This window comes from Cricetulus griseus, chromosome 3 (assembly GCF_003668045.3).
Source record: "Cricetulus griseus strain 17A/GY chromosome 3, alternate assembly CriGri-PICRH-1.0, whole genome shotgun sequence".
Lineage (NCBI taxonomy): Eukaryota > Metazoa > Chordata > Mammalia > Rodentia > Cricetidae > Cricetulus > Cricetulus griseus.
The window spans coordinates 37,053,572-37,270,394 of record NC_048596.1 but is presented as its reverse complement, the minus strand read 5'-3'; the positions used below and the strand labels follow the sequence as shown (position 1 = coordinate 37,270,394).

Here is a 216,823-nt window from a genome sequence, read left to right as displayed (position 1 = left end):
AACATAAATAATTAAAACTGAAATTTTGAAAAATTAAGAAAAAAAATTAAAAAGAAAGAATTGAAGAGGCCCTAGTTTATACTGGGCCATTTGATTATTTCATATTCAAGAAAAGAAAGAGCAGCCGGGTGGTGGTTGTGCATCACTTTTAATCTCAGAACTTGAGAGGCAGAGGCAGGCGGATTTCTGATTTTGAGGCCAGAGTGAGTTCCAAGACAGCCAAAGCTATACAGAGAAACCCTACCTTGAAAAACAAACAAAAGGGAAAAAAAGGAAAGAAGGAAAATATATTGAGCAGAGAAGGAAATAATCATGAAAATAGTGAAAAAAATCAGTCCTTAAAAAAAGATACATCTTCAAATTAAAAGTTCACTGCCACTCTGGTTTCTCTTCAGGTCACATGATTCTTAGTTTTTACTAAAAGAGATCAATGACTACTATTCTAAGGGTTGAAGGAGAGATCACACTCACCAGGGCATACCTTTGCAACCTCACAGGTTTGTCAGACACTTCAAATCCAGAGGGAAAAAAAAAGCTGTTAAGTAGTATCCATGCTCACTCAATTGCCTACTTTAGGCCTCTGAGAGAAGTTTACATTTTAGGTTTCATTTCAGTAGAAACAAAAACAACTTCTGTCCTGTGCATCAGAAAATCTCAAAGGTAATAAATAGTTCTATTCATTAACCAATTGTCTGCTTACCCCACCACCTTCCCTTAAGGTTGATGTGAACACTTACTTTCTCAGAGGATCTTTGAACACTAGGGTTTCCTCACTAATAATTCCTGCTCATTTTATTTTCTTAGAAGTCATGATTTTTATCTTTCTGAAAATTAAATACTGATATCAAGATAGAGAAAGGCTCTAAGAACTTCTTTTGAGGGACTGACAGACTAACTGACTACTGAGGATTAAGAAGTAGCTTAACACCAAGTTTAAAAAACCTAAGAGTGAGGGGGATCAGCAATGACTCCAAAGTTTGGGTCAGAGGTTATTTTGAATGCAAGGTTCTATAGCCACCCAAACATCACTCAAGTAGAAGGGATAAGCAAAGATACCAAATACTCACGCCCTGAGTGGATTCTCTTCCCATCACTACTTTCTAAACATTATTATTTGAGGATGTTCTCTGGCAAAATGAAAAGGGAATTCAGAAAACAAGTAATAATACCTAATAACTGAGAAACAATGCCTGCCACTTAAGAACATAAAGAAAAGACATACATGCCATCTACACGGTTGCCTGGAAAACAGCTAAGTTCAAACTAGAACAAAAAGTTGATGTTCTCAGGAAGAAACATATATGGGAAAAGTAACTTAGAAGAAAAGTGTGATCAAGAAACTAGCTACATAAACCTCACACTTAGAGTGTCTAGACAGAGAGTCGTGGTCTCCTATAACCCATGCTCGCCTAAACTCACTATGTATCCTCCTCGAACTTCTGATCCTCCTGCCTCCACCTGTCTAATGCTGGAATCACAGGCATGCACCACCATGCCCAGGTTATGATGATGCTGGAAATCAAACCCAGGGCCTAGTGCATGCTAGGAAGTCACTTACCCATGGAGATACATCTCTAGTCCAGAGCTGAGAGATCCGAACAAATGCTCAAGGATAATTCAATAGATGTAATGGCTAAATCTTTACTGTCAAATAGACTGGGGTGAGGATAACCTAGAAGACACATCTCTAGGTGTGTTGGTTGGAGCACTTCCAAAAGGATTACCTGAGGAGAAGGAGGATCATCCCCAAAGTAGACATCTCCAACCCAATGGCTGGGTTCGCATTCCAGATTAAAGGGGGGGGGGTGGAGTCAGTGACTGAGAACAAACACTCATCTCACATAAAGCTCTAATTTTAAAAACACAGAAGGGGATTGGGAGATAGATGGCTCAGAGATGAAGAGTGCTTACTGCTCTTACAGAGGTCCTGGGTTTGGTTTCCAGAACCTACATTTGGCAGCTCACAGCCAACTGTAACTCCAGCTCCAGGAGATCCAACTCTCTGACCTACACAGCACTCACATGGCACACATGAACTCATGAAGGCATACACACAAAAGTAAAAATGTTTTCAACAGAAGTAAGCCTTCATGACTTCGGCCAACAGAAGAACTTCTTAGGACTGCCAATACAGGGAACAAAATTAAAAATGGATAAACTAAGCTTCATTACAATTAAGAAACCTTCTGTTCTTAGAACGTCATCACCACGAAAATTAAATGACAACCTGTAGATGCAGAAAAATTGTTTGTAAACCTGATGATGTCACAAAAAGGGAAAATAATCCAGTTTTTAAGTAAGGAATGTGAACAAGTATTTCCCCCCAAAACATACGAGTGGCAAATGAAATGTTGCTTAAAAATGAAATGTCGGGGCTGGAGAGATGGCTCAGAGGTTAAGAGCACTGGCTGCTCTTCCAGAGGTCATGAGTTCAATTCCCAGCAACATGGTGGCTCACAACCATCTGTAATGAGATCTGGTGCCCTCTTCCCTCTTCTAACAAGCAGGCAAATGTGTAAGCAGAACATTGTATACATAATAAATAAATAAATAAAATCTTTAAAAAATGAAATATCAGCTCACACTGTAAAGGAAAGATGTCTAGGATCAAAAAGACAGACAGACAGTGAAGGATATGCTGATATAAAAGGGACCCATGTTAGCAGATTCTCCAAAAATTAGCATGGAGTTGCCACACAACACAGAAGTTCACTCTATGCCCCGTGGTTCAGAGGACTGAAAACATGCTTTTAAAAAAAAATGGTCAAGGTTGCCTTGCCTTCAGCTACACACAGAGTTTGAGCCAGCCTTAGCTGCATGAGGATCTGTCAACAAAGAAAATAAAAACAGCATACACTACTGATCACAGTGGGGTTGTGTTGCTTTTACATTGCTATGCCAAAATGCCTGGCACAAAGGTGGTGGAGGTCATAAGGCTGAGTTTCAGAGATGCTGGTCTACACTCCAAGGCTCGGCTGATTCTGAGTCAACAGTGAGAAAGAACAGTATGGCTGCAGACGCATGTGACAGAGGCTGCTCCTATCACAGCAGACAAGAGCCAGGAGAGAAGGGATGGCACAAGATGCATCCTCTAAAGACACACACCGCGTGACTCACTTCTCCTAAAGTTTCCAGAACCTCTCCCTGCTGAGAAGCCAAACCCCCAGGCACAAGCCATTTTAAGAAGTGCCTCATATCCAAACCATTTTACCCACAAGAGCCCAAAGTAGAAATGCATATTCATCAACCAGTGATGAAATGAACAAAATACATTATAACCATACAATGGAATATTCATCGGTAGTAAAAAGGAAAAAATACTAACGCATGTTAGAACAGATACACCTTCAAAGTGTCATGCTAAAAAGTTGCCAAATGAAAGCCGACAGTCAAAAACAATCTTTCATGATGTGATTATTTTTACTTGAAATATCCATAGTAAGCAAATCTAGAGACAGAAAGAGAATTAGTGGTTTCATAGGACTGAGGTATGACAGGAAAATGGGAAGAGACACAGGGTTCCTTTACGGAGGTGACAGCAAACTGATGACAGTGACATGTGTGTATGCCTGCACAGACCACTTGTGTTCTTTAGACAAGTAAAATTTACATATGTCAATTATAACATAGTGAATCCACACGTAGTAGGACCATAATATCTGAGGTGAGGCATTTGTTTTTGTTCACACAAGAAAGCAAAGGGTAATTAGAAACATCAAGGGAACAGAAAGGTAGGCATCAAAACTGTGGTTCTTTGAATGAGAAATGCACCCCCACGGGTTCAGGTACTTCAGCTCCTGTTTGGCGGTATCATTTGCAGAGACTGTAGAGTCTTCAGGAAGTGCAGCCTTGCTGGAGAAAGTGCATCACTTGGGATGGCCTTTGAGAGTTTATAGGCTGACCACACTTCCAGCTCAGCTACTTGTTCCTGTGGCCATGCTGGCTGCTTGCGGCCATTGTACTCTGCTATGAATGGACTCTTATCTCTCAGGAACCATAAGCTGAAACAAACTCTTTTCCTTTAGTTGCCTTTGGTCATGGTGTTTTTAACAGAGCAAACAGAAAAGTCGTGGCCCAAGACAGAAGACAGAAGCCAATGAAAATACGACATCTACTGAGTAAAGAATAGACAAAATATATGTTTTGGCTTGGCTGCTGAAAACACTGCTCGCCTGAGTGACATGGGTTTGCATCTCCTGCCCTCTGCCTGTCATGCTCCTGGTCACAGGAAACAATGTGTACAAGTGGGACTTGAGAGAAATAGGTCACCTGTTCTTTTCCAGTGTTGGTGGTGGCGGTTCTGTGGGCTTTACCACTCCTCACTCACTTTTTAGATGGAATCCAAGGCTAGGCCCTTGACCTCTCTTCCAGTATAAGATGAAAAATGTGCTCTGATCTCTTCAAGCCATAATTGAAATTCAGTCCTTAACATGCCCATGTTTGTGTCCTAGTGAAAGCTGGGAATTTCATTTGAATTTTGGCTTTTCTCCCCAGCACTAGGCTCATTACTGTGGGAAATAAGCATGGCTGAATGGGAAAGGCAAGGGGCAACTACAATGTCCTACTTTCTATGTTTTGTGTCTACTTCCCAGCCTGCTGTGACTGATAATGCCTAGTTATTAATCATCTAATGATCATCATACATTTAGCATGTCTGAAGATCTCCACCAACAAAGCCTCCACTGGCTCCTCTGGGACCCCTACTGCAGAGCCACAGTTCCTGTCTCTGCAATGCAAGCCCCACTGCTCCTGTGATCTCTCCACTCCTCCAGGGCCCTCACTCCAGGCCAGCACTCTCCTACAGTCCAGCCAGCCAGCTAAAAGCATTTTGTTAGAGCCTGGGCTGTGAATACATAGCTGTTTCCCAACTAAGACCACAGGGCATTCCAACCAGCCTTTTTAGGCACAATTCTGGCACAGTCGAACACCAAGGAACCCATATCAGGTCTCCAAGTGCTTATCTCTAAGTACCCCCTGGGGGGATGGGGAGCTCATAATGCCACCAAAATCCAGTAACTTTCTCAGAAACATTTGCCTCTTTAAGTCCCCAGTCTCATCCCCAGCTCTGTAGCAGACCACCTGCTGCAGCCCCCTCTTCTCTGACCTCATTCCCAGGGGAATAAGCAGATCCTGGTAGAATATCTTGCCTTCCTCCCACCTGTGGACCCACTCAGGCCCCTCCTTCCTAGCCCATTCCCATTCCTAAGTGTCAGCTCCCAATACATAGAAACACATTTTACCTGGAACCCTGAGTGGCCACACCTACCAGGATCCCAAAAGAATTTCCTACCAGTTACCACACAACCAACAGTCTTCTAAGAACCAGAGAAGACAACACAAACCAAGGAATCAAACATCCACCCAACAAAGACAAGACCAGATATCAGCACCTAGAATTACGATTTTCCCAGGCACAAATGCCTAAACGTCAGTGTAAAAACACAATCAATAACAGCCAGGACAATATGACTCCAGGAGAGCCCAGCAATCTTTACCTCAGCAGACCCTGAGTATTGCAACATAGCTAAATCACAAAAAAATAAAATAAAATGGTCTTTATGAATATGATACAGTTCCTTAAAGAGGAAATAATCCCTTAAAGAAGCCTGTGAAAATATAAACAAACAATGAAAGAAAATTAATAAGACAGTTCAAGACCAAAAAGTAGAAATAGAATCAATAAAGAAAACTCAAGCTGAGTGGAATCTGGAAATGAAAACTTTAGGAACTCGAACAAGAACCTCAGAGGCAAATCTCACCAACAGAATATGAGAGATGAAAGAAATAATTGAAGACAAGATAGAAGAAATGAATACCTCAGTCAAGGAAAAATCTTAAAAAAAAATCCAGGCACAAAATATGTATGAAATCCAGGACACAATGAACGACCAAATATAAGAATAAGAATAACAGGAATAGAGGAGAGAGAAGAAAGATTTTTTTTAAGCCATAAATACACACTGGGGGGAAAAGCATCTTTAACAAATGGTGCTGGTTAAACTAGACAGCTGCATGTAGAAGAATCCAAATAGATCCATTTTACCAACCTATACAAAACTCAACTCCAAATGGATCAAAGGCCTCAATATAAAGACCAAATATGCTGAATCTGATAGAAAGGAAAGTAAGCAATAGCCTTAAACTGATTTACACAGGAAAAGATTTTCTGAACAGAACAACATTGGCACAGTCACTAAGATCAACAATTCATAACTGGGACCTCATAAAACTGAAAGCAAGTGGGATGGCGGTGATGCATGCCTTTAATCCCAGCATTCAGGATCCAGGGGCAGGTGGATTCTATGAGTTCAAAACCAGCTTGGTCTACGAAGCAAGTACCAGGAAGAAGATGAAAAAGGAGGAGGAAGAGAAGAAGGAAGAGGAGGAGGAGAAGGAGGAGAAGGAGGAGAAGGAGAATGAGAAGGAGAACGAGAATGAGCACGAGAAGAAGAAGAAGAAGAAGAAGAAGAAGAAGAAGAAGAAGAAGAAGAAGAAGAAGAAGAAGAAGAAGAAGAAGAAGAAGAAGAAATAGATACCATCATTTGGACAAAGTGGTAGACTACAGAATGGGAAAATATTTTTACCAGATACATATCCAATAGAGGGCTAAGATCCAAAATACATAAAGAACTCAAAAAACTAACTACCAAGAAAATAAACAACACAATTTAAAAATGGGGTAAAATCAGGGATGCTGATACCTCTGGAAGTCCTTTTATTGTACAGATTATATGGGATTGTTTTAGCTGTCCTGGGTTTTTTTGTTTTTCCATATGAAGGTGAGCATGGTTCTTTTAGGTCTGTAAAAAATTGTTGGGATTTTGATGAGATTGCATTGAATCTGTAGATTGCTTTTGGTAAGATTGCCATTTTTACTATGTTAATCCTACCAATTCAAGAGCATGGAAGATCTTTCCATCTTCTCATATCTTCTCCAATTTCTTTCTTCAAAGACTTGAAGCTCTTGTCATACAGGTTGTTTACTTGCTTGGTTAGAGTTACCCCCAAGATAGTTTATATTATCTGTGGGTATTGTTGAAGGGTGTTGCTTCCCTGATTTCTTTCTTGGCTTGTTTATCAATTGTATATAAGAAGGCTACTGTTTTGGGGAGCTTCTTTGTTGGTAGTGGTGGGTTTTTGTTGTTGTTGTTGTTAATCTTGTATCCAGCCACCTCAATGAAAGTGTTTAACAGGTGTAGGAATTCCTTGGTAGAATTGTGGGATCTCTTGTGTATACTATCATGTCATCTAAAAACAGTGATACTTTGACTTTTTCCTTCCCAATTTGTATCCCCTTGATCTCCTTTTGTTGTCTTATTGCTCTAGCTAGAACTTCTGGTACTATGTTAAGTAGATATGGAGAGACTGGACAGCCTTGTCTTGTTCCTGACTTTAGTAGAATTGCTTTGAGTTTCTGTCCATTTAATTTGATATTTGCTGCTGGCTTGCTGTATATTGCTTTTATTATGTGTAAGTATATTCTTTGTATCCCTGATATTACCAAGACTTTTAACATGAAGGGGTGCTGGATTTTGTCAAAGGCTTTTTCAGCATCTAATGAGATGATCATGTGGGTTTTTTTCCCTTTCAGTTTGCTTATATGATGGATTACATTGACAGATTTTCATAAGATGAACTATCTCTGCATCTCTGGAATGAAGCCTACTTGATTGTGGTGGATGAACTTTTTGATGTGATCTTAGATTCCTTGAATTCAGTTTTTAAATATTTTATTGAGTATTTTTGCATAAATGTTCATGAGAGAAAATGGTCTGCAATTCTCTTTGTTGAGTGTTTGTGTGGTTTGAGTATCAGGATGACTGTGGCCTCATAAAAAGAATTTTGGCAACATTTCTTCTGTTTCTATTTTGTGGAACAACTAGAGGAATATTGGTATTAGTTCCTTTTTGAAGGTCTGGTAGAATTCTTCGCTAAAACAATCTGGTCCTGGACTTTCTTTTTTTTTGGGGGGGGGGGTTAGGAGACTTTCAATAACTTTTTCTATTTCCTTAGAGGTTATAGGTCTATTTAAATTGCCTATTTGGTCTTGATTTAATTTTGGTATCTGGTATTCATTAAAAAATGTTGTTAATTACTTTTAGATTTTCCAATTTGTGGAGTACGGGTTTTTTAAGTATAACCTAATGATTCTCTAGATTTCCTCAGTGTGTGTTTCTATGGCCACTTTTCATTTCTGGATTTGTTAATTTGGATAGGCTTTCTCTGCCTTTAGTTAGTTTAGATAAAGGTTTGTGTATATTGTTGATTTTCTCAAAGAACCAACTCTTTGTTTCATTGATTCTTTGTATTGTTCTCAAAGACCTTGATGTAAATCCATAAACCTATGGACACTTGCTTTTTGACAAATAAGTCAAAATTATGCAATGAAAAAAAGAAAGCATCTTCAACAAATGGTGCTGGCATAACTGGATGTTGACATATAGATGAATGCAAATAGATCCATATCTATCACCCTGCATAAAACTCAAGTCCAAGTGGATCAAAAACCTCAACATAACCCAGTTACACTGAATCTGATAGAAGAAAAATGAGAAATAGCCTTGAACACATTGGCACAGGAGACCACTTTCTAAATATAATATCAGTAGCACAGACACTGAGATCAACAATTAATAAGTGGGACCTTATGAAACTAAAAAGCTTCTATAAGGCAAAGGACATTGTCAGTAGGACAAAATGGCAGCCTATAGAATGGAAAAAGATCTTCACCAACCCCACATCCAACAGAGAGCTAATCTCCAAAATATACAAAGAACTCCAGAAACTAGATAACAAAAAGCCAAATAATCCAATTTTAAAATGGGGTACAAATCTAAACAGAAAATTCTCAACAGAAGAATTGTAAATGATCAAGATACACACAAAGATATGTTCAACGTCCTTAGCCATCAGGAAATGCTAATCAAAACAATTCTGACATTACATCTTACACCTGTCAGAATGACTAAAATCAAAAACATAAATGATTACTTATGCTGGAGAGGATGTGGAGCAAAGATAACACTCCTCCACTGCTGGTAGGAGTGCAAAATTGTACAGCCATTTTAGAAATCAATATGGCAGTTTCTCAGAAAACTGGGAATTGTTCTACCTCAAGACCCAGCTATACCACTTTGGGGCATATACCCAAAGGATTTCAATCATACCACAAGGACACTGGCTCAACTATGTTCATAGCAGCTTTATTTGTAATAACCATAACCTGGAAATAACCTAGCTGTCTCTCAACTGAAGACTGGATAAAGAAACTTAGTAAATTTATTTAATGGAGTATTACTCAGCTATTAAGAACAATGACATTAGGAAATTTGAAGGTAAATGTATGAAAATAGAAAACAATCATCCTGAGTGAGGCAACCCAGATCCAGAAAGACAAAATGAAATGTACTCACTTATAAGTGGATATCAGCTATACAGTAAATGATAACCATGCTACAATCCAAGGACCCAGAGAGGTTAGGTAACAAGGAGAACCCAAGAAGGGACAAACAGATCTCCTGGGGATGAGAAAACAGAAGAGATCTCATGGGTGGACTTGGGGTGGGTGGAGATGGGACCATGAGGGATCTGCTCTGGGGGTGGGTGGAAGGGGGAAGTACTTAAAGAGATAAACGGAAGCTGGGTTGGGGAAGGCATTTTGGGATCAGGTAGAAACCTGGTGCTAGGGAAACTCCCAGGAATCCACAAAAATGACCCCAGCTAAGACTCCTAGCAATGGTGGATACATAGCCTGAACTTGCCATCTCCTATGACCAGGACAGATTTCCAGTAGAGGAATTGGGCCTAGCCACACAAGGTGGGAGGGTAGGTAATGGGGACACAGAGATTGTGAGACTAGGCAACCAATAACTGGTCCAGCAACAAACGCATACACAAGAATAAGCCCACCCCCTGTTACTGCCTGGAGTGCTTATCCAAGAAACCTAGGATAGAACCAAACATGACTGAGAAAAAAAAGTCAGTGTAATAATGCCTACCAAAATTCTACTATCACAACTGTCATCAGAGAGGTTTTCTCCAGCAACTGATAGAAAAAGATGCAGACCAATAGCCAAGCATTGGGCCAAACTCAGGGAGTCCTGCTAAAAAGAGGGAGGAAGAAGCCAGGGGAGTCAAAGACATCACAAGAGAACCCACAGAAACAACTAACCTGGGCACATAGGAGCTCACAGAGTCTTGTCTGACATCTAGGGAGCCTGTATGGGACCAGTCTAGGCCCTTTACATATGAGGAACAGTTGTGTAGCTTGGTCTACTTGTGGGACTCCTAGTGGTGGGAGCAGGTCCTGTCTCTAATGATTTGGCTGGCTTCCAGGAACCTATTCCTCATACTGGGTTGCCTTGCCTGGCCTTAAAACAGGGGGAAGGGCTTAGTCATACCTTAACTTGATATGCCATGCTTTGTTGACACCCACAGGAAGCCTGTCCCCTTTCTGAACAGAAACAGAGGAGGAATGGGTTGGGGGAAGGGAATGAGAGGAGAGGAAAGAGGGGAAACTGAGGTTGGCATATAAAAGACATGAATAAATTTAAGTTATAAAAAATGGGGTAAAGATCTACACAGAATTCTCTAAAGAGGAAACTCTAATGGCTGAGAAACATGTAAGGAAATGCTCAACATCCTCACCCATCTCAGAAATGGAAATCAAAACTACTTTGAAATTTTGTCCTTCACCTGTCAGAATCAATTTTAAAAAGTGACAGCTCATGCTGGCAAGGATGTGGAGTAAGGGGAACACTCATCCTTTGCTGGTGGGAGTGCAAACTTGTACAGCCACTACGGAAATCAATATGGCAGTTCCTCATAAAGATAGGAATCAATCTACCTTGGGCATGTATCTGAATGTTACTTCATCCTACCACACAGACACTTTCTCAACCATGTTCATTGCTGCTCTATTCATAAAAGCCAGAAATTGGAAACAACTTAGATGGCCCTCAGCAGAAGAATGGACAAAGGAAATGTGGTACATTTACACAATGAAGCATTTATTACTCAGCCATTAAAAAAAATAAAATCATGAAATTTGCAGGTAAATGGATGGAACTAAGGAAAAAAATCATCCTGAGTGTCTGAGACCCAGAAAGACAAATATGATATGTGTTCACATATATGTAGATAGTAGTTTTTAAGTCAATGATAGCAAAGCTACAATCTATATAACCACATAGGTTAGGTATAAAGTAAGGGACTAGTGGGGATGGAGAGATCTTGTTAGGAAGAACGAGTGGGGTGGCTGGAATGGGAGCATCAAGTGAGGAAGAGTAGAGGAAAGGGGGTGGGGAGGGAATACAGGGAGAGACAACTAAAAATTAAGAGACATTTGGGGTATAGTATGAAAACATCATGTAGTATAATCAAAATATATATAATTATAAAGGTGATCTAACTGAAATAGCCAGGTAATGAGGGAGACAGACCCCCAAATGGCCATCTCTTGTCACCAAATGAAGCTTTCAGTACCAGAATTGCATCTAATTGAGTTGTTGGCCAAAGGGGTCCCATGAGGATCTCCAAACAACCCAGACTGTTGCCAGGACTATAGGTTGTTCCCCACACACTGACAGCAAGGTCCCAATGCTAAAGACAACACCTACACCTACACAGCTTACGTTGGGAAAGTAGAGCTGGTGACTATATAGACTCTTCACCCATGTTCTCGTGTTTTCTGTACAACAAAGTACTCTGCACAGCACCAAAAGAAAAATGAAAACACCAAACCAGCCACAAACATTTTGATCTAAAATGACGTTCCCATCTCCAAGATACACTAGTGCAATGGTGGCCAAAGTTTGTATAAGAAACCAATTATCAAATTTGACTTAGGGTTCCACAAAATGGAATCCATACCCCACACAGCTTGTGCAACCAACAACCTAAGACTAGATATCCCAGGGATGTAGGGTAAAATCAAATACTACTGTTCTAAAAAATAGGGAAATAAATAGCAATAAAATGACTCCTGGTGACATTCTTCTATCCTAATAGCCTTGTTCAGCCATCGTTAAAGAAGCTTCCTCCTATAATTGATGGGGAAAAATAGAGACCCACAGCCAGACATTATGCAGAGAGTGAGAGACCTGGGAGCACTCAGTCCTAAAAGGGATGTTACCATCAAATCCTCTCAGGGCTCGGGAAACCCCACAGAAGTGGAGGCAGGAAGAATGTAAGAGCCAGAGGTGATGGTGGACACCAACCAAACAAGGCCTGCTAAACCAACATGATCCAAGCTCATAGGAACTCACAGAGACTGGGGTAGTGTGCACAGGTCTGCCCCAGGTCCTCTGTGTATATATTATGACTTCCAGTTTAGTGTTTTTATGGGACTTCTGAGTATGTGAATGAGTGGGTCTCTGATTCTTGTGCCTTCTCTTGGGCTCTTTTCCTTATGTTTGTTTTGTCCAATTTTGATGTGTTAGCTTTTGTTTTATTTTATTATTATACCTCATAAGAAGTCTGTTTGCCGGGCATTGGTGGTGCATGCCTTTCGTCCCAGCACTCGGGAGGCAGAGGCAGGTGGATCTCTGTGAGTTCGAGACCAGCCTGGTCTATAAGAGCTAGTTCCAGGATGGCCTGCAAAGCCACAGAGAAACCCTGTCTTGGAAAACCAAAAAAAGAAAAGAAAAGAAGCCTGTTTGTTTCCCACTGAGAAACAGAAAGGGAGTGGATCTGGATGGGGAAAGAGGTAGGGAAGAAGAGGCAGGAGGAGTAGAAACAGGGGAAACCATAATCAGGCTATATTATGTAAGAAAAATCTATCTTCAATAAAAGGAAGGAAAAAAAAGAATCAAAGAGGGACCTAGAGGCAGGAACTAAAACAGAGACTATGAGGAACATTGCTCACTGGTGCTCTCTGGCTCACTTTCAGTTATCTTTCTTACACCATCCAGGAACAACTGCCCAGAGGTATCAGTGCCCATGGTTGCCTGGACCCTCTTACATCAATAATTAATTAAGAAAATACCTCCCCCCCCCCGACCTGCCTACAGGCCAATTTGAGGCATTTTCTCAGTTGAGATTCCCTCTGCCCAGATGACTCTAGCTTGTATCAGGTTGGTGCCACCCACATTTAGGTTTAATTAAGGTTTCCCCCTTCATTAGTCCTCTGGAAATACTCTCATAGACATCCAAAAGTGTACCTTAGTCTTCTGTGTGATTCTAAGCCCAGTTAAGTTGACAGTGAAGATTAAGCATTGCATCCTCTGTTTAACAGGCATTTTGTAAATTATACAACTGTCACATGGGTGTGTTTGAAATACAGACAGATAAAATATTTATAGACAGAAATAGAAGGCAAGTATATGCGACTTAGTCTCAAAGAGGTAGTCTATGATGCCCAGAATTTCACAACTAATTAGGGGACACAGTACAGATCTGGATCCTCCAATAGCATGAGGAATACCGACTAATACACACAACCCTTTCTCATCACTAAAGGGGTCTAACAGGCCTTCTGGGGCATTCTCATGGTACAAACTCTTGCCACGACCACCTGAGCACTTACACTGCTTATCCAGCCTATCCTACCTAAGCCAGGCACCCACATGATACGACCAAGATCAGCACCCCTGCACCTCCTGATACTCAGAATTACCATGAATGCCTTGTACTTTAAAACGGATTTGCATTTGAACCTTACAATGTATAATAAAGTTAACATTAAACTCAGGAGGAGAGAAAAATCACTGCCATATACAGCCAGAGTTCTTAATTATGTTCCTAACAAGAGAAGCTAATTCAGCTTCTTAATGAGAGAAGGCATTTCTTGTAAGACTATCAGGTAGCTCACAAAATCCACAGGAACCTGAGACGGAGCCAAGGATACTGAACGCTGGGACCTCTATCAAGGTCATGCAGGAAAACCAGGCCCTTTGGCACCAGCCTTGGCACTCCTGCAGCCCTCCCCTCATGGATTCTAAAGTGCTCTTGATACTACTCGTGGACACCCCAACATGCATTCCAACAGACAGACAGCAGGGATGCAGCCTCACCCACAGATGCCGATGCTCAGAAGGGAAAGCGTGTGGCCTTGGAGCCTCCACTGCTGGAGGAGATGGTTCTGCTTCTCACGGGACTCACTAACGTGGAGACACCAAGTCTAGGATGCTGAAGACACTGAGCAGCCAAGGACTAAACAAAGTATAATTCTGTATAGCAGCCTTCTCTCACACTGTCTCCAACATAACTCAGAAAGTAAGTCCTCCTCATTCCGTCCCAACCAGTTTCCTGAAAATCTTTCCAGAAAATGTCAGTGAAAATGCAAGCATTCAACCCGATTCCCCAAGTGGTTAACACTATCAACTCGATAAGACCTAGAATCCCCAAGGAGGCGGCTTCTAGGCATTCCTGTGAGGCATCCTCTAGACTAAGTGTATTGAGATAGGAAGACCTCATCTAAATGCAAGGGGCCTTCCCTATGGCTGCTTCCTGACAGCAGACAAAAGGGAACCAGCTGCCTCACTCAAGCTCCTGCAGCCATCATGTCCTCAACGAAATAAACTGTACCCTGGAAATGTGAACCAAAATAAGCCCCTCCCTCCTTATGCTGCATTTGTCAGAGCAACACAGTGGGGTGGGTCACTTGTTTTAGAAGGAGAAAGCCTACACAATGGCGCTCTCCCTGTTATGTATCACTCCTCACAGACCCATGACCTATGTTAAGATATCCTCCAACCCAGGTTTCTCTTCTTGCCCCAAGTCACTCAGAAGCTGCAGTTTCCTCAAAGTCATTTCAGGAGTAATGACAGTCCACGAGACCCTACAAAGCCAGGACATTCGACTGGGAAAGAGGCCTTCCTTTGGCACTGCCCAGCACTAGACTGACTGTCATGCTCCAACACTGGCCGTATGGTTTTATGTATATACTGGCAGGTCCAGATGCACCTAAGGACAGTCAGGAACTCACATTCCAGGACCATCAGTCAGCACTTACCAGAAAAGCCAAACTCTAGAAGCCTACCTATATGTTACCTTCCAACAACATTAGGTATCTTGGCTAAAAGAGAGCAGCAAATGTGAAAAATGAGGTGGCTAGTCAAATCACCAGCTTATTTAACATAAAAGAAGTCCCAACTTGTTCTCAGTGAAGCCTGTATAGAGAACTAAAGCCACATAAGTTCCTGTCCCCGAGTCAGCCAACTCTGACTTCAGACATTCCACCATTGAGCTACATCTCAATTCCAGCCCCTAAACTGATCAGTTCTGGGTCAGGCTATCCATTTCTGACAATATTTCAAACATTACTAAAAACAACAAAAATAATTTAGCTGCTCTCCCTGGGTAATACTCCTTCCTCACAAGCAAGACTATACACCAATTATCCATGTATGCACCATGACTTAGAGATGACATGCCAAGCTCTACATCTGGACCCTTCTCAGTCTGAGCAGCCCACAGCTCTTCTGACACATCCAGATTCGGAACAATCCCAAACCTTGTCTTGTAAACTTCATCTTCAAATTGCCCAGCCAGAGCCCTAGCTAGAACCCTAAAGATAGCCCCCTGTTCCCTTGTCCTTTCTGACATCTGCTGGCAAGGAAGCATTTCTTCTTCTGAAGTGGAATGAAGAGACAAAGCTTAATGCGTTTGATCAATGGGCTCTCAGAGAACCAACTGTGGTGTCCAAGACAAGTGACAAGTGGCTGCAGCAAGGCTTCTTGTGCTCCCCGTTCCACGAGGCTGGCATCAAATCTTAGCTCTATGTGTCTACGGGTGTGTGATTAATTTTTGGTCTGCTAGCTAATGCACACTGGTATTTATAGTAGAATTTGATGGAAGACTTCCTTTCATTGGCTTAGCAGAGAGGTCACCTCTAAGCTCCAGTAATGACCTGGTGATATCAGACCCTCCATAAGCATTAGAATACAGCCACACAGGCTTAGGTCACTTTGCAAAGCAGGGCACTGCCTGGATCTAGATTCCACCCAGAGAGTGACTGCAGGGATCTTTCTTTCTGAGAACCTAGGATCTTCCCCAGGCACAGTTCCCAGGGGTGATCAGAGAAGAAAATCAAAGCTCTGCTGCCAATGTGCCTGAACCCTGGTGCCTCGACCAGGCCTAAGAGTGTCTGTAGTAACACAGCAAAGCAAGAGGCCAGATTCTCTTGGAGGCGTCCTCAGTGATGATTTTTTTTTAATACATAATATGCTTGACCTGCACTCATTTGTCATTTCAGTTTCAATGTGCATTTAGACCTTTTCTTCCTGAGGGGCAGTTATAGTCCCATTGTACAAATGAGGGGGCTGAGTCCACCATTTCCTGGGCCACTAACTCATTGAAAATAACAGGTTTGAGATGCAAAAGTGAACCTTGTGCTGTCTTTGTTATTGTTATCTGGCTCTTTAAGGTGAAGGATAAAATCCCCAAAGTTTCTGTCAGTCCCACACTTAAAAGGAATTGTATAGGCAAGGGTAAGAAAACAACTTATTTAATTTAGATTTCGTGCCCCAAATAAGCCACTGTCAGCCCCGGGGAGGTGTCCACCATTTTTCTAACCAAGGAGACTGTGAAACGGGACAATGGGAAGAACATCAAAGTAGGACCAGAACATGGAGGTTCTTTCTGATAATGTGTCATGTGACTGGGAACATCTAACTGGGAAGTGGACAAGCCAGTCAGTCCCTGAGCCACTGCTTCCTTTTCTACAAACCAGAGCGACATATCATGAGCCTCTGTATCCCAGAGAACCTGGTAAATTCTTATTTTACTATTATTATTATTCTCTCATATAGTACATCCTCACCTCAGTTTCCCTTCCCTTCTCTTCTCCCAGACCCTCCCCCACCACACCCCTGTCCCCCAGATCCACTCACCCTTGGTTTCCCCTCAGAAAAGAGCAGGCCTTCCAGGGATATCAATCAAACATGGCACAACAAGTTACAATAAGACTAGGTACACACCCTCATATCAAGGCTGGACTAGGCAACCCAACGGGTCCCAAGAATAGGCAAAAGAATGAGAGACATTCCCACTTACTTGGTAAATTCTTAAGCATTATAGACAAACAAGAATATACTATGAATAATTCTGAAGAGTAAGCACATCCGTGTGTGTGTGTGTGTGTGTGTGTGTGTGTGTGTGGGTGTGGGTGTGGGTGTGGGTGTGGGTGTGGGTGTGGGTGTGTGTGTTACAGGGTACTGGACCAAGAACCTAGAGCCTAGCAGGCAAACACACTACTGCAAGTTACCCGGGTATGCCTCAAATTTGTGACCCTCCTGCATCAGTCTCCCAAGGACCTGAGATTACAACTGAGCAGCGCCATACCCAGCTATCCAGACACCTTTATGCCTTAAAAAACAGAGTGAGGTGTTACCAATGCAGCTTACTTGGTAGAACACTTCCCTAGTATGCATGAAACCCAGGATTCAATGTCCAGCACCAAATCAAACTATGCATGGGGATAGTCCCAGTGTGGTGATATATTGTTTATAATCTAATAAAGCCACTGAGGATCAAAATGCAAAACTAGCCACAGCCATAGAGCCAGGCAATTGTGGTACACACCTTTAATCCCAGGACTCTGGAGACAGAGGCAGACCATGGATCTCTGTTAGTTCAAAGCCACTTGAAACAGCTCACACAAAGGTGACCTCACACACTTGGAATCACACACCTTTAATCCCAGCACTAGGCAGGTGGAGACAGGAGTGATCTGGCTGGGTGGAAAGAGGAGTATAAGGTGGAAGGAGACAGGAGCTCAGAGGATTGAAGTCTGAGGTTTGGTGGAGAGGTGCACACTCTGAGGATTCGTGGAGACAGAACCAACCCATTTCAGTCTGAGGTAGAGGTTAAGAGCTAGTGGGGCCTGCCTGCTTTGCTTCTCTGGTCTTTGGGCTTAAACTCCAATATCTGTCATTGGGTTTATATTATTTATGTTACATCACAGTACCTAGAAAGTGAAGGCAGGAAGATGAGAAGTTTAAAGTCCTCAAGTCATCTCCTGATACATGATGCTCTTTCTCAAGACTGGGGGCTCAGGGTATAGTATGATCACTGAATAACAACTAATACAAAGAGAGCTTAAGAAATGTCCATCTGAAATTAAAATATCATCAAAATAACTAGGGAGAGTTCTGGAAATCTCTAATAATACAGTATGAAGGACTCAAAACATTGTTCTGAATTAAAGTACCTATTTCACCGACATAAATTAAGAGATTCCACTGGTACCTAATAATTAGTGGTAATGTGTCAGCACTAAATCCAGGTTTCACGCACTGTGAAATAAAAAGGGCTCATTCCAAATTACGGACAGCCACAGGACATATTTGAATGAAGCAGCATACATCAGGGCCTCAGAGCATCAACACTCATCTCCCTCACTTGCATGTGATGGCTCGAACTATAATTCTTCACGGCATCAGGAAAGATGGCACAACTCTTTCTAGCTAATAAGTCTTGGAGGTCAGTCATCAACCACTCTGAACAAGTATGCAAGCCTCCCATGATTCTCACAACAGATAAAAGGCCCCTGGATCTCAAATGGCTTTGTGGAGCCCTCTCCCCAGCCTAACTTATTGAGTAAATGAGGGAGGAATGTATGCTTTAAGCCATTCTGTTCTAACCACTATAATAATGAAGTTAGGGTGTTTTTAAACAGCCACTGTCATTACCATCTCTTATCGTTGGTGTGAGGTATAATCTAGGGGACCTACAAGTGAAAATCAACTACATGGAACCTGCTAGGCATGGTGGCATACATCTTTAATCCCAACACTCAGGAGGTGGAAGCAGGCAGATTTCTGTGAGTTCAAGGCAAATTAGACTACTTGGTGAGTTCCAGGCCACATAATGAGGACTTTTCAAATACAATAAAATAACCATATGGAACCCAAGACATGCATTTATTTGTCTGCACGTTTGTTGTTGTTAATGGGGGCCATGCCGTAGCATGCATGTGGAGGTCAGAGGACAACTTGTAAGTCTACGCTTTCTCTTTCTACCATGTGAATCTTGGGGATCTAACTCGGGTTGTCAGGCTTGAAGCCAAGAGCCTTCATTTGTAATGTTAAAGACCATCTTACATCAGTTTGAAGGTCAGATGTATCCCATCTATTCCAAACCAACAAGAAAGTAGCAACAGTTCCAATTACTACTTCATACGCAACCAAAACTATAGCAGTCAGCTGGACTTCCATAGTGCTGGTTCTTCCTAATGCACCACCAAAGAAAACATGGAATTAAGATAATTCCATTTACTAACCGAGGTACCTGCACAGGACAATTTTGGAGGCCACTTCTAGAACAGAGTCTGATTCTTAAACAATTACAAAACATTTTTGGCAAAATCAGAAAGGAAGAAACAGCACAAAAATAATATATTTTAGACATGGAAAATGGTAATCTTTTGTGAAAAATATTCAGCCTAGACTACCACACAAAGGCACATGCTTGGCCCTAGTAACAAGAGTATTTAAAACCTATTTTCCAGTGTGATTACTGTACAGAACACATGAGCACTGTTCCAATATAAGAAGAGGATTTGATGAATGAAGTTCTGGCTTTTCATGAAGACCTGAGTTTGAAGGAACTGGGGCAAACCGACCCTCCTTTGTTCAAGCTGATAAGCAACCTGAAGTCATCACAAAGACCATCACAGGGGAGGGTACACAAAAGAACTGCTTCTTACAAAGGAACACTCACGTGTTCCAGGCTAGTGTGGACACAACTGAAAACTAGGACAGCTGGCCTCACAAGAGGCTGGACATGGTCCAACCTTGCCCAACCTCCACATAGCCACAAAAACATATGATCGAACTGGAACTGACCCTAGAGGTGGAGGGGGCACTGGAAAGGCACCTGTCTTCACCTAACCCTCTCTTGGAGAGACAAATGAGAAACACTAAGCAGCCAGTCTACAGGCTAAACAGACTGCCTCCAATGGTCTAGGGCTAAGTCACTACACTCAGTTCTGGAGAGCAGGAACCAGTCACTGAGGTAGCCAGTCCTTCTGTGAGGTGTGAATGATGAGTGGAAAGCCAAAGGAGAAGGTGGCAGCCAAGCACTAGGCTGGGGAAGAAAGACCCAAGGCAGACAGTGCCCAAGATGTGTAGGAGAGCTAAAGCCAGGAGGTGACAAACCTGGGCAGCTGAGCCCAGATCTGCAAAACGCTGCCCTAGCACGTGCACTGGAATATTCTTAAAATCCCAGCACTGAAGCTCAGAGGCAGGGGTATGCAGAGAGTAAGGCCAGCCTCAGTTACATATGAAGCTCAAGGCTAGCCTAGGCTATATGAGACCCTGTCTGGAAAAATCAACAACAAAAGGCACTGCTGACTTCTCTAATGGAACAAGACCTCGTCTCAACATTAGCCCTTGGCACATTCCAGCACTCAGGAAGCAAGGGAGGAGGCTAGGCAACAAAGAAAGGGAGGAAAAAAAGAGGGGAGGGTTGGAATATACACCAAGGGAGGGGGTGGTAAAGCCACTCCTAATATCCCAAATTATCCCCCTAAGTACAGAAGAAATTATGCTCCACAAAGGCCAAGAGCTGCATGGCTCGGAAGAGGATGGCACTTCCAGTTTCTCTGCACACATTTTTATTTCTTAACATAATGTATTTAATGCAGGTTATTATAGTAGGGGTGTGTGTGTGTGTGTGTGTGTGTGTGTGTGTGTGTGTGTGTGTGTGTCCCATTGCTTGTTTGATAGAGGTTTGGTTAAGGCTTTATTTTTTTTAATCATATATGTGTGTGCATCTCCATAGGTGGGTACATGCATGTGTATGATACGTGTGTGGCAGGAGGGGTTACCTGCAGAGGCCAGAAAAAGAGATTAGATTCCATAAAGCTGTATTCCAGGCAGCTGTGAGCCACCTGAGTACTGGGAACTGAAGTTGAGTGCTTGGTAAGAAACATTAAGTCATCTCTTAGCCACTGGTTACCTATGTGAGAGAAGGCCTTGCTTTGCAGTGTAGATAGGCCTTTACACTCTGCACAGTTCTGCCTAGGCATCCTAAGTGCTGGCACTACAAGCATGCATCACCACACCTGTATATAGTGTTACATTAGTAAGATTCATGTAAACCCCAGGTTTTTCATGCAGCATGGTGACTGAGACTTACTGTATCAGCTGACAGACTGAATCTTGCCTAGTCCTAAAAGGGTCATTTATTAGAAGTTAATATTGATTAACATTTTACATCTGGCCTAGTTTGCTTGTTTCTGTGACAAAATGCTGACCAAAAACAACTTGGGAGAGGAGGATTTATTTCAGCTTACACCTCTCAGGTCACACCCCATCACCAAGAGAAGTCAGGACAGGAACTTGGGAGACAGGAATTGGAGTAGAGACCATGACAGGACACTGCTTACTGGTTTGCTCCTCATGTCTAGCTCAGCCTGCTTTCTATAGCACGCAAGACCACCTGCCCTAGGGGGAGCACCACCCACAGTGAGCTCCCTCACCAATCATCAATCAAGAAAATGCCCCACACACACACACACACACACACACACACACGCCCACAAGACAATCTGATGGGGACATTTTGTCAATTAAAGTTCCCTCTTTCCAGATGCCACTTGCTTGCATCAAGTTGACAAAAACTAACTGACCCAGTGACAATATAGAAGTCCAAATGCCCAACTATATGATAAAAAATTAATGATGCAATAGAAATACAATAGATGGCTGTTTGGCAATAATGGTGGTACCTGAAGAAACAATATCACTAATACTACTTCATAGTAAACTGAAAAGGCAGGACATAAGACAATACATACACACTGGTTACAACCATTTTGGGTGTTATACATGTTGTATGTTCTCTGTGTGGTGTGTGTGTGGTACATATATGTGAATGTCAGCGCATGTGCTCATGTATATGCACATGGAAGCCAGAGAAGGACAGTAGAATCTTCCTCTATTACTCTCTGCTATAATGCCTTTACTGGGGACTCTCACTTAACAGGAAAATCATCATTTTGGCATGGTTGCCTGGCCAATGAGTTCATAGGATCTGCCTACATCTGTCCTCAATGTTGAATTACAGGCATGCACAGCCAGGCCCAGCTTTTGTATGTGTGTACTAGATATTCATGTCATCTCCCAGATCCCTAAATTGGGTACAACTTTACAACAAACTATAGCATTTTTTTGAACAATGATGAAAAATAGAGAGTAAAAAGAAGTTAAGGAAAATTATTTTTATTAAGGCCATTTTTACCTATACTTGTTAATGCTCAATAACGAATATAAAAGCCACCTTTCCACATGATAGCAATTCAAGAATAAATGCCTTCAAGTGTGGGCTTTCTTGAACTCTATTTAAGATGCATGCTCATATTCTTTTCATCATTTGGGATTTTTAGAATACAAATTATCAGGGAAGTTTTTTTTTTATCTTCATTCACTTGAAAGACTTGAGTATTTTAACATTGACCAAACAGCAAGCGATACCGCAAAGGTCACTCCTCTACCCAAATACAAACACAGAGCACCACCCATCCAAAATTTTCCTGCACAGACTAATCCCAAACAGCTGCAGCAAAACATACTTCAGCTTATGAGCCATGGGCTCATCCAACACCTCCTTCCCTTCTGTCCTACTTTCCAACATATTAGATGCTCCCCTGACAAGTTATTCCTCCCAATATTTTAAAGGTGTTTCACTCAAGGCAATAAATAATGGGGTTACGAAATGTTGCCTGTGCTACTTGAGGAGCTGAAAGCATGTTAGAGTTCCAGATTCTCAAAGCAGTGTGGGGACCCATCTATTCTGCACCACGCTGTTTTACCAAGTAGTGAATGTGTAAGTGGCTTCCCATAACCTACCCTATATGACTGTGGGGTTTGGAAAGATAGTGAGGATAATGCTTGATATATAAGCATGAGGACCTGTGTTTGGTCACTAGAACCCAAGTAAAAATGCTGACACAATGGTAGGTGCTGAAGAAGCAAGACAGGAGGGTCCTGGCTCCCACTGAACAGCCACTCTAGCCTAATTGGGTAGTTCCAGGTTCAGTGAGAGACAGTCTCAAGAGAGACAAGAGTTCTTGAAGACACCACCAAGGTGTCCACACACACACACATAAAACTAACCAATTTTTTAAAAATGGCTTCTGGAAATAATTAAACCTTATATCAAGAGATATGAAAGAAAAGTAAGAAGAAAAGCTACCATGTGTAATATGTTTTTTAAATACTCTTCAATGCAAGTCAGATTTCCTAAACTCTATTTTGGACTTGGCAGTTACATAGACTCTATTGCTATTTATCTGCTTATTACCATTACCTCTTAATCAAACTCCCACAACAGGTAAAAACAAAGGACAAAGATTCAGATCATTTGCATTGTCATTGGACACTGGAGAATGGTTCATTTTGGAACATTAATTACAGCTCTACAACAGCAAAAGAAGGATAAAGTCATCAGTTAATGTCTGCATTATTAAGAAAATTAGTATTTGTGGGCTAAAGAGACAATGTAGCAAATCTCAGGAACAAAATTACAAAGATGTTCAACCAAACTATTCAAACAATGAAAAGTGAAACGTTATATATTTGTTGTTAATATGTGTGGTTTGCTTGGGACAAAGAAGAACAAAGAATTGGAGAGGGTGAGAACTGGGCAATAGGTACAGTGAATTCATTATATCATTCCCTCCACTTTTGTATCCATAGTGAACAGACATGGGGAAGGGGTTCGTTGGGGGACAGGGGTGCATACCTGTGCACATGCATGTGGAAACCAGAGGAGGATGTCAGGTGTCCTCTTCCATCATTCTCCACCTTATATTTTGAACTGAACCTGATGCTCACCATTCTAATCAATCCAACCAACCATCTAGTGCCCAGGATCCACCTATCTCCACCCGTCAATGATGGAGTTATAGGTATGCATGGCCATGACCAGCTCCTATGTGAGTGTTGAGGATTTGAACTCAGGTCTTCTTGCTTGTACAAGGATGGCTTTCCCACTAAGCCATCTCCTTAGCCCTAAACAGATTTTTTCAATAATATCTTCAAAATGAATTTAATGTTGGAACAAGAAACATATGTATAACTCTAGATGAATTCAGAACTTAAAAGCAAACCATAAACCATCAAGATTATCATCGTTCATCATCATTATTATTGGAACATTTACTTCTAACGTATCTACTGTCAACTTATTTTTTAATGAACAAGGACATTTACGATCTCAACAGTTTACTTCATGGGCTTTATGTTTTATGAAGAGTAATGGCATATGATGTGTACATACCAGGAGTATCATAGGCCTTTTCCAAGTTGTCAATCCAATGATCCCAGAGAGTATCACCTGTGAAGATAAATACATCATCAGCCCAGAAAATTCAAGTTAAACATTTCCCATTCTTGCTGAGTATAAACCATGGCAAACCCCTCTGGACTGTCTTACAGACCTACAAAATATGTTTACTGGCTGTGGTGGTTTGAAAAAATAGTCCCCAAAAGTGAATGTTACTATTAGGAGGTATGGCTTTGTTGGAATAGGGATGGCCTTATTGGAGGAAGTAACACTGTGAAAGTGGGCTTCGAGATCTTATATGCTCAAGCCATGCCCATTGTCTCAGACTACTTCCTGTTGTCTGTAAGTCAAGATGTAAGAACTCTCACCTCCTTCTCTAGCACCATGTCTGCCTGCATGGTGCCTTGCTTCCTGCCATGATGAGAATGGACTAAACCTCTGAGCTGGAACCCAGTCACCACAATGAAATGTTTTCCTTTATAAGAGTTGCTGGGGCCTCCTAGCTGCCTGGGTACTCCCATCCATCCGACAAGCCCGTACTTGTCACCTCCTCTGAGAAGCCTTCAGTAATCTCATCACCCCACATCTGCCTTGTACATACCAAGTTCTTTTTTCCCTTAGAAAAAAATCCTGATTATGACAATTAAGAGCACTTGTTGCTCTTGCAGAGGACTGGTGTTCAGTTCCCTGCGCCCATGTCAGGCAATGTGGCTCCCACATGCACATATACAAACAGACTGACAGACAGACAGACAAGCCTGGTCATCATTTGAGAGGTAGGTCTCTGCTCCTATCCTGTCTTTGACTCTCTGGCTCCTAGGGTAGTGCTTGTCACATGACGATCAACAATTGACTGTCCCTGAGCATTGACTCCACAAAGAGGAACTACGGAGAGAAAGCTCTTGTATTGCATAACAATGCATCAATTAAAAAAAAAAATAGCCACACTCAAATTCTTGGAAAAGAAGAACGAACCAGAGTGTTGCCAAAACACAGACTGAAAACCACCACAGCCTTTTGGATGGCATAGTTCACTAAAGCGCTGCCAAGAATCAAAGTAATCCTTCACTCGGGACACCCTGAGGCCTCTTGAGTACACTTCCCCTGTATAACAGGGTGTGTCTACCAAGTGCAGCTAAGAGCGGTTTCCTTCATGAAGCATCTCCCTTGACCCAATCCCTCCCATGCACACATCCACAATTGCTGTTTGCTAACTACACACCAGGCAAGGGTGTTCAGATCAAGCACACAGGTTCACCTGCAATACCCCATCTCAAGACTGAAGCAGCCCATTACACTCAGGATGCTGAGTCAGGAGGATCACAAATTCGAAGTCAGTCTGTTCTCAAACAACCGAGAGAGAGAGACAGAGAGACAGAGAGACAGAGAGAGACAGAGACAGAGACAGACAGACAGAGAGAGAGAGAGAGAGAGAGAGAGAGAGAGCCATAAGACTGATCCCACCAAATGACAGATTCCCTAGAAAACCTGATATCCACTGAGTATATGAACATACGCGGTGTGCCTATGACATGTGTTGTGTGTGCATATGCATGTGTCTTCTGCATGGGCACACTTGTTCATGCATGTACACATACAAACATCTGCATGTATGTCCTTGTATGTGTGTCTCTGCCTCCTTGTCCTGCTGGGACTGGACTTTGCTGAGGAAATGCAAACTGGTTTTGTGTGAAAACATGACTGAAGACTTCCCTGCCCTTGAGAAAAATCACAAACTGCCCACTACAGTAAAAAAAAAAAAAAAATGACTATGATTTGAATTATTCATTGATGTTTGTTATTTGTGCCACCGTCTCATAATACCCTGTGGTGCAGCTTTCGGGAACATTCTCTTTTTTTTTTTTTTTCATTAAAACAGTATTACTAAGATGAAGTGTCCAGCTCAGGACATAAAAGCCTATAAAACAATGATGTGTCTGAGCTACACTTTCCATTTCTGTAACAGCCTCAGCATCATGCTTCCTCCATGCTCACAAGTTAGTACATTAAATGTATTTTATATAGATACACATCTCTCTCTAAATTCTTATTGCCAATGGCATGTGTGTGTGTATACACATATGCCCAAGGGTGTGATTTCCACAAGATCATCATGAAAGATTTGCTTTGTTTGTTTGTTTGCTTTTCAAGACAGGGTTTCTCTGTATAGTTCTGACTGTCCTGGAACTCACTCTGTAGACCAGGTTAGCCTCGAACTCACATAGATCCATGTGCCTTTGCCTCCTAAATGTTGGGATTAAAGGTGTACACCACCATCACCTGGCTTAGATTTACTTCATTGGAATCTTGTCAAGTCCACTGTAATAGCTGCAATTCATTTCGGACTAATGGTTGTAGAGTCTTCCATTGTGTGTCTAATGTATTCAATTGCTTCCATATTTGTGGGCAGTCACTCTAGTCTCAGATTTTTATTCTTGTAAACAATACAGCCATAAACATTCATATGTTTTATGAGTATATCTCTAAAGACATGTGCTTTTATTCCTGTTGGACAAAGTCTCAAGAAAGGGATGGCTAAGTAGAACATTATTTATATATTTTAATTCTAATAGGGCTTCATAGATAGATGTCTTTTCCAATGAATGTCTTCTGAGACAAAAAGAACCATGCTGCAGTAGAAACTGCAGAAAATTTAATTGGAAAATATGAATAAAACACATGATCTGTAAGAAATATCAATAACCTCACAATATATTTGGCAAAGATATTAAGACTTGTTGGAGAGAAAAAGAAAGCTTATATGGCAGTATTGAATATAGATCCAAATAAATCAAGACATACCAAGGTCACAGGTTAGAAGGCATTGTTGCCACTTGAATTCTGAAATAAATCCAGAACACAGCCAGCAAGCTTGTGTGAACCACATTCCTTACCAGGTGCTGGAAAGTAAGTTCAGTCAGGCCTGGCAGAGGTGATTTACATCTCCAGTACTTCAGAAGGTTGGGGCCAGTGTATCACAAGTTCAAGGCCCATCTGGGCTACAGAGTAGCTTTATGGCTAGCTGGGCAAGGCAGTGAAGTTCTATTTCAAAATAAATAGGAAAAAGGAAGGCTGGGGATACACTGAGTGGCTCAATCCCCAGTTCTAAGCAACGGAAATAAAACTGCACCCTAGTTCAGGTGGTAGTTGCATCTAGCCCCAGTCCTGAACCCATAACAAACCATGCCCTATTGACCTTCACTCAGTAGCCCTGTTCTTTTAAACCCTGGGTGAATCCCAAGGCATTTGGGGAACACCATGAGTGGGGAGGGAGGAAGGAGGAACAGAGGAAGCCTTCTGAAATGTGGAGGGAACTAAGGCTCTGCCCTGGGGCTGAATCCTTTAAGACCCAAGGAACAGATACTTGAACCTCCTGGCATCCAAGCATGGAAGGCAAGAATAGGTTCCGCCTCCCTCTGTGGCAGCGGTAGCTGGGCTCTGTCAGGAGGGAGTCCAGGAAGTCCCTTAGGAATGACCTTTGATGGCTTTTACTATACCACAATGCTACTACTGCCTGATGGCCTGTGCCTGGGAAACCTCACTCAAATGCCATGAGCAGCCTCTAGAAAGCACCTGGTTACCGCAAGAGTCAATGAATGAATAAGTGAACGAGTGAACAAACGAAAGGAGACAAGAAACAGGAGATGAGCGTGCTAAAGGGTGACTACGTAAGCCTGAGCACATATGCACCCCCGTGCTTCCTGAAAGGACAACGCCATCAACATTCTTCCACCCAGCACAAGATACAACATGCCCTGAATGCGCAGGTAAGAACCTACTGTTAATGCCAAACCATCTCCAGGTAATTGTAATCAGAGCCATACCATTTCTGTTTCCCTCCTTGTGGCTCATGGAAACAAAACATCTTTCCTCTTCCTGATAATGCAAAGGAAGCATCTGAGGTGCAACAGCTCCGAGTCAGTAAGACCCACCATGTGCAGCTAATGCCTTTAATTTTCCAGCTTAAAAACCAATCTTTAAAATCAAAGGCTTATACTTCTACTGCCCTATTTTCCTGGCCTAATCCACAAACATGCCTTAGGGCAAAAATGTTCTGGCTCATTTGTCAAAACCTGCTGGATCCAAACACAGATGTTTGAAAGCCGTGTTGCAAATGCCCTGTGTTTATCTTCTAAATAGACAGAAACTAATTTATCTAACTTCTCAACAACCTATTTTTCCCTATAACTGCAAAGGTGTGTGGCAGGGGTGGGGGTGGGGTTCTTCCCTTTTTATAGCACTTGAAAAATCTGAGTGACTGAGCAGTGAGCAGAACTCCCACAGTAGGTACTATAGACAGCCTAGGCACTTCACGTTGGTTATACACTTTTTTGTCTTGGTGTTTGAAAAGTATGCACACTACCTAGTATGTGCCAGGCCCAGGAGCCAAGCCTTTTCCCACAGTGCTCTTCTATGCAAAATCAGTCCTAAGACAAGAGTATCCCACCCATTTTACATATGAGTAATTTACTCAAGGCAAAAAACCTATAAGTGAGATTCTGTTGTCCTGTAAAACAAAGAACTAAAGAAAGTCAATAAATTTCACTCAAAATACTACCTTCAAATGCTCCTTAAATGTTTGATTTATGATAGGAAATATATATATGTGTGTGTGCATATATATATATATAATGGAACCAGTAGAAACTAATGAACATGACAGAAAATGCATATTTACTACTGTTTAACTGGTAATAACTTCAGGGCTTTTATGTCAGTTTTTTCCCTAGCCATTTTTTTTTTTGGCTTAGTCATAATGATGTTTTAAATAGGTTCTCCTCGATGATTCTTTATATGAAACTGGAATCTTGCCATGGCATCATAGATTCAATAGAGGGATGAGGAAAGTTCAAGTTACTGACTTGGAGCAGAGGGAAACGAATGATGTTTCATGGCCTCTGGAGAGAGCTGCACAAGGCCAGCTCTGTGCCTCTCATCTGAAATTGCTCCCAGGGATCACAGGTGGCATTCAAGCTGGGGGTTTTGTTTTTCAAAAATCAGATGGGCAAACCAGTGCCACTCTCTCTACTCTTTAATTAAACGTATCTCAGTGTGGTGGGTGCCATCTCCCACAATCCCAATGGAATCAAAATAAGATTAACTAAACACATGCCTAAACTGAGAGCCAGGACAACACAACCTGAACACAGACATCAAGATCCTCCTTCAGCCACTCACCAACAATATGGCTATGTTTCTAGAAGGCCGGCTAATCCCTTGGTTCTACAAGTTTGGGCATAATAGTCATTAACCAAGGTTGGCAAGGGGGAAATGATACAGAATGTTCAAATAAAAAGATCTGAATGCATTTTTTTTTTCTGACACACGGCCCAGTGTAGCACAGGTGAACCTCGAGCTGCCTGAGCCAAGGATGAACTGGAAGTACCAATCTGGCAGCTCCCTCCTCACCAGTGACTTGAACTACATGACAGACCCTTGTGTCTCCACTACTCCTGCTTAGGCAGTGCTGGGGATTGAACCCAGGGTCTCTGGTGTGCTAGGCTGGTGTTCTACCCACTGAGCCACATGTATAGCAGTCAAATACAAAAGATTACATTAGGGGCCACTGAGATGGCTCAGAAGGTAAAGGCACTTGCCACTAAGTCTTACAAACTAAGTTCGATTCCCGGGACCCACAGAGTGGAGGTTGTTCTTTGCCATATATATATACTCTCTCTCCCTCTCCCCCTCCCTACCTCCTCTCTAAATAAAGAATGTAATTTAAAAAGTAAAGATTATATTAAAATAGTCCCTTCACGCTGCTGAAATATTAATTCAAGATTGTGGGGAAGGTGGCTTACAGGACTTAATTAGTAAATGTATTTTCAAACAGCTCCTCAGGGTTCACACAAGTGGGGAAAGCCTCAGTTCTGAGGGACACCCCTCCCAGAGACAAACATGGAGGAACATCCTCGAAATGGGATGTGTTTCAAGTGAATGTGTTTGAACCACTGTTGCATCAAACACAAAACAAATATTTTTACAAAAACCAAACTAAGATTTGCCAGTTTCAGGGATGAGGCAAACTGTAAGGTGCTCGTGGTCATTCAGTTTGAGGAGATTTCACTCCAGTGCTCAAACCACACGTGGATTTCAAGAAGCATTAGACTTGTTGGTCATTCCTCTTAAGACCAGGTCATATACGGCTGAGTGGGCCAGGGATGTAGCTCAGGGGTAGAGCTCTTGCCTCTGACCCTGAGTTCAATCCCCAGATCTGAAAGAAAAAAAAGGAAGGGAGGAGAGGGAAGGCAGCAGGGAGGGAGCAAGGGAGAGAAACTGAGTGAACATAATCACAGTATGTCTGCACAATGTTCTATCACATCACAGTTAATAGGAACGAGTTGTTGCTAAACTGGATGAGCCTTAAAAAATACCCTAATTAGAAGTTATTTATCCTTAAAAGAACATACATTATATATTCATGAGTATATATGAATATATATATATATATATATATATATATATATTGTGTGTGTGTGTGTGTGTATGTGTGTGTGTGTGTGTAAAGATAGACAGACAGACAGACAGACAGACAGACAGACGTGAAATATCCAGGATAGTAGTAGTCTACAGGGCCAGAAAATAGGAAAATGGGTGGCACCCGGACAGAAAGATGTAGAGAAGAAAGACTATCAGGGGATTTTGAGAACTTCCTAAACTCATTTTGGTGAATGGCTATGCAACAATGAGCTCACTGGAAACTACCAGAAGGCTCTCTTTACATTTGGACTACAGCTCAGTAGTTTTTTGTTTTGTTTTGTTTTCATTTTTCCAGTCCTCAAGTCACAGTTTTTCATCATTTGCCATTAAAAAAAAAAAAAAAAACCTCCATTCGGCCATCTGAGTTCATGGTAGAGTGTCAGAGAATATACACTGGAGTATTTAATGGTTGAAGTTACATATCCATAATTTGCCTAAGAATAACACATTGTGTTAAGAGGAGGCAGTGTCAGATATTCGGATATTGCAAGCGCCTGTGACTGGTGATGGGTCACCCCACATGGCCATTCCATTCCTCTTTCCACATTCATTAAAACTTTAATTTTTTCCATAATGAAATGTTAAAACTGGAAAGGAGGCCTTAGGACTTCCTAGTCACTTCTATGAACTCTCTCCTGTGTGTGTGTGTGTGTGTGTGTGTGTGTGTGTGTGTGTGTGTGTGAGCTCTGTCTAAAAATACACACATTGAAACATTTACACATGAAATTACAATGATGTAATACTGAGATTTTCAAATAAAATTTTAATCTGCTAAATGGACTAAGAGTAAAGGGGCCCTAATTCCTTGCTCTGGCATCTTTCAGGACACACAGGACCAGTGGCAAAGCCTAGGAGTGGGGACAGATAAGACCATTGTTCTAGTGGTTGGAGAGTAGGTGTGGTCTTGTTATACAGTGTCTTCTTAAGCCTAAATGTTCTCCTAATACAGGATTTAAAAAAAAAAAAAAAAAAAGCTCTCTTACCTATGTGAGTTTAAAACATGATACAGGGTGGTATTTTTCTTCCTAAAACACTAAGAGATTCATGGAGTCCAATGACATCTGCTTAACCCCTATTCACTTGTTCTGAAAATATAGTTATTATTCATTGGTTCTGTTGCTACTTTGCAAATTCCGAAGTCTACCTTAGGAACAGGTCACACCCACACAAAGAAAGAATAAGTGACAGTTACAGATCTGCATACTGGCCCAAGGGCACATGGTAGACTAAGACATACAAAAAGAACCTCTCAGGTTCAAGTCACTGATTGTTTCTTGGGTCTGATTTGCTTGTGCCGAGGACAAGCCTGGCCAGTGAACCCACAGCACCACCCTGCAAATTCTGTTTTGTGAGCTTTGTTTTCCATTTCCTCAAATCCCATTGTGGCTCCATTGACATCTAAGGGCATCTCCTTACCTCTGAAGTAACTCGAAATTGCAAAATGATTTCAGATTTTAATTTTAGAAAAGAAAAAAAAAGCCATGGTGTGTGTGTGTGTGTGTGTGTGTGTGTGTGTGTGTGTGTGTGTGTAGGTTATGTGTGTGGTGTATGTACTTGTTACTATCCCTGCATGTGTGTGGTGGCAGAGAATGACACTAGGTACACTTTCTACCATATTTCATTTGTTGAGACTGGGTGTCTCATCAGTTTGACTAGGCTGACTGACCAATGACCTTCAGGAATCCACTTGTGCTCACCTTCTCCCAAGCCCACCCCAGGCACTGGGGTTACAGACTCCCCTCTGCCCACACCCAGCTTTTAGGTGGGTTCTAGGGATCCAGACTCAGGTCCCCATGCTTTACTGACTGAACTGTCTCCCTAGTGCCCCCCACAAATCTTTTCAATAAACTATCTTGAGAGAATGCTGAATTATGATTTTACAAAGAATAAATCCATAAAATACATACAAGATTCTGGTCCAGGGTACTTATCGGAAAGAAATGCAGTCACCATTTGGATGCGTAGCCTGGGGGGGGGGGTATTATTCTCATTCCTATTCTATTTAGAGTACCCATATTTCAAGGTTTTCCAGAACACTCACAAGACAGTAGCAGAGTCCAGGGACAGGACTACAGGGTGGGATTCTGTCAATCTAATACATAAGTTGTGAACTTCATTCACTATAGCACAAAAAGACTGGGGTCCCAACCATTTAGCAAAGGTGTTTAAAAGAGAGATGTCTCAGAGGTTAACAGCACTGGCTGCTCTTCCAGAGGACCAGGGTTCAATTCCCAGCACCCATGTGGCAGCTCACAACAGTCTCTAACTCCAGTTCCAGGAGATATGACACCTTCATGTCAATGCACATAAAAATAAAGTTAAATAAATTATTTTAAAAATAGAAGGTTTCATATATACAGATATATGAAAGAAAAAAGATGAGTAGATTGCCAGGCAGTGCTGGCATGCATCTTTAATCCCAGTGCTTCAGAGGCAGAAGAAGGCAGATCTCTGTGAATTCAAGGCCAGCCTGGTCTACAGAGCGAGTTCCAGGACAACCAGCCAGGATACACAGAGAAACCCTGTCTTGAAAAACAAAAAACAAAGCTGGGCATTGGTGGCCCATGCCTTTAATCCCAGCACTTGGGAGGCAGAGGCAGGTGGATCTCTGTGAGTTCGAGGCCAACCTGGTCTCCAGAGCGAGTGCCAGGATAGGCTCTAAAGCTACACAGAGAAACCCTGTCTCAGGAAGAGAGAGAGAGAGAGAGAGAGAGAGAGAGAGAGAGAGAGAGAGAGAGAAACAAAAAGCAAACAAACAAAAATAAAAGAGTAGATTGACATTGGGTGATACAAAATTCTGAGTTAGGCCAGAGAAAGCTTATGCTCTTCATGTTCTTATTCAAACCATTACTCTAGGTTCAATAAGTTCTCCCACATTTTTGAAATTTACATTTGGTCTTGACTCTGGATATGCTTTGACCAGTAGAGCACAAAATGTAGAGCAGATGGTAGAAAAAGCTATAGACATTACCAGGCTCTCAGAGTGCATTAGTTCATAGAGAGGTCATTTGCTTTACTCATCTTCCACAAGCATTGCACAAAGACCTGTTTCCAAGGCTCTTGGCCCCTGGCAAACCTCAAGGGGTTGGATGCCCTGAAAGTTGTGACACAGTTAAGAGGCAGGAATGAGTACCCATCTGGTCTACAGACGCTTGCTCACTGGCAGCCACTGTTCTCAGAGGCAGGCTTCCCTAACCCATTGGTCAAGGTGCCAGGGCAGGGCAGATATCCCCAGCTAGCTGCCCCACACTTCTGGAATTCTATTGAGTGCATCCATAATGACAGGTTCTGTTTCTTGAGCACCCACTTCTGCAGGGCAACCTTAGTGGCTCCAAGAACCCACCCAGGGTTTGAACCCTCCTCTAATGACCAGGTACAAGCCACCAGTCACACACAACCTCTTATTACCTCTGAGCTCCTCAGGGTGCAGTCACCCAACACCAGATACACTCTCATTTATCCGTGTTTAAATGAAGAATAAAAACAAATCAATCTCCTCCTCCCCCCTCTTCTATCTGTCACTTTGTCCATTCCAAAAGTACCCCACCCTGCACGGGTATTGTTGGTGTATCGGTGAGGAAAACACATCAAAATCCCTGCCCTGCAGGAATTTACTTCGCCAGTGTAGTACAGTGGCCAACAAAGTTTGAAATCATTTTTCTCCCATCCTCATGCCACTCTCTCAAAGAACTTAATATTGTGCTTAATGTTAACTTGACTGGAAACAAAATCCTTAACGTGTAAGAACAGACGCTGCCCGGGTGCAATCCAATTCTCCCTTGAACTTGACTACCTCCCAACACTTTTCCCCCACTCAATGTGGCCAAACACTTTAGGTGGCTTGAGGGTCTGAGCTCCCCAACTGAGGCAAAATTAAAACACAGGAGGGACCCTCCACAACCCACTGCCCAGAAGGCGGACCCCCACAGAGAGGCACCCAGTACTCACCGAGGAACCTGCCCAGAAGGGGCACGAGTTCTTCACCTGAGGCGAACTGCTCAACGACAGCGCCCCGAAGCTGAGCGCCACCATGCAGCAGCCCAGGATCAGCTGCAACAGCCCGAGCGACAGCAGTGGGCGCGCGGGCAGCAGCGCGGAGCCAGGCGCTGCGGGGCGGCGGGACGCGAGCGCGGGTGGCGGGGCCAGCACAGCGGCGGGGGCGCAGCGGGGCCGAGCTGGAGGCTGCAGAGCGCCCCGGGGCCAGCGCGGCCGCAGCGGGGGCAGTGGCGGCTCCTGGGCGGCGGTGGTCGCGACTCCAGGACCCCCGGCCTGAGGTCCGCCCGACAGCCCGGCCACCGGGCAGCAGGAACCCGGGAGCACCACGGGCAGAGACATGGGCGCGCAGCGGGCGGGTGGCTCAGCGGAGCGGAGGGTGCGGCGCACCGGGCACCCGCGCCGGCGCCGAGCAGGACGGACTGCGCACGGCCCAACCACTTGCTGCCGCGGCCCGCGCCGGCCGCGCCCACCTGCCCCGCGGGGCCCGCCCCCCGCCGATCCCTCTCGGTCACCCACAGTGACAAGTGCACCGCCGCTTCAGGGTCACACGGGAAAGGCGTCAGGAAACGGCCCACCGTTCATAGTCTGTCCCCAACAGTGGCGCCAAGGGAAGCGTTGTAGACCCGGGTACCTCGGAGGACCGTCCTGAAAGTGGGAGACCCTGACGACCTTTAAATGGGAAGGAAGTCCCGAGTGATTCTCCCCCTCCCCCTGCTAGGAGGAGGGGCTGCTGGCAACCCCGACGGGAAAAGGTCCAAGCCCGGGAAGATGATGCTTCCCTGGACGTTACTGCCTGGGAGTGCGACCTGTATCTATGACCTCCGCGGGAGGATTCCCGGCGCTGACGCTGCAGCCCTGCGGGGAGAGGACGAGGTGCTTTCCCAGCACCAGAGTGGGAACAAGAGTAGTAAGACAAAAGTTACCTTGGGAGTTACTACCCAGCATTCACAATGGAAGAGGCCAGGGCGACCCTGTGCAGTTGGCACAGGCTCCATCCTTCTAGCTTTGACCCGGAGCTAATTGGCATCACCTGATAGAACACAGAATCCCAAACTTCCCAGGAAATAGTCTAATGAAATCGTAATCTACTTTAGTAATTTGTGATGCATCTATTGAACTTTAAAGAAAAAGCAATTATTCGTCTTTGCACAATGGTTTCCCCTAATAGAATGTCTAGACGTCTAATGTATCATAGGTGAGCTGCTGATAATGGGCTTCTTTTCCAGGTACGAGCCAGAGCAGTGTCAGTTTGCAGCCAGTTCTAGTATTTGAAAGCTTGTCTTATTGGAAAGGTGAGGGAATTTAATTCCCTCCTGTTCACTAGAACAAGAGAAATGCAGGTTTCTCTGAGTGCTCTGATTGTAAAGGCTGTATTTATGTTGTCATTGCTTCATATCGTGTAATGTATTACCAGTGTTCATATGTTTACATACAATCTTTAAATCATTAAACCACCTGTGCCTGGGATTAATAGTGCCTGGAATTTCCTTTCAGACTGCTCCCAGGAATAAACTTCAGGGTTTGGAGGGGAAAGTATATGTTTTTGTAAATAAATGCTGGAAGTCTGATGTCTTGTGTACAAAAAAAAAAAAAAAAAAACCTACAATAGATGCTCTCAAATTGCAGGTAAAGATGAATTAAGTTTCTTCAGTGCTGTGGTTATAACTTTTATTTTAAACACAAGCTTAAAAGTATTTAATTGTTAAGGCTGGATGACACCTTGCAATATAGTATGTCTGCTGAGTGTTCAAACATTCCACTAAACAAATCTATTCCATTGGCCAGCACCTGACACCTGAACCACACTATTAAAAATGCATCCTTGTGTCTAAGAATGTTGGTGGTAGAAGTCACAGTACCCTCCTTTCCTTGGGAATACTTTGACTAGGACAGGATTGGAGGAGGTGCTGGTGGCAATCCATTTCTTAGTGCCAGAGTAATTACACAGCAAGGGTCATTGTGAAAATCCATACCATTACACTTAGGGACTATCTGCTTCTGCATGTTTTATTAAGATCTACGTAAGGACTTCAAATGCCCCAAGTTTCTAGGTATCTTCTCTATGTAGAAACACACAGTAGCAGAGATAAGTGAAACTCATAGATTTTTTTTTACCTACCAGCTCTACTCCTTAGATGGTCACAGGGCCTTCCTCAAGCTCCTACCTAAGGGAGCTCTGTTATTCTGTTTCTCTCCCCGACCCACTCCTCTGTTTTTGTCAACATTTGTGGCTGTGAGTTTCTTTTTCTTGTTTCCATAAACACAAATCTAGACAGAATTGTCCCAACCTTTAAAGTGGCACCAATTAAGGTCCTCCAGTATTTGTGCTTGAGATTCCTGTAACCAGAGCCTGATACACCCCACTTCACACAAACACCTGCTTCCGGTGAGTGTTCAAGTCATACTTGACTGAGCTGTATGAAACAGATCTCTTACAACAATGACTCGAAGCCACTGAGTCCAGCTTGGTGTACAAGATAATAGTAAAATAGGTAGGGAATGGAACTTGAGTGACAGGTGGGGGTAGGGATGGATGGTGGTAACTGAACCCCCTCACAGGGTAGGGAGCTCCTCAAAAAGTGACACAAAGAGTTAGCATGAATCTACATTAAATGCATACAAAAATCATTTCATAATTCTCCATAGTCAGAAGACAGAAACAACCCAAAAGTAAGTCAACTGGATGAACATAAAATTAAAATGTGGGGTGCCCACCCAGTGTAATGAAGGATTCATAGAAGCTACAATATGGACAGACCCTGGAAACATGCTAAGTGAAAGGCCAGTCACAAAAGACACACACTATACAGTTCCATTTCGATAAAATGTCTACAGCAAACAAGTTCAGAGAGATAGTAGGTCACTTTGTGGTTGTTGAGTGTTGAAGAAACGGAGATATTGTGGGGGCAGGTAATAGCTAATGAATATGGGGGTTGGTGTTTGTGTTTTTCCCCCCAGGATGATAAAAGTATTCTACAATTGACTGTGGTGACTACTGCACAAATTTCTGAATATATGAAAAACTCTGAATTATATCCTTAATTTAACTGGATGAATTGTACACATGAGTGAATTAAATCTCAATAGAGTTGTTACAAAAATAACAACATTAGGAAGAAGCTGTGGAAAACTTGATCCAGATGCCTTGTTAATATAGGTAAAAGTTCAAGTTGGCAACAGTTGCACTGTATTGTTTCATGGAATCCAGAGTCAATTGTTCTCGAGATCAAAGTCATTTACAAGAAGGGTCAGTTAATTCCCACCCACTTTCCCCCTGCCCATCACTCAAGTTCTACCCCAAGTCTTAAAGCCTTCTCAACTGAGGAACTCTGCTCTCTGGACACTGTTCAGCTCACTCTGGTTCCTTCCACACTCGTAGCAGACCCACCCAGCAAAGCTAATTAAAGGACATTATTCCTGTCACAGTGGGAGCTGCTGAAGAAACTCTCCTCAAAGCATGTTCCCTGGCAGCCTGCCTCCACCTGTTACAGTTCACAAAAAGACAAGACCTTCTCTGAGTTAAGAGAACTGTGTGGCTCTGGAGCAACTTCTCAAAGTATGTTCTACAGATTCCTAAACCATGATAAGGTGTGGTGTGCTGAAATGAGGGGATCACAACATTCCTCAGCCCAATGGATCCCCAGTCTACTGGACGGCTTAGGTCCCGTATATGAAACTGAAAGAACTATCCGAAAGTATTCAAACTTCAGGGTTTTCACATGTGTATTATCATATAGGAGAGGTCTAGGAACAGCCATTTTGTTTGAAGGCAAAAGTAGAGCATTTGGTTTAAAAGCAAGCTTACATGTACATGTGTTGCATTGGGGCTATTTTGGTTTCCAGCCAAATGCTCTTGCTACACAGGTGACTGTTAGGCACACAGGTGGAAATGGCGCCTGCCGCCACTCAGTGCTCTCACATCAGTCTAGGTTTTCTCTGGTCTTAGTTACTGAGACAACACAATCACTTGGATGTTCTTAAGCCTGCAATTCAGACATTTACCACCACTGTTTCTTGGACTGCCAGTAAGGGCTAAGAAAGGCAAGCACACTGAGCTATATGGATCCAAAATATCCAGGACAAAACCTCAAACTCCCCCTCCTAAACTCTGAGTCCTTGAGCCTCATGGCTGCAGTTTCTCTAGAGGACACCAATGTATGAGAGGGTGTAGGGAAATGGATGAGTGTAGAGAGTTCCAGGGACCATTTCACAACACAAAGGGCTGTGTAGGTCTTGTTGTTAAAAGAATAAATGTGGATTAATCAATGAATGAAACTCAGCATGGCTAGGCAAATTAGACCAAATTAATGATAGAAAGTGGTCGTGAAGAACGTTTAATACTTTGGTTCCAACACGGATTCATATGTTAACCAAGCAAGTTTCAGCCATTTTCTCATTGTTGAAATTAAATTCTTCTGGCATTGACTTAAGCCAACTGTCTTAAAAGTTGTGCTTCACAAGTTTCTAGGGTAAATAAGCTAGTGTGTTTGTGTGTGTGTGTGTGTGTGTGTGTGTGTGTGTGTGTGTGTGTGTGTGTGTGTGACTTATGGTATCAGAGTTTCCTGTAGTTTCAAGTTTCTGTAGAAGTCAAAGCTGTAAATCACTTTTGTCTAAGGTGGCTGATTGAGTTTACCAGGGAAACTGAAAACGTCATTCATTTTCTAAGGCCACACACCCTCAGAGGTGTTGATGTAGGAGGTCTGTGATGGAGTAAGGAGTGTTTAATGCAGGTGTGTTTAGCAGAAACGTCCTTGAAGATCTAGGTGTTGATCTATCAAGAACACCTTGAAGACCAAGATATCATTCCAGGAAAGAGTTTAGAGTAGTGTGTGTGTGTGTGTGTGTGTGTGTGTGTGTGTGTGTGTGTGTTAAATGAAGCTTAAAGAGAACCCAGAGCCCAAGGCCCTGGTGTCAGGCTACCTGAGGCTGGAATATCTGGTGTCCCACTCACTGAGGCGTGATCTGCCAGGCTCATGGTTTAGGACAGGAGCTATGTCCCCTCCTCCATGGAGAGGCTTTGCAGACTGAGATGAACCTGATTGTGCCAGGCCTCTAACAACACAGATGGAACTGCAGCCACACCATCCTGGCTGGGTTTGGGTGGTGAGAGAAGGTCTAAACAGAGACCGTGGTGTGAGCTTTCAGTGTTCGGGGAAAAGGCAGGTGGGTACAGTCTTGGCAAAACTACCAAAGTGCCTTGAGTTTGGAATTTAAAAGATAAAGCCACTAATATTAGACTTTGTGAGCACCGACCTTAACGACTGTACAAAACAGAAAGGTGAGAATGCTCTCAGGTGAGAAACCTGAGAGCAAATTCTGAAACCATTCCAGAAAGCAGGGGCTTATGCAGCAACTATGTAGGGAATGGAGACCAGAAAACCGCCACTGGATGCTTAGAGCTTCTTAGGTTTGCAGGAGAACTAAGGCATATTTTTAAAAGACGTGTTTATTTTTATTTTATGGGTATGGTTGTTCTGTTTACATGTATGTCTGTACACCTTGTGTAGTAGCTGCAGAGGTCAGAAGAGAATGTCCAATCCGTCTGGAATTGGAAATACCACTGTTAACTTCCTTGGGGGTGCTGAGAACTGAACCTGGGTCCTCTGCAAGAAGAGTAAATGCTCTTAACCACTGAGCCATCTATCTTCCAGCTACAACATCAGGCATATTACCTCATTTAAAATCACCAGCAGCCACACCCAACAGTTAATTTTTAGCCATCTATTAATTAAGAACTCTAGCAATAAGGAGAATAAGGCCCAAGGATCATAAGTCTGAGACTCCGCTGGCCATACAGTCAGACTCTGTCAAGAGAACAGGAAAAAGAGGGTAAGGAGGAAAGGAGGGAGGATTGAACTTGAGGTTCAAAGGTAACTAAGTGTGGCAATGTTCTTGTCCCAGCTACTCAGGAAGCTGAGACAGGAGGACTGTTTGAGCATAGGAGTTCAAGATTATCCTGAAAACAGTAAGACCCCATTCCTAAGAACAAACAAATTTTTAAAAAATCGGAGATTTAGAAATTTTTTCTTTAATTCAAACTATAAAGACACAGAAAAAAAAAACCTAAACCTCCTGATTTCTAGTTCAGTTTCCCAGTGCAGCACAGAGATATTTTGTGTTGAGCATCATCCATAATTAAAGAACTCACCGGAGGTTGGTGCTGAACTCCTTTAAATCCCAGCACTCTAGAGGCAGAGGCAAGTGGATCTCTGTGAGTTCAAGGCCAGCCTGGTCTACAGAGAGAGTTCCAGGACAACCTCCAAAGCAATACAGAGAAACCCTGTCTTGAAAAACCAAAAAAAAAAAAAAAAAAAAAAAAAAAAAAAAAAAGAATTCATAGGCTGGGAATAAAGGATTTCTAATACCTTAGTCAAGGAAGGAAGACATTTAATTGTGTCTGTCCAATTTTCAGTGACTGTTTTGCTATGCCCAGGATAAGTCATCTTCACTGTCAATGTGACTGAATTTCAAGTCCCCTAGGAGGCACACCTCTGGGCATGTCTCAGGGTAGTTCTACTGGAAGATTAAGTGAGGAGGACAACTCACTCTGAATGAGGGCAACACCATCCTAGGGTTTAGGGTCCTGTGTTACAATAAATCTTTCCGACAAAAGCTGCCCGAGCCCTACTGCCATGTGGGTGGTCTCCACCAGCTGCCTGAGTTCTGCCCGCCAAGTTAGGGCCCAAATTAATGCACAGAGACTTGTATTAGGTACAAATGCTGCTTGGCCAATGACTAGGATTTCTCATCTGTTAGCTCAGTCTTAATTATCACAAATCTATATATTTTATAAGATTTATCTTATCAGACACCTTCCATTGGCATCCTCCCTTGCCGGTGGATCACATTGTGCTGCTAGAGGAAGAGCAAAGGGGAAAAGGGAACACTTCCTGCTTGTCCTTCCTTAAATATGAGTCTCCCTGCCATGTCACTTCCTGCCTGGATCACCATTTCTTTACTACATTTCCCAGAATCCTCTTTGACTCCTAGTCCCATCTAACTTGCTGCCTCATTGGCCAAACAGTACTTTATTCAATAATCAATAAGATGAACATACATAGAAGCACATTCCCCATCAGTCCTGGACTGAGTAAATCTGAGAAAATAGTTGATCAATAGTACTCCTCTCTCTCTGTTTCCTGACTGCATATGCAGTGTAACCAGCTGCCTCACACTCATGCCACCAACCATTCCCTCCATGATGGATTACACCCTCAAACTGTGAGCCAAACTGAGCCCCTCATTACATTATTTCTATTGGTCATTTAGTCACAGTCACAAGGAAAATAACTACTAACTACTCAAGCATATTCAGCCAGGGCTGCCATAGTTTTGAATGACCCACCTTCCTGCCTAGAGATGAAGCCTAGGGAAGCCACCTGTCCTGCAGACCACAGTTGGCTGGTTCATGTTAATTGGAGGGATTTCCACAATTTGACAAGTCTGAAGATTCCATGTGAGATGTTCAAATAAAAGAATAAAAAAGCAAGAATATCCCTCTTAATGTTTCCTGAAAATGTTTTCATCAAATTCAATGTCCAGTCTTCTAGATGAAACTAGATATAAATTAGTCAATTACAAAAAGTAAGTTAGCCAATTGCAAAAACCCCACATACTATAGTAAACTAGTGATTGCTCAAGGCTGGGTGTGGCACTAAAGATATGGAGGGTGAGGAGTAACAAAAACTATGATAATGATTGCACATACATGTGACTGCACTAAAGACCATAGAATTGTAGGGTCCTTTTTGTTTTTTGTTTGTTTTGGTTTGTTTTGGTTTGGTTTTGGTTTTTCGAGACAGGGTTTCTCTGTGTAGCTTTGGAGCCTATCCTAGCACTCAATCTGGAGACCAGGCTAGCCTCGAACTCACAGAGATCCACCTGCCTCTGCCTCTCGAGTGCTGGGATTAAAGGCGTGCGCCACCAATGCCCAGCTGGAATTGTAGGTTTTAAGTGGGTTGATTGGTAACAAGTGAATCCTTTTTCTATAAACCTGTTCAAAATGTTCCTTATGTCTTAAGTCACATGATTTCCTTTTTCCTTTTATTTTTCTTTGATACAGTGTAGATGGACATTTCTGTCTCACCTGGTCCCTCAGCCCTATAGTCTCAAATAAATACATAGAGGCTTATATTAATTATAAACTGTTTGGCCAATGGCTCGGCTTCTTACTGGCTAGCCCTTTCTTAATTACTAACACATAACTATTAATCTATATATTTCTACATGGCCTTATCTCACTGGAGAATGCTTGTTGTCCTAACTTCCCAGTAGCTACATAGTGTCTCTCCAGAGACTCACTCACTCCTTCTTTCCAGCATATCCTAGTCTGGTAGCCCCACCTATACTTCCTTCCTGGCTAGTGGCCAATCAGCATTTTATTAAACCAATAATAGAAACATACATTCAAAGCATACAGAAGGACATTCCCCCATCATCTCCTCTTTTTTGTCTAAATTAAAAGAAAGGTTTTAATTTTAACATAGTAAAATTGTATGTAACAAAATAGTCATCAAGTAAGAACTATAGTTAAAATATTTAATCCATTAACATTTGGCAAAATTTAAAGAACACATTTTATCATCTATCCTATCTTTGTGAGTTTAAAGTCTTATATGTAACTTACCTTTTATCATAACCAAGGAAAACCATAACCATAACTATCTGTCTTCAACTCCAACAAAGACCTCAGCAGGATAATATATAAACTCCAGAATTGACAGAGACATTTTACTTTCTGGACAATCACCGAAAGTTCTTCTGCAATGTTGGGGCATCCATCTTTAGCCCATAGACCATAGTGTCTGGCAGACTTTTTAGTGAAGCAGGAAACTTGAAGGATCATCCTGTCCCTTTGGCAAGTTCAGCAGTCACTTTTCTTTGTAACCTGCTTGTCCAGTTTGGACAGCATGCTGTCAAGCAGTCCAGGCAAGAGCAGTTTCTTGTCTAAATGGGTATTCCTACCATATTGAAGGCAAATTCCATAATGAGTTTGTTCGATGCCTATCTTCCTCTTTGACATAATTGGTGTTGCCAGGAGCAGTTGTGTCTCATTGTCATGAAAAACCCTAATAAACCACTTCAAGTGACATATTCTGTAGGTCTTTGAAAGGTCTTAAAGAATGTCTATCCATTTGAAATGTATCTCTGTATATCTAGAAAACCTAACTAACCTAACAATAAGTTTTGACTATTATAGGTTACTATCTATAATCTATATTTTACTATACATTACATTTTTTAAAGAGCTGTATAAATACAATACCTAAACAATGGTAGAAATATAACAAAATTGATCTTAAATTTGTATCAATAAACCAAAATCCATACAAATGAAAAAGTATTCATTTCTATATCATATTCCCTTTTTTCCTTTAGAAAGAGATTGGCTGTGATCATTAAACATTTATAAGCAACCCCATTTAAATGAAAACCAAGCAGTTATAAACAATTTGGGAATTTGGGTGCAGTTCTCTCTAAACTGCTTCCTGCTATTTGGGGATGCTATCAATCCCATGGGTATCCCGAACAAACCCAGAAACATGGCCAAATCTTGGCTGTAGTAGTATGAGGCTGCATCCTCTCAGCTGTTTTAGATGTTGGATCATCTGGGCCACTGCTTCAGGGGGGTCTTGCTTGATCAAAACATGTTAGTCTAGAAGGAATCCATAGATTTTCATCTGTGAAAACAAAAACAGAACCACCTTTCCAAAGTAGCATGTCCTTAGACTTAAATTTTGAAGTCAAGGCATTTTCAAAATATATGTTGGTTTAATCCAACAGCATTTATAATCAAATGTCTTTTAGCTCCTTCCTCAGCAGACAATTCAAAGACAACATAACAACATAGTGTCCAGACTCTCTGTGTATTTTCCATCTTTACATGGCTTTTCTTATTATTCCAGGGTTTTTTCTTTATTTTTAATTTTTGGTTTTTTTGAAACAGGGTTTCTCTGTGTAACTTTGGCTACCCTTGAACACACTCTGGAACCAGACTGGCCTTGAAATCACAGAGATCTACTTGCCTCTGCCTCCCAAGTTCTGGGATTAAAGACATGTGCCACCCATGATACCCAGCTACTCTATTTCTTTTTAAAGACTTTCTCTGTTCTTTTTCTTTTCTCTCCCAAGCCTATGCATATTTTTTAACACATCGTAAACCGTTTAGTGGTTTTTCTTCATCTGAATAAGTCTTTACTGTATATCTCTATCTTTTTCTGACCACGAGTCTTATCTGCTAAACAGCATGGCTAAGATTAAAGCATCAGCTGGTCCTGCCCTATGCCTTGGCTTCATTTTGGAGGTACTGGTGAGAGCCATGCTTATTGTCACAACTCTGCAGAGTTTCTAGGTCCATATCACCATCAAGAAGCATGCCATTGGCTACTCGTAAAACCATTTAATTGTTTGGTAGCAGGGCCTCTTTAAAAAAGCCTTGCTGTTTTTGCCACTAATGCTGAGTCAGGAAGCCTCTCTTAAAGGAGCCCACCCGAGAAAATGCTGCTACTAAGAAGCTGTGCTTGCTTCTGTTCTTTTGTGTTCAGAATCCTTTTTAAGCTTTTGTCAGATTTTATGTGGAAATTCTTGCCCCACATTGGGGGTGCCATTTGTAGGTGGAGTTCCTTTCCCACCTTGTCCCACAGCTGTTTAGTTCCAAATAAACACACAGAGGCTTATATTAATTATAAACTGTTTGGCCAATGGCTCAGGCTTCTTACTTGCTAGCTCTCTCTTAATTATTAACCCATAATTATTAATCTTTGTATTTCTACATGGCCTTATCTTACTGGAGAATGTCTGGTGTCCTATCTTCCCAGTAGCTACATGGTGTCTCTCAGGAGAGTCACTCACTCCTTCTTCCCAGTATTCTCCTAGTCTGGTAGGCCTGCCTATACTTCCTTCCTGCCTACTGGCCAATTAGTATTTTATTAAACCAATAAGGGAAACATACATTCAAAGCATACAGAAGGACACTCCCCCATCAATACAGTATCTTGCTATGTAGCCCAGGTTGGCCTTGAACATACTATTCTCTTGCCTCCACTAGCTGAGTACTGGGATCATAATTTCTCAATTATAGTGACCTCAAATTGTCAAGAAAATTCAAGATAATAGTTATTAAATTTAGAACAAGTTCAGTATGTCATATACTTCACTTTTGGTTCTGTCCTGGGTGCTTCATCAAAGTAATAAGAAATATTTAGGAAAATAATTATCATAATTTAAATATATAACTTATAAACTGGACAAAAAATAGGATAATACCAACAAGAGCATGGAAAGCACAGAGGGCTCCATCAAATGTGAACATCTTTACAGTTAAAAATAGATTTAAATTTCATAGATTCATATCAGTTTATAAGTAGCAACAAAAAAAAAAGTTTGTACACTGAAAAATCACACAAGCGAAAATCCTATCAAGTGAGCCAGTGATGGAGGGCTGGTAGCTTCCATGGGCTGGCAAAGGCTCCAAATTGATGCCATGTCATGGAAACAAACAACAACAACAAAAACATCATCAGGGCAGTGATGAGGAAATGTCCAATGTCTACAGTCCTAGGTTTACACTTAGCCTGAACTTGGGGTGGTAAGACAAGTGTGTGTGTGTGTGTGTGTGTGTGTGTGTGTGTGTGTGTGTGTGTCAGAGAGAGAGAGAGAGAGAGAGAGAAAGAGAGAGAGAGAGAGAGACCCAGCTAACTTAGGTGGTACCACACCTCAGCTAAGTTAAAGCATCATTACTTTTGCCTCACTAAGAAAGGATAACTACTGTCAATCAACTGTCAGTTATCAGTGAGCAAGGCAAGACACATCCCTCTTACAGATATGTCATGGTGTTGAGGAAAAGCACAGCTTAGAACAGGTCACATTTCACTAGTGAATGAACATCCTGAAAAATCTCAAAATAACCCAGCTGATTTCTCTGGGATTCTTAGTGAATACAAGCTTTACAATGGAGAAGATTTAAGTAACTACAAACAAGTTAGAGGCATCAAAAGCATGCTATTGATATCATGGTGTTCTGAAGAGCTGGACTGTCTTTGTTTGGTGTTTTCTGCACTTACAGGATGAAAGAAACTTTAACCTTGAGAGTGACACTGGCTTTAAGACAGGCAACTGAATAGCCAAGTTAGATAAACAATACCCTGTTGGAAGCCTGCCAAACTCATACATGTATCAGACCGCCTACAAGAATGCAGGGTTCTCCTTGTGAGATTAATTTACTGCATTCCTGGGCATTATTTACAAGCCCGGGAGACTGACTAGTCAAACAATTAAAATATTCAAGAAGAAAACCAAACATATTAAAACGATTATGCTTGAAATGCTGAAATAGTTTAATTGGCTGAGTTTTTAAGCAGACCAAACAGTTAAAGGTTCGTTAAAAAGTGATTCACAGTTGCTAGGTTTATAAATAAGAGTTCTGCAATGACTACAGCAATTGTAAACTGAAAACAAAATGCTTGACCCAAAAGGAGGTTTCTGAAGAGGCTTTTATGCAAATAAAACCCTTCCTCAAAGTACTCAGCAGGCTCTTATTAGCAGTCCTGCGTATCACATGATCAAAACCATCCAATCAGGGTATTTGCCTGGCCTTTTTCAAATAGCCTCTAAGGGGGAAAGCGGGCTTTTCTATGGAGGGGAGGGCTTGGAGTCAAAGGTTTTGTGATCTACCTCTGGCCTTGTCTTGGAAGGCTACAGCTTACATGGAGAGCTAACCTGATGGGTAAAACTCAGGACACAGGTAAAACTCGGGACATGGGGAAGAGACTATGGGGCCTTCAGTCCTGGTCCAGCTAGCTACCCTGGTGTTAGGCTATACTCACCCTCGGACAAAAATTCTACTTCTAAGGAAAATGGAAACATTTTTTTTCAGGCAAGAATGGCAAATCTAATAAACTCTATTCAAGATCTAGAAAGATCTATTTGGAAACAGAAAGCGGTAAAAGAGACAATGCATTTAAAGCCGAAGAAACCTCACCTTCGTCTGTGAATTCCATTCATGTCGGCCTGGTGAGAAAGACAAAATGGAAATCTGGAAAGTTAAAATCATGTGAGCCCCTCAATCCCTTCTCATTTAAACTGGAATCCCTGTCCCATCACGATGTAAGAAGTAATCGATGGACAGGACACTTCACCACTACCAAGCACTGCTAAAGCAAGGGCATCAATTCCATATGGCCAAGGAACTTGTGACCCAAAACTTTGCACAGAACTATAGTAGTCTGCCCAAGATAACACTTGCCTACAGACAGATATCTAGATGTATGGGACAGAATTGGGAGACCAGAAATGAACACATTTAAAGTCAATTATATTTCAACAACAATGCCAGATGGGGAATGCCTGCTTCAACACACAGCACAGTGACATGCGTGCACACCGAGTGCAAAGGAAGGACTGCAGCTGTCCTCCGTTGTGCACTGAAATTCACTCGGGGAATAAAGTCACTTTGTAAAATGTTGGTGGTGGCACACACCTGTGATCTCAGCACTCAAGAGACTCTGAGACAATGAGAGTTCCTCACCTGGGCTACATGGTAAGATTTGTTTCAGAATACTAATTCATAAACCCAAATGGAGTGCTGGAGAGATAGCTCAATGATTAAGAGTGCTTGCTGGCTTGGCAGTGGATCAGAATTCAGTTCCCAGCACCCATAGCAGGTGGCTTACAACCTGTAACTCCAGTTACAGGGGATTAGATGCTCTCTTTTGCCCTCCATGGCACCAGGCACACGTGTACCACACACACCAGTACACATATAAGCATGTAGGCACCAACACACACATAAAATGTAAATTAAATACATCTTTAAAACAAATGTAATAGCTACATTATTACAATCCCTACAAAAAAAGTATAGAAGTAATCTTCAAAATCTTTAGCTGGGCAACAATTTCTTAGCTATGACATCAAAGTATAAGATGAGAACACCAACAAAAAAAAAGAGATCAATGGAGGTCATGAAAATCACCCCTACATGCTGGTGTCTTTGGTACAGAAAGGGATTCTACATGCTACCAAAGGAGAAACGTAAACACCAACCCGGCCACAAAGTCTTTGATCTAAAATGGTGCCCTGCCTACAAGCAATGCTAGTGCAATGGTGGCATAAATCTTGTGGGAATAACCAACCAATATCTCTTTTGACTTAAGGCCCACGCCACAAGATAGAAACCATACCCGATACTGCTTGGGTGACCAAGAACCTGAGACTAGACAGCCCAGGGACCTAGGGTATAACCAAATGCTACCGTTCTTTAAAAAATAAAATAAAATGTAGCCATAAAATGACTCCTAATGACATTCTGCTATACCCATAGATCAGTGCCTTGCTCAGCCATCATCAGAAATGTTTCCTCCTGTAGCAGATGGGAATAAATACGGAGACCCACAGCAGGACATTCTACAGAGAGTGAGAGACCTTGGAACATTCAGCCCAAAAAGGAATGTCTCTATCAAATTTTTCTCCTCAGGGTTCAAGTAACTCTGCAGAAGAGGAGGCAGGAAGAGTCTGAGGGAGTCTGAGGAGATGGAGGACACCGAGCAAACAGGTTCTCTAAATCAACAGGACTGACACACTCATGAACTCACAAAGATGGAGGCCTGCACAGGTCTGCACCAGATGGGGTCCTAGAGCTGAAAGGAGAAGTGGAAGCTGTCTCCAATTGGTAACCACCACGTGCAAATGAAAATTTAGTCTCCTCCAAGGGAGTCTCACTGGGAAACAAACTACTCCTAAGGGTGGGCTGCATGCCCAGCAGTAGATGGGCAACAGAAAAATGACTCAATGGCATCTTTGAAAGTTTCTTCTTTTATGTTGTGTCAGGGATTTTTCTCTTTTTTTCAAATTTTTTCTTTGTTTATTTATTTTATTTATACCTTTTCTCTCTTTTTACACTTACAGGTCCTTTGTGTATGTGTTATGGCTTTTGGTTTAGTGTCTTTATAGACCTCTTTAATGTGCAAACAAGTGGATCTGTGTTTCTTGGGCCTTTTCTTGGGCTCTTTTCATTCTGTTTGTTTGTTTTGTCCTATTCCAGTGTGTTAGTTTTTGTTTATTATTTTATTATTATCCCTTAGAAATGTGTTTGTTTTCTGAGAGACTGAGACAGAAACGGGGAAGCATCCAAATGGGAGGGGAGTGGGGAGGACCTGGGAGGAGTAGAGGGAGGGAAACTGTCATCAGGAGGTGAGTTTGTGAGAGACAAAAATCTATTTTCAATGAAAGGGGGGAAAAGAGAATGCTACCAAGATTGTGAAAAGATGATCCTCAAAATGGGAGGGATTTTCATAAACCATGTATATGATAAGAGGCTTTATTCTAATTAATTCTAATTAAAAGGCAAGTAACCCAATTTAAAAATGGGCAAACAACCTAAATAGTTCTCAAAGTAGATTACAAGGGCAACAAGCACATGAAAAGATAATGTCATTAACCATTAGGAGAAAAACATGTTATCATTTCACATTCAACTGGATGATGAAACAAATATGGTAGAAATAACAAGTGTTAGACAGGATGAGACAAAGTTGAAACTCTGATGTGTTGTGGGGGGTGGGATAGAAAGTGGAGTGGCCATTTTAGAAAATAGTTTGGCAGTTACTTAATAAGTTTAACATTTGACCCAGGGTTACTATACAACCCAGAAATCCCACAGCTAGTTCTATCTATACCCAATATAAATGAAAATTTTGTCTACACGGAAGCTTATGTGCAAATACTCATAGCAGCACTATTTATAATAGCCAACAAGTAAAAACCACCCAGATGTTGTCCTCCCATCCACAGACGAAAGGGTAAACTCCAATGGATGTATCCATATAATGGGGTATTACTCAAGCATAAACATAATGAGGCATTGGTACAGGTTTCTACACGGATGCAGCTCCACAAAGAATACATACCATATTTCTCTATTAGATAAAATTTCCAGAATAGGCAAATCTATAGAAGCAAAAAGATAGATGACTGGTTGAGACTAGAGAGGTAGGAATGGAGTGAGGGGTGGGTATGGGGTATTGCTACAAATGTGTATTGTGTTTCTTTGTGAGGATGGGGGAATGATGTCCTGAAACTATACTATTGTAATAGTTCCCCAACCCTGTGAATACACAGCAAACTACCGAATGTAAGTGTGTAAATTACATGATTTGGGCATTATATTCCAGTAAGCTGTTCTAAAATACAGAGAGTCATGTTTCCCCTTGAATTTTATATTCCACACTCAGGAACACCACAGATCCCAGAGTAAGCCCTCTCCAGCCAGGCTTTGGGATATGAGGGAGACAAATGTCACTCTTCTTCCTTAAATACTGCAAAGGCTTAGAAGGAGGATATGACTGAGAAAAAGCTGACAGGATCACCAAGCAAGACAATGACCCAAATATTATTTCAGAGTATCAACTAACAAACAGCCTGCCTTCTTCACAACCAAACTAGTGCTTGCAACTGAATTCATTTCTCCCTGACAGCCCGAAGCCTGACAGCTTGGAGTGTGCATGCAAACTGGAGCTGTTGACAGAAGCCTAAAAAGCCACCTAGGAAAACCTCCAGTCTTCTGATGGCCAGAGGTCAGCCTCCATGTCTTCACTCAACTGAGGAGACATAGCTATGGGGCCCAGACATTGGCAAGGTGGGGAGTGGGTCAGCAAGGTCAATATGGCAGGAAGGGAGACTGACGAAACTGTCAGTCATGGCCCAGCTTGCCAGAAAAAGCTTCCCCAGGCCTGCAGTTCTTTGGACAGTATCGCCTGCTAACACACCATTTCATCTGGTCATTAACATTCTTCTGGTGTTTATTTCGGACAGATAACATCCTCTCAGTGGAAAGCTCCAAAGTCACAGTCCCTCAGAGATTAAAAATAGACTTACTGTGAGGCTGCGAAATCCCACTGGATGTGTATCCCAAGGAACTGGAAGCACAGGTCTCCAATGGGTTCTCTCCCACCATGTTGACAGAAGCCGTTCACAGTAGCCCAGAGGTGGAAGCCACCTGGGGACTGTGAGTGGACAGAAACCAGGAAACAAGTGAAGTATCTTAAAACCAAAGATCAGAAATCCAAAACTTTCCAAAATCCAAACACTGAGTGGCTGACATGCTACAGAGAAATATTTCTGTACAGTGAATGTTCATTTCATCCACAAAATTATTTAAAGTGTTATGTAAGAGTTACCATTAGGCTGTATGGAGTATACACAAACCATGGGTTTCTATTTAGACTTGGGTCCCAGCCACAGGATTTCTCACCATAAATATGCAGATGTTCCAAAATTCACACACACACACACACACACACACACACAAGATCTGGAAAACCTCTGATTCTAAGCATTTGGGATAAGGATGGCACAACCTGCGTCTATCCACAATGAAGTATTACTTATCTCTGAAAACCGAGAACATTCTTTTATCTGTGCATATTATATGAATGTGTGGAAACTCATTGAACCATGTTAGTTCTTACAGTTAATACAATGTTTAAAAATTAAAAGGAGGGACTGGAGAGACATGCTACACTATGGTCTTAAAAGCCATATGTTAAGTGAGATAAGCCAGCCACAGAGAGGTAAATTCTGTGTGATTCCACGTACACCAGGTGCCTTAAGAAGCCCAGTTCACACACACAAAGTGATTACTGAAGCTCAAAATAGGCAAATGGGAAGTCGGTAACGAATGAGATTGGACTTTTGAGTTTTTCAAGGTGAGACTTCTAAAGATGAGGTACACAATCATAAATGCTTCATTAATTGCTCAGCTGCACACACGAAATGGTTAAGATGGTAACTTTCATGTTATATTTTCCTACAATAAATCTTTATTTACTTATTTAGAGACAAAGTCCCACTGTGTAGCCCTGGTTGTCCTGGAACTCACTATGTAGACCAGGCTGACCTAGAACTCACAGAAATCTACCTGCCTCTCCAGAGTTTGGATTAAAGGTGTGTGCCCTCAGGCCAAGATAATGAAATACTTTTAAGTGTAATTTCAGAGGTTAAAAAAAAAGAGAGAAGGAAAACATAGGCCTTCTTACTTCTTCCCCTTTCTCTCAGTTCTCCCAGCTAAGGCAAGCCATAGTTGGTCTTTTCTAAAATCTTCTCATAACTATAGGTTATAACTATTCCATGCAGACACCGTGGGCCTGCCCAGCTACCTTCTGCAGATGGGAATCACTATGGGTTGTGAGCTGAACAATACAACATCTCTTTGCAGCTGATGCTATAAAACCCAGTGAATTAATCCCCTTCCCTTCATTCCGCCTGGCAGTTATGAGTCCTGATACTGGGATATTTGTTTGGGTTTCTGCACTCTTCTAGGTGCTCACCAGACATCCCACAATTAACGGACAACACTAGTGATAGACCTTTGCTATTGACACTAAGCATGTGGCCGTTATGACTGCAGTTTATCCATACCTGCCTGGTGTATCTTGAAGCCCAGATACTTTGGCTCCTGCCTTCTTCTGGCAACATATCACATGTGTTAATGTAGGCTATCTGTGGAAGCATACCCCACACAACTCACACAAACTTAATAGAGGTTCATCTCTTGTTTCACACAACAGCCAGTAGCTGGGCTTCATCTATGCAGCCATTCATGTGGTAGATGCCAATGGTCTCTCTTTGAGACAACTACAGAGAAAAGGGGCCCAGAAAGGCAGGTAAGGGAGGCGTTGATGGCCCAAACTTGAAGCGAAGCACATCTGTACATGTAATTTTCTGTCCTGCCAACTCCCAAATAACCACACAGAGACTTATTAATTACAGCTTCTCGACCAATGCCTTGGGCTTGTTACTAACTAGTGCTTACAATTTAAATTAGCCCCTTTTTCTTATCTACACCCCACCACATGGCTTGGTACCTTTTTCCAATCCAGCATGTTCATCTTGCTTCTCCCTGCATCCCTGGCGACTCCGCCCTTCCTCATCTCAGAGAGCTCTCTCCCCGTCCACAGGTCCTACCTAACCTCCTCCCTGACTAGCTATTGGCCATTTATCTCTTTGTTAAACCAATGAGAGCAACAGATCCTCACAGTGTACAAAAAGATTGTTCCACAACACATATCCATGGCTTTCAGCCATTGGCTAGGGTGCTGTCACCTGACCATGCATCTCTGTGAGGGAGACTAGAGAGGTGCTCTCTCCACCTGAGTGCCTGGGAAGAGGAGAAGCAAAAGGCAGCCTCTACAACCTACCCTTTGGCACTTCAGGTCCCAAGTTGGACACTTGACTTATACTAAGCCAATCAGAGTGCTTCCTTGAATCTTGTCTCTGTGAATCAGACAGGAATTTTATTTCTTGGCTTTGAAGTCAGGACTGGTCATCAGCCTTCATCCTTGAAACCTGATAAAAATTTCCACTTCCACTGTCCTGGTAATAGGGTGTACATATAGAATCTTTCCTGGGGCCTCACTCTATTTGAGTGTGGAGTGTCTACCAAAGGGCAGCAGTCAAGTGCCTATTGTCTGAAAACAGATTGGAGAGCAACCGCCTTGTCTTTTCAAGGAGCCATTCTGTGTTTGTTTTTTCCATTCCAATAATACCACAGTAGTTTTGGGAGACAGTCATATGGCAAGGAACCAGGAGGTGGAATGCAAAGCCCTTGTGTTTCTTGTGGAAGGCTCTTGAGCACTTAAGTAGTTACATTCCAGTGCCAGGGGCAGCTGAAGAGGTACAAGCCAGCTGAGGGATGAGTTACAGGCCACCTAAAAGGGTTAGACCCTGGAAAGTCAGTGTGCCCTGCAAGAGGAATGGCCACCTCTGATGTCTAGGGGAAATCTGAGCCTACTCCAAGTTCTAATTGTCAGCTAAGTACAACCCTCTAAACAATTTTGCTTCTTGCCCTCCATGGCCGGTAGGATGAAGTGTAACCAAACATTGCTACTTCACCCAGAGGACAGTATATGGACATTTATCTTCCATTCTCTTTCCCACTATAGGCTTTCTCCCTGCTGAGAATGGATAATGCATGAATCATGTCTGTCTCTGACTCTTAACCTTGAGTGGTGCCAGGCTCAAGAAGTGGTGGGGAGCCATTCATAGCACTCAAGGGGCAAAGATAGGCAGCTCTATATGTGTCTGAAACCAGCTTGATCTACATCCAGCCAGAACGTCACAATAAGATCCTGTCTTTAAAAGAAAGAGAGGTGGAGAGGGGAGGGAGTGCAGCAAAAAGATCATAGGAAAATAACCACAATATGAATCACAAAATAGACACCCCCAAGGGGGAGAGGGGTATTGTAGCTGTAGAGTATTAATTGGACAGCAAATACCAAAATACCTTTAGAAACTGAAGTCAGATAACAAAAGGTATTTTTTTTTTATTTTTGAGACAGTATCACTAAGCAGCCTTGGCTAGCCTGAACTCACTGTGCAGACCAGGGAAAACTTAAATTCACAGAGATCTGCCTGCCTCTGCCTCTTGAGCAATGAGATGAAAGGCGAGTACCACCATACCTGGCAAAAGTCAATTTTTAGTCAAGCAAGTTGGTCAGCTTTGTAAAAATTTAAATACTTTGAAGGTTATGACTATGAATAGATTTTTTTTTCTTTTTGATATAGGGTTTCTCTATGTAGCCTTAGCTGTTCTGGAACTTGCTCTGTAGACCAGACTGGAATTGAACTCATAGAGAACCATCTGCCCCTTCCTCCTGAGTGCTGCAATTAAAGGTATGCACCACCACCACCCGGCTAGATGTTTTTTTAATACCCTAAACTTTTCATTTGCGTAAGCAAATGTTTGTTTTTAAATCAGTGATTTGTGGGAAAGGTCACTACAATAAAATGCCTATATGATGAGTCCATGAATAGAGTTAGATAAAAAAAAAAAAAAAAGTCGCCTTAGAATCATTTGCACAAAGCTCTCCGGACTGGCCAGCCAAAGGACCCAGGGTGGATTCCCACATGCAAGTCCAGCCAGACACAGCAGGAGAAGACAAACAGTTTGGTTGCCACTGGCCTGGGAGGGACTGGCCAGCGTCTACTGCAGGAGAGCCAAAACTATGTCTCATAGCTGTAAACCCATCTGTCCCGGTTCCTGATTGGAATGTTTTCCTTTACCATTTTCACTGCAGAGAAGAAAAGGGAATTTGGAGCCTAGCAGAGGAAGCAGATCTGGGCCTGGCACGAATCTTTTTGCCAAGAGCTACAGAGGTGGAGTGTTCTCTGGGTCCTGCCTTTGGATATCTCATCTACAGGATGCCGGCAGCTCTGCAGGAACACCCAGCTCTAGGATAATGATGGATGCAAGAACAGAAAGATTCAGGGAACTCGTCCTTAAGGGTGCAGGAAAGTGAGCTGGGGGGGGGGGTTGGGGAGGGGGAGGCACACAAAAGCTGAACTGAAGGCCTCTGTAACCCAGAGAAAGGGGACAATCAAAACGAGTCATAACCTCACAGACAAGCCTCTGAGATAAACTCGGGTGGATTCCTGGTGTTCACTCTCGAGCAACAGTCAAATAAGACCACACTCCTGTGCTCTGACCAGGGAACTAGATCATCATTCAGCCATCATCAGAGATGCCTCCACCTGAAGCATATGGGCACAAATACAGAGACCCACAGCGAACCATTATGCAGAAAGTGAGAGACCTTGGAAAACACAGCTCTAAATGGCATGTCTCCATCAAACCCCACCCCTCAGAGCTCAGGGAAAGCAGAGAAAGAGGAGGCCGAAACAGTGTAAGAGAGGGGATGGAAGACACCAAGAAAACAAGGCCATCTAAATCAACATGATCTGCGGACATAACTCACAGAGACTGAAGCAGCAAGCACAGGACCTACACAGGTCTGCACTAGGTCCTCTGTGTATATATTATAGCTTCAATTTTAGTGGATTTTGTTTTTTTGTTGTTGGGGTTTGTTTGTTTATTTTTATTTTTCAAAACAGGGTGTCTCTGTGTAGCTTGAAGCCTGTCCTGGAACTTACCTTATAGACCAGGCTGGCCTTGAACCCAGAGATCCGCCTGCCATTGCCTCCCAAGTACTAGGATTAAAGGTGACACCACCACCACCCAGCTCAGTTTAATGCTTTTATGGGACTCCTGAGAGTGTAAATGAGTGTGTAAATGTATGGGGCTCTGATTTGTGTGCCTGCTCTTGGGCTCTCATCCTTCTGTTTGTCCTGTCCACCTCCAATGTGTTAGCTTTTATTTTATCTTATTATATTTTATTATTATCCCTTAAAAGTCTGTGCTTTTTTCTAATGGGAGACAAAAAGGGAGTGGATCCAGATGGGAGAGGAGGGGGGGCGGAACTGGGAGGGGTATCAGGAGAGGAAACTGTAATCAGGATATATTATGTGAGAAAAAAATCTACTTTCAATAAAAGGAAGAACGCACACTCCTTTCAGCTCGCTGGATGTTCTAATACGCTGCCCTGGAATTGGGCCTGGTCCTCTAAAAGCTACAACTCTGGATTGCTTTCTCCCAGCCACTTCCGCTGAGTCCCAGGTAACCTTTGCTTCTGGGTTGCTCCTTGCCCACACTGAGTGCTACATGTAGGAGGAGCCTGGAAACAGCCCACTGTTTTATTGAAGGAATGATTTTGAGGGTTTTGCCTCTTCTGTCACACAAAGGCCTCCTGGAGTAATAGGAAATTCCAGGACTTCCGCTTCCCAGGACGTACTCAGACTTTAATGATTGCTATTAATGCTATCACCCACTCATTTGGATGGCCTAGAAGCTCAGAATGAGCTACACCACCAGCAAAGAATGCAGGGTCCCTTGGCTTGTGTATGCAAGTCACCTCTCATCACATTGGATTTTCCTACATTGAGCTTTCTTTACTCTGATGGCATCGTATTCATCTTAATGGTCCCCACATCTTCCCCTTTGAACATACTTAAAGAATAAAAAGGTTGACAAACAACTCAGATGGGGAAACAGCAAAAACAGCTTGTTTTAGAATACTTTTATCCCACTTTTTTGTTTCTACTCTTGCCTTCCCTTGCCTTTAAAGGGCTGTGTTTACAAACTAACATCTGCTATGTTGAGTGAAGAATGTGTTTCTAAATGACTGGTGATATTTTTAACCTCTGATGGATTCATTCCCACTCGTGGACTTCATCCAAATGATGTGTCACAAAGAGCTTCTCCTGAGCCCTGTGAGAGTACACTCAAGAGAGTTTCCCAGGGAAAAACGGACTCCTGGGTGGTACTGGGTGTACTGGGAAATCTGTGAAGGCCAATAGTCCAGTGAAAGACGCCAAAGGTCTGAAGGAAGGTGTGTGAGGGGTCATCTCTCCCATCTTCCTTTGTCCTTTACCTGGCATGGTGGTGGGCTACTTCTTCTGGGCATCGGGTTTCTCCTCAGAGAAACACAAGGGCCTCATGTTCAGAATGGTGAGGTAGAGGATGTTGGGAAGCAAAGAGGAACTCCCTGAGAAGTCACATGCCCACTACAGAGAGATGGGGAAGGGCTACTCTGTGTGTTATGGTTTGAATAATGAAGTGTCAACCTCTGTCCTAATTTGCTCTCTGTTGCTGTGATAAGCGCCATGACCAAAAGCCACTTGGGGAGGAAAGGGTTTATTTAAGCTTACAGCTTATTGGTCCATCACTGAGGGAAACCGGGGTAAGAGTTTAAACAGGAACCTGAACACAAGAATTGAAGCAGAGGACACAGAGGAACACTGCTTACTTGCTTGCTCCTGGGCTCACATTTAACTACCTTTCTTAAATCCCAGGCCCACTTGCCTTGGAACGATGCTGCCCACAGTGGGCTAGGCCCTCCTACATCAGTTAGCAGTCAAGACAATTCCCCACAGACATCCCCACAGGCCAATCTAATCTGGTTCCCTGTTCCTAAGTGACTCTAGTTTGTATCAAAGCTGTGACAATAAACTAACAAGAATACACACACACACACACACACACACACACACACACACACACACACACACACACACACACAAAGACCATGTATGGAAGATTTCCTGTCTCTTTGCTTCCTGGCTGCCTTGAGGAAGCAGCTCTGTTCATCTTCCTCACACACTCACCAGCAGGCCAGAATGGAGCCACTGGACTATGGGCAGAGACTTATGAAATCAGGAGGCACAGAAAATCATTCATCTTTTCAAATTCTTCCTCTCAAGCATTTGTCTCAGAGACAAAAAAGCTGACTACCACGGTGTTTCTTGGTTCTGCCTGCAAGGCTACATGGTCTCAGCTACTACCTCAGAAACCCAGGGCCTTTGGGGAAGGAGAGTGGGTGGGAGAGTGAACAAGAGACCCAGTTCAGGGAAATGACAGTCACATGTGAAGATCTGTATATAGACTGTGGTTTTTCATGACTATTGCTTTCACCCACATGCTCAGTTTTTTCCTCTTCTTGTTCCTCCCATATCATTAAAAAAAGTTAGACCTATAAAACATTTTTATTGTAGTAAACTGTAATATCATAAAGTTTATGTCTTTGATCCGTTGGTGAACGTTTGGGTTGTTCTGATCTTTATGGTATGGTAATTTATGGATTTAAGAAGACACATGCAAGGCCTGGAGAGATGGCTCAGAAGTTAAAAGTACATGTCGCTCTTACAAAAGGCCAGGGGATCCAACACTGTCTTCTGACCTCTGCAGGCACCAGGCACACATGGCACACACACATTCAGTCAGAAAAACATGCATACACATTTAGATAAATCTTTCATTTGTTTTTGAGACAAGGTCTTGCTATGGAGCCCTACTGTCCTGGAACTCATTACTTAGACCAGGCTAACCTCAAGCTCAAAGAGATCCACCTGCTCTGTCTCCCCAGTGCTGGGATTAAAGGTGTGCACCATCACACCCAGGTCCCTTAAACAAACTTTAAAAAAAAAAATCAAAGCCACTTTTCTGAGGCTGCAGAAACAGCTCTTGCAGAAGACCCAGGTTTGGTTTCCAGCAACCACATGGAGGCTCACAGCTGTCTTTAACTGCAGTTCCAGGGGATCCGGCGCCCTCTTCTGGCTCCTACAAGCACTGCATGCATGTACTGCACAGGCAAGCCGCCAAAAACACTCACACACATAAAAATAACTGAAAAAAGCCTAAATAAAATGTTTAAAATTCTTTTTCATAAGAATTTTTACCTCCACAAAGTGGAGAAAATAGTCATGTAAGGACCTACATCTGTGTATCACTGGCCATGGCAAGCGTGTTATATCTAGACTGTTTCCTCCACCACGGAAGTACTTTAAAATAGACTGCAAACAGCATCACCTCATTTCTGTGTTATCTCAGAGTCTGCTAGAAATGATAGAAGCATCTCTTAGGGATTAGCATACACTGTGAATACCTAACTACCAAATACTAGTGTGGGTTATTATTCACTGAATAACCAATAGTTAATGTGGCAGCCTTTCAGAAAACATGCTACATTATAGAAAGTTTTTGAAGCACACTACAAATCAGAAAAAAATTAAGCAAAGAATCATCATGTGCCTACATCTAGCTTCACTAACTGTGAGTAACCCAAATGGTATGTGTTATAAAAATGTGAACCGTGGGGGTAGGAAGATGAATCAGTTAGGCAAGTATTTGTTGTGCAAGTTTGAAGGCCTGGACTTGATCCCCAGAACCAGTGTAAAAAGTCATCAAGGTGGCACACACCTGTAATCCCAACACTAGGAAGGCAAAATCAGGAGGATCCCTGAAACTCACTGGCCAGCTAGCCCAGACAAATTGGTGACTCTAAGCCCATTGAGAAACCCTCTCTCAAAAAATACAGTGGAGAGAAATTGAGAGAGGCACCCAAGGTCATTGTCTACATACATCCACACACTTGCATGCAAAAAATTAAAATTAAAAAAGTGTAGATAGCAGATGACTCCATTGACATCCTGAAATTCCTAGTGCTCTAGAGAAGACAGACAGTGACATTGAACAAGGGGAAGGAAGCCTGTCCTTTCTGGAAAGGTTCTGATCCATCACTGAAGGCACATCTTTTCAGATGGCTGAATCCTTGCTGTAAGTGTTCATAATCCCCAGCCTGAAACCTCAGCCACTGTGGTTTCTCTGAGCTCTCTTGTCTTCCGTGTCTGGCCACAGTCTGGGTGACTTTGAGTTTTCCCAGCCTAGGTGGCTATTTACAGAAGGGACAGGCTGACATGATATTAAAGGCAAGTGGCTCAGATTCTCCTTCTGTCATAAATACAGACAATATGAAGTCATGCAGTGATCTCACACAGGGGTCTATCAGCTGCTTACTAAGGAATTGGTAGAATTTTAGAGATGAGGGCATTTTCCAGTTGGTGTTTATAAATGAGTTCATCACTTGGCCCTATTCATATCACAAATTATCCCCTAACTGTAGTTAGTAGTTTGAATGCTTTATCTGTATTGAACCTTAGCACTTCTTTACCTGTGAAATTGGGTATCTAACAGTCTCTGATGCTGCACACTTTGATCTTCAACAGCGGTCATGACATAGCTGTTGCTGCCTTCACAAACCGAACTTGGTCATGTGTGTTCATAATTACCATTTTGGTTGAGTTGTGTGCATGGATGTGTATGTTGAGGGACTCCTCAAAGAGATTACTCCATACTTAGCTATGGAAAGAAGTTATTGGGGTATCTCAAAGGGTGCTAAGAACAGATTGGTTGAGTAGAAAACGTTAGTGAAAGCAATTTTAACTGTTGGGAAAATGGCTTTATTTAGATACAAGTGTTCTGGTAGAACTGTCCAAGAAAGGATTAAATAACACTAGTTTGTAACTTAGATGCCTGCAAAAGAATTGCCCATCATACGCCAAGAAATTTCTTAATGTGAATGTCAGAAGTATGGCTAAACAACGTGTAAGCAATCACTGAGTACTCCCTTGAGGAAACCCAAAATAGCATTGCCCTAAAAAGCTCTCAATTTGTTTCTCTGGCATGCAAACTACATCTGGATGTAGCCTATACAGGATTACTAGATGGATTCAAAAGATGTCAGGAATGTAATTCCATGTTTTCTTGCTGCTCCATGCATGACTCCCACCTCACAACCTAATCGAGACAGACAAACAGACAGACAGCTGCTTCAGATGCAGACATCATATCCATATTCCATCTATCTGATTGAAGAAAGGAAGAAGGGAGAAGCAGAGTAGGTGCCAGCTGGTTACAGCATAGTCATGGAAGCAGTGCCATGTGAAAGATATGCTTTCCTAAGACTTTTTTCGTTCAGTTTATTTATGTGTTATGGGTGTTTTGCCTGCATGTATATCCATGCACCATGTGTGTGCAATGCCTGCAGAGGGCAGAAGAGGGCGTCAGATCCCTGGGACTGGAGATAAAGACTTGTTATGTAGACTACCATGTGAGTGCCAAGAATGGAACCCAGATCATCTGGAAGAGCAGCCGGTGCTCTTAACTACCAAGCCCCTGATAGTGCCTTCTTTATTCAAGCAGCCATGCCAACCACCATGGAGAAAAATGAAAAGAATGGATTTGGGGGAAATAGAAGTCTTGACTATATTGAAGTTGGTAAGTATACTGGCATGGAACTATCTACAAGATTCCTCATTTTTAAGCTTTAAAAAGATTTATTATTCATGTGTCTTTGTGTGTGTGAATGTATGCCACACACCCACAGAGGCCAAAGAGGGTGTTGGATCCCCTACAGCTGGAGTTATAGTTGAATTTGGATCCTCTGGAAGAGCAATATATACTCCTAACTGCTGAATCATCTCTCCAACCCCAGATTCCCTTATTTTAAAAACTTAATTGCTGGGCTGGGAATACAGTTCAATGGTAGAGCTTGCCTTGCATGTGTAAGATGCTGGGTTTAATTCCCAGGATGATAATAATAAAACTATCTCAATTGTATTTTTTTTTACTGCATTGACCCTAATATTTCATTTTTGTGTTTTTTACTGTCCTTTTTTCTTGATCAGTCAGGCAATAATGTTGTTTCTTTTTCTTTAAAAAAAAATATAGTATACTAAAGCCAGGGAGTGGTGGCACATGCCTTTAATCCTAGTACTCAGGAGGAAGAGGCAGGTAGATCTCTGTGAGTTTGAGGCCAACCTGGTCTACAGAGCAAATTCCACAACAGCCAAGGCTGTACAGAGAAACCATGCCTCAAAAAATTAAAAATGAAATTATAAATAAATAATATTGACCTCTGTTCATCTTTTTTCCTGATTTTTTTTTTTTTTTTTGGTTTTTTGGTTTTTCGAGACAGGGTTTCTCTGTGTAGCTTTGGAGCCTATCCTGGCACTCAATCTGGAGACCAGGCTGGCCTCGAACTCACAGAGATCTTTTTTCCTGATTTTTAAAAAATATATTTTCTTTCTTATTTCATGTCATTTAGGCTACTCTTGTTCCTTTCCTAGCTTTGTAGATTCTAAACACAACTCATGTCTTTTTAACTTGGTTTGGTTTCAAGAGGAATAATGAATTTTACTGGTGAGATAATGTGATGAATGTACATCCTTGCCCCATCACCCAGCACTGAGCCCCTAACCTATTGGTGGCATCCTGGGGGACAGGAGCATCTTTTGTCTTGATGCAGTGGGTCTTGGTGAACTCCTAGATACAGGCTGTACACCAGAAAGTGTGAGAAGGAGCTCTCAGTCCTCTAGGAAGAGGGGCAGATGGAGGACAGAGCTGGCTTGCAATTGTGCCAACAACCTGGAGCCAACAAGAGCATCCCTGCATGAGTGGTGTTCAGAACACATGGAAGTCCCAGTAGGGGCACTCTTCACATCTCTGCACATACTTTGCCTCATGCGAATCTTCAACCTACTTATTCATCATTAGCTTTACAGTAAGTGTATAAGGTAAGGTCTGTGTTTCTCTAATCAAATTAATGGTCCCCAAGTGGGGTGTTTTGGGAAACCCCAAGTTGCCACCAGCCAGTTAAATGTGCAGCTCCTTTGACTCTTGGCTTTGAGTATTGGCAGTCATGGAGGACTGAGCCCTGAAGCTGCCTACTGAACCTTGTGCAGCACATTTGGTACCTACTAGGAAGACCAAATGAGAAGATGCCCACGCTGTGCAGGACAGGGTTTTGCTAGCGTGAGAGTTTGAACAGTTTTCTAGCAACCTGAATGATCAGGCAGCTCATGGAATGAAAGAAAATCTTTGACAGCTATTCGCCTAATAAATATATATGCAGAATATATATATTCTGGTTGTTTTTTGCCCAACTTGACACCAACTAGAGTCACCTATGAAGAGGGAATCTCAGCTGAGGAATTGCCCCCATCAGACTGGCCTATCGGCATATCTACAAGGGCATTTTCTTGATAAAGGATTGATGTAGGAGGGACTGCCCACTACAAGCACTGCCATCCCTGGGCAAGTGGTCCTGGGTTGTCTAAGAAAGCAAGCTGAGCAAGCCAGGATAGCAAGTCATTAGGCAGTGTTCCTCTGCTTCCGTTCCTGCATCCAGCTTCCTGCTTTGAATTCTTGCCTTGGCTTCCTTCAATCATGGACTGCAACCTGGGAGTTGTAAGATAAAATAAACCCTTTCCTCTCCAAGTTAGTTTTGATCCATGATTTATCATAGCAACAGAAAGCAAACTAGCATAATTGGTTTCAAAACATTGAAGACCCAAAGAATAAACCTCTCTATCAATGGGCAAATAAACTGAATATATGGTTTACAAAACAACAATGCAAATTTACAATAAATATTGGTAAAAGATTCAGCATCTTTAGCTATATTGCTGTCAGATCTCCTATCCCAGCTTCTCCCCAGTGTGAGTGGTTGCATTTTTTTAAGATTTTATTTATTTATTATGTATTATACATTCTGCTTCCATGTATATCTGCACACCAGAAGAGGGCACCAGATCTCGTAATGGATGGTTGGGAACCACCATGTGGTTGCTAGGAATTGAACTAAGGACCTCTGGAAAAGCAGTCCGTGCTCTTAACCTCTGACCCATCTCTCCAGCCCCAGAGTGGTTGCATTTTTAAAGGGCCTGATCACCTGGAAAAAATGCATTTTTATATGTATACACATATATATATATATATATATATATATATATATATATATATATATCTTTAGCTATCAGAGAAATGTGCATCAATACTACATTACGATTCTATCTCACCTCAAGGAGAATAGTTACCCTTAAGAAAACAGCAAAAATGCCAGCAAGAGGGCTGGAGAGATGGCTCAGCGGTTAAGAGCACTGACTGTTCTTCCAGAGGTCCTGAGTTCAATTCCCGGCAACCATATGGTGACTCAAAACCACCTTGAATGAGATCTGGTGCCCTCTGCTGGCATGCAGGCAAAACACTTTATACATAATAAATAAATAAAAATCTTTAAAAAAAAAAAAACAGACGTTTAAAAAAAAATACCAGCAAGAAAGAAAAAGAAAGAAACTCTTAAACACCATTGGCAGGGTGTAAATTAGAGTGTTGACTATGAGGATCAGTATGAAATCTCAAAACTGTGTTTAGAACTACCCTATGCTATATGGTTCCACTATATCATTGCTGGGTGTGTATGTAAAGGAACTGAAGTCAGCATGCCATAGAGGATCAGTGCACCCCTATTTATCATGGCACCCTTCATAGTAACCAAGTAATGGAATAGCTTAGATATCAGTTGACAGATAATGGATAAGGAAAAGACCACATACATAACACATATATAATGAAATATTATTCAGCTATGAAAAAGAATGAAATTATGTGATTTTTCAGAAAAAAAAATGAAAAGAACTAGCTATCATCAAGTTAATCAAAACAAACTAGACTCAGAAAGAAAATAACCCATAGTTCATCTCACTTCTGGAATTTAGAGATTTAAAAAAAAGACACGACAGGCACTATTTGGAAAGAAGAGGGTGACCATTGAGGAAGGAAGGACAAGAAAAGGCAATGGAGAATAAAAAAAGATTTGTTACAACTCAATTATAACTAGAAATTCTGTTTTAAAATGAGAAAAATACCTGAATAGACAATTCTCCAAACATACACAAATGGCTGACAAGCCTGAGGAAAGATTCATCATTATTGTCACTAGGAATATATAAGTCAAAACCACACTGGGTACCACTTCATACCCACTAGGCTGGGTATAATTTTAAAAAAAGTAGCACCACCTAGGGTGTGGTCACACCCAACCCTATAGTCCCGGCACTCATCCTTTGATGAAGTACACAGAGCACATTGACGAAAGTAAGCCTTCCCCAAGTGCAAACCGGAGAGAAGTGAAATCCCATATCCACACGGAGATGCTCAGAGAATCCTTATTGAGAGCAGTTAAAATGTGAGAACAGTCCAAATGTCCACCAACCGATGAATGGATTTTTTTTTAATGATTGAGCCACAAAATGAATAAAATATACTTTAAGTGGATGAACCCTGTGCAACGGTAGTTATTTCCCAATAAAGCTGTTCAAATTCAGCACAGGAATTTAAATCCTACACTAAAAATATCTGTTTAATGCAACATCACACAGGCACCTTAAAAATATTATGGCCAGTGAGGGAAGCCTAACAGGAAAGACTGCCTATTGTCCAACTCCATTTGCATGAAGTTTCTAGAAAAGGAAAAAATGACAAAAACAGCAAGCAGACTGATGCTTATCTGTGGCCCAGAATGGGTGCCAGGATCACTGCAGACAGTGATGAGACGGGAGTAGGTGATGGGAGCACTTCAAACCTAGAAGGGCTGTGAATCTCATCCAGTTTCCTGAAATTCCGAGAGCTGGACTGAGTTTTATGATATGTAAATTATACCTCACTAAAGCTGCCTTAGAGAAGAGATAAAATGCCCCCCAATTTTTATAGCAGATGGGTAGTATATTTTATGACATGTCTCCATGTCTGTGTTCATAGTTTTTATCTTGTCTGCCATTTTTAGATTAATTTTACTTTCAATAAGACACATCTTTTTGTTCTTTTTATTATTTTATTTAAATTAGAAACAAACTTGTTTTACATGTCAATCCCAGTCCCCTCTCCCTCCCCTTCTCCCCTGCCCCCAACTTACCCCTTATCCCATCCCCTTTCTGCTCCCCAGAGAGGGTGAGGCCTTCCATGGGGGATCTTTAAAGTCTGTCATATCATTTGGAGCAGGGCCTAGGCCCTCCCCAGTGTGTCTAGGCTGAGAGCGTATCCCTCTATGTGGAATGGGCTCCCAAAGTCCATTCGTATGCTAGGGATAAATACTGATCCACTACCCATAGATTTTCACGGCCTCTTCACTGACACCCGCATTCAGGGGGTCCAGATCAGTCCTATGATGGTTTCCCAACTATCAGTCTGGGGTCCATGAGCTCCCCCTTTTTCTGTGGGTTTCACCAGCCTGGCCTTGACCCCTTTGCTCATCACTCCTCCTTCTCTGCAACTGGATTCCAGGAGTTCAGCTCAGTGTTTAGCTGTGGGTGTCTGCTTCTGCTTCCATCAGATACTGGATGAAGGCTCTAGGATAGCATATAAGGTGGTCATCAATCTTATTATTGGGGAAGGGCATTTAAGGTAGCCTCTCCACTATTGCTTAGATTGTTAGTTGGGGTCATCCTTGTAGATCGCTGGATATTTCCCTAGTGCCAGAATTCTCTTTAAAACTATAATGGTGCCCTCTATTATGATATCTCTTATCTTGCTCTCCTCTATTCTTCCCCAACTCAATGTTCCTGCTCCCTCATGTCCTCCTCTCCCCTCCTCTTCTCCTCTTCTCTTTTTCATAGCTCCCTCTTCTCTCCCCCATGCTCCCAATTTGTTCAGAAGATCTTGTCCCTTTCCTCATCTCTGGGTCACCATGTATGTCAGTCTCTCTTAGGGTCCTCCTTGTTTCCTCGCTTCTCTGGCGGTGTGGATTGTAAACTGGTAATCCTTTGCTCTCTGTCTAAAATCCATATATGAGTGAGTACATACCAGGTTTGTCCTTTTGTGATTGGGTTACCTCACTCAGGATGGTTTCTTCTAGTTCTATCCATTTGCCTATGAATTTCAAGATTCCATTGTTGTTTTCTGCTGAGTAGTACTCCATTGTGTAAATGTACCACATTTTATCCATCCATTCTTCAGTTGAGGGGCATCTAGGTTGCTTCGAGGTTCTGGCTATTACAAATAATGCTGCTATGAACATAGTTGAACAGATATACTAGTTGTATGAATGTGCATCTTTTGGGCACATGCCTAAGAGTGGAATTGCTGGATCTTGTGGTAGACTGATTCCCATTTTCTTGAGGAGTCGCCATACTGATTTCCAAAGTGGCTGTACGAGTTGGCACTCCCACCAGCAGTGGAGGAGTGTTCCCCCTTTTCCACACTCTCTGCAGCATAAACTTCAACATCTTATAATAATTCTTTTGGTTAAAATCTGGCAGTATCAAACTTAGGGTACTTTTTGTCTTATTTGTGAGAAGCAGAAGTGGACATCAAAAGTCTTCCTCAATTGCTGTCCAACTTATCCATTGAGGCAGCATCAATCCATTGAACCCAGAGCTCACCAATAAAGCTAGTGTAGGCAGCCAACTTGCTGTAGGGATCTCCCTGCCTCTGACTTCTGGAGTCACATTCCCATCTGATGTTTATGTGGGTTTTGATGATTTGAACTCTGGCCCTCACGCTTGCTGGTTGCACAGAAGTGATTTATGTGCTGAGACATTGGCCTAACCCTGTTGGTTTGTTTGAGACAGTTACTATATATAAGTCAGATAGCTGAAACTTGAAATCCTCCTTCCTTAGTCTCCCAAGTTTAGAAGTTAGAGCATGTGCCAGCATGCCTGGATAAACTTGGTGTGTGTCTGCCTGAATAATATCATTATTGCTCTCACTCTTTGATTGTTGAGTGGGATATAAAATTATGACATCATTTATATAAAACATATTTTCTTGCTTCGACTGTCCTGGGTTGGGCTCATAGCTGACTACGTCTATTTCCAGAAAAGAGTACAGAAAACTAATGATGTCGGTCCTCCTTTTGTTTTGCTCCGTGTTGTTTTGTTCCCATGTTGCTGTCCTCGGTGTACCTTTGCTATTATATATGGCTTCTACCACTTCCTCCATTGGTACTCACTCTCAAAAACAAGTATATCACTGCTGACTATCATACATTTGAGGAAGGCATCCAACAAACAAAACCAAGAACTTGGAAACAAAAGGTAACAAGGAGCTCAGACAAAAGACAAACAGTAAAGGAAGCAGAAAGTGGTTGAAACAACAACAAAAAAAATCATAAATATTGCCAGTGAAATGTCAGATTTAAGATTATTTTTGGTGGCACTGAGCATTTAAAGGCTACTCTGTCAATAGCAAAGAGATGCAATTAGCTGTAACTCCAATAAATAAATGACCCAGAGACTGATCTTGGGGTTCAAGCTTCAAGCTGAAGATCAGAAAAGCAAAGCAGCTGGCCTCTAGCTTCTTACCTCTACCTCAAGCTGAATGGGCTGATCCTGTCCCCATGAGCTCTCATCAAGTCTCAGACTGTAACCTCTCTTCATCAAGGCTGGAGAATGAATGCCTCTCTGAGAGCTTGCTTCTGTTTTATTTACTTCCCTAATGTTAGGATTAAAGGTGTGAGCTGTAATTCTCTTTTAGACTGATTCACTTTTGTGTAGATTTGGGTGGCCTTGGACTTATAGAAGTCTGTCTACCTCTTAATCCAGAGTCCTAGGATGAAAGAAGTGTACCACCACCTCCTAGCTTCTGGCTGCTGGGACTAAAGGTGTGTGCCTGGCTTCTATAGCTTGTGGCTGACTTTGCTTTCTGATTCCTCAGTCAAGCTTTAATAAATCATAAATGATAAATCACTACAATCAGCCTAGGTCCCCATCAACAGACAGGTGGATTTAAAAAATAATGTGGCATACATGGAGGGGCTGTCTGAGAGTATGTGTGATGAAATTACATCCATCTATAAAAAAGAAAATTATGTCTCTTAACAGGGAAGTAGATGGAACTGGAGAGCATCGTGTTAAGTCAGACAGAAAAAGATCAGATGTTTCTTCTCATATGTGGAATCTGGATTGAAACATTTGTAAACAAAAACAGAAGGGGGCTGTTTAGGGGAGAAGAGGATCATGGGAAGAGAAAGAAGGACAGAGGACAATGGGAAGATGAGGATGAGCAAAGTTTGCTGACACACACTTTTAAAAATAAAACCCATCATTTATATGCTACCCAAAAAATAATAATTTAAAATATTTAGAAGGTATTTTTTGCTTCTTTGTCTCTCTACTATGGTGGTATGGTATACACTGTCCTCAAGAGAAATGACTCCATCACCCTGAGTTGTAGAAAGATGAGGAAAACACAGCAATTAAAGGATGAGCTGTGTGAGAGACCGAAGCAATTCCTATTGTTAGCTAGAAATCTGGGGGCTGGTCATTACTGTAGAACAATGGTTCTCAACCTGTAAGTAAACCCCGTTGACAAATCTCTAGCTCTAAAAATATTTACAACTCATAATAGTAGTAAAATTACAGTTATAAAGTAACAAAAATAATTTTATGACTGGGGTCACCACAACATGAGGACCTGCATTAAAGGGTCGCAGCATTAGGAAGAGTGAGAACCACTGCTTGAGCACATCCTGGTGTATTCTAATTCAGCCACTTCCTTCTTACTCCTTAAAATTGGAACTTGAGGGGCTGGAGAGATGGCTTAGTGGTTAAGAACACTGGCTTTTCTTCCAGAAGTCCTGAGGTTGATTCCTAGCACCCTCATGAAGGCTGACAGCCATCTGTAACTCCAGTTCCGAGGGACCCAACACCCTCTTCTGGCCTCTGGGTTCCAGGAACACACATGCTGCAGAGATAAAAATACAAGCAAAATATCTATATGCATAAACAAGAAAATAAATTTTTTTAAAAATGGAAACTGGCAGGCATTGGTGGCACACACCTTTAATCCCAGAAATTGGGAAGCAGAAGCAGGTGGATCTCTGTGAGTTCCAGGGCAGCCTGGTCTATAGAGTGAGTTCCAGGACAGCCAAAGCCACATAGTGAGACCCTGCCTCAAAAAACCAAATAAATAAATAAGCAAAAATTTAAAAAAAGAAGCCAAAGTTATAGAGTGAGAAAGCTCCCTTTAAGATGTATATGGATCCACCATATCAACCAACTCCCAACTTCTTTTATGCAAGAAGAAAATTCTATTTAAATTGCTGGTACTTTGAATGTGAAATGAGCAACATAATTGTCTTAGTTGGGGTTTTATTGCTGTGAAGAGACCACAGCAACTCTTATGAAGGAAAACATTTAATTGGAGCTCGCTTACAGTCTCAGAGGCTTAGTCCATTATCATCAAGATGGGATATTGCAGCATGCAGGCAGACATGGTGCTGGAGAAAAAGCTGAGAGTGCTACATCCTGATCCTCAGGCAACAGGAAGTGAACTGTCACACTGGTGGTGGCTTGAGCATATGAGACCTCCTCCTCTCACCTCCACGGTGACACACTTCCTCCAAAGAAGCTACATTTACTCCAACAAGGCCACACTTCCTAATAGACTCCCTATGGACCAAGAATGAGTCTATTGGGGCCATTCCTAATCAAACCACTACAATAATCTTATCTTTACTGATAAAATAACTGCTGAGATGATAGAAGGGGGGGTTATATAGGTATGACATTTAAAAAGGCAACATCATCAGGTTACCAGATATGTCAAAGCTAACACCAACTGGGCAGGGCAGCAAAGACAAGGAACAAAAGCTAAATGAGTTTGAGAGCTTGGCTCAGAGAACAGACCAAACAAAGGTAAAATGCTGCTTTGTTTTCCTACAGGAATTTTAAGAGAATAGCTTTTAACTCTAGGGATGGAATGCTGGGATAGTAATAGAAATCAAATTCTCTAAGGCAAGGCAAAACAGCCATTAAGTATTTTCTTTTAAAGGGCACACACAGGAACCTCAGCATTGACCATGGAGGTAAGGAAACCAGACCGTAGCATCTCAGTTGATTCCTGATGTAGCTGACAGGGGGAGAGCAGAGTGGCTGGCTGCCATTTACAGATGTTCTCAGAACCAGCAAAAGCACTGAAGATTGCCTCTGTTTTAACTCCATCCCCAACAACACAATAGCCCCAACCATAGTGAAAGTACAAGAAACAAAATACTTCCCGGTGCCTTTCCTTCTAGATCCCCGCCTGTTTCTCATCATTCTTCCATGCTGCAGAAAGCCAAAGGAGGAAGAAAGAGAACTATCCCCTCTCTTTCTGTTTTGACTCCAGCACATAGGCCCAGTGCTGAAGTTAAGACAGTCACTGTGTCACAGAGTTTGGAGTCTAGAGAGGCACAAGGGATAACATTTTGGACAATGCAGTGGTATTTGCTAGGGAGAGGAACTGTTACAGACCTTGGAAGACTTCCTGGAGGTGGTGACTTCTGCCCTCTATAAGCTCACCTTGAAAGCTTTGTCCAGCTGGTTTCACTAATTTAGCAAGCTGGTAGAAACTGTAGGAGATGGGGCCTTCCAGTGAAAGGAGGTAACTATGGGTGTACCTTTGAAGATTCTGCTTTTGGGGGGGGGGGCATTTATAAATAATAATACTCTCTGATGTATTTATTTGGGAGCTGGGTGGTGCCCCTACCCCCAAAGAGTAAAGAGTAAGAAAAAAACAACAACATATTACCATGGTCATTGTGTTAGTTAGGTTTTCTGATGATCTAACAAAACACCAAGATAATAATAATCATTAGTAGAAATGATTTACTTCAGTCAGTTCACGGGTTGGGAGGCTCCAGACCCTGATTGGTTGGCTTTTGCTCCCTTGAGCCCACAGAATGGCAGCATGGTAAGACAAGAATACATGGCAGATTCAGGGAGGAATGGGAAGGGGCCAGGGTTCCAAAATCCTCTTTGCAATAATACCCTCGGTGACCCATAGGCCACCCATTAGATCTTACCTACTAAGAGATGCACCACATTCTGACAGAATGATTCTGGGTGCCAAGACTGTAGTATACAGGTCTTTGGAGAACATTCAATATGTAAATAGAAAACTGTTATAAAAACAACATTGAAAATAATTATTGGCAAGGATGTGGACAAGTTGGAATCAATGTGCATCACTGATTGGAATGCAAACTGCAGCATGCACTGAGCTAAGCAATTCTGCTTCTGGTTGTTAGCGTCATTTCAGAGTTTAGTCCATTATCATCGTGGTGGGACATGGTGGCATCCAGGCAGACATGCTGCTGGAGAAGGAGCTGAGAGCTCTACATCCTGATCCAAAGGCAAAAGAAGAATAACTGTGACCCTAGCATAGCTTGGGACCCCAAAGCCCACCCCCACAATGACACACTTCCTCCAACGAGGCCAAACCTGCTCCAACAAAGCCACACCTCCTAATAGAGACAATCCCTTGGAGAGATCATTTTCTTTCAGAGCACCACACTTCAACTGATTGTGTATGCTTTTTCCTTAACCACTCACAAATGGATAAGAGCTTGGGTGGTTTCCACCATTTGGCTATTGGGAGTCATGCTGCTATATATATATATGAGTATACAGTATCTATTAAGTTTCTGTTTTCATTTTCTTTTTTTAACTTTTTAAAATTTAAAATTAGAAACAATCTTATTTTACATGTTAATTCCATTTCTCCCTCCTTCCCATCCTCCCATGCCTCCACCCCCCACCCCTATCCACTCCCCAGGGAGAGTGAGGCCTTTCATGGAGGATCATCAAAGTCTGTCACATCATTTGGGGCAGGGCCTCGGCCCTCCCCTGTGTATTTAGGCTGAGAGAGTATCCCTCCATGGGGGAATGGGCTCCCAAAGTCATTCATGCACTAGGAATAAATACTGGTTCCACTGCAAGAGGCTCTATAGACTGCCCAAGTCCCCCAGCTGACACCCAAGCTCAGGGCCCTGGTTCAGCCCTATGCTGGTTCCCCAGCTGACTTGCTTAGGTCAGCTGTTTCTGTGGGTTTCCCCAGAATGGTCTTGACCCCTTTGTTCGTCACTCCTCCCTCTCTATTACTGGATCCCAGGAGTTCAGCTCAGTGCTTAGCTGTGGATCTCTGCTTCTGCTTCCATCAGCTACTAGATGAAGGCCCTAGGATGGCATTTAAGGCAGTCATCAGTCTCATTATAGCGGAAGAGCATTTAAGGCAGCCCCTCCCCTATTGCTTAGATAAATAAAATCCTTATGGATTTTTGGACATTTCCCTAGTGCCAGATTTCTCTTTAAAACCACAATAGCCCCCTCGCTTAAGGTATCTCTTTTCTGCTTTGTTTCTGATCCCTCCCTCCTGTCTCCCACTTTCTGGATACCATGGGATAAGGGGCTCTTTTCTCCTCAATCCTCAAAGCCATAATGACCTCCTCACTCTGGGCCCAGAAACAATAGAGCCAATTGACCGTGATCTGAAACCACGAGCTGGAATAAATCCTTCTGCCTTTTAAGTCATTTCTCTGGTATATGGCATCCAAAGGCTTACTAACCCAGTGACAGGTAACATTGAAGCAAGAGAGAACAGCACCAGGGGACTGGCTGAGCCCTGAAGGACTAGTTACATTAAAGGAGAGAGTTGGCCACTGGGGACTTCTACAGGAAGCAAGAGGAAGCAGAGAGTTGTCCAGGATGCTGAATACATTGCTCTTGTTGGCTGTAGAGACAGTGACAAGATCTGGTTACTTGACCAAAGTTTTCCGTGAGTACCGCACTGGTGGACTCAGTCCTACTCCTTGGGATGTCCTGAGCCTGAGGTTTTCCCATGCTTTCTCCTCTTTCCCTGCCAAGCACTGGAGTCTGAGATGCTACTTTGCCAGGAAAGCTGCACCTGCAGGGTGGGAAGGCCATTCAGTTAAGGTTTGGGCAGGAAAGAGTGGATATGAACAAGGAGATCTGAGCCAAGGATGACACCTGCCTAAGGGGATACTTGGAAGAAGTGGGAATGTGCCCCAAACAGTGCCAAGTCTTGAGCAACCAGGGACTCCTCCCCAGCTGAGCCATTCTATGCCTCCAACCTCTTGGGCTTGTGGCAGCAGGAGGAAGACGTGCATGCTGAAGAAAGAGTAATAGGATCTGTAAGGTTTGGAATTGAGGCAGCTTCTCTATAGCCAGTCACTCTGCTTTGGGGCTCTGAATGTGTGAGGTCTTTGTGAAAAGGAAGACAAGCATTTCAGAATAACACAGGAGCCAAAACCTCCATTGCACCCTTGGCTACTTTATCTGTATATTGCCTGTCCCCAACCCTTCTTGTTTCTGGGCAGTTTCTTTTTCTTAGCATTTTCTCATATAATTTTCATGGACTGCCTGAATTATGGGGTCAGCACAATACAATCTTATGCCTTTATGACACCAGGTGCTCACTAATCACTCAATAAATATGTACAGGTCCACATTTGAGTCAACAGTTGGGCCAATGACTGACTGCAAGTCTCCAGGGTCCACAGCGGTGTACAGTTTTTGTGCTGCTCCTGGGATGTCTGTATGTGGACAGCACAAGCTCTCATTCGGGACTTTAGGAATGCATGCCTACTAGTCAAGCAAGAGGTACAACCTTTGTTCATTCTCAGATATTTGTCAACACCCAGCCCCATCTGCAAGGCTCTTGTCCACACACGTTGCTAAGACTGGATATGTGAGGTTTTTGAAACATAACTTGGATGGAGGCAGAATGGATTGGATCACTCACAGGGCTGTATTCTTCAAGTTTGTCAAATGATTCACAAATTAAAAGTGAGAACTCAAAGGTAGATGTGACAGTGCATGCCTATAGTTCCAGATTCTTGGGAGACTGAGTCAAGATTACTTGAGTCTAGGAGTTCAAGGCCAACCTAGGCAACATAGATCCAATACCAAACAGACATAATATGAGCAACATATGTCTTGAGTGACCTTTATTTGTTTGATTCATCTGTGGTTATGTGGGTTTGTTTTTGTTTTTTTGTTTTGTTTTTTTGTACATTTGTTTTGTTTTTCTGTTGTTTGGTTTTTCGAGACAGGGTTTCTCTTTGTAGCTTTGTAGACCAGGCTGGCCTAGAGATCTGTCTGCCTCTGCTTTCCAAGTGCTGGGATTAAAGGTGTGTGTCCCCGCCACCTGGCACATGTTTATTTTTTAATCTAAGATTCTTCCGTTGGCTTTTTACTCGATCTCTCTCTCCGCCCCCACCCCAAACATTTGTCTGTGTTTACTGCAGCAGAGCCAGCCATTTTTCCTTCCCAACCATCACCATTGTCTATTTCAAAAGATAATGGAGGTGGCAATATCTCGTTGGGGACCTGAATGTAAATGTGGCAGACAGGATTTCCCACAAATGATTATGGCAATATTTCTGACCTACAGTCTTCCCAGCGAGAGTCACGTTTGAATATTTCTCTTCTTGAACTTGGTTGAGGATTTGTGGATATTTCTGTGGAAATAATCATGTATATATAGCCATTGTAAGAGCAGCTGTTATAGTTTGATTTCTACTGCTGTCATAATAAAGAAATAAATAGCTTTGGGAAGGGCAGGGCCTATTTGGCTTAAAATTCCAGGTCAAGGGAAGTAACAACAGGAACTCACACAGAAACTTGATGCTACTCCACATAGTCTTACCTGTGACCAAATACAACAGGAACCATGGAGGAGGATGCTTGCTAACTGGCTTGCAGACTGGCTTATACTCAGCTAGCTTTCTTATACTCTTCAGGTACACCTGCCTAGGAATGGTGCCACCTACAGTGAGCTGGGCTTTCCTAAAGCAATTAGCAATCAAGACACAGATGTGCCTTACAGGCCAATCTGATATAGACAATTTCTCAACTGAGGCTCCCTTCTCAGGTGATTCTAGGTTGTGAAAAGTAAACAGTTAAAGCTAACCAGCACATCATATCACAAAATAAGAGAGCATTCCCCTGGCTCCTCTCTTGGATGTTCAAGAACTCAAGTTTCCCAATCCAACCTTGGCAGAGAACCTGGTGGGGGGGGCACTACTAGGATGTTACCCAGTAACCATCTTCTGCCAGGCACCATTTGAGATGCATGGATACTGATATGTCATTGCCCTTCAAATAGATGATCAGGGATCAGTAATGCCCTTATAGGAAATTAACAATTTTGTTTGTTGTTTGTTTTTCGAGACAGGGCTTCTTTGAATAACCCTGGCTGTACTGGAACTCGCTCTATAGACCAGGATGGCCTCAAACTCACAGAGATCCACCTGCCTCTGTGATCCCCACCCGCCGTGAGTGCTGGGAAGAAAGGCATGCACCATGACAGCCTGGCAGAAATTAACAATTTCTAAAGGAGGTGAATTTTAAACATTATCATGAAAAAAAAATCCCCAAAATGCTTATAAGTCATTTTCACACACTGGTCTTCTACGCTACATTGAAAACAAGCTAGCAAGAACTTTTTAGCAAATGATACAGATCCATAGCTGCAGGAACTGCCAAGTTAAGAATGAACCAGTGACAGGGACTCGGTAAACTGACAGCAGTGAGTACTGTTGTTTTCTCCTTCCTGGACCATAGTTAAAATAACCAGAAGGTAAACAGTAGACACAGTTGGTCACTATTTCTCTTTATCTTCCATGTATCCCATATGCTAGGCCATCCAGGTTAACCCTTAGCTTACTTCAAGGTTAGACTAAATAATATCAAGGTTAAAGACTTCCCCCTTGTTTGACCTAAATGGGTGGAGCCCCTGCTTCTGCATTCAGTGCTTGGATCACCCTGAGAGAAGAGCAATTTTACACCCACTTAATAAAGACCATATGGGACAAAGGCCCTGGGCATCTGATTCTTCTCCTCCTTTCCCCAAATGCCTACCTGTCCTCTAGAACTTTAGTAAACACAGTGGGTAAATTATATTGGCATCACAATCTCACAGAGGCATCGGATGTCTCATATCATGAAAGCAAGATTCTAATCAGCTTGAGGCCACACTCCTGGGGCTATTCATTTGAAGCTATCGTACGTATCCAGGGTTCCCCAAGGCAGAGGCCAACACAATGGCCTGTATGCAAGATGATCGCTGGTTGAAGTGACTCAGGAAGGAGGTCCAGAAGGAGGAAACTCCAAAGTCAATGTATACTTTCTGTCACTACTCAGGGTCTTGGAACTTGACTCCGTGGGACTTTTTGAGAAAAACAAGGGCTGATGTCTGTCAAGTATTTATTGTGCTGTATACGTTCCAAACTCAGTCTATCATTACATCAAGAGCCGAGCTTTAGTAAACTCCCTTTTTCTTTTGCTGTGCTGGATGCTGAACCCAGGCTCTTACGCATGCTAGGCTCTGCCACTGAGCTTTGTCCTCAGCAACCTCTGTGCTAGATACACAAGACATCAGAGGCCTGAAAATTTTAAATGGCCCAGGCCACAAAGCATGGCCACCAGGATGTGTCCAACCTCTACCCTCAAATCTTTTGCCATTTTATGCATGAAAAGGGATAGAGTTTCACTGATTTCTCTTACAAACCCTTAGAAAATGCAAAAAGGGGCTGGAGAGATGGCTCAGGGGTTAAGAGCACTGGCTACTCTTCCAGAGGTCCTGAGTTCAATTCCCAGCAACCACATGGTGGCTCACAACCATCTATAATGGGATCTGGTGCCCCCTTCTGGTGTGCAGATATACATGGAAGCAGAATGTTGTATACATAATAAATAAATAAATAAATAAATAAATAAATATCGGAAAAAAAAAGAAAATGCAAAAAGTTACCCATTTGGCTTCAAAGAATGCCTCGGCCAAGGCAAGAGCCCCAAGTGTATCACTGAGCAACGTCTGGTAACACTTAGCCCAGGGGACCCAGCTAAAGCTGTTGGGGAGACTTCTTAGGACCCTGAGAAACTTCCTGCCTGGGACAGTATCTTGATGATTACACAGCTAACAAGAGTGTTCTCTCTCTCTCTCTCTCTCTCTCTCTCTCTCTCACACACACACACACACACACACACACACACACACAGAGAGAGAGAGAGAATAGAAAAAGCACAGCCAGCTCATCAGCAGAGAAGACATCAGAGTCTCAGTTCTTTTACAGAAGCCCTGGCAGAGAGCAGAGTCTCTCCCAGCCTGTGCTTGTCACCTTCCTCCATCAGTCAGACTCCTATTCTTAGTCTGAGGTATCTCAGTTGTCACTGAAGAGCATGCTCACAGGCTGAATAATTACCACAACCCAGAATAGCACATCTGAAATAGGGAACGGCAAGCCAGACAAGCCATGCAGAGCCAGGGTGGGAAGCAGGAAGAGGTGAACAAGTTTGGCCAAGCCTGGCTTCATCTGTTCATGCTTTGTAAAGGAGGCTAGGCAGGGCCCTGGTTTAAAACGGTACCCACTCAGCTCCATCCTGATCTTACTGTGAATAGACACATGCCCAGCACTACCCAATCTACCACTTTTAAAAGAAAAAGAAGTCTGGGCTATTATCTTAAATCGAATTTTCCAGTAAAAACGTTTTGTAAGGGCTGAAGATGGTTCTGTGGTTAAGAGTACTTGTTGCTCTTTCAGAGAACCAGGGTTCGATTCCCAGAACCCACACGTTGGCTCACTATCTGTAACTCATTTCAAAGGTTTGACGTCCTCTTCTAGTCTCTTCAGACACTGTGTGCCTGTGCTACACAGACTTGTGTAGGCAAAACACCCATATGCTTAAAATCAAAATAAATCTTTAAAAATTTTTTTGTTTTTATTTTGTGTATATACGTGAGCATGCATGTGAACTATCGTGCATATGTGGAGGTCAGAGGACAATTTGTGAGAGCTGGTTCTCTATTCTTCCACCAAGTAGGACCCAGGAATAGAACTTATGATCAGATTCGGCAACAGGTATTGTTACCCATTGAGACATCTCACCAGCCCTTCATTATAAACTTCATTGTTCCATGTAGGCCAAGAAATTCATGTTCATGAACTAGATTTGTTCCATGGCTGTTAAAAAATATTTTGCCATATTGTAAACTAGGTTCTTGAAAGCACATTGATGCTTTACAATTTTTAAAGGAAACCATAACAATAGGTTCAGCAAACTATCTCAAGAAACCTTCCAGAAAAGGCCTCTAGATAGGGAGAGAGGAAATTGGATTCACAAGCCGGAAATTGCTTTGACTCCTACTATGCAGGGCTGCTCTAAAAACAAAGCAATTTTCAGCTCAGGAAATATCAAACTCTAAGAATCAGGCACAAGAGCATCTATATTGTGAACTTCTCAAAAGCAGAGAATAAATCATAGTCAGTTCACAGTGTCTGGGTCCATCTACAGAGACATGCAGCAAATATTTTTAATTAGCATTACTTCCTGCCATAATCCAAATGCAAAGAATTGATTTTTTTTAATGAGCCACAGATTGTCTGTGAGATTATTCAGTATAATGACTCACATAATGATTGACTGATGCTGTAACTATTGATCCAAGTTCCTAGACTTAAACACTGATGTGCAGATTTTTGTCTGAAAGACACAAAGAATTTCTGCAGGACATTAAGCAATGTTGTATGTAACTCAGAATTTGTATGCCAATGTTTTTTTCTCTCTCTCTCTCCTCTCTCTCTCTCTCTCTCTCTGTCTCTCTCTCGATTTAACTTGTGTGTCAGTGTTTTGCTTACACAGATGTATGTGCACTAACTCAAGAGTGCCTGATGCTGACTGAGGTCAGAAGAGCTCAGACAGATCCCCTAGAACTGCAGTTATGGGTGTTTGTGAGCTGCCACGTGGGTGCTGGGAATGGAACCTGGGTCCTCCACAAAAAACAGCAACTGTTGAGCTATCTCTTCCACACCCAAACGCCAATATTCCTAACTAAATGACTTATACTACTTAGTTCCTTTGATGTTCTTTCTACTATCTTAACATCTCACGGTTCTCTTCATAGTGAACTGAAGGAGCTGATGGTCAGTCTGACTGGAGAAATCAGAGAAGCTGTGCTAGCACGTGCACTAGCTGAACCTGGAAGGGTAAATAGTGATGTCCTACTTTGCTTTCTATTGCTGTGACAAACGCACTGACCAAAAACAACGTGGAGAGGAAAGGGTTTATTTCAGCTTACCTGTCACAGTCCATCACTGCAGGATTCCAGGGCAGGAGATCAAGGCAGGAACCTGGAAGCAGGAGCTAAGGCAGACATCATGAAGGAACTTCTGCTTCCTTTGTGCCTGTTCAGCCAGCTTTGTTATACAAACCCGGACAACCTGCCCAGAAGTGGTACTGCCCACAGCAGGCTGGACCCTCCCACATGACTCACTAATCAAGACCATGCGCAGAGGCAATTCTTTAATTGAGCTTCTCTCTTCCCAAGTGTGTCAAGTTGATGAAGGAGATTAGCCATCACAGGGGCTTTTAAAAATGGCAAAGAAGATTTTCCCAGAAGATAGAAAATCAGAAAACCAGGAGTGTATTGGGCTCAAGCATTCTCCTGCATCTGGAACACAAGCAAGTTTTGTAGGAATAAGGATCTGGGGAATCTCGTGGGCTATTGTTGCCTAATGCCCCGGAACTCAGTGGCTTAAATTGTTCTCCATACACACAGGTGGGCTGATCTCAATCAAGACAGCTGGACTAGTTTTGCTTCACCTGTCTCTTCCGTAATTTCATCAGCTGAGACAGTTCCATTCATGGGCTGACAACAGAGGGACAAGAGAGTAAGTCATAGGGTGCCATAGTTTGGACTTTGAAGTTCCCTTAAGGCTCAAATGTTAAGGGGTTTGATCTCCAGGGTGGTACTGTTGGGAATTGGTGGCTCCTTTAAGAGGCGGGTCCTGATGGGATGTCTTCATATTACAAGAATCATGACCTCAAAGGAGACTATGCAACTCAGGCCCCACCTCACTCTTGTTCCCTGAACTTGAGGACAGAAGCATTGTTCTGCCTTTGTGTTCCCTGCATGACGTGAGGCTTTACCACTGGCCTGAGAGCAACAGAGTCTCCTGGTCATAGAATGAAACCTTCAAAACTATGGGCTCAAACATCTTTCTTTTCTTTCTTCCTTTCTCTTTTTCCTCAGCTATTTGTGATAGTAAAAGAAGGTAACAGCCAAAAAAAAAAAAAAAAAAAAAAAAAAAAAAATCCAAAGCTAAGGATTGGGGAACTTATTCTGACCCTTTTCCTGAAACTAATGAGGTGTGACAAAGGCCACAGATGCAAGAAGGGGTGGTGAGTGAGGGCAATGGCATGGCCATAAAGACTCATGCCACGGTGTTATATAGTTTCTTCCCCAATTTCATAAATGAGAAAAGCAAGGCTCAAACATTAGGGTAACTCGCTCAAACCGCAACTGACACACCAGGGGTCTGGCTATAAATCCCTTTGACTTGAGAATCTGATCCATAGCCTCTTGAGCAGCCTCTGCAGGCCAGGGATCACAAGAAGAGAAGAAACTTGGGATCTGTCTTAGCGTTCTATTGCTGTGACGAGACACCATGGCCACAGCAACTCTTATAAAGGAGAGCATTTGACTGGGGCTTGCTTACAGATTTGGAGTTTAGTCCATTTTCATTATGGTAGGGAGCATGGCCATATGCAGGAAGACATGGTGCTGGAAAAGTCATTGAGAAGTCTACATCTGAATCCTCAGGAAACGGGAAGAGCCACTGGACCTGGGTTGGGCTTTTGAAACCTCAGAGCCCACCCCCAATGACACGCTTCCTCCAACAAGGCCACACTTCCTATCAGTACCACTTCCTGGTGACTAAACATGCAAACCTAAGCCTATGGGTTCGATTCTTATTCACACCACCGTAGTGTGAACTTGGGGTCAGACTGGATTTGTGACTTCCACGTTCTGACTCAACATTCTGTTTTTATTTTGCTTTGTTTTTAAAACTTCTTTATTCTTGCCAGTTTCATGTGTGTATACAACATATTTTGATTATATTCAAACTCCCATTCTCCTTCCATGACCTCTGGACACCCACAACCAGGAAACAGAAATCTTGTGAGCTCTCATCTGGCCTTCTCCATAAAGTCCAGGATCCCATCCAGGTAATGGTACCACCCACAGTGGGCAGATATCCCTACAAAATTAAAATACAGCCCCCACAAGAACTCCCAGAAGCTCATCTCTCCATCAGCCCCCACAGGAACACACCCAGCAGATTCTGTCAAACTGACAACGCTAACCACCACAACCACTATACCCAGGTCACTGCTATTTTTAAACACCCTTAGGTTGATTTAATCAGAGAATCACACACTTGACTTGGACTCAAAGACACTGGCTGCCCACTGGAAAGCATTCTGAACCAGTATCTCCCATTTAAAACCCACCAAACCAACTTGCAGTAATTCCTATTTCCCAAGCTGCTAATGGGGGTGAGCAATGTGTAAGTGTTTCCCACAGATCCTTTAGCAAAGCCCTCCCTTCTGCCCTTCTTGTGGTCTCTAATGGAAGTGTTTAGAATGGCAGGGATACAGACAGCAGGCAATTAAAGCAGGAAAGAACAGCTTGACATAAATTAAGAAAGGGTTATAGGAATTGCCTGCCAGAGCCAGCTCTCACCGACTTTCTTCCAGAATACAATTACTCTCTTCTCCACTCTCATCTCCTCTGTTCTCAGACATCTGTTCTCAGAGTGCAACCCCTATCTCCTAGGATCATTTATCCAGTAGAGATCTTCCTTCCCAGCCATGCATCCCAGACAGATGCAAAGTCAGGACAGAGATCTCAGGATAGAGCCAGACTATAAGAGTGCTGCTTCACACATTGCCGGTCCCTTCTCCAAGAAATTCTGAGAGGTCTTTTAGAATTGTGCTACTGCCCCCCATAAAAGAACATAGTAAGAAACAGACCACCCAAGCCAGCCACAGTGGTTGGTACACACCTAGAATCCGAACACTCAGGAGGCTGAGGCAGGAGGTATGACATTTTAGAACAGCTTGGACTGCATGGTGAGATCAATCTCAAAGGACAAAATGGCAACAACAAAAAAAAAAAAGGAAGTGGGGGGGTCTCTCCTATCCTTGTGGCCATTTGGGAACTCACAGAATAAAAACAATGGAGAAAATTCCTCACCCACCCCTCTGCCCGAGACCCATAGAGCTACAGCAGAGTGAACACCACCCTCACTCAAAGTTCACTTCCCCAGTCTGTCTCACGTACTCCTCCCCTTTCTTCACCTGCCTAGCACCACTGTTTTCACAACTCCAACAAACTGTAGGGAGCTTTGTGTCCTCCCCAGAACAAAGCAGGATATGAATAGGAAGTGGTGTATATGAATAGGACTGGTGGTCACTGGGCACCGATGGCCATTCCAGGGACCAGACACACTGCCTGTCTTCATCACTTAATGCATCTGATGCTAGCCTGTGCCAGCGCCTACAGGGAAGCCTCCTACCTCCTCTAAATGGGTTTCCCAGATGGCTTCTTGTTCCTGTATTTAAAGGAGGAAGGGACAGTAAGTCATCCCGGATTTAAGCAGTATACATTTCCGTCTGTTCACAGACAGTGGCTTTTATTAATAGAAAGAGTGCCTTTTAGTCAGTGCCTGCTGAGAACTTGAGGGCTGCTCAGAAAATCAAGCTGAAACAATCAATGGCTTGGAGTCACAGCACAAAAAAAGGACATGTTTAGAGCATAATTCACTAAGCCCCAGTTCTAACTCCATCAAAACTAAAGCTTACCATTGACAAGTCTATCACAACATAAAGGACACTTAACTGAGCCCGTCCTCTTCAGTCTTCTTCTCCCAAATTCTGTGCACCTTTGATTCATACGAGCTTAGGTTCCTACCCTGCAGCATTTCTATTTTACACCTATGTTATTCTTTCAAGAGTGAATGTGAAAACAGATAGGCTTTTCTAGGAAGCAATTTAGTAGTAAACATAAGCCCTAGAAATACCCCACTGCTTCCTCTTGCTAATAGCGCTTCTGAGCATCTACCCTCAGGAGAGAGCTCGTGGATGATGGCTGGCTCACAAAGTATGGCTTAGATAACATCTAATGTAATAGAGGGAGAAATGGACATGATGGAAACAGCCAGCAGGAGAGTGTTCTCTTAGAAAGCATGGGCAAGATTAGTCTGCAGTCAGTCACAATGGACATGTGGAGTGAGGGGACCATTCTTGATGTAATATGAAGAAGAAAGAATAGGGGACAGAAGTGCACAGCCAGCAACAAACAGGAAACAGACAAGTATGAATTACAGGAGGAAACACCCAAAAATGATCAGGGCTGTGATGGGGTAACTTACTTTATTCTTCATGTGTCTCTATTCCCCAGCTTTCAAGAATGAACAAGTTCTCACTGGTGTGATCAACTGAAGTAAAGGTCTTCAACACAGGACAGAGGGACTAGACAGTTGGCTCAGTGGTTTAGACCACTTGTTCTGGCAAAGAACCCAGGTTTGAATCCCAGCATCCCTGTAGTGGCTCACAACCACCCCTAATTTAGTTCTAGAAGGATCTGTTGCCCTCTTTGGCCTCTGTAGGTACCAGGTACACAGGTAGTGCATACAGGAAAAACATTCACACACGATCTTTTAAAAGATTTTAGTTAAAATAAATCAAGAAGATCAGGGTATACTCCGTCTACACTCAATAGGACGTTGAATTCCATCCCAACACTGCCCCAAAAGGAAGGTGTGTAGAAATTCACCACAAAGCTCATTATAATGTACTCCTTTTTATTAAATTATAAAACTGCTTGATGTCAGTACATACACTGATATAAAGGAAATAAAATACCCTTTTCTCAAGTATCTGCTGGTGGAGCACATGGTTTTAAACAAACAACAACAACAACAATAAAAACTCTAGACTAACTTCTTAGCCTCTGAGCTATGTAGCACTGACAACCAAACTACCAAGTGTAACTGTCCTATGTACAGTAAGAATTTATGGAAAATACTATAAAGACAATGCCCTGAAAAGATGGCATGATGCAGAGGGCAGTTACGGCTGCAAACCTGGTATAAAAAAAATTTAGTCAAAATACAGTTTTAGTCCATTATAGCTTTGCATAAGGTTCAGTGAAGAAAACTTAAGACACAGCTTCTCAAAGGCACTTAGAGAGTTGTAATAAAATACTTCTGGATTTAGTTTGAGATATATTCTTTTTACTTATTTTTCACATTTGCTTCATGTTGAAGCAGTGTTGGAAGGCATCTATGAATGAGGAAAAATAGTTATTGTTCCTTAATATACATATTAAAAATACAGAGAGATTAATACAGATTTTGGTCCACACCAAAGCAAGTAACAGTGTCAGACTGTAGTGTTTCTCTTCATTCTGAGTGGAAAAAAAAAAATCATACTCAGCTTTACCCCAGTCCCACACACAGAGACTTCAGTTGGTAATTCGTGCTGTCTGTCACCTGGGTCCCCACAGTATCTCTGCAGTGCACTTTAACTGGAGATCTCCAGGTTGGCCTCCCAGGAGTCCACACACAGCCATCTACAATTCTGTGTCTCTGTACCGGGAAGGCTGGCTGTAGTAACCACGCTTTGAGTGCGCTGCCAACTGTTGGCGGTATTCCTCCTCCTCTGCATCACTGCCATAGCTCGTGTCGTGGTAGAGTCTGGACGGAGATTTCTGTGGCTCTGGAGGTCTAGAGCTAAGAAAATGAGGGTGTTACAAAAAGCCTGCATTGCCTGGTTGCCCACGAGGCTACTGAAGCTATGAACCCAGCAGGCTGATCACTTCCTGAGCCCTGAGCACTTTCTACTACCACCAGCCAGGGCACTGCTGGTCCTTCTTCAGGTTCACAGGCTGAGAGGGGAAGAGATATGGTACAGGTCAAGGCCAAGGCCTAGTTGAGCAGGTATATGTTGTCTGAACTAACATAGGAAGACCATACCTGTTGCACTACTCTGCTCCCCACTACAACCCCACTCGGTAGAGAGATCTCTGCCAGTGTCAAATCAATTATACCAAGTTTTGTCTGTCAGGGTCAACTTGGTCAAGTGGGTTGGCATTCAAATAGTAATCATCGTGCGTCCAGTTTTTTAGTGCTTTAAAACAAGACTCTAGCTTCCAGGAGCAGCAAACAACTCAATTTGAGATCTTCACAGGATGACAATAATGCCCAGCATAGTCCTTCAGACCTAGTCTGGCACAAGCGACCCAACTGTGCATGGTGATACAAAGGAATTAAGGGGCTTGGCTAAAAGCTTGTAAACATTAGTGACAAGAGAAGCCTAAGCCCTAAAAACTGTGCTCATGTGCCCTCCTAACATGTAAGGCTCCAATGTGCCAGAAGGCATTGGTCACACAAGGCAAGTGACCAGAAACTTCTGATTCTACATAGCCCTGGCTGTCCTGGCATTCACAGAGATCCGCCTGCCTCTGTCCACCTTTTGGCTCTGCAATCTTAATAGTTAAGTTTGACTGACAGGATAAGGTGCAGTCAGCCTGGGAAGGGAATCCATTGCTCTGCCCTCTGGGTAGAGCAAACCCTTCAAATCCCAATGCTGGAGAAGCCTCCTCCTCTGGCCTACCTGCACTGAGCAGCCCTTACCTCATGTGCGGGGGCAAACCAGCATCAGGCTTTGGGGCTTTGATAGGAACAGCATAGATGTCAGGGTGCTTCTGAGCAATTTCAATCTGTGGTGGGTAGGAAACAGAAGGAGAGAGCGGTCAATCTGTAGTAGGTAGGAAACAGAAGGTGAGGGGACGACTATGTGGTTCTCTCGCTGGTCACCTGAAGGCCCTATCCCACCCCCACATCCTACCACCTTTTCTCCCAGTTCATTTCCAGACAAAGGAAAATAGATGGCAGCCTGTTTCCATGGCTGGTAGGTCTCATGGGATGTGCCAATGGTGAGGACCGAAGCATGGGGAGGAGCCCTGAGATATTACACTAAATAAACTAATTTGACAAAAGGAACCAATACAGTATGACTCCATGTACATGAACCCCCTAAACCATGGCTGCAGGAGGGAATGGGGACCACTGTTAACTGAGTGCAGTTTCACTAGGGAACTGATCAAGTTCCTGAGCGTGCGCCCACAGGGTGATGGCTGCACAGTGATGCCAATGTACTTTTTATGGCACTGAGCTGCCCGCTTAAAAGTGGCCAAAACGGAAACTTTGATGTTACATAGGACTTACAGCCCAACTAACTACTCAGGAGCCTAAAGCCGGAGCATGTTCTGAGCCTGGGTCACCCTGCGCGACACCAGCAAGGTCTCAAGAGGGAGAGGGGGTGAAGAAAAGCCTGCCTTGCCTCTGTCTCCTCCTTTGAGGGCAGGTCTCACTGTGTCACCCAGGCTAATCTCCAATTCTCTAGGCTCCAGTGATTCTCTTGCCCCAGCCTCCAAGCTGCTGGAGCAACAGTGGGACTCCCAAGTCTGGTATCACTCAAGTTCTTTGATACTGAAATGTTTCATGTGCATTTCAAAACTTTAAACAGCTCAAAAACTACAGCCCATAGGCCCAATGGCTGCTAATATCCTATGGCAAATCTGGGAATGTGTATGAGACTTGCGGACCTCACATAACCACCTCCCATGTTCCAGATTAAATAACTTTTGAGGAGTACTGACGCTCACTCTCTGTCCCAAACCAGGACATACAGTTCTGAAGAACAGAGAACTGAAGTTTGCTCATCTGGACTGTTAGGGCTTCTGTTTTTCCCTTCCTTCCTTCCTTCCTTCCTTCCTTCCTTCCTTCCTTCCTTCCTTCCTTTCTTTCTTTCTCTCTCTCTCTCCTTTCTTCCTTCCCTCTCTCCCTCCCTCCCTCCCTCCCTTCTTTCTTTCTACTTGTTTGTTTTGTTTTCTAAAACAGGGTTTCTCTGTATAGCTCTGTCCCAGAACTCACTTTGTAGATTACACTCACATTGGCCTCAAACTCACAGAGATCTGCCTGCCTCTGCCTCCCAAGTGCTAGGATTAAAGGCATGGGCCACCACACCCAGCTCTATGAGGCTTCCTTGATTGGAAACAAACAGGATATGCTGATGGCAGGCAATCTGGAAGAGGCGCACAGAACTGTGCATATGACTGACTGCCTGGCATGATCCTAGCAGTGGGGAAAGGGGTACGCACTGCTACACTGAGAGCACACATCTTGAAAACTCTCAGGGGGAAGGCTAAGATACTCTGGTAGTTTAAAACAATTACCCTCGCATTCTGTGCTTCTTGGAGCTCCTGCATCCTCTGTAATTTTGCCTTGTGATCCATCTGCTCAAATATTTTCACTCTGCCCAGGACTGATCTGGGAGCACCGTCCTGCTCCTCGGTGCTCTCCTCCACCTCCTCGCTCTCAGGCGCAAGGACAGGAGTGGAAGGCTTCAGGATGGATCGGCCGGAAGCAGGTTTCACTGCAATAGGGGGAGGACACCCTCTGGTAGACCCCCCCGGGATTCCACTGGCAGCCATGGCAGAGGTGTTTGACTTGGAGGAGTCGTAGGATTCTTCTCTGTTCTGGTTTCTGGCCTGCAAAGAGCAATGGTATGCCTTATGACCTTGGGCTTTTAGTTCATTTTCAGAACTACATTAGTGATTTAATGCATTGTGTTTCCTGATCAGTTTCCAAAGGTGGGCAATATAACCATCTTTACAAAGAACCAAATATGACAGAGCCAACAGCCACTGGTCAGGCATCTTGAGCCCTCCTTGAGGATGGCAGAAGTGCTGGCAGATGTGGGGTAGCCAGTAACAGCTAGAGGTAGAACAGACCAACATAATTTCATATTAGAGAAGATTGGAATCTCACAAAAGACCTCAGAAGAAATCAATTTTGGAAATGAAAAAGTAGGCTTTTCTGAGATCAAGCTGCATGGAGGGTAGGAGTCTGAGCCAAAGAGTGAGGCCTGTGCTTGGCTGTGGGACAATGAAGTCAAGCGGAAGTGGGGGGGGGGGGTAGGTAGGCAGAATACCATGCCAGCAGCCATTCTCCTTCACATTCAATTCTAGCCCCACTACAGACCTTCAGTGTCAAATTCCGTAAAGTTACTAATTACTGCTGATGGTTTTCATAATCACCATTTTCTTCTCATCTAAATGATTGAGTTACAAAAAATTGTATTGAGCTATAAGGAAAAGCCTTTCGTTATAGGCTGATGGTGTTCTGGGACAACAAACCACATGACTTATACCCTGGAGCCCTTATGTTATTCTGTTCTAGATAATGCTTTTTTAATTCAATACATTAAGATGCTCTTATAGTGAGAGACATTCTAGACAACAGCCATGCCTGTTTTCTTAGCAGATCACCAGTGAGCATCCTCTGGTGTATCCAAATTAGATTGTGGGCAGAAAACTTTAAACGGGTAGAAAAAGAAAAACACCAGAAGACTGGTGATTGTAGCATGCAGCCTTTGACCACATTTCACTTTCTCTACCCAAAAATAAATAAAGAAATACATAAATACATAAATAACTGAATAAATAATAATATATGAAATAACTTATTCTCTATGAATCCTATAATCATACACTTTTCCTGATGGTGGCTTTCATGCTTGTCTTTCACACATCCCCGATTTTCAGGCTCACTCAATGGCCTGAAGGAAAAGCTCTCACTGAGCACAGGCTAAGTCCAACATTGTCTCATTGTGTATGTCCCCATGGTTGCCCCATGGGCTCCAAGGCACCTGTGTTCTCCTCCTTCCCATTCTGGGTTTCCCAGCCACATACCTTGGGCGGCTCTGGCTTGAATGCTGGGGGCGGGCTACCATCCCTAAGTTGATCTCTGCTAGCAGCCCTCCTCATGTGAGCTCGTGGCTCTGGGCTGGGTTTCCTTATACTCTACAAAACATAAAGGTTCATTCACACCAAGAGCATCCAAGCAGAGAGAAGACAGCCCTCTGCTCTGCTGGATTTCTGAAAACTTAAGGAAACAGAGATGCTGACTAGCCAAGGCAATCCTTTCCTACTGCAAACAGAGATACCAACCATCCTTTGCTAGAGAAAGCTCAGGACGTAACACACTAAACTGGCTGAATACAAGGCAGCAGGCTCTACCCTTAAAGGTAGAAAGAAACAAACCAAAATATTCCTAAAATCTAAAGGTCTGTGTCAATACCAGCAGTATTTCTAAGCATTAGCTCTTTCTATATCTGCAGACATTAATTTACTCTCTACTACTTATCTACTATACATTGATACTCTGTGTGTGTGCACGTGCGTGCGTGCGTGCGTGCGTGCGTGTGTGTGTGTGTGTGTGTGTTAGGCTATTTATTTTGGGGATATTTCTATCTCATTTATCATTTCCTGGAATGAGTTAACCTACTAAAGGGTAGTCCATAACAACTATAACCCAAATGTGCTTAGATAATCTTGCCCACAAAGATGATCATTCCAATGTTCTTGGAGGTGTAATGAATAATCCCTCCACCCTAAGTTAGTGCCCATTGATACAGTTTGGAGGACTGTGTAAGCTAGTGGATACACGGTGTGTCCGAGCAGATGTATAAAGTCCATTTAAAAAGTGAAATACAGACAGAAGGAAACTGATGGGGAAACACGCAGGAACTCTAATAACATTAGGAAGTTAAAGGTCAAGGGGAGAAGAAAAGCAGGGCTCCTAAGAGTACAGAGAGAGGCCTAATCAAAGGTTACAAGCAAATATAGCAATAACATATTCATAAAGTTCCACTTATAATTTGGACAGTTGGCACATAAAGCCAATATTTATGCACCACTCCTGAGGACAAGAGAGTGGTGAGTTGTACCACTCAACCTTTTCCAATGCCATGTTCTGGCTCCACTTTCCAGGGACCACAGCCACAACGATGTAGGCGCTGACTCCCAGTGGGCCTTTCTAGCCATCCTCTGCTCCAATCCTTGAAGATACTCTCTACAGCACCCACAGTGAACACTGCTCCTGCTCATGGCCTCACAGCCTGCATCAAGCTGCCCAGAGTGTGCTGTGCCTCGCCTCACCTCCTCGTGCTGCACCGGCTCTGAGGAGCGGGTGATAGAAGACACCAGGGACTCCTCAGCTGGCTCATCCAGCTCATTGTCAGTGTAGGCGCCTCCCTCGCCGTCGGTATCTTCAAAGTCACTGATGAGACGGCTGTCACAACTCAGATAGTCCGCGCCCATGGCAGTTAAGTAGGACATGCGGTCTTCAGGGTCATCATCCATCCCTTCCATCTAGAGGAATTTGTTTTGAAGGGTGAGTGGGATCTGGCATGGCTCCTGGGAGTGGGGACTCAAGAAAACTCCCAAGGGATGAGCCAACTGTTGGAAACCTTGACATGTGCTAGCAGCAGGGAAGGAACCTTTAGTTTCTCGCTATCACTTGACTTTGGGATGTTGACCCTAGGTTAATTGTGCACAGGGACACAAACTGAAGACCCTCCTAGCAAGGACAGAAATCTATCCTTGCTACAGTGCATCCTCTAGGCCAGCTGAGCCAAGCTTCCCTGTTTTGCTGGTCTTCCGGGATCAGCTTCTCTGCAGCTTTTCTGCTGACCCCTGTCCCTACTCATCTCCAAGACTCTCAGATGTTTCTCAGCAGTAGCTGGGTTAAATCCCCAGGACTAGGACAAAAATATTCTCAGAACCTTGAGGACAAATGCGACATCCTATTCAACTTGTCCTCTCCAGGGAGCTGTGGTGACTACAAGCATTTGGCAGATGCTAGATTCGCCAACTAAACATCTAGGTCCCAGGGAGCAAGACAGTCCATTCCACCAAAAAGTCACTATAAGGATCACCAGCTACCTCAATTTAGCTGGAGTAAACGCTCCTAGAATGAAGGGGATCCCAGGTGCTCAACTCTCCTCTTCCCACAGCACACCTGTGTATTCAGGTATCTCTACAGATTTGGATGCTATCCAACTTGAAATGGCTAGAAAAGATCATTAGTGCTTTCAAACTCAGAGTTGGGATGCGTTCTCCACCGATCTCTTTACTAAGCACATAATTCCAGCTGTTAGTGCTTCACTTAGTATCATTTTAAACTGCATTCCTTCCCCATGGTTCTCAACCTTGCCTCTCATCTCCACTCCAAGTTTCCCATGTCCTTAGTACGGTGTGGCATTAGGATGGAGAACTTGTAAGCTCTGATTAGAGTACTTGGAATGCAATTCTAGTTGCTACGTTAAAAGTAGAGGGGAAGTGAATGTAGACCAGCATTCATCATGTTCTGCCTTGCAAAGTCTCTTCACTTTATTGCTTTTTTGGAGAATTAGAAACATTCCAACTTGAAGAACACGCTGACTCCTATTTGTTCATGGTTTACTACATTCACTGCCCTCTGGAGGAAGCATCAAGAACACAGACTCTCACCTCACAGCAGCAAATCTAGACCACATACCTTTCCTTCAGAGACCCAGACTGCTTCGCCTTGCTGCTGCTGAATGCTGTCCTTCAAGCTGCCAAACCAACCATCATTGGCCGAATTCACGTTAATTGTAGCTATAAGAATGTAAACAAAAAGGTCAGCATCAATCTCCAGAGTGACTGTAGTAGTCTCACGTTGGGCACCGTTTGTAGTATCCAGTGTCTGGGAGACCACAACAGCCAGGTCCTGCCCGGCTTATTCATCCAGTCAGTGTTTGGAGGGAAGCAGGTGGATTCAGAAATTCTTCCCTGGAGCTGCTTTTGTCAGGGTATTTTTAATCAGAGAAAAGGCAAAAAACAAGGTAAGTGGCGAGATGAATGAGTCTTACACTTCACACCAAGCAAATAAAGAAACCTGAGGGCAAACTTGGAAAATCGTTTTCTGAGTCTGCAGCTTGGGCTGTTGCCTTACCTACACAGCCCATGTAAAGACACCAAGTTGCAGCACAGACATAAGATACTAAGAGACACATGACATGCATCCAGTCTTCACAATCTGTATTTACAGATGTAGTGAAGATAAACCAGGCAAGCAAAACTGCTCCAAAACAGTAAGTGGGATCTAAATGGTCTAAACGGGGCTGGAGAAATAGCTCATCCGGTAAGAGCACTTGCTGTGAAAGCTGGAGGACGTGGATTTAAACCTCCTGTATAAAAAGCTGGGCATGGCTGTGTGTACCTATAACCCCAGCACTGGAAGTGTTAGACATGTGGATCTTGGGCACTCAATGCCAACTAGCCTGATGGACATAACACACGCACGCACGCACGCACGCACGCACGCACGCACGCACGCACGCGCACACACAACATTATATTAATATAAAAATGATCTAAAATGTAAATGATGAGGTTGCAGATAGACTACAACTGATTTGGGGGTGGGGCAGTTTCAAGACAGCGTTTCTTTGTGTAACAGTCTTGGCTGTCCTGGAACTCACTCTGTAGACCAGGCTGGCCTCAAACTTAGAGAGATCTGCCTCTGCTTCCTAAATGCTGGGATTAAAGGCATATGCCACCACCACCCCACTACAATTTTTTTTTAATTTATGCTTCCATGGCTCTTTATTAAAGGGCATGGTGGTATATATAACTCTTTATTAGAAGGCATGGTGGTATATATAATTTCTAAAGCCAAATGAATCATTAATGGCTACACAAAATTTCTGAGTAACTATGCTACAAGTTTTCTTTTAATTAAATTTGGCCTTCTTTCATTTAAGAAATTCTAATCTTGAAACCAGGTATGGTGATGTACATCTGTACCTCCTTTGGAGGTAGAGGCAGGGGAAATCTAAAGTTCAAGATCATCATTGTCTACAAGGTAAGTTTGAGGCCAGCCTGGGGATACATACGACCCTGGCTTGAAAATTTGAAAAATTTCCACCTCTGACCTTGGAAAATCATGAATGAGGTTAGGATTTCCTTAGATATTAATTATTCACAGCGTCAGACTAAACTGACACATTGGACTGCCCAGAGAAATTAACCTTGATGCCATGCATTCTTTGAATCCTTGTTACGGTACTTCACAAAGATTGGTGTAATCAAAGCTAAAATATGATCTAAGATGTAAATATAGAAGTGAGGCTGTACACCCTAGGAATAAAACAAGTGACTTGTAATAGATGTATAAAGAATGTTAAGTGGCCCTTCACAGGATTCTATTAAGAGCTGTCTGATACAGTATGAATTCATCACAAAGAAAACCTCAAGTTAAGGGTGCTCTCTAAGAAATATAAAAGACATATTTGTGCCTCCTGCCATTATGAATGTGAGAAAACCCGAGTTTCAAGAGAACCAAGTGCTGGAACACTGATATAAAAGTTCCATCGAAGCTAATTTCCTAGGTCCCACTCAGGTAGTATCGGATTCACACACTAAAATTATGAGAGGATCCTGCTGCCAATGTCCCTGCTAGCATTCTCATACCCTCACGGCAGCCATGCCCAGCCCTGGCCTGTGTGGGCAGTACCTTCCCACCTCTAGTGACAGAGGCACCAAAAGGCACCATGTAAGCTGGAAGGGTTGGGAGAAAACTGAAAGTGATTGCTAATGGATAAGGTTTCTATCTAAAAGTTACTGTAATGATACTGCTGTAGAATAATCTTTCCGTACACTGTGAATATGTATTACTCTCATTGGTTAATAAAAAAGCAGATTGGCCAATAGCTGAACAAGATAAGGTTACGTGGGAGAGCCAAACTGAGAATGATGGGAGGAAGAAGGGCAAGTCAGGAGTCCCCAGCAGATGTAGAGAGAAGCAAGATGGACATGATGTTCTGAGAAAAGCCATGTGGAAAAGCATAGATAAGAAATATGGGTTAATTTAAATGTAACAGTAGCTAGTAACAAGCCTGAGCTATTGACTGGGCATTTACAATTAATATTAAGTTTCTGAGTGACTATTTGGGAGCAGCCGCTGGCACAGGAAAACTCCATCTACAGGTCACACAACTCTGAAGGAACTGAAACAGGCCCTTCAAATGGGTCAATGGTATAGTACACAAATTACATCTCAGAAAGGCTATCCTGTAGCCACCTTAACACTCAGGTGCCAGACACCAGCTAAATAAGCAAACCACTTTTCAGCCCATTTCCTTCCTATGCTCAACATTCCCTACACTCTCCTAATCAAAGTATTACATTCTGCAATTTGGGTTTTCCTCAATTGGTAAAAGACTCATTTTCCCCTTGTGCTTTTTCAAAGACTAAATAATGACCAAAACAAACAAACAAAAATCACCACACAAAGAGAAACATTTTTCTGTCATGTGACATTGAACGATAATAATTACAGCAATAGCACTTATAAGCACCTCCCAGAGTTGAACACCAAACACTTCATTTTAATGAAGCTTGGAAAACAATGAAATAGCCAGACTATCTCATGGTACTTTAACATGCCACAATTTATCACAAAGGTGGCCTAGTTTGGGTCTCTAAGTCCATAAAGTCACCACAACAGTCATTAAACCATGAACCGAGCACTTTGAAGGTCCTAAGAACACATGCAATTGAAATTTCATTTTTATGATATACATGCATAAGTGTATTTTATACTAAATATTTTCATTGAGAAAGAGTATACAGGCTCTTTAAAATATTTTGACAAGCCAACTTGCTTTTTAGCAAGTCTGAATAAAGTGTCTTAATTAAGAGTATATCAAAGCTCATAATGGAAAAGATTTTAATATTGTCACAATTAAAATCTCTTCTGTGGGAAAGTTTTCTTATTACTATATAAAAAAGAAACAGGGACTAGGATACTGAGCTAATAAGACCACATAAGACATAAAATATAATCCCACTTACTAACTCATAAAGATTCTGTGCATTAAAATCATAGAAAATAAAATGCTAGCCAGGCGGTGGTGGCGCACGCCTTTAATCCCAGCACTCAGGAGGCAGAGGCAGGTGGATCTCTGTGAGTTCAAGACCAGCCTGGTCTACAAGAGCTAGTTCCAGGACAGCCTCCAAAGCCACAGAGAAACCCTGTCTCGAAAAACCAAAAAAAGAAAAGAAAAGAAAAGAAAATGCTAATTCTGCTCCTGGTTCTGCTAATCATGCTTAAAAACCAGTGTTTCAGGGATAGAGAGATGGCTCGGTGGTCAAGAGCACTGGCTGCTCTTCCAGAGGTTGTGAGTTCAATTCCCAGCAACCACATGGTGGCTCACAACCATTTGTAGTGGGATCTGATGCCCTCTTCTGGGATAAAGGCAAACATGCAGATAGAGTATTCATATTCATAAATTAAATAAATATATTTTTAAACACACACTCACAGAACAAAATATTCTTTTCAAAACAGAAACAGAACAGTGTTTCAAGCACAAATCACATCACCAATCTCAGTCTGTGGACAGACTTGGGGTGAAATGGGCAATAAAAAGTGTTGGGGTAGTCTCTACATAGCTTTCAGCAGTCAAGTTTACAAGCCTGGAAGAAACGTATAAAAGATAGTTGCATGAAACAGGGGCTTCTTGGTCCAAACTATCTACAACCCTGTACCATCTGTCCTGAAGACTACATAGCTCACTGAAACAGAGAGACAACATACTGAGAAATCTGGACTCTTAAAAGTTCTAGATCAGTGGTTCTCAACCTGTGAGTCTTGAATCATTTCGGGTCATGAACCTTTCACAGGAGTCACGTATCAGGTACATTACATTACAATTTACAACAGCAGCATAATTACAATTATGAAGTAGCAACAAAATAATGTTATGGTTGGGGGTCACCACGACATGAGAACTATATTAAAGGGTGCCAGCGTTAGGAAGGCTGACAAACACTTTCTAGATGGACTTCAATACTTAGCGTACGTCTACTCCTACCCCCAGCTTGAGTTCTGGATCTCCTGCTCCTCAGCCATCTTATATCAGAAAGGATGTGCTTGAGCTAAAGACGTGGCTCAGTGGTTAAGAGCACTGGTTGCTCTCCCAGAGGACCCAAGTTTGATTCCCAGCACCCACATGGTAGCAAACTATAACTCCAGTTCTAGAGGATCCAATACCTTCTTCTGGTCTCTTCAGGTACTGCTCGAATGCGGTACATACATACACACGCAGGGAAAACACCATACACAGAAAAGGAATAAATTTCTAAGAGAGGGAGGGAGGGAGGAGGGAGGGGAGGGAGGGGAGGGAGGGGAGGGAGGGAGGGAGGGAGGGAGGGCAGAGGCAATCTGAGACCTGATGCTGCCCTCGGTCATGTTTCTCTCTTCAAGCATTTTACAATCATGACAAATCCTTCTACATGTATGATCTCTCCAGTGACTGTGGCCTGTGCTCCACAACCAACAATGCTGACTCCCAGCTAGGACATGGAGCACCCAGAGGTACCAGCTACCTTTGGCCAGCTGTCCTCCTTGTCCAATTTCCAGAAGCTTCGTTCTTCTTCCATAACCCTGGATTCTCCTTCCGGATTTCTCACATTCTTGCATAAAACTCAAAACCTTACTCTCTAAAGGAAGCTCCCAGCCATTCAGCCGACTTGAACAAAAGTATGGGGGGTAGGGGGAGTAAATGAGTCCGTTTCTCATCATTAAAATGAGGAATTATTAATATAGTACTGGCTAATTTAAAACCTCAACTAAAAAATGCTTCAAGATCTGAAACTGTCAAGAGAATGCACACAATGCCCAAGGAAAGAAACCCACACTGTGAAATTGCCATACACAGAACAATTATTAAAATGATCATAGCAAACCACCCATAGGCTCTGTGGCTATGACTCAGTGAAAAAGAAATGAATCTAATGTTCAGACTTGAGTCTCATCTCTAAAATGCTCAGTTATGTTCATAAAACCACTCCAAAATCTAAAATATGATTTCTGGTTGTAAGCACTTTAGACAATGGATAACCAACCAACACGTCACACTTCTGGCATCTGAATCATCTAGCTGGGTTGTAAGGTACATGAGATGTAGTCAGGAAAACCAGTTTTAGCCTGGGCTCAACTACAATGGGTTCTGGGACCCTGTACAAGTTCCTACCGGACTGATTAGGCGTCACACAAGTCAGACTAGCATTGCTGTTCATGGCCACTACAAAGTAAATTAGTACTGCTAGAGGTAAAAATGAAGGAAGATACAAGGGTAAGTACGCAAAATAAACCCCACAAACTGTAAAGATAGATCTATAACATTCGGTTTAGAGGCTCACTAAGAACAGGAGTGGTGGGCTAGAGGGATGGCTCAGGGGTTAAGAGCACTGCCCGTTTTTCCAGAGGTCCTGAGTTCAATTCCCAGCAACCACATGGTGGCACCCAATCATCTGTAATGTAGTCTGGTGCCCTCTTCTGGACTGCAGGGATACATGCAGGCAGAACACTATATACATAATAAATAAATAAATAAATAAATAAATAAATAAATCTTTAAAAAAAAAAAACCCAAAAAACCAAAAACAGGAGTGGCCCATGGATAAGGCTTTAGCCAATGATAGAACAACTTCTCTGGTGCATTTGGTTACACTCTCTTAGTTACAACTCTCACCATAGTGCTAAGTTAAACTACAGTAAACACTGAGTGTGGATACATATCCATTCACCTTGATCTTCCCAAAATATCAATGATTGATGACAACTGTCACTGGCCTCTAACGTCACTGGACTAAAAAAGTGGCATCTGGGTAGTACAGTGTTCCTACAAAATAAAGCATTGCACAAACAAACAAAAACTGTGACTCTTAAATTCTCTATTATAGCATACCCACACAATTTATCTATGAAGATAGTACATTAAAAATGTCATATTTTAGACCATCTTACCATCGTGAGTAATAGCTGCAATGTGTCTATTTGTGGCATTCAAAAAATACCTAATTTTGGAAGATTTTATATGTAGATAAAGTAGAGGCCACTCTATAAACTCACATGTACACAGGTACACAGCACTCACATCTGTGTCACAGTGCCTGGCCAGTCTATAAACTCTCATGTATGCAGCACCACATCTGAGTCACGGTGTTTGGCCAATCTATCTACTATCTTCTCCTCTCGCTGCAGATTGTCTGTGCAAATTCTAGGGTGCCTAGTAGATCATTTATAAAGATTTCATTTGGTATGTATCTCTAAAACATTAGGGTAATCTTTAAGAGAAGAAAACACAAAAGGGTGATGGTGGCACCCGCCTTTAATCCCAGCACTCCAGGAGGCAGAGGCAGGAGGATCTCTGTGAGTTTGAGGTCAGCTTGGTCTACAGAGCAAGTTCCAGGACAGGCTCCAAAGCTACCCAGAGAAACACTGCCTCAGAAAAAAAAAAAAAAAAAAAGGGGGGGGGGTGGCTGGAGAGATGGCTCAGAGGTTAAGAGCACTGGTTGAGGTCCTAGGTTCAATTCCCAGCATCCAAATGGTGGCTCACAACCATCTATAATGAGATTTGGTATAAACATGCCAGAACACTGTATACACAATAAATAAATCTTTAAAAAAAAGAGAGAAGAAGGAAGAAAGGAAGGAAGGAAGGAAGGAAGGAAGGAAGGAAGGAAGGAAGGAAAACACATTCACAGTATTATTACACCTAAAAAAAAGTAGAAGTAACAAATGTTTAAATCTTTATTGTCAGAGTGTTCAGGTTTCTATTTGGGAGACACTGTCAGTTACTATGGCTATCCCACAGTCAGTCAATGCATCACTGACAATAAGTAACATGCAGTTACCACAGACATGGGAACTTGGCGATAAGCTAGGTTCACTCATTAGCCTTGAAAATCTAACGTTATTGAGATGACCAGGTTATTACCATGTCTTGGATCTTTACAATCATTTCTGGCTATCAAAATCATAAAGTTTAACATACAAATGCCGTAAGTCTAAATATCTGACTCTTCTTGAATGAGCAGGACTCCATATCCCACACCCAGATTATTTCACATTTTGAGCACGAACCGCCTTTTAAACTTCACTCACCTGTAAAAAGATGAGAACAGGTTTTTTTGAGCTTGTTGGCTTGATCAAATAACTTCCGTGAACTTTTATTGGATGTCGGATTCAACCTCTGTCTTATGGTTTTAACACCTTGTCTGGAATCCAGGTTGAAAAAGATCACGATTGGGAACCACTGAGTGTAGTTGAGCAGGTCCACAGCTTTGGGCGTCACATCGAGCAGAGCATGCTTGTCCTGTCACAAGTGGAGAAAGGATGGCATGTCGTGACATGAAATACTATCAATGGGCTTGTTTCCCCAGGTAAAGACTATACCAGATAAAATGAGTGTGTATATTTAAATGTGTAGCTTTGGCTGGAAGTCACTATGTATACCAGGCTGGCCCTGATCTCAGAGATCTCCTTCCTTCGGCCTCCAAATGCTAGGATTAAAGGCCATATCTTACCCTGTATATTTAATTAAAAAGCCAAAAATATTTCTTTCCATATTACATCCACTTCCATATTATCAGATACCCGCCCCCGTGGTTTTTTGAGACAAGATTTCTCCGTGTGGCCTTGGTTGTTCTAGAACTCTCTCTGTACACCAGGCTGGCATTCACACTCACAGAGATCTGCCTGAGTCTGCCTCCCAAGTATTGGCATTAAAGGTATGCACCACCACTTCCTGGCTGAGATAAAATTTCTTAGAGAATGACTGTAGAACCCTCCTAGTCCATGGCTTTGTCCTCCAGTTTCTCCCGAGTCCAACAGTGAGTAAAAAAAGGTGAGGACAGTATAAGGTTCTAAGTGGGAATGAGGAGACAGGCCACATTTGTTTAAGTTTTATTAGAGTATATTCTTATGAATGGTCTATCTTGGTTCTGGTTATTGCTGTTTATCTCCCACCATGTCAATTTATAAATTAAATTGTCACAGATATACATGTGAAGAAAAAGTACCTGTAATACACACACACACACACACACACACACACACACACACAGTGTTGGTACTCTCCATGGTTTCAGACACCCAGCAGGGTACTAAGATATATTCCCCTCTAATAAGCGTAACTTGGTTTAATGATAGGAACTCTGCCTCAGGACAGCATCTGGCTTACATGTTGAAAAGGCTCCAATTTATATAAGCTTTTATCATTAGTATTTTCTACATATTTTTATGATTCCTTTTTATTTTTATCGGCATTGGTATTTTGATTGCATGTATGTCTGGGTGAGGGTGTTGAAGACCCTGGAACTGGAGTTACAGACAGTTGTGAGCTGCCATGTGGGTACTGGAAATTGAATTCAGGTCCTCTGGAAAAGCAGCCACTGTTCTTAACCTTTGAGCCACCTTTCCAGCCCCTCATTTTTATTAAAATACACATTCTATTCCAAACCACAATCCAGTTCTCTGACAATATGGGCTCCTGATGAGTTTTCTCACCTGCTCAATAATTTGCCTCACAGTGTTCAACCGAACTACTCCACTGGATTTCTCAGATCCTGCATCTTTGGGTTCAGTTTCTGCAAAAGAAAAAGGGGGTGGGGCTAAGTAATGCTGATGGAAACAATGACAACCAGATGCCCCAAATATCAGCACAGTGGGACACCTGACACGAGCCATCATCTCATGACATGCAGTGAGATGGGATCACACCACTCATTGAACTGAAACCATGTGTGTTGCTGTGTGTGTGCGTGCACATGCCCAAGTGTACACGTATGCATGTGTTTCACATATAAACACCAGGGTTTCACTCGTATGAGGCAAGTGCCATACCACTGAGCTACAAACCCAGCACTAGTAAATGGAAATCTAACCATGAAGAAATTGTTAGGTCAACCTATGCCTAGCCCCGACTGGCACGTATTCTCCAAGCATCAATATTCCAAGAAACTCTTTTTAAAAGGACGGATCTAGGAATATAAAAGTCCTAACTATCAACGGATGAGCCTTAATTTAAAAAAACGAAAATATTTGGGACCAGAAGTGCTACCTATTTTAATTTACACATGCATAATTTAAGTATCTGACAAAAGGAGACCCACATCTAAATACTAGATTCATTCACGGTTTAGCCAAGCACGGTGGCATATTCCCATTATACCAGCACTTGTGAGATGGAGGCAGGAATATCAGAAATGCAAGGTCATCCTCAGCTACAACGTAATTTTAGGGCCAGCCTGGGCTATCTGAGGGACCCTGCTCAAAAAAAGAAAAGTTTCATTTCTGTCATGCCTGTCTCATACACACTGAAGGTAATTATTTGGTTTGTTTTTGTTTTTTTCGAGACACGGTTTCCCTGTGTAACTTTGGAGCCTATCCTGGAACTGGCTCTTGTAGACCAGGCTGGTCTTGAACTCACAGAGATCCACCTGCCTCTGCCTCCTGAGAACTGGGATTAAAGGCATGTGCCACCACCACTAGGCTTAACTGAAGGTAAATTTATGGAGCATTTTTAGTGCATATGCATTTAGAGGCTGATCTTTCGCAGAAGAGCAAGGGTGGAATTTTCCACTTGTCCTATCATGGTGACAATCAAAAAGTTTCGATTCTTGGAATAGTTCAGATTAGCAACATTCAAACTGTAACATTAACATTAAATCTCTTCCTTACGTAAAAGAATACTCCTGTTATAGGAAGACCCGCACATATGCTCGTGGATAAAGTCTCACAATTGGCAATTTAAACACTGAACTGGCTCAGCACACAATTTCAGGGGGGGAGGTGTGTCTGTCTCTGGGCAGGGGGTGGAGAGAAAGGGTATCTGACAACATGGTACAGTGACTCCAGGCAGGACGTGTGGATATTCATTATTCTTCCAACTTTCGTGTGCCAGAAAACTTTCCAAACAAACACTTGGGGAGCAAAACTCCATTAGCGGACTCACTTGCAGTTTGAAACCAGTCAGGTAACTCGTTGGCAAGCCTTTCCATGGCTATATCTGCTATGGGGCCAAATAAGACCACAGGTCTCTTGAAGCCAGCTGAAAGGAAGAGAGAACAGCTATCAGGCATGTACCCAGGATTACCATGTCCAGGCGAGAGGCAAAGGTACTGTCCACACTTCTCAAGCTCAGCAAAAGAAACTGGAGTCTCCCACCTCCACCCTGACCCCAGTGCTTTCTTGAATTAGAAGCCTTCAACACCCTTCCCAGCAAAACAGAGTTTAGTAGAAACTTCACTTATTCTCTGGTACTCTGTTGCTTCGCATCCCTACGCAGAGGACAATACACAAATACTTCCGTGTCAGGGTTAAAATTATTTTCTACATTTCGAGAATTCGCCTCCACTCAGGAGGCCTTGATGGATATGATTCCCTCACTACACCCTTGGTGTAGGCGACATAGGTTAAGTTGGAACTCGGTGGTTACAACTGCTCAGAGCTCAACAGATCTCTCCTAGGCCCATGGAGCTGCCTCACCTTCCCGCAGCAGAACCTTCTCGTAGGCAGGGAACTTGGTGCTGACTGACACGGCAGCTGTCAGGTCTTCCCGGCTCTTTCGGATGTTCTTCTTGACCCCGGATCTCTGGCCGCGCATCCTCCAGAAGTCTGCTCTGTCTCCAGAGTTCTCTCTCTGGGCGTTCTGGACACTGGCCATTTGCTCAGCTCTGAGAGAAGAGGCCAGGAAGCGTCATTCTCCACAGCATGTGAACAGGCTATTATTGACACCTAGCCAGTATCATGTGAGAACCCAGGGCTGACTCAGACTGACAACAGAGACAACGAAGGGGACTGTGGAGGCAGAAAAGGCAGTGTGCAAGCTTCATTGCCAACCTGGCTAGATTAAAATCACTATGGGAAGACACCAGCGGGTCAGTCTATGAGGGTATTTCTAGAAAGGGAAAAAACACCCTGAATAGATAGATGGCACCTTCCCATGGGCTGGAGTCCAGACTGAATACAAAGGAAAATGCAAATTGAGGGCCTACATGCATCTTTCTCTCCTCTTTTGCTCCCCCCTCTCTCTCTCCCTCTCCCCCATATTTTGTCATATGAGAGAAGCCCAACAGGTCTCTGAATTCCACAATCAATAGCTCAGTACAGAACACACCACACTTGGCTCATATGGTATATAGTAAGAACACATGCATGGGTGTAGTAATCAAATCATCTTTCACCTTTCTTAAGTTTCTACACTGCCACACACCAACAAGTGTTTCCGAGGGTGTGCAAGCCTCTCCCAAGAAGGTGAGGAGGGAGACGAGGTGTGCTGGGGTTGCTATGGCCACACGGTGTTTCCCACAAGAAGGGAAGCAGGCAACTCTCAAAAATGAGGCAAGTGCAACAACCAAGTCTGAGATGCTCACGACTGCAGCTCTGTTCCCATAACCACTGATGGTGACAGATGATGACGTCACATGGGATTTCCTTAAGGGCAGAACTGTTGCCTTTTGATGGGAACAGGATTACAAGATATGTTTAGGAAAGTACAGTCTCAATCACCTGCTTTTGTTAGGGATTAAGCCTTTCTCCAGCTCATTTCCGATCCTCACAGCCAGCCAGTGGCCCAGCTTGCCATCATACAGCGTGTCTACCACTCGGAAGACCTCACCCCTGGTGAAAGCAAGGCTCTGTGGAGTTTCCTTCTCACATTCAAAGTGGCTTCTTATGAAAAATGAATCTCCTCTGCCACAAGCCAGGATGTCTCTGTACACTGGAAAACAAAAGCATTGTTAGCTGTGCTGGACTTAAATGAAGATCTTTACCAAGTCACCCCATCTCCATCCCTCCATTCCTATCATACGGCTTTATGGGAATCAGGTTCCAACAGGAGGAAGCAAAAATCATTAACCTCCTGAAGTGTTATGATAGTAGATTTTGTGTCAACCTGACGATGTATGGGATGCCTAGACAATTGATTAAAAATATCCTTTCTGAGAGGATATGGTGGGTGATGGTGAAATAAAATTAACATTCAAATGCAGTGGTTCTCAACATGTGTGGATCATGACCCCTTTGGGGATCACATATCAGATATCCTGCATTCAGATACTTATATTATGATTCTTAACAGTAGCAAAATTACAGTTAGGAAGTAACAATGAAATAACTTTATGGTTGGGGTCACCACAGCATGAGGAACTTTCTAAAAGGGTCACAGCCATTAGGAAGGTTGAGAGCCACTGTTCAAATAGGTAGATTAAGTAAAACAAATTGTTCTTCCTAACAAGGGTAGAGCCTCACCCAGTTGAAAGCCTGGTTAGAATATTCTGTTACTCTTCCCACCAATAGCCTTCCGGCTGAAATATCTGCTTTTCTCCTACTGTATGTACACCATCAGTTCTCCTACAAGTTAGTCAGGCTAAACCCAAAACCCACCCAGTCTTTGATTGTGCTAGGTCTGCAACTTCCTACCTCACCCTGCCCAACAGGGGACTCGCCAACCTGCACATTCACGCCAACCAAGTCCTTTACATCTTTTTGGCTCTGTTCCTCTGAGGACCCCTGACTAGCACAGTTGCTCATCAATATTTTGACACAAACAGGAAGGGACTATTCTTGCCCCCCACTTTACAGGAGAGGACCCTGGAAGGGTGAAGCAACTTGTAAGACTGGCGAAGAGTTCAGAGGAGCCAATGCCACCTGTCACATGGAGACTCTGTAACAATTCCAATTCCATCATAACTGAGGATGCACCATTGTTCAGAAAAACAGGTTAACTCCACATGACACAGAACTGGCTAAACTATTTCAGTAGACGGAGGAAAACATTCTTCACACAAAATTAACAGCACCCGGGGCTGGAGAGATGGCTCAGAGGTTAAGAGCACTGACTGCTCTTCCAGAGGTCCTGAGTTCAATTCCCAGCAACCACATGGTGGCTCACAACCATCTGTTATGAGATTTGGTGCCCTCTTCTGGTGCGCAGATATACATGGAAGCAGAATGTTGTATACATAATAAATAAATAAAATCTTAAAAAAAAAAAATTAACAGTACCCAAATTTTCTCCATACACCTGTGATACAATGTTGCTTTTTCTGGTCCTGAGACACCTCATTCTTTCTTCCCACTCCCCTCACTCCCCTCAAAACAACAAAACAACAACAAAAACCAACCAAATAAACAAACAAAAAAACAGATTGTCAAACTTGCTCACCATCTGCTCGGCTCTGAGCCAAAATGGTCACAGTTTCACCTTTAGGGATTTCTAACAGGTAGAGAACCGCATCTTCCCGAACTAGTCCTCTGAAGTCCTGGGTATTCACCTTGAAGGAAGAAAAAACCAGAAATAAATAACGAATGGGGCGGGGTTTTGATGGGGCTGTGGAAATACCCCAGTGGCCAAGTACTCGCTTGGCTCATACAAACAAAGCTCTAGGATTAATCCCTAGTAGTACCAACAATTTTAAATGGTATCTCCTAAGTCTCTGTCTGAGTCCGCTAGGGCCTATGAAGAGCAGAAGCAGCATGTGTGCAAGTCCATACCATTGCACCTTTCTCCTGGCCTGGACTATATGACTACTGCTCTACCTTCCTTCCTCAGTGCCCTACATACAATCTCATCTGCCAATTAAGAATTAAGAATCTGTCACTGAGCTGGGCAGTGGTGTAGCACACCTTTAATCCCAGCACTTAGGGACAGAGGCAGGTGGATCTCTGTGAGCTTGAAGCTAGCCTGGTCTACAAAGTGAACTCCAGGATAGCCAGGGCCACACAGAGAAACCCTGACTTAAAAAGAAAAAAAGAATTCGCCACTGAACTGATTAGAATTTCTTGTCATTCTCTCTGTCCCCCTTTCTTCAAGTCTCTCAAACAGGTGACCAGAAAGGTACAATATCAAAGTAACAAACAGATAACTAAAATCAATATTGAATGGAGGGGTCTGTGATAAACAGATCTGGCACCACACTTTTTCAAAAATTAAATCAAGTAAAATCTTGACTACATGTTCACAGATCATTGCAACCTCTCTCCTCTGGCTCCAATCAGTTGGAACCTATCTAACTCTAGATATGGTGAAGCATGGCTGTGATCCCGGTGCTTATGGCTGAGGCAGGATGAAGATGACTTCAAGATCGGTGGTACTCTGCCTCAAAAGCAAAGCAAAAGAAACATGTTTCACATGTGTTTGTAAACAGGGTGTTTCTGTATCTGTCTCTGTATCATTAAGTGCTCGCCTATCCGTCCTTCAGGAGACTCTACAGAAAGATGCTGTAAGGTAACATAGAAAGCCAGGAAGTAGTTTTTTAATTTGCACTTCCCTGATGGCTATGGATGTTGAACATTTGAAAATAAAATTTTCTTGTCCATTTGTATGCCTTTATTTGACAAGTATTTAGTTCCATGCCCCGATGCATAAAAATTAATTTATTTTATTTCGTAACAGTGCTTTGCCTGTATCTATCTCTCTGCATTATATGTGTGCCTGGTGACCAAGGAAGGAAAGAAATGACTCCCAAAAGGTGCCCTCTGACTTCCACATGCATGATAGGTACAAGATGTACTTTTTAAAAATCCATGTGATTTAACCACCACCACCACCACCACCATTCCCCTTCCCAAAAATGTGTTTGGTTTTCTTTTTGTCTTTTCCATTCCGTAACAGTTTTAAGGAGAAATTAGCAGCCACACCATTTAAATACCAAAGAGGCAGTAAAACCAAGCAGGAAAAGAAATAAAAGCAGTCCTATTTCTGCTGTGTGGAAGACCTGTGTTCAGCTGCAGGCTGCACATGCCAGGCCTTACCTACAAAGGCAGAGCCATCCTTAAAAACCTAACAACAACAACAACAAAAAAAAAATAATGGCCAGGCTATACATGCAGTTCCCTTCATATCAGGCTGACCAAGGAGTGTGGATCACACTAAAGTGGAAAAGGGTTAGGCCAGCGTTTCTGTACTTCAAGGTCGGACTGTGTGGTCCTTTCCAACAGACAAATAGATAAATATCATGTTTCATTATCTGAGAGCAGTGTGCAGGGCTGGATGTGCTGAGTCTGAGGAGGATTAGGTATCAGCTCCAGCTCACTGTGCTGTGGCTGCCCCTCTGCTTAGCTCAGGGAATGCAGTCTTTCTCAGCCTTTTACAGAAAAGAAAGAGATCTTGTAGTCAGCTCGAGAGTAGTCAGCCACCTGCTGCCTGGCCTCTGCCGAGAACTACTGCAAGAGAAGTCAGGTACCCACTAGTATCACCCTAGTCACTATGGTGATTCCAGGAAACAAAAACAAAAAAAAATCTTTCTAGAAAAGTTCTGAGCACGGAAGCAACTCTCCTTGCCTTTAACAAAGTTTTATGCAGAAATTGGGAGCCTGAGACCCTAGGTGAATTCTCTACTTCTCTTCATAAAAATTCACACAGATTGTCCACAAGATGAATCTATTTTATTCTTCAAATTTAAAAGCAAAATTCTAAACCTCGAGTTTCCTGGTAACAGGAAACATGCCTCCTTTTCATTAGCGTATTTACCAATTAGTACGTGCTGGCATTTGAAAAGATTTGTATCAGCAGCATGTGAAGCTGGGGGTGGAGGGATGTCCTGGAATTATGTGTTCCCCTAAGGTTCACTCTGGTAGTCTTCTAGAACCCTTCCTGGAGCCAAAGAAAGTCCTAGAGTTTTGCTGGAAAGCCTGCTCATAAGCAAGGTCTGGCAACCCCCACACTGGAGAACAATCTGATCACCGCAGAGGATGGGTGTGCCCTTGTGTCCTGAAGCCTGATGCTCTGAGTGATTCTGCAACTTCTTCTCCCTTCTCCTTTGGGCCAAAGAGTGCTCACCGGACCTCCAGTTAATGGCATGTGGATTTTCTACCTAAGTTAGTATATGTGTGCACATAGAAAAAGAAAGAAATGTGAGTTTGAGGCCAGCTTGGTCTACTGAGCCAGTTCCAGGATAGTTAGGGCTACATAGAGAAACCCTGTCTTAAAAAGAAAAAAAAAAAAAAGACAAAAAGAAAGAAATTCCAGATCCCAATGACTGCTCCCCAGCATGCCAAACTATTACAGCAACCAGGAACCTGCTGTTATAAGAATTACTTCACTGAAAAACATCCGGAAAGACCCCTGCCCAGCTGACTGCTAGAAGGCAGACTTCCTTACCTTCAGAATCTGGTCTCCTTCTTGCAGGCCCTCCTGCTCTGCAGAGGTACCCTCCTGAATGCCAGCCACAAATATCCCAACGTCATTTCCACCAGCCAACCGGAGACCCACGCTGTCTCCCTTCTTGAACTTCACCATTTTGGTGTTAGGGCTGTCATAGGTTTGATTTCAGAAAGGGAAGATGAAAAACACTTTTTAAAATGGAGGGTTCGCATTGGAGATATTAAAGACTTAACTATTTATCTAGCTCAGAAGGGACATCACAGTCTACAAACGTTCCCTCCCAATTTTCTCATCTGTCCTCTAATTTTATCTCCCTGGGACAGTGAAAGGAATGTCTATCAGTCCACAAAGAAGGAAAACCACAGAATTTACCACATTAGCCCACCGAAGATGAGAGGATGGAATTAGGGATTAACGCAGCTATCTGATGGGAGGATGTCCTCCTGAGTCTACCCTACCCCAAGTTTAGTCAAATACAGACAGTTCAGATCCAAGGAAGCTGGTCCTAACCCAACAACAGCTGTCTAGACACCATTCAACATTACCCCTTCTCGCCCACCCCCCCACCGCAAAGCACACACGACCACCACACCCCTGCAGTCTTGACTGAAGCACTATCGTCTGGAGCTGCTTCATCTGGTTGGGAGTTAGACATCTGGACAAAGCAAATATTCAGGAGAACACACAGGAGAGGAGAAATAGATGGGTAGGTAAACAGAGTTCACCCGATCCCAGATTTTGCTTCTCTCATAAGCGACTCCTCTTCCTTATGAACATTAAGAATAAGAGTTGACAAAAGGTGGCTGAGTAGATGCAAACCCGCCATCTGGGGCGGGGCAGGAGGAAGCACACCATTGCTGTGGATTTCAGCTACGCAGATCTGCTGAATGGAAGAGGAATGGGCAGGAGAGAGAGAGAGTAATGGAAGTACATACCCATATATTGCTTCATCTTCAGGACTAGGACGAAGAAAAGTTCTTGGGGCTGTTCTGGGTTGAGGAACTGTGGATTTAAAGATTTTATTTGGTTTTATTTTATGCATATGAGATTTTTCTTCATATTCGTATATGCACCATAAGAGTGCCCAGTGCTTGTTGAGACCAGCAGAGGGCATCAGATCCCCTGGAACTGGCGTTACAGAGGGTTGGAGCTACCATAAGGATGGGAAACTCCTAACCATTGAGCCATCTCCCCAGTACCCAGGCACTGTGGATTTTAAAAGTTTAGTGTGGATTGAAGGTGTGTAGCTAAGTGTGTAGCTTTGCCTCGCATGCAGGAGGCTGTGGATTCAAGCCCCATACTGTGAACATAAATCACACCAAACAAGACAAAAGCCAGACCCACAGGAGCTTGTTCCTTAATATAGAGACAACAATATTCACAGGCTTCAAGTGTGCCATATGCCATGCTTTCACCATCCCACCAAACAACAGCACACACCTTTCCCTGCTCACTAGCCCACTCCCATTCCCAAGTGCTTCCCCTTTCTGAAGCTGTCCTCATTTTTATTTCTTTAAGAGACAGAGACAGAAGACAGAGACAGAGAAGGGTGGTCGTGTCGCACGCCTTTAATCCCAAGCACTTGGGAAGCAGAGACAGGTGGATCTCATTAAGTTCGAGGCCAGCCTAGTCTACAGAGTACAGGACAGCCAGGACTGATATACAGAGAAACCCTGTCCCAAAAACAAACAAAAAAATTAAATAAATAAAAATAAATAAAGGAAGGCTTAAAGACAAAGCTTAACTTGAAGACATTAGCATTCATCATAGTTTCTCAAAGTCAGAGAAAAGAAACACCCAAAACACAAGGTACATATGCACAAGGCAGTGCTCTTTATAGCCTGAAAACAATACCATGTTTGCCTACATATAAATGTTTGTAACTAGAGTTATGATGATAACTTCAGAGTGGTAGGAAAGATTAGGGTGATGATGTTGGATTTGTGGACAGAGGGCAAGAGGACTGTAACTCAAATATGTCAAAATGTGACCAATTCTGATGATATATTAAAAAGGTTGCATCCCACATTAAAAGAAAAAAATAAAGAGGGCCTGTTCCACTTTACAAATTTTAAAAATAATTCTGCTTTTATTAAAATCCACATTCTGGAAATATCAAGCACATATTTCTGAATTCAGTTCTTCAGTACCTGGTACCGGGCTGGGAACATATGCTTAGCATGAACTAGCTTTGTAAGACACACACGCACGCACGCACGCAGGCAGGCAGGCACGCACACACGCACGCACGCACGCAGGCAGGCAGGCACGCACACACGCACGCACGCACGCAGGCAGGCAGGCACGCACACACGCACGCACGCACGCAGGCAGGCAGGCACGCACACACGCACGCACGCACGCACGCACGAACGCACGCATGCACGCACGACGTTAAAACCTTACCTGGGGTTTCTTCCTGGTTCCTGGGCTCCTTGTTGGCCTCTGAGACACTTGCAGCAGTGATGTCTCCCATGGACTTGAATGGCGTGGGTGTGGCACCCATCCTGGACAGTCGGCCTGAGGTTTCCTCTCTTGAACTGAGGCACACACCATGATCATGAGTCAGCAGATGACACATTCACGAAACACACTCAGGTGCATTTGCCAGTGACAAAAGCCCACACTGCCTTACCTCGGCCTCTCTTTCAGCTTCTCATTGGAGGAATGATAGTCTTGATCAGAGTACTGCTGGCGCTTCTCCTCTGGAGAAAATGATCGGTTGGACTCGATTTCCGAGATATCTGATTTCAAAATAAGGAAAGTCCTTTTCAGTGAAATGAGCACATACCCCAAATTAACTATCCTCTGATCAGGGAGCAAAAGGGAAGGCTCTCAGCTTACCACATGTTTGTTTTCACTAAGGGAGAAGAAAAGACTTGCTAATTTTCAGAGAGAGAGAGACATTATTTAATGAAGAGGTCATCTAATTTAGACGGCACACCTCACATCCTACTTGCTTGCAAAGCTGTTTTAAGGGGGACCACAATTGAGCTGTAGAGATTGGTTCCAGACCAAACTGGGCAGATGAGTAAGTTCCTCGTGTAAGATGTTAAACGTTAGCATGCAGCCTACCCACGATCGCCTGCATAGTTTTATCTATAATACATAACATGCTGCAAATGCCATATCCACAGCAGTTACGCTGTGTTGTTGATAGAATAACAAGAAGAAGAAACTTTAACTTCTTTTCTCACATATTTTCAACCCATGATTGCCCGAATCTGAGACTAGAGAAACCACTCTTGCCAAACAGACCAGTGCCCCTTAAATTTTAATGTATATTCAAACCATCTGGGGATCTTGTTAGAATCAAGCTCCCCGACACTAAGGCTGTACAGGGAATCACATGATGACAGTAAGGAAATAAACTGTAAACTCCTACAATCAGTTGCCTTGCTCTCTTTGCTTTCCTGTACTATACTCATAGTCCAGATGAACTGAGCAGACTTCTGATATACTAGAAATGAAATTAACTTTCAAAACCAGGCATGTTGGTTCACACTAGCCATCCCTGGGAAGCGCCTTTGCCTGCTGAGTCATCTTGCCAGTCCACAACAGTATTTTCACCCAGTAGTCTGAACAAGGGGTCAGTGGAAGAGCCAACTGTGGGTCTGGGATGGAATCACACCTCAGGGAGCATGCACATGCTACAGAAGCCCTCTCCTGAGCTATAGCCACAATCTGCAAGTATTACACGACAAGAGCCCATCTCCTAGTTGGCATTGCTTTTAGGATATGCATGTGAGGGAGTATTTGCAACCCTTTTACTGCACTCCTTAGCAAATCACTTTTCTAAAACATCCTTGGAAGGTAGGGCAGCAATCTTCACTCTGCAATTTGAAGACACCACACCTACTCTGACAAGGAACAAACACTTGGAGCTGGTTCCTGTACTTCAACCTAAGTGTTTATTAGCATTAAAAGGGCAGTTAGTGTACTTGATTCCTTCTCTTGCAAATAATATGTGAAACTGGAATAAATGCATTTATCCAAGTTAAACAAAACAAACAGTAGCAACAAGCAGGAACAGGGCCATATATTAGTAAGATACAGATATATATATATATAGCGTGCACTATAATATTGAGCTGTTTTGACAGATTGTTTAGTGTGGCTTCATGGGTCACACTACCTTCTAAAGGTACAGTACTAACAGCCTTTTTGTTTTTTAAGCAAAGTTGGAATTTATGAAGAGATTTTTTTTTTTTTTTTTTGGTTTTTCCAGACAGGGTTTCTCTGTGTAGCTTTGGAGCCTACCCTGGCACTCGCTCTGGAGACCAGGCTGGCCTCGAACTCAGAGATCCACCTGCCTCTGCCTCCCGAGTGCTGGGATTAAAGGCGTGCGCCACCAATGCCCGACTTTTTATGAAGAGATTTTAACATGAATTTTAAGCACTGGAGTTAAGATAAAGAAACACCCCAGGAAGAAAAGAACATGCACTCAGGAGCACAGGTTTTTGTTGCTGTTTGGTTTCCTTTTCTTTCTTTCTTTGAGGGTTTCAAGGAGCTACCATGCTGGGCTTCTGTCATGCTTAAGGCACTAAAGTACTTTATTGGTGTGTGCATGAGCACTTAGCAAATTGTCAACTATCATCACTAGTAAGTTCTGCTCTCAGTGGCCCAACTAGGAGTCCTTTCCAAGCAGGGCCCCTTCTTACCTTCTACTTCAGAGTCACTGTCATTGAGGGATGGGACATTGATGAGGGTTTGCCTGCTGTCTCTCAACACCACAAGCTGCAACTTCCCTCTAGATTTTTCTATTAGCTTCCGAGCGTCAGTTAAAGACATGTTCTCAGTAACAGTCCCATTGATCTGTGAAGATGAAGACCAGAGATGTTATTCATATGCAGGACAACTATGCACAGCTTTGCAAAAAAAGCACTTATTTTCCTTTATAGAATTGGAAGGGAGTTGCTGAAATACTCAGACCAGACTTCAGGATGACTGAATGAAAACGAATTATCCTTTACATGGAAATATAACCACACATGCCCACAACAGGCACAACAGAGTCAGTGTATAGTTTGTTTACTCTGCTCATCTATTTAACTTCCAAGTTCAAGACTACAGACTGGTTTACTGCTGGACCACGCTTCCTGATCGGAGAGGTTTGTAAAAACTATCAAGCATTCAGCAATCACAGATTAAGGGTTCTCAGGCTCACCTTCCCCTGGTATAGGAACAGGAACCTAAACTTTAAATCTACAGGGAGAAGGGCAAAGTATTCCTTGAGGTTTTTTTCCTTTGTTATTTAATTAGTACAGCCTCTAAGGCTTGTTTTTCCTTTTTAAATTTTTTTGGGAGGGTGGGTGAGAGAGGTAGCAGGTCTCACACTGCTGGGCAAGAGCCCTGCTCCTGAGCTGCATTCCTAGTGTCTCAGTGTATTTTTGTTCTTTGGACAGAGACCACCTCACAGCACTGCTCTTCTCTCTACCTCACTCCTGGCCACTGAGACTCAGATATTGGGCCCTGGGGTGTGGATGCCGAAGTGCAGACCAGGAATGCATGCAGGCACACACTGCTCCCTGTCCTTGTCTGCTCACCTTGAGAATTATGTCCCCCTCATGAAGGTTGCCATCTTTGGTTGCCAGTCCTGTTCTGGTCATTTCCTTGATGAAGATCTGACTCCCCAGCCGGAGACCATACTCTAGAAGACAAACAAAGGAAGGCACATGTCCTCAACTTATTCAGAAAATGTAAGGCAGACTTTGAAGACTACTGCAAAAAGTTATGAAAGTTTAGTTTTCATATGGGATACACTGTTAAATTGGCCTAGAATCTTTAAGAGGGAGGGAGGGTAGGGAGAGGGAGAATGTATGTGTGTGTGTGTGTGTGTTTGTGTGTGTGTGTGTGTGTGTGAGAGAGAGAGAGAGAGAGAGAGACAGAGAGACAGGAGAGAGAGAGAGAGAGAGAGAGAGAGAGAGAGAGAGAGAGAGAGAGAGAGAGAGAGAGAGAGAAGGGATTGGAGGCAGAGGATGAAGTGGAGAAAGACAAGCAGAAAAAAAAAGGAGAAAGGAAGACAATGTTGCAAAATGCTAACAACGGTCAAACTAGGCAGAGGCTATGTGAATGATGTAAAAGGGAAGACTTTTCTTTTTCTTTTTTTAAAGATTTTTATTATGTGTACAGTGTTCTGCCTGCAAGTACCCCTGCAGTCCAGAAGAGGGCACCAGACTACATTACAGATGGTTGGGAGCCATCATATGGTTGCTGGGAATTGAACTCAGGACCTCTGGAAGAATGGGCAGTGACCTTAAACCCTGAGCCATCTTTCCAGCCCCAGGGAACATTTTTCAAGTAAAATGTTGGTGGCAAAGACCTGCTTCATCCATCTTACTAGGAAATTGTGCTGACCCCGAGGTTGCCCACAGGAAGAAGAAACAGTGCACATCATCTGCAACAATTCCTGCTACCCGTGGTTTGCAAGCTGGGGCAGAGCCACCCGTGAAGCACTGTACGAACAGTCAGCGGCACTTTGAACTGTTCTCAAAAGAAAACAACACCGCATCTAGGAGGGAGTGTCGGGAGACAGCATTGTTAGACCACCAGGACCACAGCCTGTGATAACTCTAAGAAATCCCCTTTACACACACATGTGTGTATACACACCGTGACACACAGATTCACACACACACACACACACACACACACACACACACACACGCGCGCGCGCGCGCGCGCGCGCGCACGCACGCACGCACGCACGAACACACACTCATCCCATCAGTTCTGTTCCTTTAGAGAACCCAGACTAACACAAGGTACCCCATGATTGCATGACATACATGGTTATTCCTACGGCAGGAGGACATAAAAGAAGAGGCAAGGGTGGAAACAGGGAAAGAGGAGGAAAGGACTGAAAAGCAACGTCCCTCAGAATGGGTCAGACCTCTTGGAAGGAGGTCCCTGCCTGGTGCTCACTCTCAGGACATCTCTGGCGTCTACCTTTCAGTCTGGATCCAGCATGAGGACGAGTGAAGGGACACTTCCTGACACATAGCTATGAAGATTCTGTGAAATCTTCATGCTTCCAAAGTTGCTGACAAGCATGCCCCTCTCCTCAGCAATATGGTGCAACCTCAGCTTACAAAGCCCCTATGCCCCGGGTACCCCATTCCTGACCCTGCATCACTCCAGTTATTTAAGTAGGAAAAATGTAGTAAACAGACTCTTTTGTCTAAAATCCCCTCATAAATGCAAATCCCCAAGCTACAGAACACCGGACCTTTCACCTTGCATTCACGTTTCTCGGCTTAGAACAGTAAGAGAACCAACGAGACAAAAGCTATGTTCTAAGAAAATTTAAAAGTAGGAGGACAAGAGCCAAGATTGGAAATGGCTCAACTCCTGTTCATCTCCTGGCTTCAGATCAGCTAAGTGTGGGTTCCAGCTTCCCATTTCTTGGGCTTCAGAGTCCTCCTCTATGTATAGTACTAACAGCTTCACTGCAGAGTGAATGAATCCTGGAATGGGATTAAGTGTGCCCACATCTCCAGGAATGCAGTGTGAGGAGAGCAGACTCAGCCAGAGCCAACCTCCACACACATACCAAAACCCCTGACCTGTAACACGGGAAGGAGGTCTCCCTACCCCAAGGTCTTTGGGGGGGGATTAACTAAAGAGTATTTACTCAACACCACCCTGGCCCAGAATAGAACTTCATCAAGAAGAGCTGGTGTACTGTCTTCTGCTCTGTTTTCCCACAGAGACCGCCAGGGTCACCAGCAGAGCCTGAGAATCTTCATTGCAATAAGTACGCGGTTGAGGTACTTGTCTGAAGCAAAGGCATTGAGACACCCGTGTCCAGATCAGTGGGCCCTTCCGCGTCTCTGTCTGCATACCACAGAACAAGGACCCAAGAGTAATGCCCATAATGTAGTTCTGAGGAATAAATGAGCCCACTGTTGGCTGCCAGTTCAGGTAGATGCTGAACACCGGTAGGTGCTGGGTGAGTGCCAGACGATATTGGCACCACTGCTTGCATTCCCACATCATGTGCGCCTACCTTCATTTGCTTTGTTTTTGGTCAAAAGGACCCCGATGGGCCTGTCTGGATCATGCTTGTGCTCCTGCCGGGACCTGGGCTCAGGGCTGGGGCTCCGGGAGCGTAGGTGTTCGCGGCTGTGGCTGCGCTCATAGCGAGCCTCAGACTGGGCTCTGCGGTCATATAATGGGATGTAGCCTCCCTCATAGTCAGGCTCATAGGATTGGTGATAGGAGCGCTCATAATCTCGGTCGTAATCCCTGTCAATGCTGCGACCACGGCTATGGGCCCGGGGCATAAAATCGTGGTCCAGGCCGCGCTCCAGGCTCCGGCCACGGCTGCGTTCCCGGCTGCGCCCATAGTCTTCGTGGTCCAGGCCGCGTTCCAGGCTCCGGCCACGGCTGTGCTCCCGCTCCCGGCTCTGTGTGCGGGGCTGGGGACGCCCCCTCTCCCTGCCGTCCTCCCAGCTGTGGCTGAGCATATCATGGTTGCTGTGCCCGCTCCTCTCGCTGTAGCCACTGCGGAAACTTCTGCCATCAAATTCATCTATCACCTCAAAACCCCGGTCCTCATGACTGAGAGGAGGGCTGCCCTGCAACGGGGCCACCTGAACCTTCCGGGGCCTCTTGACCACCTGTCGAGACAAACAGAGCAGATGTAGGACAGTGCAAACAGAGAGAACTGGGAGGGCAATGTCCTTGGTTCCAGCTTCTATGAAACTGTCCCTCTCTAGATTTCAGTGTATGGAAGGGATACATATAGAGAGAGATAGATACAGATATCTATATCTATATCTATAAATATAGATATAGATATAGATATATCCTACAACCCTTAAACATCTATATCCCTGCCAACCCTCCCAGCCCCAAGGTTCCTATCTAGAAAAAAAAAAAAAGCACAACTCACAAAGTCACAAAGGTAGACCAAGAAAAGCGACTGCCGCTGTGAGTACAGTGCTTTGGAATACTTTTCTAAGTATGAAAAGCCCCAAAGGCTTCGGTCAGTTCATCAAAGTCAGATGAAAACCCAGGAAGTGAGAAATTTTGTATTTAATTGCTCACACTCTTGTTACAGGAAGATAAGGGGAAGAGGTATCCCTTCCAGACCAAAAAAAGGACTAAAGAGATAATCAATTATAAGGAGTGCACTTGGATCTGAGATGACTTTTCCAAAGCCATCTTGAGACATGGAGTGGGTATTAGATGGCTCTGCAGTTACTGGTTTTCTTAGGTTTGTCAACAGGATGGCCCTGTTCTTAGGAGATATGTGCAGCAGGCATTAAGTAGAACCCTTGCAACCTTCCTTGAGAGGACAACTCGGACACAGCTTCACACCTGGAACATCAACCCAGAAAACGATCAAGATTCCAAGAAGCAAGCAGGCCCTAGGTCATGCAACTGTCAAATGGTTGTTTTCTTTGGGCATAGAAAACAAATGTTCTTGAATTAAAATCGGTAGGTTCTCTGCAATATGGCCTCAACCACAGAGCCATCTCGCCAACCCTTCTTTATGTTCCAATAAACAAATTCTTAATTTTTAAAAGCTTTAAGAATATTTATTTACAGTTTATGTGTATAAGGACATTTGATATATATATAGAGAGAGAGTGGGGGGACATCTCACATGCTATCACAGGACTTACAATGGCTGCAATCTTCCCACTTTTCCTAAGCTGCTGAACTGCAAATGAATGGAGCACGTCCTCCATGGGAGTACCATTGACCATGACCACCCTGTCATTTTCTCTGTAAACAAAAAAATAAACATCAGTCAAAAAACATATGGTGAATCGGCCTGAACCCTTGAGAGAAAACAGAAGTAGTAAATGAGCCCCAAAAGCTGATTAAGGGGCTCAGTGTGTGGCGGCTCCCAAGTAAGCCCAACTTGGTCTGAGCCACTCAGAGGTAAGACACCAGAAGCCACACATTCAGCTTCTAGGTGTTTACTAAGAACCACAGTGATTGTGTAAAAGACCTGTCCAGACCTCAGGGTCACATCAGAAGGCGTAATGAGACAGTGTGGAAGTGACAGTCCTATGTTCTAAGGCACACAGTGAGCTGTAAAAAGCCCACATGTACTGTCTTGAAACAAGTACACATTCATTTGTGCAATGTCTGGAGGGAAAGAGGTCAGAAACTTGCCTTGGATTCTTTTTTTTGTTTTGAGAAGAGTCTCGTATAGCCTTGGATTCACTATTTAGCCAGGAAAGGCCTTAAACAGCTGATCCTTCCGTCATCGCCTGAATGTTGAGATTATTTCTGAACACAATCAGGCCTGGCTTCATTGCTTCACATTATTTTTGTTTATTTTGAGACAGGGCTTCTCGGTGTAGCCCTGGCTGTCCTGGAAGTCACTTTGTAGACCAGGCTGGCCTCAAACCCAGAGATCCACCTGCTTCTGCCTCCTGAGTGCAGGGATTAAAGGCTGCAGCACCACTGCCCAGCTTGCCTCAGATTCTTGAAGAAACTTTAATCCTATCACTTAGGCTCATTCAAAGTTATCTTAAAATTTTTATACTACTCTTAAAACTTTGATAAGACTACCAACTAATAGGATGAGAGCACAGAGATTTTTAAATCTCACACAAATTCAACTTTTGAATGATCCAGCCAGCCAATGTAGCCACATAGTTATCCTCAAATTCATTCCTGATAGGATTCAGGGTCCATCTGCTAAAGTGGAGTTCCCTCTTCAGAATACAGGCTGGCAGCTGGAGAACTTGAGTTTACCTATCATGATTTTTCTGCTATTAAATTCTGTTGGGGGGGGGTGTTAGTTTTCTGTTGGGGGTGGGTTTTTATGAGAGGAGGGGGACACTGCTAAATAGTAACCCCAGTCCTTATCTATGCTAAGTGCTCTACTATGGAGGCACATTCCTAACCATCTTCACTCAATTCCAAAACATACATACATACATACACACATACATACATACATACATACGCTTTGGGTAGACATTGAGAAACTCGGAAACTGAGGCAGTCAATTCTGTCAACTTGGTTGGGTTGACAAGCACTAAGAAGATTAGTAAAGCTCACTCCTAGATGTGTCTGTGGGGATGTTTTCAAGAGAATTGCGGGGTAGATAGACCCCGCCCTGAATGTGGGTGACCCCATCCCATGTGCTTGAGGAAATAAAGGAGAAAGCCAGGAAGGGCAGGTATTGTCTTCATCTTCCCCTCTCTCTGCTTCCCAGACTCCACGTTGTTGGCTGCCCTGTTCTATTACATTCTCCCCACCGAGACAGATAAAAACCTCTGAAAATGTGAGCCAAAATAAATAAGGACTTCCTCTAAGTTATTTTCTTAACTATTTTGTTATGGTGACCTAAGCTGCATGTTCAGAATCAGTTCCCAAGGACTGAGGATGTAGCTCAGTAGGTATGATTCTGTAGCAGGGAGGAAGCCCTGGGTCCAGTCCCCCACACTGTATAAACTGGGTGTGTAAACCCAGTATGCGGGAAGTCGGGAATTAGAATTCAAAGTCATCCTTGTCTGTGTGGGGATTTGCAGGCCAGCCTAAGCTACAGACATTGTCACCAAAGAAAAGAAGGGAGAGAGGGAAAGATGTGGGGGAGGGGGGGATACAGAAAAGCTAAAAGGTTCCTAAACCTACAACTGACCATTCTAACTACCTTCCTATGGGGTTGGGAGAGTCCACACACAGGATTTCCCTCTTCCCTCCATGTCTGGATGGTCCCCAAAGTTTGGTGACTGTTGAAACATAATATATTAGTTGTGATCCTAACTCTTAAAGACCCCAGACGTAACATAAAAGTGCATTTAAAGGCACATAACCATCATAATACCCTGTCTAGTGCCAACCTACAGGGCTGTCAGGGGCTGGGGACAGGAGTGAGGACACTTACTGAAGCAAGCCATCAGCAGGTCCACCTGGAAGCACATCAGAAATGACAATAGAGGTTTCTCCGTTTTCAAAGTGTGGGTTGTCTCTCCCTCCCGACACTGCAATTCCAAATCCTCTTTTAGAATCCTGTTCATTAGAATTAGGAGAGAAGAAAAAAATGAAAAAATCCTTCCATAAGTGGCTTTCAGGATTTATTACAAGCACTCAATAAAATAAAGGTCAAATCAATAACCAGAGACAGCCTGGGAACAGATGGGCTTACAGAAACAAATGAAAAACAAAGTAAAGCCAAACTGTGGTCAGATGACAGGTTCCTAAAGGGAAACTGCTTATCTACAGAGAGCAGCCTTATGGGAGGCGGAAAAGAATGACAGCCCAGGCTGACTTTATCATAAGAGGCAGGAGAGGGAAGGCTGTCTTGTGTCTAAACAGGAATCTGCTGCCCAACGCCAGGTAGAACATTCACAGGATCGTTTGACCCGAGCTGGAACGACGTCAATAAAAATTGATTCTGTGTGAAAAATGTATTTTTAAAGTATATCTTTAGCCAAATGTGGCACATGCCTGTAATTCCAGCACTCAGGAGGTAGAGGCAACAGAGTCAGGAATCCAAGGCTAGCCATGACTACATGGCAAATTGGAGGCTAGCCTGGACTACATGAGACCCTTACTCAAAAACAAACAACGTGACTATGGTACATCTTTAAATTCAAGTTAGTAGAGATGGAACTGCATTTTAATTTAGGGCAAAAAGAACTACATGGCCTTTAAAAATAAAACCTAAACAGAGGAATTATGGGGGTGGGGGGGATGGCTCAGTGGATAAAGGAACTTGAAGCCACAGTGAAAATAAGTCACTCCTACACATGACCTCACACAGTGCTGTGGCATGCAGGTACTCAAGTGCACACATGGGCATGTGGATGCATACATATGAATGAAAAAATTAATAAGATAAATAAAGAAAAACTAGTATTGTGATCTTAAAAGGGCAAAGCATTGAATGCTTTCCATGTTCATTCAGGAAAGGAAACAAATGTTTATTATCCATCGTTGATTTAGCTATGCATACCAGTAAACCTAGTTAACACATGATCTTGCTTCAGTGTTTAAAAGGGTAAACCATACAATAGGGACACTGACATTATAATCCCAAATCAGGGTTGATGACACAAAACCACACTCAGAATTAAGAGAAAATCTTTATCCAAGCAAAGTTCGTGGGGGCCCAATGTTCAGACTGCTTACAAACACAAACAGCCTGGGTTGTCTCCACATAGCTTGGGATCAGCCAGCATCCATCACCAGCACCTGGTTTTAGACAGAGATGGCTCCATCTTCCAAACCAATCCTCAGGCCATTTACTTTGCACTCTGAAGACCACAACTCAAAGGATATACGATATGCTGGTAAAAGGGGCACAGACAAGAATCAGAAAGATGCCCCAAGTTAAATGGGCAAGCCTCAACTGAAGAATTTGTGATAACTGATCTGGAAGTCAGGACACTTGGACTCTGACCCAGTGACAAAGTTTTGAGGTCAACAGAAACTTTTCCCTTTGAGGAACTGACAATCTCTCTAGAAACTGACAGAACCTAGAGAGATTTGGAGCAAGGTAATCTCTACGGAGCCCAGAAAAGCACACTAATGCTGACAGGCGGGCAGCTTTGCTGGGATAAGGACTGTAGACCACAAGCTGACTGCAGATAGTTGAGGGGGTAGTGGGCTTGCCTGGAGAGGGAGGCTGTGTGCGTGTGTGTGTGTGTGTGTGTGTGTGTGTGTGTGTGTGTGTGTGTGTGTGTGTGTATTGAATCTCTTGATTTCTTTTTTGTTTGTTTGTTTTTTTTTTTTTTTTTTTTTTTTTTTTGGTTTTTTGAGACAGGGTTTCTCTGTGTAGCTTTGGAGCCTATCCTGGCACTCACTCTGGAGACCAGGCTGGCCTTGAACTCACAGAGATTCGCCTGCCTCTGCCTCCCGAGTGCTGGGATTAAAGGTGTGTGCCACCAACACCCAGCGAATCTCTTGATTTCTAAGACAGTCTTTTCAAATTTACTTTGGACTTAACAACTGCTGTAAAATAGATAATTCAAAAAGGTGGGGAGAGAGTATAGCTCAGTGGACTGAACCAAGGGCCACCTCTTGCATTCTTAGTGTATGAGAAGGTATAAATTCGATCCCCAGCTTAAAGATGAGAAGGGAAAATGGGATAGAGAGGGCAAGGAGGGTACTTGGGTTGTGCATGTTGGGAAATGTTACTTCAACATCCTCAAACAAATACCGGCTACTTTCATTCCCCGTTCCCTTTTACAATCTCCTCTGCCTGGAGAGAAGAGAATGGATTAAACATCCCCCAAAATGCTGCCCGGTAAACAGAATCTAACCAAGAACACAGAGCATGCAACCTTTGCCAACAATTTCATTATTACCAGCTAGTTCCAACGATACACTGCCCACCTCAGAGAGATTAAAAACAAAACAGTGTAGGCAAAAGTGAGTGAGATCCATGAACTGAAAACAGCAAGCACAGGGGAACTCACCTTCTGCAGGGTCACGGTGTACTGCTCCCATATCAGCTCCTCCATGCCTGGGCCCTGTGTGGCAACAAACAAAGTCAATTTAAGTACACGCCAATACCCCAATGCCAGAAATAAAACTGTAATTCGACAGGAATCCAGCTGGCACGAAAAAAAAAAAAAAAAAAAAAAAAAGCAGGTCTTTCTCAAAATGTTATGCTGCTTCTGTCTGTATAAAACCTTCTAAGAAATGACAGTCTTGGTGCTAGGGCATTCAATGAAAACACATAGTAAGAGGCCCTAAAAAACTGGATACATGTTCATTGTTAGGAAGCTTCTTAAATAATGTCTTATTTGGGGGATGGCTCGGCAGTCAAGGCGCTTGCTGCCAAGCATGACAAGCCAGGTTCAATCCCTAGGACCCAGATATTGGAAAAGAGAATCAAGTCCTAAAAGTTGTCCTCTGACTTCCACACATGTACAGAAGTGAGCATCGGCTCATGAACACACACACATTCTCTCTTTTGCCTCCCTCCCTCCTTCTCCCCTCTCAAGAAAACATAATAAATTTTTAATTTCAAAAATATCCTCCCATTTTTCTCTCTCTCCTGTCAAAAATGACCTTTGACAAATCTTCCACATCTTAAACCTAAAGAAACCCTTGGCCTTGTAATCAACGGGATGTATCACTTGGTGTAAAAACAGACCGCTGGGATTTGCTCTGCTAACTCAATTCTGAGAGATATCCAGGGAGACCTTTAACACAGCGGTATTACTTTAAGTCTAATGATCTGTTAAATGCAGGCTGCCTCTAAAAAGGCTAGAAGTGTCAGGAAAGCACACAGCTACAGAGAGGCCGGCCTAAGAAAGCACCGAAACAGGAAGATACCAAGAAAAAAAAAATCTATAAGGATGGATGATCAGAGAGGATACAGCAGAGGGAAAATGTACTTCCACAGAAGGACCCCAGAGACTCTTGCCCGGCTCATGAATATTGTGGAATTAGTAGAAATTACCACTCTGGAGAATTCCTATCAATGGGCCTGCATTCAGATTTGGAAATGAGTCCCATTATGGAAAGAGACTGCATATCCTCCCCAAACATGCCAGAGCGGCACTGGTAATGCCACCTGCATAGGAAATACAAGGTTCCTCTCTCCAATGGACATGCTTGAATGGAGGCTTCACAGATTTCCCAGATAGGTAAGAAACCTGAGTTCACAGTTCACATGAGCGTGCGCGCGCGCGCGCACACACACACACACACACACACACACACACACACACACACACACACACAGTGAAAGTCACAAGAAACAAACTGAGGGATCAAATGGCAGTATGAGAAACATCAACAACAAACCAAAAAGTATACAAAACATAGGTCATGCTTTAAGAATTTAGAACACCTCATTGAAAGTTTAGTTATCAATGAACAATAGACCATCAAAAGAACCAAGCAAACAAATTTGAAATACAATTTTTTTCTTAGAAACGAAAAGAACTGAAGTGACATAAATGATGACCTAGCATCTCATACTAGCTGAAGAAGACAATTATAGATAAAGCAGACACAGAGGGACAACTTAGACCATAGCACAAGGCCAGAAAGGTAGGAGGTGCCTGTCACACAGAGGACCAAGGGGCTAATACTGTGCTGATAATTAGAGAGATGAAGAAGTACTGAAAAATATTCAGATAATGTGGCATTTTCTCCCTGTTCACAAACTCTGGGAGAGAGACAGCCAGAGGTAAAGACGATAATGCCCACTGATACACTAGGCTAGATAACCCACTCCTTCTAGAAGCAGAGGGCTAGGAAAAGACGATTCTGTGTGCGCAGAAGAAACATGAAGTAGCCTACTGTTGTGACTTAACTAATTACACACACTGGGAGGCATCGGTGACTCCTGCTCCCCCTCCCTGTGTGTTCAATTCTGGGACATTCCCACAGCAAACACCATCTGGCTCCAAGAGATCAGAATTCTCAAAGATTAAAAAAACTACAATTCATATTATTTCTAGGATCAAAAAGTTACAGAGGTGTAGGAGGGATAGGCAAAGTCTTGGCCATGGGTGTGTGGGGGACTGGGTGGGGCGGTGGGGGTGGCAGATGCTCAAGTTAAGAAGGTGTCTACATCCATACAAAGCAATACACAAATCCTGAAAGGATTAAGATAAAACTATGGGAACCCCCCAAGCTGTTTGTTTACTATGACCACTGTTTTGATTTTGATTTTGTTTGGGGTTTCTTTGTCAGGGGAGGGCTGTCTTCTTTTCTTTTGTCGAGCTGGGATCAAACCCAGAGTCTTGCATGTATGAGGCATGTGTTATGCCACTGAGTTTTATCTGCAGCCCAGACTTTCTATTTTAACAAATGACTGCTGGGCAGTTGATGATAGCACACGCCATTAATAACGGCACTCATGAGGCAGAGGCAGGCAGATCTATGTGAGTTTCAGACCAGCCAGAGCTACAAAGTGAGACCCTGCCACAAAAAGAAAACAGAGGGAGGGAGGGAGGAGAGAGGGAGGGAGGGAGGGAGGGAGGAGGGAGGAGGAGGGAGGGAGGGAGGGAGGGAGGGAGGGAGGGAGAAGGCAGTGTCCCTATAAATATATTGATACATCTTTTTAAATGCTTAAATTTTTAAAAATGCATGCATGTACAGTGTACTTGAAAGCCCAGCATCTGGGAAATAGAAGCAGGTAGAGTTCAAGATCAGCCTGGTGTAGTGAGCCCACTCCAGGCCAGGGAAGGGTGCAAGTGAGATTCTGTCTAATAATAATAATAGTAATAGTGATAATGATAATAATAATAACGATGATGATGATGATGATGATGATGATGGAAGATTTTTAAGTGAGATTTTGCTGTCTGGCTCATCTTTGTCCCATGGTTTCCTAGAACACAATGTCCTGTATACAAAATAGGTGGTTGCTTTTTTCTTTCCAATAAACCAAGAGACAGATGCACTATCTATTCTCCTTTCTATGAATATAGCAAGGACAATTTCTATTACTTGTAAATGTTCTTAAAGAAAATTTCTATTAAATGCAACAGTTCTTTGGTTGTTTGCTGTCCTGGTGGTTTGAATGAGAACTGTCTCCCATAGGCTCTGGTACCTGGATACTTGGTCCCCAGTTGCTAGCACTGTTTGGGGAAGTCTAGGAGGTGTGTGTCACTGGAGACAGGCTTTGAAAGTCTGAAGACTCATCATTTTGAATGAGTGCCATTTCTGGTTACTCTCTGCTTGAGAGGGCTTTGTGTGGGAGAGCCCAGGGTGCTCCTCAGTGCCTTTCTTTTAAAGGGTAAAAAGCAACTTTATTAGGAAAATGGAGGTGGCATAGACTCTTGAACAGGTAAAGTCACAAAAGGACATGAAACTTCAATCTCCTCAGAGATTGGGGCTCCCCACCTAGGGGACCCTGGCACCTTTCAACCTCAGCATGAGATTTCAGCCATTTCTTCCCATGATTTTCTCGGATCACTTTACTTTCCATAAAAGGAACATTAGTGGTAGCATCCTCCATATTAGAACAAGCCATCCCTAGAAGTCATTCCAAGGATACTTAGGAGCTATGTGGCCCACTGCAAATAAGAAGCTGTGTCTAAGTTATTTAAAGACTGAGACTAAGTTATTCAAGCTGTTGCTTTTAGGCCTTTTACAGACAGAGCTCATTTTCTTGGGAAACACTTATCAAACAGATAACTATCTGGTAAAGCTAGGAAGATAGTTCAGTTGGTAAAAGCACTTGCTATATTAGCATGAGGACCTGAGTTTAGTCCCTAGAACCTAGGCAAAACCGCCCTGTAATCCCACATTGGGGAGGTGAAAATAGGAGGGGGCCTGATGGCTAGCCAGTCTCACAGACTTGGCAAGCGCCAGGTTCTATGAGAAAGACCCTGTCTCAAAAACCAGCCCCTGAAGAATGATACCCGAAACTGACCCTTGGACTCCACATACCAGCCCCTTTTACACACACGCACTCAGTCCCCCAACACACACAAGAGGAAACATTTAAAACCAACCACAGGCAGATAACTAAGTCTTGACAGCCTGTAATGAACCTGACAGCCAACCTTTAAGCTCCATGTCCCTATATTGCTGTTTCCCAGTGAGAGAGACCACTAAGAACAAAAATTCACCCCAAGCTGCTTTAAAGACACAATCACAGTCCAAGCCACACAGCAAATACCCGAGTAACAGTGCCCTGAGTACTAAAACTAATTTCAGAAATCGCTCCTGTAATGGGAAGCCCTGCCATCAGGATATAGGCTTCTGAAGGATACAAAGGTTAAATGTTTGATCCCAAACACAAAATTCTCAAACACACAGAAACAGTGTATTAATCTGTCCCCAAGAAGCCAAGCTCTCTGAGATTGCCAACACATGGGAATCGGCAGTCTGACTCACACATGCAGTGAGTGGCTATCAATCTCACCTTGGTCTGCTCAAAATAAGACGAGTATTTAAAATTCTACCATTGACTGCAAGCCACACTCTGCATGCAATCTCACAATTTGTCCCTGAAAGCTGCCAAGACACAAATAAATCCGAGGATAAAGGAGTCACTGTGCCACTGTGTGAAGGACTTGCCCCCCTCCCCTCCGGCAGAGCAAGCACGGGAAAGAAAGGCGAAAGCTGAAGGACTCACATGGCCTTTCCACCTCTCCAACTTTTTAACTGCCTGGATCCACATCCTCTGGAATACCTGAGCAGCCTTCATGGCTCTGCAGAGTCAGGGCTGGCCACTGCCTACCTCCCAGGCTGCTCGCCCATTTCCACCACTCCACGTGGTTACGTAAGGCGGGTACAATAGTGGCCCACATTCCCAGCAAATCCTGTTGTCATCCCACAGTGACACATCCATACAGCAGGGACGCCAAGCGCTTTGAAAAGCACTACTTGTGAGGCACAAAGAAAGCAGTCTGGACTCACCACTTCAACGGCTTTCTTTTCCTCCCTCTCTCCCACACAAGGAGGACAGCACTGGGGTATATATTTCTTCCAGTCACGGAAAATCATTTGGTGTTTAACTGTGACTATTAAGTATTGGTGGTCTTCCATATCCACAGATCCTATGAGTATGATCCAAAAATAGCTTTAGGAGTTAGAAGATGGCTCAGTGGTTAAGAGACCAGAGTCCAATTTCCAGAACTCACATAAAGTGGCTCACAATTGTCTGGAAATTCTAGTTCAAGGAATCCAGGGCCTCCATGAGCTCCTGCACACACATGGCATACATGCAAAAACTCACAGATATGCACATGATTAAAAATATAAATAACCTTTAAAATTTTAAGACACAAAAAAAACAATCAAAAACATCCTACCTCCTGGCTCTGGGGAGGCTGAGACAGTGAGGGCGAGGCTAGTTTGTACTCTATCTATGGCGAGATACTGTCTCAGCACAAAAAAAAAGCAAGACAAGACAAATGTGTCTGTACTAAACATGTACAGCCTTTTGGGCCAATTATTCCCTAAATAATATAACTGCTTAAGTAGCACTTCTATTATATTAGGAACCTAAAGATAGCTGGAAGCACATGAAGTTCCATGAACATCACACCACTTCATAAAAAGGGAATTGAGATTTCTGTATGTTTTAGTGTGTAAGGGACTCCTGGAATCCCTTAGTGAAACCAAGAATGACTGTAAACAAGAGAAGGGCTACGGAAAGGAACAGAGAAGTAATTTGTTCACAGATGCACTCCATACAGGAAATGTAAAACAGCAGGAAATGAACGGCTAAACCAACCTGCTAGTGCTAACCAATCAAAAGACACCCAGAGCCATGGCACACATTCTTGGTGACAACAAGGGGAGCCGGCACAGGTCGGCACTGCCACAGGGACAGAGAACTTGCTCAGCAGAGTTCTTTTTTTTTTTTTCTTCCCTGTCTCTTCCCAACTTACCATAAACTTAGATAAAGAAACGACAAAGAGCTCTTTGTCCTTGCTTCTTTGTGTAGTTTTGTATTCTGAACGTAAGGGTGCCTGGGCTTGCAACCCAACGCACGTTTTCAGAAGTGTGCTGTCACCATTGAGTATCTTGTCAACAGGCTGAGCTGTTTGCAAAAGAAGAATGTACCACCTAGTTTATTTGACACTGGGACATAGCTCTAAATCTGGAACACATTATGGCTATAGGACAGGAGACAATTTGAATACCAAAAAGTTAATTTGAGGTTTTGGTTTTCCTTTCTTTTTTAATTATTTATTTATTTGTTTGTTTGTTTGTTTACTTTTATATGTGGTAGAGTGTTTTGTCTACATGCATAACTGTGCACCAAATGTGTGCCTTGCCGTGCCCATGGAGGCCAGAAGAGGGTATAAGATTCCCTAGAACTGGAGTTACAGACCTTTGCCAGCCACTGTGTGGGTACTAGGATCTGAAGCCAGGTCCTACAGAAGAGCAGCCAGTGACTTTTTAGCTGAGCCATCATCTCTCCAGGATCCAAAAAGTAAGCTTTAAAGCCACAAACCCGAGTACAATTCTTGGGCATTAGATGTGCTATGCCCTTTCCCACCTACACTTCAGAGGGCCAGCAGTAGTCACAAATGAAGCAAGTCCCATCATCCCACCCACCCTGGAGTGCAGAACTGTGGAGACCAGCCTTGGAAACAACAGAACAACCATAGCCTGTCCCCGCTGGCACTTCCACTGGTGACATCAGAAGGACATTTGCAGGAAGGCTGCCTCCAGGAATTTCAGATGCACCTTCCATAGATTCCTAACATTCATATTTATAGTCAAGAAACATTTACTACACAGCAGCCATAGACTGCAAAGATAAACAACTCTTGAGTCATTCCCCTAAGGCAGTCCCGGTCAGTGGGGCAGTGGGAAGTGTAAGCAAATTATTCTAACCCAGTGTAAGCGCAATAGCAGAGGAAAACACAAAGCTCATTCATTCAACATATACTCGCCCAGTACCAACCAGATGGCAGACGCTGCTGAAACCCTAGGGGATATGCACCAAATGTTCTTCTCTCAGAGGGAAGGAAGGCTTCAACAGAAGAAACGATACAACCCTCTTGCACTCTCCTGGCATCTATATTTCATTTTGAGGCAGGATTTGAATATGTGTCCCAGGCTGGCTTTGAAGTATGTTCCTGCTTCTGTGTACTTCCCAGGAGCTGGGATTATATGCATGGCCACCAAGTACCATGAATGCTATGGATATCAAAGTGGAAAAAATTAATCATAAGGAAGTCTGAAGAGCTGTCCAGGGAAAGGAACCAGCAGGTAGGTTTCGAAGACTCTGAGGTAGGAATCAACTCAGTGATTGGCTGAGGCAGGTAGAATGACTGACAACATAAGAGCAAGTACATAAAGTAAACTGGGCATGGGGGGGGGGGGGCTGGGGGGATGGCTCAAAGGTCAAGAGCACCTGCAGCTCTTCTAGAGATCCTGAATTCAATTCCCAGCAACCATAAGGTGGCTCACAACCATCTACAATGAGATCCGGTGCCCCCTTCTGGTGTGCATGCATATGTGCAAGCAGAACAATGTATATATAATAAATAATATAATATATAATAAAGTGAACTGTGACAGCAGGCTCGGGTGTTAACGGGGGAGCTGGAGTGGAAGGAGGCATGTACCTTCATAGAAAGTACCTTCTCACACAAGTTTACAGGCGCTCCTGGCTGAAGGGGGACAAATCAGTCCAGGAGAGAAGCATTCTATGTGGAGGGAAGAGCACATTCTGGTCCAAGAGCATGAACTTGTAAGATGTGTCACAATGCTGGAGAGTACACTGTTTAGAAACATGTTCTCTTCGACATGAGCATGTCGAAATTAATCTCCTGCTCGGGAGCCTTGAGAATACATACTTTCCCAGGGGAATAGGCCACAGGCGGTTACAAAGACTGAGAGAGAAGGAAGCCACCAGCATTGAGCAGAGCACTACATCTGAGGGCTTTTACAGCGACTCTCAATGAATGCCGCGCGCTCTGTGGGTTAGCTGCACCTGTGCCCCTTTCACAGTTAGGAACGCTAAAGCCAAAGACTTTCCACGGCTCACTTTTTTATTTTTTTGAGACAGCGTTTCTTTGTGTAACTTTGGCTATCCTAGAACTAGCTCTGTTAACCAAGCTGGCCTGGAACTCAGAGCCATGGCTCACCTTTATCACAGATGTATCTGAATCTAATGACAGGATATAATGGGAGCACTCCACACACTGAACCTTTGACGAGTGGTAGGGTGTCTAAAGAGAAGAAAGGGGAAAGAGAAGATGACAGAGAGAAGGGAGAAGAGGGTGAAGGAGGGCAGATCGGGTGTGGTGGCCTCCTGATCCCAGCACTTGGGAGGGAGGCAGAATCAGAAGGACCAACAATTCAAGGTCAGCCTGGGATACATATTCAGATCTTGCCTCAAAATAAAAGAGAAATCGGGAGGAGCTCAAATTGAGTCATCACGGTCCTTGAGAGGTCTACAACTGGAATGGAAACCCCATGACACCATCCAAACATGGTGATCGGATCTTTATGTATATAGTGTCCCTCTGGCATCTTCATGCTGGATCATTAGAAAATCAACTACAATCCCAGGAGGAAAGCCCGTCAGCAGCCTACTGCCACAGCCCACCTTCCTCTAGCAGGGACACTAGGGATTCCCTTCCTATAACCCAAAGAAAACAGTCTTAACGATGAAGTACTGTTAAAGCTCTACTCACATGCAGGGCATGGCACCTCAAACCATAATCCCAGGACTCAGGAGATGGAGGTAGCAAGACCTCTGAGAGGGTTCTGGGTCAGCCTGGGCTATTTAAAGAGAGAGAGGAGAGAGAGAGAGAGAGAGAGAGAGAGAGAGAGAGAGAGAGAGAGAGAGAGAGAGAGAGAGAGAGAGACTCAAAAACAAAGCCTCTGCTGACAAGATACAATTTTGAAACACTCATCACCAAGGGCTACACCCCCTTTCACACAAGATAAAGAATGACTTCAACTGTTTTTCATCCTACAATAAGGTTTTTTTTGGGGGGGGTGAAGGTTGGGAAAAACAAACCAGTTCTGTTTAATAAGGAAATATGTGCACAGTCTAGAGCTCCTTTTCTTCTGTATCTCTTAGTCATTAGTTTACAGGAACATGGCTTCCACCCTTGTTCCCACTGGTTCTTAAGGGGAGCTTCTCTGAGCCTGGGCTGCGGGAGCTGCTACTGCAGCCGAACCCAGGCACCTTCTCTTTCCTTCCTTCTTCCTCTTGTCATTTTCCTACACTCATTTCTGGAAGCTATGGAAACTCTGAGTGCTTCATATGCTCAATTTGCATATTAATTTTCTTGGCCACAATCTTGCCCTTAACTTGGCTTGCTTACAACAATGTCAACAGTGGGTGATACTGTAGACTTCCACTTTTGCCATGGTAACCTTTGTGGGGTGCTCCTTTCTGAACAGTGCCCATTCCCTTGGTGTCCACAGTAACACCCTTCTTGTAGAAGGGCATTTGTGACCAAAGGACCAACTCCATGTTTTCTTAAAGCGGACACAGAAGATAGCAGCTGGCCACATGAGACAGTCTTCAAAGCCAGCCTGAACAAGACAGCAAGACCTGTTTCCTACAATAATGTTACAGAAGGGTTTCTGACAGGTTCCCAGCATGAATAATGGACATTTCTGACCAATTGCTAAGACACACCAGTTATGAAGCTTTGGGGTTTTTGGTTTTTGTCTGTTTGGTTTTGGTTTTCTCAAAACAGGGTTTCCTCTGTGTAGCTCTGGTTATCCTGGAACTCACTCTGTTGACCAGCCTGGCCTTATCTAGGAGCTCCTCCTGCCTCTGCCTCCCAAAAGCTGGGATTAAAGGTGTGTACCACCATCTCCCAGCTGAACTTTTTGTTTTTTAGCCCAAACTATATTTACCTCAGGTAAACATTTTAGAGTACATTTAAGTAATAGAGAATTAGAACAATATGGCAGAAGGTGTGAGGACACACTGGGGGCACAATAACTAATTTTTAATATAACCATGCTTTTTAAAAAAGGTTAGGGGCTTGGCAGTTAAGAGTACTTCTGTTTCTTCAAAGGTACCAAGCTCAGTTCCCAGAATCATCATGCAGGGTTCATAGCCTCCTGCAACTTCAGCTACAGCGAATCCAATGCCCTCTTCTGGTCAACAAGCATTCATGCACAGATACATACATAAAAATAAGTAAAACTATCATGTGGGGCGAGGGGTTATTAACAGATTCCAAAACTAGACTTCTGAAGCCACCCATGATGGTTCAGGCTTGAAATCCAAGTGCTTGGGAGACTTAGGCAAGAGGATCAGAAGTCTAAGACTAGGCAGGGATATGTGTTGAGTTTGAGGTCAGCTGGGTCACATGAGACTCTGTCCCCCAAAAGTTAACATCAAAAGCAAACAACACCCCGCTCCACCCCAGACTTCCAGCCAAGACATCTCAAAATGCCTGTAAACTTAGTACCTACTCCCTACAATGCTGTGTACTCTGCAGGAGTCACACATACCTGGCCCCCAAACAGCTCCCTGACTCTCTTTAAGCTGTGACCGAGAACACACACCCAGTGGTGTGGTTGCCACAGCTTTCAGATGGGGCTCAAGATTCTGGCCCTTGCAGAACTGTGAGGACTGGATGAGATGGGTGCTTTCACAAAGTTAACTCAATGCCCACTGCAAATGATGGGGCCTCCATAATGACCCTATCATACAACACTGCACAGCTATGCAAGGCACCTACAACCAAGCTAAAATGGTCCGCCTGATTCTCTTCCTACGAGTACTAAGACTAGCCTGGAACCCAAAAGAACGGAAACACCACACACACACACACACACACACACACACACACACACACACACACACACATGAGTATACAGAAATGATGTTTCTCAGAGAGTTATATCTAGTGCCAACTACCCAAATGTGCACAACTGATGGTCAGACACACAAGTACTCTACTTTTTTTTTGGCAGGGGGGAGGTTGAAACAGGGTTTCTCCATAGCTTTGGAGCCAGTCCTGGAACAACTTGCTCTGCAAACCAGGCTGGCCTTGAACTCACTGAGATCCGCCTGCTTCTGCCTCTCAAGTGCTGGGATTAAAGCCATGCACCACTATTGCCTGGCACAAGTACTCTACTCCTATTACACACTACTACATAGGAAGGAAGGACTTAACTACACATGCTACAACACAGATGAACTCTCAATAAATAAAACCTCATGCAAAAGGATAGACCATATGATTCTTAGCATAAGAAGCTAAAAACAGTAGCTGCCCAGAGAGTGACTGTGTGTGTGTGTGTGTGTGTGTGTGTGTGTGTGTGTGTGTGTGTGTGTGTGTGTGTGTGTGTGTGTGTGATGGTGGCATAGCTGTGAATGTAATAGAAGCTATGAGCTGCACAATTTTGATTATATGGTAAATGAATTATTACATCTCAAAAAAATGGATTTTATTAAACAACATGTCACAAGGTATGGTTGTGCATGCCTGTAATTCTAGCACTTAGAAAGCGGGGGCAAGAGGTCAGGAGTTCAAGGCTAGCCTCTGCTACATGGCAAATTTGAGGCCAGTCTTAACTACATGAGACCCTGTCTCAAAGCAAAACAACTATGTCTCCTAGACTGTACAATCTGAAAGCAGGGTCTCAAACCCCTGCCCTGTCACGTGCCGTGAGCCAGTCACTCATCCTTCCTTTGCCTGTTTTTGCATCACTCCAGGAGCCTCTCTAGGCCTGCTGTGAGATACTCACAAGACAGTGCTCGCTCTAGATTCAGGTTATCAAATGGGCTGTACAGAAAGTAGACTGAAGCCAGGATCCTGAGCTCAGTCAGTGAAGTGTTTGTCATGTGAGCCCTGGACCGAGTGCCATCCTCAGAAAACATGTAAGAAAGCCACATGTGGTGGCGTGGTCTGTAATCCCAGGACCAGGGAGGTGGAGATGGGAAGGGGCTCACTGGCAAGTCAGTCACTCTAGCCTACTCAGTGAGCTCCAGGTGAGACCCCGTCTCAAGAAACACGGTAGAGAGCTCCTCATGAACCATACCCTTAGTTATCCTCTGGCATCCAGACACAGACACAGACACAGACACAGACACACAGACACACACACACAGACACACACACACACACACACACACACACACACACACACACACACACACACACACAGGAACTTGGTGGCAGTACTGTAAATAGAAGGTGGAGGGGACTGAACCCAGGTCAGTGGGGCCACACAACCTGTCTATTTTCCACTGGAGAAGCTACCACTTCTACCAAATGACTACCGTGACCAAAAAAAATCTACTGGTAACCATTCCCGGGCTTTCAGACCCTGCAGTCCCATGACTATTCATGGTTAAGATCCCGTAATAGGGTACTGGTGACAGTTTGAATCCAAATTGGCAAATATCCCATTTTAATAACACACACACACACACACACACACACACACACACACACACACACCAGCAGATAATTACATTTAAGACCTCTATGTTCACAGCTCTCCTACAGTAAGCTGCAAGGCTTAATTTAAACAGACCACCCTTATTTGTAATTACAAAGAAGTCATTAATAAGCCCAAAAGGAAGGTGCTAATTTGGCAACAAAGACACAGCCCTGTCTAACCTGTGATTTCCAATCTGACTCAGCCCATTTATCATTAAAACACAGCTTCACTTTACAAACAGAAAACACACATACAAACTGCCACCCCATAATAGATACTAAGATAAAGAAAATTATAAACTGCTTTGTCAAAAGACAGGTTCAAACGCCACCCATAAGAACTGCTTGCAGGGCTGGCCAGGTATGACACACACAAGGTAAACTGATCCTCCCAGACCTGTGGCACCATCAGAGGATAGCTCACACAGAAAAGAGACACCATGTGCTTCTGCCCTTTATCAGTGAGCCTGGTGATGGCTGCAAAGCTGGTGCCTGCAACAGACATACCTTTCCTACTGGAGAGAAGAGACCCAGGAACCTTGAGAGCCCACTCTCAGACTGCAGTCAGTACCAATCAATAGCTGGAATGCCAGAAGTGCAAAACCCCAGCCTGCCCTGAGCTGAGGGCTCCCCTAGAGCCCTGAACAGCATCTAACCCTGGAGAACTCAGTGCTTAATCAGTCTTTGCACACAAGAGTTTTCTGTCTTGTCAACATTCCATAGTTGTATTGTTCAACACGGAGACCACTGACTTAATGGGACCACTGTGACCAAGGAATTGAATGTCTAATGTTGTTTAATTTTAGTTACTTAAAAACTTTAGATAGCTATGCTTACTACAAAGTGTTAACCATACCCCTAATAGTGGCTTAAGTGGTTTCTCATGCTTTAGTATTAAAATATATATAACAGCCTGGTGGTGGTAGTGCATGCATTTAATCCCAGCACTCAGGAGGCAGAGGCAGGCAGATCTCTGTGAGTTCAAGGCCAGCCTGGACTACAGAGTTAGTTCCAGGTCAGCTGGGGCCATTCATTACACAGGGAAACCCTGCCTCAAATAGATAGATACATGGATAGATAGATAGATAGATAGATAGATAGATAGATAGATAGATAGACAGACAGACAGACAGACAGACAAATCAAATATATGCTGCAAGGGCTGGAAAGATGGCTCAGCACTTACTGCAATTCCAAGAGACTCAGTTTCATTTGCCAGCAGCTCACAACTATCTATAACTCCAGTTCCAGGGCCTCCGGCACCCTCTTTGGACCCATAGAGGCACCAGGCAGACACAAAGTGTGCATACTTACATGCAAGTCAAATACTCATACACAGAAAGCCAATCTGCACAAACATGCAACATATACTAGAGTGAACAGCTTCTCACCCCACCCCCACATTTGTGACGCATGGGTTAAAGAGCACAGACATTTCTAACCGCTTGTGAAAAGTTGCCCAGCATTTAGAAGAAGCTCTAAGGACCATGATGTTACTTCATCAACACAGCTGCTTGCCCAGCATGCCAAGACACCAGGTTCAATCCCCAACCCTACCCAAAAAATAAATAAAAAAATAAAAAAGCTGTGCTCATCAAGTATTAGCTAGGCTTGGTGGCACACACCTGCAATTTCATCACTAAGGCGTGTGGGGGGTGGGTTACCAAAAGTTTTGAGGCCAACTTGATCTACAAAGCAAGATGCGGGCCAGCCAGGGCTACATAAATGAGACCCCATCTCAAAATTCAATCAATCAAGGAGAAAGTAAGACTCTAGAAATTTATGGTCTTCGTGAACCAAATGTGATGTTTCTTATGCTTTTTGTACAAGGTGGGAAAAAAAGACTATTTCTGAAAACAATTTAACATTTTATTTTAGTAAATATTAAGGTGTTTGGGTTGTTTTGTTTGTTTTACCTACAAATGACACTTTGAAAGTTATAAATGAGGTCAGAGGATGTAGGTCATTGGCAGAGCACTTTTCTAGCATATATAATGTCCTGGGTTCAAGGACCACAAAGAAAAAAATATTAACTTTATTTTAAACCATCACTCTATGGTACTTTTTCAAGCTTGTGGTTTCGACTGCGTATTTGTGATGAACTTGGATGTCTTATTTTAACCGACTATGATGGCACACATTTGTAATCCTAGCACTAGAGCTGAGGCAGGAGGGCTACTGTGAGTTCAAGACTAGCCTGAGCTACTGAGGCTAGCCTAGGATTCCTGGTAAATTCCTGTCTTAAAAAAACCAAATTGGGGGAGGGGGGGGAGAAGCTGGGAGAGGGTGAATGATCAAAATACATTGTGTAAAATTCTCAAAGAATAAGATTACTACTTGAAGAAGCCATAACTTGATCCACAAATGAATTATTTGGGGGGGGGGTGGATCTACAGGAAAATCAATGAATCACTGCAGGTTGAGGGCGAGATGAGGGAGGAGGCAGCAGAGAGGCAGGTAGAAAAGTGAAGCTTCCTCCAGAGACACCCTCACAGTCAAAGCCACTGAAGATAACGGAGCTTGCACATCTGCTGGTCTTGCTGATGACCATGGCTTCAGGAAACACACAATAAAGCTTTTACGACAAAATTTAAACAAAAACTCCAGGAGCCTGAAATAGCCTGTTCCTAGATTCTGTGTCCCTGCATCTTGTATGAGGCTGCCCAGACAGTTCAGTGACTTAGAGCACTTGTCGCCGCATGGTGGCACCAGTTCCAGGGCATCTGATGCCCTCTTTTGACTTCCAGCACCAGGCACACGTATGGGACACATATATAATGCAGGCAAAACAATCACACACGTAGAATAAAATAAGTCTAGCATCTTGTATGATTATATACTATCAACATGACCTGAGTCACGCTGGCAGTCTCTGCATGAGAGATTTTGCAGACAGGTGCCAACATTTTTTTCAATTCAGAGTTACATTTTATTATTGAGCCTATACAGGGCTGGCAACAAAAATTAGAAAGAGCACATGACCTTAAAGTCTAAAAAGACAACTCTCCTCTTTGTAGAATTCCCATTTATCAGCAACCTGGAAAAGGCCACTGCCTGGTAACTGATGTAAAATCCACTAGAGGGCGCAGTAATGCAGTACCAAATACAAAGTTCAAAATTAATTTAGAAGAAACTAGAAATGGGCTTTTAATGAATACACCAAAAGATCTCACGAGATCCAAGGTCAGATTCACAAACAGTAAGGGAAAAAGGAAACGGGCATTATGCTTGATAGCTGTCCATGCACAACAACATAAAATGTATACCACTATAAGGAGAGTTATAATTACAAGGGTTCATCCAACACAATCAGGAGTGGTCAGAAACTTCAACCCCATCCTTCTCTTCCTCTACAGGGCAAGACTGAGACCCAGCACCCACCCTACCCTGCGGCCACCTGGTCTCAGCTCCAGCCAGGACCCTCAACCAGGAGAACCCAGACTTCATCCAGGGCAAGCGCTCCTGACTGGGACATCATACCCATCCTTTGGCCATGAAACTCATCACTAAGAAGAGTAATGAGAATAGTCGGAGATAGCCAACAAAATGGGATATTTGGAGCATCTCTTGAGTGGCACCGAGTGGAGGCATCAAGGAGTTGGAACCTTGTAAAAGGGAACCTGCCCCCATCACTTAGAAGGACCAGAGATGAGCCATGAGGTATGATGTAATCCATTGGGGGGGGGGGTTGGTTGATGAAAACCTCATCTGCCCTATTTGCAGTGGAGTCTCGGCGGAGCCAGGGCAGCCTGGAGATGCCCAAAGATGAGCTACAAAACCATAGTTGCATTAAGCACCTATGTTCCCTGGTGCAGCAGCAACAGACATGCATAGCAGAGCTGAAGCACCAGCTGGCAGAGCGGAAATGAGCCATCCAGTGGCTGAAGGAGTACAGATGTGCACCCTTCCAAAACTGGAGGAAGCAAGTGAGTACAAGATCCTCCAGTGACCTGCTGCAGGGGTTTGGGGGGTGTGATTAGACCCGATGCTGTGGGGTAGGCTGTAATCAAGCACTCCCTGTTGGAGAGTGGTTTCCTGGCCTCTATTATCAATGCTTGCTTGAAAGCCCACAAAGGCGGCTAGCCCCAGGATCTGGCCACAGTGGAAATGAGATGGATGAGCCAAGGCTATTGTGAGAACAACGTGAACAAGCGCATCCCTGGTGAGCCAACTAATGGTCTGTGAGAACCAGCATATGGTGCAGGATCCAGGGCTTGTCATGATATCCACACACAGTGTGGAGGAGATACAAGAGAGTGTAACCGGCTATCAGGAAGTGGTAGCAAAACCCATCACGCCAGCAGCTGAGCCCTGAGTCTTCCCTTCTATCCTCATGCCATGGCTTGTAGTTGAACCACATCTGTCCTGGTTTTCTGGCATGAAAGACCTTGGGGCAGCTGACCCTCCTCATCCTTAAGGTGTACACATTCCAAGACTCCAGGTGGAAACCTACAACCCCAGACAGCACAAAACCTAATATAATGTTACTTCCTCTCCATGCACAGTGAAAGTCCATATAAAATATAATTTCTAAACTAAGGAACAGTAAAAGAGACTACAACTACTAATACTCAAATGGAACCATTTTAAAAATATACAATAATAAAACAGTACACTGCAATAAAGATTATTCAAAACTTACTTCTTTCCTGAATTTTCCACTACATACTTTCAGACACTAGCCTTCAGGTAACTGAAACCACAGAAATCCAAAACACAGAGTGCAAGCTACTCCAGGTACAAACATGACTTCCAAACATGACCATTCAGGGCAAGGGAAGTGGCTCAATGGGTAAAGCACTTGCCACTGAAATTTAGGACCTAAGTCTGGGTCCCCAGAACCCACACAAAGCCAGATGTGGTAGCATGTGTTTATAACCCAGAGCTTCTAGGTGGGAGGCAGAGACATGAGAACTCCCAGAAGCTCGTGAGCCAGCTAACAGTGTGTGCAATAACCTAGTGTGTGCAGCAAATAAGAGATACACTATCTCGGGGCTGGAAAGATGGCCCAGCAGTTAAGACGGCTGCTCTTCCAGAGGTCCTGAATTCAATTCCCAGCAACCACATGGTGGCATACAACCATCTGTCAAGATCTAGTGCCCACTTCAGGAGATTCTCTGAAAGGGAGGGGTTTGAGGGGGAAGAGACGGAGAGACAGAGACAGAGAGAGAAACAGAGAAAAGAAAACAGAAGAGAATGTTTCTTACTAAGTGTACAGGAAAAGAAAACAGATGAGCCAGGTGTGGTACATGCCTTTAATCCCAGCATTCAGGAGGCAGAGGCAGGTGACTCTGAGTTCGAGGCCAGCCTGCTCTGCAGAGTGAGTTCTAGTATAGCCAGGTCTACACAGAGACACCCTACCCCCCCAACACACACACACACACACACACACACACACAACAAAACTCATTCTTAACCGAGAGCTACAAAGAGAAACCCCGTCTTACAAAACCAAAAATAAATAAAAATAAAATAACATTGTTTGACTTGATTAATTCAGCCAGGCAGTGGTAGCTTTGAGCTCTGAATTTGAGGCCAGCCTGGTCTACAAAGTGAGTTCCAGGACAATCAGAGGGGGAAGGAAGAAAAGGAGGGAAGGAGGGAGGGAGGAGGGAAGAGGGAGGGAGGGAGGGAGGGAGGGAGGAAGGAAGGAAGGAAGGAAGGAAGGAAGGAAGGAAGGAAGGAAGGAAGGAAGGAAGGAAACAGAAGACAGACAAGTAGCAGACTATGGTTTGGGAGTTCCTGGCAGACATCTACACATGACTCACTAAGAGGGCAGTTGATGAACCTACAGGTTATCACTCACCAAGACACAGTACTAACCCACAAAAGGACCCCACAGGTCTTCTCTGACGCCAAACCTCCAGCTGCCTTCTTTCTCACTTCCACCCTCAACAAGCTCTGTCTGTCCAAGAGTGTAGCTGTCAAGTGACAATTCTGTTTTCAATGGTTTTATTTGTTTACATATTTGTTTAATTATCAAGAGATAAAGTCTCAGTGGGTAGATAATCCACCGAAATTAAGTAAACTCACTTTGTTTGGGTAGCAATGCAAATTTCAGGTTATCCTGCCCATAAACTAAAATCTAAACTGTTGACAGCTTCTAAACACATACCACAAGGGAAGGCTAGCTGGGATCAAAATCTTGCTTTAGATAATCCTCCAAGTAGATTATTAACTACTATCAGGAGCACTAACTACACAGGGTGACACACGGTGCTGTGGAAGAATTTTTAAAAAATGGTCCTTCTTAAAAAGACTTTTTAAACTATTATTTGTGTGACTGTGTGTGCGTGTGTGCATGCGTGTGTGTGCACATGTAAGGTCAGAAGACAATTTTCCAGGGTTCATTCTTCCCTCCACTCCATCTTTGCAAAGGCCCTGGAGATGGGTCATTGGGCCGACAAGGCAAGCACTTTACCCTCTGACCCATCTCACCAAATCTTTGCCTCTTGATCCTAAGCCTGAGTATGTTAGCTATTCCCTCAGACAAAGACACTAAAGTGACGTTCACAACCCAAAGCCAGCAGCCTTAAATGACACAGTTAAAGAGAGGTCATAAACTCTAGCCATTGTCTCTAGTCTCAATTAAGTCCAGCTAAAAATCCAGTCATAATTTTATATCCATTACTGATCACACAGAGCTTAGAACTGAAAACCAACACTTTAAATAGTGTGACAACCTCATGGAGTTATCCGATGTTTTAAGAGCTGTACTCCAACCCCAGCAAAGCTTACAGAATTGGGATCCCCAATGGGCAAGTGTCCAAGCACATGCAAGTTAATTTTTCTATTTCTCAACCCACAGTTGTTGTAGCCACAAGCTATCTTGACATCAATAATAGTGTTCAAACTGAGTTGAGGGAAAAGTTATTTCTACCAGAAGCCATGAAGACATGAAGAAAGCACATTGGGCTAACAATATTTCTACAATAAAGGTATGGTTTTAATTAGGCACACACGTACTCTACCTCCTCTTAGGCTGTGTCTTATTCATCTAGGAGTCTCTAGGCCCTCATAGAGTAATGGACACAGAAAGTCTCTAAAAGAAAACAGCTGTTAGAAGTACTGATGAGGCCGGGCAGTGGTGGCACACACCTTTAAACCCAGCAATCCAGACTTAGAGGCAGGCAGATCTCTGTGAGTTCAAGGCCAGCCTGGTCTACAAGAGCTAGTTCCAGGACAGCCTTGTTACACAGTGAAACTTATCTCAAAAAAATAAAAAATAAAAAAAACAATGATATATCAGCCAGGTGGCAATGGTACACACTTTTAATCCCAGCACTTGGGAGGCAGAGGCAGGTGGATCTCTAAATTCAAGGCCAACCTAGTCTATAGATCAAGTTCCAGGATGGCCAGGCTACACAGAGAAAACCTGCCCCTCATTCCTAGGAGGGTACTGCTGTATCATTTTTGCACATGATTTCCTGGTGGTAAAAATTACTCCTATATATGTTCAGGCATAATGCTTACACTCCTAGAAATCAATAGAGAATATGCACTTTTTTGACCCTGAGATACAGCACTGTCACTTACAAAATGCATATCTGAATACTGTACAACTGAGTTACCAGAAATAAGAAAAGTAAATCCAAACAGAGCTCATAGTGTGGGCTGGGGACATGTCCAGTTGGTAGGTCACTTGTTGGGCATGCACAAAGCCCTGGGTTCTACTCCCGGTACCAATTAAACCTGGTGTGTGGCCTGGACCTACCATCCCAGCACACAGAAGTTCTAGGTCATCCTCAACTACAAAGTCAGAGCACCCCCAGCCCAGACGCTGAGATGGGAGGAGGGTATCTTGTAACAAATTAAAAGCATCTACAATTTATGAGGGGCTGCGTTCACAGGTATCCTGGGCCAAAGGCTCAATGTGCCAAGCAGAGTTTCTCCCTCTACCTCCTTCCAGCCTGAGGATGAGAAGCAGAAGCTGGTGGAATTGAGATGACCTGCAGGTTTCAAGTGCACCCTGGCTCACATTCCTTCCCTGTTACAAGTGTCAACCAAGGGTTCGCTGTTTCTGAGCCTCTGTTTCCCATCCTATAAACACACTTAACCCCTCCTTCCTAATTGTCTGGGAGAATTCAGTGAGCTCTAAACCAAGGGCCTACCATGACTAAGTCCCAAGATCTCCTCTCCAGCCTCACCAGCAAAACCACACAACCAACCGCAGTGCAACAGCACTGAGCAAGAACAGCACCTCGCCCCGTCCTGCAGGTATCTGATGGGACAGCTTACGCAGAGTTCTGTCCAAGGCTTGGAAACTGAGCTGAAACCTGACTCCAGTGAACACTGCAGCCTCTGTGAAAACCAGGACAGGGCCACGGACCTTCACCCATGAGCATTTTAGATTTGACACCTTAGAGATACAAGCTCAAACCATCGCTGAGCCCCTCTGCAACTTCTTAGGAACTGAGGAGAGGTGGGAGTGGGTGTTGACCTGGATCCAAGCACTGCCACGTTGTATGCCAGAAACAGATGCATTTTTATTTGTCAATTTAAAAGAGAGAAGGAAAGAACTTGGGGAAGGAGAGCAGAGGGAGTGCAGAGAGAAGGGTGAGGCAGTCCTCAGGATCTATGTTCTCCTTTTCTTCCTTTCATATTTCTTCATTTCCCCAGCAGTAACCATGCTACATCTGCCCTAGAAAGCAAAGATGCGGATCGGTCCTCCTCCCCAAACAACCCCTCCTAATGGAAAAGCAAGCCTCCGGTGTTCTTAGGTAGATCCGATGTGGGTTTGAAAGACCCCTGGAGGCTCAGGCCCCCAGGATCTCGGCCCAGGGCTGTGGCAACCCCAACCATTAGGTGGAGGCGAAAGCTTGATGCAAACACCAAGAGGCTTTATTTCAGATGTTTAAGGAGCTATTAGCTATTAGCTCTTTATGAATGGCCATTAGCTCTGGCCATTCATCCATCCACCATGACGGATGGCTGGGAAAAGACCCCGAGAAACCACAGGACAGAGATCTTATAGGGCAGCGTATGGGGAGTGCTAGGGGGTACACACAGGATCAGGATTGGTGTGCCTCCAGGCTTGGAGGACTTGTCCTGTGTTGATTGGTCAACTGGTTGTTATGGCCCATAGGCCCTCCCAGGGCGGTTGGTATGCTCTGCAAGTCATTGCTGTGCACACCCAGAGCCATAAAGCATAGCACCACTAGCTAACTTCTGATTGGTTCCTGCCACGAGGCAGTCATCTGACCTCCTAGCAACCAAGGCAAGGTCAGGCAAGCACATGTTAGGTTGTTATGGCTGCCAAAATGGGGAGCTGGTCCCTTCAGGTTCAGACCCTCACTTAAATCACTCAGCTCTGGCACTGGAAAAGTGAGCTTGAGAGATGGCCATCAGTTAAAAGTACTGGCTGCTCTTGCAGAGGAGGACCTGGTCTTACAGGTTCCCAACACCCACAGGGCAGCTCACAACCACCTGCGTCTTCAGTTCCAAGGCATCCAACTCTTGTTGGATGTGGACTTCCACAGACTCCTGGACACACATGTGACACAATACACAGACTCAATCACACACATATACACCTAAAACATATTTTCAATACTCAGGAGGCAGAGGCAGGAGGATCTCTGTGAGTTCAAGGCCAGCCTGGTCTACAAGGCAAGTTCCAGGACAGGCTCCAAAGCTACAGAGAAACCCTGTCTCAAATTAACAACACTCCCCACCCCTCCCCTTTTATGTTTTTGTAGAAAAAGAGGAAAAGAGAGAGATGAGACATGTTAACCAGTTTATTATATGCCCGGGCAGAGTAAGGAGACTAAGAGAGAAGAGGAACAGTGGTAATGGCTGACCGCCATGGCCGGTCACCATAGAGAGGCAGAAAGAGCGTGTAGGTGAGAGAGACAGCAAAGAAGAGGCAGAGAGAGAGAGAGAGTAAAAAGAGCGAGCAGCAGGGAAGTTGGGACTTTTAAAGGGAAGACTGCGCGTGCGCACTGAGGTTCCACGCATGCCCAGAGTCCTCAGCAGGCTGTAATGTGTGGCGGGTGATGTGGTGATGATGTAACACATTTTCCTGTGCGTGTCCTGACTGTTGTCAGGGGGCAGAGTCTGTCTCTTAAAGAGATAGAGCTGATCAGTATTAAAGCCTGAACCTTTCATCCACCACCAAAAAAAAAAAAAAAAACCCTCCCTGATCTTCTACACATTTCAAAGGACACGTAACGTTTATACTTTTGAGGACATTTTTGTAATCTACCATGCTAGTTGTAGTCAACTTCTCCCCAACCAAAGGTCTTCAGTTGTTTACACTGTGAATGCAATAGCCAAGTGGGAACAATGGAGACCAAGAGACAGACGGGGATGACAGCTTTCCACTCTGTAACATGTCAACCCATAAATCTCTATCCTAAGTACAAAGCCAAAAGCCCAAGCCTGGAGACTGTCAGGAAGGATGTGCTACTGCTGTATTCTTAGGACACCTCATTGCTGAGACATGACCCAACTGAACTAGCCCTGACATTTATTCTTCAAAGCACACTGCAGATGATGCAAGTGGCAGTACAGAGGTGACTTGGAGCTGGGAGAGTCCCTCACACAACCAATCCTCTTAACTAAGGTGCCATCTCTCCAGCCCACTGTTCCAGTCCCAGAGTTGAGTGTTTTTAGTGAGGGTCTGAACCCACAATGAGTGGATACTATTTTACTCCTTCCTAGTCAGAGGCCAGAGAGTCTTCTGGGTGCTATGTGGATGGCGGATGACAGTGTCCTCTGTGCTACAAGAGTGGCACATAACCATGGCCTCCGTATGTCTTCTAGACAAGTGAATCATAAACACGACACTTAGAAACTTGGCAGTGCCCAAGCTAAATTTATTTTTAACCCAGTTCTGTTTGCCCACATTTTTCAGCAAGAAAGCCCAGTGAGAAATGTATCTTTGGACAGCAGATGCCTGGTTCCCGACAGAGAGCAAGTTGTAGGAACTAAGGAGGACAGTCTCAGCTACTTTTCTTAAGTTCCTGACTTTTGTCCAGTGAATACCAGTCAACCCCAGAGCTCGATTTAAAATAAATAAATAAATAAATTCTGTGCTGAACAAAAATATATAAAGCAACAGGACAAGTCCCTCTCCAAGTTATAACACTAAGCCTAAATATTTATAGATATCTAGGTCAACCTACACACACAGAAAGAGAAAGAGCACACACACAAGCAAAGTAGTAGAGCATTTTCCCTAGCACACAAGAAGCCTCGATGAGTCTCATGCCCACCAAAAATTAATAAAATAAAATAACAATATATATTTAAGCTCCAGCATGGGGAGGGGGTGCAGAGGGGAGTGAATTAGGTCACTACCCAGAAGTTTCCCTCCACCTCCATTTTCCACTCTCCACACACTGAGACCCTTTGTTCATTGTTTCAGACACTGTAAACTGTTTGGACATCCATTGTGAGCTCTGGCTGACTCAAAGTCTGGAGAAAAAAAAAAAGGAGTGGGGGTAGATAAAATGGGACTCTGTCAATACAGTTCTGGCACTTTCAAATCCACACAAGCTCTGCAAATAGCCAGCTCGCTCTGCTAAGCCCAGGGCTGGAGCAAAGTTATAGGCCCTGGTTTATTCCTGAACTTAGATGTCTGGTCTCCGTGTATCTCTGAGGAAGCAGCACTGTGGACAGAAACCTCAAATGTTACTTAGTGAATCACGTGACCACTGTTTCCCTGCCAACCTTAAAAGAGTAACAGACAGTAAAGGTAAAGTAGGTTAAAGTGGTAGAGGAGATAATTTGAAGGAAGGAGACAAATTCACCAACATTATGACGTAGGGGGAAAAAGAAATGAGTCAAGTTTTCTCCAGCAGTCAAAGAGGACACTGCCAAAGAGACTAAGGATTTTTAAAGCAATCCAGTACACTTAGATTTTATAAACAAGCTCAAATGACTGAGGCTACTACTGCCCACATTTTTGATAGACTATTCTATCAGAACAAGATTCAAAGCAAAACTGGGATAAATATGTAATCTCTTTGCATTTCATCTGACAAATTCCAAAGGGAGTTAGAGACGGGTGGAATCCATTATAATAAATCAGATTTATATACTGCCTTGTACCATGTATATCAAATTAGAAGGACTTCAAAGACAATGTACTCACTGGGATTTTTTAAGTTATTCATCAAAGAAATAAGTTAATAGAATTAAGCCATCTTCTACTACTTCTTTAACTTGCAAAATCATTATTTCTTTGGTCCCACTTGACAGTTTGAAATTGCTAGGTAGCCCAGGCTAACCCCAAGCTCTCAATTCTCCTGCCTTAGCTTCCCAAGTGCTGAGAGATTATAGGCTTGACTGCACAACTATCTGTTTTTCTTTTCTGGTTCTGGGGATGAACCCAGGGCCTACTAGATGCCAGGCAAGTGCTCCACTGCTGAGCTACACACCCTCAAGTCTTAAAGTTAAAACTTCTCAAGGTTACTCCTACAAAAAGCACCCAGAGCCAGAAGTGATGGTACATGTCTGTAGTCCCAAAACCAGAATCTTAGACCAGCCTACGCAAGCAACATAGTGTTAGGAGGCAGGATTCAGAACTAGAGTCACACAATGTAGGCCCTCCCAAAGGTAGGACACCATATGAAGGAGGTAGCAGATACAGGTCACCTGGACTGTATCCAGGTGACTGACTAGAAAGTCAAAAGGACAGGCTTGGAAGCATGCATTACAGAAACAATGGTCCTCCGAAATCATGCTGGAAATAAAAAATGACAGCCACTTCCACTGACTGAGTGCCTCATAGCAACACTAGAAGGCACTCTGGTCTTTCTGGCACCAAGCTGTTCTACCAGAGGCCAGACACCTTCAAAACCCTGGCTGAGGAGCCTCAGGCACGAGGAGCACATGTGGATGATCTGAAAGCATGAAGGATAGCAGAAGCCCCCAGCATTCCCTTTCCCTGCACCAGCAGCAGCAAGCCAATTTAGCAGCTCCCTGCCTCTCACCAGCCTCAGAGCGCCAAAGCTGAGAAGGTGATGGGTTCTCAGAACCTTTGGTTTAGTGACCTCCTGGGGTCTGTGGGGCATATCTGAACACTGGTTATGGGACTTTGTTTTGACCCCAACAGCCTCAAACTGTTTGAGAGGACACCCAACATTCTGCATATCTCTCTCTCTCTCTCTCTCTCTCTCTCTCTCTCTCTCTCTCTCTCTCTCTCTCTCTCCTATAAATCACCGGAAGGACATGTCTTTCTGACTGAACCCCGACTCACCGGATATGCACTCTATGCTGGGTTTACAGATGCAAAGACTAGACAGGATAAAAGAGTACACTGACTGAGATCAAAGAAGTAGCAAGACGCCAGGCGTTGGTGGCGCACGCCCTTAATCCCAGCACTCGGGAGGCAGAGGCAGGCGAATCTCTGTGAGTTAAAGACCAGCCTGGTCTACAAGAGCTAGTTCCAGGACAGTCTCCAAAGCCACAGAGAAACCCTGCCTCGAAAAACCAAAATTAATTAATTAATTAATTAATTAATTAAGAATAAAAGAAGTAGCAAGACAAAATAATACACAGTCGAGTCTGTGTGACGGCAGAGTTATAGATTGGTACTTAATTGTTCCTAATTCACAACACAAGACTTCTACTACTTAGAATTCACACGAGAGAAGCATGTTTATGTGCCCAACCCACTGTGTATGGAATATTCAAAACATCTTTCTTTATAAGAGCAAAATTAAAGAAAAAAAATCCATCAAAAGATAAAACGTTGAGCCGGGCATTGGTGGTGCACGCCTTTAATCTCAGTACTCAGGAGGCAGAGGCAGGCGGATCTCTGTGAGTTCGAGGCCAGCCTGGTCTCCACAGCGAGTCCCAGGATAGGCTCCAAAGCTACACAGAGAAACCCTGTCTCAAAAAACAAAAAGAAAGAAAGAAAGAAAGAAAGAAAGAAAGAAAGAAAGAAAGAAAGAAAGAAAGAAAGAGAAGAAAAAAAAGAAAAGAAAGAAATATTGTGATCCAGGCAGAAAGTGACATAGCAGGCAGACTTAGAATACAAGCAGGAAATCGCTCTCTTGCTCTTCCTCTTCCTCCTGCTCTCTGCTCTGTTGCGCCATGTGATCCCAGGAAGAGGACACCAGCAGAAAGTGTCCTTGATAAGATAAGTCTTATAAAATATGTAGATTTTGATAATTAAGACTGAGCTAGCATATAAGAAATCCTAGTCAATTGGCCAGCAGCATTGTAAACTAATATAAGATACTGTGTGTTATTCTGGGCACCCATATGGCAGCAGGGCTCAGACAGCTTGGCAGAAAGATTTATCTTAACATTATATTTCATCTTAATTAAAAAACCCTCAATCTTAGCAGCAAAAAATAGCAAATAAAAACAAAAAAAAACATTAAATCCTTCATTTGAAATTTAAACATAAATCTCTATATGAATTATACTTAAACAAAACACCATAAACATGACCACACAGAAAATGTTCGATAATGACTATGCAGACTTTTTGGAAATCTTTCTGTATGGAAACATTGCAGAAAAAAAAGAATTCTAAGCTCCAGTTCTTAAGAAAACTGAGAGTTGCCAAGCAGTGGTGGCGCAAGCCTTCAATCCCAGCACTCGGGAGACAGGGGCAAGGGCTCTCTGTGAGTTTGAGGCCAGCCTGGTCTACAGAAGGAGTTCCAGGACAGACAGGGCTACACAAAGAAACCCTGCCTCAAGGGTGGGGAGTGAGGAAGTGGGGGCTGAGAGTACCTTTCCTTCCCAGTTCCCAACCCTTCCCTCCCAGAGTCATTTGCAAACTGGGCACTGGTCAGTGTATCCAACTAGTATTTCTCCCAGACCTTAGATTTAAATCTTCATTTAGGGCTGGGGTTGTAGCTCTGAGGTAGAGAGAGAGCACTTGCCTTACAGTAGCAGAGCCCTGGTTTTTGTTTTGTTTGGCTTGGGTTTTTTGTTTGTTTGTTTGGTTGGTTGGTTGGTTGGTTTTTGTTTTTGTTTTTCCCAGCAGTCCAGAAAGGAAAGAAAACAATTCCTGATAAAGGCTATATGCAACTCTGGACCACTTGGGGGGGGGATTGGGGGGGCTCTGACTCTCCAAGAGTCTCCAGCTGCCTGTTTTTGCCCTGGTAATAGTAACATGTGGAGAGTAACAAAACTCAGTTCCATACCTGGGAAATTTCAGGGAGTGTCTAAGAGGCCAAAAATCTCTCTCCCCTCTTAAAACTCACCCAGACACTAACCAGAGCAGCCTGAGGATGCAAAGTGCTTCCCCTGAAGCCATGCTCAAACACTCTGATGTGCTTGGCTTGAGGCTGAAGTCAGAGAGCACGCCCTTTCACAGTAGTTGGGAAGGAGGCAGCCCCAGTTAGTAGTCTGGTCTTTGGCCTGGCTGGAAGCAGACCAGAAAAGGCTCCCAACTGCAGTCTACAGCCCCTTCTGTGCTCATCCCGGCAAAAGTTCACTCTGGGGAAAAGTCAATGGCAAAAGACAAGGGTGTGGGAAGCTCCCTGTATGCAGCTTTGCCTGGGAAGGATAAAGAATGAAGATGGATTCTCCAAAGCCTCGTAAGAAGACTGTGGTGGGGCTGGAGAGGAAAACACACTGCTCTTGCAGAGGACCCGAGTTCAGTTGGCAACTCCCAAGTGCCTATAACTCCAGCTCCAGGGGAACTAATGCCCCTGGTCTCCATATGGGTACCTGACTCACATGCAAGTACCCCCCCCCCCACACACACACACACACACAATCAATATTAAGGTAAAATCTTGAAGCTGGAGAGAAGACTCAGTGGTTAAGATTACTTCCTGGTATTCCAGAGGACCTTAGTTCAATTCCCAGCACCCCTATCAGGTGGAACACAATTGCCTGTAACTCCAACTCCAGGGGATCTGGCACCTCTCCTGGCCTTCAGGGCATCCACATACATGTGGCATGTGTGTACCCACACACATATATTAAAAATAAAATAAATCAAACTTATTTTATATAATAAGGGCTGGAAAGACTGCTCAGTGGTTAAGAGCACTTGCTGCTCTTATAGAGAACCTGGGTTCATTTTCCAGCATGCACATGGCAGCTCATAACTGTCTTTGTAAGCTCAACTGGGCAGAGTGGTACATACCTTTAATCCCAGCACTCCAGATTTGGAGTCAGGAGGATCTCTGTGAGTTCAAAGCCAGCCTGGTCTACATAGTGAGCTCCAGGACAACCAGAACTACACATAGAGAACCTCTAAAAGAAAGGGGGGGGGAGTCTCTAACTCCAGTTCAAAAGGATAGGACATTGTTTTCTTGTCTCTGAGAGTACCAGGCAGAAGCGTAGCACACAGACACACAAGAAAAGTGAGCACTCATACATATAAAACAAAAATTTCAGAAAAAAAAAAGGAAAAAGGAGGAGTCAGCAGCCACTACTGGGTTGAAGAGGGAAGGGAGCCTGCGGGATCTACATTATTCAAGCTGCAACTTAATAACAGATCTTTCAGGTGCTCTGGGAGCTAAGCAGCTACTGGCAGCCAGGAAGGTTGTCTTTAAACCGTATTTCTTAAAATGTCTTTCAGGAAGACAAGAAGGAAAGATCCAGTGGGAAAATAAACTCACACAGAAAAAAATATAGCTGAAAGAGCAAGTCATTTGGAACAAGGCACTCCCAATTACCTAGAATGTTCTCTAGACTCTACACCCAAGCACTGTGAGAGCCCTCGGAAAGCTAAGGACCATGGAAAACTGTCAGCCATCAAAACTAAGTAGAGCTTAAGTGTGTGACTTACATAAAGGGACCAGTTCATTAGCACTGCAGCAGACTCTGCTTCCATGCCTAAGCCAAGAGTTAGGAAGCTGAGTACCACAGTGCCTCCCATCTCCGCCAGACCTCTCATCCCAGGACTCCCTGAGGCTGAAGCAGCACAGTAACAAGTTTGAGGACACCTGAGCTACACACAGCCCCATCTCAACACTACCACAAGGAGAAGTCCAAGCACAACACTACAATTTTTTGGTAAGGCTTTTTGCTCACAAACTATCATCCACTCACTACATAGAACATAAGGAATTCACTCTCTTAAATTCTCCCTTAGTCTGAGTCATGCATGCCTTCCCAAATCACGTCAATTTCATAAGTACACAGCGAGTATGACAGATGCCCTGGGCCTACCACTATGACTCACACAAGGGCAGGGCTAATGGTTGCTGGGAAGCGACTGATGGTATGCATCACAGGTGATAGGGCTGGAGCAAACAGGACAGGTGCACACTAGCCAATCCCAAACAGGAGAATAGCTGACTCCAAGAGGGCTAAGGAGGAAGCATGTCCGCGAAACTGAGCTCATCAGGAAGTCCTTTCGTTTTGCTCAGATACTCCCTCAAATAATCTCCTCATTCTACTCTGCTGGATCCTCCAAAGAGTTGAGCGTGGCAGATGACTTCTCAGGGAAACATTTATGACTCCTCAACAGTGAAACTCCACCCGCCCAGGTTCTCAGGTGCGGCTGCTATCCTTGTAAGGCAAAAAGAAACTGACCTAAAGCTGAACTGAACTTATTCCTTCAGTACTCTGCTAGGAACTGCTTTCAGCTCATGGAAACAGGTAACTACAGTCGGATATTAAAAAGCAAGCTGGGGCAGTCTGACAAAATTATTTTTCCTTCCTCCAGAGAACAAAGGCTCCATGCCCCAAGAGGACCAATTGCTACTAGAAAGCATTATCTCCCTGTATTCTGTAAATCTCATCTGAGTTTAAAAACATTCCTCTTGTTCTCCTCCCCCTCCCCTTCTCCTCTTCCCCACCTCCTTCCTCTCCACCCCCTCCTCGTGCTCCCACTTTGCTCAGGGGTTCTTGTCCCCCTCCCTTTCTTTGAGGGACTATGCAATCTTCTCTTGGTGTCCTCTTTGTTTCCTAGCTCCTCTGGCAGTGTGGATTGACTGAGACAGGGGAGGAGTAGAGGAGGGCAAGAAAGGAGATGCCTTGACAGAGGGAGACAGTACAGGTTTGGAGAGAGGTCTGGCACAGGGGAAATGTTAGGGGATCCACAGGGATGACCCCAACTAAGAATCCAGGCAGTGATGGAGAGGATGCCATTGATGCCCTTCCCCTATAATGAGATTGATGTCTACCTTGGTTAGCATTCTTAGAGCCTTCATCCAGTGTTTGAAGCAGAAACAGGCATTGAACCATACTCCTGGAATCCAGTTGTGAGGAGGGAGGAGAGATGAGCAAAGGAGCCAAGATGGTGCTGGAGAAACCCGCAGAAACAGTTGACCTGACCTAGTGAGAGCACGGAGACCCTATTCGTAAAGCTGGGGAAACAGCGTTGGACAGAACCAAGCCCTCTGAATGTGGGTGCCAGCTAGGAGGCCAACCAAGACCTCTATGGGATCTCTAACAGTAGAACCAGTATTTATCCTTAGAGCACAAATGGACTTTGGGAGTCCATTCCCTATGGAGGGATACTACTGCAGCCCAGATACAACAAGGAGGGCCTAGGCCCTCCCCCCCCCCAAATGATATGATGGACTTTGAAGGTCCCCTGTAGAGGGCCTTATTATCCCTGGGGAGGAGGTGGGAGATGGGTTGGGGGGTTGGTGGGGAACATGGAAGGATGGGAAGGCAAGGGAATGGAGGGATGGATATGTAAATATGAGTGCCTCTAAAATAAAAAAATTAAAAAAAAAACAACAATATTACATCCTGCAAGGGAGCTCCTTAAGCAGAGAGGTAAACAACAACAAAAAAGCTTCAAGAACTCCCTGAAACTGAAGAGACTCACTAGGCCTCTCCCTGCCCAGCTGCAAAGAAGACTCAGAGAGATCTACCTGGAAGATATTTAGACCACCTGAGGCACCTGCAAACTCTCCAGTGTGTTCCAGGTTCCCAGCTTTTGTGAGCTGTCACCCATGCTGGGATGGTCCTTTGTAATGCAGTTGTCCTGTTGTCATTTCTGCTCCTGTAAGTAACCCCTCACCCATATTCTTTTAAGTAACTCCAATAAAGCTCACTGCTTCACCAAATTGAACTTTGGTGTTATATGTACCACTAAAAGTCAGTCTGTCGTGGGTTCCCTATCTGAGCTGAGTAGACAAGTATGTTTCATATCACCCACCCCCCTCCAAAAGGTTTGTCACATAACACCCTAATCACCTTCAACTGGGGGAACTAAACTATCTGTAACACTATTAAAGCTATCTTTACTATAATGGCAAAAATGTAACTGAGCCTTCATTATCAGTAACAACTATAGTCTAAAAACTGTTACAACCAAAAAAAACCAGAGAGCCCTGGTGGGGATAGGTGTCTCAACAGTTAAGAGCACTGGTTGCTCTTGCAGAGGACCAGGGTTTGGTTCCCACCCTTTGCAGGCTCACAACCACCTCTAAATCCTGACCCAGGGAATGTGACACCCTCTTCTGGCCTCCGAATGTAGCAGGTACGCATGTGTTGCACAATATACATGCAGGAATAAATAATACAGTAATTTTAATTTTAATAAGTACCTTAGCATATTCCAGGCCCTGGGTTCCACCCCCAGCTCCCTGAGACAACAAAAGGGATGGGAGGTATCCATTCATAGATCTGTCAAGATTGCATTTTCACCATTAACTATATTTACTGCCTCCCTTGTACAGAGCAGGAGGAGGAGAAACATAAATAGAAGCCACACCCATGAAAGTCTAGCTAGGCTAAACATTAGTCTAAAGTTTAAATAGGCACGTTACAAAATATATCCTACTATGGAATGACGCCAGCCTGCATCATGTTAAAGACCTGACTTTAACCACCTGGCAGGTGCACTCAACAAATACCTGTGCTGATCTGAAATGACTGAATACAAGTCACTAGCCAAGAAATGACTAATACAAGTCACTAGCCAAGGGCTTAGGACTCCTCACAAATAGCCCCACGGGCACAGTACAAGAGAACTTTGTGATGCAAAGTGTCTCCTCTTCATTTTTATTCACTAACCATCGATATGTATCTCAACTGCTAAGCCAAAACAGGGGGTTGTTTTCTACCTCAAACTCTCTAGTTCCTCTAACATCCTTTTAGAGCCCCTTTTACAGCTCAATATATACACCAATGGTATAAAAATGCACTCCATCCCCAGCACCACAAAGCAAACTCATTAACTAAAAAACAAAACTCCTCCATCCACCACACTTTGGAAAGACACTGAGCCGTTAAAACCATTTACGTGTCAATCGTTTGGTGATGGATCTGCATTCCTCAAGCCACTTAAAAACAAAGTGATGTTCCCCAGAAGAGCCAAAGTATTTCCTCACTGTCACTCCACTTTATCACAAAAGAATGAACAACATTTGGCGAGCCAACATCTGGTGATGCGACACCTACTTGTAGAAAGCAGACAGAGGAACGAAAATCGAAAATCAGGCCAGATGTTAAGAGTTTCATAAACACACCCCGGGCAAACACAAAGAAAGGAACTGAGCAGAAATCGGGGGATATACACATGATAAAGACAGAGTGGATGGTGTTCAACGCCCCCGGCATCCCAGGACAATTCTGTGTGTTTGGCTCCTGAAGGCGTGGTGGGGCTACACTCAGAGTTCTCCAGAACCAAGTCACACATGTTTTATATAGTTCTGCCCAAGTCTCAGATATCAAAAGGAACCACCACACTCGCAGTTCTTACATTATAATACTACTCGTCATGGTAAGTTTACACATCTTAATACACTCAGTTCTACTTGACCATTATTTTCTGCTTCCTCCTAAGTAAGCTATCTATTATGGTGGAAGCTTCACCCCACCCCCTGGCATCCATATACCCAAAGATTTGGTCTGATTTGGATTGCTGTGTCAACAGAGAGGCTTATCGGGGTGCAGAAACTTTTCACTATCTAATCTTGAAATAAGAGGGACTGGTGGCTGGCTTTGTTTTTTTAATCCCTCAAATGACATTAATGTAGAAAAACAGAAAAACAAAGTATGTCCTTTTCAACAAAGTAATAAAGAATTTAATCCCTGTGGAAGAGAATTATTGGGATGGTTTTGGTGGTGGTGGTGACACATTATGAGACAGGGTCTTATTAAATTGCCCTGGCTAGCTTAGAACTTAGAGAGATCTGCCTGCTTCTGCCTCCAGAATGCTAGAATAAGTAACTAAATAAATAATTTTTCTCCTTCAAGTTTGTATGCACCACAACAGGGTAGATACTCTAGAAAGAAAAAAAAAAAAAAAACTCAAATTGCTACATATTTAGGAGTGTCAAAGTCTTTAGTGTTTTTTTCTGAGCTCACAGGTAAATGACTTTGGAGAAGCTTGGAGATAGTGGCCATGATAACAGGCACCAGTCATAAAACAAAAACAAAACCAGGATAGAGGCCTGAGGATACAGCTCAGTATTGGAGTACTTGCCCAGCTCATGCAAGGCCCTAGCCTAAATTCCCTCCTCAGATCAGCAACACCACTGCCCAAGTACATGCTGACCTCCGGAAGTTAGATTTAAATTCTAAGAAGCACCTGTTTAAATCAAGTGGGGGGAAAAGACCTCAGAATTCCAACCCACAGTTCTGCATTACCCCAAACTCTGCAAGCTTTCTGACTGCTTTCCCTGGTACCATCCCAAGTCAGCACTGGCTGTCACAATCACGGCCATCGAGGAATCTGTACTTCATCGATTTCCACTGCATTACACAAAGGCCACAGGTGTGTGGGCTCTCACTAACAAGGCAGGAGCAGGCATCACAAAATTCCCTGTGTGGGTTAAATGGACACTAAATGGTTTTCTATTTCTTAATCAAGTTGTGTGAACTTTGATATGCTTAAGTCACCAAAATGGTGTTGAAGCTGGGCCTCTAAGTCCTGGCCCAGCTAACATGCTAATTCTGCTTCCCTCCACCCAAGACTGGGGAAACCAGGCACAAGACAGCACCCTATCAAAAAGCACCTCTACCTCTCAACATCAAAACTTCTGGCCCAAGGTTACTGTGACCAGAAGTCGTCTTTGCATCCTTGGTTGTTGCTTAGGGTATAATCAATGGGGAATTTTATTGGGAGGCAGCTCTCCATTGAGAGAACTCTTTAATATGGCCAGGCTGCTTAATGGGATTTGTTTTAGGGTTTAGGCAAGGAATTCCCTAATGGCTAATACTCTTGGGAGATGTTGAAAGGTTGAGTGGTTATTAGTCCTTCCCAATTCCATAGCTGCCCTATGCACCCACACTTCAAGCCACTGCCCAACCAAAGTGGAATGCCTTTTTTCCCCCCAAGGATTGTATTTATTTATTAAGAATACAGTATTCTCCATGTATATCTGCACACCAGAAGAGGGCACCAGATCTCAATATAAAAGGCTGTGAGCCACCATGTGGTTGCTGGGAATTGAACTCAGGACCTCTGGAAGAGCAGTCAATGCTCTTAACCTCTGGGCCCCTTATTTTATTTTCAGCCCTCGGAAAGTCTTCTTAAACAACTTATATTGTACACAAAGCTACAATGACCTAAAGTGACCCCCACCCCCTACTTCAAGGATCTGTCTCCTTCAAAGACAACCTTTTAAGGAGAGAGAACCTTGTGAAAAGAAAATGGTGGAAATCTTGCCATCTCCCAAGCACTTATATGTATTTTGTCAGAGTGCTCACTCCGCACCTAGATATCTGGTTAGCCATGATCTGCTGTCAATGTGCAAGGAACTAGATCAAGGGTTAAGTAAATGTAGGCATAAGTCACTGCAAATGAATTCCCCCGAGGGCAATGAGATGAATCTGGTCGTGTTCCTAAGCAAGCTTCATAAATAGTACCTTTTACTATATAGGGAGTAGAGAGGAGTGTTTGCTAGGAGAACAGCTCTCAGGCCTCTTAGGAGAATCGGACCACTACTAGTACATTAGGAGTTTCTGTGATTCCCACTCCCAAAGTTCTGTTACTGACATTCAAGGTCTCCCCTCCAAAGAGATTTGTACAACACTTTCTATGTCTCAGATTTTTCATTGGCAACTATCTGGCACCTCCTACCTACACTTCTAGACTTCAACTCCTGTATCAACCCAAATCCTTCATTGAAAACCCCACACTTAAATTTTGGGACCAATGACCACTATATACCTAGCTACCCAATCTATGCCAGTGTACTGTGAGGTGGATGCATTCCCAGCAATTCCCTACAGTGGCTGACATCAGGAAGTATCTGTTCATGTGTTCTTTCCTTCCTGAAAGAATTCCCGAAAGGAATGCAGGCAGAGAGGACAATCTCACTCTTTGTTACAGAGTGTGCATCTATATTAAACATTCCCTCCTTCGGTACCAGGAATCCTGTAAAGCCAGATCCATCTAAAGCAGTCTACCATGCTGGTGTCACTAAACTCCTACAAGCAGAAATCCAGTCTCAGTCAATTCTGTAGCTCTTCCAAGTGACTGGCACCAACTAGGCGCTCATCAAATGTTAGCTTGGTGGTACTAAAAAGCTGCCACTGGAGATACCACTCCAAAATATGCTTGAGGTCCTGAATTCAGTCTCCAGCACCACACACCCACAGGAGAGACAATCACTCACACTCACACACACACACACACACACACACACACACACACACACAGTTGTAGGAGAATGTGAAAAGGAAAAAACTCTCCCTTTTATCAATCTTTCCAAGAAGCTATGAGAGGGCAGGGGACAAAACTCAAAGCCAGTTACCTTGGCTAACGCTCCCTCCCTTCCTCTCATCTGCTATAACAGCACCCTGTCCATACTTCTAAATAGCACTATTGGTCTCTTTACTCCTTGCTCGTTTCCCTAACAAAACTGGAGATGTGCATTCCCCACATCAAAGCAATATTATTCAAGAAAATGGAAATTAAGGGGCACTTGTCCTCAAATGCAATTACTACTTACTAATTTCTCAGCTAAAACTACTTTCTTCCCAGGTGAGCCTGGCAGGGCAACTCTCCTGGGAGGATAGATAGACCTGTTTTTTGTAAGGGGTTGTGGGCACAGCCAACAGACCACCTAGTAAGCTGTGAGGAGGTCTCTCCCTCTCTCCTAGGATTCAGCAGTGAAGTCAGGGAGTGTACAGTGCAGGGCAGTTTCTGGGAGGGGATGACTCTTCCCTGGGAACCTCAGGAAAGCCACAACCATTATTACTCAGGTCAGACAGTCGCCAGAAAAGCAACTCAGCCTGAGAACTAAAGCTAAAACAGAAGGGAAGGCTGTATTCCATTACTGAGTCCTGGCAGGTTCCCTCCCAAGTTCTTCACATTTCAAGAATGTGAAAAAGCCTGAGGTCGAAATCCCTGATTATTTATACCTTAAAATAAACTACCGTGTAAAAGCGGAAACCTGACAAATGGAGACATAAAATAAAAGGTACTGATGACAGGTAAGATACTCCCACAATACAAACCATTCATCATTTCTTTCTGGGGTTTCTTCAGAAAACCCATCTCCATTCCCTACTGCAAAAGAAGTTGTACTGCAGAGGCAGCTGACTAAAAAGGAAAGTGAGGATTTGGGTACCCAAGAGTCCTCGGTTTCTCTCAGTCCGTGGCTAGAACCTCTGCATTAAGTTAGAAAGAGGGCACACTCAGGCGTCCAGTCGGCGACCACAGGCACAGAAAGTCTTGGGGACCGACACCAGGGCACTGGGCTCCACACTTTCCCCTACTGGCGATTTCATCTCAAAGCCAAGTGATTCAGAGAGGCCACAAGCCATCAGCGCCGTGCTAGCAATCCTCGCCTTTCTTGCGCCCGGGTCCCCCGAGGAGGACCCTACAGCCCAGAGAGACCAAACCCGGGCACAGAGGGGAGCCACGCGGAGCCCACCCGCTCCCACGCAGCCGCTCGCCGCCAGGTCCGGGAGGAAACTTACGCGCAGCCAGCCCGACAGCTCCCGCCGCGGCGGAAACCCGCGGTCTCCCCGCACCGGCATCTTGCGCGCTCTTCCCGCACGTCCTCCTCGCCGCGGCTCAGAACCACAAGCTGCAGTGGCGGCCCGTACGCCACCACGGGGAGCCTCCCCTTTGTCCCTCCTCCCGCGGCGCAGCCGGCCCGCCCCGCGCCTAGCTGCGCCCACGCCGGCCGCCCGGCCGGGGAAACTCCAACGGCCGCTACCACCCTCGCCGCCGGGGGATGGCTCGCCGGCGCCGCGCCCGAGACCCCGCGGCGGGCAGCGTCATGCGCCCGGACTCCCGGCCGGCGACAGAGGACCTGGGGCAGTAGGAGGTCCCCGATTGCGCGCGTCCCACCGGCACCCCCGCCTCGCTGTCCGGATGGTTCGCTCCACCGCGCGCTTAAGAGCCAGGCAGGTCCGGCCGAGCGCGCGCCCGGGGAAGTGCTGCGCGTTGGCGAGGCTGGCCCGCGGCCGCCGATGTCCCAGAGGTCGCGCGGCGTCCTGATGGACACCTTTTTTTTAGAGAAAGGATCGCGGGGCTTCTCACAGGCAGCGCTTGTGTTCTCTTCCAGAGAACCACTGGGGAAACCCCGAAGCTTTGCGTCGGAAGTGGCCCGCGGGGTCAGCCGGCACAGACAAGTTGTTGCTCCCCAAATTTTGCAGCTCCACTGCTGACCCAGATTCCAAAGGTACAAAGGTCATAGAATTAAATAGTAAAGCGGAACTTTTTAGGCAATGCCGGCCAGGTAACCTCCTTGGCATATCGCCAGCAACTCCAATAAAGAGATTGAAATCACTCTCCACAAGGGTGATGATCCGACAGGATTTATTCAGTCCCCCACCATGCAAGAATCGTGCGCTTTAAACAAACTGTCCTATTGTAAGAGCACATCAAGTATTTAAAATCAAAAGCTGATACACTGATTAAACACGTGATTTGGAGTTAGAGGACAAAGCGTTGCCCACCGCTGTTCCTCCCCTAAATTGGAGGGCAAACTCCAGCCTAGGCCCATAAATTTGATAGGTAAAAAGTAAGAAAGGTCTGAGAGCCCCATGACGAGATCCAGATGCCGGCGGGCTCTCTGAGAAGTGGCTTCACTTCCTGTCTAATCAGGACAAGTTTGGCAGTATATGTGGAAAAACAAGTCTTGCAGATGCTGCCCTCAAAGCGTTATGCTGCTGGCCTCCTTTGGAGTAGGAAGTCCACGCCTCTGAGTAAGTGCTGTGAGTAACATTTCCCACTTTATCTCGTCTCCAGTGGGACGCGGGCTGGTCTTCCCGACCTGCGCGTTGTATTACGCTCCTGATCTAAGCACCTGTTTAAAAATGGTTCCCCAAATTAGGTGGTGCCGCCTTACAGTGGTAATGACTGCACTTGTGAGTCAGTCACACCTTATTTTCACGAGCTTATTACCTCAACAAAGCATCAACAAAGGAAGAAAGGGTCCGGAACGCAGCAATTACACCTGTTAAATGGTTACCTTTTCCTCTCTAGACTGGGGCTGTCCAATTTGAACAGCCCTTACCACCTGCCTGTATTTACATTTCACTTTCAGTTAGCTAAAATAAGAGGCAATGAACATTTCAGTTTCTCAGTCATACTACTTACATTTCCAGGGCTGACAGCCACATGTACCTAGTGACTACGTTGGACAGTCCAGATACAGAGTGTTCCTATCATGACAAATGATGACAGATGCCACTTCTAACAGAACACCTGAAAGTAAGCAGTCTATAGACTTGATTCAATTGCTACACTTTCTTTTTCCTTCGGGGGGGGGGGATTTATTTTATTTTTTGAGACAGGGTTTCTCTGTGTAATCCTGGCTGTCTTGGATTTGTAGCCGGGCGTTGGTGGCCCATGCCTTTAATCCCAGCACTCGGGAGGCAGAGGCAGGCGGATCTCTGTGAGTTCGAGACCAGCCTGGTCTACAAGAGCTAGTTCCAGGACAGCCTCCAAAGCCACAGAGAAACCCAGTCTCAAAAAACCAAAAAAAAAAAAAAGAAAAAAAAAAAGAACTCACTTTGTAGACCAGGCTGGCCTCGAAACTCATGGAAATCTGCCTGCCTCGGGAGTGCTAGGGTTAAAGGCATGCCATCACCTCCCAGCTGTTACACAGGCTTTGTGATGGCAGTATAAGCCATCACACATACTCTGGTATGTGTGACACATTCTTGCTATGTAGACCAGGCTATCCTCAATCCAGAGATTCGCCTGCTGAAGTTTTGAAATGCTGAGATTACAAAGCATACAACCACCACATCTGGCCCTAAATTAATTCCATTCTTCTGAGAAGCAATGTATTTCATGGTGATACAATATTTCAAACCTACTCCTGGAATTTGTTTAACCTCTTGTTTTTGGGGTTTTTTTTGGTTTTTTTTTGGTTTTTTTTTTTTTCTTTCATGGCAAGATCTCACTATGCAGATCAGGCTAGCCTTCCTCCTGACTCAGGGAGTCCATTACAGCAGAGAGTCAGCAAACAGGGGGGAAATGAAAACTCCTCCTACTGATATGGGAGGATGGGGTTCAGGGAGAGCTTCCCTGACAAAATAAAAGGAAAAGGTCTTCTAGGTGAAAAAAATAACATGTAGAAACAAAGAACATGGAGCTAGCAGCCTTTCCCTGAGTATACCATGATGTGACATGGCCCAGGACAGCAGGTGTTGAACTCCTTTACAAAAGTGGGATTCAGTTAGCATTTTATATAAATCTCTGTTGTCTTCTGGGAAGATGGGTTTGGCAGTTAGGATATGGGGAACGGTGGTAAGGATTTAGTCTGTATCTACCACCATTGTGGGAAAGCAGGAGAAATATGCTGTGGCCCTGAAGTCAGATGGCACTAGACAGAAGGAAGCCAGGTTCAAATGAAACTGAGGAAGTGGTTCAGTAGGCTGGATGAGTGAGCAGTTGTGAGAGACCAGAGGGAAGTGAACCCAGCATGACTGTCAGGTTTGTGGCATCCTTGTGTAGACATTCCTTTGACCACAGTGGAGAACCGAGGAGAGGGAGCTTACCCTGGGAGGGGCCTCAGGAAGGACAATAAATGAGTTTAGTGAGACACAACCGTCAAGAACGATGTGTCAACTACAGGAGGGATTAATGAGCACCTGGATAGAGAGGCCTGGGAATCATCAATGAGTTGTGGAAATTGACGTCATGAGAAGGGATGAGCCTATTCAGACAAAATGTAGTTAGAGGCAAGGGTGGACCAAAGACAGTCCGGACCTGCCTATGGGAATGCCAGAGTATTATGAACTCTGCAGGACAGAGAGCAGAGCAAGCGTGAAAAGACAGAAGAAACTTTCTGGGGAAGAATAGTGAAAAAGTCATGGGAAGAGGGAGTTCTAGGAAGGGGAACGTATCCAATAACACAGAACTGTGAGGAAGTCAATCGTGAGCTGACTAGGCTTGCAAATGTAGCTCAGTTGATAGAGTGCTTAGCCAGTATGCACAAAGTCCTGAGTTTGAGCCCAGCACAACATAATCAATGTGGTGGTACACTCGGGAGGTGAGGGAGGACAGGAGAATTAGAAGTCCCCTCAGCTATAACGAGTTGAAGGCCAGCTTTGGGTATATGACATCATCTCAAAAAAAAAAAAAAAAAAAAACTGACTCTGAACTTAATTGCTTCATAAAGACCCAATGGTAATATTGGCCAAAGCTGTTCCATTACTTAGCTAAGGGTCTTTTTTCCAACCAGGGGAGATGGATACCATCTATGTTAAGTCCTACTTAAGGGAAAGCAGGTCTAGCATTAGTGATCTATGTCTATAATCCCAGCACTAATCTCCACAGGCAGGAGAATCTTGAGTTACAGGCCAGCCTCACCTTCCCCGGGAAGATCTGCCTCAATGAAAAAAAGCAAAACAAAACAAAAATATAAATATCAAAACATAAACAAGTCAGGCCTATAATGCAAAGGTGGGCTGTTCAAGGTCATGACCTGCCTGGACAATAGAGTTACTTCTAGGCTAGCTTGAGCAATTTTTTAAGACCCTATCTCAAAACGAAAAGTAAGAAAAGGACCAGGGATATAGTCCCACGGTAGGGTAGAAGGCATATGTGAGGCAGAGTTCAATCTCCAGTATAGACAACAACAGGTTAACTACAACATGAGAAAACTTTCATAGCAAGGAGAATAATGACAATGTTAACTGTCAATGAAAACAAACACAAGTTTTATCTAACCTGTGATAATAATTAGTAAAGCATAAAAATACATAAAAGAATCAGAAAGTGTACAGGGAAAACGTTTCAATGAAAGTATTGTGAATTGAATTTCCCTTTTAAAATTATAGTCAATGTTTGTTTTGTTTGTAAATTACAATGTATAAGGTTTCTGAAATAGATTAGTTGAAACAACTCAGTCTGCACACTCTGGAGGCAGAGCAGGTGGATCTCTCTGAGTTCCGGGATAGACTGGTCTACACAGTAGGTTCCAATCCAGCCATGGTACACAATAAGACTCTGTCTCAAACAAATACATAAAATAAGACAACTCAAACAAATGCATTTAGACAAACAACACATTTAGTCAGATTTCCTGCAGAATGCTATTTGCTCACCAGGCAGGAAACCAGGGCATAGTAGCTGAAGTAGGAGTGTCTCCAAATCAAGCTCTGCCTGAACTATGCAGCCAGTTCTAGAACAGCCTCACCAAAAACACAAGTGGGTAGGGCAGGACTAAATGCTTGCCTAGTATGATTAAGCAGCTATCCCATCCATTAAAGAAAAAAATTTAAGATTTCAGATCTCTATAGCGACATTCTCTTCCCCCACCTCATCCCTCCCCCGCAACAGAATATATTTAGATATATATGTATCTGTGTGTATATATTTGCAACATGGTTGCATAGTTTCTTCATTTGGGAGCAGTGTAAACTCACACAGAAAAGTCTCCCGGGTACTTTTTACACCTAAGGCAGACTGGAATCATACAGACCCAGCCCTCCTACAAGCATTTCTTAAATACCTACCTTATCCCCTAGGGTAGGTAGAGATAAAGACAGCATATAACAGGGAGTTGCCCACAGTACGATGAAGAGAAAGACAGACACACAAAAGATGACAACTGACAAGTCAAAAGAAGCCCCATGTGATCCCTGACAGTTCTCAAAAAAGAAGTGCCTCTCTTACCTTCCTGGTGGCCCTCCCTGCACCTCCTCATTCCAAACATCAGTCCTTAATAACCACCCTCCTGCCTTGCAGGACAGCTTCTACAACACCACTCCACCCCACTCCCCCAAAGCTACTTCAGGAGTAGGGGAGGGGGCACCTCAACTTCTGCTCAAATCCTTGTCCTCACAGTTGGTTCTTTCACCCTCAGAGATGGTAAAACTACTCTTGTTTTGTTCGTCTCTTTCCCTTGTGGGAAGTGGGGGATGGTGACTGGCTATCTAGCGTTCCAAATCCTACATTACTAAAGAACTGTTTACTTGAACTTGGAACTTCTAGTGCCACACATTCCTGCCCAACCTGTCCACCCTGATAGAATAATGATTTATTTCTCCCTTCCCATCTACCCTGTGATGGAGACAAGAGTCTGGAGCCTCACAAGCACATGCATACTAAACATGCAACGGACCACAGAGCTCCATCCTCAGGCCCTAACAACAGACTTGTGTGGTCCTAACTCAATCAACAGCAGAGATGAACGGAGATGGGCATGGCCCCAGCACAAGGAATCATGAGTATTTTATATTTCTGCAAATATGAGAAAGATACAATTATATGTATCAGAGATATCCATTATTTTACATGCTACCAAAAATTAAATAAAAATATAAAAATAGAGGTAGATAATCAAGAAAGTAAGTAAACTTAGAAATTATAGTCCGTGATAAATACCAGGCAAAAATCAAAGGAAGGGTGATGGTCTAATTCCCAAAGTCATAGTCATGCCATTATATCATTCATAATGGTCTACCTTCAGCAAAATATTAGAAGGTATATGGCTGGAAAATACTTGTTGGTTATATTTTAATTGATGTAGTCTGTTGTGATTTCACAGCTGTAAGAAAATATGATCAGTAGGATTTCAGCTTAGATGATATCATGATCATAACCAAAAAAAAAAAAAAACTCAAAAATTTTAAGATTTTATTTTTATTTACATGTGTGATGTTCTCCATCTGGGTCCTAGAATTCCAACCAGTTCATCAGGATTGCTGGCTAGATCCTTTACCAGATGAACTAACTCTCTCACTCGCCTAAGAAACTTTTAAAGATCATCTAAGACCTACCTAACAACTACCTCAAAAACTAAATATATATACTAGACACATACCCAAACAGAAGGTTACTTGGATGACTACCCAGAAGGAAGAATAATTTTAATGAAAATAATAGTAAACTATTTTACTTAAAACTAGTAAATAAAACTTTATTTGATGCTGATAGGAAAAAAAAAGAAAAACCTAAGCAAGGGTGGCATTTATAGCTCACTAGAAGTCTTGTATGAGGTCTATGGAGGCGATGGTGGCAGTGGTATGCAGAGGAGGGTGGGGCATGGGACCCACACAACCCAACAACCACAACCCACCATCACCACTACCACAACTAAATTTGAACAAAACAGCAAAAAAAAATGCTTCTTTAGCATGATGAAGAGTCCCCAAAAATATTATCAAAAGAGTAAAGAAAGGGATCCCCCATATACAAAGTTTTGCAGTAGTAAATTTCCAAAGATACTTTGGAAACTAATAAAAATCAAATGGAAAACATTATGAAAGTATCTTCTTCTTCTTTTTTTTTTTTTTTTTTTTTTTTTTTAGATTACATGTTTTTATTGTAGAAAGTCTCTCTCCTCAAAACCTACCTATTCACTGTCTCCCTGAACCCAGCCCCACTGTCTCCCTGGACCCAGCCCCATTGTCTCCCTGGACCAAGCCTCACTGTCTCTCTGGACCCAGCCCCGCTGTCTCCATGGACCCAGCCTCACTGTCCAGCATCCCTGTCTCCATGGACCCAGCCTCACTGTCTCCATGGACCCAGCCTCACTGTCTCCCTGGACGCAGCCTCACTGTCTTCCCTCCCATTCAATTCTCCCAGGGGCCAAGATGATCTTTTTATCAGGAAAATAAGATCATTACTTTTTGTGTTTAAACTCTTTCGAGGTCATCAAGCACTCAAAAGGTCACCAATCCAAACTAGATTTAAAAGTGGTACCCTTCGGGGATGGGGAGATGACTTGATAGGTAAAGTGCTTGCCACACAAGCATGAAGACAGGATTTCAGATCCCTAGTACCCACACAAATGACAGACATGTTTGGTGGCCCACATGTAATTCCAGCACAGCAGTGGAGAGAGGATCCCCTGGGCAAGCTGGCTAACCAAGCTGAATCAACAAGTTCTGAGCCCAACATGAAACATCTCAGTAAGTAAAGTAGATAATAGTCAAGGATGATACCTGACATCAACCTCTGCCCTACAAACACACACCTGCATACATACACATACAAATACACACACACACACACACACACACACACACACACACACACAATACAGACACATACATACCTGCATACATACACATGCAAATACACATACACATGATACATACACATCTGCATACATACACATACATACCTGTATATATACACACACACCTGTATACATATACATACACATGCAAATACACATACACACAAGCACACTCATGGACATGGGGGGGGGAGTAAGAGCCTCATAATGGGATGAATGGATTCGTTGCTATTTCCCTTCTCCCCCATCCCACAGTTTCCACACCTTTAGAAAATACTATACTAAGAAATGAAGTCTCAGCCGGGCGGTGGTGGTGCACGCCTATAATCCCAGCACTCGGGAGGCAGAGGCAGGCGGATCTCTGTGAGTTCAAGGCCAGCCTGGTCTCCAGAACGAGTGCCAGGATAGGCTCCAAAGCTACACAGAGAAACCCTGTCTCGAAAAACTAAAAAGAAAGAAATGAAGTCTCTTCCAGCCAGCAAAGGGTGAAGGTCTTCATCAAGAACTGAATCTGGAGGACTCAAGTGATGGCTCAGTGGTTATGAACACTGGTTGCTCTTCCAGAGGACAAGTCTCACAAGCTCACTGCCAGCAGTCACACTGGCTTTCTTTGTGGCTGTGGCCTCTGTCATTCCTGCCCTAGAGTCTTCACTGGCGCTCTTTTCCTGCTTAGGGTTTTTGTCTGTTTGTTTTGTTTTTTTCTTCCCTTTTCTTCTTTTGGTTTGTGTTTGGGGAACAAGGTCTTTGTAACCCAGACTGGTTTACAACTTGGGATCTTCCTTCCTCTGTCCCATGTTTACAGATGGGCATGAGCTTCCTGCTTAGATTCCTTTCTATGCCTGAAATAGGAAGCACCCACTTGAGTCGATACCAGGAAGCCATGCTCAGAGAAAAATCTAAGTTATAGATACAGCAAGGAAATGCAGTTCAAGAAACAAGCCTTTCAGGAACATAGGACCGGTATGAAAAGGCCCTGGGTGGTCTGGCTAGGGAAAGTTCAGTATCAGCAGTACAATAGGAAGGCTGGGGCCAAAGAAAGCAAGGGAGCTGATTATCCAAGTCTCCCTCTTTTGAACTTCATTGTTATCGCTGGCAATTCAGCATCATGAATGTTATTGCTGCGATGAAAGATGTTACTGTAAGTACAAAGTAGTTGGGCTCACAGGGATAACTTCTTGGCAAATGGTACCTTCCCACCGCCTTTTCCTCTGCCTGGCCAGGGCAAACATCCCCAGCCACAGCACCCTCTGCTTGGTGTTAAGGATAGGTAATATTTCTGAGTATGATGAGTTTAGTTGACCTCACAAGTGACCAAAGAATTGGCTCTGCAGTTCAGATTCAGCTTTGGTCTGGATGGTTTAGTCTGGGAATGAAGCCAGCAAGACTGCTCAGTGGGCAAGGCTTGCCCTGCTGCCAAGACGGACAACCTGAATTCCATCCCCAGGACATACATGGCAGGAAAGAACAGACTCCCCAAATTTGTCCTTTGACCACACATATGTGGCACATATATGTTCTCTCTCACACATACATACATACATACATGCATACATATTTTTAAATCCTCTTGGGAGGCCTGCAATGTTATTTGGGAGGAAATTTTAAGTTGGAAAGAAGCAGCAATAGTTCTATGTGGGCCCTGGCTTTTAGGAGACTTCCAGGGCAAAGCATCAGGTTTGTCCAGGCCATTGGCAGAGACCAAAATAGCACTCAGCTTTGTCAATAAGGTGATGGAACAAAGCTTGACCCAACTCCAGTGATGGTAGCTATGGTGGTTTGAATGAGAAGGGCTCCCATAGGCTTATGTGTTTAAATGCTTGGTCTCCAGCGGTAGAACTGTTAGGGAAGGATTAGGAGGTGTGGCCTTGTTGGAAGAAGTGTAACCCTGGGGTGGGCTGTGAGGTTTCAAAAGACTGGCATCACTCCTAGTTAGCCTGTGGATAAGGATGTAAACTCTCAGCTACTGCTCCTGTACCATGCCTGCCTGATACCACATTACCCACCACAATGGTCATAGTCTAAATCTCTTGAACCATACGCCACAAAAAAAAAAAAAAAAAAAAAAACTTCTGGGTTGCCTTGGTCATAATGGCTCTTTGCAGCAATAGAAAAGGAACTGACACAGGAGCCAAGAAGTGTGGCCTTACTTGGCAGGCCCTGCTGGGAGATGCTCTTTATATGAAGGACTACTTCCTCCCTGGCAAGGAGCAGGCAGGGCTGCACTTTGTGTTACCAGTGTTTAATAGGTCTCTCTTCAGGGACAAATGTTACCTGCTAGCTTCGTCCTGCAGAAAAGAAAGCAGAAACCCCAGTCAACAGATTAAATGTATGGTGTGTACCAAGAACTTCCGACACACTATATTAAGTCAACTAACATAAATCTTTTTAAAATTATTTTTATTTTATATGCACTGGTGTTTTGCCTACAAGTATGTCTGTGTGAGGGTTATGGTCCCCTGGAACTGGAGTCACAGACAGTTGTAAGCCACCATGTGGGTGGTGGGAATTGAACCTGGGTTCTCTGGAAGAGCCATCTCTCCAGCCCCCAATTAACATAACTCTTACAGCAACTCTAGACATTGGGTATCAGTGCCTCTGCTTTGCTTGTAAAGAAGCACACCTTTAATGCCTGAGTTCTAGAAGCAGAATCAGATGGATCTCTGTGAGCTCAAGACCAAACCGGTCTACATACCAAGTTCCACAACAGTCAGAACTATGTCTTGGTTACTTTTCTATTGCTATGAAGAGACACCACGACCAAGGTAGCTTATAAAAAGAAAATATTTAATTGGGGCTTGCTTACAGTTCCAGAGGGTTAGTCCATAACCATGACAGCAGGGAGCATGGCATCAGGCAGACATGGTGCTGCAGCAGTAATTAAGAATTTACATGGGCCAGAGACAGACAGACAGACAGGGCTTTTGAAACCTCAAAGTGGCATGAGGCACTGATTAAAACAGTGCTGGAGTGTGCACGCGCGCACACACACACACACACACACACACACACAAGATCCTAAGCCCACCAAGATTGAGTGAATGGGTGTGGTGATATTTTATGATCTAACAAATAAAGCTTGCCTGAAGATTAGAGTAAAAAACTAGCCACACTAGTGGCACACACCTTTAATCCCAGCAGCCACACTAGTTAGCCTTAGGGTCCAGGCAGTGGTACACACCTTTAATCCCAGCACTTGGGAGAGAGAGGCAGAAGGATCTCTTTTAGTTCAAGGCCACACTGAGCTACATGAAATTGAATCTGTCTAAAAGAGAGGCGGAGCTCACACAAAGGTGATCCCAGCACTTGTAGTCACATGCCTTCAATCCCAGCTCTAAGGAGGTGGAAACAGAAAGGGATTTGGCTGTGTAGACAGAGGAATATAAGGTGGGAGGAGACAGGAACTCAGGGCGGTCTGAGCAGCAGTTAGTTGAAGCAGTCTGAGGTTTGGTGGAGACAAAGGCAGTCTGAGGAGCAGTACAGTCTGGATATGCAGTCTGAGGACAGGATCACCCTTTCGGTCTGAGCATTGGTAGTGCTGGCCACGTTTCTTGTCTGATATTCAGCTTTAACCCCAACATCTGTTGCTGGGTTTTTATTATTAATAGCAACTAGAATTTGTGCAACAAGTGGGTCTGAGAAGAGTCCTATTTTTAAGCTTATGCTTCTATCATCACCAAGGTTTGGGGAATTCTGCTAAAGAGACATTGTTAGTATTCCCTGACATAAGACAGGAAGATCTCCATTTTGAGACAGTCTGGCTTCTTTGCCCAAGATAGCCTCAAAGTCCTGCTCTTAAAAAGATACTCCCCAGCTCATGCCATAGTGACATGCCTCTCCAACAAGGCCACACCTCCTAATCCTCCCAAAACAGATCCACCAACTAGGGACCAAGCATTCAAATACATGATCCTATGGGGCCATTCTCTTTCCAGTCACCACAGGACTGGAGGATAGTACCAAGACCTTGTCTTCTGTAGACCAAATACAACAGTTTGCAAATAATTTCTTTTCTAAAACACGTACAGGAGTGGGAACAATGTGATAAACACATGATCGATCCTATTTTGAAAGCTGAGGTTGGGGAGGATTTTTTTTTTTTTTTTTTTTTTTGGTTTTTTGAGACATTGTTTCTCTGTGTAGCTTTCCTATCCTGGCACTTGCTCTGGAGACCAGGCTGGCCTTGAACTCCCAGAGATCCGCCTGCCTCTGCCTCCTGAGTGCTGTTTTCTTTTTATAAGTTACCTTGGTCATAGTGTCTCTTCGAAGCAGTAGAAAAGTAACTAAAACAAGTGTGTTTACTTGAGTACACATACACTTAGATATCAGTTAATTACTACTTTTATGTACATAGTCAATGTTTAGTTACTCAAATCCTACAACAGATTACCAAAGGCAGTAAAATGAAATGGGGGTGGGGATGCAAGCCTACAATGCCAGCACTTTGGAGACTGAGGCAGGAAGGTAAGGTGTTTGAAGTCAGCCTGGGCTACATAAAGAGACTGTGTCCAAGTTCCAAGAGTGTCAGTGAAACATTTCTTAAAAGATCCAGTTTAAAAAAAAACAAAATAAGGTGGTGTGTGCCTTTAATCTCTGTGAGTTCGAGACCAGCCTCATCTACAAAAGCTAGTTCCAGGACAGCCTCCAAAGCCACGGAGAAATCCTTTCTTGAAAAACCCAAAAAAAAAAAAAAAAAAAAAGAAGAAGAAGCAAAATAAAAATAAACAAGCAAATAAATAAAACTTAGGCTTTGGGCTGGGAACCCAGCTCAGTGGTACAGCCCAGTAATAGGGAAAAGGAGTAATAAATGTCACTTCTGAGCCAAGTGCTCTAGGTCACTGGACGCGAATTCTCTACCCAGGTATCTCTGAATACAGAAACATGATACTGAGTCCAGAAGCTCTTTGTGACCTGTTGTGCTGAGTTCAATTCCCAGCACCCGCATGGCAGCTTACTACTGTCTGTAACTCCAGTTCCAAGTGATCTGATACCTTCACACTAATGCACATAAAATAAAGTCAAATAAATTTAAAAAAAAAAAGAATCTTAGAAGGCTGGACATAGTGCCCTACCTCTAATACTAAAGAGGCAGAGGCAGGTGGGACTTTAGCAATGAGAGAAGTAACTAATATTTATGAAAATATACAACAATTACTATTTACAATGCCACAAATACAAATATAAATGCTAAAATTTTAAAAAAACAAACTTCTAATATATCTGTGTATGCATTTATGTGTGTATAAGTGTCTATAAAGAATGGAGACTATACAACTTACAGATACACATGGCAATATAATACACAGCAATAGAAGACTAAGTGATTCTGTAACATTCAGGAACTTCTACTGTCATACTGGGTAGACAGTACAATGTGTAAAGTTTAATCCCCAAAACCCACGTAAGAAACACAGTGCATGGTGGTGAATACAAGTTATCCCAGCCCAGTTCAAGGCCAGTCTGGTCTATGCAGCGAATTCCAAGATAGTCAAGACTACACAGTCAGACCCTGCCTCAAAAACAACTGCCCCCCACACACACAAAAGAATTATTGGAATAGAAGTTTAGCGTAGTGGTGGCACATGTGTTTTTAGCATTTGGGAGGTCCTGAGTTCAATTACCACCACCACCCCAAAAATAAAAAAAAAATTATATTAAAAACCAAAAATATTACTGGGTGCTGGTGGCACATGCCTTTTATCCCAGCACTCAGAAGCCAGAGACAAGAGGAACTCTGTGAGTTCAAGCCCAGAGGGGTCTACAAAGTGAGTTCCAGGGCAGCTAAGGAAGGCTACACAAAGAAACTCTTGTCTCGAAGAAGGAAAAAAACAAACAAACAAAAAAAACCCACAAGAATGTTGCTTGACTATCTTTTCATAAAGCATAAATCATCAGTAAGAAGACACCCCAACACATCATTCTTTGTTTTTGTTGTTGTTGTTTTGTTTTTGTTTGTTTGGTTGGTTGGTTTTTCGAGACAGGGTTTCTCTGTGTAGCTTGGGAGCCTATCCTGGCACTTGCTCTGGAGACCAGGCTGGCCTCGAACTCACAGAGATCCACCTGCCTCTGCCTCCCGAGGGCTGGGACTAAAGACATGCGCCGCCACCACCTGGCTTACACATCATTCTTTTTTCTTTTTTCTTTTTTTTAAAGATTTATTTATTACATATACACTGTTCTACCTACATGCCAGAAGAGGGCACCAGATTGAATTGTAGATGGTTGTGAGCCATCATGTGGTTGCTGGAATTGAACTCAGGTCCTCTGGAAGAGCAGCCAGTGCTCTTAACCTCTGAGCCATCTCTCCAGCCCATTTTTAAAATTTTATGTTTATGGGTGCTTTATCAGCATGTGTGTGTGTGTGTGTGTGTGTGTGTGTGTGTGTGTACAGTGTGTTTGCCTGCTGCCACTGGAGGCCAGAAGAAAGCATCATAAACCCTGGAACTGGGGTTACAGATGGCAGTGAGCTACCATGTGGGTGCTGGGAATAAAATCTGAGTCCTGTGGAAGAGCAGCCAGTGCTCTTAACTGCTGGGCCATCTCTCTAGCCCATTACTGTATTTTTTTTTAAGATTTTATTTATTTATTATGTATACAACATTCTGCTTCCATGTATATCTACACACCAGAAGAGAGCACCAGATCTCATAACTGATGGTTGTGAGACACCATGTGGTTGCTGGGAATTGAACTCAGGACCTCTGGAAGACCAGCCGGTGCTCTTAACCTCTGAGTCATCTCTCCAGTCCCATTACTGTATTTTTATATAATTATAATATCTCATAATTTTCTACTTAAGTTGTTAGTATAGTCATAAACATTAGTATTATAATTCCTTAAATTATATTTAATTTACTTCCAGATTGACAGCTGCCACCCCTACAGTGGTCACCAGTGAGGGCACACATCATATCCTGGCCCCATGTAGACTTCTCTGAACTGCAGGCAAGCACTGATTCTTGGTAAATTACAGCTATGACAAGGCTGCCCTGTGTCCTCATGGCAGCAGGGTAAACAAAGCTGGCCTCAGACACCTGCCCTCTGCTGGGCCCTCTTGTCCCTGTCATCTACTTTTTGTGACCACATGGCAGCTGGGAAAGCCGACTCTTTTGTAAAAGGAAGTGTGTCCCATTTGCATCCTAATTTTATCACAAGTCCCATCTCTCTCCCTGCTTCTCCCAGTGTGTATTCGAGTGGAATACATGGTGATTGGGATGCCTGATTTGGGTGCCTCTGCCCCAGGATGTCTGGGAGAGCTTGCTTGGCAGTGTTCTCATGTTCTCAGAGGCTGACTGCACCAACTACTCCTACACTCCTGGCGTCAGCAAGGTGAGAGCCCTAAGAAAGGCATGGAAGAAGGCAAATCAAAGTCTTTCCTAACGAGGATGTACAGGTCAAAACATACAAATAAAACATTTTTTTCAGACAGGTCTCATTATGCACCCCTGGCTGGCCTTAGATTCACAGCAATCCCCCTCCTGTATGATGAGTTTGCAGCATGGGTCATCGCACTGACTTAAGTAATGAAAATTTTATTCAAGTTCCAGAGTGCATGTGACCTTTCCTGCCTCCCAAGCCATGACCTAGTTGTTTGCAAAGCAGTTTGGGACTCAGGAAAGATGTCTTGCAAAGGCTTCAACACAAGAGTTGAGAAAGGCACTCGGCAAAGTCAAATAGCATATCCAAGAGTATCTCTAAGAGAGGTAAGAAAATAAGGCAAACCCAAATGTGGGTCCCAGCTACTCAAGGGAGAGTCCTTGATCTGTGATTTGTTTGTTTGTTTGTTTTTCAAGACAGGGTTTCTTTGTGTAGCTTTGGAGCCTGTTCTGGAACTTGCTTCTGGACCAGGCTGGCTTTGAACTCACAGAGATCTGTCTGCCTCTAAAGGCATGTGCCACCAACGCCCAACATGTTTTGGTTTTCTTGAGACAAGCGTTTCTCTGTGTAACAGCCCTGGATGTCCTAGAACTCTGTAGACCAGGCTGGCCTGGAACTCAGTGCTGGGATTAAAGGTGTGAGTCACCACACCTGGCTGATTTGTGTTTTAACAAACTAGCCAAAGGGTGATGTCCAAGACATCACCATGTTCCTTGACATTTATATTTGAAGCACCAAATTCCAAAACCTGTATCTTGCCATTTTTACCAGGAACGAGTCTAACTATTATCCTGGCTGTCTATCTCCCTCATATCCTTTCTTTTCCCTGTCTGGTTTGCCATTAACAAATCAAAAAGCAGGAACTGTCTCTGGGAGCCTGGCTGCTGTGGGGAAGCCTTGCCAATCATAGTTAAAAAATCAGAACAAGCGCCAGGCGTTGGTGGCGCACGCCTTTAGTCCCAGCACTCGGGAGGCAGGCGGATCTCTGTGAGTTCGAGGCCAGCCTGGTCTCCAGAGCGAGTGCCAGGATAGGCTCCAAAGCTATACAGAGAAACTCTGTCTCAAAAAACAGAACAAAAAAAAAAAAAAACAGAACAAAAAAGGACTTCCCAGGAGGAACCGGCTAGAACCTGAAAGAACATTCTACAGCTCACAATGCTAGCTCAGACCCCTCAACCACAGTATGATTGTTTGTACACACACACACACACACACACACACACACACACACACACACACTTAGTGATGGTGCCAGGAGGTAGCATTTCAGGGGGGATTAGGTTATGGGGACTCTGCCCTCAAAACTAACTTTCTTATAAAAAGAGACTCCAAGCTGATTATGGCAGCACACACCAGTCAGTCTCAGCACTCAGGAGGCAGAAACAGGGAGACCACTAGCAGTTCAAGGCCAGCCTGTTCTACAACAGAGTTCCAGATCAGCCAAGAGTACACGATGAGGCCCTGTCTCAAAAAGCATAAAAGGTAGTGACATACTCCTTCAGTCCCAGTACTCAGGAGACAGAAGCAAGCAGATCTCAGTGAGTTTGAGATGATATAATGAGACCGCTGTTTCAAAAAACAAAACAAAACAAAAGCTCTCAATGAACAGTGAGAAGATGGCAAGTATGAGGAAGGGGTCTTTCATTGGATGCTAAATACACTGGTGACTTGATATTGGCTCTGTGGGTTGGAGTACTTACCTAACAAGACCCTGGGCTCTGTACACACACACACACACACACACACACACACACACACACACACACACACACACGTTGATGTTTTTAAAGTTACACAGCTCAAGTTCTGTAGTTTCAATATCTCAGAGGACTGAGACACTCTTTGCCATATTCCACCCCGTCCTTCCAATTGATTTGACTAAATTAGCAGGTCCCATCTAGAACTCTGATTTCAGAAATAAAGCACTTCTGCAGCCTGGATAAGCAAATTTCCTCGAATTTGAGACCTTTCAGGACTCTGTACAGAACATCCTAACAAACAAGCCCCATGGATTCAGTGGATGAGACCCACTCCCATTCAAGTGTGCCCATTGGGTCTAAATATAAAATGTCTACCAGTTTCAGGCATTAAAGACCAGGTCTCTAGATTTGAGAGCTACTAGAAGCTTCAGGAGGTAGGGCCTGGCTGCAGGAAGTTGGTGATGGGACATGTCCTTGTGACCGAATCATGTCTTGTGTCCTTCCTATCTCTTTTGCTTCCCAGCTGCTGTGAAGTGAGTGGCCTCTGTGCCATGATGCACTGCTTCACCACAGACCCAGAAACACGGAGCACGATAACCAGGGACTAAAAACTCTGAATATGTAAGCCAAAATCAGTTTCTTTCTCTTCTTTAGTTGTTTATGTCATACAACCAAAAATTTGACTAAAACAATTTCAAGCAACCAGACTCCAAGAAAAGCCTAGCAATGTGCCTGGTCCTGGCTGACTTTGCCTTGAATCTGAGGCTCACAGGCGTTAGACCTGTATCTAAAGCCATACAATAAGAAAGTCACAGCCTGGGCCCTGAACAGCCTCCTGTAATTCAGGAATATGCAGTTGCCACACTACTCAACTATAGTTCCCCAAACAAGCAGGAGATGACAGCTAAAGCAGATAGAATTATGAACCAAGTACATGAAGAAAAGTCCAAGTCCATCCGGCCAGCCACAGACGGGCTACATCAGAGGCTAAACCCTAAGTCCAACCCCATCCAGGCCAGCCACAGACGGGCTACATCAGAGGCTAAACCCAAACTAAGGATTAATACACCCAAGCATCTGTCGAAATAAAGCCTAATACCTTGTAAATCTTGTCTAATTCATCCTTAAAAGTGAGTCCGTAACAGTAATGCTCGCTCTGAGCTCCTCACTAAAACTGAGTACAAAATCCATCTGTAGACGCCAATGTGCTCTTTTTTTAGTAGACTAACAAGTACCTCCCACTATTACATAATTTTGCCATATCAATGATGACGAACTACATGTGTGACCTATCAAAATGCTCTCCAACTTCAGACACCAGGCACACCAAGTGCTACTCCCACCAGCTATGGGTTTATTTTGGACCACAAGAGATCTACACATATATGCTTCAGCCAAGAAAACACAGTGCCCAACCTTGGCAAAATGCAACAAGTACTCCTCATGGCTAAGCCATCTCTCCTCCTCTTTGGCTTTTTAAGCAAGAATGGAGATTGAGCCTAAGGCCTGAGCTATGTCTACAGCCCAAATACGATACTTCAGTTCTTCACTCAGTAAATAAAATATTACCATCAAATTTCTCTAGAAAGCATACATAAACAAACTGGCAACCTTGAAAATAGTGACCTTATCTTTATCGACGATGTGAAATGACGTCAAATTTTTGGGGTGAGCCATTGACTAGGTTAATAAGACACAAGTAAGCAAGTACCTGGGAGAACAGGCTATAGGTGGACGCCGGTCTGTGATCCGATGGATGCTTGAGCCTGGTGCTGCAGCCTGGGTGCCAGTCCCACTCACAGGGAGAGGACAGTAAGGCAGCGCTCCGCACCCTGGAGGAGATAGTATGGTTACTAAGTGCTCACCCTCAGCCTGATGAGAACTGGGGGAAACAGTGACATTCGAAATATCATAGCTCACCCCATAGTATGGCTTTTAAATATGCACAGACTTACACAGCAGGCTGTATAAGTAACACACTTCACAACACCTATTATCCCCCCCAAAGAAACCCAACATCCACTGACAATCACTCCCCAGACCCACATTTCTCTCCCTGCTCTCTAACTCTAGGCAATTACCAACCTAACCTCATTTGTTTCTAGAGATTTACCTATTTTTTTGTAAGTCATTTCTTTAATTTTTTTTTATTTTGTGTGTATGAGCTTCTTGTTTGCATGTATGTCTGGGTACCATGTGTATCCAGTATCTTTAGGGATCAGAAGAGTGTGTTGGAGCCCCTGGAACTAGAATTATGGGCAGTTGTGAGCCACCATGCAAGTGCTGGGAATTAAATCCAGGTCCTCTGCAAGAGCAACAAGTGTTTTTAATTGCTGAGCTGTCTCTCCAGTCTCCTGGGATTACCTATTTTGTGTATTTCAGGCAAATGTCCATTACAATAGTGGCAGCTATATGGCAGCTTCTTTTTTATTTAACATTCTATATTTGAGGTTCCTCCTTAGCATATATCAGAAATATATATATATATATATTTGTCTCTGTTGTTTAAAGTGCTCTTGCAGAGGACCCAGGTTTGGTTTCCAATACCCACACAGCAGTTTACAGTCCACCGTAACTCCACTTCCAGAGTTTGGAGTTTTTTCAATTATTTACATGCATGTGTGTGTGCCTGTGCATGAAAGAGCCCTTGGAGGCCAGAAAAGGATATTGGATCCCCTGGAACTAGAGTTACAGGAGGTTGCAAGGGTCCCTTCCTGGGTGCTGGGAACTAGGTGCCAATCCTCTGCAAGAGCAGTATGCGCCCTTTATCATCTACCTATCGTCTATCGTTATCTCTATCCTATCATGTGTCATCTATCTATCATCTACCTTCCTATCATCTATCTATCTATCTATCTATCTATCTATCTATCTATCTATCTATTTTTTGGTTTTTTGTTCTGTTTTGGGTTTTTTTTGTGTGTTCAGTTTTTTTGTTTCTGGAGACAGGGTTTCTCTGTGGCTTTGGAGGCTGTCCTGGAACTAGCTCTTGTAAGACCAGGCTGGTCTCAACTCACAGAGATCCACCTGCCTCTGCCTTCCGAGTGCTGGGACTAAAGGCATACGCCACCACCGCCCAGCTCTATCTGGCTTTTTGCTTTTTGAGACAGGGTTTGGTTTTTCTCTGTGTAACCCTTTCCTGGACCTCTGTCTGTAGACCAGGCTGGCTTTGAACTCAGAGATCCACCTGCCTCTGCCTCCTGACTGCTGGGATTAAAAGCATGCACCACCGCTGCCTGGCACAGTATGAACTCATAACCATTTGCCGGGTCTCCAGCCCTCAATACTCCATTGCTTCTAACAGCCATGAATGAAATAACATTCCACTGTATGGACATACCTCCATCCATTCATCTACTTATCAACTGATAGGCATTGGGCTAGGCCCAGCCTACCTGAGGAAAATTTCAGAGAATTTACTTTCTGTGTATAGGGGAAAAAACTTAGCAGGTGAGAAAACAACTGATAAACAGAGAAAATCTTTCCCGATTTAACACAGGGTCTCAATCTGTAGCGGAGCCTGGTCTCAAACTGAACCCTATTTCTCCCCATCAAGTGCAGATGTGTCTCTCAGGTCTGGAAAGAAATTTTCAATATGGTAAAATGTACATAAAATTTAGTATATTAAAGCGAACAAAGAGAAAGCACTTTAAACCACAAAAGGATTTCCTCTGCATGGTTTCAGGGAAACTGGCTTATATCTTTGTGTTACTGACCTGACCACTATCTTCACAAGAGAAAGGTTTTCTTTTTATTGCTCTGTTCAAGAACATTTAACCCTCCACATTGCTGACCACTACCACAAGGGGGCGAGCTCAAACCTGGGCTGTGCGGGCTGCGCTGAGGCAGTCCCAGGGAATCCTGCAGTGGGAGGAAGAATGTGCCCTCTCGCCACTTCTGGGACCCACTTCTTGTGTTTGTGGCACAAAAAAAAAAAAAAAAAAAAACCGACTGTCTGCGTTAAACCCTCACCTTCCCACACCGCCACACCAGAAGAAATAAGGGACGGTATCGACTTTATTTGTTCAGGCAAGAGGCCCATTTCCCCTCTCCAAGGATCAGCAGGAAATGTAGGCTGAGGCTAACCCAAGGTCATCTGGACTTCCTACAAAGCAAGCAGCAGATCGAGCCCAGCCCATTCGTAGTTTCTATTATTACTTCCAAAGATAAATAAACGGCAAACAAATCAAGATGTGCTTTTTACGCCTTTGGCCTAAATGTGGGATTTTTCTGCAGGTATCAGATCTAAACAGTTTCTTTTATTGAAATAGCTTGCTTTTTAATGTAGTTTTTTGTGTGTTTATAACTTCCTATTACATAGGGTTTTTTTGTTTTGTTTTTTGTTTTTTGTTTTTTTGTTTTTTTTTTTTTTTTGGTTCATGTAGTTCAGGTTGGCCTCAGATTTACTCTGTAGCTTTTATAATAAATGATTCTCCTGCTTCTACTCCCCCGGTGCTGAGGTTATAGGCACAACAACAGCATGCCCAGTTCTTGCAGAATGCTCAAGGGAAATTTTCTCTCACAGAAGTACAGCCAACAATCTACCTTCCTGCCACTGAGATCTTGAACAGCTTCTGGAAGAGGAGGAATTGGGATAAAAAGCCATCAAGATAATCCAAATGTTCCAGGATTCAAGATAGACAGCAAGCACAACAGAAAGTGTGTCTCCGGATGCTGCTACCTGTGTGGTCCATGTGCCAAACCGGAAGCATCATCTGGCCCCTCAGCATGTATCATCTGTGAGTGTGTTGGAAATGCAGTTCAAGGTGAAAGGAGTAGTGATACAGTTATATTTTAATTTGGAGAGATGGCTCAGTGGTTAAGAGCACTGGCTGCTCTTCCAGAGGATCCAGTTTGACTCCCAGCCCCCCCCCCCCATGCTGCTCACAGCCCTCTGTAACTCCACCTCAAGGGAATCTAACAACATCCTCTTCCAGCCTCGGTGAGCACCAGGCATGCCATGTGATACGCAGATATACACACAGCAAAACACCATACACATAAACATAACACAGGCAAACCTGTGAGTTCAAGGACATCTTTGTCTACAGAGTGAGTTCCAGGACAGCCAGAACTATGCAGGAAAACTGTCTTAGAGAGAGAGAGAGAGAGAGAGAGAGAGAGAGAGAGAGAGAGAGAGAGAGAGAGATGAATTTGATAGCACTCCAGTAAAGCTATAATTGATTAAAAAGAAAACAACAAAATAAATCTTTTTTGAAAAGGTTGCCAGATGTGATAGTCCATGCCTTATTCCAGAACTCAATAGGCCAAGGGAGACAGATACCTATGAGTTGAGGCTAGCCTCAACTACATAATTAGTTCTTAGCCAGTATGCATGGAAGAACCCTGTCTCAAAAACAAAAAAGCAAACAACAATAACAACAAAAGTCAGTTCAATCATTACAGTGTGACCTCTCCATTCGTTACTTTCAGGAGAAAAACAGTAATGATATAATAATAAATAGTAATGTCTCCAAATTCTATCACAGACCTAAGACTCACCAAACAAAAAACTCTGTCTCATTAAAAAAACAAAAAAACAACTCCTTTTACAGACAGGAAAAAAAAATCTATCTCAACCAAATGTCTACACAACAGTGAGATTGGCATTTGCAGCTCGGTCACTGAATTTAGAAGAGCTGTCCTGTGCATGGCGGGATATGGTCTTTTCCAATGAATGCCAGCACCAACCTTGAATTCTAATTTAAAAAAAAAAAAAAATGCCCCCAAGACATTACAAAATGTCCCCTGGGAGTAGAGAGCAAAATTTTCTTCCTCCTCCTACACTGAAAAGCACAGGCTTTCCTGACTCTAGGGATTCTCTCAGGGACATGGAACTATAAATAATCCACTCATTTTTCTATATTTTCTACATCTTCCATAATGAATATATCCTGAAGCCAGTATTTATAATTTTTAAAAAGAAATTCCACGTATTAAAGATGCCTCACACTGGCTGGTGACTACTGCTGTGTAACTCATGCAGCTTAAAAATAAAATTCAGGCCATGAAAATACTGTTTATCCTGCAGGCAGGCTCCTTAAACAACTGCTTTTCATTGTGCAAAGAAACAAAAGGAGGACCTTAGAAATGTTTGCACTGAGACCCACGAACCTGGGGAAAAAAAAACAAAACCAAAAACTAAACTTTCTCCAGCATGGCAAATCAGTGGGCTTGACAAAGAATGGTGATGGGAAAACTGTTTGAGGCCAAATATCTCTGGAATATAGTCACACACACACACACACACACACACACACACACACACACACACACACACCAGTGCTAATATAGTCACACACACACACACACCAGTGCTAGGCGTGGCCCTCGGCATCCTGCTGGTCAAGTGCTGTAATACAGAGAGAGCTACAGCCCACAACTGCTGACATGAACCACAATGAAGAACATTTGCACTGTACAAAACAGACAGAAAGAAGGGTATATATGAAATTGTCTTTATCCATAAGCAAAACAGGACTGGGGAGATGGCCCGGCAACCTGAGTTCAAATCCCCTGAACCCATGTAAAAGTGGAAGGGGAGAACATACTCTTGAGGGTTGTCTTCTGATCTCTATGCATATGCTATGGCATGGATGCCACCAACACACAGAAACACACACACACACACACACACACACACACACACACACACACACACACACTGAAAATCTAAATAGTAAAAGTGTGTTCTTAACATGCCATTACTTCATCTTCTCAGATGCTCAGAGTCCTGCTTTTTGGTAGTTTAAAATCTGTTTGAGAGCGCTATATGCACCAAGGAAGAAAGAAAAAACATTCTTAACGATGAATTTCACACTGGATCTCCATGAAAGAGAGGCCCTTTTTCTCTCTCAGGTCCCCCAAACAGCCAAAACTTGTTTCCATTATTAGGAAAGAAGCTTGGGCCTCCTCTGCTTACCCAGGATGCTGCCAAAGGTTTACATGTCTCCGGCTCTCAGGTAGAAGCTCTCTTTTGTTAAGTGGGGTAATGCCCACCGCTGCTTCCAGAATAGCTATGTATTTCTTGTACCTCATCTTGTCTCTCTCAGTACACGGTCCCGTAAATCTTGGTCACTATTCGCCTAGAACAACTCGATTAACACTTGCTCTATTTGATGCTACTGCTCCTTTCTTTCCAGCACTCTGTGTCTCCTTAGCTGGACCTGTCCAATCAGAGGGTGTAGGGGGATGCCAAGCCAGGGATGAAAAGAGGTCTTTCAGATCTCACAAAGAGCTCTGCATACAGCACTAACAGAAATGATCTGCAGGGATGAGGGTGGCTTTAAACACAGCATCTGATGTACACTCCCCGATTAATCCACACATAAATCTTTGGGGCCACTAATCCTTCACGCACTAATGGTGTAGGAAGTGATTGATCTCGGGGACCTGGTAGTAACTGGTCAAAATCTACTTGCCTTTGGATGTATTAAAATCAGAAACAGATTTGCTCTTTCTGCAAATCCCTCCTGGAAAGCTGTACTTTGGCAAATGAGGAAGGCATTCCCGCTGCCATTTTAGAGCAATGCACCTCTGCTGTGAACTAGTTACTTGAGCCATCAGCAAAGTCTAATTAATTAGAAACAATTTTGGTTGGTGGGCTGGTTTTTTTTCTTAATTGAGTGACTATTTTCATCTTTTCCTTTTCAAAAAAACAAACGTATATTAATTGTATAAAATAATGTGTTTCATCATGGTATTTTCATACTGTTTCTTTTATGATGATTTAAGGACCTTCCTCACTCTCCACTCGCTCACATGGTAAAGTGGACCCCATTCAACCTGGTGGTCCATGGATGTACCCTTATGGAGTGTGGTACACATGATTCAGGTTAGATCATCAGTTGCTTTCTGAGACGAATATGACTTTAAAGGAGGAATTCTAAGACTGGGGAAATAGCTCAGAGGTTAACAGAACTTCTTGCTCTTGCAGAGGACCTGGAACTGGGTCTCAGTATCCACATGGTGGCTCACAACCATCCATAACTCCAATTCCAGAGGACCTGATACATTCTTGTAATCTCCATGAGCATCAAGCACATGTGTGGTCCACATACATACAAGTAAGCGAAGAGTCATACATATAAAAGAAAATAAGTCTCTCTTAAAGAAAATTAACATAAAACAAAGTTTTTAAAAAAGAGGAATGCCTTCTTGCACTGGAGTCAGTAACCAAGGCTGGCTGGTAGACAATACTGTTAGCACTCCTCATATCCTGCCTCATCATGATAGCTCTTCACAAGATGCTGAGAAAAATAGCACCGAAAGAAATGTTATCCTTTGGGCTTCTAGATTCAGCTATGTTTAAAGCAACTGCCATCCCAGGAGATTCTATTAGACTTTTGTTAGAGCTAGCAAGCTGACTTTCATGATCTTGAATTTTAGTTGTGTCCTGTCACTCTGAACGAGCTGACTCACGCACTCCTCCCTCAATATCTTCAAGTTGTGGGTCCCTCCCCACAACATAAAATGTACTGCATAACATATAGGAACCATGCTGTCCTTGTCTATGCAAATTATACAGAGGGAAAGTAATTCCCCGGAGTGATGGGGAATTTCCTTCTGTGTATATTTATCTTATTGGTTGTTGAAAAAAAGTACTGTTGACCAATGAAGAAGCAAGTTAGGCAGGAGTAGGAGAGAAGGAGGATTCTGGGAAAGGTAGAAGTCAGAGTCACCATGTGAGACCGGGAAGACAGGATGCTTGCCGCTGGCTTCCTCTAAGATAAGTCTTTTAAAATATATAGATTATGGTTAAGGTTGATAATTAAGACTGAGCTAACGAATAAGAAATCCTATTCATTGGCCAGCAGCATTGTAAACTAATATAAATCTCTGTGTATTACTTAGGACCTTAACATGGCAGTGAGTGGAACTCAGGAGGAGCTCGGGCGGCTTGAAGTAAAGATTTGTCGCTACAGAGGAGTCACTGCATAGCAATTAGGATCAGCATGGATGTCCAGAATGCGTTCCAGGCCTCCTAATCCCCACTCTTGAACTCCACTTTATAAATGTTCTCTGCTCAACAGCAGGTCCTAGAATCAGACTCTCTCTCTCTCTGTCTTTCTGTGTTTGTCTCTCTGCGTCTCTCTCTGTGTCTCTGTCTCTGTCTCTCTGTCTCTCTCCCTGAATGCCTCAAATTATTTGGGATTCAGTAAGATAACATTAAACTGTTTATCTCTTATTCTTTGTCCTGACAGTGTGACCAAATACCTGACAAGAACCAACCTGAAAGAGGAGAGGTTAATTCTGGCTCATGGTTCAGAGACTAGAGTTCATCATGGCAATGGAGATGTGGTGGCTTACAGAAAACAGACAGAGGGAAAGACAGTAGTCAACTGTCTTTCCTCTTTCCCGATTCTTGCTTCAATCCTGGACCCTAGTCCATGGGTTGATGCTGTCCACATTGAGGGAGAATTTGCCTCCTTAGTTAAGCCTCTCTGGAAACACCATCACCAACACACCCAAAGGTGTGCCTCCTTAATACAATCAAGCTGGCAACTGGAATTTATCATTTCCTCACGTTTCCTTAAAATTGTGAGTGTTTATGGATTATTAAATGAAAAGTTCAGTGCCAGATATGGGATTCCTCCTTATGAATTAGTGATCAGGGAGGCTCCAAAAGTTCCTCAAAGCAACAAACGCTAGTACCATTTCTGTTGGTTGCCTACCATAACTAGATGGAAAGACCCTACTGCTGAAGACACAACACATTCTGTTGCAGGGCACAGAGAAATCAAGCTAGCACTGACTTCTAGCAAGATTCTATAGTGCTAGAAGGTGATATGCAGGCTGCTGGGGGAAGCAGGGTATCAACAGAATTACCCAGCAGTGAACTGTCAACACTACAAAACTGACCTGTCAGGCAAGTGTGCCCACTGGTGCAATAATGGCATGAGAGTTATGGAAGTAACCAACTGCTTTCTGACTGATTTGAGAGCTGCTCCACAGGAGGAAATCCATGCCTGCTACCATAAACCTGATCAAGGGCTCCTGAATCAAGAGGTTATAGGCTCTGGGGTTCAAATATGTTTGCACCTGTAAACTAATGCTGGTCCTGACTCTGGTCAGAGAAGCTTCTTTTTACATTGGGTAGAAGTCAAAACAAACACTCATTCCTGGTCAAAGAGTTGAGAATAAGTGACTGCTGAGTATTCAGCCTTAAATGGACCAACTATATCAAACCCCTTACCCCACTTAGGCTCCGGGAATGCTGAAAATAGAGTATGCAAATAATGTTAGAGCCAGAGGGTGAGGAAGAACACTATCCTCTGGCTATGACTTAACTGTTGCACTCATGACTCATGACAGCTATGATTACCCACACAAGATAAACCAATAATATCGGTCAGCATTTCAGGAGGTAGTACTAATTTGACCCCAAAGGTTACAGAGAAAAAGAAGTAAAGGTGGCAGGAGCTTTGTTGGGGGGTGTCTGAAGGGGGTTGAATCAGGAGAGTTAGGGGTGCATAAGGTCAAGAGACAATGTACATATGCATAAAACTGTCAAAGAATCTTAAAAAGATAGTCAAAATGTGAGTGCTTATGATTTTATATATTCACAATATTTGCCCTGAGAAATATATAGTGTTTTTTTTTTCTTTTCCAAGACAAGGTTTCTCTGTGTAGCTCTGGCTGTCCTGGGACTCATTTTGTAGACCAGGCTAGCCTCAAACTCACAGAGATCTTCATGCCTCTGCCTCCTAGTGTTGGGATTAAAGGCGTGCGCCACCCCATTCTCCCATTTCTAAGATGAGAAGATTGAGGAGATACAAGATATGATTTCTGCTAACAACTATAATAGACCAAAAGCTCATTTCACTTTATCTGATTAAGCAATTAACATCATCTAACCACAATACAGTGCAGAAAAACAAGGGACAAAGCTTTTGGTACTGAAATAGTCCACTTCCAGTGTTCCTGAATGTTACTCCCACTGGTTGTTTTGCAAACAATTAGTGCCAGTTAGTCACAAGAATTCTATTGTAGGATGAACTTGAATTTGGCTGGCTACAGCTGCCGCCCCTGAGAAAAATTTCCATGCAGCCCGCATTTAATCACACAGGGAGATGTAATTACACTTGTGCATCAGACTTTGTTCTAACAAATTGTGTTTCTAATGATTGTGATAAACAATTACTATGTGACCCTCCCAAATAAGAGGCCTGAGCTAACCACAGCAAAAAAAAAAAAAAAAAAAAAAAAAAAAAAAAAAAAAAAAATCAAGCTGAACTTGTTACCCATGGAAGCTGTTTTAGTACAGTAAAAGTGGCAGGGTGGTTTATAAATGGCGTGTCATTTGCTACTGGAATTTTTTTTTTATCCCAACACTTAACACAGAGCTCTTACAAAATGATTCTCATCCATGATGACCTCACACAAAATTAAAATTGGGTCTTTCTTTAGGAAAATAATTATACATTAGAAAATAGGATAATGAGTTAACTTTCCTCTTACAAATGAGATAATTCAGCTTTCTAATGTATTTATTTATTTCTTTTACTATCATCTTTATGTGAAGTCCTTTGTAATATGGAAAATAACAGAGAAACACAATCTTAATAAAATGCCCCTTCCACATATGTGACGTGTTCTTTAACATTCCAATGATTCTTGAGAAATATATATTTTTGCAGCAGCTAACTCCCTTAGAGTTCTAGTTCTTTTTTTTTTTTTCTTCTTCTTCTTCCTTTGAGGTAGATTTCTCTGTGTAGCCCTGGCTGTCCTGGGCTCTGTAGACCAGGCTGGCATCAAACTCAAGGGGTCCATCTGCCTCTGCCTCCCAGCGCTGGGATTAAAGGCATGTGCTGCCAGACAGGCTTGGGGTTCTAGAAATCCTTTACACCTATAACCAATGTTTTACCATAACCCAAAGCAAACAAACAAAAAGCCTTCCATGAAGCTCCACTGCTTCAGAGTGGCTATCCTACCTGTATAACTGAATTATAGAGTTTGGGACTCCGAAAGTGTGAATGGCTACCTTTCGTTAGCTGTGTGGTGTTTGTATTTGTGAATTAATTACCAGAGTGTTCTGGTTTCTTTTTAGGTTCTTTTTAGTTCAAGGTTTTATGCTCCTTTGTTTGTTGAGATAGGGACATGCTACTTAGCCCAGGCTGACCTAGAATTCACTACAGAGCCCAGGCTAGCTTACAACTCCAGATGATCCTCCTGCCTTAGCTTCACAAGTGCTGGGATTACAGGTATTAGTCAGTAGCTATTTAAATTTTAAAATATACCTGATCCCAAATAAGCTTTGGGATCAAGATGCTCAAGTTCTCTTTCCAGAAGATTAAAACTGAATGTAGAGGCTGGAAACATGGCTCAGCAATTACAAGCCCTTGCGGTTCCTCTGAAGGACATGAGTTCAGTTCTCAGCACTAACATCTACCTCCAACACCAGTAGATCCAATGCCCTCTTCTGGCCTGCAAGGACACCTGTACACATGTGGCCTCCACTCACATAGACACAAATATACACATAAATAAAAATAAATTTTAAAAATCTGAATAGGGGCTGGAGAGATGGTTCAGTGGCTAAGAGCACTAGCTGCTCTTCCAGAGGACCCAGGTTCAATACGTAGCACCCACATGGCAGCTCACAACTGTCCATAAACTCCAGTTCCAGGGGATCCAACACCCTCACACAGACACACATGCAGGCAATACATCACTGTACATTAAAAAAATGAATATAAACCAGGTGGTGGTGGCACACACCTTTAATCCTAGCACTTGGGAAGCAGAGGCAGGTGGATCTCTATGAGTTCAAGGCCAGACTGGTCTACAGAATGAGTTCCAGGACAGCCAGGGCTACAACAGCAAAACATGAATATAAAAAATCCACACATCAGCCAGCCATCCACAATGGTGCACACCTGTATCCCCAACAGCTAGGAGGCAGAGACCACAAAATCTAGGCCTGCCGAGTCTATCCAGTGAGTGCCAGGTCAGGCCAGGGCTATATATTATGACCTTTCTCAAAGGGGGGGAAAAAAACCCTGATCAGCCTGGCCTTTCTTTGAACTCTTTCTTTCTTTCCTTTTATTTATTTATTTTTTTCTGGAGGAAAAGAGTGGGCATCCTTCCCCAGTAGGTACTTTAATCATTTCTGTGCTTTTAAAGCATAAAAATGGAAATTCCCCAACACAGCCTGTTTCTCTGCCCATGAGATGCTTTCAGGGAGCTGGAAAAAGTCTCAACTCAAAGTAGAAGAGTCAGAGAGTTTTTTGTTTTGTTTTGTTAAAAAAAAAAAAAAAAAAAAAAAAAAAGCTATGACTTGTCTTGTAAACTCACCAGCTCTGTTCAAACTCGCCTTCCTTCTCCAGAGGCAGCCTCGGAACACATTCACCACAGAGGCACACCCAGGGGCCTTTTCCTCCTTCCTTCCACTGTCAAATCTTTTTTCGGGCAAAGTTCTGATTTAAGAAACTTTCCTCTAAGCTTGGTGCAGAGACACCTACTATAGACCCAGCTGCTCAGGAGGCTGAGGCAGGAGGATCCCTCTATTGAGCCCAGGACTTGGAAGACAGCCTAAGCAAGTGAACTAAAACTCTGTGTAGAAGACATACGTGTGCTGAAGGCCCTGCAGATGGACTGGCTGACTGGCATATGGAAACTGGTAAAACAGAACTCAGCAAAGTAAGAGCCAGAATTATAACAGACATCTATTCCCACCTCTAGGTCTGACCTATTATCTCTGTAACTGCTACAAGAACTTTTTGGAATGTATTGTTAAACTTAGCAGACCCCCTAGCTTCCATTTGCAGAAACCTACATGAGGTCCCCAACATGTTTGGTAAACACATTGGTTTATGACTTTCTTTTGTTTGGTGACTATAAAATTCTGTGTAAGCGCTCTTACAGTGGAATACATTGCTCAGAATAACCCAAATTTACATTCCCCGGCCTTGGTAGCTCATACCTGCTCCAAATAAACTACCCTTTAGTCTGGAGCAAGAACTGTGATTTTTTATTATTATTATTACAGCAACTCAAAAAAACAAACAAACAAACCTTCCTCAGCCAGGCTTGGTTTATGTTTATAATCCCAACACTCAGTGGCTGAGGCAAGATCCCTGTGAGGTCTAGGTCAACCTGGGCAAAAAGACCCTCTCTAAGAGAGAGGGGATGGGGGAAGAAAAAGAGAAAGAGAGAGAGAGCAGCTGAGAATGTAGCTTCGTTAGTAGAGTACTTACCTAGCATGCACAAAACCCAGGTTCCATTCCCCACGTGGCATAAACTGGTTTTGGACGAACACCTATAATCCCAGCATTTGGGAGGTGGGAACAGAGGGAGAAGTTTCAGGTCATCCCTGGCTATACAGCCTGGATACATGAGGAAATGTCCTCAATTTTCATTTTTCGGGGTCCTCTTGCTTCTCACCCTCACCTGCAGCCACAACTTCCTCTAACACCATGTTAGGGATCCAGAAAGCCCAAGGCAGAGAAGTCTTTGGGTGAAATTCGGGGACATTGAAAACCAGCTTGTCTGGGAATCCTGGGGCTGGCTGATAGCCAAATCGGACAAGGAGAATGTCGTGTGTCCCATCTGAAAGGAGGCCTCTCTTGTGACCATCTCAGATTCCGAACCTTGGTACTAAATATTTTAAATCCAAAATTAAGTCGTGAACCCTCAAGTACTCTCATTTGTAGGAATTAGAAAGCTTCCTACAGCCTGAGGAAGCCACAACAACAGGCAGACAGAATGTGTTTACCCTGTTTCCTCTGTGAAATCTGGAGTTGTGGGGTTCAAGGCCATCTCTTGGGCGACTAGGCCTGAACCCAGAGTCAGAACACCACAGGGACTAGTTTAAAGCAAGAAGTGCTTAGAGTCAGAACACCACAGGGGCTAGTTTAAAGCAAGAAGTGCTTAGCCAATGGGAAAGTGTATTAGAGCCTGTGCTCTCTGAGTTGAAGGACAATGGCAATCAACCCCAAGTCACAGTGGAGAAGGCACCAAAGTGTTGAGACACAGCCACCTGGACCCAGAGCCTAAAGCCTGAGCAAGGGGCTCTTATGCCCTCTCCACCTGACAACCCGGCTTCAACCTCCAGGGCACACACAGAAAAGAGAGACCTGACTCTTAAGTTGTTCTCTGACCACCCTCCACACGAGGGCTGTACTGCGCGCGCGCGCGCACACACACACACACACACACACACACACACACACACACACACACACACACACACACACACAATCAATAGCTGAAGAAAAAAATGATGTTTTATTTTGTTTCCCTGGCAGCCGACAAAGCTTGGTAGGCACAGTGCTTGCCAACCATGCATGAATCAAGCCCCAACTTGGGAGGTAGGTAGGAGCTGTAGGGTCAGAAGGTGAAAGTCATAGTCTGCTACATTACAAGTTCGAGACCAGCCTAGGATATGTGAGACTGGTAGACGTTCTTACAAGTTTGTCTCACCAGCATTTTGAAGTGACCTACCTGTATAGGGGGCATGATACAATATGCATCCTTGAATCTCCAATACCTCTCCTTGCTCAGGAACCAGCATGTGATATGACAGAGACCAGCATTAAAGCTTTCTAATTAAGGCAACAGAGAGAATAAGACCCTGAAATCTAGACGAGATGCCTGGGTTCGAATCCAACTTCCCAAGTAATCAGCCATGGGAACGTTGATGATGTTGGTGCACACCTTTAATCCCAGCACTCAGGAGGCATAGGTAGGTAGATTCTCCTGGAATTCAAGGCCAGCCTGGTCTGTGTAGCAAGTTTCAGGATAGCTAGGACTATATGATGGAAAGACCCTTTCTCAAAATAATAATAATAATAATAATAATAATAATAATAATAATTTTTATAAGTTCTAATTCAGAACACAGATATACTGTGAGGCCATGAAGCCAGGGCTGGGGGTTAGGGGGCAGGTGCCTCCCAACTGGGCTACACAGAGCAAGGGCTCAGCAGATGTCAGCATCTGTGACAAACACAGCTTCCCCTTGGCTAGCTGTCACTAAACCATCATTTAGTGAACATTTCCATTGTGCCAGTCACCAAGATAAATGTTCTAGTTACACTCTCCTGTTTACTTGTCAAAATAGCCTCCAGAAGCGGCTATAAATGTCCCATGTCTTTAAAGGGAGAACAGCACCATGTGAATGAATGACTTCAAAGAGGCCTCACAGGTAATACTGGAGACGTGATTCCTTCCCTGGTTAGTCTGATTAAAGCCTTCCAGTCCTCCTGACAGAAGCCTGGGGACCTTAAAATAGGTCTCTCATGGTGATTTAATTGGCACTGTACTTACTCATTTCCCTCTAGAACATGGGTCTCATGAGGTCAGAGACTGTTGTGTTCACTACATACCCATTACCCAGGCTCTGTGCCTAGCAAGCATATGAGCAGCAATAACGACAATAAGCACATTAAGAATGAATGAATAACGACCGGAGAGATGGCTCAGTGGTTAAGAGCACTGGCTGCTCTTCCAGAGGACCCGAGCTCCATTTCCAGCACTGTCATGGCGGCTAACAACCATGTGTTAATAACTCCAGTTCCAGGAGATCCTGACACATTCTCCTGGACTCCTCAGGCATCAGGCATCAGGCACACAGGGAGTGCACAGGTACACATCCAGGCCAAACAGCCATAAAATGTTTTTTTCTTAATTTAAAGATGATGGCACAGGCCTTTAATCTCAGTACTTATAAGACAGATCTGTGAGTTTGAAGCCAGCCAGAATTACACAGTGAGTGTCTGTCTAGTTTTTGTTGTTGTTGTTGTTGTTTTGTTTTGTTTTTGTTTTTCTGAGACAGGGTTTCTCTGTGGCTTTGGAGGCTGTCCTGGAACTAGCTCTTGTAGACCAGGCTAGTCTCAAACTCACAGAGATCCGCCTACCTCTGCCTCCCAAGTGCTGGGACTAAAGGCGTACACCAAACCACCACCCGGGCTAGTATCTGTCTTAAAAAAAAAAAAAAAAAAAAAAAAAGGCTGGATGGTGGCATGCCTGTAATCCCAGTATTAGGGAGGGAGAGGCAGGTGGATCTCTGAGCTCGAGATCAGCCTGGTCTATAGAGTGAGTTCCAAGACAGCCAAGGCTGCACAGAGAAACTCTTGTCTCAAAAAAACCAAGATAGACAGATGATAGATAGATAGATAGATAGATAGATAGATAGATAGATAGATAGATAGATAGGGAAGGAAGTGAAGGAACGAATGAATTGCTGGGCATGATGGCTCACACAATCTCAGCATGTGTGAAGCTGAAGCAGAACTGCCATGCTGTCAAGGCCAGCTTGGGCTGCAGAATGAGTTACTATTTCAAAACAAAAAAGAATGAATGGGCAGTTCTTTCATCTCCATTCCAGAGAGCATCACCACTGTTAGTCTCTGTAGAGAGCATCCAGGTTACCATAGCTGTCATCATAAAGGTCCAAGGACAAGCCTGTTTCTGTCCTCCACGAAACACAGACCCTGTATAGTTCCCCTTTTCAAGTTCAAGGGCTCCACCAACACCTTCAGTCTCTAGTCTCATTCCTATCTGTACACACAAAAGCCAACATCACAGATCAGCCTGCTGTCCTTTTGACAGTGCCACTTACAAGGTTGGCCCTCAAAAACCTGAGTGCAGTCAAGAACATGGGCGATCTCAACACTCAGGAAGCCTAGCCTGGGAGATCACAAGTGTGAAGTTAGCTTGGCTTACAAAGTAAGTTCTGAGACAGCCTGGGCTACATAGAAAGACCCCATCTCCAAGAAAGAGAGGAGGAGGAAGAACTAGAGTTGCTCTCAGATCTTACTTGACAGTTTGGATGGGTAGGAGGGCTCCCTAAGCCCAGAACTGAACTAATTAGAGTGGCTCACTATCTCTAAATGCTTAAACAAAAATGTGGGTTTTGCTCAATATCTGCCTCCCGTTGAGGAGTTTGAATGTTGAACCTGGCACAGGTAGGCAGAGGACATCAATGTAAAAATTCCCCAACAAAATCCCTGAGTGCTGAGAGCCTCTAAGGGGATTCCCTAGTTGGTAACACGTTCTCCGGATGGTCACAACTGTTTCCCATAGGGTGTGTGGGAATTAAACACTTCCGCCAGGACTTCCCTGGGCACTCCAGTGCATCTGGTTCCTGGTTTCTCTGACCTTTGCTCCATTCACTTTCCCCTTGATGGTTTTGATATGTGTCCTGTAATAAGGTAGTCCCAAGTACAGCCACTTGCTGTGTCCAGTGAATCCCTTGAACCTACCAAACCTGAGTATGGTCTTGGGGACCACTTCTCGGAAGCAGGCTTGTAAAACCCTCCTTGTCCAGTTCTGTTCACTAAGCAGGAGCCTCACACACCCCACAGAGAACATGGGGATATTACAAAGGCCTGAGTAGGAGGGAGACCAAACTGGAATGTCTAAAGCGTGTCGCAACTACTCAGTCCCTGCTCAGCCACAGGCAGAACCAGGCAGCTGTAAAGCACAGATATTAAAACGATTGCTCTCTGCTAGCTCAGACCGAAGAGGGCCTAGGACAGACTAGGGCCTCTTTCCCAAACCCAAGAGACTCTTCAGACATACTAAGCATCCCTTCATATTGGAGTATACAAGTTAACCAGAGGATGTTGGCCTGGACATTGTGAACCTGGAAGGAAGGGTAGGGGCGCACTGTGAGCAATGGGCCACCACCCTGCTGGGAATTCTTTCCTGTAGCAAACCTTGTGACCTTCATGACGAGGTCTGTCACAAACACTCACGGATGTCAGCACCCACTCTCAGAATCGGCTTATATCCAGTTATGCTAAGAACCCTGGGCCCAGGGCTGCACAAATCTTTAAAGCTATTAAGCTGCACAGGCCAGGAGGGGAGTGGGTCTTAGTGATGTAGACACCATGTACACAACGGGATCCAAAAGTTCACCTCGGTTCCAGTCAGCGATGGTAGGCAGGAGTCATCCCTGAGTCCTGGGACTATCGCCTGAAGGACAAGAGGGCCCTCTATATCAGAAAGTAAAGTCCACACTTGACCTGGGACTGTAAGCTGCTCAACTGGACCCTTGGTAATGTGTGCCTTCCAGAAGTAGTGCTGGGAAGACAGGACCTACATACCCCAAACCTGTCACCTGATGGCAGCTCAAACCCTCCCCTGAAACCAGTACCACCCAGGTTTCTCAGTCTCCTGAATTTAGAGGACCTAGCAGATGCTGGCTGCTTTGGTCATGTCACACCCTCTGTCTGTCAGTTACCTCTACTGCCTTGGAAACCCCTGTTCTCCCTTCCAGGCCCCCTCCCTGCACCCAGTTGTTGGGACCTTTTTGTGCCCTACCTCCATAATGCTCATGATGCTACCAAACACCTGAATGCCAGGAGCCCAACCATCCCCTAGCTTTACCATCTCACGCACTCCGATCCTACTGCCAAATGCCCACAAACCATTGGCTCTCGGCCTAGAAGCTCCCCTGTTTTGTCAACCACACCATCTGTCCTGGGCACGGGCTTGCTAGAGACATCAATTCTCAGACTCCCTTAGTCAAAGGCCTGTGTTTTACCCCAACTCTCCCGTGCTACAGACACACATTAATGTTTGAGAACACCCTGCACTGTTGTCCACAAGTCAGTCCACCACCACTGTCCCAGGCAGTTCTCAATAGGAAATAACTCTCTCCCACCAAATCCAGCTAATTTCTCTATTCTTCTAGTAGGAAATCAAAACCTGAATTCAATAAACGAAGCCCCCATAAAACACAACAGACAACCAGGAAACTCAATACTGATTTTTGATTATACAACTTGAAGATAATTCATGTTCCACACAGCAGAGGAAAGAACCCCCGCCAGGAAGCTTGGGAAATAACAAATATGCTAACTTCTCTCCTGGGGGCACTCGATTCTAGATACCCTTCAATAAATTGTATTAACAGGATTCTAAAGTATAACAGTGTAAGGGTTGTTTATTTTATTTTATTATTATTTTTTTTGGTGTTGGGTTTTTGTTTTGTTTTGTGTGAGATAGGATCTCACCCTGAAGTCCAGGCTGGCCCTTGAACTCTCCATTTTCCAGCCTCCAACCTCCCATGTGCTGGGATGGAGCTGTGTACCACCAAGACTCATCAAGCAAGGCCTTGAGCACACACCCTACCACTGAGCTACAGCCCCAGCCTCACTGTAAGTTTTAATAAGTAGAATTTAAAAAGTACTTTTATTAAACTTTTACATTTTTAAAAATTTCAAGTTCCCATCCCCATTAAAATGTTTTAAATGGTCACCACCTATAATGTTAACATTTGAATGGGTGTCATGCTGGATAGTTTTACCTCAACTTTACACAAACTAAAGTCATTTGAGAAGAAAGAACCTCAATAGAGAAAATGCCTCCATAAGACTGGGCTATAGGCAGTCTTAATTGGTGATTGGTGGGGGAGGACCCAGCCCATTGTGGGTAGTTCCATCCCTCCGCTGGTGGTCTTGAGTGCTATAAAAAGTAGTCTGAGCAAGCCATGGGGAGCAAGTCAGTAGACAGCACTCCTCCATGACCTTTGCTGTCCCCAGACTCCTGCCCTGCTTGGGTTCCTATCCTGACTTCCATTGATGGTGAACTATGAAGTGTAAGCTGAATAAACCCTTTCCTCCCCAGCTTACTTTTGTCATTATCTTTTATCACAGCAATAGTGACCCTAAGACAGGTGCACAATATTTTTATAGACACTGAGTCAGCCCATAGAATATGTCCTTGCTTACCCATGCAAATACACACTGCAAAGATGCTCTGTGTGTTCATTAACCTTTTGGTCAAATCTTTGGGAAGATCAGGTACTACATCAGGTCTTGAAGTAAATGAAATGTTAAACAAAATAAAATAATTACTTACACTTCAACAAAGAATCTATTCAAAATGGGTTTTCTTCTTTATCTAATTTTCAAGGGGGAAAAAATGCCAAGAAAAAACAATCTAAGAAACACTTGAGTAGCTAGTGATATTATTTACTGGAAAGATCACACACAAAGCCTGGGGTTCAGTCTCCAGCACATGAACCAGGCATGCATTCCGTAGAACATGCCTGTAAACCCAGCACTTGGGGAGGTAGATGCAGAAGACCCAGAAGATCAAAGTCATTCTCATCTATATATGAATTGGAGGCCAATCTTAGCACTTGAGGGGGAGAGAGGACAGATCTCTGTGAGTTCAAGGCTAGACTGGTCTGCACAGAAATGTTCCAGGAATCCAGGGCTACATAATAGAGTTACCCTACCCTACCATCCTCTCCAAAAACAAGTAAATATTAAAAAAAGATAATAAGCATCATTAGCTATCAGAGAAATATAAATCAAAACCATTCCATGCCAAGTTAAGAGAGCTCAAATTAAAACCACAGAAAATGGAAAACACACACACATAACACACACACACACACACACACACACACGGGGGGGGGGGGGTTGGGGGGGGAGGGGGAGAGAAATGAGGACCTGAGTTTGGATCTCCAGCACCCATATACAACGCAGGCAGTGAAGTATCTGGCAGTGAAGTATCTGTCTGTAACCTCAGGGCTGGGTGATGCAGAGACAGGCAGATCCTTAGAGCTCATTGGCCAGCGAGTTTAACTGAATCTATGAGTTCCAGGTCCAGAGAAAGACTCTGTCTCAAAAACAAATAAAGAAATATAGTGGGGGAAAAAAATACAAAATAAGATGGAGAGGCTGGAGAGATGGCTGAGGTTAAGAGCCTCTGTTCTTTCAGAGGACCCAAGTACCGTTTCCAGCACCCACACAGTAGCTCACAACAACATATAACTCCAGTTCCAAGGGATCCAATGCACTTTTCCAGTCTCCAATGGCATTGTATGCAGTGATGTACTTACATCCAGGCAAAACACCCATACACATAAAATAATAATAAATTAATCATTTTAAAAAAAAATAAGGTGGAAAGTAATAGAAGAAGACACCTGAAACCAACCTCTGGCTCTACATGCTACGCACCCACAGGAACACATACATACTTACAACACACACACACACACACACACACACACACACACACACACACACACCCTACAGAAAATTATAGCAGTTCAAGTGTATAAAGATGCAAAGAACAGAGTCAGCTTACATGGCTGGTACTGATAGAATGATGCAGCTGCTACGGAAACCAGCTTAACAGATCCTAATATTCAATAGACTTGCCACAGATTTTCCACTTCTAGTAGACCCAAGAATAAATACAAATGTATGTTTATATGAAAACTTCTACATGAATGTTCACAGTACCATTATTCATTCTAGCCAAAATGTAGATGAATGGATGTCAAAATGTGTATCTACATAATTATCATCATTAATCATCAATAAAAAGAAATCAAGTGGGGCCAGGTATATAACTCAGTGGTAGAACACTGACTAGCATGGGTGAAGCCCAGAGCTCAATCTCCAGCTCTACCAAAAGGTAGGAACAGGATAAACCTTGAAAATTCAGGCTAAATAAAAGAAGCCAACATGAAGGACTATATGTTGTATAATCTCATTTATAAAAACTGTCTGGTAGCCAAGTGCAGTGGCTCCTGAATGTAATCCCAGCACTTTGGAGGCAGAGGCAGGAGAATTGCTAAGAGTTCAAGGCCAGACTGGTCAACATAGTGAGACCCTATCTCAAACAACAAACAAACAGGTCCTGGCAGTGGTAGTGCTTGCCTTCAATACCAACACTGAAGGAGGCAGAGGCAGGCTGATCTCTGCCTCTGCAGTTTGAGGCCAGCCTGGTCTACAAAGTGAGTTCCAAGACAGCCAGGGCTGTTACAAAGAGAAACCCTGTTTTTGAAAAACCATAAAACAAAACAAAAACAAATTTAAAATTAAAAATGCCTGAGATAGGTGAATCTATGAACAGAAAGACTGTCCTGGCTAGTTTTATGTCAACTTGACACAAGATAAAGAGTCACTGGAGAGGAGGGAGCCTCAATTGAGAAAATGCCTCAATAAGATCAGGCTATAGGCAAGCCTATAGGGTATTAATTAATGATTCATGGGGGAGGGCCCAGTCCATTGTGGGTGGTGTCATCCCAGGGCTGGTGGTCCTGGGTTCTATAAGAAAGCAGGCTGAGCAAGTCATGAGGAGCAAGCCAGGAAACAACACACCTCCATGGCCTCTGCCTCCTGCCTCCAGTTTCCTGCACTGCTTGAGTTCCCTCACTCACTGCTTTTGGTGAACAGTGATAGAAAAGTGTAAGCCAAATAAATCCTCCCCAGCTTGCTTTTGGTAATGGTATTTCATCTCAGCAATAGAAACCCTAACTAAGACAAAGACCAATGGCTACCTTGGGACATTTGGGGAAGGACACTGACTCATGCCAGCCAACAAATAGAAGGTGTTCTTTTTAGGCAGACAAATGTTCTAAAATTGAACATCACAATAATTATACAATGAATATACACTGAATTATGCATTGCAATAGGTGAATTGGATGGTACATCATCTCCATAAAATTGCACTCTCTCTCTCTCTCTCTCTCTCTCTCTTTGCAGTGTCTCATTATGTAAGCCTGGCAGTCCTATGTAGACCAGGTTAGACTCAAACTCGGAAATCTGCCAGCCTTTGCTGGGATTAAAGACATGTGCCACCATGCCCAGCTCTTAAAAAAAAAAAAAAAAAAAAAAAAAAAAAGCTTTTTAATTGGCGTAAATCTACCGAGAGAATTACAAACAGACTTGTTAACTGAAAAAGTGCTAGATAAATTAAAGAGTGTGAGGCAGCTGTGTGGCTTTTTCTATCTCCTTTTCATTATAAATCCCTCCCAAATGGAGCTAATAGGCAGCTTTTGTTACCACTTTACAGTTTACAAGCACTTTTACACGTAAGAGTTTTTTGAGGCCTCACTACAATCCTGGAAGGGGATAATTATTCCTCTAATTTTACACACAGGCATGCAGCAGCCCTGAGTCTGTGATATATGCTCCTGTTGGCTCATCTAGGAAGTAGAGGTCAGCTCTGCTACGTACTCCAGACCAGTAAAGAAATCCACATCCTCCAGCCTAGCTCAGGTGTGATGGGATTACAGGTGAACCACCACATCCAGCTATGTGTAGGTAGGCTACATTTTTGGAGTACCAGATAGTACCTTCAGGCTGGCATGCAAGAATAACATTATTGACCCATGTCAGTAATAAAAGTGCCCCAGAGCCGGTTTGCCAAGCACTAGCCTGGATATATTAATGACACTGTTGAGTGAAAGCGTAATCTAAGCCATCAGAGGTATTGGGTGCCAGCAAAAAAACGCTTTGCTCCTTTGGAATTTACTTCTGCTTTTTTTTAATTGACTTCAATGCCTGATACAGAATCTGTTATTCCAGAAGATTCAGATGAAGAATGAATGGATGTCTAGCTTCCTGGCAGTAAGTGGGAACAGCAACCAAACACTTCTAATTTTACATGTATGGAGGATGAAAAGAACCATGGTTTCAAGTGAGAAGATCAGGGTGACCTCAATTTCTGTTGGGGAGGAAGGGAAGGAGGGAGGAAGGGAAGGAGGAAGGAGGGCACGTGGGAGGGAGGACCCTCTGGGGCGGTTGTCAAGATTGGATCACAATATATTCAGAAATCTCTAGCTTACAATGGGTCATCACCAAATGTTTACTGACACTAAATCAAAGCACTTTATTCTTTCCAATGGAGAAACCAGTCTTCCAAATCTCCATGAAGACCAGTATAAAGAAAGAGGCATTCATTTAGAAAAAAGAAAGGGGCCTGGCGTGGTGGCAGATGCCTTTAATCCCAGCACTGGGGAGGCAGAAGCAGGGAAATGTGAGTTTGATACCAACCTGTTCTATAAAGTGAGTTCTAGGACAGCTGTGTCTATAAAGAGTGAGCTTGTTGCAGAAAAAGAAGAAAAAAGAAAGGAATAGCAGAACAGGAAGAGGAAGAGAAAAAAAGTGCTGAGTACAAGTGGCAAGCTCTGATTTTTTTTTAATCTTTGTTATTATTATTGATGTTGTTTTGTGTGCTTTTGGTATGGGTGTTTTGTCCGAATGTATGTCTGTGCACCATCTGCCCTCTTCTGACCTCTGAGGGCACTAAACTCATGTGGTGCACAGATATGTATGTGGGCAAAAGGCCCACACATAAAAATAAATAATACAAATGTTTTCAGCTTTTGGGGGGGCGGGGTTCAAGACAGGGTTTCTCTGTGGCTTTGGAGGCTGTCCTGGAACTAGCTCTTACAGACCAGGCTGGTCTGGAACTCACAGAGATCTGCCTGCCTCTGCCTCCCGAGTGCTGGGATTAAAGGTGTGCACCACCACTGCCCGACAAATGTTTTAACTTAAAAAACAAACAAGCAATATTTTATTTTGCATGTCTGTTTGAGGTGTGTTTACGTGTGCAATTATCCAAATGACTCCCAAGCCTGTTTATATAATAGAACCACTACAGGTGTCTAAACCTACATATTCCAATACTTAAAACTGATTTAGTGAGTCAAATAGTTGGCAAGTTTTCATTCTTAATAAAAATTATTCCTTGGGTGTTTTTTCCTAAGGATTTTTCCCCCTCTCTGTGGACTGCAAAAGAGTGTTTGATACTAGATAAAACAAAACTACAGTGTATCTCAAAAGACACTCTAGGAAAAAAGGGAAAATCCGTTCCATTTTGCCTTGCTGGAAGTTAAAAAAAAAATTAGAGGTTTGGAACTCTGTGAATTCAGGAATCCTCTTCAGAGGGAACTTTCTGGCTAGATCTTGGCTGAGTTATCGTCAACAATTTCAAAGGGGCTTTTCAATCAAAGGAAGCTGTAAATTCCTTCCTCTGTGTGATCACCTCCTTCAGATGACAGTCTCAACACACTCAGTCATGAGGCTTCAGAAAGAAGAAAGAGCCTGTATGGAGGACCTGGCACTGTGCAGTTATTTATTAAACTGCCCAATACCCAGTCCCAGGCCGGCTGTGTTCTGAGTCATGCTCTTGATCTATCACAATGACTTCTGAACCCTGTTCCTCAAACCACCAACCGGACATTTTAACAACTGGAAACAAATAACACATCACTGCAAAGTTTTTCTCAGCTATAGAAACATTCTTACAACTATGGATGGTGCTATTGGAACATCACACTGAACATTAAAACTAAGGGACTGGAGCTCAGAGTTGGAAGTGCTTGCTTGCTCCTGCTCCTGGAAGTTGATTTCCAGCACCCAGCCAATCAGCTCACAAACACCTGAAACTCCAGTTCCAGGGGATCCGATGCCCTCTTCTGGTCTAGTCGGGTACATACCCACAAAAAGACACATACTCAAACATAAAATAAATCTTTTAAAAATATATTTTAGGCCGGGCGGTGGTGGCTCACATCTTTAGTCCCAACACTCGGAGGCAGGTGGATCTCTGAGTTTGAGGCCAGCCTGATCTACAGAGTAAGTTCCAGGACAGCCTCCAAAGCCACAGAGAAACCCTGTCTGGAATAAACAAAACAACAACACAACATATATGTAATATATATATAGGCCAGGTGGTGGTGGATGCCTTTAATACCAGCACTTGGGAGACAGCGCTTGGGAGACAAAGGTAGGTGGACCTCTGAGTTTGAGGCAAACCTGGTCTACAGAGAGTGTTCCAGGACAGCCAAGGCTACACAGAGAAATCCTGTCTCAAAAAAAATATATATGCATGTATTATGTATGCATGTATGTACGTGTGTATATAATTTTTAAAAATAAAACAGGTTGAAGCATTTTGAAAATTTATATCAAACCTTTTTTATCCCCCTCAAGTCTTGTTGTGGCTCCAATATTTGTAGAGACCTTTTTCTCAAAGTTCATTTGAACTATAACTTTCAAAACTTAGCTGGAGTCAGTGATGAAAGACTGAAGGAGGGAGTGTTGAAGCCATGTCCCAGTGCTCCCACGGGCGCTGTTCTTCCAGAAGACCCAGGTTTGAGTCCCCAAACCTAATTCCAATGGATACAATGCCCCCTTGCGCTACACAGATCATGGTGCACAGACGGAATACAGGCAAAACACCAATTCACATAAAAGAGGAAAAGAAAGGAAGGAAGGAAGGAGGGAAGGAAGGAAGAGAAGGAACTGGGGAGATGACAGCTCAGTGGATACAGCACTTTCCATTCAAACTTCACTTGTGACAGTAAATGTCGGGCTGGTGTGGGGGCTAACCTGTGATCTCAGCTGGGAAGCTAAGACAGGGATCCTCTGAGCAAGCCAGCTAGCCAGACTACCAAATCATCAGACTCTGGGTTCAAGTGAGAGACACTGTCTCAATACATAAGGTGGGGGGCAACTGAGGAAGCCACCAGATGTCAACCTCCAGCTTCCACAGGTACATACAGCATGCACATCACACACACACACACACACACACACACACACACACACACACACGGTGTCAGGACATGGACAAAGGTACTTGCAGCCAAGTATGAGGCGGTAGTTCCACCCCCAAGACCCACAAGGTAGAAGGAGAAAACAGACTCCACAGAGCTGACCCCTAACTTCCACAGGAGCACCCTGGCATGTAAGCCCACACATATACCCTCACACTCTCACACACCCAATAAATAAACAAAAAGGATTTGTTTTTGTTTTTGTTTTGAGACAGGGTCTCACTGTGCAGCCTTGGCTGGCCTGGAGTTTGCTACATAGACCAGGCTGCCCTTGCCCTCACAGGGATCATCCTGCCTTTGTCTTCTAAGTGCTGGGATTAAAGGCGAGCACCACCAAACTCTAAGTATTTTTCTTCTAAGTGCAAATTCATTTCTCAGTATCTAGGGGATGAGGAATTAGAGATCACCTGTATTAATAATTGGTTAACTGGTGCAGGTTGAAAGCCCAGGGTGACTCCATTCTATGGCAGCCTAAACCAAAGAAACCTCCTGGCTCTTTGTCTTCATTAATAGAAAGCACACCTCAGAATCCTGCTACTATCCTGCCTTGTCCACTCAGAGACACTGGGACACTTGTTTCTATTATGCCTACCTACTCTAGTTTTGCCTTACATTTCTAGTCAGCATTCTCAGTACCCTGAATAAATCTAAGTGTATTTGATGACACCTAATTGTGTATTTAACATTAAAATGCTCAATTTCACGTTCTGTATATTTGCTGGAAAAAATTTAAATCCACAAACAACCTGCAAGATTATATGCTAGCCAAATATTTTCCAATCTGAACAAAGCACCAATCACTCTGGGGTGGAGTGGGCAGGTCCAATGAAGCTGTACTGTCTGTCCCCACTTTTAAAATAGCATTCAAATCTAAGACTGGGTGGGAATGTGGTGTGAATCATTCCTTTGCTTGGCACCGGCAACTTTTCTTGGAGACACGGGGAGCCAAAGGTTCCCAAAGGTCAAAGTGCAAATAGATCCCGGGGTAACAGGACTAGGGTGCGGCCTCAGACCTGGGTTTTCAAGAGGCCCCCAAGCAATGTCCCAGGATCCTTACCAGGGAACGGTTCTTTCAAATGAATTAGACAAGTAGGAAAACTTTGAAAGGCCTGGGTAGCCTCTCAGCAGAACGCGCACACCTGTGGTCTGGGAAGGCGCCACGGGCAACCAAGAGACAGTAGCTCAGAAACCTTCTTGCTAACTGCAGCACTCTGGAAAACACCCTTCTCAAGCTCGGGGAATGCTTGGCATTCAGTGGCCTTTTTCCAACATAAAGATCTCCAACTCGGCTTTGACTGAGAGTCCCAAAGAAGAGCCGTGGAAAGCAGCCCTGGAGAGCTTGACAACGCCCTGCGTGTTGACAACCCTGCTCCTCCCTTACAAGTGGGTCGGACGACCCCAAGTATACACACACTTATTAAATGTTTCACAAGTTTTCCAGTACGCGGCGTGGGGAGACACATGGCCGCCTGGATCGCCCCCACATGCACCCAGTCACCAGCCTTCTCCTGCCGCGTCCATCCAGGCCACCCACCCCTTAGATACCATCACTGCCAACAGAAACCCAAAGGCCTTCTGCAGGAGTGAAACAATGCTCCGGCATGGAAGGACAAGGAAGAGCCAGGCACCTGTAGCAGTGGCGTACACTCAGGTCCCGGGTGTCCCTAAATCAACCCCTATGATGCCAGTCTGCCCAGGGGTGGGAGATGGAAGCAGGCAGAAAGCAACGCTCAATAAATCACATTCCAAGCCCCACAGGAAGAGCCCGCGTCCACGCACACTGCCCCGCGGCGGATCCCGGCTCCAGCGCAATCTTGCACCCCGAGAGGGCCAGGGAGGCAGGTACTCGCCTGGAGAAGGCGGGCGGCGGCAGCCAGCAGAGTCAGCGTACAGCGAGGCGACGGTCCCCGGCGTTGGGTGGCGCGGCGCGGGCAGCGCCTGGTCCGGAGGCGGGGTGCCACGGGCTGCCCCAGCAGGCGGGAGCCAGTGACCTCGGCCACCGGCTGCTCCTGTGACTCAACCTATTTCCTGTTTGGAGGTTTAGGAGAAAGAAAAAAGTGCCTATCGAAAGTATGTGTTGTTAGGGGGAGGGTAGGTGGGCGGCGGCCGTCACCTGCTTCCTCCGGACCCGGAAAAAAAAAGAGGCTACTTCGGCTCGCGCCACTTCGGGACGTCGGGATGGGAGGGGGCGAAGGTCTCACCGGCGCCACCCAGCGGTGGGGCAGGGACTGAGTGACGCTTGGGCCTCTTCCCTTCTCAGCAAAACCCCCTGAGCTTCCGGCTCGAAAACCATTCTCGGGGTCTATTGATTCATGTCCAGATCTGACTTCAGTTCTCTCTCGGGTATGGGCAAGGAAAACTCGGCCAACCTTTTAAAACCACTGGGTGGATGTTTGTGGGCCATTGTGTGTATTTGGTAGGGGAGGGGAGAGGGTTGATTTTTTTGTTTGGGGAAGAAGAGAAACAGATGAAAGATAAGTTTTAAGATCAATTTCCACTCCCCTCCCCCTTCAACCTCGCCCTCACCCTGGATCACTGGGTCTGAGGCTCTAATCCGGAAATACCGGTTCCTCTCCTGGGACAATAGGTGAGGGCGGAGCGCTAAACCCGGAGCCTGCTTAGTCACGTGGAGAATCCGCTGGGAAGGAGGAATGCTCCCGGTGCCCACGGCTGCACCTGGGGCGCAAGTGCGCCTTCCAGTTAAGCTAGCCCTGCTAAAAATCTTTGGAAGATTACGAGATACAGAGCTTCGGTTTGGAACTGTAAAATCTGAAGATGGTGACGGTTACCGATGTGAAAGCACGCTATGATACCGATCTGTCCACTGGGTTGCGACTTTAAGTACTTTAGTATGCTTTTTCAAAAACCTGTGCAGGATGCAGTTCCCCCACCCCCCGCAAAAAAAAAAAAAAACAAAAAACCTTTACTAGAAGTAATGGAATCAATTAACTGTACTTTTCCTAAAACTCAAGTTTATTTAGGTTAGATTTCCAGGGATACCTAACAAATGATGGCGAAGAGGAAGATTGAGACTGGGGTTCAATCCCCAAAACCCACAAAAAAAGTCAGGAGTCCAGGGCAAGGTGGTGAACGCCTTTAATTCCAGCACGCGGCAGAGGTAAAATCTGTAAATTTGAATCCAGCCTGGTACATATCGGAAGGTCCAGGGCAGGCAGGGCTACATCTGCTTTTTAATAACCCTGCTAAGGATGCTGCGATTCACTTAGGGCAACTTCGCATGAGAATGCATTCTCTCCCCAAAAACCCTTCTCTAGAAGTAATGGAATCAATTGAGACTCTCTATAGGAAGGGAGGGACGGAGAGAGAAAAGTTGGAAGTAGTAGCACAGGTTTGTGATCCCAGAGCTGGGGAGACAGATCTCCCAGATTTACTAACCACTGGAAGATGAGAGACCCTGTCTCAGAAACCAATATGGCAGCAACTGAGGAACAGGACAGTCCTGTAGGTTGGTATCTGACCTGTACAAACACATCCGCCCAGAGGCATAGGAAAATCGAGCCTGAAGCATAGTATCATTGTAAGAAAAAAATGAACACGAGCCAACTGTTAGGCGAATAAAAGTGTACTTACTGTGCCACTGTTTACTAAGAAAGGGAAAACACCTATACATGAATTTGACCCTTGTGGGCCTGGTACTTCTCAAGCAATTCTGGCTGGCTTCAAATGGGGTAATCCTCCTGCCTCAGCCTCTCAAATGCTGAAATAATGGGTGAGTACTGCCATGTCCAACTTTGTGTGTGTATGTGTCTGTGTTTTAAATTATTTATGTTTGTATTTAATATGTATGGTTGTTTTATCTGCATGTATATCTGTGCCTATGTGCATGCCTGGTACTGCCAGAGGCTAGAAGAGGCCATGATCCCTTGGAAGTAGAGTTACAAACAGTTGTTAGCCGGACACCCTGCTGAGCATAGCACAAAGGTCCTATTGTTATTCTTTTGTTTAAAAAGAAGAAAAGAGAAATATTGAGACAGACATAAGATTATAAGTTTATTATAAGGCCCGGTAGAATGGGGAGACTAAGAAGAGGAACAGGGGTAAATGGCTGACCGCCATGGCCGGTCGCCATAGAGAGACAGAGCGGGGAAACAGAGAGAGGGGACAGAGAGCAGGAACAGGGGGAGAGAGAGAGATAGCGCGAGCGTAAAGGGGCAGAGAGAGAGAGAGAAAGGGACAGACAGAGAGAGACAGAGAGTAAAGGGGCAGAGAGCCTATCTTTTAAAGGGGTCCTCTGCACCTGCGTGCAGACTTCTTTCCCATGGAACCTTGGGCTGACCAGGGTATTGCCTGAGTGGATTCCACCAGGTAACAGGGGCAGGCCAGCATAATGCCTGAACCTTTCATTCCCACCTCTACTTATTATTAAAAAAGGTGGGGTGTTTAGACATGGCAGGTTAAGGAATAAGGGCGTCGAATTCTTAAGACTGCTTCCTGCTGACGTGGGGGCGTTGACCATCTTTGGGGGACCCGAGAAGGTTGGGGTGTTGCCACGTCCTGGGGAAGCTGGTTGTTTCATTGTAGTCCAAGCTGTATGGAACTCCCTGGCGCCTCTTAGACCTGGCAAGATGTTGACAGAGCAGAAAACAAGGTTGAGTTTAGAAAAATTTTTTTCTTAGGTCCTGTCACTTGAGGGGAAGATTGTAAGATGAGGGAGGGGTATCCGAGGAGTCCCAAGATGAGTGAAGAGAATTTGGGACCGGGGAAAGGTTGAATATTACCTGGAGTGAATCTGACCTGTTTGGATCTGATTCGGCTCCCTGGAACTTATAAGAATCCTTAGAGTTTGTGGAAACATAAGTATTAGACACATTAGTAGCACATTCATGTTAGAAGCAACTTGGCTGAAAGTATTACCATTTAAAAATAGACAGATTTTTTTAGGACAATGAAAAGCATCTTAATCTTGACCTTGTAGTTATGATCATATAGTGGTATTGTTGAACTTTAATATGAACAGTAGCATGAGAAATAGAGAAATCAGGAACATATTTTATTCTTTTTAATGTCTCAACTCATTTTATCACCATTTAAGCCTTTATATCCTCAGGCCTTCGTAACTACATTTTTAGACCTTTATACATCTTAGACTTTCCTATCTTTACATAGATAAACCCTAAAATACCTGTTATTGGAATCTGTTTTGCTTTAAGCTGGCAAGACTATCAGTCGTCAAAAGCATCAGAGTTCTTGAGAAGGATAAGATTTTACCTGAATCAATGATTAAAGAATAACAGAGACTTGCCAGCAGGCTGTATGGACAGCCATCCCCAAGGTCCTCCATCCATAGTAGTGGGCTGCAGGACACCTGCCTTCTTGCTGATAACTTGCGACCTGTGGATTAGAGACTTTGGGAAGACTCGCCTACCGTTGGCCCAAGCAACGCCGGGAAAGTCGATTCCATCGTTCTCTTGTCCATGGTCTGGAATACTTTGTAGTAGTTGAGGTGAAGGGCAGGGTTGCTCAGTGACCAGCATTGTCACTGACTCGAGACGAAGTTTCTTCAGTGCCCAGTCTTCTCGGAGGAAATGGGGTGGGGCCAGCAGCTGGCCTATCTCTCTGTTATAAAAAGCTTTTTAACAAAACATTTTAAATGCCATATTCTATAGATCTCTGAGCATTTGAGGGCTGTCTGCTTAGGATCTTAGTAGTTAAGTTTGTCTTTAGTTAGAGAAAAATCCCTTTTTTGTAATAAAAGCTGTGCCTTTGTAAACGGCTTACAGGATAAACTGAGTGGTATAAATATTTTGTTAATTTGAAATAGATCTTTATAATTTTAAATTTTCATCATCATTTAAAGATACAAGAGTTAAATTTAAGTTGTATAGACTTAGCTTATATTTTAAGTATAGTTAAATTATACCTTTATGACCTTAAATGTTTACCATCATTTAAAGATATATAGCAATTTAGAAATATAAGACTTAGTATAGTTTAATTTAAATTGTATATAAGCTAGATAAGTATAAAGTTAAATTACAGGTACAGAGACAAGCAGGACTGGATAACAGTAAAGGGGGAATCAGAATGTAATCTCTGATCCGTACATTGTAGCAAACAGACAGGAGATTTAAAGGGACAGAGTAGACTTAAACAGAGGGCCCTGGAAAGGCACAGTATTTAGTAAACAAGCCATGAACAACAGAGCCAGTGAAAGAAGAAATCATAGACAAAAAATAAAATAAAAAGCAAAAAGATCTGGCAGAAATAAAAAATCCGGCAGACAGGTTTGCTGGATAGGCCGCTGGAGCTGGGCGTGCCTACAGGTAGGTCACATGACCAAAACGGCGGCAACCGTAAACCGCTTTTGTCTTTTTACCTGCTTGTTGGATGAAACCAGAAAGGTTCCTCTATGCATTTCCCATGGGTGAGGCAGGTGGGGAACCGGCAAAAAGCTCCTCTACGGATGCACGTCTGCCCGTGGGAGTTGCCAGGGGCCTGGCCCCGAAGGGGACACAGCTGTCCCGAAACCGAAAAAGGACCCAGCAGTCCGAACTGAAAAAAGCAAAAAAGCACCGCTCCTGGAGCGGGATCCCATGCCTGACCTTTAGGAAATGCACCCAACAAGTGAAAGAAATAAAAAGCAAGATGTCAGGTGGCAGTGCTTGAAGTGAGTGGGTAGGCCTAAGCTAGGTCACATGGTTATGACCAAGATGGCGGCCCCCAGGTTAGCACACGTGGTCGAGGTGGCGACCCCCATAAGCACATTCTCAATTGCCAGAAAAGTTTCAAACCAGTAAACAAACAAAATGAAAACCAGCAAACAAACAAAAACTCTTAGAGCGTCTCAAGCAGACATTGCCAACCAAGAAGAAACAGTCAGAAATAGAACAATCAGGGACATTCCCAGGTGAAAGAAAGTTCCCACTGGGAGGCAGAACTCCGCTAATTTACCTATTTGCTGCCAATAACCGAAAGATCCCGTAAAAATGTATTTCCCGTGGGCAAGGCCGAAAAATGTACAGATTGCCCTGTCTGAGAGCACCCGGCCCGAAACCGAAAAATGGACCCAGATTGAACAGCGCTGGGTCTGCCCCATAGGAACGGTTTGGGTTTCTTACCGGATTGTAGCGAATAGGCAGATCAGTGAGTTCCAGAAATACTTAGTTGAAAAATCGGCAAGTTGAATTCCGGCATCTCAGGCTGCTGCAGGCAGGAGGGAGTACCAGGAAAAGCGGAGATGAAAGTGGGTTGTAAGGTTGCCCTTGCCTAACACGCGCCCACCAGCGGGTCTCGAGCCAGCAGGTCGCAGAAGGTATAAGGGCAGAGCCTTTCCACGTTGGGTGCCAAAATGTTATTCTTTTGTTTAAAAAGAAGAAAAGAGAAATATTGAGACAGACATATTGACTATAAGTTTATTATAAGGCCCGGTAGAATGGGGAGACTAAGAAGAGGAACAGGGGTAAATGGCTGACCGCCATGGCCGGTCGCCATAGAGAGACAGAGCGGGGAAACAGAGAGAGGGGACAGAGAGCAGGAACAGGGGGAGAGAGAGAGATAGCGCGAGCGTAAAGGGGCAGAGAGAGAGAGAGAAAGGGACAGACAGAGAGAGACAGAGAGTAAAGGGGCAGAGAGCCTATCTTTTAAAGGGGTCCTCTGCACCTGCGTGCAGACTTCTTTCCCATGGAACCTTGGGCTGACCAGGGTATTGCCTGAGTGGATTCCACCAGGTAACAGGGGCAGGCCAGCATAATGCCTGAACCTTTCACCTATGCCCATGGATCTCCAGAGAAGCCAGGAATATTTGGCACACAGGATTGTCTTTCCAATGGGAAAGATGATAAACAAACAAACAAAACCTGTTCTTCCATCCAGAAAGCTGAGAATTGGAAGTGATCAATAGTCTGGTGATCTGTGTTATCTGCTAGCCCAGGCCATCTCAAGCTCCTACAACCAGGCCCAGAGGCGGCTAGTAACCTAAATGACCCTCACAGCCAAGGGCTCCCCAAGCTCCCACAACCAGGATGAAGATACCTGATCATCTAAATGATCCTTAAATTATCTGAATAGCCAGAGGCTCCCCCAGGCTCTGACAACCAGGCCCAGAGGCAGCTAATGGCCCAAATGACCTCTACTCTATCTGTGTGGTGGAGAACAGTCCAGATCCTTCACTAGGCCCTTAAGCTATCGCAGATAGAGTATCTCTAGAACCCATCTTCTTGGAAGAAATGACATGTACCCTGAGTTTCAATGTAATTATGCTTCCTTGTGCACTGGTGATTGCATTACACTGGGCAACTTGTTTTCCAAATTGTGCTGCATTTTAAATATGCTGGCAGTGAACTACCTGGCATCAGACTCTTTAGAAGTCTTGATCCAGGTTGATGAAGTCAATCTGAATGGAGTTTTCATTCTCATCTCTTTGAAATTCACTTCCCTACCTGGACATCTGCAAACACCCCTTCAAGACCTATCTCAACTTGGCCCTACCACCACCACCCCAAAAAAGAGTAAAATGTAACGAATGAATATAGCTACCAGCTTAGTTCAGTTATAAAAATGAAATTATTTCTGGTGACTTTAAACATTATTATTTGTCTTTACTTTCCTTAGGAATATACCAATGGGTAAAGAGGAAAAAAAAAAAAAAAAGTCAGGTGTGGTGCACACACCTGTGGTCCCAGAACTAGGAAGGTACAAAGAATCAGAAGTTCAAGATCATGGCTGCATGGCCAGTTCAAGGCCTGCCTGCCTGAACTACATGTTTCCCAAAACAGAACAAAACTGAGACTGCTGAGGTGAGGGGGCTCAGTAGGTAAAAAACACTTGCTATTCAATCTGATGACCCGAGTTCCATCCCAGGGCCCCATGGTAGGAGCAAACCAAGTTGTTCTTTATCTCCACATGCACACCCTGCAAAGACACACACACACACACACACACACACACACACACACACACACACACACAGAGCAATAATAGTTTAAGAGAGAGAGAGAGAGAGAGAGAGAGAGAGAGAGAGAGAGAGAGACAGACAGACAGACAGACAGACAGAGCGTAGCCTAGGGAGATGGTTCAGCAGGCAAGAACACTTGCTGTGTAAGTATTAGACCTAAGTTCAGATCTTCAGCTCCCATATAAAAATATTTGGCATAAATCTTAGGGGTTTTATTGCTGTGAAAAGACACCATGACCACGGCAACTCTTACAAAGTAAAGCATTTAATTGGGGGGGCTCCCTTAAAGTTGCAGAGGTTCAATCCATTATCATCATGGCAGGGTGCATGGTAGCATGCAGGCAGATGTGGTGCTGGCTATATTCCTGCCTTGCAGGGAACAGGAAGTCACCTGAGACACTGGGCGGGTAATATCCTGAGCATAGAGAACCTCAAATCCCACCCTCTCAGCGATTCACTTCCTCCAACAAAGCCTCACCTCCCAACAATGCCACTCCTATTGGGGGCCATTTTCTTTCAAACCACCACAGCACACATGTATTCCCAATGCTGTATTTGGGCTAAAGAACAGATCACATTTCCTCAACAAATAGTAAGATATTAAAACAGATAGAGGAGAAGCCCACAGATTAAACCATTCAAATTCAGACCTGGAGTGAGAGCTCAGTGGTCAAGAGTGTACTGTTCTTCCAGAGGATATGGTTTCAGTTTGTATCACCAAATCAGGAAATTGTTTGTAAACCAGGACACACAGGTGGCATACATGTGCACAGATATGCACATGAATAAAAATAAATAAAAATTGTTTTGTGTTGTTTTTTTTTTTTTTTGAGACAACACAAACACAACAGGGTCTCTATTGCAGTTCTGGATATCCAGAATTCACTATGTACACCAGGCTGGCCTCCAAACCACAGAACTACTCCTGCCTCTGCCTCTCAAATGCTAGGATTAAAGGTCTACACCATCATACCCTGCTAAAATAATAAAATCTTTAAAAAAAAAATTTGAACCCTATTGGAGAAATGTGATTTATAAATCTTGTTTGTATCTTCATTCAATCATATGAACCATTGAAAAGAATTATTCATGCAGCTCAGTGGTAGAGTCACCGTTGATTACCCTAGGGAATAAGTATAACTTGTCCAGTCCCGGAAAGGGGGAACATTAATATATATTTACTTAGATATATTTATATATAATAGATATAATATACTATATGTAATATAATATATATTAATTAATCTATGGCTGGGGATACAGCTAGGCTGGTAGAGTGTCTACTAGTATGTGTGAGACTTTGGTTCAGTCCCTACCACTTAGGATGGGGAGGCCTAAGGAACAGAAGTTCAAAGTCATTGTTAGCTGCATAACAAGTCTGGGATTTTATGTACTCTAAGTTAACGAAAATTTAGGGAACAGCAATAAAATGGAATGCTGAGAAGATACTTCAGTCTACTGGCAAATATGAGAATCTGCGTTTGGAGCCCCAGCATCCCCAGTGCTAGGGGTAGGAGAAGGTAGATAGACCCTGGAATAAATTGGCCATCCAGTCTAGCCAGCTGGTAAGTTGTCTAGTCAGTGAGAGAGAGAGACCCTGTCTTGAAAAACAAAGTGGAAGCCAGGCGGTGGTGGCGCACGCCTTTAATCCCAGCACTCGGGAGGCAGAGGCCGGCAGATCTCTGTGAGTTCAAGACCAGTCTGAAAAGCTAGTTTCGGAACAGCCTGAAAAGAAAGCCACAGAGAAATCCTGTCACGGAGAAAGAAAGAAAGAAAGAAAGAAAGAAAGAAAGAAAGAAAGAAAGAAAGAAAGAAAGAAAGAAAGAACATACATATGCCACACACAGAGAAACACCCAAAAAAGTTTTAAATGATTTATTTGTATTGTTTTGGTTTCATGGGTGGGGCTGCTGTTGTTACTTCGAGTGTGAGAGTGGCATACTTGTATTTATTCACAGACACAACACCAAATGAAAACATCTGTTGAATTTCTTTCTGTATCATCAATGAAGTGGGCATTTCCAACAGAGCTTGGGTCTTTCTGCGAAGGTATTCGAAGGTATTCGGGTAGGATGGAAGGGCTATTGCCTGACATAGATGGCAACTGGCAGTAACATTGTGTCTCGTCACCCACTCTCTCTGCTGGGGACATGTATGCACTCCTTTGTCTGTGGGTTCTGACAGCAGCAACACTGCCCTCTCAGTAACTAATAAACACTTCTACTCTGAAGACAACATTTTTAAATTAGCTCAGAAAAAATAAGAGGAGCCACTTCCGTGGGTAACAAGGGCAGTGCCATGAAAAGGGGGTCGTGAACTCTGAGTTCTGATCATAGCACAGCGCTGCCTCCCTCCTTGTCAAGACACCGAGGCAGTTCTGAGGAAGCCAGGGAGCCCATCTGGGGGACAAAGCCCTGTCTGTTGCCTCTGGTGACAGAGAGCTGTTATGCCCTGTTCCCTGAGGAACTAGACTCGATACTGTGCTTTACATACAAGCTGGACAGACAAGAAGGGGAAAGAGGGCATTCATCCTGACAGGACTACCTCCCTAGCAGGCACTGGGGTACTCTACAGCACCAGAAAGGACCCTTGTTCCTCTTTTTGACTTTGCTAGTTGATGCCTCTATGGTCCTAAACTATACAATCTCCTCACCCTTTGACCAAAAGAGGAGGGAAAAGAGTAACAACAATAACAACAAAATCCAAGTTGATGGGCATGGTGGTGCATGCCTTTATAATCCCAGCATTCAGGAGGCAGAGGCAGAGGCAGGTGGCTCTCTGTTTTGCAAAGTGAGTTTCAGGATAGCCAGGGCTGTTACACTGAGAAACCCATGTCAAAAAACAAACAAACAAACAAAATCCAAGTTACTCATTTCTATAGTAAGGAATAAAATAATGTTAAATTCCCATTGAGGAGGCAAAAGCAAGCAGATCTTTGTGAGTTTGAGGCCTGAGTGCTGAGTTAGATGCCTACTATGCCTGGATCTTTCAATTTTTTAAATTATATTTCTTTAGTGTGTATGTGGGTGAATGTGTTTAGGTCAGAGGCCAATCTGTATCCTTCCACCACATGGGTCTTGGGGATCAAACTCAGGTCATGAGGCATGGAACACCTAATGAATGTCCTGTGAACCCCCAGGACAGTTTCTATATGGAATATTCAGAGGTTTGTTTTGCTTCCAAAATGGGTGTTTCATTAACAGAAGTTACATACCTAACACTTTAGTTTCTTTTAAGCTTTAACTTTACAAGTTTTGTTACTCTATCCTAAAAGCTAGCATTTTAACATATAAGAT

At 43.7% G+C, this 216,823-nt stretch overlaps 2 protein-coding genes and 1 long non-coding RNA gene across 10 annotated transcripts in view; 1 reads left to right on the top strand and 2 right to left on the bottom strand.

Annotated features, from left to right (window-relative positions):
- The window catches only part of Fam189a2 (family with sequence similarity 189 member A2), a 63,148-nt gene extending 28,102 nt beyond the window's left edge, over positions 1-35,046 (bottom strand). Inside the window, exons 1-2 of the mRNA XM_027406507.2 lie at positions 34,660-35,046; positions 24,226-24,282 (exon numbers count right to left, since the gene is read on the bottom strand). Of these exons, the coding sequence (XP_027262308.1) occupies positions 24,226-24,282; positions 34,660-35,046 (444 nt within the window). The remainder of the gene's footprint in view (positions 1-24,225; positions 24,283-34,659) is intronic.
- Positions 35,047-85,119: 50,073 nt separating this feature from the next.
- Positions 85,120-206,777, bottom strand: LOC107976993 (tight junction protein ZO-2). 5 transcript variants are annotated; one of them, XM_027406505.1, is made up of 23 exons: positions 206,464-206,777; positions 123,561-123,614; positions 121,025-121,149; positions 118,800-118,902; positions 117,176-117,788; positions 114,714-114,817; positions 113,829-113,982; positions 111,803-111,911; positions 111,574-111,707; positions 110,103-110,169; positions 109,165-109,315; positions 106,228-106,336; positions 104,571-104,781; positions 103,548-103,735; positions 103,015-103,110; positions 101,568-101,647; positions 100,164-100,374; positions 92,724-92,824; positions 91,343-91,555; positions 90,095-90,205; positions 88,577-88,891; positions 86,973-87,058; positions 85,120-86,069 (listed from the first exon to the last, which is right to left on the bottom strand). In XM_027406505.1, the coding sequence occupies exons 2-23, from the start codon at positions 123,603-123,605 to the stop codon at positions 85,910-85,912; spliced, it is 3,486 nt and encodes a 1,161-aa protein (XP_027262306.1). In that variant the 5' UTR covers positions 123,606-123,614; positions 206,464-206,777; the 3' UTR covers positions 85,120-85,909. The 5 variants fall into 5 exon arrangements, with proteins under 5 accessions (XP_027262306.1, XP_027262302.1, XP_027262304.1 ...); XM_027406501.1 differs by lacking the exon at positions 206,464-206,777 and adding an exon at positions 179,000-179,120; XM_027406503.2 differs by lacking the exon at positions 206,464-206,777 and adding an exon at positions 160,704-160,896.
- LOC118238077 lies at positions 161,145-186,475 on the top strand. Of its 4 annotated transcripts, XR_004769012.1 has the most exons (8): positions 161,145-161,939; positions 162,342-162,447; positions 177,812-177,909; positions 181,814-182,027; positions 184,183-184,250; positions 185,023-185,122; positions 185,225-185,354; positions 186,142-186,475. It is a non-coding gene; the product is annotated as an uncharacterized LOC118238077 (long non-coding RNA). The 4 variants fall into 4 exon arrangements; XR_004769014.1 differs by having other exon boundaries at positions 161,145-161,413; positions 185,023-185,354; XR_004769011.1 differs by having other exon boundaries at positions 185,023-185,354.
- Positions 206,778-216,823: the final 10,046 nt, after the last annotated feature.

What these genes read in the sequence shown, in the direction of transcription:
- LOC107976993 (XM_027406503.2), bottom strand. Translation starts at nt 160,763, where the DNA reads ATGCCGGTGCGGGGAGACCGCGGGTTTCCGCCGCGGCGGGAGCTGTCG. An exon ending in GGCTCAGAGCCGAGCAGATG is followed by an intron (nt 104,782 to 106,227) that starts GTGAGCAAGTTT and finishes TTTGTTTTCCAG; the next exon opens with TGTACAGAGACATCCTGGCT. An exon ending in TGAGGCAAATTATTGAGCAG is followed by an intron (nt 100,375 to 101,567) that starts GTGAGAAAACTC and finishes CACTTGTGACAG; the next exon opens with GACAAGCATGCTCTGCTCGA.